General features: G+C 39.2%; 4 protein-coding genes across 9 annotated transcripts; all 4 read left to right on the top strand.

Moving 5' to 3' along the window:
* Positions 1-12,441: 12,441 nt before the first annotated feature.
* On the top strand, positions 12,442-12,714 carry LOC104653461 (large ribosomal subunit protein eL39-like). Its single transcript, XM_039461707.2, has one exon. It carries the CDS (start codon positions 12,521-12,523, stop codon positions 12,674-12,676), a length of 156 nt encoding a protein of 51 aa, XP_039317641.1. The 5' UTR covers positions 12,442-12,520; the 3' UTR covers positions 12,677-12,714.
* A 53,656-nt stretch (positions 12,715-66,370) lies between these two features.
* Positions 66,371-80,062, top strand: SLC38A2 (solute carrier family 38 member 2). 2 transcript variants are annotated; one of them, XM_003941466.4, is made up of 16 exons: positions 66,371-66,644; positions 67,758-67,958; positions 68,288-68,369; positions 68,518-68,633; positions 71,782-71,855; positions 71,964-72,056; positions 72,187-72,268; positions 74,111-74,193; positions 74,589-74,647; positions 74,733-74,900; positions 75,312-75,391; positions 75,485-75,585; positions 76,155-76,279; positions 76,966-77,110; positions 77,223-77,320; positions 78,406-80,062. In XM_003941466.4, the coding sequence occupies exons 2-16, from the start codon at positions 67,843-67,845 to the stop codon at positions 78,502-78,504; spliced, it is 1,521 nt and encodes a 506-aa protein (XP_003941515.1). In that variant the 5' UTR covers positions 66,371-66,644; positions 67,758-67,842; the 3' UTR covers positions 78,505-80,062. The 2 variants fall into 2 exon arrangements, with proteins under 2 accessions (XP_003941515.1, XP_074259278.1); XM_074403177.1 differs by lacking the exons at positions 66,371-66,644; positions 68,518-68,633 and having other exon boundaries at positions 67,868-67,958.
* A 37,702-nt stretch (positions 80,063-117,764) lies between these two features.
* LOC101049977 (small ribosomal subunit protein uS17-like) lies at positions 117,765-118,233 on the top strand. Its single transcript, XM_039461662.2, has one exon. It carries the CDS (start codon positions 117,826-117,828, stop codon positions 118,231-118,233), a length of 408 nt encoding a protein of 135 aa, XP_039317596.1. The 5' UTR covers positions 117,765-117,825.
* A 29,985-nt stretch (positions 118,234-148,218) lies between these two features.
* On the top strand, positions 148,219-281,828 carry SLC38A1 (solute carrier family 38 member 1). Of its 5 annotated transcripts, none has more exons than XM_074403181.1 (18): positions 148,220-148,844; positions 166,973-167,087; positions 171,187-171,402; positions 181,091-181,166; positions 181,460-181,575; positions 207,117-207,190; positions 208,947-209,039; positions 209,332-209,413; positions 210,375-210,457; positions 211,909-211,967; positions 212,070-212,186; positions 213,410-213,489; positions 215,415-215,515; positions 217,807-217,925; positions 218,479-218,620; positions 218,723-218,820; positions 271,991-272,066; positions 275,500-281,828. In XM_074403181.1, exons 3-17 carry the CDS (start codon positions 171,281-171,283, stop codon positions 272,051-272,053), a joined length of 1,425 nt encoding a protein of 474 aa, XP_074259282.1. In that variant the 5' UTR covers positions 148,220-148,844; positions 166,973-167,087; positions 171,187-171,280; the 3' UTR covers positions 272,054-272,066; positions 275,500-281,828. The 5 variants fall into 5 exon arrangements, with proteins under 5 accessions (XP_039317593.1, XP_074259282.1, XP_074259281.1 ...); XM_074403180.1 differs by having other exon boundaries at positions 272,178-281,828; XM_039461659.2 differs by lacking the exons at positions 271,991-272,066; positions 275,500-281,828 and adding an exon at positions 233,182-233,388 and having other exon boundaries at positions 148,219-148,844.
* Positions 281,829-288,358: the final 6,530 nt, after the last annotated feature.

Genomic DNA, 288,358 nt, shown 5'->3' with positions numbered 1-288,358 from the left:
CAGCTTTGTGGGAGACTGTGATTCAAAATAATGCAGCTAAGCCACTCCTGGGATCTGTGACCCTCAGAAACTGTGAGATAAGGAATGTCTGCTGTTTTGTGATACTAATTTTGGGGATGGTTTGTTATACAGCAAGAGATAACTAATACAATTGGGGAAGTGTTTCCTCTTCATTGATTTGACTGTGTCTTATTTTAAAAAAAAAAGGGTACCTTTCCTATATACACATTTAAAAAAGATTAGAAACAGAATTGTCTAGTCTATGTTTAATTAATCCAGATGAAGACTATGAATTTGAACCAACTGTTAAAATTACTAAAATGCAACACCTCCAAAGAGTTTACAAGAATGACTGAATGATATAAGGAAAACCAGAAATTACATTTCAAGAAAAACCTAAGTATAGTGTTTAAGATTTTAAAAAAAAAAACAAATGCATCATGATTTAGTTAGTCCTGCCAAAAAACACTCCTTCAGTCAGAAATGTATTTCTTTGTGAAGTATCTTGATTTGATTAAAACTAGAAGTCAAAATAAACTGAACTCAGAACCAGTTCTTTAAATTACTCCATCACAAAGTGTTAAATCAAATTTTTCAAAAACATAGCTGCATTTTCAAACACATTAGTCATTCTAATGTTTAAGAAAATTTTATAGGAGCAAAAACTAAGATGTATCTTTAAATATTTCCTATTTAATCACATCTGTGTATATTTCCAAAGGTATATAATAAACTAATCTGACAGTGAGTGTATATAAATAACCAAATAGCCACATAATAGGCAAATAACCACATATTTGAGGAGTATATGCTCAAGTTATTTTTACTGGTAGGTGTATGCAATTAAAAGAGGTTATATAGCCCTGACCTCAAAGACAAGTCCAAATGCTTTCCCTTGGTTTGCACAGCCTATCTTTTTAGACCTGCTCTTACAGCCACTTGCAGTTCTCAGGACTGAGCTTAGAAGCAGATCCTCCCAGCAGAAGCCCGTTTCTACACCCACTCCTACACCCACCCACAAACCCATGGAAGAACTCGTCCTCATATTTCAATGCCTAGCTTACTTGTCAAACAATTCATGACTTTACTCCCTCCTTCCCCTCCTTTCACCTCTTAATGCTCTCAAAGTTCCTTTTTAACCCTTTTATTACAGAACTTACCATGCTATGTTACATTTTAAGGATTTGTTTCTGTTCCATATACCCCTACCAAACCAAGGTTTTTCTACAAAATTGGCTCAGTAGCAGGAAGTATGCTGAAAATGCTGTTGAACAGATGAATTAATTAATTAATTAATTTTTTCAGAACATATTTTTCTGTGGCTCAAACTATAGCACATTGAAAAGGGAATCTCTTGTCATCTTATTCTGGTCAGATGTCTGTATACCTCACCACCAACATTTAACTTAATAAATATTTTCCCCAAAAAATTTTAAAAAATAATTTAAGTACCATATTCAGCATTTCTGAGCAGATTTCTTACAACTGTGTAAGCAGCATTATCCTATGGTAAGGAGAAGGACTGTGTCAGGTTAAATCCACCTTTGCCACCTATTAACTCTGTAATCTTGGACACATTAAATATCCTCATTGCTCTGCCATTTCCTCATCTGGTAAAATGGAGAAAATAAGATATGGCACAGATCTTGTCTTATTAAAGGTCAATAAACATTGCTTGTTATTCTATTGACCTTGTATAGCGGTATTAAGCAAATATTAAGTGCTAAATATATTCCCAGACTAAGCCTCCCTGGACCTCCAGTGAATGTACACAAGCACCCACAGAGATAGGTGTGTTAAGGACAGGGGTTCTGTCTACTTTTATTTTCATTGTAGCCCCATTACCTGGCCACAGTAGGTGCTCAATTACTGTTTGCTGATTGATTTCAGAATTCCCCATACATTCCTGCCTTGTACAGATTTGAATCCACATTGTGGTTTCAGACCATCCTTTCCAAAAGCATTCTCAGTATGGCTATTGTCAGAAGCAGGATGTGGAAAAACAGCTAATGTGGCTATGTTGCAGGAAAAGCTGAGAAGAAGACATGAGAGGAAATAGTTCAATGGAGACCAACATTCTATCTGTAAAATAATGGGAAATGATTCACAAATGCAGTATTTACGCGTAAGTACAAAATGTTCTAGTACTTCAGAAAGTAAAGAAGGTTCATTTAAAAACAAACAACAACCTTGGCAGATTCTAACTCAGAATAAAAACTTTTAAAAATTAAACCAGTTCTATTGTCAGAATTCTTTTGATTGTCAGCAGACTAGAACAAGATTAACTAGTATAAGAAAGAAATTGTATGGGGTTACATAAGTGACAAATTTAGAAGACTGTCTCGCCAACTTAAAGGTCTCTTCAGGTGGGCCTGTCCATCTCCCTACCCCTTTCTCCATATGTCTGTTAATCCCTCTGACTCCAGTCTCTCTCTAGTTTTTTATCTCTTACTACAGGCAAGTTTCCTCCATTTGGCAGAGGGGGAAAAAAGCAGGGGCAAGACTGCCAACAACTGTCGGCAAATAGCATCCCAGCTCATCAGCCAGAGGTGAAAGGTTTCCTTTCCTCTTAGCTGCAATACAGGGTGGGAAGGGATGCTGGGGAGACCGGACAATGTCCATCCACCACATCCGAAAAGGAAAACACACTCAGAATCCTACAACCACACACAAACTACATTCCATCTTCACACTTCCTTTCAACATGAATGACTAACTTTTATTTAGTATCCTGGTACATATTTTTTCTTTTGGCTTTTTGTCTTAAGCATTTTACCTGTTTCTTCAAAGGCTTTATAATAATCAGTTTTAAGTGTCTAAAAGTCATTATGCAAAAATTCACCTACCATTTCCTTAATGATTAAAATTTATGTAATTTCCAGATATAGCTACATTTAAAATATAAGTATTCTCCTCTTACCTATAACATGTTACTTTTAAAATGTATCTCCTTAAGATAATTCTCAGAAATTGAAATAATGAGTGCAATGTTAAGAACATATATACAGATCTGGTTCTTAGGATGCATTATCAAATTTTTCTTCAAAAAGTTGTATTAAATTTCAGTGTCTCCACAATACAAACCATATCTTCATGAGTGTTGGGAGTCATACAGATAATCATTTGTTAAGTCATGGTTCCTAAACATTCTCACTAGCTCATAATGCCATCATTAATCCCACTACACTTACGGTCTGACTTCCTCACCTGGGAAGACACAGGAACCTGCCAAGCATAGTTCTTTCTAGCACACAGTAGGCACTCACTAAAAGTTAGGTAAAACTGCAATTGAATGTATTATGTTCCTATTCATCTTTCCAGGGAAGACTGGGTTTCGAAATGTTAGCTTTGATCATACTAACAGAACAAAAATAAGCAAAAATATATATATCTTCTGGTTATTTATTTGAAACCCTAAGACAAAAGATGCAAGACTTACCTTTTCATCTGTCTACTCCCTTGATCTTCTCTTATCTCTGTTTTGGCAGGAAGGACAAATAAATCTGAGGGAGTTTTTTTTTTGTTTGTTTTTTGTTTTTTGACACAGAAGCGTAATGCAATTAGCACTGGTCCTTTTCGAAAACTATTATATTTTTAAAGATTAACCAAGCCTATTGTTGCTTAATTAATGTTGTGAGTCAAAACCCTGGATGCCCATCAGAATGAACTGCAGTGGGATTTTAAAACATAGGTATCTGAACCTGTCCCGTCCCAAAGCCTCTGATTTAGAATCCCCAACAGGTAGAGCCAGGTATTTGTAACGTTTTAAATCTCCACAAGTGATTCTGACACAGAGCCATGGTTTGAAAACCAAATAAATCAACCAGTAATGAGGCATGAGTATTAATGTCAGTTATTCTTAGCCCTTGGATTTAAATTTCAAGCTACATTTATTAGGGGTTTTTCCTTCTCCCTTTCTGCTGTTTCATGCTTCCATGTGGAGAAGGCTCCACAACAGTTAATACTCCCCTTTCTCTCTCAGCGCAATTGCTCAGTCCCTCTGCCTGACCTCTTCAGACCAGCCTGCAGCACCAATTCTGTTCCCCCACCCCAGGAAGCCTGTAGTTCATGTTGCCAATGGCTGGCAACTGGGGATGTCCTCTTACTGCCTGACTGAAAGACGGGCAAGTCCCCTGAGCTAACACATCCATGCCACATTCTCCAGAATCTGCCAACCTCTGGGACCCTCTGTCAATCTCCTTGTCACCAACTGGGCCAGGAAAGGTGTTCTTATTTCTTGGGCTCCCTTAAATACTACCACTAGTTGTCTATCTATGCATTTCATCTTCCTTGCTAGACAACATGTTCATTGAGGGCAAGTTTGCACATCTCTCCCACTGTGCCTGGCCTGGCAAATTTTTTCAATTGTCACTATTGGTCAAGCCCTGTTCTATGAACTGAGAAGAAAGAGTGGAACTGGATAGAAATGGCCTGTTATCTTTTAGCTTACCTTCTAGTAGGAAGAAGCAGACAATAAACAAGCAAATAAGTAGACCCAGGTTTGTAAGGTTCAGAGCTTAACACAAAGAGATACCAGATAGGTATGTGATGAGCAAATCATGAGCAGAAAACTGACGTCCACTCCACACCTATGCCATGCCAAACAGCACATAAAGTCTCTATCTACCTTAGTTCATACCTGTACACACTCCTGTGACGTAGGATTTAACATTCCCAATTTGCAGGCAAGAGTAGAAATGGTCATCAAATGGAGTTCATTCATCAAAGACTGTAGGCAGGAGCATAAAAGAAGTGAGATTGCATTGCTCTTTTTCAACCTGCTGCCTAGTTTACTTAAGATAGTTTACTGTAAGCACACAACCAGAGTCCATATATCCCTTACATGACAGACATGTAGTTAACTAGAGATGTGTTTGCTGTTGAAAATTGTCTAATTGATGACATCTGACCCAGACAAGTGTTGCCTTTCAACGTTGTTCATTATCATGAGATCTTGTTATTTTAAGTAGGATTATGCCGTTTGGGCTGGGCACTTAAAATTTCCCTAGGGGCCAAGGCTGAGTAATTTTCAGGTAATGAGCTTTAATGTCCAAGGAAAGAGACATCCTGAATCGCCTTCTGAACCTGTGCCATGGATCTGCCGTAATACTCAGTATCAGTAGTTCTAGAACCTCACATAATTGATCTTGTGACTTGAAATTGAAGCCCTTTCAAGGTTTCTTCCAAAGTGGTTTTACTCTCCTGAATCATCCTCTATTACAGCTACACTAACCCAGTCAGATGACGAAAAGGAAAATGTCAATTCTCTGGCGTTCCTGTCTTTGTTGAACAGGCTTTAAAGCCACTCTGAGCCCATTTTACCCTCAGAAGCAGAGGTACATCAGAGGCAAACTCTTTCCCAGCCTATTAAAAAACAAACAAACAAACAAAAAAACACTGAGGTGAAATGCAGAGAAAAGGGAGAAGAGCCAGGTATGGTGGCTCACGCCTATAATCCCAGCACTTTGGGAGGCCAAGGTGGGCGGATCACAAGGTCAAAAGATCAAGACCATCCTGGCCAACATGGTGAAACCCCGTCTCTACTAAATATACAAAAATTAGCTGGGCATAGTGGAGCACACCTCTAGTCCCAACTACTCAGGAGGCTGGGGCAGGATAATAGCTTGAATCCAGATGGCAGAGATTGCAGTGAGTCGAAATCGTGCCACTGCACTCCGGCTTAGTGACAGAGTGAGGCTGTCTCGAAAAAAAGAAGAAGAAGAAGAAAGGGAGACCTTACTGTTCATGAGCCACAACTTGGGGATTCAGTCTTTCATTCTCCAGGGGCTCTGAGCCACTGTGCTGAGGAAGTGAGCTGAGTTATAGAAATCCTTGTGCACATCACAAGAGAGAAACTCTATGTCAGTGTGCAACATTAGTGTGCAAAGTGTAGTAAAATTTGTGAAGCCAGACCCCACTAGTTCGAAACTGGGCATCATAAAACCTTATATCTGGCAGTCTCTTCCTGTTACAGCAAAGAGATGAGGAAATAGGCTCATAGAAGTTGAGTGACTTACCAGAAACCACATGGGTATCGAGTAGCAGAACAGCAGTTTGAAGGTAGTTCTCCAGGATTTAAGTCCAGTGCTTGTTTATTAAGAATATTTTCTTCAATAGGGATAGCAAAGATTTAATAAATATTTTTTTAAAAGATTATTTCCTGTAAAGGTAAGGGAAAGCTGAAATTTAATTTTATTCTAAGAAAATATCATTTATAATCTAAAATAGCATAATTGAGGATAAACAGAGGTGAGGGTAAACAGAAAGAGACATGTTTTTCCTACTTAAAAGAGATAGGGCCGGGCACGGTGGCTCAAGCCTGTAATCCCAGCACTTTGGGAGGCCGAGGCGGGTGGATCACGAGGTCAAGAGATCGAGACCATCCTGGTTAACATGGTGAAACTCCGTCTCTACTAAAAATACAAAAAAATTGCTGGGCACGGTGACACATGCCTGTAGTCCCAGCTACTCAGGAGGCTGAGGCAGGAGAATTGCCTGAACCCAGGAGGCGGAGGTTGCGGTGAGCCGAGATCGCGCCATTGCACTCCAGCCTGGGTAACAAGAGCGAAACTCCGTCTCAAAAAAAAAAAAAAAAAGAGATTACTGGGCTTGAGGAAAAAGTAGGAGGTAAGAATTAGAAGTCCACTCTTGAATTTAGCAGCTGGGTAATTGTGGGAAAGTTAGTTGACTTTCTAGTTGTGAATGTCCAGTTTTTGACCTATAAAATAGACCTACTCACAGAGTTATTGTGATAATTAAATGAAACAGCACAGATAAACCAGCTGAAGCTTAGCAGGTATGCAATAAATGTTATTTCCCTTTCTTGAAACAGCTATAAATTAATACATCATTCTTTTTTTTTTTTTTTTTTTTTTTGAGACAGAGTTTCACTCTTGTTACCCAGGCTGGAGTGCAATGGTGCGATCTCGGCTCACTGCAACCTCCGCCTCCTGGGTTCAGGCAATTCTCCTGCCTCAGCCTCCTGAGTAGCTGGGATTACAGGCACGTGCCACCATGCCCAGCTAATTTTTTGCACTTTTAGTAGAGACGGGGTTTCACCATGTTGACCAGGATGGTCTCGATCTCTCGACCTCGTGATCCACCCGCCTCGGCCTCCCAAAGTGCTGGGATTACAGGCTTGAGCCACCGCGCCCAGCGCTAACACATCATTCTTACCCATTCAGTAAAGAGGTCTCCCAAGGACTTCTCCCAAAAAAACTTCATGGTTTTTTTGGCCTTTTATTGGGTCTACTTATTTGCTTGTTTATTGTCTGCTTCTTCCTACTAGAAGGTAAGCTAAAAGATAACAGGCCATTTCTATTCAGTTCCACTTTTTCTTCTCAGTTCATAGAACAGGGCTTGACCAATAGTGACAATTGAAAAAATTTGCCAGGCCAGGCACAGTGGCTCATGCCTATAATCCCAGCACTTTGAGAGGATGAGACAGGTGGATGCTTAAGCTCAGGAGTTCAAGACCAGCCTGGGCAATATGATGAAACCCTATCTCTACAAAAAATACAAAAATTAGCTAGGCCTGATGGCACCTTCCTGTAGTTCCAGCTACTTGGAAGGTTGAGGCAGGAGGATGACTTGAGCCCAGGAGGCGGAAGTTGCAGTGAGCCAAGATCACGCGCCACAGTACCCCAGCCTGGATGACAGAGCCAGACCCTGCTTCAAAGAAAAGAAAAGAAGAGAAAGGAAAAGAAAAAAAAAGAAAAGAAAAGAAAAGAAAGGCAGGCAGGCAGGCAAGAGAAAGAAAGGAGGAAGGGAGGGAGGGAGGGGGGAAGGAAGGAAAAAAGGAAGGAAGGAAGGGAGGGAGGAAAAAAGGGAGAAAGGGAGGGAGGAAGAAAGAGGGTGAAAGAAGGAAGAAAGGAAGAAAGTAAGGTTGGTTTGCCAAGTGACATAAAAGAATTAATAGCTTTGTAGGGAGAAGTGAACCTGCTTCCCCTACCATAATCCTTTTAAGAAAAGAAAATGTTTCACTAATTCTTTTATCCTAAATTTTCCCTATGTAGAGGACATGGTTTTATGCATATTTTATATTTATTTATATACAAATATAGTAACTTACATGTTTAATAATATATACGTAGATATCAAAATAAAGGATACACTGTTGATGAGGTAGTTGTTGTTACCGAAGAAAAAATATATACCTGGGGAGAAACAAAGAGAAGCATAACATGAATCTACAAATATCTTACTTCTTTTATATTAAAAATGATGGACAAAGTCAAACAAGAGCTAATTTAATCAGCGGGGAAGAAACTGAATGGAAGACAGGCATTGATATAGAAGAAATAGAAACTGACCCTGTCCTAACAAATTTATGAAGTAAATAGTCCTATTCCAAGTTTACAAATTGGAAAATTGAGGCTTAGCAAATTGTCCAAGATCAAGTAGGCAGCAGGCAGCTGGACCAGGTGGAGAAATAAGGGCAGGAGTTTAGCCATTCTAGCCATTAGACCCAACTCTTGCCGGGAGGACTCAGCTTCGTTTCCCCAAAGCTCAGATTACCATTAGCAGAATTTCCAGTGTATCTGCCTCTGGAAATACCTATATAATCACCATTATTAGAGCAGTGTCATTACCCAGAGGAGTGGAATCACTGAATGCCCTTTAGGCAAATCTGTATTTGTGAATCATTGCCCTATTCTAAATAAAAACACTGTGTTAGGCAGCTTTCACCCAGCTATGGTCATTAATAACCACAAAAAATCTCAGTGGCTTTTTAACAATCAAGGTTTACTTCTCATTCACATTTCGTGTGTTGGCCATGACTGTGATTCACATGGCTATTTCATTCAGGATCCCGACTTGAAGAAGCAACTCCTCCTGGAAACGTGCTGGACTTGTGGCAGGAGAAAAAGGAAGTGCCAAACTATCAAGGCCCTCAAAGTATTTACCCTGAACTGCTCAGACACGGCTTACATCACATCCTTTCATTCCATTGGCCAAAGCAACTCACATGGCCACCTGGGAAGGAGAGACAGCGTCCTTTCTCAGGGAATTACTATAAATTGTATGGCTACCTTCCTACCAGCAGGCATTATAAAATTTATTTATTTATTTATTTATTTATTTATTTATTTATTTATTTGAGATGGAGTCTTCCTGTGTCACCCAGGCCAGAGTGCAATGGTGCTTTCTTGGCTCACTGCAACCTCTCCCTCCCGGTTCAAGCGATTCTCCTGCCTCAGCCCACAAGTAGTAATTACAGGCCCATGCCACCACACTGGGCTAATTTTTGTATTTTCAGTAGAGACGGAGTTTCACCATGTTGGTTAGGCTGGTCTGGAACTCCTGATCTTGTGATCTGCCTGCCTCGGCCTCCCAAAGTGCTGAGGTTGCAGGCGTGAGCCACCACGCCTGGCTGTACAATTCTTAAAAGGGTACAGTGAGTAGTTGTGAACAATACTATAATACAATATTCCATGGATATCATGTTCTCCGCTTTTGTAATCAACAGGTAGGGTTTCTGTTTTCATTTCCAAAAAACATACTAACATTTGCTTTTTATCATTCCCAGCAATTATTTCTTTCAGAGGCAACAGGCTGCTCGAGAAAGTATTTAAAAATTCCCTGAAGTTCCCAGAAACTGTCCTTTTCTGGGGGAAATGCAACAAATACTAAACATTCATGACCCATTCTAATATAGTTCTTCCAAAATTGTCATGGCCACACAAGACTGATTTAAATATATTATCGTAGACCCTTAGATTTTTGCTACATAGTAATAAGACTTCAAAGGAAACAAATGGCATAAATACCCAGAGTGGGTTCGTTTTGTTAAACAATGGTTTGGAATTATCCCATTGTGGGTATTACAGTCTAAGTAGAAGAAAATTCAATTAGAAGTTTCTGTGCTTTATCTAATGCTCAGCTGTCACCATTTTGAAATTCTTCATAGTTTTTGAACAAATGGTCCACATTTTCGTTTTGCACTGGACTCCGCAAATTATACAGCCAGTCTGGCTTAGAATAGATATTCCCTCTTCTGGAACATTTCCCAACACTTCCAGTGAAACCAGGCACCTCTCCTAGATGCTCACATAAATCCCTGTGACTATGGCCCTTGACATCCTGTACTGGAATTTGTGTGTTGTCTTCCCATCTGGCCCGTGTGCTCCTTGAAAGCAGGGACAATAACTAATTCAGCATTGTATTTTCAGCATCTACTATGCAACAAAACTTGATGAATAAATTACTATCAGATATTAGTGTACCTTTGTAATATTTCCAATTTGTGAAACTTTTTCTCTGGCAGCTGAAAAACTGCTCATTGCTGCTCTACTGTTCTTCCTGTGCTCTTTGGCAGACACTACCAAGTAAACTGAGAGCAGCAGAGTGCCATTTTCCTACATGGTCAGGCTGCTGTGACTTTCCCCAGAGGGACCTGAGCCTTCAGCTGGAGTCTCACATAACTTGGATCTGTCCCCCAGATTCACTTTTTTCCTCCCATACCATATAGAAAATCACATACAGTATTTCACTGATGTTTAATACTTGAAGTATGCAGCTACTGTCAAGAGCATAGGACTATAGGGACAAATGCAAATTACCATAGTCCAAAGGAAAAACTAGAAATTTACAAAGAAAGCATTTTGGACATCCCACACAAGAATTAATGAGTCTCTTTTCAACTAATAAGGTAGTTCTGATGCACAAGAACTAAATACAAAATAAACTTCAGCAAACCATAGAAGGATCTACATCTCTTTATGTACACTTACCTTTTGAAAAACAAACTGGACCGTGTGTTACTTATGTTAAAACAAATCTGGGCAGTTAACCAATAGCCACGTTGGGGGAAATACCTATAAAATCAGCATTCTGTAGATAGAAGTATGCAGTACATAAAGCACACAGACCTGAGGTCCAAACATCTGTGAGTTCAAATTCTGACTGCTATTTACTGGCTGTGTGATCTTTGGTAATTTACTGAAACCTCTCTGAGCCAGTTTCCTCATCTGAAAACTGTGGATAATAATGTCTGTCACCTCATAGGTCTGTTACGGAGATTAAGAAGATATATATGCAGAGCACTCAGCACAGAGCCTGGCAAACTCAGAAAGCCTCAGGGAGTCATATTCACACCCTTTCATCAGCACTAATGCCCTAATTCCCACAAATTCCCTCCTCTGTCTCTGTCCCATCCACGTTCAATTCCTCTCTCCCACTTCTCCAGATTAATCTCTAGTTATAGATTTGGTTAATCCACAATCCACAATAGTCAATAAAATACCTTTTTAAAGGGACATTGTCAAGCCTTTTATTTTTGTGGAGTTATTTCTTCAGTAATAAAAACATATGAATAAACATACATAAAGGATCCCCTCTCTGACATCAGTAAGTAACTCAAAGATATCAAACATGTAAAAATGAAGACTTGCTTTGCTTTACCAGAAAAGAAATAGCGTCATTGGTAACTATCTGATAAGAGGTGTATTATATACAACATAAATGAACCTCTTATATCATCCAAAGGGAACTGTTTCCTATGACATCTTTTCTCTCCAGTTACCCCAATATTCCTAGATTTCTCATAGGTAATATTTGACAAGAAAACAATAAACTCACAGTAAAACTATAAAAAATCTGTCTTTAGGCTGGGCGCGGGGGTTAACGCCTGTAATCCCAGCACTTTGGGAGTCCGAAGCAGGCAGATGGCCTGAGGTCGGGAGTTCGAGACCAGCCTGACCAATATGGAGAAACCCTGTCTCTACTAAAAATACAAAATTTGCCAGGTATGGTGGTGTATGCCTGTAATCCCAGCTACTGGGGAGGCTGAGGCAGGAGAATCACTTGAAACCCAAGAGGCAAAGGTTGTGGTGAGTCAAGATCGCGCCATTGCACTCTAGCTTGGACAACAAGAGCGAAACTCTGTCTCAAAAAACAAATAAAATTAAAAATCTGTCTTCAAGTATGCACATCTAATGTTTCCTAATAAGTTTAATTTTCTATGATTTCATCATCTAATAACTCAGGGGAAAAAAATGCCTTAACACATCAATTACCGGATATCTGCCTTGATCGAAATAACCAGATAGTTTCCAAAATCTTAACCTCACAAAGAGTTATATGGATAAGAAATGATAGTATTTAACAACACCACAATTTTCTATGAATGAAATTTGCATATTATCAACAAACATCAATTAAAAAGTGAAAATCACTCAAAATCTCACCACTCAAAGTGACCACTCTTAATATTTCAATGCAATCCTTCGAAACTTATGTCTACAGAACCTCCTACACACACACACACACACGAGCGCGCACGCACACACACCCACTACAAAAAGGATCATTCATGCATTTTTTTAAACTAATAGACTTTATTTCTTAGGTCAGTTTTAGGATTACAGAAACATTAACCAGAAGGTGTGGAGAGTTCCCATATATTCCCATTTTGTTCACCACCAATTTCCCCTGTTATTAACAACTTGCTTTGGTGTGGTACATTTGTTATAATGGATCAACTAATATTGAAACTTTATTATTGACTCCGTTCCTCGCCATGTCTTCTCACAAGACTTACAGGATTAAGCGATTCCTGGCCAAGAAACAAAAGCAAAATCGTCCCATTCCCCAGTGGATTTGGATGAAAACTGGTAATAAAATCAGGTACAACTCCAAAAGGAGACATTGGAGAAGAACCAAGCTGGGTCTGTAAGAAATTACACATGCGATGGCACACACATTTATGCTGCCTGAAGGTCACGATCGTGTTACCAAATTAAGCTGAAAAATGTCACCGCTATCTGGAGAAGTTTGAACAGTTTCCTTTCTGTATCTGTTATGAAGGCATTAGTTAGCACAACCCACAGTGCTTCCATTATTTATGTTTAAAAAAAAAAGGTTTTGGTTGCCTGGGTTCAGTAACAAATATGTGAGACCTTTCACTTCTTAAAAAAAAAAAAAAAAGAAACTTTATTATTAACTAAATTTTACATTAAGATTAATTCTTCTATGGGTTTTGCCAAATATATGATGTCAGGTATCTACCATTACAGCATCATGCAGAAGTTTCACTGCCCTAAAAATTCTCTGCATTCCACTTATCTATCCCTCCCTGACTTCCCCCAACCCCTGGCAACCACAGATGGTTTTACTGTCTCCATGGTTTTGCCCTTCCCAGAATGTCATATACTTGGAGTAATAGAGTATGTAGCATTTTAGACTACCAAATGCCATTTTTTCACCTGGCAATATGCATTCTTTCTTCATTGTTTTTTTCATAGCTTAATAGCTCATTTATTTTCATAAGTGAGTAACATTTGATTGTCTGGATATACCACAGTTTGTTTTATCCACAGTTTGTTTTATTATTTACTTGAGGACATCTTGGTTGCTTCCAATTTTTGGCAATTATGAATAAAGCTACTGAAAACATTTATGTGCAGGTTTTTGTGTGGACTTAAGTTGGAGTGCATACCCAGGAGTACAATTGCTGGATCATATGATAAGAGGATGCTTAGTTTTGTAAGACAGCATCAAACTGTCTTCCAAAATGGCTGTAGTGGTCTGCCTTTTAATAAACAATTTATTGTGGGCATCTTCTCATATAAACAAATAATAATTGCATAGCATTCCACAGGATTTCACATTGCACAGCATTCCACTGTAGTTTAACCATTTATCTATTAATGGACATCAAGATCATTTCCAGTTATTTACTATTGCAAACAATGCGGAGATAAACATTTTTGTACATATATTCTTGTCTTTGAACACTTACTCAATTATATCCTTTTAGGGAAAAAAAATCCAAAGGAATTTTAAAGGCATGAACATATTTAGTTTTAATGAAAGGTTGTACAAAAAAAAAAGAATGAGAGGATGCCATACCTTCACATGAATTCTTGTTGCTCACGCACCAGGAGATTCCCAGCGGAGGAGCCCCACGGGTCGCCAGCTCGACTCTTGTGACCGGCAAGGCGGTTTTGCCAGCGTCTCGGAGCGTCGGTTCTTGGTGCAGAGTCAGAGAAGCACCATCAATCTTAACGCCGCTGATTTAGTCAGCGCAGTGGGTTGCTCAGATTTAGGCGCTGAGAATCACTAAGTCAGACGTCCACTCAGAAAACCAATTACAAAGACGGTAAATACAAAGACCACAGATGGATAAATTTATAACGAAGGGAAGAAAACAGCCAAAAAAGGCTGAGAATACCCAAGATCAGAACGCCTCTCCCTCAGCGGGGGATCACAATTCCTCATCAGCAACGGAACAAGGCTTGATGGAGAACGAGTGTGTTCCAATTACAGAAGCAGGCTTCAAAATGTGGATAATGAGAAACTTCTGTGAATTAAAAGAACTTGTTTTAAAACAATCCAAAGAAACTAAGAACTTTGAAAAAAGATTTGATGAAATGTTAACAAGAATACACAATTTAGAGATGAATATAAGTGAATTGATGGAGCTGAAAAACACAATATGAGAACTACGTGAAGTATGCACAAGTTTTAACAGCCGAATTGATCAAGCAGAAGAAAGGATATCAGAGGTCGAAGACCAACTCAATGAAATAAAACAAGAAGACAAGATTAGAGAAAAAAGGATAAAAAGGAACGAGCAAAGTCTCCAAGAAATATGGGACTATGTGAAAAGACCTAATCTACGCTTGATAGGTGTACCTGAAAGTGAGGAAGAGAATGAATCCAAGCTGGAAAATACGCTTCAGGACATTATTCAGGAAAATTTTCCCAACCTAGTAAGGCAGGATAATATTCAACTCCAGGTAATACAGAGAACACCACAGAGATATTCCTCAAGAAGAGCAACTCCAAGGCACATAATCGTCAGATTCACCAGGGTTGAAATGAAGGAGAAAATACTAAGGGCAGCCAGAGAGAAAGGTCAGGTTACCCACAAAGGGAAGCCTATCAGACTTACGGCAGATCTCTCAGCAGAAACCCTACAAGCCAGAAGAGAGTGGGGACCAATATTCAACATCCTTAAAGAAAAGAACTTTCAACCCAGAATTTCACATCCAGCCAAACTAAGCTTCACAAGTGAAGGAAAAATAAAGTTTTTTTGTGAATAAGCAAGCACTCAGAGATTTCCTCACCACCAGGCCTGCTTTACAAGAGCTTCTGAAAGAACCACTACACATAGAAAGGAACAAACAGTATCAGCCTTTATTAAAAAATACCAAAAAGAGCATCAATATAATGAAGAATTTACATCAACTAATGGGCAAAATAGCCAGCTAATATTAAATGGCAGTATTAAACTCACATATATTATTATTGATTCTAAATTTAAATTGACTAAATCCCCCAATCCAAAGACAGACAGGCAATTTGAATAAAAAACTAAAACCCATCAGTAGACATACCCATATTTAGATCGCATTCTAGCCCGGGCAATAAAGCAATACCCCCATTCTCTCTCCCTCTTCCTCTTTCTCTTTCTTCCTCTTCTTTATTCTTTTTCTTATAAAAAAATTAAAAATAATAAAAGAAAAAACGACACAGTGAACTCCTGACCTCAAATGACCCACCTCACCCTCTCAAAGTGCTGAGATTACTGGCATGAGCCACTGCACCTGGACCTAGTTTTTATTTTTTTATCATAATTATGCAAATATAGTCAAGTTGGTTAAAAAGTCAAATTAAAGAGATAGACATTGGACAAAGGCTTCTTATTAAGACAAATAAACAGAAAACGGTTTGCTCTTAACTCCCTGTAAGAGGAACTACTTTAAAAACATTTTTCAAATGGGCTCCTTAGATATGTACCTCCATATCACACAGCTCTATGGGCTTTTCAAGGTTAAGAGGCTCTACATTTTAGAACTGATCCAAATTCCAAAAAAAAAAACAGAAAGGTTGTACAAATTCACACTCCCATTAGCAGTAAATGAAAATGCAGTATATTCCCTTTGCCTCTCATGACAATCCTCTTCAGGCCTACTAACCCAATGGGTAAAAGGCTGCACCTCAATGCAATTTCAGCTTACCTTGCCTTGTTACTCAAAAGGCTTAACATCTTTTCACTTTTGTTGGTTATATTTGCATTTCTTTCCCCGTGAACTGTGTTCATACTTTTTACTTTCACTATTGAGTATGCAAAAAAAAAAGTTGCTCTTTGAAGTTCTCTATATACCTTAGTTCTGCTTTCTAACAGGGAGTTTATTAGAATAAGTACTCTCAATTTAATAGTTCCTAAGAGCAAGGAGAAAGAGACATTACCACATTAAATGTATACATTAACTTCAGAAGGAGGGTGGGGACTAAAGAAATACAGTATTTCTGTAATATGTATTTTTTTATTTAACTTTTATGGGTGGTGATTTTAATTTATTTATTTTGTTTTATTTTTGCCACCTCAAACTTTTATACGGTCAAATCTGTGGACCATTCTGCTCATTTTCTGGATTTATTGTCATGCTTTAAGAGACCTTCTCTAGTCAAAGACTGTAAATATAAAAATACATACTTAAATATTCTTTAGCTGTTTAATGTGGGTGCTTTAACATGAAAACTCTTTATCCATTTGTAATTTTTGTCTGGATAAGGTGATATCCCAAATTACCGTTTTTCCCCAAAATGGCTAGCAAGTTGTTCCAGCACTCTTTATAAACAGTCCATTTTCTTGACCACTTTACCATGTTAAATCTTCACATATATTTGAGCCAGTTTCTGAACTCAATATTTCATTCCATCTTTCTGTGTCTCTTTGAAGCTAAGACCACATTGTTTTAATTACTGTAGCTTTTAATACCGATAGCCACATGAATCACCTTCCCCAAGCCTTTACTCAAATACCACCTTGTCTGTGAGATCTTGCCTGAGCACCCTACTCACAGTTGCTACCTGTGATAGGCGGCAGATCCACTCCCACTGGCTGCCTGAACCCTGGAACTGTATAGCCCCTTCTTTGTTTTATTCTTCTCCTTAACACTTTGCAGCATCTGACATGCTATCTACTTCACTTATTTATTTGCATACTCTTTATATCTCCAAATGAGATAAGAAGTTCCATGAAACCAGAGATTTTTGTCTATTTTTATCTATCTGGTGCCTAGAACAGTGCTTAGAACACTGCCAAACGCAGAGTAGATCCCCAAACACATTTGTTGAAAATGAATGTTTGATAGAGAAAAACATTCTACATATAATCACTATGCTTCTTTCCTTTTTTTTTTTTTTTTTTTTTTTTTTTTTGAGATGAAGTCTTGCTCTTGTCCCCCAGGCTGGAGTGCAATGGCACAATCTCAGCTCACCACAACCTCTGCCTCTTGGGTTTAAGTGATTCTCCTGCCTCAGCCTCCTGAGTAGCTGGGATTACAGGCGTGTGCCACCACACCCAGTTAAGTTTTGTATTTTTAGTAGAGACAGGTTTTCACCATGTTGGCCAGGCTGGTCTCGAACGCCTGACCTCAGGTGATCTGCCCATCCTGGCTTCCCAAACTGCTGGGATTACAGGCGTGAGCCATCGTGCCCAGCCCCACTACCCTCCTTTCAGAAAATTCACCAACCCAATTCACACACCAGTTTTCCATGAAATATAGGATTAAAGGTCCTATGAATTTCATATTCAGAATACTCTTAATAATTATATGATATTTTATCATTAATTCATTTATACAACAAATGTTTATGATGTCTACTATGTGTCAGACACTGTTCCAGGAGCTGGGGATGCAGCTGTGAACAAAAATGCTGTCTGTCCTCATGCAGTGATGTTCTAGTGAGAATAAAATTCTTTTCCCTTATATTTTATTAATGGTAATGGTTGGTATAAAAGAAAGCTATTCAGTTTCATATATTTTAACTTTTTTTTTTTTTTTTTTTTTTTTTTTGAGACAGAGTTTCGCTCTTGTTACCCAGGCTGGAGTGCAATGGCGCGATCTCGGCTCACCGCAACCTCCGCCTCCCGGGTTCAGGCAATTCTCCTGCCTCAGCCTCCTGAGTAGCTGGGATTACAGGTACGCGCCACCATGCCCAGCTAATTTTTTGTATTTTTGGTAGAGACGGGGTTTCACCATGTTGACCAGGATGGTCTCGATCTCTTGACCTCGTGATCCACCCGCCTCGGCCTCCCAAAGTGCTGGGATTACAGGCGTGAGCCACCGCGCCCGGCCCTATTTTAACTTTTAACTTGTCTTTTTACTAAATTTTTTATTGTTTCCAGGAGTATTATAATTGACTTTCTAGTTTTACTAAATAGACAATTGTATCATCTACTGATAGTGACAATTTTGTCCTTTCCTTTCCCAAGGTATAAATCTCTAGTTGATTTTCTCCTTTTATCCATTAGCACAATAAAATATTTCAATATAGTCTCTGCATTTACCCACACTTGCATTTCTGGAAATTAAATCCATTTTTATAGTCAGAAAGAAAGTCATAAAAAATTTTTTAATCTTTAGACCTGTATAATATATCAGAAGCTTTAAGTGAATCAAAATATCTGATAGGATACAATTTACATCAGTGATATGCAACTGATGCAAAAGTCATTCTGAAGAAATACCAATTTTGTTCTCATTCCTGGCAGTTTGTTGATATAAAATTGAAAAAAAAAAAAAACACAAAAAAACAGAAGGATGAAGTTGATTTATGTTTAGGAGGCTATGTAATTCATTGAAACTGCTACTGCTGAATCTAATTTAAAAATATATATAATCATATTTCACCATTAAAACTCAGAAAACATTAAATCTACTTATTTATTTTATATTACTTTCTATTTGCCAATTATCTGTACAAACATTGAAATGCTAAATACTTAACTTGCATACATAAGTATACTGAAATAAGGCTGCATAAGTAAAGTTTTACACCACCTCTGCAAACTAAAATTTACTGGGGTGTTACAGAGGTTAAGAAATATGATTCAGTGCCCATTTCCACAGCTGAAGCCCTAGGTATGTCTTGCTCCTGCTCACCTAGCAGATGGTGGAGCCTAGACTTACGCTCTGGTTTTCTGCTACACATCAAGTATTCCTTCTGCAGTGCTCTTCCTTTCACTCAGCATTATCTACATAATCAGAAACACTCAAATCTCTTTACCCGTCTGCCTGAAAAATTTCCCCAGTTGTTACCTTTGCATATTATTTTGGTAGAAAATTATCTCCTATAATACTCACATGTAGCTTTCAATTTTACGGCATCCTTTTCCTACAAGTTCAAATAACTAATACATGTTTGAAACCAGTAAATTCTTACAACAGACCTATGTGTGGAGAAGCAGAAATGATGAGTCTTCTATGATATAAATCAACATTTTAATAGTTACAAAATAGGTGCACCCATTCGTAAGTGTCAGAAAGCACTCCAGACTGAATAGGAAGGGATATCTGAGTGGCACTGATAACAGCCAAGCCTGAAGAGGAGGCACAACAGCCTATTACAAGCTATTGAAAAGTTCCATAGGAAAAAAAATATGGCATATAGCAGGAAATTCCTAATCAGTAGTATAATTTCTTACATAAATGTGTTGGCAGATAAATGGATTTCTGTGACTTTGCTTATGGCTACTGCCTACTGCCCCTTTAGATATGCCACCTTGCAAATGTGTTATAACTTCACTCTAACTCTATTTAATGGTATGACTCAATAAATTATAAGTGCATCTTAATATCCTCAAAATACTCTTGGCATTTTGCCCAAAAGTTGGGGGAAGGAATAAGTAACTAAAAAAGCAAAAGAAGCTTGCAGTCAGCCTCCTGGAAAAGTACTATATTGAAGATTCAATATAGCAATACCATAGCTTACTAATATGGTATATAAGGTATTCGACAGTGGAAATTTTAAGGTACAGATTAACATTACAGCTACAGGACTATAAACTTGGCACTAAAAAGTAAATGAGGCCATGCAGAGTGGCTCACACCTGTAATCCCAGCACCTTGGGAGGCCGAGGGGGGAGGATTGCTTGAGCTCAGGAATTGAAGACCCACGTGGGCAACATGGCAAAACCCATCTCTACCAAAAAAAAAAAAAATTGCTGGATGTGGTGGTGTGTGCCTGTAGTCCCAGCTACTTGGAAAGCTGAGGTGGGAGCATCAAGGCTGCTGTAAGCCAAGATCGCGCAACTGCACTCCAGCCTGAGCAACAGAGACCCTGTCTCAAAAAAAAAAAAAAAAAGGTCAACGGACTAAATTTGTATTGAACTCCATGTTTATGAAAGTACTAACCTAGATGTCTTCTTTACGTAATTTCAGGGTTTTTTTTTTAATAACAATACCGTAAAATGAGCATTATGCCCACCTTACAGCTCAGAAAACTGAGTTTCTATGAGATTAAATTACACAATCGATGCCTTCCCATTTCCTAGATGTACCCAGAAGTAGTAATACACGGCTCTTCCACTTTCAAACTGTGTAAACCTGAGCAAGTCACTGAAAATTCTGTGAGCCTCATTTTCCTCACCTGAAAAAAATGAGTAATAAGATCTACCTTACCACTTCCAAAAGTCATCAGGAATATACTTAGTAAACTACCAAACCAAACACAAGTGATGGTTACTCTTATTAATACAAACAACTAGTTAATAAGAGATAGTGATAGAGACTGATTTCTAAACCATTTCCTGACACTTTGTTTTAAAATGCTTGATGATGCAATACTGAGCTGTGTTTTCCCAGCAAGATCTTTGGGGTTGTCAATGAATCATTTCCTTCACATTCACATGAAAGATATGCCTGGGTAGATCAGGTTCCCACCCTGTTTTATCTCAACAAGCCATACATTGCAGGTAAGCAAACAATTAGCACTGTTTAGATTTTCACTTACAGAAATCTAAAGTTCCCTCTCTGCGGATATTTTCCAGCACAAAGGACAGGGACTTTTGGGTCACTGACCTACTGACACTGGGTTTACAATGACAAGTTGTATACCTGTAACATAAGAGGCAAGAGGACTAAATCTGTTTTCCATTCTTCTTGTTAACTAAACTGGGTTTTCAAAGAATATCTAATGTGGATTTACATCATAAAAAAACAGATAACAAAATAAATATTTTATTTGAATATTTTATCAGTTCAACTTTGTAACATATTTATTATAAGATTAATCAATAGTAACAATGAGTTTTGAAGAACATAAATTCGAAATTGAAGATTATTGATGACAGTAATAAGAAATTTAAAAATAACATCAGTACCCAATTTATTGTATCTTACTTGGTTTTTACTAAGTCTGATTCATAAACAATTGCATATGAGTACAGTTTTTTAATATTTTGCCATATTTACTTTATTCATCAATCCACCCATTCGTCCTTCTATTTTTTGTTTGTTTACTGAATCATTTCAAAGTAAATTATAGATAACAGCATACCTCCCTCCTAAACCTCTTGGCATGCATCTTGTAAAAATCAGGGAGTTTTCTTACATAGCCACAATACCATTATCACTCCTAAAAATTTAGGAACTCCTATAATATAATAATAATTATAATTATGTCCAGTCCTTATTCAGAATCCCAATTGTCCCGCAAATTTGTTCTCCCAACAGGATCCAATAAGGAATGACACATTGTTTTCAGGTTTACATCTCTCAAGTTTTGTTTATCTTAATATAGCTCACTGTGTGGCTCATGACCTACTTTTTTTTTTTTTTTTTTAACCCTGCTCTTTTTCCCATCCCACTGACCCTAAGAGACCAGAGTAGTGACACATATTCTTGATTTTTTTTTTTTTTTAGGATTATGCCCAATTCTTTCACTTATTTATTTATTTACTTTTAATTTTAAATTCAGGAGGTATATGTGCAGGTTTGTTAGATGATCATAATACCTAATGCTAAGGTCTGAGCTTGTAACGACCCCATAAACCAAGCAGTGAATAGCACTCGGTAAGTAGTTTTTAGCCCCTGCCACCTCCCTACTTTTGGAATCCCCAGTGTCTGTTTTTCCCATCTTTGTGTCCATGTGTACCTAGTGTTTAATTCCCACTTATAAGAAAGAACATGCAGTATCGAGTTTTCTGTTTTTGCATTAATTTGCTTAGGATAATGGCCTCCAGCTGCATCCAGGTTACTGCAAAGGGCATGAATTCATTCTTCTCTGTGACTGCATGGTATATACCTGGTGTATATTTACCACACTTTTTCAGTCCAGTCCACCGCTGATGGGCACCTAGGTTGATTCCATGTCTTTGCTATTGTGAATAGTGCAGCAATAAGCATAGGAGTGCAGGTGTCTTTTTGGTAGAACGATTTATTTTCCTTTGGGCATATACTCAGCAACGGGATTGCTGAGTTGAATAGTAGTTCTATTATTAGTTCTTTGAGATATCTTCAAACTGCTTTTCCACAGGGGGTGAATTCATTTGCATTCTGACCAACAGTGTATAAGCATTCTCTTCAGTCTTGCCAGTATCTGCTGTTTTCTGAATTTTTGATAATAGCCATTCTGATTGGTGTGGGATAGTATCTCATTGTGGTTTACATGTCTGTTTCTTTCTTTTCTTATTATTTTTTTTTTTTTGAGACAGAGTTTTTGCTCTGTCTGTAACCCAGGCTGGAGTACAAGGGCATGATCTTGGCTCACTGCAACCTCCACCCCATCCCCTGGGTTCAAGTGATTCTCCTGCCTCAGCCTCCTGAGGAGCTTGGACTACAAGTTTGCCCAACCACACTCAGCTCATCTTTGTACTTTTCGTAGAGACAGGGTTTTGCCATGTTGGCCAGGCTGGTCTCAAACTCCTGACCTCAGGTGATCTGCCTCAGCCTTCCAAAGTGCTGGGATTACAGGCATGGACCACCACACCCAACTTGTGTCTCTCTTATGATTAGTGGTGCTCTACATTTTTTTATTTCTTGGCCACTTATATATTTTGTGAGGACTGTCAGTTCAAGTCCTTTGCCTACTTTTTAATGGGGTTATTTGTTTTTTCTTGTTGATTTGTTTAAATTACTTACATATTCTAGATATTAGTCCTTTGTCAGATGCATAGTTTGCAAACATTTACTTCCATTCTGTGGGTTGTCTGTTTATTCTGTTGATAGTTTTTGTTTGTTTGTTTGTTTTTTTGAGACGGAGGTTCACTCTTGTTACCCAGGCTGGGGTGCAATGGCATGATCTTGGCTCACGGCAACCTCTGCCTCCTGCGTTCAAGTAATTCTCCTGCCTCAGCTTCCTAAGTGGCTGGGATTACAGGCACGTGCCACCATGCCCAGCTAATTTTTTATATTTTTAGTAGAGACGGGGTTTCAACATGTTGACCAGGATGGTCTCAATCTCTTGACCTCGTGATTCACCCATCTTGGCCTCCCAAAGTGCTGGGACTACAGGCGTGAGCCACCGCACCCGGCCCAGACAGTTTCTTTTGCTGTGCAAAAGCTCTTTAGTTTAATTAGGACCTAACTGTCCATTTTTGTTTTTGTCACATTGGCCTTCAAGGACTTCATCATAAATTCTTTACCTTGATAAATGTCTAGAAAAGTATTTTCTAGATTTTCTTCTAGGATTTTTCTAATTTGAGATCTTACATTTAAGACTTCAATTCATCTTAAGTTAATTTTTGTATATGGTGAGAGGTAGGAGTCCAGTTTCATTCTTCTGCATATAGCTAGCCATTTATTGAATAAAGTGTCCTTTCCACATTGTTTGGTTTTGTTGACTTTGTCAAATATTAGTTAGTTGTAGGTATGCAGCTTTATTTCTGGATTCTCTATTCTATTCATTGGTCTATGTGTCTGTTTTTGTACCAGCATCATGATGTTTTGCTTACAGCCTTGCAGTATAGTTTGAAGTGAGGTAATGTGATGCCTGCAGCTTTATTCTTTTTGCTTAGGATTGTCTCTTTTTTGGTTCCATGTGAATTTTAGGATAGTTATTTCCAATTCTGTGAACACTGACTCATAACTTGATAGGAACAGCACTGAATCTGTAGATTGCTTTCAACGATACTGATTCTTCCAATCTATAAGTATACAATGTTTTCCATTTGTTTGTGTCATCTATGATTTCTTTCAGTAGTGTTTTGAGGTTCTCATTGTAAAGATTTTTAACATTCTTGGTTGGATATATCCCTGGGTACTTTATTTTTGTGTGTGTGGCTACTGTAAATTGTATTGTATGTTTAATTTGGTTTTGAGCCTGAATGTAACTGGGTATGGAAATGCTACTGATATTTGTACATTGATTTTGTATCCTGAGACTTTGCTGAGGTTATTACGTCTAGGAGTTTTTTGGGAGAATCTTTAGGGTTTTCTAGGCATAGAATCTTATTGTCAGCAAAGAAAGATAATTTGACTTCCTTTTTTCCTATTTGGCTATCTTTTATTTCTTTGTCTTGTCTGATTGCTCTGGCTAGTGCTTCCAGTACTATGTTGAGTAGGAGTGGCGAGAGTGGACATCCTTGTCTTATTTCAGTTCTTAAGGGGGAATTATTCCATCTGTCCATTGAATTTGATGTTGGCTCTGAGTTTGTCATAGATGACTCACTATTTTGAGGTATGTTCCTTCAATGCCTAGATTGTTGAGGGCTTTTATCATAAAGAGATGTTGTATTTTATCAAATGCTTTTTCTGCATCTATTGAGATAATCCTATGGTTTTGATTTTTAATTCTGTTTATGTGGTGAATCCTACTTATTGATTTGCATATGTTGGACCATCCTTACATCCCAGGAATAAAGCCCATGTGATTACAGGGAATTCACTTTTTGAGATGTTGCTGGATTTGGTTTGCTAGCATTTTATTGAGGATTTTGCATCTATGTTCACCAAGGATATTGGCTTGTAGTTTTCTTTGTTGTTATGTCTTTGCCAGATTTTGGTATCAGGATGATAATGGGTTTATTGAATGAGTTAGAAAGAAGTATTTACCCTTGATTTTTTTTTAACAGTTTCAGGAAAATTGGAACCAGCTCTTCTTTGTACTTCTGGTATAATTCAGCTATGAATCCATCTGGTCCAAGGCTTTTTTTGTACAGTAGGTTTATTATTTATTCAATTTCATTCCTCATTATTGGTCTGTTCAGGATTTCTATTTCTTCTTGTTTCAATATTGGAAAGTTATGTATTTCCAGAAAATTATCCATTTCCTCTAGATTTTCCAGTTTATGTGCATAGAAATGTTCATAGTAGTCTCTGAGGATCTTTTGTATTTCTCTGGCATCAGTGGTAATGCCATCTTTCTCATTTCTAATTGCACTTATTTGGATCTTCTCTCTTTTTTTGATGCTAGTTAGCAGTGTGTCGATCTTGTTTATCCTTTCAAAAAACCAATTTTTCATTTCATTGATCCTTTGCATTTTTTCATAGGTTTCAATTTTGTTTAGTTCTGCTAAGTTTTGGGATTAGTTTGTTCTTGTTTTTCTAGTTTCTTTAGGTGCAAGTTTAGGTTGTTCATTTGAGATATTTCTACCTTCTTGATGTAGCCATTTTGCATGCCAGAGGTTTTGGTAGGTTGTGTCTCTATTTTCATTGTTTCAAATAATTTTTTTATTTCTGCTTTAACTTCATTGCTTACCCAAAAGTCATTCAGGAGAAAGTTATTTAATTTCCATGTATTTGTGTAGTTTTGAGTGTTCCTCTTGGTATTGATTTCTGTTTTTATTTCACTGTGGTCTAAGAAGATACTTGTTTTGATTTTCAGATTTTGTTTTTTGTTTTTGTTTTTTTAATGTATTGAGACTTGCTTTATGATTGAGCATGTGGTCAGTCTTAGAAGAATGCACAGATTAGAAGAATGCATTCTGTGGTTATTGGGTAGAGTGTTCTGTAGAAGTATATCTGGTCCAATTGGTAAGTGTTGAATTTAAGTCCAGAATTTGTTAGTTTTCTACCCCAATGATCTGTCTAATGCTGTCAGTGGGGTGTTGAAGTTCACCACTACTACTGTGTGGCTGTCAAAGTCTTTTCTTAGGTCTAGAAGTAATTGTTTTGTAAATCTGGGTGCTCCAATGTTGGGTGACTATTTATTTAGATTAAAGTCTTCTTGTTGAATTCAAGCCTTGAATTCAAGCTGTTGAATTCAACTTGGGCTGTCTCTTCTTTTGTCTGTCTCTCTTGGCTAAACTATAAACTTGGTGAGGGAGGTCAGGAACCACACTTTTGTCATCTTTATAATCCCAGTGTTGGTACACAATAAGAAGAAGCAATAAACATGAGGTGAACTGAAACTTTGGACTAGTTCACTAAACTTCAATACCGATTGTGCTACTCTTTAGCGAACTGGGTAACAGAAAATATGAAAGGATTTTTTTAAATGCTGAAATTAAACTGCTAAAATAAAATACTAGAGTTGCCTCTTCCTTAAGTATACAGAAAATGAGCCTTGCTTATAAGTAGCTTTGTACCACATTAACAGAAGTCTGGAAATACAAGGCACACTCAAAGTTAATAAAGTTAAAATTTTTGCACTGCCATCTGTGCAGGCCACTGGCTTGGACTTCTACCTGTTGGTTTTTAATTCTCTAATTCTACACTGACAACATTTTCTGTGATGATGGAGGTAAAGAGCCTGTCACTGGCAACACAGCACCATCCTCATTTAGAGTAAATAAAACTATTTCAAGCAAATTGGAAACTGAATGACAGAAAGTGCCCACATATGGACCACACTGGGAACAGGAATGGAATGCCCCACCATCCAGGAATGAAGTTGGCACCAAAATGTTTGCAGAAGACCAGAGTGGAACATCATTGTGTATGCAAGACAATCCAAATGAATTGTACTATCCTTTGAAATTAAGAAGCAGTTCATGAACTTTTCACTAAAATAAAAATCAAATATATCAGTTACCATTAGTGTTTCACTTTTTAAAAAAAATGTTTCCTCTTAACTTCAGTCATTATTGCTCATTATTTTTTCCTCTTTCTATTCATGTACCTTCTTTTCTCTTTGGAGATGTCTCTAGAATGGAAACACATGGACCTCATCCAATAGACACTTAAATTCTGTAAACTCTATGACATAAAGTTACTCCATTTACCATAAACCTTAGGAGCCCCAATGCAGACTCTTTATTAAAGTCATGATAATTTAGAAACTGAATTGAATTTAAATAAAGGTATTGCTAACAGCATCATGAGTGGCAGAAATCTGAGAACTTCTTTCTTTCTAGGGTGAAAAAACCACTGGCTAACAGTTTGTTGCCTGCCTATAGGAAATTGCTTATTCTTTTAAAGACCAAGTATTCCCTTTGTCCTGTTCTCCTTCTTGCTTTCTGTTAATCTAGGAAGACATCAGAGGAGAATGAAAGAAGTAAGAAAAGTTTATGAGAACAGAAGATGTAAAATCATTTCTTTCACAGCAGTGTTCAGGCAAGAACTCTACTTGTTGAAGTAAACTGGGTAATTTACATATACCTATGCAGTGCTAGGTCTAACCCAGCCTTGCTCTAGATAAAATGTGTACAGCTCTCCCAAACTGATATATGACCTGTTGCATAATTACCCCTCACTACATAATTGATCCTGCCTTCTGCTATTCCTTTCCCAATAACCACTACATTGTTCTGAGCCTGAAAGTTCAAATATTCAAATTTACCCACTCAGGTTCCATGTTCCTACTGGAACTCTTTTTTTTTTTTTTTTTTGAGGTGGAGTTTCGCTCATTACCCAGGCTGGAGTGCAATGGCGCGATCTCGGCTCACCACAACCTCCGCCTCCTGGGTTCAGGCAATTCTCCTGCCTCAGCCTCCCGAGTAGCTGGGATTACAGGCATGCGCCTCCATGCCCAGCTAATTTTTTGTATTTTTAGTAGAGACGGGGTTTCACCATGTTGACCAGGTTGGTCTCGATCTCTCGACCTTGTGATCCACCCGCCTCGGCCTCCCAAAGTGCTGGGATTACAGGCTTGAGCCACAGCACCTGGCCCCTACTGGAACTCTTGACTTGGCTATAGGAAGAAAAAATAGTGACGCACTTTTCACTGCCTAAATATTTTCAGCCTCATTGCTTTCTGATTTGAAAGCCCACTGAAATTCATTATCTTGGTTAAGCTAAAAAAAAAAAAAAAAAAAAAAATGAAGATACCTGTGGCTAGGGTAATAGCGGCTCAAGATGGTTGTACTAGAAATAATTGGTGATGTAAAATATATTCCCTATCCTAGCCCACTCTTTATCTTCAGTTTCTTTCTGTATTTTTCTGCTCTTTAACCCTTTTTTCTCCCTTTCCACCCCTTTCACACCCTATGGTTATGTCAGTGACTGCAAAAGATGCCAGAATTGGTAGTTATTTCTGCTCCCTTCTCAGTTTCATTCATTTGTCAGGTAGTGGTAGCAAAAAGGTTTAATTCAAATTAGTATAGAGTAATCAACTTGTCTAAGTGCTCTGCTATTTATTGAGTAGTGCTCTGTACAAGGAGTGCAAGAGATAGAGACACAGAGGGAAAAGCAACTAAATGCCAATAAGGAGATCGTTTCACTAATCCCCACCAGGAAATTATACTACAGAGAAATTTTTTTCTAAGAACACTTAGACAAGAGAGCAAATTAAGTTTTACTGGACGTCATGTAAAGGAATCATCAAGCCCAAAGAGTATCATTCCTCTCAAGCTTTTGCAAGCAGTGGGGAGTTGCACAGTACAAATATTTTTTCTATTTTTTGGCTCAGTATATATGTTTTTAATTTTTATATATACATAATAGTTGTACATATTTATAGGGTACCTGTAAAGTTTTGATAACTTAACAGTGCATAATGATCATATCCGGGTAATTGGTATATTCATCACCTCAAGCATTTATCATTACTTTGTATTTGGAACATTTCAATTCCAATCTTTATTTAGAAATATGCAATAAGTTATAGTTAACTGAAATGCCTACTCTTTAGCACAAAAGTAACTGAATAGATACAAAACCAGAGGAACTACTTATCAATGTTGTTTCCACCTATAGTGACTCTGATTTGAGAACAGAACTTATTTTGCCTCTTCCAAAAAATGGTACAAATAAAGCTGTGCAGATTGGCTAGCATTGTACAGACAAGCTAAGCATCCAGGTCTACATAACAGTTTTTTAAAAGGAGGGTAGATATCTGACTAGTAAGTTACCCCTCTTTCCTTCTTTTTGTTACCCAGGGAATTAAGCAAGCTCAGAGAACAGAGCCTGGGTAATTACCCAATTAAACATTTTCCTAGCATTGGGAAATCATGACGCACGCAAAGGACACCACCAGTGGGAGAAGGCAGGAATGCAGAAAGAGACAAGTGCCAATCAGAGGCAAAATCCAAGGCCCTTATGGCCTGACTATAAATAATTGCTTTTCCTCACGTCCTTGTCCCCTCTTCCTAAAATTACAATTAGCTTCCTGGCCTGAAGACTAAACCTCACTCTAACACCCGCCTTTCTCATAAAGCAATATTCCCTAATGCAATAAGATGATGGAATGTCAACAGCAGCAAGAGTTTAGGAATCAGATAACTCCTTGCTCAACTTCCACTTTTTTTTTTTTTTTGAGACAGACTCCCACTCTGTCGCCTCAGCTGGAGTGCAGTGGCGCAATCTCGACTCACTGCAACCTCCGCCTCCTGGCTTCAAGCAATTCTCCTGCCTCAGCCTCCTGGAGTACCTGGGATTACAGGTGCATAGCACCACACACAGATAATTTTCTGTATTTTAGTAGAGATGGAGTTTCACCATGTTGCCCAGGCTGGTCTCAAACTCCTGACCTCCAGCAATCCTCCTACCTCAGCCTCCCAAAGTGCTAGGATTACAGGCGTGAGCCATCGCGCCCGGCCAACTCCTGCTTTTCATTTCAGAGCTTTATTAACCTCTGAGCCAGGCTTCTTCATCTAATAAATGGGGGTGAGGATGATGATGATGGTAACAGCTAGTAATTGTAAAAGAGGCACTGTGCAAAGTGCTTTACATGCATTATTTATATAATAAGCAGTATTCATGATTATTACTATTTCAAGTGTAGTCCTCCTTTACAGATGAAGGTATTGCAATTCTGAGGAGTTAACTTTCCCAAGGTTTAATCTCAATTCCTTAACTCTTGACCCTTTCTACTGCTATAATAATACCTGCCTAAACAAGGTATAACATTAACATATATGGACACACCAATTAATGTTATTGTCATTGCTTTTGATGTTGCTGTTGAGCATGATACTGTTTTCAATGCTTTTCTCTCTCCCCAGATACTAGGAGTTCTAAGATCTAATAAACACAAACCATCCACTCATATACTGGTGGATCTAAACCAATGTCATGGGGACATTTGTGAGCACCAAATATCAAAGCTGATATACCTTTTAGATGTTTCATTATTAAAATATATCTGTTGAGCATGAATGAGAGAACAAGACAAAAAGAAATGGGATTCAGTACTACCTAAAATGATCCCCCATGCTTACATTTTTAAAAATGACAAATGGAAGGTACAGTGCTCTTACATATGTCACTTAGATTTCTTAAAATTATGTATAATATGCTAATTATTGACTATTCAAACTGCATTTTTGCTTCATTCATATCTTCTAATTCACTTTCCATTGTAATGAAATAACTATAATACATGTTTAAACCTCTGACACGCTAAAATGCCAATCAGATTAAGCACAATAGCAAGCATTTGGCATACACCTGGAAACTTTCCTAAATAAAATTATTATTACATTTCATCACTTCCTTTCTTATTGCCAACTAATGTCCCCATGTCTGAAAGGGTCATTTTCAAGCTACGCATCTATTTATAATAGTGTGTTCACTGTCTTCCTTCCTCTGGCACATTATCTATGACCTTGACCATTTCAGGATGGATAAAAGAGTGCCATAAACATATGTTTATGAAGCTCAGACATCTTGTAAGAGATTTTGTGGTTATTAAAGGCAGTAAAGAGTGACAAGGACAGTTCTATACTATAACACTGCCTGTCAAGAGAAAAATGTCACCCTTACCATAAAGTACCCAGGGGCATAATTAGGAGGTGGCAAAGGGAGTGATTTCCTGGGCACAGTAATGACAGGGCTGCGATGAAATCCAGCAGCAACGGAAGCTGCCTTCTGTCCTACATGGAGCCCCAGTTCACACCAAGGATCCAGGGCATAGTCATGCTCCCATATCCAAAACGTGGAACATCAAGGAATGCCCAGGACAGCCACACTCATAAAGAGGTGGGCACAAGAATTTCTGGGAGCAAATGAGATATTCTGATGTTTCTGACTTTTCCTAATGGCATCATTACGAAAATTAAAATAATAAATCCTCCTGGGCATCAACTACGAACATTAAAGAAATTGAAACTACACAGTTCCTGATGTTCCCTACCCATAAACACAGATCCATAGAGTCCCTACAGAACTATAAATAAATCCTGCCTGAAGGTCTCCTTCCTGTTCTGTTTCTCCATAAAACTTAGTAGTATCTCTTTCCTTTTATGTTAAGTCTTAACATTGTGATTCCTGTCCATCAAGGACAGGAGGTACAAGTAAACTAGGCTCCAGAGGCTTGCTCAGTTTATCACAATTCCCCCTGATCTCCTTTCCCAGGACCAAATGAATTTTTTAAAATCCCTGAAAAGTTATGCGCTGCTTTGGAGCCCTTTCTGTAAAACAGGGAGTTCAGTGTATCTCTAGACATCCTTCCAACTCAAACATTTTCTAATTCTGGGATGTGTGAGGCTGGAGATGAGAGGAGTCTCAGGAGCAGCCCCGTAAGACTTTATCCTAGTTAGGAGCCCCTTCTCAGAGTTGGGGGCCCAGCTCCGGCAGCTGCAAGGCCTGGGGCTGGGAGGTTGGCATCTGTTCTTCTCAGGGTTAACATTGGCTTCAGACGGGGAGTAGCTTTCTCTCAAGTGATTTTTCTCACTTACAGAAAAATCTTATCTTTCTCACTTTTACAATCAGTATCATTCACCTGTCAGCACCCACTCCTATCCCCGCTTCTCCACTTAGTAGATGTGTGACCTCTCTGGGCCTCGGTTTCCTCACCTGTAAAAACCAGCACAGTAATGACATTGATTGCTGATGCAACAATTGAATTAGTTAAAGCATGGAAAGTGTTAGAACAGTCTTGGAGTACAAGGAACACCAGGCAATTGCTAACCACCGTGTGTATTATTATTACTGCTGGTAGTAGTAGTGTTCTCTCTCACCAACACGAGACATCCCAGTATTACTGTCTTTCCCCTATCTTTTCAGTCTACTAAGTTTGGAGTGGATGGTTCAGATCCCCATTTTAAGAGCCCCACTGGACTTCACAAGGCCTCCTGCCAGTGCTCTGGGACTCTACTGGAAGGTTTTCATTTTCTCTTGACAGGAGGCCCTGTATATGGAAAGTGTCCTTGCCACCTCTATAGTATAAATAACTACCAAATGTGACTAAGGATCATAAACATGTCAGTTATTTGATTTGATGGATCTACATCATAACTGAAATAGTCAAGGTTACAAACAATGGGCTAAAGCACCGTACTACCAACCCTGAATTTTCTCCAACTTTTCTTTAATATGTACTTTTTAGCATTTTAGAGTCCTTTTGAGTGCCTGTGTAGGAGGAATTAATTCCTCTCTAATAACATATGTATTTTGAATAACACCCCAGTTATAGATTGAATCAGGGTGACAACAGGAAATGGCAGAAAAATAATGGTCTAAAATATTCCCAAACCCAAACATCTTCTGAAACAGGTATAGAACTATGCAAAGTAAGCTACACGTCGTTCCCTTCTGCCCACAGCATTCAGTAATATTCAAAGGCTGTACTGTTGAACTAATATTTTACCTAAAGCTAAGAAAAAGATAACAGATCCAATCATTTAAATTATTTTTTTGCCCAATACTTGGCACATTTACAAACTTTACCTAAAATGATAATATGTTCCAATCACTGAAGGTTTTATTTTATGAGATTGTATAATGTCAACATATATCATGAACTAATTTATCCATGTTCAATTTAAATCTAAACAGATATCGTGGTAAATCCAGACAGATCACATTACCAGTCAAGGTAAATGTGGTCAGAATCACTGAAATAGAATGATTTACTTAACACTGTGCACATTCTTCATGGGGTGGGGGCATATATGTTCCTAAGAAACTGGAAAATCAGAATAATATTATAATAAATAATGTATTTAAAAACTGAATACCTTTACCTTAGTATGGGTGAAGTGGAAATGTGAGGGAAGTCTTCCTGGTGGTATATTGGTCAAGAGACAACTCTGTTCTCCACTATCTTCCCTGCTGGAGGGGTCCAGACATGTGTAAGTGGGTGGGGAGGGAAGACGGTGTCCTATCACAACCTCAAATGGGTATACCTAAAACCCAGGATATTGTACAGTTTCAAGTTGACTCAAGCCTCCTCACTCAAGTTTAAGTGAGATAACCCATCTAGACAGTGATGTAATCCATCGCGTACATCCAAAGTGTGGTGAGGAATTGAGAGTGTCATCTCTAATTAGCCATTCCTCGGTACTAACCATGGGAGTGGGGCTCAACCCCAGACTTTTGGGGACCCCATATGTCCATCCCATCAGTGGTCAGTGAGTGACTTCCCCTTGCCATTTTCTTCCTTACATTCTGTCCCTAGCTCTCATAGTTCCTGTCTCCCTAAAGTTTCCACTCCTCTGGTATCCTGGTCACATGAATGGATTTTTATTTATAGTCATTATCTGCCCCACATGGTTCTGCTGCTAGATGGGGAAGATTAAAATGTCTGTGGATGGAGGTGTTGGGGGAAGAGTTCCTCACAATGATGTGGTCTCTCAGGAACACCAGCTTAAATCACAAAGGTTAATCTCTTGCTGGTACAATTGTCCTACCTTTTCAAGCTAAAGAGGCTCAGCCTCCTTCCCAGCTTTAAGTTGTATTTCAAAAAGCTGTCTTCAATTTCCATACTACTCTAGATAAAGTAGCTTCCCCAACCCTCTCTATCCCATTAATTAGATTAACTTTATTCTTAGCATTTAACATTGAACAAAATGTATAATTAACTTTCTTACACATTAATTGTCCCTGTCCCTCACTCCCTGCCAACCACATCGAAATATAAGGATTCTGATAACATTTGTATTTTGTATTCACATTCACTAGAATGTGAATATATTAGAATATTCACAGCTTTTTACGCAATTCCTATAAAGGTGCCTGGCACAAAGTAGGCAGGTTCCAGACCTGCATGTCCAATTGCCTGTTGGTTTATCACATGGGCATCTCAATCACTTGGACACTTGGACAAATCACTCAATCACTTGGACAAACCTGAATTCTGGAAAGCTGTTCTTAGAAACCCCATCTTCCTCCTATATTTTCTACCATCTACCATTTTCCCCAGCTAGAAAATTATCATCCTTTAATTAACTGCTCCCCTTTTCCTTTCTTCAATTCCCCAACATTCCTTATTCTTCATCTCCTTCCTCTACACATATCTCACCTCCCCACATCTAATTGGCTTCCAACTCATGCCAATTCTTCCTCCTCAATCCTCCCTCTTTCCTACCTTTAAATGTTACCACTTCTGTGAAAACTCTTCTTTCCCACTATGGTTAGTAGCTCTGATCTCTGTGCTTCATGCCATTGTGTCTCTTCAGTTTTTTTTAGGTCATTTTAGGATTTCACACTTTTTTGAAATCTGCTACAAATCATGTGTCCAAGAAAGTCCATTTACACTCAGAGCTTTACATAAAATGACAGTACCCTATATTTCAAACCCATTACTGTAACATGCATCATGGCTATTGTGTTATATTTATTTATATCCTGTCTTCCTCACTAGAATGTAAGAAGTTCTAGGACCAGTTTATATCATGTTATCTTTTTCATAAAACCCCTTTGCGTATAGTGCTGTGCTTAGTATGTACAAGGTACTAAAAATCATCAACTGACTGTCTACTGCAATATTTAGACGTTAGGTTAAGAGAGCATCTCCCAAACAGTCATTTGAATATGACTCTCACAATTTTTGTCATATCTGCTACAACCTGTTCTATTATTGACTTAACCATTTGTGTTGTTTGTAAAACCTTTACCAAAGATTCTTCCCATTTCCAAACATACGTGGCAATAACCCCCCAAAAGGTGTGGAGTCTTTTTCTCCTCCCCTTGAATCTGGACTTGTTTTGTCACTTGATTTGACCAACAAAATGTAGTAGTAGTGATGCATTGCGACTTTTAGGTCTGGGCCTTAAAAGACTTTGTAGTTTTCTTTCTTACTGTCTTTGTATCCAGCCATCATGTTAAAAAGCTCCATGTGATCTCTCATCACTAGGAAGTGATGAGATACCACTAAACATGGAGAGGCTTGACCAGCTGCAGCCATTCTGGCCACCCCAGCTAGGCTGCCAGATGTATGAATGTCTTAGTCCATTCAGGCTGCTGGAACAAAATACTTTAGAAAGTAATTTATAAACAACAGAAATCTATTGGTCCTAGTTCTAAAGGCAGGGAAGGGGCCGAGTGCAGTAGCTCAAGCCTGTAATCCCAGCACTTTGGGAGGCTGAGGCGGGTGGATCACGAGGTTGAGAGATCAAGACCATCCTGGTCAACATGGTGAAACCCCGTGTCTACTAAAAATACAAAAAATTAGCTGGGCATGGTGGCGTGTGCCTGTAACCCCAGCTACTCGGGAGGCTGAGGCAGGAGAATTGCCTGAACCTAGGAGGCAGAGGTTGCGGTGAGCCGAGATCACGCCATTGCACTCTAGCCTGGGTAGCAAGAGTAAAACTCCGTCTCAAAAAAAAAAAAAGAATATAAAAAATAAATAAGGCCGGGCGCAGTGGCTCAAGCCTGTAATCCCAGCACTTTGGGAGGCCGAGGCGGGTGGATCACGAGGTTGAGAGATCGAGACCAACCTGGTCAACATGGTGAAACCCCGTCTCTACTAAAAATATAAAAAATTAGCTGGGCATGGTGGCGTGTGCCTATAATCCCAGCTACTCAGGAGGCTGAGGCAGGAGAATTGCCTGAACCCAGGAGGCGGAGGTTGCGGTGAGCCGAGATCGCGCCATTGCACTCCAGCCTAGGTAACAAGAGCGAAACTCCATCTCAAAAAAAAAATAAAAATAAAAATAAATAAATAAATAAAATAATAAAGGCAGGGAAGTCCAAGATCAAGGTACCAGAAGATTTAGTGTCTGGTGAGGACTTGCTCTGCTTCATAAATAGAGCCTTCCTGCTGCATCTTCACCTGGCAGAAGGGGCAAACAGCCTCCCTCAAACCTCTTTTAGAAGGGCACTAATTCCATTCATGAGTGCTCTGCCCTCATGACCTAATCACCTCCTAAAAGTCTCACCTCTTAATCTTACACTGAGTATTCAGTTCCAACATTTGAATTTTGAGAGGATACGAACATTCAGACCACAGCAATGAATAAAGCTATCTTGGTCCTCCCAGCTTCAACCAAACTCTCAAGCCACAGGAATGCCCCCAGCAGACCTCATGGAGAGAAGAATTGCCTAGCAGAGTCCAGCCAACCCACAGAATCCAAATAAGTCATTGTTTTTTAAACCAGTATGTTTTGGAAGTAGTCCATACAGCAATAGATCGCTGATGGATGCTTTTCTTTAAAACTCTTTAGTCTGTGTTTAAAAAAATTTTGTCACTTCTATAGATAGAAAATTACTATCACTTTGCATAAAACTAACCACAATGAAAGAAGAAACAAAGCAATGTTATTCACTTCTAGCCAGATACTGCTGCCTACAATAGCCTCTCTGTTTGTTCCAAAGGAAGATCCCTAAATATCAGAGAGATATTAAAGATACACCAGAACTAAATTAGGACTGCCTCCTTGGTGTGAGTTAAGCTAAAATGAAATGGAAGGGAAATAGCATGCTCAACTCTGAAATTTTACAGTATTTAATGCTGTCTATCACCAAAAACCATTATCTTGGGAAGTAATACAGGTGGTAAACAGCTACCACAAAAATTGTGAGGGTGTTACTCAAATGACTGATATTTGCAAGATGCTGCATTAACCTAACACCTGAACACTGGAGTAGGTAGGCAAATGGGTGATCAGTATTTTTACTACCTTCTATGCATCAGGCACAATGCAAAACAGAAAGGGGTGTAGATAAAATATAGAACATAATGTACCCCTGTGCTAGAAGTGCTTTTGCTGTAGTGGAGATGAGGGGAATATAAATAGTTATAACACATTAACTATGGTAAATGTTACTATACAAGATTTAAAATACAAAGCCCATGGACTCAGACATTGTCCAGAACATGAAATCCTTGACATTTTGTGCAAACGTATGAGGATATATGGATATACCAGGCCCATAACTTTCATTAGATTATCAGAGAAGTGCATTGAAACACATTCCGTAACATAGGAGACACTGGAATAATTAATACATGGCATTGTTGGTTCTTGCTTCTTGCCTGGATGTTCTTTTTTAGTTTGTCATTTTGGAATCATAACTGTTGCCTCCTCCTTGTTCTTTATGATTTTATACTTTTCTCACATAGCTGTATGAAAGTTATCTTTAATTCCCTGATGACCAAACTCCCCTAAAGGTCTCTACCCACATTTTAAGCTCTTTGAAGCTAGAGACATACCATATAGCTTCCTGCCTTCTATTATCAACAAACATCTGTTAAATGAAGAACAAACCTTGTAGAACTCCTGCAGGAATTTTTCCTGCTGTCTAGGACTGATTAAAAATGTTTTCCATTGCTCAGACTATGAAAACTGAGTGTGTTTCTAATCTGAAATGTATGCATAATAATATTTGGAAAAAGGCACCAAGTTCTTCCTGCAATGTGTTCTGTGTGTATATTCACAAACATCTGTCTGGAATGGCATTTTATGTCTATGCCTGTTTAGGTCAATGTCGAATATTTTAAACGGTGTGGGGACTGTGTTTATTTACATACCGCATAAAGCAGCCATTGCAATGTTATTCACACATGGGGCCTCTGGGCTTCTCCTGAGCATGAAAGTGCTGCTGCTGACATTTATGCTTTTCTCACTGTTTCTTCTTGTATCCTATCCTTCCAACTTAGCAATTTTGTCTTCCTCTGGAGCTGAAATTCAGTAAAAAATACAGGCCTCTAAAATGTTAGTACTTTCATCCTAATTTTTAAAAAAATTTTTAGCTATCCTGTGAACTAAATGAGCTGAAGCCTCCTCTGTTAAAAGTTCTTCAAGGTTTGACATTTAAATTTATTCTAAAATAGTTTTTGCATGAAAAACCAAGAGAGGGAGGATTGTGGTTTGTATCTTGGCATGGAATTTTATATGAGTGGGACAGAAACAGAGTAGTGGTGTTGAAGCTGTCTGCAGGATTTACAGGCACTGATTGGGAGCAGGAGCGGCCCAGTCACCAAACAAGCCCGTAATTCATGTGTCTAATTCTAGCTTTTGCCTTAAGCCTCCACCCGAGCCCCCACCTTGCCACACACACAATCAACATATATGGAAATGTTAACAAAGTCATCATCTTGTTCTCTTCAAAACGATTGATTCTCATAACACCCATGCTTCAGCATTTCCAGGTAGGAAGGGGGCCTTCAGAACAAGAGGTTGCAAAGGGAAGCAAATTCAAGCGAAAAACCCTGCAAAACTTTCCGGGAGGCGACAGAATTCAACATCTCATTCCAAGATGTGTTCTAGTAGGAGTGCTTCTGAGCTATAAGAGCATCCATGTTACAGCTTTGAAAATATTTTATATATACATTCTCAAACACCCTAAAACTTTATTTTTTCTAAATTCTTTTTAACCTCAACTTCTGCTTCTAAGGCAAGTTTAAGATTCATCTAGCTGGGCACGATGGCTCACGCCTGTAATCCCAGCACTTTGGGAGGCCGAGGCGGGTGGATCATGAGGTCAAGAGATTGAGACCATCCTGGTCAACATGGTGAAACCCCGTCTCTACTAGATATACAAAAAATTAGCTGGGCATGGTGGCGTGTGCCTGTAATTCCAGCTACTCAGGAGGCTGAGGCAGGAGAATTGCCTGAACCCAGGAGGCGGAGGTTGCAGTGAGCTGAGATCGTGCCATTGCACTCCAGCCTGGGTAACAGGAGCGAAACTCCGTCTCAAAAAAAAAAAAAAGATTCATCTAAATATATTCTTTGGTTAAGTGAGTCTTATTTCAATATGTGAAACACCATTTTCATCCATCTATACCTCTGAAACTTTTTAATAATTCCTCATTATAATTAGGAGTTCAGACTGGTTAGCCATGACATGACAGTCATCTACAGAGACTTAACACACTATGTATGTGTAATAGAAAACACCTAACACTTGGAGTGTACAGCTCACTTAATATAAAGTAGCAGATTTTATGGGAAATGCATCATAGAGTGACTGCGAGATGCACGCCAAAGCCCTGCCTCCAGTGGCCCAAATAATGATTGCAATGACAGCCCTTGGAACAGCAGGGAGAGTTGTTTACAGGCTAAACCCTCACAATTTTTCTCTTAAAACTCCTCCCAAAAGAGAACAAAGCAGGTCTGCGTGTGTGTGTGTGTGTGTGTGTGTGTGTGTGTGTGTGTGCGCGCGCGCGCGCTCCCACACGTGCGTGTGTATGTTTTCCTGTTTTAAGGGTAGAAAATACTAGAAGTACATAGTAGATAGTGCCTAAGATGCCAACATAGGCAACTGAAGAAGGTGGAGTAGATATGGAGAGGATTAGATCAGAAGTCCTACAATAGATTTTTCCAAGTACAAAAGTCTCTGATTAGGGGTAACTGAATGTACACATAAACCCTGCTTCTCCTCAATATAATAAACAAAGGGAAAAAAGCTGACTTAAAGATGAAGGAGGATGAGCAGGCAGGAAAATGTGGTCAGAGTGCAGCCTCTCAAAGGCTGTGATGAGGGGTGGATGCTCCCTAATGCTCCAAGCCCCTTCTCAGCAAATAGGGCAAAGGCCATTTGTACACTGTACACACCTGGAACTCCCCTCCATCTGGTAAAGACGCCCCTATGCACCTGAATAGATTGTGTATTCACACAATCATTTTCAAGGTGACAACAAATCTCAGATTCTTCAGAAGAAAAACTTCCCTGTTTCCTAGGTCTAACCTGATAATGATATGAAAGAACCCAGAAACAATCAAAATGTCTATTCATTTCTCTGACCTAACATTTATCAGTATGTGACCTTATGTTAATGGCTAAGCCAGTTTCAGCTCCAGATTTTTTCAACTGCAGAATGGACATAAATGCAATGCTATGTTACCAAAAGAAAGTGGTGAGGACAAGAAGAGAGGCCTGGGAAGAGCCCATGTCTGTTTGTGCCCATGAGGAGAGAGTGAGAGGTATGGCCTTTCATGCAGCACCCTGGTATACATGGCACGAGAACCACAGACCACACTTTCATCTGTCAAATATACTAACTGCGGCAAGAGGCCCGATGAGCCACCCGAGTGGGCACCTATGCGCCCACTCATGTATATGTCTCTATGTCCAAACACCCAGCCTGTCTCCTGTAGCCAGTACAGCTCAGGCTCCTAGCTAAGACCCATCCTGCCCCTTGTGCACTGGAGCCCATCCTTCTCATCTACTTAAAAACATTGTTCCAACAATTGTCCACTTGCTCTTGTACCATCAAGTTGTTATTCTCTACTGGATCATTCCCAGCATACAAATGTGCTGTCATAATTTCTTCCACTTAAAAGATTTTTTAAAACTCTCCTGGCTTCACATCCTCCTCTAGCTACCACCCTATATTTCTTCCTTTTTAGAGTAAAACTCCTCTAACATGTAGTCTCTACTCTGCCTCCAGTCCAACTACTCCCATTCCTTCTGGAATCCATTCCAAACAGCTTTCATCCTTATTACTTCATCAAAATAGTTCTTGTCAAAGTCACCAGTGACCTCCCCATTGCTACATACAATAGTGAGTTCTCAGCCCTCCTCTCCCTCACCCTGTCAACAGTATCTGGTGCACTTGATCACTCCCTCTTTCTTAAACCACTTGGCATCTGGGACATCACTCTGTTCAGAACCCTTAAAGGTTGTCTCATCTCACTCTGATTAAAAGCCAAAGCCCTAGAATGGCTTAAAAAGCTTTCTTTGATTTCTTTTCTAGAAATTCTCGTCCTCTAGATAACCACAGAACTCATTCCCTCAATTCTATCAGTTCAAATATTACATTTTGTTCTGTGAGTCTTGTCCTAACATCCTATGTATAATAACTGCCTCCCTAGCCTTCCTCCTATGTCCCTTACCAGAGCTTCATATTATAGTCTATGTTATATAATTACAGGTTTACTTATTTTACATAAGCTGGGTTTGTTCACTGCCATATTGCCAGCGCCTATAACAGTATCTGGCTCACAGTAGGAAGTCAGGTATTTATAGAGTGATCTAGGGAAGGAATGCTAAACCCTAGAAACTGAACGGAGGCTGGGCACATAACCAGTCTTCAATGTTTGCTTCAGAGAAGGAGAAGTTCTCAGAATACAAGTGGACAGTGCTAGGGACATTCTGTACACCCTATTTATATTAGGCTGGAAAGACCACTGCCTGTCCGAGGATAACGCAGGACAAAGCCAATACAGTATCTCTGAAGAGATTCTACAATACCATAGAAACTTTTCAGTAACATCTGTTTGGTGCCCTAAACAGAGGTGTATGAAAACACAATCTCTATAAAGTAAGATGAAAAAACTTCAAGAACTAATAGGCTAAAATGAAAACAGAAGGCCGGGTGCAGTGGCTCAAGCCTGTAATCCCAGCACTTTGGGAGGCCGAGGTGGGTGGATCACGAGGTAGAGAGATCGAGACCATCCTGGTCAACATGGTGAAATCCCGTCTCTACTAAAATACAAAAAAAATTAGCTGGGCATGGTGGCATGTGCCTGTAATCCCAGCTACTCAGGAGGCTGAGGCAGGAGGATTGCCTGAACCCAGGAGGCGGCAGAGGTTGCAGTGAGCCAAGATCGCGCCATTGCACTCCAGCCTGGGTAACAAGAGCAAAACTCCATCTCAAAAAAAAAAAAAAATGAAAACAGAAAAGAACATGAAGCCACTGGAATAAGAAAAAAATACAAGGAAACACAAAATGCCATACCAGAATTAAGGTACTCCTTTGAAGCAGTAAAGACCATAATTAGTACTGCAGAAAATCAACTGTGATGTGGATAGATGAGTAACTCTTTTAAAATCCATAAAGCTTAAAAAAAATACATAAACAAGATTAAAAGAAATTTCCCAATATATTAATAATATCAGCATCTTCACTGATTTTTCTGTTGCTATATGCTTCTTCTATTCTAAACTTTTAATAATATATATATAAATCACAATAATAAAAGAGAAAAATGGAAAGTAAAAACTTTAGATATATACCTTAAACTGTTTATTCATAGTCTCTATCTTTTTTTTTTTTTTTTTTTGAGATGGAGTTTCGCTCTTGTTACCCAGGCTGGAGTGCAATGGCACAATCTCGGCTCACCGCAACCTCCGCCTCCTGGGTTCAGGCAATTCCATAGTCTCTATCTTATGAGAGGAAAATTATTCCCTAGTCCATTATCCTTCTTACAGCCCAGCAACGTTATTCCTCCCCACAGCACTCAACTAACTAAAAAATCATTCTACTGGAAATAATCAAAGGATCTGGCTTTTTAAAAATGACTAGATCTAAGGAAGGTTCCAAAACTTTGGGTAAAACTAGGAGCACTGAGAAACAAGCATGAAACTGAGGACACTATTTTCTTCGTGTTTCTCTACCTCTCACAGTGATGCGGGCACAACCATTTTGTTAAAATGCCTGTTAGGATGAAGAGTGCCAATTTTCACTTACAAATACATATTCTGAGTATAGGATAACAAAATGTTCTTAGGCTACTGAGCCGATGTGTATGTTAGAGTTCTGATGGGAAATCGGCCTATGATCCCATATCTCTAATGCAGTGGACTTAGCTGTTTCAGAACACTTCCAAAATTGCAGTTAGGGCTTTTAAACCTCAGTTGGCTTTGCTGGCATGTAGCACTATTTCTTTCCCTCCTTCCCCAAATTTGCAAGCTTGTTTCTTCTTAAATTCTCCATGAGATGATACATGAATGCATTTTATTTCCTCAATGGAAATGTAGATGCTGCACAGATGTTAGACTTGAAATCACCAGGTGGTACTTGGAAGCAGGAACTAAATTGCTGTTGCCAGGGTAACCACACATTCTTCCAACTATGGGAAGAGCTGCCATGTTTTCTATGCTCTAGGGAATATGTGTTATTTTAAAAATTGGCTTAGTGCATATGAATATTTACTATTTAAAAATAATACCCATTTCTTCACAAACCAGTGAAATACTTTCTGATTACTCACATGCCTGAAAAAAAAAAAAAATTTATCTTTTCAGGGCATCAGGCCTCACCTTTCTTAGCCAATAGAATTGTAAAGGTCCAGTAATAACTAATATTTTATGCTACTCATAATATACTGGTACATCTCATTTTATACATTACACAGATTCACTACAAATATGCAATCAGAGCTTACTATTTAAAGAAGTACCACTGTGAATTCTGTAAGGAAATGCATTTACAGAATGTATTCATCAGTTATTAAAATCCTTACTGCCATTCACAGTAAAATCTGAGAGGCAGAGGTGAATCTTCTGAGATTCCCAAAGTTCCACTGGAGTCAACAAACCTTTGGTGTGGTTTGAGATCATACAGACAAGAAGGTAGCAGTCCCACAACACAACACCCAAAACCAAGCAAAAAGAAGAAAATGACACAAATATTCTTATATCTAGCCTTTCTATCTTCCATCCTTCCCTCCCTCCTTCCTTCTCTCCTTCCTTCTTTCCTTACTTCCATCCTTTCTCCATTCCTTTCATCCTTTTCTTTTTGTAACATCTATTTACTGAGCTCTTACTTGGCACAAGGAACTGTGGCAGGTACTGGGAGACTTTCTGTAGGGATTAGACCCAACAGTGGAGGTGCAAGTGATGTTACAGGCTCATCTTCAACTGTACTAGATTTTGTTGTTTTCCAAAGTGGTGATGCCAGTGAAATTCTCCCACGAGCAGTGCATAAAATGTCTTTGCTATACATCCTCACCAATACTTGATCTCTGGTGAATGTAAAATCCTACTTTCTGGTGGTTTTAATTTTGTGTTTCCCTGATCACTATTTTCATATGGTTATTGGTCATTCAGGTTTTCTTTTCTGTCCACTGCCTGGTCATATCCTTTACGTATGTTTCTATTGGGTTGTCTTTTTATTGATTTATGGGGGTTCTTTATATACACTGTGTATAAAATTTTTTATATATTTAAATCTCTCTCTTACTCTCTTTTCACTTGTTCAGGTAGTGTTTAATTTCAGAAATTTCTGATTTTAACATAGTCAAGTTTATCCACCTTTTTCTTTAATGTTTATGTTTTTGTACATTGCTTCAGAAATTCTTAGTTATCCCAAGGTGATAAAATATTTCCTTTTAGATGTTTAAAAATTGTACTTTTCACATTTAGGTCTTCAGCCTACCTGTGATTGATTTTTGCACATGGCATGATATAGGGATGTAATTTTACTTTTTCGCATGTGAATAACTAGTTGTACCAGAATCCATTACTGAATCATCAAACTCTTCCCCTATATTACCTACTACATATAACAAGATTCCCCTTGTGTGTGGGTCTGTTTCCTAACTGTTCCTTCTGTCCCATCAGCATATATGTCTATGCCTTTGCCATCTTTGCCCTTCCTTGATTACGACGGCTTCATAATAAGTCTTGAGATCTATTAATGTATATATGTGCACCTTGGTCATCTTCAAAATTATCTTAACTATTTTTGGCCTTTTACTCTTTGTGACAAGTTCAGAATAGGCATATTGAACTGCTACTGTCACCACGGGTCTTTTATACCATAGATTATGCAGGTGGATTTTTACACACAAAAGTTAATCAGAAAATATACAATCTGTTAATTGGGAGTTCTGTTAATTGGCTACAAAGTTGTATACACAAATAAATTCTAAAAATGCATGAACTTTGAGCACATTTCATGCATTAAGCACTGTGCATGGTACCTTGCATATATTAATTCAGATGGGCCTTCCAGTAATGTTGTAAGGTAGATAATATAATTTGCAGGTGAAGAGACTGACGATCAGAGAAGTTATGCGGAATGCATAAGAAAGGTGTAATAACCAGCAGTAAATGTTAAGGTGAAGATTCAATTCCAGATCTTTCAGATTTCAAAGTCCTTGTTTCTTCTATAATATCACTTCAGACTATGCCAAAACCTTCTAGTTTAAAACGATAAACATAATGTGACTTCTATTTGTATTGCATGTAAGTACCCTGCATTTAGAGATACCTATTTACAAATTGTCATTGCCCCTATGGTGAACAATTCAGTCATTTATTTGAAATGGAAATACCTATACTATACTAGACACTAGGTATTCTTAAAAGCAGCTCAAAATTGACCTGAATGTCAACACACTCTGAAGAAAAGTTAGAAAAGGTGAAAATGTCAAATTAGCTGGGGTTCAATGTTCTCTGATTACTTTGAAAGGCTGCAGATTCACTAGTGTGTGTGTGTGTGTGTGTGTGTGTGTGTGTGTGTGTAGTCTGAGCTGACAACCCAAAGAATTTTAAATCATTTCAAAAGATACTCTAAATAAGTTAGGAAAAATTCACAGGTAGCCACTAATTTAGATATTTTCCAATTCAGGCCATATCACGTGTACTACATAGAGACAGTCACATGGGAAGGGCTCCCCAGCAAAACTCCAACTGGCCTGGGCACTGGGGCAGAGCCACAGAAGTCTGCAGGGAGGAGCCCGGCCCCTCCTCTTCCTGGGTGAAACCTGGGATTCAATCTGCAAGGCAAGAACCCAGGGGCAAGAAGCACACTCTCTCACTTTGCTAAGAGTCTCCATTTCCCCTTGTTTTCCTTTTCACCTAATAAAACCCTGCCTTACTCACCCTTTAAATTGTCTGCAAGCCTAAATTTTCATGGCCCTATGACAAGAACCCCATCTTTAGCTGAACTAAGGAAAAGTCCAGCAACAACACTACATATAATTAAGTGAGCAAAGGATGTCTTATAATTTCAGGACAGGTTAATCGCATGGAAATTGTGATGACATGTCTCTTTTTTTGATCAATTAAAGGTAAAAAGTCTGGTTCTCTTCCTATATCCTTTGGGTAGCACAGTACGGGGATCTCTGAGCTTTAGTTTCCCAGTTTGCAAAAAAGGAGAAAATTGTAATATCCATCTCAAAAAGTCATGATATTAAATGTGTAATGCAGTTGGAAAAAAGTGCTTTATAAACTATAATGCATTAAGTGCATGTTACTTATTGTTAGATCAAAATTTAATAATCAGGGCCAGGCATGGTGGCTCACGCCTTTAATCCCAGCACTTTGGGAGGCTGAGGCGGGTGGATCACGAGGTCAAGAGATTGAGACCATCCTGGTCAACATGGTGAAACCCCGTTTCTACTAAAAATACAAAATATTAGCTGGGCGTGGTGGCGAGTGCCTGTAATCCCAGCTACTCAGGAGGCTGAGGCAGGAGAATTGCCTGAACCCAGGAGGCGGAGGTTGCGGTGAGCCGAGACCGCTCCATTGCACTCCAGCCTGGGTAACAAGAGCGAAACTCTGTCTCAAAAAAAAAAAAATTAATAATCAAAACAATTGTTTCTAGAGCACGTGAGTGAGCAAAAAAACAGTTTGTACTCATTTCAGAACGCAAAAGACAGGGCAGGGGAAATGAAAAAGATTTCTAAACAGAAATAAGAACAAAACAACACAAGTTATTTCAAGTTTTCTTAAGAATGAGAATAAAGATATTTGAGACAATAAAACTTCTCAGTGCCTTATTACAGGTGGCATCCTCCTTGTAGGAGACAGTGGAGTTATTACCTTATCTGCATCTTCCAAAGTCCAGGACCACTGAAACCATAACAGAAGAATCTTGGGAGGTAATGTCAGAGAATCAAGACTTTTTGCTATGCTTAAGTCCAAACTTCAATGTGAGTTTAATCTAGCGCATATACAATGAGGAATTTAACTGTGGTAATCCTGAAAAAAAAAAATAGATGAGAAGTAAGAGGTCAAAACCCACAAATCTCGCGGGGCCACTCCTGACATGATTCTATGTCAATAGACTAGTTTTTAGCCAGAGGCTTTTCTGAGTATTCTGTCTTTCAGTTACAGTTTGCAAACCACTGGAAGTAAAATGCATCATCTTAAATTGCAAGAGCATGTAGAAAAAAAGTAGCAACAGCATTACAGAAATATGATTTACAGCTAAAAAGGTGTGATATTCTGATGCCTTTCTCCTTGCTTTCAGATTCCTATAAGGTCCAGCAGGACCCTAACCCTAAATTAAGTGGCTTCATGAAACCTCTGATAGAAAACAACCTTGAATGTCAGCAGGATGTTTGTGGATTACCTTAACTAATAATTAGCAATCAACCATTGGATTCAATGACAAAAAGTACTGAACCATCTCTTTCCCAGATACAGCTATTGAAGTTGACTAAGACAGAACAATAGAATAAACAACATATCTCCTGAGCTGAAGCACAGAAAGTAAAATTCAAAAACCTGTCTTCACAGCTACCACATTCAATGTGCCATTTGTATACTGTACCATCTCCTGGTGGGAAGAGGTGGTAAGGGCTGAAATACAGCCTGTACTCCACTTGCCAAGCCCTGCACCCTGGGATTGGGCTGTGTCAGCCAGAAGGAAGACAGGTCTTCTAAGCAAAAGGCTCCATGAGTCTGAAATGCTGCAACAGCACAAGGCTAATGTCACAAAACTGTTGTAGAGACTAGTAAGCCCAACTTGGCTGGCTCAATACTGACTCTAAATGACTTAGAGAAAATCACAACTTTTTCATTTCCTGCAAAGAAAGCCCTTCACATTGTTAAACTACAGATGTTTGTCAATCCACACAAAGACTACAGTCCATCTCCTGCTGATGGGTAACACCAAGAGTCTTTCTCTCCAAATAGAAATAATAGAAACAATTGTCATAAAGCAAGGACCTGGCCTTTCTTTAATCAATGGCATTCACTCTGCTACACTTTACTTACCTTCTTGCCCTCCAGCTTTTGATTACAGCTGGATGGAAGCTCTGGTAAACTTTTCACAAGAGAGGATTAATCCCAAAGATCATTTTTCTTTTAAATCTAACTAGTTGTATGCTTCTTCAGCCATCACTTGATGTTAGCCTCTCTGACACGACAAAGACAAAATCTGAGATTCCTTTGTTTATTTAAGCTCACACTTGCATAGTACTTAACATATGCCAGGCATGGTTCTAAGCGCTACCTTTACAAGTTCAGACTTAACTAAATCCTCACGAGTTATTATTCACCTTTCACATTTGTGAAATTGAAACACACAGCTAGTAAAAAGCAGAAGCAGAAATGAAACCAAGCAGTCTGGATCCAGTCCATCATACCCAAACTGCTTTGCTGTAGGTACTGCCATAGTTGCAACAAAACAGGTACCTCTGAAGAAAATGTTTGCCTATATTCCCATTTAGTGTATAACGTCCTAGGTTACAGCCTTAAGCAAAAAATGGTTTTGTCTTTGATGCCAGACAGCATACCTAAATTTTTAAAAATTTACTTTAGAGCAAAACAAAATCAAAAGAGCACACTAGGATGCAATATTCTCAACTCAAGTAAGTAAGACCAGCTAAGAAGACTTCAGTTGTATTCAGCAGAAAACATAATTTCTGCAGACAAATTTAAAATATTTGAAACCAAAATGGAATGTTCACCTTCAACTCTCCACCTTCTAGGGCCAAGTGATCAAAAAATTCCATATTCCTAATAATAATCTGAATTATCAGGGAAAACATTCATTATCTTTTCTCTTTAACTCTTTATTGTAAATTTAGGTTACAAAGAAAAAAATTTCAAATCTTGCTTTTTAAAAAAAAGAGAGGGAACCCTTTAACCAGGACTTACTCTGAAGTTTATGCTTCAGAATCACAATGACTATAATTGCAGCTTCATCAATGAGAAGAAAGAAACTAGAATACTACTTCTTAGATATATATTTTCCTAATGTTTCTAAATGAAATTCCCAGGTCAAAGGAACCTAATGATCATTAAACCAGTACTCCAAATGAACTTCTAATCATTGTCAAAGATATGTCTGTGTGATTGTGTGTGTGTGTGTGTGTGTGTGTGTGTGTGTATAAATACGTATGTTTTATATGGTTATAATTGATATCCCCAACTTGAAACATACTGCAAATTATAATCAACTTAGAATCAACTTTATGAAATAACTAGGAATGACTAGTTAATTAACTAACTCTGGCTTTCCCAAAATTCTGAAAGTGGATTTTAGCCTAATGGGGTAAAAATATAAAAACTAGGTACTTGCTGGGAGCACATCTGGAATCACTTTATCCTGAAACTGTTGTATAATGAGGTGCTAACATAGCCAACTACGGCTTGCCTCCCCCTGAAATGTGTGTGTGTCCTGGACTTAACCCTCTTCCAGTAGCGAGTTCAAATTCCAGAACAGCTTGTCCAGGGATCATGTTGGCAGGAATGTGCTTGTCTTGGAAACCTGTGGACCAAAATATGGTCATCCTTAAGAAAAGCACATCCTGCAGATAATAGGGACTGGCCAGTTGGGTGTTCTCATGTCACAGAACTGTGGGTTTCATATTCTTACCCTCTTTCCAATATCAAGTCCATATTATCTTCAGCACTGCCTGTGAAACAAAAGGCAATAAGCAAGAAGTTTTAACAAATCCTAACAAAACAGCAAACAAACCAAGATTTGAGGAGTTGCAATCTGGGAAACAGAGGGTCAATTTTTCACAATGGCACTGATGAAGACTGTGAACTTACCACAGATTTTATGGTCTGTCAATTCACAAACTTTCTGGTGAAAACAGATTTCTATAACAATAATAATAATAATTACATTGACTAATTTCCGTGACAGGACATGAGTAGAATGAAAAGGGAGAAGATCTGGGTTCTATGTCCAATCTGGCCACTAACCAGTAATTCAACCAGTGATAAGTCATTTTCCTGTCTGGCCTCAGATGCATTCATCCATAAAATAAGAAGAATTGTCACATAATCTCTAAAATCCTTTCCAGTTTAAATATATTTTATGACAAAGTTTTTTACCTAACCTCAAATATGTGTGCGTATGCTCATATTACCTCAATGTGTGTGCATATGCTCATACATACACATACACACACACACACACACACACACACACACACACACACAGAAAGAGAAAGAGAGAGAGAGAGAGAGAGAGACAGAGAGAGAGACAGAGAGAGAGACAGAGAGAGACAGAGAGAGAGAGAGAATGAATCTAATCTATTGAAGATTAAACCAGGCATGAAAATCCAGATGCTGCTGTACACTTCAGAGACGATTCTTTAGTTATCATTTCTTCCTTGTATAAACAAGGGTGTGGGGGGCTCATTGAGACAGGCTTTGAGTTCCCATCACTTATACCTTTTAGTCTCTCTCATTTCCTCTCTTCTTAACCACTGTCATACCAAAAGAGGTACAGTGTAGTACTGAAGTTTGCAAAACTAAAAAATGATACCATTCTTTGATTCTTCATTCTTCGATGCCATTCTCAACCTTTTGTACTTGGAGAAACATAGCTATTTTCACATTTAAATGTTATTTATATTAGTATATTATGAGTCAATTATTACTTTTAAATATATTGACTATTTTTTTTAAGGTGGAGTTTCGCTCTTGTCACCCAGGCTGAAGTGCAATGGTATGATCTCAGCTCACTGCAACCTCCAACTCCCGGGTTCAAGCAATTCTCCTGCCTCAGCCTCCCCAGTGGCTGTGATTACAGGCGCATGCCACCACACCTGGCTACTTTTTCTATTTTTTAGTAGAGACGGGGTTTCACCATGTTGGTCAGGCTGGTCTTAAACTCCTGACCTTGTGATCCACCCACCTCGGCCTCCCAAAGTGCTGGGATTACAGGTGTGAGCCACCACACCTGACACATTGCCTAGTTTTTAACATTTCACTCTTAATTTCTACTATAAATATCAACAGATACAGTCCACATAAACAAAACTCTTTGTAGTCCTCAATACTTTTTAAGACTGCAAGGGGGTCCTGAGACCAGAAAGTCTGAGAATTGCTGATGTCGTTAAGATGACAAACTCCAGATCCAGCTGCCTGAGTTAAAATGTCACTTGTATCACTTAGGAGTGGTGTCGCACTGAGTATAGTTGCTTAGTCACAGTTGTTCTGTGCCTCAGTTGGGGATAACAATAATAGTACTGAACCTATAGGGTCATGATAAGGCTTAAATGAATTGATACATGTACCATGCTTAGAACTGTTGTTAGCCAACATTCTTTTTGGTGCTCTTCACCTACCTCCATTCCCCTGTGGTTTGCTCGGTTTGGTTTGATTTGGTCTGGTCTTAATACTGCTGCCTCTCCATTTGACTGGCAAGGTGTGACTGGCATTGCTTCACCAGGGGCTAACGACGTCACTGTCCAGGCTCCTTCATAACCACAGCCACACATTCCCACTCCTGTGCTGCAGCACCCAGTTGTACTTTGAATTTGCCCTTCACAGAGGTTCCATCAGCAAAAGACAACTAGAAAATCAAAGTAAGCAATGCTGTTTTTTAAAAACATGCTATGTCAGATGAATTAGAATGTAAAGTCGAAACTTTATAGCCTTCAGAAAAAATCAATGAAAGAGAGGAAGGAAGTAGAGAGAAAATGCAAACAATTACATTCATTCCTTAAAGGAAAAGGTGGTATTTACCCAAGCTCCCTGCAATTTGAACTATGGTTTCACAACTTTCCATCTCTTTTTTAAAATCTCTCTTCAATATCCCCAAGCAGCCTCCTCCCACCTGGCCAATAACCCTCAGGCCATTAACTTGCTTTAAAAAATATGGTGGACCAGATTCTGATCACGTGCACATGACTGATAGCCATTTGATCTTCCCAGGGAGTACTTAAGTTTTATGAGTATTTATGATCATAATCCCTTGCATTTATATTCACTTTCTAATTTATATTTTCACGTTTCTTTTTTTTTTTTTTTTTTTTTTTTTGAGACGGAGTTTCGCTCTTGTTACCCAGGCTGGAGTGCAACGGCGCGATCTCGGCTCACGGCAACCTCCGCCTCCTGGGTTCAGGCAATTCTCCTGCCTCAGCCTCCCGAGTAGCTGGGATTACAGGCACATGGCACCATGCCCAGCTAATTTTTTGTATTTTTAGTAGAGACGGGATTTCACCTTGTTGACCAGGATGGTCTCGATCTCTTGACCTTGTGATCCACCCGCCTCGGCCTCCCAAAGTACTGAGATTACAGGCTTGAGCCACCGCGCCCGGCATTTTCACGTTTCTTTAATTCTTGGCACTCAGCATGCTGTTATTCCATTTAACAGTTTGAAAAACTGAGGCTCAGAGAAGCTAGCAAACTTCCCCAAAGTCTCAAAACTTTGTATTGACAGAACTGAAACTGAAGCGTGAATGAAATGGGAAAATTTTCAAAGACTGAAGGACTTGAGGGAAATGCACACAGCAGGTTGGGGTGGGGCATGCTGGGGGGGAGGCGGAACTAAGCTATTTCTGTCAGGGGATTACATAAGCAAATCTGCTGGGGAAATAACCTCTACTAATTCCCCCAGAGTTTTACACAGCCTCTTTATTGCCTCCATAGCTCAAACTATACATTCTCTAATTCTAAGACTCATATTTATTTATTTTTTTATATACTAATTTGTTTATACAATGGATACCTTGGTGGTACTGTTCTAAGGAGGATTTTAAAGAAGGTACATATTTTATATTTAACCTACGGCTGCTTCTGAATAGACTGTTTGTAAATTGAGAACTGTCTGTATTGCATGTGTGATGTCATTAAATATATATTTGGTCTGTCCAAAACTATCTGGCATTTGTCCTTTACCAACATTACTGAGTATTTTAGTTTCTCAATCATGCGAGCTTAAAAAGCACAGCCAAATCTAATGAATGTCAAACTTGTGTAGTGACTCAAGTTGATTTCAGCATGTTTAAACAGAAAAAAAATAAGACTCACAAAGGATCAATTGGAATGAGCTTTCACCTTAAAGGAATGCAAAAAGGAATCCTTTTGAACCACTCGTTCTCCTGAATATGTTTAAATTTGCATTAATTTAAGCACAACTGCTAAGGAAAAAATGTTTATTACATATGAAATATTTTGTCGTTAAAAGTAATGGCAAAAACCACAATTGACTTTTGTATCAACCTAATAACAGACACCTGGAATATGAGTGTGATGTTCTTTTTATGTAAGGATGCTAAGGCTAAGCTAACTAAAATATCTTTTACCTGCTTTTTTCCCCTCTTTGGTAACTTAATCAGCCCTGTCCAATAATACTTTCTACAATAATGGAAATATCTATGTCAGTGCTATACATTTTTGAATAAATTAATAAAATTAATTTTAAGTAGTCACATGTGGCTACTGAGCAATTAAAATGTACTCCTGAAGAACTTTATGAATAATTCATTTGAACAGCCAAGTGGCTAGTGATTTCGTATTGAACAGAACAATTGTAAAGTCTCTTTCAGTCAAAAAAAAAAAAAAAAATCCTATGATTCTATCATTCTAAAGACACCAAATTGTGAGGCCAGAATTAAGGCTGGAGTTATTAAAACTCTGACCATTAATGGATGCTAAAATAAAGTTAGCTAACTGGACATACAATTTTACAAAGGATGTTTTTATTCTTAATAAACATCAACAAACTACTATGCGCAAAATAGCATGTGAGTCATTGGGATATATACAGACCAAGATTGAAACACGGTTCCTGATAAATCTCAATTCAGTACATGCTAACAAGACATGGCTGACCAACTGTGTAAGCTCATGCTTTTAGCAAATATTGCTTAGATCAATAACTCCCATAACTCTGGGACAAACAACTGTCCTGAGCCCCGGGGACACGCTGTTGCCTGACAAATGCCAGCTCTTCCGGGCACCTACCCTCCTGGGAAGCACAGCCAGGTGAACAACAGCCCACGAGAATACAGAGTGGTCAGTACAACCACAGGAGCAGACCTTGGGTGCCACATGAACAGACAAAAGCGGCTTCTAACTCAGTCTCGGCTAGATAAGGAAGGTTTCTAGTGCAGAAAAGAAGGTTCAAGAAGAAAAAAACAGTAGTATCTTGCTATCAAATATATCCATTATTTAGGTTTCTTTTGGAAATTTCCTTTTCGTTCGGCATTGTGTCATCGCCCTTTCAAGGGTATTCACTTCTTGAGTACATTTCAATCAATATATATTTATCGAACCCTGAAGACTGAAGAGCCTCACCGTCATTTTCCTGGAGGATTCACCATTTGCTCGGGGCTAAAGGTCGGTGAAGATAAACCTTTCTCCTGAGAAAAAAATAAGTTCTTAGGTCAAATATTTCAATAATCTACCATGTAAGAAAAATGTAACATAGCCTTGGATGCATGTGAGACTTCCCAGTCTGGGGTCAAATTCCAGTTCCTGCTCTTAAAGAACGAATAGCCTCCGGCAAGTTATCTAACTTCTCCAAAGACCAATTTCTCATGGGTAAAAGGTGAATAATGGGGTAAGAACAGCCCTTACCTCAGAGTTGATGAGAAAAACGAATACGCACATATTTATAAAGGCCTTAAAATAATGCGTCACCTAAGCTTTATAAGAGGATTACTACTCTTCTTAATTATAGTAATTCTAATTGCAGAAACCTCTAAGAAAACAATACACAGTTCTGGCAGGAAGAAGTTAAAACAAATAGGAAAGATAAGGGACATTCAGAAACTTCAGCAGCTCCCTTCTGTCCTACGCCTCAAGGTACCAGAGAGAGAAAAAGATCCCCAGGAGAAGCTGTGAGGAAACCTGAACTGCAAACCCACCACGCTGTCTTTCCGGGCAAGGCACTTGGTAAACAAAGATGTGAACTCTATTTCAGGCTACTATGTTTTTTTCATTTGCTTCCAAGACTTTGATGGAATGACTTGAGAGGAAAAGTTGACAATTACTAGAATGAACCTAAAAGGACACGAGAGATAAAACGGTTGTAGCATATTTGAAATAAATGTTTCCTTGCAAGAGCAGAGTCATAGGCGGGGTGTCTGTGTAATGTCTACTCAACACAGCGGAAGGGTGAAAGGAAATCTTGGTATGCCGATTTCTAAGTCTTAGTGGGGAACCATATGGAAGCAACTGCACGCCAAATCCCACGCTCGCCGAAGCTTCACGGACTTCCTCGTGGGTCTGGGGGTTTAATCTGACAACTCCTAGTGCCTTCGGGACTTCCCGGGCACAGAGAATGGGTCGCGACTGCACCCCCCGCGTCCCTCCTGGGTAGCAGGCTTTCCACAGCTACAGTGCTCCACGTCAGCAGCCACGTACCCAAGCGCGGGCAGCTGCCTACAGGGCGTGCCCGCTTCCCACCCTGCACTCTCCCAGGCAGGGCATCCCTGCACCGCCCGGCGCGTTCGCGAAAACTCCGCGTGGCCTCCAGGCGGCGGGTGATTCTCCCTGACGCTCGGGCCCTCTAGGTTTTCCACGACGCAGGCGAGCGTGGCTGGCGCGCACCCGGCAGCCTCCCAGCTTGCCAGCCTGGACTGGAGCGGGCGTTTCGGGGCCCCACACCCCAACACACCGGGGCGGCAGGGCCCAGGTACCTGCCGGCGCCTCCCCTCCTTCCTCTCCCCAAACCCTTCCTTCCTCATCCTACTCCTCCTCAACCTACTCCTTCTCCCCCTCCCAGCTCCCCTCGGCCTCGGAGTCCGCGCGCGGGACCGGGAAGCCGCGCGGGGTGAATCACCGTCACGTGGTCGCGGGCGCGCGAAGGCGGGCTGCGCCTGGGCTGCCCTGGCGCTCGGAGCTTGAGTGGAAAATTTCCGGAGACCTACTGCGGCTGCGCGCCGCAGGCCCCGCCTCCCCGCGCCTTCGCTTCCCCCTCCTTTTCCCCCTCCCTTCTCCTTCTCCTTCTTCTTGCCCTTCCCCAGCCGTTTTCCGGCCCCCACAGGGCCCCGGCATTGCGGAGGTTTCTTTCTCTCCCGGGAACAGCGCAGTGCACGCCCCGCCCGTTGCAGCCCCCCGGGCTGGCGCCGCGCGAGCCGTTTGCTCTGGGGCCGCCAACCCCCGCTTCCTTCGCGCCGCTCCAGGCCGCCACGCGGCCTTGCCCCCGACCTTGCGTGTAATCCGCTGGCACCCTGAGAGGCCAGGAGCGGCGTCCTGGCGCCTCAGCCTTAGTCTCTGGGGCGCCGCGCCCCCGCCCCCCAGCCCCGCCACCTCCGTTCCGCCTGGAGTGGGACCCCCCCACACCTCCGGGGCGGAATGTGAAACAAAGGGAGAAGACGGTGACGATGGGCGTCTCGTCTTCTCGTTTAGAATTGCTGCACCGCCTTCTAAACAAAGCACATGCACGGCCCACTTGGGTTTTACCCACTCCCGCTTAACCACTGAGAAAATAAACAAGCTACTTTCCCTGTCCCATAACATTCTCCACTTAGTTTTCCCAGCCACGAACAAAATTCATTCCTGAGACAGCAACTTTGAGGAGTTCGTTGACCTCATCCACGTAGAGGTGACAAACGGTCACACAACAAAATTGTTTCACCCAAAGGGGGTGTGTTGTGTGCGTGGTTCACCTCAAGAAAACACACATTTATCTCTTTCAGCAACTAGTTGGCCCTGGACTGTCAGCCAGGTTCCTGTAGTTGAATAGGGTGGAAGGTTGAAAAGTGGCATTAGCGCCACGTGTCCCAAGACGAAATGACTTGGAACCGGAAGCAGGTGATTTAATCAGTCACAGAGTGCCAAAGATGTCAGCTAAAACAGTGGGAATTTTACTTGAGTAAAGATCTCAGAACCAAGCCCATATATTAAATGCTTCCCATCTAAGAACCTGAATTGCAGGTATGTTAATTTTAATAAATCCTTATTTCAGTATCTTAGCCCTGGGCAAAGAAAGATCCGGAAACTGACTGAAAGCCAGGAATGTAGGTCCATCGTGGCCTATGAGTGCTTTGGGTAAATCACATTGATTCAGTCGCTGTCATTTCTCTTTAGACAAAAGACAACAAGTATACAAATAAAGGTATTTTTAAATTATCCTATTTTGGGAAATTGTAAGGATCTGAAATTTTTAATTTTTGAAGACAATGGAGCACTTCAATAAAACATATATTTTCTTTACTAAGAATATACATGGCTTGTTTTCTAGCTTAATTCTTGATTGTTGCTGTGACATTACCACGATCTGAATAACCTTAAGCATGTAGATGAGAACTCATATCTGTGATTTTGCTTTCACACTTCGCTTTCCAAGACACTTATGGGTAATTAACAGGTGTCAGTTTACCTGGCCAAAGAACCATTGTCAATAAATCCCTCATCTCTCCTCCATTGTTTTCTTTCACATTCATTAGCATATACTACACCTAGCAAGATGGACCATTCCGGGGTTAAACAGAAAGGACAACAGGTAAGTATCACAAGAAGGTCATTAGTCAAGCTATTCTTTCCCCTCTTGTATTTGGGGAGGAGGTGAGAGAAACAGAGTTCTGATACTAGATCCCTAGAAAGTTCTTCAGTTTTGACAGAATTGAGTATGTTTGTGCTAAAATATCTAAAACTATCTAAATATTTTTAAATTCTGTTGTTGTTGCTGTTTTGAGACGGAGTTTCGCTCTTGTCGCCCAGGCTGGGATGCAGTGATGCGACTCTCTCCACTCACTGCCACCTCCACCTCTTGAGTTCAAGCAATTCTCCTGCCTCCACCTCCCAAGTAGCTGGGATTACGAACACCTGCCACCACGCCCAGCTAATTTTTGTATTTTTAGTAAAGACGAGATCTCACCATCTTGGCCAGGCTGGTCTCAAACTCCTGACCTCAAGTGATTCACCCTCCTTGACCTCCCAAAGTGTTGGGATTACAGGCATGAACCAGCCCTCCCAGGCATATTGCTAAATTTTTTAAAGATTGAGTTTCTGCGGGTTCTTTCTTTTTCTTTTTCTGGCTGAAAAATGTGGTATGCATTTACAAAATACTGATGCTTGCAAATATACGAATTTACAATATAATGTATTTTTTAGGCATTACTGTGTTATCCAGTCCTGGCCAATGGGATCTGAGACAACAATAATAGCACTTTCAGGAAATGTTACCTCTCATAATAAAATTAACTTACAAAAACGACATTCCTTTCTTTTGCAATGGATGTGGTCCTGTCTGCCTATGACCCCTAAGAGCACTGCAGCCAACATGTGACCACGATGGGAGACATCCTCAGCATGTTGAAGGCGGCAAAGTGAAAAAATAATGAGCATTTTGTCTTGGAGGCAGTTATCAAGGCCAAGAATTAACCCTAGAACTGCACTCTCTCCAGACTTCTTCTTCTTTTTTTTTTTTTTAAAGGTAGGGTTTCACCATGAGGGCCAGGCTGGTCTTGAACTCCTGACCTCAGGTGATCCACCCACAGCCTCCCAAAGTGCTAGGATTACAGGCGTGAGCCACAGCACCCGGCCTACAGACTTCTTATTATGTGAGGTAGTGTCATTATTTAAGCCACTTTGGATTGCATATTGTGTTTATTGTCATAAAAAGTTTTCTGGCTGGGCACAGTGGCTCATGCCTATAATCCAGCACTTTGAGAAGCTGAGGTGGATGGATTGATTGCTTGAGCACAAGAGTTTGAGATCAGCCTGGGCAACCTGGCCGAAACTCTGTCTCTACAAAAAATTAGCCCAGCCAGGTGTGCCCTGTGCCTATAGTCCCAGCTCCACAGGAGACTGAGATGGGAGGATCACCTGAACCTGGGCTCTCTGATCACACAGCTGCATTCCAGCTTGGGTGACAGAGTGAGACCCTGTCTCAAAAAATAAAATAAAATTTTTCCTGCTGACAACCTCTCTGTGGTAGCCAGCCTCCAAGATGGCCCCCAGTGATGCTTACCTCCTGGTATTCAATCCCTTGTATAGTCCCCTTATATGTCGAATCAGAGCTTCCCTTTGTGACTGATAGAATATGGGAGAAATGATAAAGTATGACTTCCAAGGCTAGTTCATAAAGGCATTGCAGCTTCTGCCTTGATCTCTCTTGGCTAACTTGCTCTGGGATAAGCCAGCTGCCATTTCATGAAGACATTCAGTCAGGCTTGTGTAGACACCTTCTTGGAGAGGAACTAACTGGCTAGCACTGACTTGCCAACATGTGAGTGACCTTGGAAGATCCTGCAGTCCCAGTCATGCTATCAGATAACTAAAACCCTTTGACATCTGACTGCAACCTCATAAAAGACTTCAGCCAAAACACCCAACTGAGCTGCTTTTGAATTCCTGATTCAGAGACACTTTGAGAGATAATAAATTATTGTTGCTTTCAGACACTAAGTCTTGGAATAATTTGTTACATAGTAATTGATATCTAATAGAGTATCCATCAACACCAGAAAAACATGCCAAAGTCAGCAAAGTGCTCACAAAGTCCATACTATTGCTTTAGACTTGAGAGCTATCTCACAAAGATTAAATAAAACCGTTCATTTATCAGGCACTTTCTAAATGTGATCCCAAGAATAAAATATACAAATTGATAAGAAAAAGAAAAAAAGAGTTGAGACTAGAATTTGCTCAGACACTTGGAAAGATTAAAGTTAAAAGTATGGAAATGTAACCACGTGGATGATTCTCAAGGACATTATGTTAACTCGAAAAATGTCATGCACAGAAAGACAAATCACATGATCTTATTTGTATGTGGAGTCTAAAACACTCAAACTCATGGACGTAAAGAATAGAATGATGGTTACCAAAGGCTGAGGGAGTGGAGGGGAGGAGGTTTGGGGAAATGTTGGTCAAAAGATAACAAAATTTCAGTTAGGAGGAATAAGTTCAAGAGCTCTATTGTACAACATGGTGACTATAGTTAATAATAATATATTGTATTTTGAAAATTGCTAATAGGTTTTAACTGTTCTCACCACAAAAAATAAGTATGTGAAGTAATGCATATGTTAATTAGCTCGATTTAACCATTACACAGTGTATATATATTTCAAAACATCTTGTTGTACATGATAAATACAATTTTTATTAGTCAATTTTAAACATTCTATTATTCTCCAATCTTCACTATGTGACAGGGGAAAATTAAGTTAAATAAATAAGAAAATATGGAAGTCATTGGAATAAGGGGAAGGGTGTGGTTTGAAGGGAGACAGAGGAAATGAAAAGTAATTTCACTCTCTCTCCACAATACCAGAGATCACACTTGAATTTTGAATAACTCTGTCCTAGGACAAAGGAGTGAGGTTGAGGACATAACAAAGGGGCATTTAATTAGGTGAAACAAAGCCGTTAGAAAGCAAGCCTTGGAATTCATCCTTATGCTTGTGTCTTACAAAAGACTGGGTCTGAAATGCCAGGCATGGTGGCGGGCGCCTGTAATCCCAGCTACAGGGAGGCTGAGGCACAAGAATTGCTTGAACCAGAGAGAAGGAGGTTGCAGTGAGCCAAGATCGCACCACTGCACTCCAGCTTTGGCGACAGAGTGAGGATCTATCTCAAAAAGAAAAAGGAAAGGAAAGAGAAGGCTGGGTCTGAGGAAATCAAAGCTGTCTTTTCTACCATCACAGCATTGCAACAAATATGGACTCAGAGTTCATTTTGTGCTATACACTGAAGGAAAAAGTTGAAAGTACTAATTCAACAAGCACTTATTGAACACTTTCTTTCTTTCTTTCTTTCTTTTTTTTTTTTTTTGAGACAGAGTTTCGCTCTTGTTACCCAGGCTGGAGTGCAATGGCACGATCTCGGCTCACCGCCACCTCCGCCTCCTGGGTTCAGGCAATTCTCCTGCCTCAGCCTCCTGAGTAGCTGGGATTACAGGCACGCGCCACCATGCCCAGCTAATTTTTTGTATTTCTAGTAGAGACGGGGTTTCACCATGTTGACCAGGATGGTCTCGATCTCTTGACCTCGTGATCCACCCGCCTCTGCCTCCCAAAGTGCTGGGATTACAGGCGTGAGCCACCGCGCCTGGCCCTTATTGAACACTTTCTATGTATCAGGCACTGTTTCAGGCTCTGAAGATTCATTTGATAATGGGCCAAACCAGTTTTTATCTCATGGAGTTAATGTTGCAGATCATAAACAAACAATGTGTTTTCATACATTGCACTAAAAAATAAAATAGGACAGTGGGGAATGGAGCTTGAATGCAAGGAGCAACTTTTGCTGGAATGGCCAAAGAAGATTTTTTTTAGTCAGTGGTATTTAAGATAAGATCTAAATGATAAGAAGGGAGCTGCACAAAGATACAGTAGTTCTCCCTTATCTGTTTGAGATACATTTCAAGCCCCTCAGTGGACGCCTGAAACTGCGGAGGATAGTACCACACCTTTTACTGCTTTTCAATCTGATCGCCAAGATGGCTATTAAATGACTCACAAGTAGAGAATGAACTGTGAGCACCACGAATGGAAACCTACCCATGAGTTAGGCTATGATTCAGGAGAGAGATGACAGTCTCACTAGGGCCAGAGCAACGCAGATGGTGACAAGTAACAGAATTCTGAATATATGTGGAGGCAGAGCCCTCATGACTTGCTGATGGGTTGGTTATTTGAGGAAAAGAAGGACACAAGATGGTTCCTTGGTTTGGGTCCTGAGCTCCCTTATGAATCATGGTGTTATTCTAATTTGGAAAGGTTAAGAGGAAAGACAGTTTTGATAGAGAAATCAAGAGTTCTGCTTTAGGCAGTAAGGGATAGGATAGATGCCCTTTAGACATAATATATGATAGGTTTCTTCTGGTTCTTGAGAAACTCAAAACTATTTACCCTGCATTTATTCATTCAGCAAATGTATTATCAGGTACTATTTCAGGTGCTGGAGCAAGCAGTGATCAAAGCTGATTAAAAAGCTGCCTTTGTGCACTTACATTCTAGTGAGGGAGACAATAAAAAATTACATAAATAAACATATTTAACATGATTTCGGTGGTGATCAGTACTATAAAGAAAAAATATTCATATATTCAAAAAATATCTTCTTTTACAAGTAACTAGACTGGGTGTGATTAGCAAGAGTCTGCCCCAAAAAGACAGTAACAAATCTACTATGTAGACAACAGAAAAAGAAGTGTCACAAAAAAAAAAAGAAAGAAATTTATAAAGCATTAAGTTGAAAGTAAAGTGAGATTCGTTTCAAATGGGATCACCAAAGAGGAGTTGATGAAGGCTGTGATAGTTAAGCTGGGCTTCAAAGTAAAGATGTAATTTAAATATACAGTGGTAGGGAAGAGAGATATAAATAACATTCCAAGTGGTAGAAATAGTATAATGGAAAACAGTTTATATTGAGAACACTGAGCAACATATTTTGGCAAAAGCATAGGGTATATGAAGGGGAATATGTTGGTTATCTATTGATGAGTAATAAAATGTGCCAAAACTTAGTGACTTAAAACAATAAACATTTGTTAGCTCTTGCTTCTGTGGGTCAGAAATCTGGGCTGAGCTTATCTGTTCCTCTGGCTAAAGTATTAGCTGGGACTACAGTCATCTCAAAGTTCAAATGGGCAGAATCTGCTTCCAAACTTACTCATGTGACTGTTGGCAGGCCACAGGTTCTCCCTGGTAGTTCCCAGAAACATCAATTCCTTTGACGTGTGGGCCTCTCCATAGGACAGCTCACAAGATGGCAGCTTTTTTCTTTCAAAGCAAATGAAGGAAAGAGCCAGAATAAGTAAACAAGAGAGCACGTTGGAAGCCACAGTCTGTTTGTTTGTTTGTTTTGAGACAGAGTTTTGCTCTTGTTTCCCAGGCTGGAGTACAATGGCACGATCTCAGCTCAGCACAACCTCTGCCTCCCAGGGTCAAGCAATTCTCCTGCCTTAGCCTCCCAAGTAGCTGGGATTACAGGTGTGCAGCACCACGCCCGGCTAATTTTTGCATTTTTAGTAGAGACAGGGTTTCTCCATGTTGGTCAAGCTGGTCTCAAACTCCCAATTTCAGGTGATCCACCCACCTCAGCCTCCCAAAATGCTGGGATTAACAGGTATGAGCCACCATGCCTGCCTGTCTTTTTATAACCTAGCCTCAGAAGTGACACGCCATCACTTTTGCCAAATGGAAGTGCATCACCAGGTCCAGCCCATAGTCAAGGAGACAAGATTACAAATATGTATAAATAACACAGGTGGGGATTTATTGGGGCCTATCCAGGTGCTGCTTACCACAAGGAATAATGGGAAATAAGATTGAAAATATAGGCTGGGCCAGATCAAAGAAAGCCACAGACTCTAACCTAAGAATGAAACTATATAATTGGAAATGGAGGGTAGAGAGAAGCAAATTGTATGCATAAGCTCATTTTTGGCAAATTGAGTTGCTGGATAAACAGAATTTTGAGAGTCATCTTAAAATCCAGTTGTTTAACAAGAAGTAGAGAAGGTTAACCAATGATAGCCTCCAGGAAAGAGAACCACTCTATTTTATGAGGAAATAACGGTCAAAAAATTGTACAGAAGACAGCTATCTACCTTCAATAAATAGTTCTAACAATCTATCCTGACAATGCATTCCTGAAAATCCAGAATTGACAACTGATATTTATGACAATTTTTCTGTCTCAGGATAGGAAATAAGATTCACTTTCAGTAGCTTCCAAAATTCTTTGACCCTCCAACCCACAGCAAGAAATACATTTTATATCAGCAGTCTCCAACCTTTTCGGCACCAGGGACTGATCTTGTGGAAGACAATTTTTCCACCATTTTCCATATGGAAGACAATTTTTCCATGAAAAATTGAGGGAGATGGTTTTAGGATGAAACTGTCCCATCTCAGCTTATCAGGCATTAGTTAAATTCTTATAAGGGGTGTGCAACCTAAATCCCTCACATGCGCTGTTCACCATAGGGTTTATGCTCCTATGAAAATCTAATGCCATGGCTCATCTGACAGGAGGTAGGGCCGAGGCTGAATGCTGGCTCAACTGCCACTCACCTCCTGCTGTGCAGCCCAGTTCTTAACAGGCTCCACACTAGGACCAGTCCACTGCCCAGGGACTGGGGACCCCTGTTTTACATCACAACTTAGAATACAGACACATGCACATACCTATACATACATATAATCAAGGTAAAAGATTTACAGAATAATACTTAGTATTACTACATAGGGCATACTGATTTTTTAAAAAACATTTATTCTGTTCTGCATCGAAGAAAATAAAAAGCTAGCAGTAATCCACTCAATTCATCACTATCCACCACTTGGTCCCATTCTGAAAGTTTGAAAAATGCTGCTCTTCTAGAACATTAGCTTAGAAATCAAACAAAATTATGGCACACTGACCAATAGGTATATGGCAATATCATTTCCCAGAAATTGGGTGAGGGCACTGTGTTCAATGCATATTAAGCCCAAAGCAAAACAGTCATTGCTCAGAGCACAGCAGGCCTCAGTTGGAAGCCTGATGGAGTTAGCAGATGTGCTTCAGTTTGGCCTGGAAAATGCAAATCAAACTGGTAATAAAAACATGGAAGTTTCACCCACCCCTTCTTTTTTTATCATTTACTGTTCAAGTTCTGATCATACAGAGACCAGATGAAAATTGCAGCCCCCCCTCCACCCCGCCCCTCTCCACACACATTTTGCCCTCAGCTGTACAGGTATTGCGCTTCTCCTAAATTTGTGTTGCAATATAAACCTCCAAAAAGTCCAAAGGACATGAGATTTTCTTGTAGTGCCACTTGCCAGCCATAACTACCAACCCTGAGGGCCTCCTTAGCGCCTCTAACTGGATAGAGGAAATGACCGGAAATTCATCTGGAATGAAAAAGTTGTTTAAGAGGTTTTGATTGTTATCAGTTGACACCTGATATAAAGAAACTTCCTGGGACTCCTCACTAACCTACCACTACCAAGATTGTTGTGACAAGAAGAGTGGATTGATTTTACTGGGGAATGTATATGGAAGAAGATAGTTTTTCAGCCCTAATTGTGTGTCAAATTCCAAACCTGCCCTTGAGGAAGTTCACAATCTCTTTGGGCAGATGATACTACAAACAGTCTTGAACGATTTTGAGTGCACGACAGCACGGGTTGTTAAAAGTCCGTCACCATATTGTCTTAGTAAACTGGTACCTGCGAAAAGAGGGCTGAGCAGGGAGGGATTAAGGCACGTGGAGCGCTTTCCTGAGGCTCAAAGACTAAGCCTTGAGTGATAGCGGCATTTGACAGGGTGAGAGGAGGGTGGACACTAAAGCAAGAAAGGCTATTATTTAAGACTGGCCTGACCAGAGTGGAAGGTTTGGGGTAGGGAACGCAAGAGTGTGATGGGGGAAATCGGGATCTCGCTTCTCAATCATGAACACCGGTGCGGGCGAGGCCACCCAAAGCCTCCCGTGCGGAGGAAATAGGCAGTTGTACAGATTTCCTCGGTAAAACATTGAAAGCAAAAATTGTGATCACACCCAGCCCTTTCCTTTATGCCCTGCCCAATTTCTCCCACATCTCCAAAAGGAAGAGAGCAGTAGGTTAAACTTGTTTATTCATTCATTCCACGAACGTTTCTCTCTCCTAAGGGGTCTTTGTTTCCAGCAAGGGAGTGAGTCTTGCCCTTCCCGCAGCACCAATTATTCCACAGCGAAGAGGCCCCCTAGTTGCCTGGCTCAGCAAGACCACATCGCCACTGAAGGGAAAGGACCAGGCTCCGCAGAAAGCGCCTCAGACCCGCATTCAGAAGAAGGCAGTGCCTTTGCCGGGGGCGGCAGTGGTGGGAGAAGAGAAGGAATGTCAGCGAAGGGAAAGCTGGGAACTCCCAAACGGCCTTAGGAGCTCCGCGCTCCACACTGGGGCCTCTTTCTAAGGGGTATGGCTTGCTGGCCAAAAGGTAGCCTTTCCCCGAGTCCGGTTTTCCATGGCCGTACAAAAAGGACATCCCGAAACGGAGCTGCCCGCCGACCTCCCAGCTAGTTTTGAAGAGTGAAAGCAGGTCTAGGTGGAGAAGAAAGAACAACAAACCATCAGGACAACGTTGCTGCCTTGGCCCAAGTTTGTGAGACAAAATCCCACTGTAAATCACAAAGATGACAATCAGGAAAGGGTTTGGTGGGCAGAATGTGTCCCCCAAAAGCAAGGACTGTTGGTGACTCGGACAGGAGACTATTTTAAGGAGATGGCTCCTCTAAGACAACCGGATGTGTTGAGCACCAACCCAGGCTGAACGGGATAGGCAGGGGAAGCATCTGGGGTCTTTGCAGACTATCTAGGAGGCTGGAGACAGTGGGCTTAGGCTTCGCGGTAGAGCCTTGGGGGCGCCCACAGGCGGGGCTGGGCCGCCTGCGCGGGCCGCAGAGGGAGGGGCAGGGAGGCGGGGCCTCGGGCGGGGCGGGGCCTCGGGCGGGGCGGGCCGGGGGCGGGACCCAGGTGGTGTTGATACACAAAGAGAAGGCGCCCGGGCGGCCGCGGCCCCGCCCACTGACGCGTCCCGCGGGTGCCGCTATAATCCGCCGTTCGCAGGGCTGCTCCAGAGCCGCGCGTCGCCGACGCCCCGGAGCGCCTTTCCCATACTGCCAGCAGCAGCCCGACCACGCGTTCCCCTACGCTAGCGCCTTTCCTTTGACACGGCGGACGCCGGAGGATTGGGGCGGCAATTTGCCACTTCCTTTTTTATTAAAATTATTTTTCCTGCCTGTTGTTGGATTTGGGGAAATTTTTCGTTTTTTTATGATTTGTATTTGAGAAAAACTCACTGAAGACGTTTGCGTGAGGTTTCCGGGGTTCGAGAGCAGAGACCACCGAGGTAACGCGTGCGGGCGAGTAGTCTGGGTAGGGCGCCGGGCCCGGGCGGCAGTGGGGGAGGGGATCCCGGGAGGGGCCGCGCGGGAAGGCGGCCGCGGGGGCCGTTTCCTTTCGAGGCGGGCGTTTTCGGTTGGCCTGGCCAGCCTTCCATCCTGGCCCGCCACGCGGGGGTCGCGCCGGCGACGTGGGCAGGAGAGAGGGCGCTGGGCGGGGTCCGCGTGCCTGCCCGGTGCGTAGCCGCATCTTCCCGTTAGGGGGAGGGGAGCCAGCCCGGCCCGCGCGGCTCTGCTGCGGCAAGTCTTGTGACTGATTTGCATTCAATAAAAAAATTAAGTCCGGGGAACTGGGAATCTGGGGGCGGCGCTGGTGGGCTTGGGCTTTTATTATAGGAGAGGCCAAGATGAGGGAAGACGAGTTGGCAACATTTGACAATCGACGATCGATATTGCATCAGTTTCCTTTCCTGACATAGGAGGGGCCGGGCGAAGCACTCGCGGGCCAGCTGCCTGTAGACGGGTGTGCTTGAGGGCACTGGCGCGCGTGTGTAAACAAACCCTCCGCTCCCGGGGCCCGGGCGTTCGCCCCCCTCGAGAGAGGAGGAGTAGTGTCGGTCCTCTCCGCCTCTTTGGGGGAAGGCTGTCTGCCGCAGAGGCAGTCCCTGTGTGGGGGCTCCGGGCAGTAAAGAATAGATTAAGCAGCACTGCTGTTCCAAATGCTAGAAACGGGAAGCCTAGGTTACTTGCACAAGAGCCCGGGTCGGGGCCGGATGTGTACCCTGCGTGCCTGTGCACTTCTGGTGCGGCTGGGAAAAAGCAAAACAGCCCCCCTCGCCCCCTCCACTCCGACTCGGGACAATAGACAGGGTGAAATTCTGAAATCCGCCGGAGTAGGGGGCCTCGGCGGGCGCGGCGCGGCGGTGGGATCATCTTTGTTCTTCGCGACTCAGCCGTCTGTACTTTTCCGCCCGTCGGCGCGCCCCCGCCCCTCGCGCGCGGCTGGTACTTTTCCACTCGCCTGGCCGGGGATGAATCAGCCGAGCTGCGCCGCCCGGCGGCGTCACGTGACCACGGCGGGCGGGCGCTGCGGTCCTGACGCGCCGCCTCTACCTTCGCAGGCCGACTCGCGGGCCGGTGCACCCACCGCCAAGGACAAAAGGAGCCCCGCGCCGTCGCTGCACCCGATTCCTGCCAGTGCTCGGCATGAAGAAGGCCGAAATGGGAAGGTTCAATATTTCCCCGGATGAAGACAGCAGCAGCTACAGTTCCAACAGCGACTTCAATTACTCCTACCCCGCTAAGCAAGCTGCTCTGAAAAGGTGGGAGAAGTTGTAGCACTTTTGAAAAAACGGCTAGCATGGGTTGGGTTCGGGGAGTTAACCCAGGGCTCTGCTTCCATTGCTTTAATTTGCTATATAGCATTTAGAGGAGATGCCTAATCACTGAAAGAGTAACCGATTATCTTGTTGAAATGACAAGATAGCTCTTGGAAAGTCAACTCTTGGTTAATATTTATACGTTTAAGTAAAGGTGTTGTAACGACTATGCTGGTGGTGGAGGGTATTTTATATTAACACAATCTTGTGTGTAATGGTAGATATTTCAATCCAGTTTACAATTATATGTTTTTTGTTTGTTTATTTTGCAGCCATTATGCAGATGTAGATCCTGAAAACCAGAACTTTTTACTTGAATCGAATTTGGGGAAGAAGAAGTATGAAACAGACTTTGTAAGTTAAAAGTAATAGTTTGTCTGTCAGTGGCTTTGTGGAGTAAAAGAATAGTTTTACTTTTAGAATTCAAATCTAACTTGCCCAAAGCTGGTTTTCTCCATTTAATTATTGTTATATGTTTGGTTATCGTTTTCCCTCTATGTAGCATCCAGGTACTACTTCCTTTGGAATGTCAGTATTTAATCTGAGCAATGCGATTGTGGGCAGTGGAATCCTTGGGCTTTCTTATGCCATGGCTAATACTGGAATTGCTCTTTTTATGTAAGTATGTGTAAGTAGTGAGTCTGCCATGCAGGGCAGTTACTATGATAAAACATATTTTGGCTCCAGAAACTGAATTTACAGTTGCGGTAGCTGATCGAAAGTTACTTGCTTAAAGTTAAAAGTATGACAAACTCCCAAAATCTCTTTATTCTGCTACTACATACTGCACAATATCAAGAAAGCCAACTAGAAAAAAATAGGGCAGTCCTTAAAACTGACAAATTAAGCCAGAAGTCTTCTAAGTCAGTGGGAATAGTTAAAACTGTAACAGATGGTATATACTGAAAAAGAACTATGGTTAAATCCAGGGTATCAGGGTAGCTATAAATTTTGTTCTGGCAAATCAGAAGCTGAAAATCCTAATAAGCTCCAAATCAATTTGGTAAATCGACACAGTTCTTAAGGATCTGTTGCTCCTTACAAGAATAAGGAAAAGAAAGTTCTTCTAAACATAAAAGGTGTGGTGGTATTTACCCAGCCTGGAATGTGTTTGTTTTAAGACGAGTGAGTCATGATTTTCTGAACCCTGGAAAGCAATTCATACATGTTTTTTTAATGTTTGCTTTTTTCAGAGCTGTTCGATTGCCACATGCTGTGGCAAAAAATGAATATTTTAATAAATACTTGTTTTTAAATGTTTTCCCACAATTGCCCAGTTAGACTTAATTACTCCTGTGCTTTCCAACATAAATACCTGGATAGACTCTTGGAGGTACAGAAGACTTCAGAGCAGTGGTTCTTAACTATTTTTGGGTCACCGACTCTGGGAGAATATGATGGAAAAATGTGGATATTTCCAGGGAAAAAGCACAAAGCAAAAATACATACAATCTTGAGTGTGTATTTTTCAGTGATGGTTGTGTCATAGCCCTTAAGTTTACCTGTGGACCCCTGGCTAAGGCAATTTCTGTAGAGGGTTGTGTAACTTAATACCTTCATTGTACAGATAAGGAAAGCATATGTATGTAGCATGGAATTGTCCCTTTGTGACAGATGTGTTTTACTTAGCTGACTGGTGCCTTCTACTCAAGTTATTTTCTCCAGCCCGATAGAATGTTCATGAAAAGAAAAGCAGACCTTTGCAAAGCTCTGCTTTGTGAAATTCCACACGGAGGTTAAGCCTGGCTTTTTGAGTACTAGGCGCTAGGATTCACTGCGGCTTGCTTCATTAGGATGAGGCTTTTTGAGAACTCTTACTAAGGTGAAGGACCAGCGATTTACGTAGAAACCTACAATCTCAAAGAGTTTTTAGTGGAGAACCTGAATAGCATCACTGTTGAATATTTGAAATCCTTGTTAGCACTTGGTATAAAAACTGGAGGCAGTTTTAGAATGCAGCCAGTGTAGTTATAGTAAGAATTTAAATGAGATTAAATGACACCTCTGTTTCATAAGTGAAGGTCAAATTCTGATATATTACCCTTGAACTCTTGGAATTATACTTTAGTAGGTACTTATGTAATTGATTTACCATTTTACTAAATGGCTAATATCAAGATTGCTGAAGTACGTTTTTATTCATCAGTATTTACTTTACATTTAGAGGTATAGAGGTAAATGGGCCAAAAACCACATGGCTGCCATGGTCCACTTCCACAGCTAGCTAACCTTTTCAAGGAGAAACAAGCTTGAGGTTGAAAGTGATCTCAAAGGTTATAAAGTCTATCCCTTGTCATTTGAATTTGGTTTGTTTTTAATTAAACCAACTTTTTTTCTCCAGTTAGAATTGAGGCTGATAGTGTCACCTCAGACTGACTAGGCCTTGTAAGACTTCTGGCATTTAAAATGGTAGTATAAAACCGCTTCCTCTGTTTAACTAATAGACATCAGTTTCTTTGTCAGCACCTGAAATGGTACTGCACGCAAATTGTTCATACAGAATAAAAAAACATGCAGCTCTTCTCCTTTGCAGGGTTTTCCGTGAGTTTCCCTGTTCTGTTTTGGTTTTTTAATTTCTTTAAAAAATTGGTCTCCATCTCTTGGCTTTCCTAGGTGGAAGGAAAGTAAGCTGGAATGAGAGAGAACCCCAGATCTAAAGGAAAAATAGGTGACATTAGGGTCCCTTTGGTCACTCTGTGTTACCATATTTTTTTTTTCTCTTGCTCAATCCAAGTGAAAGGGTCAAGGGAGGAAAGGCTTAGACAGTCAGGCTAATGGCCTTCTTGTTCCAGCATAGACACTGTTTTTAACTGTGACAATACTGCGCCTGTATTCCTCTCCATGGGGTATAGTGTAGTATATCATCACAATGGTTAGTTCTCTGATTTGTGCCCAGTTGTTAGTAAAGCTTGTAGTGCTTTACTCTTAAAATGTTAGTATCGTGATAGTATCATTTCCCCCTTACCATTCTTTCCCTTTTTTAAGAAAAAAAGACAGTATTTCATGTTGTCCTCCAGGCTGAGTGCAGTGGCAAACTCCTGGGCTCAAGTGATCCCCCTACCTCAGCCTGAGTTGCTGGGACTATAGGTACACACCACCAGAGCTGGCTTTTTTTTTTTTTTTTTCCTTTGGTAGAGATGGGATTTCCCTATTATGTTATCCAGGCTGGTCTTGAACTCCTGACCTCAAGCACTCATCCTGCCCCAGCCTCCCAGAGTGCTGGGATTACAGCCATGAGCCACTGCACCTGGCCTCTCATTGCTGTTTTTATCTATACGATCCATGTGGTCTTAAAACCTTTCCTGAACCTGTCTCAGTTGAATTTCAGAAGAACCTGTGGGCTGGGTTTGGTGGCGGATATTACTAATATTTTACAGATAAAGGGAACTTGAAATGCAGAAAGGTGGCAAGCATACAGCTCATAACTGTGGTGCCAGAATCAAAATACAAGTTTTAAAACTCCACCACTTGGAAGTTGAGTTTTCCAGTGTCTCATGCTATGTTTGGCTCTGTAGATAGATAGACATCCTTGTTCCTAACTTACAGTGTAGAACTATCACCTGAGATATGATGCAAGTTTTTACTGCTAGGCGAGAGCCAATGTTGACTATTCCAGTTAGCAGGAGAGGAAATGCCAGTTCTTTGAGGCATTTTGACACAAATAGGATGAGTTTCACACATAATATTATTTAAACAACCAGAAAGAGTTGTCTTTAAATATAGCTGTGCTTGCTTATAACCCTGTGCCTTTTCTTTCTCTCATCAGAATTCTCTTGACAGTTGTGTCAATATTTTCCCTGTATTCTGTTCATCTCCTTTTGAAGACTGCCAATGAAGGAGGTATAATAATAGCATTCTTGATTGTTCTAAAACAATGTATATCTATCATGATTTTCTTTTCTCTTTTAAAATCCTTGGCTTCATGCTTATGTGTTCTTCAAATTGTAGGATCTTTATTATATGAACAATTGGGATATAAGGCATTTGGATTAGTTGGAAAGCTTGCAGCATCTGGATCAATTACAATACAGAACATTGGAGGTAAGAATTTTTCAAAAAATGATTTGGGTAGACTTTATGCTCATTGTGTAGCACAGAGTGGTGACACATGCGTTTTAGTATCACGTGCCACATTTTGCACTTGTAATAGTATAATTTTGTTTTCCTCCAGCTATGTCAAGCTACCTCTTCATAGTGAAATATGAGTTACCTTTGGTGATCAAGGCATTAATGAACATTGAAGATACAACTGGGTAGGTGCTAAGTAAGGTTACTCATAAAAAAACACTTATAGTCAAAAGTGGTTAGATACATTTTTATCAAAGTTGGATACAAAATGATTATTAATTATCCATAATCTTTCTGTTGAAACTGACCAAGAAGGCCCCCCATCCCTGTAGGATGATTTGAACTTTGGAGAATTAAAGGCCAAAAGATAGTAGCTAGCCCTACAGTTTTGAGTATCTTAATTTCTATTTTTTTTTTTTTTTTTTTTTTTTTTTTGAGACGGAGTTTCGCTCGTTACCCAGGCTGGAGTGCAATGGCGCGATCTCGGCTCACCGCAACCTCCGCCTCCTGGGTTCAGGCAATTCTCCTACCTCAGCCTCCTGAGTAGCTGGGATTACAGGCACGTGCCACCATGCCCAGCTAATGTTTTGTATTTTTAGTAGAGACGGGGTTTCACCATGTTGACCAGGATGGTCTTGATCTCTTGACCTCGTGATCCACCCGCCTCAGCCTCCCAAAGTGCTGGGATTACAGGCTTGAGCCACCGCGCCCGGCTGAGTATCTTAATTTCTAAAATAGGCTTTTATAAGTTTGAAATTCTTAAGACTTAATCTGTTCAGTGCAGTGCTATATAGGTTGGACATCCGTAATCTGAAATCCAAAACTTTTTGAGTGCCAACATGATGCTACAAGTGGAAAATCACACCTGATTTTGTGATAGATGTGCAAAATTATTTAAAATAGTGTATAAAATCACCTTTAGGCCATGGGTTTAAGAAGGCGTATAGAAAACATAAGTTTGTGTTTGGACTTAAGTCCCATCTCCCAAGCTATCTCAAATACGTATATGCAGATACTCCAAAGTCCAAAACACTTCTGGTTCCAAGCGTTTTAGATAAGGGATACTCAACGTGTGCTAGAAAATGTGTGGCCATGCTATGGAAACCATTTTCTTTTACCACAGGTATTCATCCCAGTTAACTCATGGGTTTTCATGTAAAGTAAACATGGGAAGGAATAATTTACTTCCTACCCTATGTGCAGCTCATTACATCAAAATAGAGAAGTGCTGTTATCTCTGATAAAACTTTAGAAATTTAAGTTGATCTTTATTAGTTTTTTGCAGAGTACGTACTGCTGAAGTGAATGGAATAGAATTCATGAGGCAATTGGGATTTGAAAATAGTGATTTAAAAGAGAGTGCAATTCATGATTTACCTACAAAGGAAAAAAAAAAGGCTTAGGGGATATACATAATGTTTCCTATAAGTTTAAAAAGGACATTTTTTTGGCTATCTTTGGAGTTAAAGGTGGGTCAGGATGTCACACCATACTCTGATAACCTGGAATAAGTCCCAGTTCGTGGGATTGAGTTTTATAATTTTTGGTGCGGGAGCACAGTTTGCCTATGCATTTTATGAGAATACTTTCTTTGGAAAAAAACTTGTTAATTTTTTTTGTTTCTAGCATTAGAAATTACATGCTAAAGCTGTACCAAAGTTGGTGTACAATTTTTCTTAAAGTGCTTAAAGATAAGATTACTGGCTTAACAAAGCAGCTTTGTTCCCTGCATTAGTATCAAGTCTTTAATAAGCATTTTGTGTTATGAATCAGCTGGCAGCCTTCCCAGAGCAAGTAGTGGGACAAAAGTTACACTGTTTTATACCCCACTTCTAACCTGACTGAATATTCATCTAGCACACAAAGCTAAAAAGTTATTCCTATCTTGAACAAGGGAAACTTTCTAAACATGTCTTTTTTTGTGTTTGTTTTCATGGTATTTCTATAAAATGGGCCCTGTTAGAAGATGTGTATATTATTCTGAGTACATTTGTGACTGGTTTTGACCTTGTTTCTGTTTTCTTTAGATTGTGGTATCTGAACGGTGACTATTTGGTTCTGTTGGTGTCATTGGTGCTCATTCTTCCTTTGTCGCTGCTTAGAAATTTAGGTGAGCAAACTCATCTCTAAAGAAAATTTAAATGAGCCTCTCACCAGTAGTTGGGCTTTCTGTTAATAGAAATTAATCAGAATGAAAAAGCCCTAAAAGGATATATTTGGGAGTTATAGCATGCAAGATTGAGGAGCCAAAATATTTCATTGACAACATATGTTGTGCTTTGTAAGAAATAATGCAAATACTAGATTTTATTAGCTTGGGCCATGACAAACATATTTAAGTAATTCTATATTTTAGTATCATAAGAATTAAAAATTTAGTACTGTCTCTATGTTTTAGTGCCTAAAGTCTTTGCAGCAGAATTGAGTCATTCAGTGGAAAAAGTACTTTTGATCTAAATCAGCTTCATTAAACTAATACTGATTCCTGCCAACCCTCCCTTACAGGATATTTGGGATATACCAGTGGCCTTTCCTTGTTGTGTATGGTGTTCTTTCTAATTGTGGTGAGTATGATTTGTCTTTAGAAAATATTTTTTATAAGCCTTGTCATGTCACTTGTTTAACAAATGCAAAATAATATATTTTCAGGTCATTTGCAAGAAATTTCAGATTCCGTGTCCTGTGGAAGCTGCCTTGATAATTAATGAAACAATAAACACCTCCTTAACACAGCCAACAGCTCTTGTACCTGATTTGTTACATAACGTGACTGAAAATGACTCTTGCAGACCTCACTATTTTATTTTTAACTCACAGGTAACTAACTAAATATGCTTATTTCCTCAAATGAAGAGTTTAGGGAAGAAAAGAGGCAAGCTATTCAGTGGAAATTTAAAAAATAACTCCCAGGGTAAAGGGAGGAGGATAGTAGGTACTTTTTAGAAAACATGTGATTAGCTAATTATTGAGGACTGCGAAGTAAGTTTAGGTTCACATCTTAAAATAGACTGCGAAATGAGATAATCATATGGTGCTAATAATTGACACATTAAGAAGTGAGAATATTGATCATACTTCATGATCAATATTAGAAGAACGGAAGCTAATTATGCAAAGGAAACTTTTAGGCTTTGATTCTAAGACTGTTTACATAAAACATATGCTGCAGAAATGTGACAGCATGAGTTTGTTACATCAGATTAAGTAGATGTTTATGTTTTGTTTCAGACTGTCTATGCTGTGCCAATTCTGACCTTTTCATTTGTCTGTCATCCTGCTGTTCTTCCCATCTATGAAGAACTGAAAGAGTGAGTACTTACATAAATTTGTTGAGAGGTATTAAACAACTGCTGTTAACTGCTGCTGAAATACATATTTGAATTTTCTTTTGAATTATATAGCCGCAGCCGTAGAAGAATGATGAATGTGTCCAAGATTTCATTTTTTGCTATGTTTCTCATGTATCTGCTTGCTGCCCTCTTTGGATACCTGACATTTTACGGTAAATAGTGCCTCCTTTACCAAAAAATAAAATAAAATCCACTAACTGAAATGAAACTGCTAGTTTTCTATGTATACTTCCATCACTTTAAAAATAGTCTGTTTTTATGTATTTCATATTTGATGAGAAATGAAATTTAGAGCTTAGAATTATCTGTAGTGTATTTAATCAGTAATTTCTAGAATCCAGGTTTGAAAACATCGTTAATCATTTGATGGCATGTTTGTATGATATGCCAGCCTCTGAGTTCATCTTGCCTGTCTCTTTTCCCCTCACCTTCAGACTGTATAACACACACACAAATTATAAGCCAAGCCAAGAGATTTAGCAGTTTAATAACTCCTGTTGTTTGTAATGGGAATCATGTGGCTAAATCTCTTTGTAGTATATTTAGAAAAATTTTCCTTCAATGTTATTTAATTGCATTAACCATAATTCAAAACTAATCTTATTAGCCTCTTAGTTCATAGTCGTTTTTTGAGTAGCTAAATAACTGATGCTGTTAAATTTTCTACTTATTTGCCAATGAAAACAGCCACTCAAAAGTTTTTTTTGGTGTTTCCCTGTAGAACATGTTGAGTCGGAATTGCTTCATACCTACTCTACTATCGTGGGAACTGATATTCTTCTTCTCATTGTTCGTCTGGCTGTGCTAATGGCTGTGACCCTGACAGTACCAGTAGTTATTTTCCCGGTAAGTAATTACTTGCTCTGCTTTCAGTAGGAATGAGTTTTGAGGTTTTTTTTTTTTTTGAGACGGAGTTTCGCTCTTGTTACCCCAGGCTGGAGTGCAATGGCGTGATCTCGGCTCACCGCAACCTCTGCCTCCTGGGTTCAGGCAATTCTCCTGCCTCAGCCTCCTGAGTAGCTGGGATTACAGGCACGAGCCACCATGCCCAGCTAATTTTTTGTATTTCTAGTAGAGACGGGGTTTCACCATGTTGACCAGGATGGTCTCAATCTCTTCACCTTGTGAGCCACCCGCCTCTGCCTCCCAAAGTGCTGGGATTATAGGCTTGAGCCACCGCACCCGGCCTGGAATGAGTTTTTAAACATACGGATATTTGTGGGATTTTTATCTTCTGGGAGAAGGGAAACACCAGTAGAACAATACTAAGTTGGTGGTGGTTTTGAAGGGGCTTTATGAAAATACAGTGTATATTTTTAGAATATCCTGGGGACATTTTTTTCAGCATAAGATATAAAATAATCTTCTAAGTGTTCAGAAAACAGCAGAGAAAGGCACAGTTTTATTTGGAAATAGTTACTGTTTTAGGTAGATTCCTTGTTACTTGGGCATTCTTTTCATTCACTGAAGCTGGATTTTTAAATTTTATATTGCTGTTATTTTAAAAATATGTTTTACTTATTTTTTTGCAGATCCGGACTTCTGTAACTCACTTGTTGTGTGCATCAAAAGAGTTCAGTTGGTGGCGTCATAGTCTCATTACAGTGTCTATCTTGGCATTTACCAATTTACTTGTCATCTTTGTCCCGACTATTAGGGATATCTTTGGTTTTATTGGTAAGTTTTAGAAAGTATCAAAGTTGATTCAAACATCAGAGATTTTAAGATTTAAAGAATGAATGATGGGTGATTCTTTGAATCCTCAAGAAACATAAATGTTCTTTCACAGGTGCATCTGCTGCTGCTATGTTGGTTTTTATTCTTCCTTCTGCCTTCTATATCAAGTTGGTGAAGAAAGAATCTATGAAATCTGTACAAAAGATGGGGGTGAGTGAAAGATTATGACCATAAAAACTAATAACTTTTAATATCATAAATTTGCCAAACTGATAATTAATTTTATTCTCTAAGCTGTCATTTGTTGTGGTTTCACTTATAAGTTGCTAGTAAACATTTCTGTAACAGTATACTTCACAGATGGAAGATTGTGGAGGGAAAGGGAAAGATAGTTTGCCATCCAATAAATACTTAATTGCAATACAGTTACTAGATACTTTAGAGATAGGAATAGGGGTGGAAGACCAGTGTGATACTTAGCTTGCAACATTTGTTCAACTAGTTTTCACTGGACTGTCTACTGTGTGACAGGCACTTAAGTGGTCCTTGAGTATATAAAAGAAGGAAGGACTTCAGTTGAGACTGACCATCTTCAGAGCAAAGCTCTCCAGGAGACCATCTCTCCATAGTGTTTACTATTATGTACCTACTTTACAATTATGTACCTACTCTGTAATAACAGCTGGTGACAGAGTTTGATGTGCTAACCACAAATGATATGGTTCCTAGTACCAGAATCCTGGTGGTGGTATTTAGGAAAAAGACTGCTCTTTAGTCATTATTTTCCACTTTCATTCTGCTCTGATTAAAGTACTGGAATTGATTATAAACCAACAACTATCATCTTGTTTTACTCTAAATTACATAGTGGCAGTATTGAAGGGTTGGACTTAGGAATTAATCTACTCAGTTATCTCCTAGAAAGACCTCTGGCTTTGACTTTCGCTGCATTTTAGGATGATTTGGGTTTGATTTTTGTGGCTTTATTTTTGCTCTTAAAAAAATTGCAAAAAATCCAGTTCAGCTCTTTATGAAGTAGGTTTTTTAGCAAGAAAATTCCCTTTTCACTTGAGACAAAGGAATGAAAACTTAAAGTTCAGAGGCTTCAAAAGTACAGTAATTTTGTAGTGTAGATGACTTACTGATCAGTTACGAGTTTATATTTCGCAAGGTTAAATTTTTGTTCTATAAACATGACAGAGTAGATAAAGTTTAGTAATTAAAGCACATTTTAAAAAGTAGAAAAAAGTGTTTGGCATATATACTTGCTGATCAATTTTCTCTATTCATTGCAGGCTTTGTTCTTCCTGTTAAGTGGCGTACTGGTGATGACCGGAAGCATGTCCTTGATTATTTTGGATTGGGTACATAATGCACCTGGAGGTGGCCATTAACTGGCACCACTTAAACTCAAAACTCAGTCCATCTGATGCCAGTGTTGAGTAAACTCAACGACTATGAAATTTCACCTAATGTTTTCAGTTTCACTTCCTTTTGAAGTGCAGATTCCTCGCTGGTTCTTCTGAGTGCAGAATAAGTGAACTTTTTTGTTTTGTTTTGTTTTGTTTTAAGAAACTTATCTGTATGTTAGAAATGGATCTGGACAACAAAACCACGAGTCTCGGGTTAAGGGAAGTGACAATTTTATTCCATTCCAGAGAATGGACGAACTCTTAACTTTTATCAAGCCACATGCTTGGCTGTGTCATTGTTTAACTTGGATATTTTATGATTTTACTTGAATGTGCCTAATGGAACCATTAGATGTGAGAAACAATTATTCTTAATTTACAGCAAAGTATTGAATAACCATTGAGAAAAACACTATTATTTTTTGTACCAAAAATACTTAAAGACCTCAGAAGCACTCTTACTTTTAAGAAATCGCTTTTTTTGAATTTTATTCAGAAGCAGTTGTCAATAAATTCCGTAAAATAATTTCATTGTTATTTAAAAGTGAATATTAGTATAACGAAATGATTGGCCTTTTTGTAGGCATAATAAGCCAAATACTTTTTTACCCAAAATAATTTTTAGAGAAAATAATGTAATGAAAAATTGTACCATGAACTAGGAGCATAGTTTTTTCCATTTAAATGTCACCGTTAACTTAAAAGATAATTGATTGATTATCTTTATACCAAATCAGATGAACTCTGTTCATCACTTTTCTTCTCTGTCCCTGAACAATTTGGTTCATTCAGACTGAAATGTTTATGTCTTCAACTTATTAGAATGGAAGATAATGCAGATATTTCTGTGGGAAATAAAATAACTAATTTTGAGGTACCAAATAGTGCAATTGGGTAAAACAGGGTTTATTCAGTTGCATCTGTCTCCAGTGTTGTATTGACAGCTCTGGGTCTTTTTGGGCCAGCCCTTTTTTGACATTGCTTCCAGCAGTGGAAAATGGGCATTTGATGGCAATAGGCCAAAATTATTATGTCCAGAGAGTACACTTTTTCAAAATGCTCACCTACTGGAAGTGTGAATTACTTGACAATGTGTGGCTTAGTTGTGTTCATGTTTTGTCTACATTAGAGGTCTAATCCACAGGTTATACCTGTGGTATGATATAAGTTCTCTTTGTGTAGGCCACTGGGTTTCTCATGCAGTAAGCTTTATAAAAACTCATTTGCACTGGACTGTCATCTCATTCTTGTACAACGTAGAATTATTTGTTTACATCTAACAAATGGTTAGCTAGGGAAAACAGTGCAAACTGAGTGTTAGTAGTTGTTTTGCTCTAACTGCATGTCAACCTTTCCATTTCAATCCTGGTTAGAAGTGAAAATATTACTTTAAAACTTGGCTTTAAGAGCACATTTATCATACATCACAGTGTATGGTGAATATATTATTAAATAACGTGGTACTTTGCTCATCAGCCATAATTTCTAAAATCTGATATACATAATTCCATGAAGTGGTTGAGGGAAGCAAATAATGGAATCGTCGATTGGTTATCTGGCTCTAAGGTTTTCCCTTGAAATAAAAATGTTGAGTTTGGGGCAAGGGCCAGAAATGTGGCAGACATGGTTTTTGTTACGCATTCTTGTATTACATGTGACTAAATTTACAAACAAGATACATGTGTAATTAAAACCCTTATGGATCTGGAAGACGTCTTGTAGTGCTACATTGGGTGAAACCATTGGTCATTTTTTTGTCTGTTTCTATGAAGAAATAATTGGGGACCATCTAGAAGTACAAAGGCAGTGGAAAGACAGATTCTGTAGCACTGCTTATATTTAATTGGGGTTTAGGCACTCCATTCAAATGCAGAACCTCGTCTGTAGTTCATACCAAGAATTAGAACATTTGCATGAGCTCTTGGAAGGAGTTGCTGACTTTGTATAACACCTGCCCAGGGAATACCAAGTAAAGAGTTGTTTCTACAGACTTTTTTTTTTGTTTGTTTTTGTTTTTGTTTTTTTTTTTTTTTTGGTATGGGAGAAGATACTGTCAACCAGGAAGAAGTGGAAAACAAAATTCTCAATAGCAAATTAATAAGGGGAAGCTCCTCCAATTCCCTGGCTATTTGAGGTTCAAAATCAACTGCCTAGGGAAAATTCCAATGCATGGTTCTCTTGGAGCTATCATGTCTGCCTTGAGGTTCCTAAACGGTGAATTCCCATTAATGAGCAGTCTTCAGTATTAAAACCACTGTCTTGTCACCTCATTTTGCATTACTGTCTTCCGTGGCTGTTTCAGTTATGACTAATGTTATTTATAGAACAACATTAATCCATTAAAGCTAACCTATTTTTCCAATATTTATGATAATCTATGTACATATATTCTCTGTCCATATGTATTTGTAAATAGGTTGTATATAATGTCAGGTTTGGGTCTTGGGTTCAAGTATATATATTCCTGTAAGTTCCTTAACTGCATTTTGATGAATTCACATTATGTAACTATAAAAATTGTCCCTAAAGTACCTGTGCAGAAAATTGGATATTGAAAAATGGACAAAATTGTATACAAACACTAAAAACTTGAAATACTTGTTTAAATTGTATTTGCAATAAACTCGGTATCAATTTTTTTTAATGAAATCTTGGTGCAAATTCAGATGGCTTTAAAATTTAAGGTATAAATTTTCAAAGTGCAGTACTGATCAAAATGTGATCTAGTGTAATGAAATAAAATGTGATCTAGTGTAATGGAAGACCTTTGAGAACCTGGGTGTAATAACTTTGTGTATATAGTGTAAATAATCCCCACTGTACTGTTAGAGGCCAACAATTCTAGTATGGCTTGTTGACAAAGAGTGCTACACCGTTTCAATGAAACAATGTATGTTTGTTTTAACTGAACTAAAATAAATACATGCTTAATCCTGAGTAGCAGAGTTTTTTCTTTTTGTTTTTTTGTTTGTTTTTGAGTAATGGGATAGGCAGTGTCAAATGCAGTTTGCGTTGTCAGTGCAGTACCTAGCACTTAGTAGGTGTTCATATGATCATGACAAAAAGAATGGGCAGGAAAGTTTATTTTACTTTGAGACAAGAGTTTCACTTTTGTTGCCCAGGCTGGAGTGCAGTGCCACAATCTCAGCTCACCGCAACCTCTACCTGCTGGGTAAGCGATTTTCCTGCCTCAGCCTCCTAATTGGCTGGGATTACAGGTGCCTGCTAAGGATGGGGCATGTTGTTGGGCTGGTGTCGAACTCCCAACCTCAGGTGATCTGTCCACCTTGGCCTCCCAAAGTGCTGGGATTATAGTCATGAGCCACTGTGCCCGGTCCCTATTTTAGTTTAGATTCCCAGAGATTCTAAGTTTCCAAAGTGAGAAGGAATGGAAAGTTGAGTTGGGGGAAGATGTTGAAATGCATCTTAAGGGCCCAGGCACAGCCCTGCTGATGGAAAAAAATAGGCCAATAATGTATCATAATCAACTGGAGAGCTTTTTAAAACCACAGCTTTCTGATAAATGGGCCTAGTTTGACTGCAGTGGTCCAGCTGGAGGGTAGCCTAGGATCTGGTTTTTGTTTTGTTTTAGAAGGTCACTCAGGTGATTCTGCTGCACAAACTCCAGGAGCAATGAGGTCGCCGGGAAAGAAGCTGGGATATGTTCAGCTTTGGTGAAAAAGTCACAGGAAAAATGAGAACTTACGCATGTAACAGCATAGTTTCACTTGAGCGACAGTGGAAGTGGGAAGGTTACTGAGATACACAGGCTAGTTTAGGTATGACCTATTGATAAGTCTGAAAAGCTCGAGGCTTGTGAAATAACCAGAGCTGAAACACAAGGAGAGGAATACACCTTGGGATAGCCAAGTATGCTCGAGGGTGGTTCCAAAGTCAGGAAATGTCTCCAAGAAACAATATGCAATTACTAATGATGGTCAAATGAGAAGGATTAGGAAGGGTGATTGGGAAGAGCAGCAGAATTTGCAACAAAGCAATTGAAGAATGACTTGTGGAATTTTCATAGGCAAACTTTAACTGAATACCCACAATATGCAACTAACACGCTCATTGGAAAGAGGGTAGGGTTATGTGTCAGACGGGTTCCAACAAAATCCATACACTTTCAAATGTGCTATTTTTTAGAAGAAAAAAAAAATGAAACCTGCTGGTTGTGGTGACTGACATACATGTAGTCCTAGCTACTCCAGAGCCTGAGGCAAGTGGATTACTTGAGCCCAGAAGCTTGAGACTAATCCAGACAGCATGGTGAAACCCTTTGTCTCAAATAAAATTTAAAAATTACCAATGTGAACTACAATGCAAATTTATTAATCTACAATTAGAAATAGACTGGGTGAAGCCATGTGCGGTGGCTCATGTCTCTAATCCCAGGACATTGGGAGGCCAAGAAGGGTGGATTGCTGAAGCCCAGGACTTTGAGACCAGCCTGGGCAACATGGTGAAACCCCATCTTTACCAAAAAATACAAAAATTAGCCAGGTGGCATGTATCTGTAGTCCCTGCTACTTGGAAACCCAGGGAGGTCAAGGCTGCAGTGAGCGGTAATCATGCTGCTGCACTCCAGCCTGGTCAGTGACAGAGTGACACCATGTTAAAAAAAAAAAAAGGAGAGAGAAGAAGAAGGAAGAAGAGGAGGAGGAGAAGAAAGAGAAGAGAGAAAGGGGGAAAAGAAGGAAGGAAAAGAAAGAAGGGAAGGAGGGAAGGAAGGAAAATTGGGGGGACAGGTCCACTGAATATAAAAATATAGTACTCTAACCAGAGAGCCAGCTATTCCGAAGAGATTTCCATTAAGCTTAAGAAATATTCTAGGAACATTTCTAAATAAAGAAACAGAGCTGTTTGTCATGACTTAGAAATATACCTAGACAGTTGGCTTAGTTAAGTTTCTGATAACAAAATCTGTTTAAATTAGTTTAATCAAGAATGTCAGACGGAGAGAACTTCTTAAAAGATTGAGATGCTTCAGAGAATTAAAAGATAAATAGCTTCCAAAAATCAAAAATTGTCTTTGTTTTAGAGACCTCAATGACAGAGTGTGTGAAACTTCACTATGGAGCTATGCTACTAGATTCTGAGCTTCTTGTTTTCAGTTCAATTTCTCAGTATAAATAAATCGGCCAGTAATGGGTCAAGATTCCACCCTAATCTCAAATGTAGTTAGGTGAGCAGGGTAACACAGTACAAACACAGCTGCCAGGACCCACCAGTATGATGGACAGAATAGTTTTTAGAGAGGTACAATGGACATGCATTAGAAATAGGCTAGAAAATTGGGACCAACTATCCCAGTTTTAACACTGAAGGTCCTGCATCATGGAAACCCTATTAATCCCAGGCAAACTGGGATGGTTGGTAATCCTAGCTAAGAAGGTAAGCCCCAAAATGTCTAATGAAACAGCCCAGAGATATTGATAAATTTATTTTCTTTGTGTCTCTTTTTTCTGGGCTTCCATGCAGGATATCAGCCTTCTTTTATGACTTTTCCCGACTCAGTGGTCAACAGCTTCCTCAAATCACTTTTTTTCTGACTTCCCCACCTCAAGAGATATAAGCTTCATAAGAACAGACATCTGTCTATCTTTGTATTAATTTATCCCCAACACTCAGATCACTCATATTTAGCAAATGATACACAGGTACTCAATATAATTGTTGATTGAATAAATGTCCCCTTGATTTCTTGTAGTTTCTTATAGTATAGTGGAGTTGAGGCTCAAACTTTTAAGCAAGAATTCACTAAACACTTGCAAGATAAATACTGTGTGTGTCACGAAATTAGACACTTTGACTTAAAAGATATAATATAGCTCACTTACCTTCAACCAGAGGCCCACAACAGGAAGGCTTTCTTAGTTCACCTGTGATTGGCCTCCAGGTGGCAAAAACCATCTTTAACCTCTACCACATAAGTGATTTTGTGGCAGTGAAATCCTTTTTTTTTTTTTTACAAATTCTGGCCGGATTCTATTCTCCCTACATATTGTGAGGAAAGAGTTAACACAGCAAGTCTGGTTGCTCCCTCCTATGTCTTCAAGGGAACCAGGAGTGACCCTTGACTAACTCCTGGGAATGTAGCCCTCAGAAGGTTCTTCATGTTGGTTCTTTATGTCAGTGACTGATGAATTTGTTATATTCACCTGGAGCCATGCACCATGCTGAACTAGTTTGTCAGGTTGCTTTGCAAAAACACCAAGATTAATCATGTGCACCTGGTTTCATTGTTGGGGTCCTGATTTTGGGTGGCCAAGGATGGTTTCACAGCTGGATATGCCTATGTGAACTAGCACCCTACCCCTTAGCCCTTCCAAAAGCCATGGATCCCTGAGACTCATTTGGGCTTCCCTGAGCAGATACATTCCACTCATGTCCTCATAGTTCACTGCTAGAAAAAGAGCATTGCTTGTGTGATCTTGGACACGAAAGGTATTAGAGCCTGTGCTGGACCTCTCTAGATTCCACTGTTGCATATCTTTGTCCTGTTACTCTATCCTTTCCTGTAATAAATCTTAGCAGTGAGTATTACCTGCTATTGAGTCATGGGAGTCCTGGTGAATCAGCAAATGAAATGTGTGTAGTCTCTGTTTTTTCTCTACACCATCAGTCTACAAACCTCAGTGCCTTTTGGCTTCCCCAAAAAGAATCTATTCTCACTAAACACCCCAAGCATTATTGTGCAAGTTTTACTAAACAATCCTGGGGATCAGAAGAGTTAGATAGCAAAGGAGGGTTTTACATTGCACACCTTACCATCATGCAACTTTATAAAATCCCATTCGATATGTCTTCCAAGTCCCTCTGGCAGTGTTGGGGGTTAGAGATTGTCTCTGTCTGCCTTTCCTCCCATACCATCTGCAGCCTGTCCCCTCTTCTCCTGAGTAGTTCTACTCTGCCTTCAAATCTGCCTATTCTTCTCAGAAAAACAAAAGCTTCAAAGTTATCAGGAATTACTTTTCTGAGATGAGAGTTTTCTGGCCATACATTTTTTTTTTTTTTTTTTTTTTTTTGAGACGGAGTTTCACTCTTGTTACCCAGGCTGGAGTGCAATGGCGCGATCTCGGCTCACCGCAACCTCTGCCTCCTGGGTTCAGGCAATTCTCCTGTCTCAGCCTTCTGAGTAGCTGGGATTACAGGCACGTGCCACCATGCCCAGCTGATTTTTTGTATTTTTAGTAGAGACGGGGTTTCACCATGTTGACCGGGATGGTCTCGATCTCTCGACCTCGTGATCCACCCGCCTCGGCCTCCCAAAGTGCTGGGATTACAGGCCTGAGCCACCGCGCCCGGCCATGGCCATACATTTTTATGTCCATTCTGCTCTTGAAGATCTCACTTCTACTCCAACCCTTCCTAAATGACTTTTCTAAGTGTTCTTTCTAACAACTTACAGTACTTTTTCTAAAAGGAGTTCTGGTAAGTAAATTCAACTTTTTCATCAGATTACATTAAAAATACCTGCAGTAGAGCCTAATCTGCAAAGCAGATGAAGTGCTGGTTGAAAGAGGGTTGTGAATGAGATCCAAAGACTGAGAGTTCAGCCTCCTAACTGCCTTTCACTTGCTTCGTCCCTCCGTTGACCCATAATGGTCCGTGAAGTGCTGCCTTAACCTGGGCTTCTATGGGATGTGATTTGAAAAACATAGTTCTAAATTATTTTAAGAAAACAAGACCTCAAGATATCAAGATTCCTACCAGACTGAAGTTTAGCTTCTGAGTCCCCATTTTCTGAGAACAGTCTCTTTCTCTCTTTATTGACAGGATGATGGCCTTAGCCTCCCTATACAACCCGATTATCTTTAGCTCGGTATAACCCAATAACCTGAAGATCGACATAAGATTCACATAGAGGTCAGGTGACCTGGACTGCAAATGTGTTGCTGAGTAGATACTCAGGTTATTCTAGGTATCTCCAAGGCAGGGCAAGTGAAGAAGTCAAAGTGGAAAATAGACAAAGATGTCAGTTTGCTGAAAGAAATCATGATCTTTTTAAATTGAAAAGGGAAGACATCTTAAAGAAGAATGCGTTGACCTTCAGTTAGATTTAGTTCTGAAGGTCTTTAATGGTTTATGACAACTAATCATAAACCAACAATCTGAATCATTTGTTTCTCAGGGATGTGGGGAATTATTCCTGGGTCCTAAATGTGCAACTTCAACTTTTTTTTGTTTTGTTTTTTGAGATGAAGTTTTGCTCTTGTCGCCCAGGCTGGAGTGCAATGGTGTGATCTCAGCTCACTGCAATCTCTGCCTCCTTGATTCAAGCGATTCTCCTGCCTCAGCCTCCCAAGCAGCTAGGATTTAGGCACCCACCATGACTGGCTAATTTTTTGTAGTTTTAGTAGAGATGGGGTTTCACTGTGTTGGTCAGGCTGGTCTTGAACTCCTGACCTCAGGTGATCCACCCACCTTGGTCTCCCAAAGTGCTGGGATTACAGGTGTTAGCCACCACACCCAACCTTTCAAAGTTATCATATATTCTTCCTGAAAATGTAGCAAAATCTCACACCAATCATTTTTTAAAAGAGAGATATGTGGGTCAATCAGGCAATGAAAGAAGCCAAATAATATATCAAGGATGCCTACTTTAAGGACACAATTCCAACAAGCAACTATTTATTTTTATTTTCTTCTTTTTTAAAAAACAGAGTCTCACTCTGTCACCCAGGCTGGACTGTGGTGGCATAGTCACAACTCACTGCAGCCTACCACCCAGGCTCAAGCAATCCTCCCACCTCAGCCTCCCAGGTATCTGGAACCACAGGCCCATGCCACCACACCCAGCTAATTGTTGTATTTTTTGGTAGAGACGGGTTTTTGCCATGTTGTTGTGCTTCCCAGGCTGGTCTCAAAGTCCCGGGCTCAAGTGATCTTCCCTCCTTGGCCTCCCAAAGTGCTAGTATTGCAGGCATGAGCCACCATGCATGGCCTATTTAATTTTCTAAAAGGGAAATATGCTCCTTAAGTTTCGGTAAATGATAAATTTTTTTCCAGTGTCATCAGTGTGTATCTTATCATGGAATCATGGTATGTTCTAAACTAAAAATAAGCTGTATTTCTTTTTATTTCCTTTCATTTTCTCTGTATTTCCCTTTAAAGTGACTGAAAGTCTCAAGAGATGTGGAATTCATGGTTCACAACCCTTCTGTTTCAGATAGAGGAATTGTATTTTTAAACTGATCCCTAAATAGAAAGATCCAAAGAAGGAAATATGTGGAATATGAAAATCTCTTCTCAAAATGCATGAGAGCCTCATAAATTTGGAAACATTCTTCTCTCATAAACTGCTCCAAAAAGAAATGTTTAGTATTGACGGCCTATACTGAAGGCAATGAAGAAAGAGAACATTCCTTCTTTCTTGTGGGGGAGACAGTGAATTATATATTAAACGAGCATTCTTTCTTCTTTAAAAAAAAGCACACACGAGTAAACAATAACACACTTAAAAGGCTATAATTCCCAATAACTTATCACAGATTTTACTGTAATATTTACGGCAAAGGAGTTAATTACTCACAATGCCAGTAATTGCTCCATACTAGTTTTCACAATGCCACACTATTTCTGGAAAGCTGTCCCGGTTGTGGGGAAAGAGAATGACCTTGTAGTTGTGCAGAGATGAATTCAAGTTCTGGTTTGTTATTACCAGCTGTGTTATCTTCAGCAAGTTCCTTAAACTACCCATGCTTCAGTTGGTTCACTTTGTAAAAATATTTAACATAACTCACATGATTTAGTACTTCAAGTACTGCACAGAAGGCAATCACTATAATCCCTTAGGGCAAGTAGTTTTTAATCTGCATTTTACTCAAGAAGAAACTAAAGCTTTTAGGCTAAGCCTTAACCTTAAGAGATTAAGTAACTTGCCTAGAAAGTGGTACAGCTGAAACTCAAGCCCACCCCAGTCCTAACCCATGCTGTTAATCCACTCACTTTAAAATTTGCAATTGCAAAAATAATGGAATCAGCCCAAATGCCCATCAATCCATGAGTGGATAAAGAAATTGTGGTATATGGCCCAGCATGGTGGCTTATGCCTGTAATCCCAGCTCTTTGGGAGGACGAGGTGAGTGGGTCATGAGGTCAGGAGTTCAAAACCAGCCTAGCCAAGATGGTGAAACCTTGTCTCTACTAAAAATACAAAAATTAGCTGGGCATGGTGGCAGGCACCTGTAATTCCAGCTACTTGAGAAGCTGAGGCAGGAGAATCAATTGACCTGGGAGGTGGAGGTAACAGTGAGCTGAGATCGGACCACTGCACTTCAGCCTGGGAGACAGAGCAAGACTCCATCCCTAAGAAAGAAAAAAAAGCGTGACATATGTGTGTGCGTGTGTGTGTGTATATATATATATACACACACACACGCACACACACACCCTGGAATACTACTTAGTCATAAAAAGGAACAAAATAATGGCTTTAATAACAACCTGGATGGAATTGGAGCCTACTGTTTTAAGTGAAGTAACTCAGGAATGGAAAGCCAAACATGGTATGTTTTCACTTATAAGTGGGACCTAAGCTATGAGGATGCAAAGGTATAGGAATGATATAGTGGACTTTGGAGACTTGGGGGAAAGAGTGGAAGGGGAGTGAGGAATAAAAGACTACAAACTGAAAAAATAAAAATAAATTATCAAAAAATAAAAAATAAAAGTAAGTATGAATATTAAACAGCCATTTTCAGGATTATTTTGGATATTAAGTGAAATAAACCAGAAAGTGGCTTTCACTGTGTATACCTCATGATGGAATATTATACAGCACTGAAAACGAGTGAACTACAGTTTTTGTACTAAACAAAAAATTTTTAAAAATCAATTCCCACAACAACACAAATATCTAGTATTACATCCTTTTTGTAAAGTTCAAAACAACTAAAATGAAATGATATCTTTGTTAGCATACTTATATATTTGATACAACAATTAAAGAAAAAGGCAAGGGAATGATGTTTGGGGAGGGAGAGAAAGGGTATGGTGAGAGAACACATAGGCACATGCAAATTACTGTCAATGTAGTTTTCTGGTGTTCCTAGGGGAAAGATGGAAAAAAAACAGACAGACAAAAGAGGACCCACATGGACCACTCATGAGTGTGCTGTGAAGCAGATTGATTATTCCAATTATGTACTTTTGAAGTGCACAAAAAAGTGACTTCTATTCAGGCTAAATCATAAGAAATTGCCAATTTTCTACAAATTTTTGATCTATGAAACTGAAAATTTCATATGGTTTGACCTGATATGTATTAATAAATATTGGCTTCCTCTATTGATCCTTTCTCTAGCTTGCTTGATATAAATGAGGTGTCTACATAATTCCACAGTGCCCAGAACACATCAACTTCCCTAATGTGGGCTATGAGTCAGATAGGTGATTTCCAATCCCAATACCAATTACTGGCCTGAGTCCCAAGGGGTCTATCAAAGTGACAGGTTCATCTCGGATGCTGAATAATTATTGAATCAATGATCACAATATCTCAAAATAGTTCAATGAGAGTAGAAAAAGATTACATTGGATTTAGAGTAGGTACAGAAGTCTACGCACAGATAAATATATTAGAAAAGATCACAGGCACAAATAGTTGGCTCCTTCTAGTCCTGTCCTTTGTGATAAGGAGATATGCCTTGCTGCTTTGAGGTTTTCTCTAAGATGCTGAAGGCTCTGCAGGTTCTCCATGGACCAAATCTTGAAATCCATACCCCATGCTGGCATCCACTTCTCCCTTCCTAGTTAGCTTTGCTCCTAGACCTTGTCTTTGACCTCTGAAGCTTTCGGTCTCCATTTCTGGCATCTGTAAACAGGGCCCTTCCTGTAGACTTTGGCTTGCAACCCTGTTCAGTTAGTTTTAGGCCACTGGCATTTCTACAATCTACTCTTGACTTCCAGGCTTGCCCCCTTCCAATCCACTTCACTTAAGGCAGTCAGGCTGATTTTTCCCATGGAGCAAATGTGATCATGTCAGTTCCATTAAAATCTTTAAGTGGTTTCCTGTATCTCTCAGTATAAACTCTCAAATCTTCACAGTACTTCATGACCGGGACTCTTTCCACCTCCCCAGCTCTGTGTCATAGCACATTCTCACCTCTTACTTCATGTCCCAATCACCAAGAATTATTTGCAGATGTCAGGACCTACCCATCCTCTTACACCTCCATGCCTTTGTATATGTCTTTGTACGTGCTTTGTCTTCTGCCTGGAATGCTGTTTCCTGCTCTTCTGCTGGGTAATATCCAGTTTGCCAGGTTCAAGCAATTATCCTGCCTCAACCTCCCTAGTAGCTGGGACTACAGGTGCACGCCACTGCACCCAGTTAACTTTTTTGTATTTTTTAGTAGAGACGGGGTTTCACCATGTTGGCCAGGATGGTCTCGATCACGTGACCTCGTGATCTGCCCGCCTCAGCCTCCCAAAGTTCTGAGATTACAGGCGTAAACCACTGTCCCTGGCCTTGTTTTCTTGAGAAAAACAATATAAGCTCATGGTATAAATTAAAGTCCACCTTTTACTTGTAATACCCCAACCTCTCATTCCCTTCTCCAGAGGCAACTAGTATGAGCAGTTTTTTTTTTCCTTTCTTTCTTTTCTTTTTCTTTCTTTTTTATTTTTTGTGAAATAACCATGTAATTAACGTTAAGGTTCTTCTTCTTCTTCTTTTTTTTTTTTAAATTGTACTTTAGGTTCTGGGATACATGTGCAGGTCATGCAGGATTGTTGCATAGGTGCATACATGGCAAGGTGGTTTGCTGCCTCCATCCCCCCATCGCCTGTATCTGGCATTTCTCCCCACATTATGCTTCCTCATCCTCCCCACTCCCTGCAGTATGAGCAGTTTTTAATGTATTCTTTCAAAAAATATTCTGGTTAATGCTGAATTTTATGTTGTTTGTTGTTCTGCAATGCAACCTGCTGCTTGTTTCCCTTCAGATTTGTGTGGAAATTTGGTAATTTTAATTGCTTTATGCTGGTGGTGTTTGGTAAAGTTAAAGAAAAGACCTGTGTTCCATGATTGCAACTTGGATACCAACTCAGCCATAGTGGGATAGGGCACCAGGCAGAGTTGTGAGGCCCCATTACAGGCCCTAGCTCCTGGATGCCATTTCTAGACACGTACTGAGCCAGAAGAGAACTTGCTGCCTTGAAGGGAAAGACTGAGTCTTGGAAGAATTCATCACCTGTTGACTATGAGCCCTGGGACCCTGAATAATCAGCAGTGGTAATCAGGTAGTACTCACTGTGGGCCATGGGTGAGACTCTGAGATGTACTGGCTTCATGTGTGATGCAACACACTCAAAGCTGTGGTGGCTACAACAAGAGGCACTTTCTGCTTGAGAAAAGGAGAAAAAGATAAAGGGAACTTTGTCTTGCATTTTAGGTACCAGATAGGCCAGAGTGGAGAAGGGTACCAAGTGGGGTCTTGGGGTCCCCAATTTCAGGTGTTGGTCCTTAGATGGCATTTTTGGACCTACCTTGGGCCAGAGGGGAGTCTACTGCCCCGAAGAGTGAGTCACAGGCCTGGCAGCATTTATCACAAGAGCTGACTGAAGAGCCCACGGGCCTTAAGTAAACATTGGTGGCACCCTGGCAGTACTCCCTGGGACTGGTGTTGGTGTTGGTGGACACAGGGAGAGACTCCTCTGCCTGGGGAAAGGGGAGAAAAGAATGGAAAGGACTTTGTCTTGCAGTTTCAATGCCAGTTTAGCCACAGTAGAATACAGCACCAGGGAGATCTCTAAGGATTTTGACTGCAGGTTCTGTCTCCTGGACATCGTCTCTGGACCCACCCAAGGCTAAGGGGAACTTGCTGCACTGCAGAAAAGAGCACAAGACTTTCTGGCTTCACCATCTGCTGCTTGTAGAGCATTGGGACCTTGAGAAAATACAGGTGGTAGCCTGGTTGTGATTACAGTGGGCCTTGGGCAAGATCCATGCTGTGCTGGCTTCAGGTCTGACTCAGCACAGTCCTAGTGGTAGAGGGCACAGGGGTGGTTGTGTCACTATAACCACCCCCAGCTCCAGGCAGCTCAGCATAGACAGAGAGAGACTCTGTTTGGGAGAAAGCAAGGGAAGAGAAAAAGAGTCTCTGCCTGGTAATCCAGATAATTCTTGCCAATCTTATCCAAGACCACTAAGGCAGTACCTTTACTTGTCTATAAGAACTACAGCATTGCTGGGCTTGGAGTGCCTCCTAATGTAGATATGGCTGCAGTGACCAAAAGCTTAGATCACAATGCCCAGGTTTGTCTTCCCAAACCTAGTGAAAGACATCAATATCCAAATACAAGAAGGTTATAGTACATCAAGGAGATTTAACCTAAGGAAAACTACATCAAGGCATTTAATAACTCCCTTCAAATACCTGGAAAGCCTTCCCAAGAAGGACAGGTACAAACAAGTCCAGAATGAAAAGACTACAATAAATACCCAACTCTTCAATGCCCAGACACCGACAAACATCCACAAGCACCAAGACCATCCAGAAAAACATGACCTTACCAAACAAACTAAATAAGGCACCCAGGGCCAATACCAGAGACACAGAGATATATGACTTTTCAAACAAAGAATTCAACATATCTACTTTGAGGAAACTTAAAGAAATTCAGGATAGTGCAGAGAAGAAATTCATAATCCTATCAAATAAATTTAATAAAGAAATAGAATAAGTTTTAAAACTCAAGAAGAAATTCTGGAGTTGAAAAATGCAACTGACATACTCAAGAATACACCAGAGTCTCTTAATAGCAGAATTGATCAAGAAGAAGAAAGAATTAGTTAGTTTGAAGATGACCTATTTGAAAATACAAAGTCAGAAGAGGAAAAAGAATAAAGCACACTTACAAGATCTATAAACTAGCCTCAAAAGGGCAAATCTAAGAGTTATTGGCCTTAATGCGGAGGTTGATAGATAAAGGCAAAAAGTTTATTCAAAGAGGAAATAACAGAGGTCTTCCCAAACCTAGTGAAAGACATCAATATTCAAATACAAGAAGGTTGTAGAACACCAAGGAGATTTAACCCAAGGAAAACTACATCAAGGCATTTAATAATTCAATTCCCGAAAGTCAAGGACAAAGAAAGGATCCTAAAAGCATCAGGAGAAAGGAAATAAATAGCATACAATGAAGCTCCAATACATCTGGCAGCAGACCTTTCAGTAGAAAACTTACAGGACTGGAGAGAGTGGCAGAACAAATTGAAAGTACTGAAGGAGAAAAAAACTTTTATCCTACAAAAGTATATCCAGCAAAAATATCCTTCAAACAAGAAAGAGAAATAAAGCCTTTCCCAGACAAGCAAAAGCTGAGAGATTTTATAAACATCAGACCTGTCCTACAAGAAATGTTAAAGTGAGTTCTTTAATATTAAAGAAAAGAACATTAATACATTAATGACCAATTAGAAATCATTTGAAGGTACAAAACTCACTGGTAAGAGTAAGTAGGGAGAAAAACACAGACTACTGAAACACTGTAATTGTAGTGTATAAACTACTCATATCTTAAGTAGAAAGACAAAAATATATAAAAAAAACTATAACTTTCAAGACATAGTTTGGTAAGATACAAGTAGAAATGACAAAGAATTATAAAAGGTGGGGAGACAATGTTGAAGGAGAGAGTTTTTATTAGTTTTCCTTTTGCTTGCTTGTTTCTTTGTTTATGCAATCAATACAAAGTTTTCATCAGTTTAAAATAATGGGTTATAGATATTATTTGTAAGCCTCCTGGTAACTTCAAATATAAAAACATACAAGAAATGCACAAAAATAAAAAACAATCTACAAATTTAATGCAATTCTCATTAAAATGCAACCATCATGCTTCACAAAACTAGAAAAAACAATTCTAAAATCCACATGGAATCAAAAAAGAGCCCACAAAGCCAAAGCAATACTAAGCAAAAAGAAGAAATCTGGTGGCATCACATTACCAGATTTCAAACTATACTATAAGGCCATAGTCACCAAAACAGTATGGTATTGGTATAAAAATAGGCACATAGACCAATGGAACATAACAGAGGACCCAGAAATAAAGCCAAATACTTAAAGCCAACTGATCTTGAACAAAGTAAACAAAAACATAAAGTGGGGAAAGGACAGCTTATTCAACACACGGTGCCAGGAGAATTGGCAAGCCACATGTAAGAGGATAAAACTGGATCCTCATCTCTTACCTTAAACAAAAATCAACTCAAGATGGATCAAGAATTTAAATTTAGACCTGAGACTATAAAATTCTGAAGATAACATCGGAAAAACCCTTCTAGATATTGGCTTAGGCTAAGATTTCATGATTAAGAACCAAATGCAAAAATAAATAAATAAATAAATACATAAACAGGTGGGACTTAATTAAACTGAAGAGCTTTTGCATGGTAAAAGGAAGTCAACAGGGTAATCAGGCAACCCACAGAGTGGGAGGAAATCTTCACAATCTATACGTCCAACAAAAGACTAATATCCAGAGTCTACAAAAAATTCAAACAAATCAGCAAGAAAAAAAAACAAACAATCCCATCAAAAAGTGGGCTAAGGAAGATGGCCGCCTAAGAACAGCTCAGGACTTCAGCTCCCAGTGAAAGTGCATAGGGTGAGTGGACGCCGCATTTCTAGACGAACTCTTATTGCCCACAGACCAGGAGATACCCAGGCAGAGGGGTCGCCAGCGTCGCAGTCCCAGCCGGTGCGGCTGTTTTGGCCCCCGCGGGGCTGATTCCGCCCGCGCGGCTGCTGTGACCACTCCCTGTTGCTGCCGTTCTCCGTACAAAAGCCACTGGTCTGGGAGCCCTCTTAGCTGGCGAGCAGAGCCTTGAGACGGCAGAATAGCCCATTCATCTGAAATAGCGAGTCAGGCCAGGAGATTCCTAGGCAAAAAATCCGCCAGGAGCCGGCGCCGCGGTTCGAGCCGACTCCGTGAGTCGCAGCACGGGAGATCCCGGCGCCTTTTCAACAAGCGACCGGAACGCGGGGTCGTTCAACTTAAAAGAAAAGACTCTGAGTCAGGGAGCCAGGTGATCAGGCTCGGTTGGTCCCACCCCTCCACCCCCAACAACAACGAAAACAAACACAGTAATTGGAAACCCTCTGGGTTGAGCCCTTCAAACCAAGCACAGCTGAACCGGGACGGTCCGGCTCCGTGGGGGAGGGGCTTCCGCCATTACTGAGACTCTCCACCGCTACGGAGGCAGGCTGCCGTTGCCGAGGCAACCCGCCGTTGCCTAGGCAACCTGCCACAACACAGAGAGTCCGCCATAACAGAGGCGGGGCCACCATTGCCCAGACAGTTCTAACTACGCCCATATAAAAAGGACTACAGGGAAGAGCTCAGGGCAGCTGGGCGGAGCCCACAGCAGCTCAGCAAAGCCCCTGCGGGCAGGCAGAGGCTAGGCTTGCTGCTAGCTGGGCGGGTCCGACCTGAAAAAAAAAAAAATCAAAAAAGGCAGTAGTGCAACGGAAACTCATAAAGCTCCAACTCCCTGGGACAGAGACAGACAACAGGTGGATAAACCCACAAAAATGGGTAGAAACCAGCGTAAAAAGGATGAAAACTCCCGAAACCAGAACACCTCTCCTCCTAAAAGTGATCACAACTCCTCACCAGCAAGGGAACCAGACCGGATGGAGAAGGAGGGTGATGAAATGACAGAATCAGACTTCAGAAGATGGGTAGTAAGAAACTACAATGAGCTAAAAGAACATGTTCTAACCCATCGCAAAGAAAATAGGAACCTTGAAAAAAGATTGGACGAACTGCTGACGAGAATGGACAGCATAGAGAGGAGAATAAGTGAATTGATGGAGCTGAAAAACGCAACACGAGAACTTCGTGAAGCATGCACAAGCTTCAACAGCCGAATTGACCAAGCAGAAGAAAGGATATCAGAGGTCGAAGACCAACTCAATGAAATAAAAAGAGAAGGCAAGAACAGAGAAAAAAGCGCAAAAAGGAATGAACAAAATCTTCAAGAAATGTGGGACTATGTGAAAAGACCTAATCTACGTCTGATAGGTGTACCTGAATGTGATGAAGAGAATGAATCCAAGCTGGAAAATACTCTTCAGGATATTATCCAGGAAAACTTCCCCAACCTAGCAAGGCAGACCAATATTCAAATCCAGGAAATACAGAGAACACCACAGAGATATTCCTCAAGAAGAGCAACCCCAAGGCACATAATCGTCAGATTCACCAGGGTTGAAATGAAAGAGAAAATTCTAAGGGCAGCCAGAGAGAAAGGTCGGGTTACCCACAAAGGGAAGCCCATTAGACTCACAGCAGATCTCTCAGCAGAAACCCTACAAGCCAGAAGAGACTGGGGGCCAATATTCAACATCCTTAAAGAAAAGAACTTTCAACCCAGAATCTCCTATCCAGCCAAACTCAGCTTCATAAGTGAAGGAAAAATAAAATCCTTTGTGAACAAGCAAGCACTCAGAGATTTCATCACCACCAAACCTGCTCTACAAGAACTCCTGAAAGAGGCTCTACACATATAAAGGAACAACCAGTACCAGCCACTCCAAAAACACACCAAATGGTAAAAGAGCAGCAACACAATCAAGAATCTGCATCAATTAACCAACAAAACAGCCAGGTAGCATCAAAATGACAGCATCAAATTCACACATAACAATACTATCCCTAAATGTCAATGGACTAAATGCCCCAATCAAAAGACACAGACTGGCAAATTGGATAAAAAGCCAAAACCCATCAGTGTGCTGTATCCAGGAAACCCATCTTACATGCAAGGATACACAAAGGCTCAAAATAAAGGGATGGAGGAAGATCTACCAAGCAAATGGAGAGCAAAAAAAGGCAGGAGTTGCAATTCTCATCTCTGATAAAATAGACTTTAAAGCAACAAAGATCAAAAGAGACAAAGAAGGACATTACATAATGGTAAAAGGATCACTGCAACAAGAAGAGCTAACGATCCTAAATATATATGCACCCAATACAGGAGCACCCAGATACATAAGGCAAGTTCTTAATGACTTACAAAGAGACTTAGACTCCCACACAATAATAGTGGGAGACTTTAACACCCCATTGTCAATATTAGACAGATCAACCAGACAGAAAATCAACAAGGATATCCAGGACCTGAACACAGACCTGGAACGAGCAAACCTAATAGACATTTACAGAACTCTCCACCCCAAATCCACAGAATATACATTCTTCTCAGCACCACATCACACCTACTCTAAAATTGACCACATAATTGGCAATAAATCACTCCTCAGCGAATGCAAAAGAACAGAAATCATAACAAACAGTCTCTCAGACCACAGTGCAATCGAGTTAGAACTCAGAATGCAGAAACTAACTCAGAACCGCACAGCTTCATGGAAACTGAACAACTTGCTCTTGAATGTTGACTGGATAAACAATGAAATGAAGGCAGAAATAAAGATGTTCTTCGAAACCAATGAGAACGAAGACACAACATACCAGAATCTCTGGGACACATTTAAAGCAGTCTCTAGAGGAAAATATATAGCAATGAGTGCCCACATGAGAAGAAAGGAGAGATCTAAAATTGGCACCCTATCATCAAAATTGAAAGAGCTAGAGGAGCAAGATCAAAAAAACTCAAAACCTAGCAGAAGACAGGAAATAACTAAGATCAGAGCAGAACTGAAGGAAATAGAGACACAAAAAACTCTTCAAAAAATCAATAAATCCAGGAGCTGGTTTTTTGAAAAGATCAACAAAATAGACAGACCACTAGCCAGATTAATAAAAAAGAAAAGAGAGAATAACCAAATTGATGCAATAAAAAACGATAAAGGGGATATCACCACAGATTCCACAGAAATCCAAACCATCATCAGAGATTATTACAAACAACTCTATGCACATAAACTAGTAAACCTGGAAGAAATGGATAAATTCCTGGACACCTGCAACCTCCCAAGCCTAAACCTGGAAGAAGCCGAAACCCTGAATAGACCAATAACATGGTCTGAAGTCGAGGCAGCAATAAAGAGCCTACCACCCAAAAAAAGCCCAGGTCCAGATGGGTTCACAGCTGAATTCTACCAGACATACAAGGAGGAGCTGATACCATTCCTTCTGAAACTATTCCAGACAATCCAAAAAGAGGGAATCCTTCCCAAATCATTTTACGAGACAAACATCATCCTGATACCAAAACCCGGCAGAGACTCAACAAGAAAAGAAAATTTCAGGCCAATATCCATGATGAACATAGATGCAAAAATCTTCAATAAAATACTGGCAAACCGATTGCAACAGCATATCAAAAAGCTCATCCACCATGATCAAGTAGGATTCATCCCGGGGATGCAAGGCTGGTTCAACATACGCAAGTCCATAAACGTAATTCACCACATAAACAGAACCAAAGACAAAAACCACATGATTATCTCGATTGACGCAGAGAAGGCTTTTGACAAAATTCAACAACCCTTTATGCTAAAAACCCTCAATAAACTAGGTATTGACGGAACGTATCTCAAAACAATAAAAGCTATTTACGACAAACCAACAGCCAATATCATACTGAATGGGCAAAAACTGGAAGCATTCCCTTTGAAATCTGGCACTAGACAAGGATGCCCTCTCTCACCACTCCTATTCAATATAGTACTGGAAGTTCTAGCCAGAGCAATCAGGCAAGAAAAAGAAATAAAGGGTATCCAAATTGGAAAGGAGGAAATCAAATTGTCTCTATTTGCAGATGACATGATTGTATATCTGGAAGACCCCATCATCTCAGCCCAAAATCTCCTGAAACTGATAAACAACTTCAGCAAAGTCTCAGGATACAAAATCAACGTGCAAAAATCACAAGCATTCCTATACACCAGTAATAGACTTCAAGAGAGCCAAATCAAGAACGAACTGCCATTCACAATTGCTACAAAGAGAATAAAGTACCTAGGAATACAACTAACAAGGAACGTAAAGGACCTCTTCAAGGAGAACTACAAGCCATTGCTCACCGAAATAAGAGAGGATACAAACAGATGGAGAAACATTCCATGTTCATGGTTAGGAAGAATCAACATCGTGAAAATGGCCATACTGCCCAAAGTAATTTACAGATTCAACGCTATTCCCATCAAGCTACCAATGACCTTCTTCACAGAACTGGAAAAAAACACCTTAAACTTCATATGGAACCAAAAGAGAGCCCGCATAGCCAAGTCAATTCTAAGCAAAAAGAACAAAGCGGGAGGCATCACACTACCGGACTTCAAACTATACTACAAGGCTACAGTAATCAAAACAGCATGGTACTGGTACCAAAACAGAGATATAGACCAATGGAACAGAACAGAGGCCTCACAGGAAATACAACACACCCACAACCATCTGATCTTCGACAAACCTGACAAAAACAAGCAATGGGGAAAGGACTCCCTGTTTAATAAATGGTGTTGGGAAAACTGGCTAGCCATGTGCAGAAAGCAGAAACAGGACCCCTTCCTGACACCTTACACCAAAATTAACTCCAGATGGATTAAAGACTTAAACATCAGACCTAATACCATAAAAACCTTAGAAGAAAATCTAGGCAAAACCATTCAGGACATAGGTGTAGGCAAGGACTTCATGACCAAAACGCCAAAAGCAATGGCAACAAAAGCCAAAATAGACAAATGGGACCTAATCAAACTCCACAGCTTCTGCACGGCAAAAGAAACAGTCAGTAGAGTGAATCGGCAACCAACAGAATGGGAAAAAATTTTTGCAGTCTACCCATCTGACAAGGGGCTGATATCCAGAATTTACAAAGAACTAAAGCAGATCTACAAGAAAAAAACAAACAAGCCCATTCAAAAATGGGCAAAGGATATGAACAGATACTTTACAAAAGAAGACATACAGGAGGCCAACAAACATATGAAAAAATGCTCATCATCACTGGTCATCAGAGAAATGCAAATCAAAACCACATTGAGATACCATCTCACACCAGTTAGAATGGCGATCATTAAAAAATCGGGAAACAACAGATGCTGGAGAGGATGTGGAGAAATAGGAACACTTTTACACTGTTGGTGGGAATGTAAATTAATTCAACCATTGTGGAAGACAGTGTGGCGATTCCTCAAGGACCTAAAAATAGAAATCCCATTTGACCCAGCAATCCCATTACTGGGTATATATCCAAAGGATTATAAATCATTCTACTACAAGGACACGTGCACACGAATGTTCATTGCAGCACTGTTTACAATAGCAAAGACCTGGAACCAACCCAAATGCCCAACGATGATAGACTGGATAGGGAAAATGTGGTACATATACACCATGGAATATTATGCAGCCATCAAAAACGATGAGTTCACGTCCTTTATAGGGACATGGATGAACCTGGAAACCATCATTCTCAGCAAACTGACACAAGAGCAGAAAATCAAACACCGTATATTCTCGCTCATAGGCGGGTGTTGAACAATGAGAACACATGGACACAGGGAGGGGAGCACTACACACTGGGGTCTGTTGGGGGGAAATGGGGGAGGGGCGGGGGGTGGGGAGGTGGGAAGAGATAGCATGGGGAGAAATGACAGATACAGGTGAGGGGACGGAAGGCAGCAAAGCACACTGCCATGTGTGTACCTATGCAACAATCTTGCATGTTCATCACATGTACCCCAAAACCTAAAATGCAATAAAAAAAAAAAAAAAAAAAAAAAAAAGTGGGCTAAGGACATGAATAGACAATTCTCAAATGAAGATATGCAAATGGCCAACAAACATGTGAAAAAATGCTCAACATCACTAATGATGAAGGAAATGCAAATCAAAATCACAATGTGATACCACCTTACTCCCACAAGAATGGCAATCATCAAAAAAATCAAAAAATAATAGATGTTGGAATGGATGCAGTGAAAAGGGAACAGTTCTGCTCTGCTGGTGGGATTGTAAACTAGTATAACCACTATGGAAAAGAGTATGGAGATTCCTTAAAGAACTAAAAGTTGAACTATCATTTGATCCAGTAATCTCACTACTGGGTATTCTACTGAGGGGAAAAGAAGTCATTATAGAAAAAGACATTTGCACATACATGTTTAAAGCAGCACAATTCTCAACTGCAAAAATATGGAACCAGCACAAATGTCCATCAATCAATGAGTGAATAAATAAACTGTGGTATATATACACAATGGAATACTACTCAGCCAGAAAAAAATGAATCAATGGCATTAGCAGCAACTGAATGGGATTGGAGACTATTATTCTAAGTGAAGTAACTCAGGAATGGAAAAACGAACATCATATGTTCTCACTTCACATGTAAGAGCTAATCTATGAGGCCTGAGAATGATACAATAGGCTTTGGGGACTGCGGAGAGAGGTGGGAAGAGGGTGAGAGACAAAAGACTATAATTGGGTTCAGTGCATACTGCTTGAGTAATGGTGGGTCAAAATCTCACAAATCACCATTAAATAACTTACTCATGTAACCAAATACCCATTCCCCAAAAAACCTATGAATTTTTAAAAATACTAAAAAAGGACACACATAAAAATAAAGGGATGGAAAAAAAGATTCCATGCAAATGGAAACCAAAAAGAGCACAAGAGTAGCTATACTTATATGATACAAAATAGATTTTTAGACAAAAACTATAAAAACAGACAAAGATGGTCATTATACAATTCAGCAAGAGGATGTACAATTGTAAATACATATGGACCTAACACTGGAACACCCAGATATATTAAGCAAATATTATTAGAGAGAGATAGACCCCAATACAGAATAGCTGGAGACAACAGTGCTCCACTTTCAGCACTGGATAGATCTTACAGACAGAAAATCAACAAAGAAACATCAGACTTAATCTGAACTATAGACCAAATGGACTTAGTCTATATTCACAGACATTTCATCCAATAGCTTCAGAATACATATTCTTCTTCTTAGAACACAGATCATTCTCAAGGATATACCATATGTTAGGTCACAAAACGAGTCTTAAAATGTTCAAAAAATTGAAATAATATCAAGTATCTTCTCTGACCATAATAGAATAAAACTAAGAATCAATAAGAGGAATTTTGGAAACTATAAAAACACATGGAAATGAAACAATATGCTCCTGAATGAACGGTGGGTCAATGAACAAATTAATTAAAAAAATTTAAATTTCTTGAAACAAATGAAACTGGAAACACAATATACCAAAACCTGTGGAATACAGCAAAAGTAGCACAAGAGGAAAGTGTATAGTTATGAGTGCCTACATCAAAAATGAAGAAAAAAATGGAATTAAACTAATCATGCATCTCAAACAACTAGATGAGTGGGCCAGGTGTGGTGGCTCACACCTATAATCCCAGCACTTTGGGAGGCTGAAGTGGGTGGTTCACTTGAGGTCAGGAGTTTGAGACTAGCATGGCCAATATGGTAAAACCCAGCCTCTACTGAAAATACAAGAAAATTAGCTGGGTGAGGTGGTGCACAACTGTAATCCTAGCTATTCAGAAGGCTGAGAAATAAGAATCGCTTGAACCTGGGAGGCAGAGGTTGCAGTGAGCTGAAATTGCGCCACTGCATGTGAGACTTAGTCTCAAGAAAAAAAAAAATAACTAGAAGAGCAAGGGCAAATCAAATCCAATAAAAGCAAAAAATAATAAAAATCAGAGCAGAATTTGAAATAAAAATGATACAAAAGATCAGTGAAACAAAAAGTTGGTTTTTTTAAAAACATAAAGCTGACAAACTTTGGCTAGACTAAGAAAGAGAGAGAAGTCCCAAATAAATAAAATCAGAGATGGAAAAGGAAACATTACAACATATTACAGAAATTCAAAGGATCATTAGAGGCTACTATGAGCAATTACATGCCAATAAAATGGAAAATCTAGAAGAAATGATTTTTTTAATTTTTATTTTTTAATTTTCTGGTCTCTCAGTACCAGATTTTTTTTTATTTTTTTTATTTTTTTTTATTTTTATGGAGTCTCGCTCTTGTCAACCAGGCTGGAGTGTAGTGGCATGATCTCGGCTCACTGCAACCTCTACGTCCTAAGTTCAAGTGATTCTCCGACCTCAGCCTCCCAAGTAGTTACGATTACAGGCACTCGCCACCACACCCGACTAATTTTTTTGTAATTTTAGTAGAAAGAGGGTTTCACTATGTTGGATAGGCTGGTCTTGAACTCCTGACCTCAGGTGATCCACCTGCCCCGGCCTCCCAAAGTGCTGGGATTACAGACATAAGCCAACATGTCTGGCCAGAAATGGATAAATTTTAGACAAGACTGAAATACAAAGAAATCCAAAACCTGAATAGATTAATAACAAGTAACAAGATCAAAGTTATAGTAAAAAGTGTCCCAGCAAAGAAAAGCCTGGGACCCAATGGCTTTACTGCTAAATTTTATCAAATATTTAAAGAAAAGCTAGTACTAACCCTACTAAAACAATTCTTAAAAAATGGTGGTCAAGGGAATATATCCAAACTTACTCTATGAGGTCAGTGTTACCCTGATACAAAAACCAGACAAAGACATATCAAAAAAAGAAAACTACAAGTCAATATTTCTGGTGAATATTGATGCATAAATCCTCAACAAAATACTAGCAAACAGAATTCAAGAGTACATGAAAAAGATTATTCATCTTGACTAAGCGGGAATAATTCCATAGATATAAGAATGGTTCAACATATGCAAATCAATCAGTGTGATCCATCATATCAACAGAATGAATAACAAAAAACATATTATTTTAATTTATGCCAAAGAAGCATTTGACAAAATTGAACATCCCTTCATGCAAAAATCTTTTTAAAAAACTGGATATAGAAGGAACTTACTTCAGCATACTAAAAGCCGTATACGACACACACACACACAGGAAGTATCATACTGAATTGGGAAAAACTGAAAGACTTTCTTCTAGGATCTAAATCATAACAAGAATGTCCATTTTTAATATTGTTTTTCACATAGTACTGGAAGCTAATTGCTCCTAGCTAGAGCAATTGGACAAGAGAACGAAATAAAGGGCATCTAAATTGCAAAGGAAGAAATGAAATTATCCTCGTTTGCAGATATGATTTTATATTTGGAAAAACCTAAAAACTCCACCAAAAAACTATTAGAACTGACAAGGAAATCCATTAAAATTGCAGGGTACAGAATTAACATGAAAATCAGTAGCATTTCTATATGCCAACAGCGAGCAATCTGAAAAAGAAATCAAGAAGGTATTCCCATTTGTAATAGCTACAAATAAAATTAAATACCTAGGAATTAAAGAAAAAAGTGAAAGATCTTTACAAGGGAAACTATAAAACAATGATGAAAGACATTAAAGAGGATACAAAAAAATTTCAGAAATATTTCATGTTTATGGATTGGAAGAATCAATATTGCTAAAATGTCCATACTACGCAAAGCAATTTACAGATTCAGTGCAATCCCTGTCAAAATACCAATGATATTATTCACTGAAATAGAAAAAAAAAATCCTAGTATTTATATGGAATCACAAAAGACCAGAAAAGCCAAAGCTATTGTGAGCAAAAGGAACAAAACTGGAGGAATCACATTACTTGACTTCAAACTGTACTACAGAGCTATAGTTACCCAAACAGGATGTTACTGGCATAAAAACAGATACATAGACCAATGGAATAGAATAGAGAATCCAGAAATAAATCCATACATCTACAGTGAACTCATTTCAAGAAAGGTGCCAAGAACATACACTGGGGAAAAGATAGTCTTTCCAATAAATGATGTTAGGAAAACTGGATATCCATATGCAGAAGAATGAAATGACCCCTATCTCTTGCCATATACAAAAATCAAATCAAAATGGACTAAAGACTTAAATCCATGACCTCAAGCTATTAAACTACTAAAAGAAAATGTTGGAGAAACTCTCCAGGACATTACAGTGGTCAAAGATTTCTTGAGTGACAACCCACAGCAAAGCAAAAATGAACAAATGGGATTACACCAAGCTAAAACGCTTCTGCACAGCAAAGGAAGCAATCAACAAAGCAAACTATTCATCTGATAAGGGATTAACAACCAGAATATATAAGGAGTTCAAACAATTCTATAGGAAAATTTTTTATGATCTTATTTTAAAATGGGCAAAATACCTGAATAGATACATATTTTTTTGAGACAGAGTTTTGCTCTCATTGCCCAGGTTGGAGTGCAGTGGCACGATCTTGGCTCACTGCAACCTCTGCCTCCCAGGTTCAAGTGATTTTCCAGCCTCAGCCACCCAACTGGCTGGGATTATAGGCATGTGCCACCGCACTCGGCTAATTTTTTGTATCTTTAGTAGAGACTGGGTTCCACCATGTTAGCCAGACTGGTTTTGAACTCCTGAACTCAGAGGGTTATCCACTCACTTCAGCCTACCAAAGTGCTGGGATTACAGGCATGAGTTACCACACCCAGCTCTGAATAGACATTTTTCAAAAGAAGACACATAAATGGCAAACACATATGAAAGGCGCTCAACAGCACTGATTATCAAATAAAGACAAGTCAAAACTACAATGAGATAATATCTCACCCCAGCTAAAATTGCTTTTACCTAAAAGTCAAGAAACAATGAATGCTGCTGAGGATGTGGATAAAAGGGAACCCTTGTATGCTGTTGGTGGGAATGTAAATTAGTACAACCACTATAGAGAACAGTTTGGAGGTTCTTCAAAAACTGAAGCTAGAGCTATCATATAATCCAGGAATCCCACTGCTAGGTATATACCCAAAAGAAAGGAAATCAGTATATCAAAGAGTTAACTGCACCTCTAAGGTTATTGCAGCACTATTCACAATAGCCAAGATTTGGAAGCAACCTAAATGTCCATCAACAGATGAATGGATAAAGAAAACATGATGTATATACACAATGGAGTACTATTCAGCCATGAAGAAGGAGATCCTGTCATTTGCAACAGCAGGGATGGAACTGGAGATCATTACGTTAAGTGAAATAAGCAAGGCACAGAAAGACAAATAGCACATGTTTTCACTTATTTGTGGGAGCTAAAAAGTTCAAACAATATAATTCATGGAGATACAGAGTAGAATGATGATTACCAGAGGCTGAGAAGGGTAGTGGGTGTGGGGGGAATTGGGGACGGTTAATGGGTACAAAAATAGGAAGAATGAATAAGATCTAGTATTTGATAGCACAACAGGGTGACTGTAATCAATAATAATTTAATTGTACATTTTAAAGTAAGTAAAAGAATATAACTGGATTGTTTATAACACAAATGATAAATGTTTGAGGTAACAGATACCCTATTTACTCTGATGTGATTATTACACATTGTATATCTGTATCAAAATATCTGATACACCTCATGAATATATATACCTACTATCTACCCACAAAATTTTAAAATTAACTCACACTCTGGTGAGGCTAACAGATAAGTGGGCCATCGTTTACCATACAGTGTGATAGAAGCTAAAATAGAGGGAAGCACAGGGTTCGCAGGGGATGTGAAAGAAGGTTAGCTAACTCAGCAAGAGTGTCTGGAGAGGCAGCCCACAGAGTTGTCTGAGCTGACAATCTGATGTGCTATATATCTTCTTCCCAGAACAATCCAAATGCATGAAATTTTGCATATACTTTTATAATTGGATTCCAAGCTGCAGAATCCTGTGCTACTAATAAAATACATCTTGCTGTAGTACTTGGAAACTCATCAAAAGGGTTTTTTAAAGGAGGCTGACAATAAGAGATTCATATTTAGAAAGGTCTTTGGAGTAGCCCATATTATATGCTCAATAAATATTTATTGAATGAAAGAGTGAATTAATCTCTAGAACTAAATGATAGCTAAATTGATATTTCATGCCCTGTCTCCACTTTCAAAATTTTAATATTCAAATGAATTCTATAAGCACTGGTGCAAGTGGAGAAGAGCATTCCTGGACTACCTGAAATCGTAGTCACATGGCAGAACAATGTTATCAAAGATTAATGAATCAAAAGTGAATGAATCTTTTTTACCTATGTATGTGAGTAATTTTATGAGTATGGATACACTTCTTTCTACTGGTTCTGCTTAGATGAAAGCTTAGATGACTTTGTGGTGGAAAAAAAAAGAAAAGAAATAATTTCTCTTGGCGATAGTTTAATTATTGATATCTAGTTAATAATATAACGTACAACTGGCAACAAGTACTTTGCTTACCTGAGGCATTTGATCTTACTATGTATATCAGACAGAATAGGTTATGCTGTGTAACAAAGCACTCCAAATTTCAGTGGCTTAATACAATTAATATTTCTTTCCCCTTCATGTGATATATCCAATGTGTGCCAATAGGATGGACTCAGGCTTACTGAAGTTTCATCTCAGTTCATGCTTGGCACCTTAGAAAAAAGAAGAGAATGAGGTGAATTGTGCACTGGTTCTCAAAATTTCTCTTGGGAAACACATGCATCTCTTCTGCTTGCATTTCACTGGCAATGAGATAAGTCACATGGTCTTACATAATGTACCTGAGAACTGTGATCCTAACCTGTGGCTAGAAGCAGGGAGAACCAGACTATTTGTTGAAAATCACTGATGACATCACAGTCCACCTATTTAGTCACCAAATATTTGGTCCCCTCTCCCACCTGCACTTAAAATACACTCCTTCTGAGGAAGACAACCCAAATGTCTCCTCTTCAGTGTTAAACTTAAAGTCTGGCTCCCCTAGGAGATGTGTGGTAGTCTCTGCATCACGGGGTGACACCCCATTATGTCTACATAAAGTCTGGATGTGACATCTTTTGCTTCAAGTCCTACAAAATATAAAGACCAGTTATCAGCCCTCAATATACCATACAATGGTGGATCAGGGCAAGATATGTGCCCTAAATAACTGCCATTTGGAAGTCAGGGTGTGTAGCAATTCTAAAACCCTCTTGGGCCAACCTTAGAAGGGCTTCCTACACTGAAGAGGGTAAGTTCCTTAGCAGGCTCAATTTCTGCCCCCTCCAGCGGAAGGGATTCCTCAATCCACCTATCTCCCCAGCCCTTGCATGTACCTTTTGTAAGATTTGGCCTCATCAGAAGTAGGAATTACTAAATATGTCTTCTTTAGAGGTTACAAATTTATGAGGAACCTGATGTGTATTCCAAGTTTTACCAAATGTTTGGCCCCTGTCTAATGATGGATATACATCTTTTCATCCTCCAGTAATAGTTTTCTGCCACTTGCTGCCAGCCCCCAAGTCAGTATTTCATTTTATGGAAATTTAACTAAAACAGAAATCTCTGTGACATCCAGGATAGACTTGGTTATGTTTTGATAAAATAAAACAAGTTTAAAAAAAACCTCAGAAACTCAGCATCTTAATTTTACAAAAGCTTATTTCTTGCTTATGCTACATGTCTAGTGCAATTCATCAAGGTAATAAAGTAAAAATTAGCTCAGACTATAAAAATCTTCCCTAGTGTTCTTCAGATTGGAATAAAAACACAGATAAAACCAGCTACAAAGTTAACAGGAAACAATATTTTTATCCAAGGACACACTGAAGCTGTCATAACAACCCCTTCTTTAAGTGGCTACTGTTTTCTTAAGCACGGAGAAACTTTGTTCTTCAAAATCTGAGACTTTCAGAAATTTAAATGATTTGATTAAAATTGTTGCTTGAAAGTATATCAATAAAAATGAAACAACCCACACTGCCTTGGAGATCGAAGTTACTCTGATACAGGGAAATAGTCTCCATTTACAACCCAGGTGCAGAGCTTCACATAAAGCGTTTCGGCACACAAAATTCCACATCTATCTTAACTTTCTTTTCTTCCAAGGAAACAAAGCCCTGGGTCTAGTTTGCAGGTTGGATGTGATGTTGACCATTTTACACAGCCCTGCTTTGCTTTGAGCCTACAAAAACACTCCTGCATTGAAATTCGCCTAAATTCTACTCTGCTCTCCAATTCTGTCTATCCCTAACCCTCTTTCCCTTTGGTGAGATTCTTCGTGGTTCCTCTAGTATGTGTGTCTCCCTATTGCAATGGATCAAAATATCTGAGTTTGCCTGACAAAGAGTTTCTTTTTTTTTTTTTTTTGAGACAGAGTTTCGCTCTTGTTACCCAGGCTGGAGTGCAATGGCGCGATCTCGGCTCACCGCAACCTCAGCCTCCTGGGTTCAGGCAATTCTCCTGCCTCAGCCTCCTGAGTAGCTGGGATTACAGGCACGCGCCACCAAGCCGAGCTAATTTTTTGTATTTTTAGTAGAGACAGGGTTTCACCTTGTTGACCAGGAAGGTCTCGATCTCTTGACCTCGTGATCCACCCGCCTCGGCCTCCCAAAGTGCTGGGATTACAGGTTTGAGCCACCGCGCCCGGCCTAAGAGTTTCTTTTTAGTGGTTTTGGCCTGAGCAGACTCAGAAAGACTCAATTCATTGTAAGCTTTTGATGTCAGAAGTTCTTCTATAAAAGTTCATTTCAGGCCCTGCCTTGACCCTAAACTATTCTAGCTTGAAACAAGCTGGTCTATATTACACGAGTTCTCACTCACAAAAGCTATGGGGTTTAGAAATAACAATGGCTGAAAGATGAAGTCTTAAATGCTTCAGGGCAACTTGGGTACCCGGCCATCTCTAAAAATCCCATTGGTGGATGGCCAAGCCGCCCAGTGAGCCTTTTTCTGTCTCCATATCTTTAAGACACTAAAACCCTGGATAGAGCAAATCCTGCACTGTGCCCTAGGTAGCTGCCATCTCTCAATAATATTTGAAGAATAAAATAGAGGGAAAGGAATTATAAATATGCAATCTTTTCCCCACTCCCCCATCCATCAATGTAGTTATCCCTAAAGAAAAATCAAGGAGCTCAGAAGTGAGTATCAGCAATTTTCTCAAGAAGTCTTAGAATTAGAGTCATGGAGATACAAAGAGAAAGTGGTAGGATATCAGCCTTTGTTCCAACAAGAAACTGACGTGGGCAGGAAAGGAACTGACAACGAGGAAGCCTTATCACTCCTTGGTCTAAAAAGGCAAAGGGAGGGAAAAGTAGAGCCTGGGGAACATTGGAGATATGGAACAGGGATCGCCTGACAGGAGCCACAGCTGCAGAGGAATGAAGCTACTGCCAGGAGAGTAAGGAGGCAAGCATTGGGAGTAAGGAGCGGGGAGAAGACCAGAAGAATAAATATCTCAACCTCTTTGCTTTCACACTCCAGTAAAACCTTTGATGCTTTCCACTGGCCAAACCCAATTGGACTCCAAAAGGTAAGAGAGCCCAGGAGATACATTGCTGAAAGTTAATCTCTGGAATTATAGTTTAGGGTGGAAAAGAGAATGTAACGGACTAAGGTTGGATGTAGGACAAATGGAGACTAATCAGCACAGGTGGGATGACGAGAAAAAGAGGAAGGTAGATGAGCAAATACATGAGAGAGGAGCTGTTGCCAACAGCTAACTTTTACACGGATGCAACTTCCGACTGTTTAGGCTGGTACTTTGCTGGTTCATCAGATCATGGATGGACAGTCTTAATGTATTCTAAGACTAATGCATGCTAAAACTTTCCTGCAGTTGGAAGTGAGCCCCATTTCTTCTTCTGGCCCAAATTCTTCTAAGTGAATCAGGTGCTAGAGCTGAACATGTCACCAGGAATTTAATATCTTTTTTAAAAATTGATATGTAACTCACACCACATAGATTCTTTTAAATTATATAATTATGTTATACATAAAGGTTGTACAACCATTACCACTATCAAATTTTAGAGCATTTTTATCACCGTAAAAAGAAAACTCATACCGTTAGTAGTCACTTCCCATTCCTTTCTTTACCCAGCCCTAGGCAACAACTAATCTAGTTTCTGTCTCTATAAATTTGTCTATTCTGAACATTTTGTATCAGTGAAATTATACAATATGTGGTCCTTTATTACTGGCTTCTTCCACTTCGCATAACATTTTATGGTCCATCTATGTCATAGCATGTCTCAATACTTCACTCCTTTTTAAGGCTGAATAATATCCCTTGTATGGATATACTGTATTTTGTTCATCCATTCATCAGCTGGTAAATATTTGGATTGTTTCCATTTTTTGCTTATTATGAATAATGCTCTTGTGAATGTTCATATACAATTTTTCGTGTGTCATATGGAACATACACCTAAAAGTGAAATTGCTGGGTCATATGGCACTCTATTCTTGACTTTTTGAGGAATTGCCAAGTTGTTTTCTAAAGTAGCTATGCCATTTTATATTTCTACCAGCAATGTATGACAGTTCCAATTTCGCTATAACTTCACCAACGCTTTTTATTGTCTGTACTTTTTATTCCTAGTGAGAATGTACTTGGATTTATACTATCAGATTATTGAGGTCAGGCTCTGGTTTGTGATAGGAATAGAGGTCTTGTGGGGTAAATATATCAGACAGGGGTTAAAGTCAGAGTAGTTGTACATAAACTGTGCTAGTTGGCTTGGGAAGGTGAATAAGTTGGTGACTTCTATACTTCAGTCTTCTAGTTTGGGATATATGCAGGGCATATATGCCTTGGGAGGAGAGCCTAACAATCTCCCCCATTTCAATACTTTTGGCCATTTGTTTTATGCTTTGTGTTCTTTAGACAACTGGAGAGTCTTCGGGAAGTTTCCATGAGTTGCCCATGGTTCTTCCAGATATGGCTTAAGTACTGGAGAAATCATGGTACTGGGAAGTTCAGGGAAGTCATAGAGGAAGAAAAGATCATTGGTATAACAAATTGGGTACTGTGGGAGAAATGATATCTTGTTGGAAAATCCCACAGTGGCTCAGTATTCAGGCTAGCTTAGCTGACTGTGGAAAGTGTATCAACAAATAGATCTACCGTGCTAGGCCCATGTTAACATGTTCCATCAGTTTGAGAGTGGTGAGTGGATACTAGAGAGCTTTGACAATATTCTTCAAAACTGGCATGCAAAGGGGATAATGGAAAGATGAAGTCCATGAATGGAAAAAATATGCCTTGACAAGCAAAACAGAGGTAATGAGAATAGAAGCACATGCTGCGAAGAAGAATAGTAAAATTCCTATACACAAAAAAATACATAATGTGATCAGATTCAAAGCTTATTTGTAGTTCATCATTGCGAACTACAAATGTTAGAATGATATAGGAGCAGATGCAGCAAAAATGAAGTTTACTGGAGTGAGTCCCAGGGTACAGATATTCCTTAGTTACTGACAGATGTCATAGGTGCTTAGTCATTGGATGGGTTAGATCAAAAGTGGAGCCACCAGGAGTGACTTTAGACTGAGGCAAAAGTTTAAAAGTGTGTCATATGAAGACTTATTGTGGGCAACCCTGGGTTCAGATGTTTCTAGTTAGGAATGACATGCAGTTGTCCCTGGCAAGCAGGGCTTTTTTGCCCTTCTTTCCACTATAGTCCTCGGGCATTGCTATCCATGAAATTCTTGGGCGATATCAACAAAATAGAGAGCTGTTTGGATCCAGGAAGGAATCATCTCATTTGACTTTTAAAAAGTTGTCAAGGATTGACTCTGTCCCTATTCTCTCTTTTAATTAATTTTTGTTTTATGCTGGAAAATTTTTTTTTAGAGGAACTAGCAATGGATTAGCATATTGAGTATTAGAGATAATTTCTGATAATAATAATGATGGTTAGCAGGCTAAAGAGATTTGTGCTGTAATTGCTAATCTGTTTTATAGATTAATATTTGTTTTTTTCAATAAGCATACCTAAAAGTGTGATCCAAATTAGCTTTGAATCTGATCACATTATTTTTTTGTGCATAGGAATTTTACTATAGATGATTAAGAAATGATCCCTAGCCCCAAAATATCAGTTTCCATATCTGTGAGATTAGAACATTGCATAACTTGAAGCCTGTAATATTATTTCAGCCTGTTCCCTTATTTAAGCATATTAATGACATTGCTCATTTTAATTCTTAAAGAAGATCAAATGGAAAAACAATCAAAAACCCAAATTTATTTTTAGAGTAGACTTTTATCACTGCCTGCCAGTTTCTCAATTTCTGGAATAATGTGTTGCTTAAATAAATTGGGCATGAGAAAACAAAACGTATTCATCCTGGTAGAGAGCAGAGGTAGAATTTAGAAATAGCTTTGCTAGAACTTCATTAGTCATTCTCTTTAATTTTTCATGTCAATTGTGTAATGCTGTTTTGGCATCACTCTGAACAAGAACAAGAATTCTTAAACCTCTCTAGGAAACTTTAAATGTTCAGAAAACAAACACTACCTCAGAAGCTTCAACTGGTGAATGTGAATAGAGAGTGAAAACCATAATCCTCCAAGAAGGTTTAAGTGAATTTGTTGTTAATGTTCCTTGCTTTTCCTAGAAAACTCTGATTTCTAAGGTAAAGGTGTTTTCAGAAAAAAATTTGTTGGCTTTATGTAATTTTAATAAATAACCCCAGGGTTGTTTCAAGAAATAAATCTTAATAAATAACCTCAAGATCATTTATTAAAATGTTATAACTCTTCTATGGTGAAATTAAATATCTATATGATTTAAAATTTAGAATTGTTCTATCAGAACCCAGTTGTGTTTTTCTTTTTCTTTTTAACAGCTTCATTTAGATAGGATTCATATACCATAAAAATTCATATTTATAAAGTGTACAATTTGTGGGTTTTAGTATATTCACAGAGTTGAACATACTCAATATAAATATGCACATATTTATATATAAATATATGTATATATCACATTTTATTTATTTATAATGTACAACTGATAGACATTTGGGTTGTTTCCACTTTTTGTATTTATGAATAATGGTGCTGTAAAAATTCTTGTACAAGTCTTTGGACATATGCTTTCAATACCAGTCATGTTTTAAATGCACATGTGCATAGGTTGTTGATGTGCTTTTTTTCTTCTGTGTGCCTTCAGAAGTGGGAAGTATACTTTTATAATCATTTACACTCTCATATTCTGTCTTTGAGCCTGGATAAAAAAGAGAGAAGATACTTGGGTTGGGGGGGGGCGCGCAGGTGAAAGGAAGAGGGGTCGGAAACCCCAAACACACTTTTTCTTTCTTTTTTTTTAAATTGCATTTTAGGTTTTGGGGTACATGTGAAGAACATGCAAGATTGCTGCATAGGTACACACATGGCAATGTGGTTTGCTGCCTTCCTTCCCCTCACCTGTATCTGTCATTTCTCCCCATGCTATCTCTTCCCACCTCCCCACCCTCCCGCCCCTCCCCCATTTTCCCCCAACAGACCCCAGTGTGTAGTGCTCCCCCTCCCTGTGTCCATGCAAACACACTTTTTCTGATGCAGAATCAAGGGTGAGTTCACCACAATTGTCTTACAATGGCACATTTCTTCTTTTTTCTATAAAAAAATATAAATAAGCAAACTAAAAACACTCCTATGAATATATGTATTATACATAAGTGTGTATATGTATATGTATATGTGTATATATAGGCTTTATCCAAAAAGTAAATAAAAAGTAATTGGTAAAGAAGACTTTCGCCGGGCACGGTGGCTCAAGCCTGTAATCCCAGCACTTTGGGAGGCTGAGGCGGGTGGATCACGAGGTCGAGAGATCGAGACCATTCTGGTCAACAAGGTGAAACCCCGTCTCTACTAAAAATACAAAAAAATTAGCTGGGCATGGTGGCACGTGCCTGTAATCCCAGCTACTCAGGAGGCTGAGGCAGGAGAATTGCCTGAACCCAGGAGGCGGAGGTTGCGGTGAGCCGAGATCACGCCATTGCACTCCAGCCTGGGTGACAAGAGCGAAACTCTGTCTCAAAAAAAAAGAAGACTTTCAAATATATATGTTATGTTGTTTTTAAAGTATCTCTTTTGAATATCTAATTTCCAGGTCTTTTTGAGAAAACCAACTTTGTACAACTAGGTCTTGAAAGGTTTTATTTTACCCTTATTTTAAGAAATCATATGCCCACTCAGGCCCAGTTTTATAGCATAAACTCAAGTGAAATAAAAATACTTTCCACTTGACTATTTTCTAAATTTAGTTGCTAAATTGTTTTTGCCTTTTATCTTTTTTTTTTTTTTTGAGGTGGAGTCTCGTAATGTCCCTGGGCTGGAGTGCAATGGCCTAATGTTGGCTCACTGCAACCTCCACCTCCCGAGTTCAAGCAATTCTTCTGCCTCAGCATACTGAGTAGCTGAGACTACAAGCATATGCCACCACACCTGGCTAATTTTTGTATTTTTAGTAGAGGCGGAGTTTCACCATATCGGCCAGGATGGTCTCTCTCCTGACCTGATGATCCACCCACCTCAGCCTCCCAAAGTGCTGGGATTACAGGCATGAACCACCACACCTGGCCTGTCCTTGCTTTTATAAAGTCTATTACAAAATTCTTATTTGGTGGGGGCCAGGCACGGTGGCTCATGCCTGTAATCCCAGCACTTTGGGAGGCCCAGGCGGGTGGATCACGAGGTCAAGAGATCGAGACCATCCTGGTCAACATGGTGAAACCCCGTCTCTACTAAAAATACAGAAAATTAGTTGGGCCTGGTGGCGCGTGCCTGTAGTCCCAGCTACTCGGGAGTCTGAGGCAGGAGAATTGCCTGACCCCAGGAGGCGGAGGTTGCGGTGAGCCGAGATCGCGCCATTGCACTCCAGCCTGGGTACCAAGAGCAAAACTCCGTCTCAAAAAAAAAAAAAAAAAAAAAATTCTTATTCGGTTGCTTTTGTGTAATAATCAACAGAAAAATGCTCTGGGTATAATCTCCACTTCACATTGCAAAGTGAGCTGGCTATAATACACTGACAAAGTCAACTCATAAGCAGACAGAATGAGACAGTTAATCCTCTCACCTCCTGCTGGGGCTTCTCAGTTTAACAACATGCATTATCTCTTACTGGTGTCAGACACTGTACACTGTATCATTACATATGCATTTTGTCTTTAATCTCCACAAGAGACCTCCAAAGGAAACATTATCTTCATTTCAGAATGAACAAACTGAGGCGTAGAGAGGTTGCCTAACTTTCCAAAGTCACTTGTGGAGCTCAAATTCAAACCCAGGTCTTTCTGACTTTTTCAGGTCTAACCCCAGGGCTCAAGTTTTTACCCATTCCATAGTACCTTTCTATGTTATGAAACTAGATAAGGGCAAAGAAACCTGGAAAACAAATTTTCAGGGAATTTCATCTGTTTAGGACTATCTGGCAAGCTTCTTTGAATAAAATAGAGCTGGGAATCAGGAAAGAAACAAAAAGGATGTATAAGTAGTCAAAGTACATTTTAAAAACTTCATGCTCTAAAATTCACACACATTGCTTATAGGAACATTTCTCAGATTCCCTCTCAGATACTTTTTAAAAATTGCAGTAAAAGACACATGACATAAAATTTATCATTTTAACTATTTTAAGTGTACAGTTCAGTGGTATATTTATACTGTTGTGCAACCATCACTGCCATCCATCTTGGGAACTCTTTTCACCTTGCAAAACTGAAACTCTATACCAATAAACAATAACTCCCCAATATATTCTCCCTTAGCCTCTGGCAAATATCATTCTACTTTCTGTCTCTATGACTTTGACAACTCTAAGTACCTTATATAAGTGAAATTGTACCGTTTTGTCATTTTGTGATTCGTTTATTACACTTAGCATAATATCCTCAAGGTTCATACATGTTGCAGCATATGGCAATGTCCTATGTCAATGACCTCCTTTTTAAGGCTGAATACTATAACACTGTGTGTATAGAGCATATTTTGCTTATCCATTCATCCACCCTCAAACACGAGAGGCTGCATCCACATTTCAGCTATGGTGAATGATACTGCTATGAATATGTGTGTACAAATATCTCTTCAACACCCTTCTTGCAATTATTTTAGGTATATAACCAGAAGTGCAATTGTTGGTTTATGTGGTAATTCTATTCTTAATTTTTTGAAAAGCAGCCATACTGTTTTCCACAGTGGCTGCACAATTTTACATTACCACCAACAGTGCACGAGGGTTTCAATTTTCCCACATCCTCACCAAAATTTTATTTACTTATTTATTTTAATAGTAGCCATCTAATGGGTGTGAGGTGGTACCCATTTTAGCTTTGATTTACCTTTTTCTAGTGATTAATAATGTTGAGCATCTTTCTGTGTGGTTATTGGTCATTTGTAATATTATCTCTTGAGAAATGTCTATTTGAATTCTTTGCCCACATCTGAATCAAGTTGTTAGTTTTAGAAGTACTCTATGTCTTCTTTTTTCAGGTAGCAGGGAAGATGGCAGACATTCAGATCGAATGTGCCTAGCAAAAGCAGCTGACCATCTTTCAAAACAAGATGAGGGTCCTGCTGGGAGAAACTGGCAAGGAGAAGCTCCCACAGTACTACAAGAACATTGGTCTGGGTTTCAAGACAGCCAAAGAGGCTACTGAGGGCACCTACGTTGACAAGAAATGCCCCTTCACTGGTAATGTCTTTATTCGAGGGAGGATTCTTTCTGGTGTGGTGACCAAGATGAAAATGCAGAGGACCATTGTCATCCACAGAGACTACCTCCACTATATCCACAAGTACAACCGCTTCGAGATGTGCCACAAGAACATGTCCATACACCTGTCTCCCTGCTTCAGAGACGTCCAGATCAATGACATCATCACAGTGGGAGAGTGCTGGCCCCTGAGCAAGACTGTGTGTTTCAAACTGCTCATGGCCACCAAGGCCGCGGGCATCATGAAGCAGTTCTAGAAGTTCTGAGGCTGGATATTGGCCCACTCCCCAAAATGAAATAAAAGTTATTTTTTCATTTCCTCTGCCCGCCACCAAAAGTACTCTTTGTATTCTGGATATTAATACTTTATTAGATATGTGATTTATGAATATTTTCTCCTATTCTATGTGTTGCTTTGTTACTCTGATAATATCATTTTTTTCATTTTTATTGTAGTAAAATACACACAAGATTTACCATTTTAATCATTTTTAGGTATACAGTTTAATGACATTAAATGCATTTATAATGTTGTACATCACCACCCATAATGTCTTTTGATGCAGAAATTTTTTAATTTTCTCATGAAATCCAATTGTATAATTTTTATTTGTTGCCTATGTTCCAATGATTTTGGCAAAATCATTGTCAAATCCAATTCAGAAAGCTTTTGTCCTGTGTTTTCTAATTATAGCTTTAGGCATTACATTTACATCATGAGCCTATTTTGAGTTAATTTTTGCATATAGTGTTAAGTAAGGGTCTAACTTCATTATTTTTCATGTGGATATTAGTTTCCCAGTACCATTTGTTGAAAAGACTATCTTTTTCTCCATTGGATTATCTTGGCATTCCAGCTGTAAATCATTTGACCATATTTGTAACGGTTTGTTTCAGGGCTCTCTAGTCTATTCCACTGGTTTATATGTCTGCCTTTATTCTAATACCATAGTATTTTCATTACCGTAGCTGGGTAGCAAGTTTTTAAATCAGAAAGTATGAGTCTTCCAGCTTTGTTTTTTGTTCTTTGTTCTTTTTGCGTTGGCTATTGAAGATCTCTTGAGATTCCACATAAATTTTAGAATGGGTTTTTCCATTTCTTCAAATAATATTATTTGGATTTTGATAGAAATTACACTGACTCTATAGATCATTTTGGGTAGTATTGACATCCTAACAATAGTAAGTCTTCCAATCCCTGAACGTGGAATTATCTTTCCATTTATTTTGTCTTTAATTTCTTTCAGCAATGTTTTATAGTTTTCATTGTGCAAGTCTTTCACCCCCTTGGTTAAGTTAATCCCTAAGTATTTTATTCTTTTGATGCTATTATAAACAGAATTGCTTTTCTTTTTATTTTTATTTTTGGATTGTTTATTTTTAATGTCTTGAAATACAACTGATTTGTGTGTGTGTGTGTATGTTTTGATTTGATATCTTGCCAATTTGCTTAATTTATTTATTAGTTCTAACATTTTTTGGTAGTTTTTTTTTTAGTTTTCTACCTTTAAGATTATAATCTACAGACAATTTACTTCTTTCTTTCCAATTTGGAGGTCTTTTATTTCTTTTTCTTGCCTAATTACTCTAGCTAGAATTTCCAGTACTATGTTGAATAAAAGTGGCAAAAGCAAGCATCCTTGCCATGTTCCTGATTTTAGAGGAAAACTTCTAATCTTTCACCACTGAGTACAATGGTTGCTGTGGATTTTTTATACATCGATTTTATTATATTGAGGTAGTTTCCTTCTAGTGTTAGTTGCTTGAGGGTTTTTATCATGAAGAGATGTTGAATTTATTTTTATTGGATGATTTTTTTCTATATCAATTGAGATGATTATGTGGTTTCCTTTCTTCATTCTGTTGTTTATTACAACAAATCTGTATTATGTTGATTGATTTTTATACACTGAACCATCCCTGCATTCCAGGAATAAATCTCACCTGGTTATGGTGTATAGTCCTTTAAATATGCTACTGAATTCAATTTGGTGATAATTTGTTGAAAATGTTTGCATGTTCATAAGAAATACCAATCTGTAGTTTTCATTTCTTGTAATATCTTTGGTTTTAGCATCAGGGTAATGCTAGCCTCAATAAATGAGTTGGGGCTGGGCACAACAGCTCACACCTGTAATTTTCAGCACTTTGAGAGGCCAAAGCGGGAGGATCTCTTGAAACCAGGAATTTGAGATCAGCCTGGAAACAAAGTGAGAACCTGTCTCTACAAAAAACTTAAAAAGTAGCTGGGTGAGGGGGCATGTACCTGTAGTCCTAACTATTCATGAGGCTAAGGCAGGAGAACTGCTTGAGCTCAGGAGTTTGAGACTTCAGTGAGCTATGATCATACTACTGCATACCAGCCTGGGTGACAGAGTGAGGAATTGTCTTTAAAAAAAAAAAAAATGAATTAGGAGGTACTTCTTTCACTTCAAATTTTTGAAAAGTTTGGCAAGTATTGGTGTTTGTTCTTTTTTAAAGGCTCAGTAAAAGTCAACAGTAAAGCCATGAGGCCTGGGATTTTCTTTGGTGGAAAATTTTTTTATTAGTGATTCAATCTTCCTACTTTAGGTCAAACATCCCTAATCTAAAAATCCAAAATTCAGAATCTTCCAAAATCTCTTTTTTGATGCTCATATGACACCACAAGTAGAAAATTTCATACCTGACTGTCATATGAGGGTTGCAGTCAAAACTCAGTCAAAACTTCATTTTATGCACAAAATTATTTAAGAAATTGTATAAATTATCTTCAGTTTATGTGTATGATGTATATAAAACATAAATAAATGTCATGTTTAGACTTGAGTCCCATCCTTAAGATACCTCATTATATATATGCAAATATTCCAAAATGCAAAATCTGAAACATTTCCGGTCCCAAGCATTTCAGATAAATGATATTCAAGCTATAGTTATAGGTCTGTTCAAATTTTCTATTTTTTAGTGATTTAGTCTTAGAAGGTTTTGTATTTTTAGGAATTTGTCTATTTTATCCAGAGCAACCAGTTTGTTGCCATACAATAATTCATTTACTCTCTTATAATGCTTTATATTTATGTAGAACTGACAATGTCCTCACTTTCATTTCTGAGTCTAGTAATTTAAATCTTCTCTCTTTTTCTTAATTTACCTAGCTAAAGGTATGTTAATGTTATTGATCTTTTCAAAAAACTAACTTTGGTTTTGTTGATTATCTCATTTTTCTCCTTATTTTGTTTAACTCTGCTTTAATTTTTACTATTTCCTTTATTCTGTTAGCTTTGGGTTTAGTTTGTTCTTCTTTTTCTAGTTCTTTAAGTTGTAAAGTTAGGTGCTGACTTGAGGTCTTTCTTGTTTTTTAATGAAAAAAATTGATAGCTATAATTTCCCCCTTTAACACTGCTTTCACTGAATCTCATAAGTTTTGGCATGTTGTCCTTTTATTTTCATTCATCTCTAAGTTTCTTCTAATTTCCCTTGTCATTTCTTCTTTGATGCACTGGTTGTTAAAGGATGTATTGTTTAATTTCTACAAATTTGTGAATAGTTTTCCTTCTCTTATTGATTTCTAACTTCATTATGTTGTGTTTGTAGTATATACTTTGTATAATATTTAGCTCTTAAAATCTATTAAGACTTAATTTGTGGACTAACATATGGCCCATCCCAGAAAAGTCCCACCTCCACTTGAGGAGAATATTTTGTTGTTGGGTAGACTGCTTTATATTTATCTACTAGATACAGTTGGTTTATTGTGTGCTGTAAGTTTTCTATTTCCTTACTTATCTTTTGTCTAGTTGATTAGTTACTGAGAGTAGGATATTGAAATCTCAAACCATTTCTCTTTTCAATTCTGTACATTTTTGCTTCATAAATTTTGATAGTCTGTTATGTGCACAGACATTTATAATTATTATATCTTTATAATGATTATAAAGATTGTACTGGCTTTTTAGTGGATATATATAATCTCACTTTTGCTTTTGTCTCTTGAAACCTTTTTGATATACCTATTTTCTCCGATACTAGTTATAGTCATCCCAGCTCTCTTCTGATTACCATTGCATGAAAGAACTTTGTCAATCCTTTCACTTTCAATATGTTTGTCTGGATATAAAGTTAGTTTCTTTAGACAGCATATAGTTGGATCATGTTTCTTTTTTTAACCCATTTTGCCAATATCTGTCGTTTGATTGGAGAATTTCATCCATTTATATCTAAAGTAATTATTGGTAAAGAGGTACTTACTTCTGTAACTTTGCTGTTTGTTTCCTATATGCCTTACAGCTTTTTTGTCCCTCATTTTCTGCATTGCATGTTCTTTTGTGTTTAATCTATTTTTTTGTAGTAAAATATGTAAATTTCTTTTTCATTTCTTTTTGTGTATATTCTATAGCTATTTTCTATGAGGTTACTATGGGGATTGAATTTAACATTCTAAAGTTATAACACTCTAATTGGAATTTATAACTTCAATGACATATAAAATTCTCCTTCACATCTCCATCCATCCCCTTTGGGTTTTGATGTCACACCTATTTTATACATTGTGTGTCTGAAAACATAAACTAATATATATATATTTTTAATGCACTAGTCTTTTAAATTGTGTATCCTTTCATTTCAACCTACAAAATTTCCTTTAGTATTTCTTGTGGAGCAGGTCTACTGGGATCAAATCCCTCAGCTTTGTGTATCTCTGAATGTCTTAATTTCTCCCTCACTTCTGAAGGATAATTTTGACAAGTATAGAATTTTTCACTGACAGGTTTTTTTTCTGTTTAGCACTTTGGATTTATCAGCCACTGCTGGCTTCCAAAGTTTCTGATAAGAAATCTGTTGATCAATCTCTTTTATGTAATTAGTTGCCTCTCTCTTACTGCTTTCAAGGTTCTCTTTTTGTATTTGTATTTCAACTGTTTAATTATAGTATGTCTTGGTGTGGGTGTCTGTATCATTTTTGCATTGCTATAAAGAAATGTGAAGAGGAAGAAAGGGAAGGAAGGGTGTGTAAATATGAAGTGCATGTACACATGTGCATGCTATGCTTTTGTTAATCAGTCTCCTATCTTTGGGCATTTAAATAATTTTCCTAATATTTTACAATTATAAATAATTCTATAATAAAATTTGATTCATTTCAGAAATCATACATATGGATAAACTACAACTCATTGGATCAAAGACTTAATTCCAAAATATTAAACTATGCAGGTACTAGAAGAAAAAAAAAAGAAAGAAAGAAATGCCTGAGACTGAGTAATTTATAAAGAAAGGAAGTTGGTCGCGCGCGGTGGCTCAAGCCTGTAATCCCAGCACTTTGGGAGGCCGAGGCGGGTGGATCACGAGGTCAAGAAATCGAGACCATCCTGGTCAACATGGTGAAACCCGTCTCTACTAAAAATACTAAAAATTAGCTGGGCGTGGTGGCGCGTGCCTGTAATCCCAGCCACTCAGGAGGCTGAGGTAGGAGAATTGCCTGAACCCAGGAGGCGGAGGTTGCGGTGAGCCGAGATCGCGCCATTGCACTCCAGCCTGGGCAACAAGAGCGAAACTCCGTCTCAAAAAAAAAAAAAAAAAAAAAAAAAAGAAAGGAAGTTAAGACTACAGCGGGCTGTACAGGAATCATTATGCTGGCATCTGCTTGGCTTCTGGGGAGGCCTCAGAAAATTCGTAATCATGGTGGAAGGTGAAGGTGAAGCAGGCACGGAGCAGTAAGAAAGAGTGATGGGGGAGGTGTGACATGCTTTTAAACAACCAGTTCTCATGAGAAATCACTCATTATCAGGAGAACAGCACCAAGGGGGTGATGCTGAACAATTCATAAGAAATCTGATCCCATGATCCAATCACCTCCCACCAGGCCCCACCTCCAACATTGAGGATTACAATTGAACATGAGATGTGGGTGGGGACAGAGATCCAAACCATATCAGTGTCTTTGAGTTTACCTTATTCAAAGTTCGTTGAGTCTATTGGATGTTTATATTCATGTCTCTCATTAAATTTATGATGCTTTGGCCATTATTTCTTCAAATATTCTTTCTGTTTCTTACCTTTTTTTCTTCTTGGACTCCTGCAGTACATAGATCAGTCCATTAGATGGTGTTCCACAGGCCCCTTACATTCTGTTCACTTTTCTTCTATTTGCTTTCTTTCTGTTCCTCAGAGTAGATAATTTCTTTTGTCCTTTCTTCTGTCTGCTCAGATCTGCCTTTGAATCCCTCTAGTGTAATTTTATTGAAATTATTATACTTTTCAGCTCCAGAAATTTTTTGTGGTTTCTCTTTAGGTTTTCTATCTTTTTACTGATATTTCCATTTTTGCGTACATTGTTTTCTTAACTTTGCTCATGTCTTCCTTTAAATCTTTGAGTATCTTTAAGATAGTTGCTTAAAGTTTTTGGTCCATTCAGAATTAGGTGTTTTTCACGAACAGTTTCTCTTAGTTTATTATTTTTCTTTTGAATGAGTCTTTCTTTCTTGTTTCTTTGTATGCCTCATGATTTTTTGTTGAAAACTGGACATTTGAATCTAATAATGTGGTAACTCTGGAAATCAGATTATCTTCCTTCTCCAGGGTTTTTTGGTTTTTGTTTTTGTTTGTCTATTGATTGTTGTAGGCTATCTCTGTGCTGAAGGGCAGCCTGAGGTATAAACCTAAAGTCCTCTCAGGCCTTTTCTGAGCCTCTGTCTTTCCCTGGGCAGGCACTATAATTTTATAATTTCTCTGTATATGTAGTTGCTTTGAATGTTCTAGTCTTTAATGTATCATCCCAAAAAGGGAAAAAGACAAAATAAAGGGGAAAAAATGTAACAGCCATTTAAATGCTCTGGAAGTCACTTCAGCCAGAGAAAAAGGGACTTGCAATAATAGAGAGATGCAACAATAGTGGCTTCTTGCCTTTTTGTTTATACCTCTGTAATCAGAAGCAACAATCAGCAAACAGGTCCCAAACATTAGGAGGACAGGACCCTTTTTGCCCACCCTAGCTCCCTCAAGCTATGTGCAATCTGCTCCAGGAACATGGTACAGCTGCCTGCCAGAGTGTAGAGGTAGCTGTTATGGTGCCAAGAACTGAAATGGACCAAAAGTAACTTTAATTTACTTTCTGAGCCTTCCCCTGGAAGCTGCAAGCCTTCAATATACTCCAGAGTTCCAAAATAGTTACATCAGCCAGATTCTGCCATTGCAATTGTTGTGTAGGTGGGGAGACAGACTCCTGGTGCTTCCTATTCTGCCATTTTCCCAGAATCCTCCTTTCAGGGACTTTTTATTGTTATTTTACACACAATTCAGACAAGACTAAATATCTGGTAGCCAAGCCTATAGTAGATCAGAAGTGGCAATTCAGAAGGAGGAAAGCAAGCATCAGCAAGCAAGCCCACTGCCTCGCATATACTCAGTGGTGCCTAAAGCAATGCTGTCCCTGCCTCAGTGTCTGCTGTTCCAGCCATCCCTTCTCCACCGATGGCTACTGCTCTGCTACCCACAGACCCCTGCCTGTCCAATTCACTGCAGATCTTTTCTCACTTTCTAGCTTGTTAGAGATGTCTGCTTTTCCTAGTTAGAGACCAGCCGTTTCAGAGAAAAGTAGCCACAGCACAGATGTGCCGCACATAATACAGTTCTTCTCCTTCCTCTACTCCTTTATCACCATCTTCTCTTTCTAAACCTGCAGAGCAGAACACCAACTCTTTCCAACAGCCCCCTGCAGTTAAGCCTGAACCACTCTGTTCTCTCTCTCTCTCTATATATATATGTATATATATGTATTTTTTTTAGATGGGAGTTTTGCTCTTGTTGCCCAGGCTGAAGTGCAATGGCTCGATCTTGGCTTACCACAACCTCCCCTCCCGGGTGCAAGCGATTGTCCTGCCTCAGTCTCCCATATATATCTTTATTCTAAGAGAATAGTTCCTTAAAAGCTCAATTGCCCCTTCCTGAAGTTTAATGATTTTTGTTTTGGGGGGAGTTTCTCTCTTTTATCATTAAAACTTTCTACACATTGTAAGCCCTATTTGTGAGCTGAATTCTATTAGTTCATTTCCCCTGAGTTTCTGGATCACTGCAAATTGAGAGATAAAATTGAGTGTCCAGTGACAACATTCCAAGGGAGTTAAATTTCTGGAACTTTCTAACAGTTAGAAAGCCAGTCAGCCTACATCATGCAGATGACCTCTAGGGGGCAGTGCTTCCTAGTTTCACAGGCTAGCCTATCAGAGACTTTGTTCTGGCTTAGTAAAAAATATCCTTACATCATCATTAGCTTCCCACCAAATTAATGCGCATACACAAACACAGGCATGTGTGTACATGCACACATGCACACACACACACACATACACACACACACACACACAAATTAACTTTCATATTCAATCCTGGCAATGGTACAGTAAAACTATTGCTTTTAAATATTGATGATGACATTGTAAACTGGAACATGTTTGGAAAGTGATATAGTAAAAAGTATCAAAAATTCTAAAAATTATTTCCTGACATAATAATTCTGTTAACCTATATGTAGTCTCAAAAGATCATCTAAAATGTGGTGACAGCTATGTCCTACATTATTTGTAATGTTAAAATTTTTAAGAAAATTAAAAGCCAATAATAAATTAAAGATATTATGGTATCTTTATCCAATGGAATTCTATATTGATATTAAAATAATTAACATAAAGTCTATGTAACAATATACGCATGGTACACTAGCTACCATTTATTAAATGCTTACAATATCCCAAATCATATAGTAGATATGTATGGATATTACTTCCTTTCTGTCTCACAATAACCTATTATTTAAGGCTCTCTTAGATGTTCTTCCTTCATGCCCACTTCCTTCTTCCTATCTAGCTTGTCAGACTTACCTTTTCTGCTTAATAAAAAGAGAACTCCTTATAGAAGCTCATAGCTGACTCCAAAGCCTGGAAATTTAACCACTACCCTAAACCATCTCCTATTTAATATGATATGAAACAGAAAAGAAAAAAGGAAATATATTACAAAATTATTATATCCACTACAATTTAAACTTGACAGATGTTGCCTTTAGAAAAAACTTGGAAATGAATACACAGAATTGCTGACAGTTGTTTTGGATAATGGGATTTTAGGGGGATGTTAATTTTTCCCCAATTTTTAAATAATATAGTTTATTCTTATAAGCTTAAACATTTTAAGGCTCCCAAATGAAAATAATAGGATTCTAAAATAGTGGATCATTATTTCCTTGCTCTAAAACATTCATTATGGTCATTGTAATATTTTCACATTTTAAAAATATGCTAAGCAATTAAAAATGCTTTCCACAACATATGTGAAAGTAATGGAGATTAAGCATTGAAGCTTTAGAGCTTAAGGGGAGAAATATTGATAATCTCACAGAAACTCATCCATATAGTGCTGTGTAGGTTTTTATTTTATGTGCATTGGCTTACTTGATCTCTCCAATGCCTGAAAGGCATAACTTCAACTTTCTGAAAGTTCAGAAAGCGAATTCTCTAAAGGCTCAATGTAGTCCCAGCTCTACCATATTTACCATATTTACTGACTAGCCTACATGTCCCAGAAAAAAGCCGCTGAGGCACTTTGCCCAACCTTACTTACCACAGCTGGAAATACAGCTGCAGGATGCAGCTGGCTGAATCCCTCAAATAATCATCACTGAAAAATGCTAAAGAGGAAGGTTCTTTTGAAGATTTCTCCTTTATGACCACCCCCTCTCCCTGTCACTGTAGGCCAACTTCCCTTTTCCACTTAATAGGAAGAGCACTTCTACTTACTGTTGTTAAACAACTAACAGCTGGTGAAAGAGGAGGCACCTGACTTCTTCCTTGCACTTAAGGCTCTCCCAAACATAAATGCAACTGCAAAATTTGGGGGACTAACATTGCCCCCACTGTGCAAAATCTCGGCAGAAAATGCAGTTTTAATTCAGACTTAAAACACCTAACAGGAAAAACAGAAACTCTAAATGCTACTCTTCTTTTTTAAAAGTATGAATGTTTTCTGATTATAAAATTATTACCTCATGTAGAAAAATACAAAAATGAAATGAGTTTAAAGAGCATAAAATCACCCTAAGTGCTTTTACCCAGACATAGCTTCTAATAATACATATTTTTTAAAAATCTTGACCTTTAAAATATATGTGTTTATATATATTTTTTGAAAACATACATTTATATGCACTTTTAAATTCTGCCATTTGAGAATCATACTGCATATACCAATTTCCTAATTTATTTTCAGTTAACATTACTTAATCTTCCCATTTTATTAACCAAGTGCAAAATTACATTTTTAATGTTTTATGCATAATATCATAACTTTAGAAACCATTCCCCTACATTTTGTTTTAATATTAGCACCATCTGACTCCTCTTCCTGAATTTCTTAACTCCACTGTATCCTCATGGGCATTTAACACTCTCTGGCTTCAATGAGAATTAAGCACAGGAAAAGGAAAAGCAGGCCATCTGTGCAGGAAGGTAAAACCAGTGTAAATTAAATGGGGTGTGAAAAAATGGCACTTATGCTCTTTAAATATGTGCTACTTGAAAGAAATGCTTACCTATGTACAGAACTAATCACTGAACACACAGACTTCAGGTGAATGATGGGTTCTAAGTGTTCTTTGTTCACAAAGCAAAAGCAATCCTATTTTTCAAAATAAATTTTATAGCTCCAAAATCAACCCAAGAGATTTTGATCAAATCTTAAACATTTCAAGGACATTAAACCAAACACAAAACAAACCTCCATCTCTGGTGACGGTGCCACTCTCCTCCCAGATCTACTAAGCAGCTCAGTTATTTTTGATTCTTTCTATTCATTCAGAGCTGTTTGCTCATACATTACCATCTCCTTCTCACTGATCAGTTTTTGTTCCACCATGTTTTTTTCTACTTCTCCCACCACTCATCTCCTCCTTGTATTCATTGGAACACTTACAGTGAAATAGCATGGTGAGGAAGAATGACGGGTTCGAAGTCATGCTGAGCTTTTGAATTCTGTCTGTGGCAACTTATGTAAATAGCTTATCCTCTCTATCCCTCAGCCTCCAATCTGACAAATGGGGATGATAGCACCTACCTCAACAGGACTATTGTGAGGAGTACACATGTTACTTTCTGTAATACACTATTAAAATAGTGCCCAGCACACAGTGAGCACTTGACCAATATTGCTATTGTTCTTACTACTAGAGGAGCTCCCTCAATGTTTTCTCTGCTTTCAGGCTCTCAACTCATACACATGAATTACTATAGTGACCTCTGTTGCCAGCTAAGTGCTTCCCATAAGCCAACTTTGGTCTCAGCTCTATACATGTATTATTTTCATTCCTTACAACAATCTGCCCAGTAGATATTATGCTCCATTTTACAGATGGCAAAACTGAGACTTGAAAAGTTACAGTCCATCTTTTAAAATTTCTTTTCAAAAACTGCAACATCTATTTTAGTCACATGATTTCTTTGCTCAAATGTCCCTAAGATATTCTATTAACTGCACATGCCCCTCTCATCCACCTTACTTCAGCTTTCCAGGTACAGATACTGGGTTAGTGTCTGTTAACTCATTCTCACTGCAACACGACGTAACCATTCCAAGTCTGTCCCCTGCCTTCTCAGCTCCAGTTCTGATGTTTTTTTTTATTTTGCTCATGTTCCTTTCTTTCCTTATTACCATTTTTTATCACAAGAAGACATTTAAATCTTCACCTTCTTCTAGAAGTGCAGTGAAATACTCTATTCTTGTACTTCTTGGAGTACATCACTCATGTTGAAGGTCCTGAATTTATGCACACTTTTAAAAAAAAAATCAATGCATGCAGTCAATGATAAAATGATTGGTATATGTTGGTGTAATTTTGGGACAAAACATTGTGATTTTAAGATTTTTCCAGCCGCTGACAGGGATGCAGAGTTTAGATGGCTGAGGTGGTCAAGGTGGCGGTTACAGTTTAGAGCTTCTCAGGCTTCAGTGTGCATAGCAATCACTTAGGGAACTGGTTAAAATCACTTAGGGAACTGCTCAAAATGCAGGCCTAATACTGCAGGCCTAGAATGGAGCCTGATATTCTGCATATATGGTAAAGGCTCAGGTGATGCTGATGCTGTTGATTCTGCAGTAGCAAGGGTTGAGTAGACATTCTCAAGGAAGAAAATGGAAAAATGAATTGAGGACCATAGAAAAACACTAACTAATAAAGAGATTTTAAAAAAAAGCAAAAATAACCTACAAAAGACAAATATTTGTCAACGAACAGGAAGACCCAAAGTTTTAAGAGATTTCAGGAATAAATTTGACTGGATGCACTTTTCCTCCTTTATATTAACTGTAGACTCAAGCTCTGCATGTCTCTCTTGCACCTCTCCATCACATAGGATTTATTATCTGCACCCTCTCCTAGCACTTCCTGGTCACTCCTGCATTCCATGTCCACTAGCACTTTAGAATAATGTTTAAAGGCCTCTAGAAGTCAGCATCTTTTACAGGTAAATGTGCAAAGTATTTAGGAAGTTGTAATGGATTGAAGCCAGAGGAAGAGAACAAGATTAGGAGTTAGAATTAGAGATTCTGGGAAGTAGGGTAATGGCCCAGAGAAACATCTTCAAACAAAATCCGAGACCAATGGTCTGACAATAGAATAGACAAAGTGAGCACAGATTATATATTTGAAAATTTAAAGCATGGAACACATCATTAACACATATACAGAAAATAGTTGAGGACACTAGAAGTACTTATGCTGAGGAAGGAGGAAAAAAGACAGATTGGCAGGGAAGGAGAGGGGAAGGGCATTTGAGACAGAATACGTGAGAAGCTACTGCAAATATCTGGAGTATCTGTCATCTCATGAAATAAACAGCCCTAGTGGTCTAGAAAAACATTAATCAGGAAGTGATTATAGGAAATTATTATATGGATATGTTATGAAGAAAATTCTGCCATCCCAGCTTGGAATGTTGTCTTTCTATAATGGTTTCAAGATCTGGCCACTTGTTCAGCTGACACCTGCGTTGCCACTGGTAAGTTTAGTCTTTTCAGGGAATTACAAGCTTCCTGAGAGGTTCAACTCCACAAGTAAATTTCTTTCTCCTTTTTTTTTTTTGAGACAGAGTCTCACTCTGTTGCCCAGGTTGGAGTGCAGTGGTGTGATCTTGGCTCACTGCAACCTCCACCTGCCAGGTTCAAGTGATTCTCATGCCTCGGCCTCCCAAGTAGCTGGGATTACAGGCGCTTGCCATCACGCCTGGCTAACTTTTGTATTTTTCTTAGAGACAGTTTCACCATGTTGACTATGCTGGTCTGGAACTCCTGACCTCAAGTGATCCATCTGCCTCAGCCTCACAAAGTGCTGGGATTACAGGTGTGAGCCACCGTGCCCGGCCCTCCTTCCTCTTTTTAATCTGCTCTCTGGCCCACTTATCCTTTTTCCACCTAAAAGTGTGAAGGATTCTTGTAGAACAGAAGTTAAAGAGATTGACTAGATGTCTGGTGATAACATTTTCTACACCAAATAAGAAAAGCCCTGCTTTGACTCATAATTTGGTAAGAAAGCCCACAGCTGATGTTGGTTACATCTCCCAAACCCAGCATACATAACCCCAGCCCCTCCAGAGGAGTTGCAAGTGGAGTCAGAATGGCCCCCCTGCTCTACTTGCTGTGGGCTCTTACCACAATGGGGACCGGTATTGAGGAAAAGCAAGACTGGAGGTGGGGAAACCATGAAGCAAGCATTGCTCCTTCCTCCTCTAAAAAAAGAAAAGGTCAACTGTGAGGTTTCCTAGTTGAATTTATCAGCAAATACCTTTATCAAAGTTCATACTTTAGCAATACTCTTCTGAAATTTACTGAATCTAGGGACTGTACATGGCAGAGGCCCTGGGGTGGCAGTGAAGGGTGAGAGTGGCACAAGGAAGGAAAGAGACTGATAAAGGAGGTAAGGAGGGCACCGGGATACTCTGTCCAGAGTTGGCTGTGCCACAGGTTGCCCTTTCCTCTTGTGTTATCTCTTGCCCATAGATTCTATTACAGGAGTCATCTCCCTTTCCAGAGAAAGAGATGAGGTGGAAAGGATTTTAGCAGGAGAGTAGTGCATTAATGGTCTCCCCAGAGAGGAACTGCAGCAAATTGGACTATATGTAGCATGGGTGTGTGAATGTGTATGTATGTATACATACCAATATGTGCATGTATGCCTGAGAGCTTGTGTGTCTTGCAACTTCAACTGAACAGAGGAGCATATATCTCTAACAACCCAAGTGGTAGTGATAATGATGATGGCTAAGATTCACTTGGCTCTTTCTATATGGTACTGTTCTAGAGGCTTTAGATACATTAACTCACTTAATTTTCACAAGAACATTATGAGCAGGAGCTGTTATAATCCCCACTTTGCAGGCAAGAAAATCGGCAGATAACTTGATAAAGTAACTTGCCCAAGATCATGCAGCCAGCAAGGGGCAGACCCTGGGTCTGAATCCAGACTGCCAGGTTAAAGTCTATTTTATTAAAAAAAATTTTAATCGATACATAATAATTGTACAGATTAAGGGGTACATGTTATATTTAGATATATGAATACAATGTGTAGTGATCAAATCAGAGTATTCGGGATATTCATCATCTCCAACATTTATCATTGCTTTGTGTTGGGAACATACAAATCTCTTCGAGCTATTTTGAAATATATCATATATTGTTAATTATAGGCACTCCACTGTACTATTGAATACCAGAACTTACTCATTCTATCAAACTAACGTTTATTATCTATTAATCAACCTCTCTTCATCCCCCTATCCTGACCCTTCCCAACCAGTGGTAACTATCATTCTACTCTCTACCTCCATGAGATCAACTGTTTTAGCTTTCATATGTGAGTGAGAACATGCTATATTTGTCTTTCTGTGCCTGGCTTATTTCACTTAACATGATGACTTCCAGTTCCAATTATGTTGCTGCAAATGGCAGGAATTCTTTTTTTTTATGTCTGAAGAGTATTTCATTATGTTTATGGGCAGAAGTCTGCTGCAGAGGCAGGGCCCTCAGGGAGAACCTCTGCTAGAGCAGTGCAAAAGGGAAATGTTGAAGCCCCTACACAGAGTCCCTACTGGGGCACCGTCTAGTGGAGCTATGAGAAGAGGGCCACTGTTCATTAGAACCCAGAATGATAGATCTACTGACAGCTTGCACTGTTCATCTGGAAAAGCCTCAGACACTCAATGCCAGCCCATTAAAGCAGCCAGGAGGGACACTGTACCCTGCAAAGTCACAGGAGTGGAATTACCCAAGACCATGAGAGCCCACCTCTTGCATCAGCATGACCTGGATGTGAGACATGCAGTCAAAGGAGGTCATTTTGGAGCTTTAAGATTTGACTGTCTTGCTGGATTACAGACTTGCACGAGGCCTGTAGCTCCTTTGTTTTAGCCAATTTTTCCCCACACCCAATACTTTTACCTCATTGTATCTAGGAAATAACCACCTTGCTTTTGACTTTATAGGCTCATAGGCAGAAGCGACTTGCTTTGTCTCAGAGAGACTTTGGATTGTGGACTTTTGGGTTAAAGCTGAAATGAGTTAAGATTTGGGAGACTGTTGGGAAGGCATGATTGGTTTTGAAATGTGAGGACATGAGATTTGGGAGGGGCCTGGGGCAGAATCATACAGTTTGGATGTGTCTCTGCCCAACTCTCATCTTGAATTGTAGCTCCCACAGTTCCCTGTGTTGTGAGAGGAACCTGGTGGGAGGTAATAGAATCATGGAAGTGGGCCTTTCCTATGCTGTTCTTGTGATAGTGACTGTCTCACAATATCTGATGGTTTCATAAGGGGGAGTTTCCCTGCACAAGCTTTCTCTTTGCCTGCTGCCATCCATGATCTTCAATCTCTGATATCCTTTCTTCTGTTTGGTCGATTTGGCTATTGATACTTGTGTATGCTTCCCAAAGTTATTGTCCTGTGTTTTTCAGCTCCATCAAGTTGTTGATGTTCTTCCCTAACCTGTTAATTCTAGTTAGCATTTCATCTAGCCTTTCTTCAAAGTTCTTAGTTTGGGTTGAGTTCTTGCATTGGGTTAGAACATGTTTCTTTAGCTCAGAGAAGTTTGTTATTACCCACCTTCTGTGGTCTGCTTCTGTCAATTCATGAGGCTCATTCTCCATCCAGCTTTGTTCCCTTGCTGGTGAGGAGTTGTTATCTTGTGGAGGAGGATAGGCATTCTGGTTTTTGGTGTTTTCATCCTTTTTACACTGGGTTCTTCCCATGTTTGCGGATTTATCTACCTGTGACAGTCTTTGTAGTTGGTGACTTTTGGATGGGGTCTCTGAGTGGGTGTAGTTTTTTTTGTTGCTGTTGATGCTATTTCTTTCTGGTTTTTAGTTTTCCTTGTAACAGTCAGGCCCTTCTGCTGCAGGACTGCTGGAGGTCCACTCCAGACCCTGCTTTCCTGGGAATCACCTGCGAGGGCTGCAGAACAGCAAGGGTTGCTGCCAGTTTCTTCTTCTGTTATCTTTGTCTCAGAAGGGTACCTGCCAGATGTCAGCTAGAGCTCTCCTTTGTGAGGTGTCTCTTTGGATATACAGGGCACAGGGAGCAGCTTGAGGAGACAGTCTGTCCCTTATCCCAACTCAGGTGCTGTGCTAGGAAGCTCCATCGTTCTGTTCAGACCTGCTGGGCAGGTACATTTAAGTCTGCTGCAGAGGAACTCAAAGCCACCTTTTTTCCAGATACTCTTTCTTGGGAACATGGGGCTTTATTTGTAAGTTCCTGACATGCTGCTGCTTTTTTTTTTCAGAGATGCCCTGCCCAGTAAGGAGGTAGTCTAGTCACAGTCTGCCAGCAGAGGCATTGCTGAGCTGCTATGGGCTCTGCCCGCTGCTGTGTAAACTTCCTTGAGATTTTGTTTACAGTGATACAGTTAGAACTCCCTCAGTAATGGCGGTCTGCCTCAGTAATGGTGGACTGCCTCGGTAACAGCGGACTGCTTCAGTAGTGTTGGACATCCTCGGTAATCACAGATGCCCTTCCCCTCGCAGAGCTGGACTATCATGAGTTGAGCTGCACCTGATGTGAAACTCTCAATCCTGAGAGTTTGAGATTCCTGGTCTTTGAGTGGGTGGGACCTGCCAAGCCAGATCACTTGGCTCCCTGTTTTCAGCCCCCTCTTTTTCAGTTGAATGGGCCACTCCATCTCCAAGGTGTTCCAGGCACCAATTGAAACAGCTGTCCAGATTTGTGTGAGTTTTTGTGCAAAAACCCGGGGCACAGTGTAAACAAGTGTGCTGGAAACCTGTGGCACCTTTTGGCCTGGGAATCTCCTGGTCTGTGGGCAGTAAAAACTGCAGAAGAAGCACAGTTTCTGAACCAGAGTGCTGGGGTGGATGGAAAAGCCCCTGATGGCCTCTGCTGGGTAGGGAGGGTGGTCCTCTGGGGATTGCACTTCTGGAGTGAGGTAGTGCCCTACCCTGCCTTGGCTCACTCTTCTTGGGCTACACCCACTGTGCAAACGGTCCCATTGAGATGCACCTGGTACCTCATTTGGAAATGCGATGATCACTCTCCCTCTGTGCTGCTCTTGCTGGGAAATGCACTCCAGAGCTGTTCCTATTCAGCCATCCTCACTCCACTTTTTATTTATTATTAATATTTTTTACTTAAAATCTGTTTTATCTGATGTAAATATATCTAATGCTTGCTTTTGGTTTTTCTTTGTGTGAAATATTTCTATCCATTCCCTTTACCTTCAGTCTTGACCTGACTATATGCTGCTTAACAAAAAACTTACTTCATATGTTTCTTTACACATGAAGTAAGTTTTTTGTTAAGCAGCATATAGTCAGGTCAAGTTTGTTTTTTAAAATCCATTCAGCCAGTTTATCTCTTTTAATCAGGGAATTTAATTCATTTTCATTCAAGGTTACTATGTATAGGTGAGGACTTATTCCTGACATTAATTGTTTTCTGGTTATTTTGTGTATCATTTTTTCCTTTATTTCTCTTGTGTTGTTTATTATTGAAGTTTGGTGATTTTCTGTAGTAGTAACATTTGAAGTCTTTCTCTGTCTCATTTGTATCTCTGACTTTTACACTGCTAGTGAGTTTTATATTTTTGTGTGTTTACATGAATTTAGATATTGTCCTTTTGTTTCCATATGTAGGACTCCCTTAGCCATTTCTGTCGGACTGTTCTAGTGACGATAAATTCCCTCAGTTTTTGCTTATCTGGGAAAGACTATTTTTCCTTCATTTTTGAAGGATAGCTTTGTTGTTTTCACTGACTTTTTTTTTTTTTTAACTTTCAGCACTTTTAACACATCATTCCATTCTCTCCTGGACTGTAAAGTTTCTGCTAAGAATTTGCTGTTAGTCTGATGGGTATTCCCTTTTCTGTGATTTCACACTTTTCCCTTGCTGTTTTTAAGAGTTCTCTCTTTGTCTTTGACTTTCAACAGTTTGACTATAATGTGCATTTTTGAGTTCAGTCTGTCTGAGGTTCTTTGACTTTGTTGTGTCTAGATGCTTTTATCTCTGCAAGACTTGAGAATTTTTCACCTATGATTTTGTTAAATACATTTTCGGTACCTTTGTCCATCTCTTCTTATATAATTTTTTGGACTGGCTTTCACAGGTGAAAATTTTTTTCCTGCAGATGTATCTATAGTGTTGGTTTGGTAGGGCACTTTAGCTTTTATTCTGGGTAGATGCAGCAGTGTAATTGCTGTATGATTTGTGTGTGTGTGTGTGTGTGTGTGTGTGTGTGTGTGTGTAGACAGCATCATGTGATTTCCTCAGTGGCTTAGGCTACAATTGTTAGTGGAGTCTGTCATGAGGTTTTGCTGGGGATGGGGATACCAAATGGACCTGTCCTAAGGCCCTAGTAGTGGTGGAAGTAGGCCAACATGCCTTTCCTTGGGTTCCCAAGTGCAGTTTTAGCTGGTTCTGGGTGGACAATTATTGGACCTTGAGGTTGCTTTTTGTGTACCAGCAATGACAGGGGTGAGTTGGGTGGATGGGCAGGTTCTTGGGCCCCTGGACAGTATGCAACAGAATCAGCAATTGCAGTAGTGGTTGCAGGTCAACCCTTAGGCTTCCAGTCAGCACACATTAGCTTCAATGGTGGTGGCCATGGGCTGAGTGGGCCAGTCCTCCGGCCATTGTGGGATAGTGCAGGTGGATGCTGGTGGTGGTGGTGACAACATGCTGGTCAGGCCCATCCTCAGGCCCATGGAAGGTGTGTGTGTATGTAGTCGTGGTAGGCAGGATATGACAATCCCCATCTGTCTGGACAACATGCTTGGGGATGTGGGGGTTTGAGTAGTACATGTGTGGTGGTCTTGTCCTCCGGCCTCTGATGATGTGCTCAGGCACAGGCTGTGGTGGGCAGGGTGGAGTGATTTCTAGGCCCCTCAGATAGATGCTTGGGTGCTGGAAGCAGGCAGTCTGGGCCTGTTATGAGGCCCCTTGATGGTGAAGGCACATATTGGAAGTGGCAGGCAGGGCTGGTTGATCCCCAGATCCCCCAGATGGCATATTCAGGGAGTGGAGGGAGCTGTGCCAGGTAGAACCAGCCTGTCTTCAGGTCACTCAATGGTGCACACAGGAGCAACCTGTGGTGGCTGTGTTTGGGCATTCTTCAGGCTTCTATATGACTTTGCATGGTTGGATGCTGGCAGCAGGCAGACTGGGCCTGTGTTAGGCCCCCAGATGGTGCATGCATGTGTCAGATATGACAGGTAAGGCAGGTTGATCCCCAGGGCCCTGAACACTCAGGCATTGTAGTGGGTAGCACAGGGCAGGCTAAGCCTGTTGTCAGGTACCCTGATGGTGCACATGGGCCAGGCTGTGGTGGGCAGAGCAAGGCAATCTCTAAGCACCTAGTGGTGGTGGCAGTGAGGGGAGTAAGCCTGTCCTCAGACCCCAGGATAGCATTTGGACACGTCAATCCCCAGGCTCACTGCAGGCATGTGCAGGTGCATGGCAGCCCCACTACTGGGGGTAAGGGAGAGCAGAGACGCTGTCAGTGGCCATGGCCTCAGGTTCTGGGAGTGCCCAGTTCAGCTCGTTCTGTCCTGGAGGTAGCTTCTCTAGTGCGTTATGCTGCTCATTTTCTTGGGTGTATGACACTGTGGTCTAGAGTGCTAGGAAGCTGACCACACTGCTGGGTCTATCCAGCATTGTGCCATTGTAGTTCTCCAGGCAGTCTTGGGAGAGTGTCAGTGGGGCTCCATGAATGTGGAGACGCAAGGATTGTTGGGTCCCAGGGCAGGATGCAGTCTGGTGGGGGCTGGGCTCTCAAAATGACATGGTGCTGCAGCCGCTTGGGGTTTTTGTTTTTGAGACAAAGTCTCATTCTGTTGTTAAGTCTGAAGTGTAGTGGTGCAATTATGGCTCCCTGCAGCCTCGACCTCCCAGACTCAAGCAATCCTCCCACCTCAGCTTTCCAAATAGCTGGGATTACAGGTGCAGACCACATCTTATTAATTTTTGTATTTTTTGTAGAGATGGGGTTTCACCATTTGCCCACACTACTCTCAAACTCCTGGGCTCAAGCAATCTGCCCACCTCAGCCTCTAAAAGTGCTGGAATTACAGGGATGAGCCACTGTGCCTGGCTGGCTGCTTGGGTTTTGAGGGATATCTGGGACCCAGCACAAACTATCTGTCTTGAACAATGCTGTGAGATGGACCTTAGGAAGTTCCCTACTCTAGTCTCAGGGCCTGTGAGGGCTGAGGGGCTTTCCTGTGGCTAGCACTGTAGGAGTCCATGGTGAGAATGTGGACCACTGGGAGTCTCTCACTTACCCTTTTGCTGCATTTCCTGGCTCCCAGCTGATGCCAGCTGGACCAGCTGCCTTACTTCTATTTCCTTCCATGCCTCAGATGTTCCCTGTCATTTTCCTAATGAATTCCAATGTTCTCTCATAGACACGCTATTTGATGTGTGATTATCTACTTGCTGTTTAGGTCCTTCCTTTAGGAAGAGGTGAGTGCCTGGTACTTCTACCAGCCATCTTGAAGCCACTCCTGTATCAGGTATTTTTATTTTTATTTATTTTTATTTTTATTTTTTTTTTTTTGAGACAGAGTTTCGCTCTTGTTACCTAGGCTGGAGTGCAATGGCGCGATCTCGGCTCACTGCAACCTCCGCCTCCTGCCTCAGCCTCCCGAGTAGCTGGAATTACAGGCACGTGCCACCATGCCCAGCTAATTTTTTGTATTTTCAGTAGAGACGGGGTTTCACTATGTTGACCAGGATGGTCTCGATCTCTTGACCTCGTGATCCACCCGCCTCGGCCTCCCAAAGTGCTGGGATTACAGGCTTGAGCCACCGTGCCCGGCAATCAGGTATTTTTAAATGTTGCTGTTTTAACCCTATAATTCTACCTCCAGAAATTTATCTTATGGAAATAATCAGAGACAGGACGAAGTATTATAAATGTTTACAAAAAATGAAAATCTGAAATTAAGAATCACTGTAAAACTATATGGTAGAATATTTTATAGTTATTAAAATTTGTTTTTGAAAAATATTAATGATATGAAATGATTATAATTTAATGTCATATACAAATACAAAATTAGACATGATTCTGAATGTAAAAAAGACATGCAAGTAAAATGAACTAAAAGTCAACAATGGTAACTGGTATATAAATTTATAGATGGTTTTGGTTTTCTTCTTTAAATTTTGCTGCATTTTCCAAGTTTTCTACAGTGTAAATAAATTAATTTTCCGAGTGTGTGTGTGTGTGTGTGTGTGTGTGTGTGTGTGTGCGTATGTCTGTGTCTGTGTCTGTGTATTTAAAGAGTGAATGGAAAATAAAGATTTAGAGACATATATTATTAATTATTCTTCGGAATATCTTGGCTCTTAAACAGAAGAAAGATGAGAGTTATAGTTAGCGAAAAATTTAAAATAAAAGGAAATTTCCTCTCTTTTCCTGTCTCCTCTTTCCTCTCTTCTCCCCATCTCTTTCTTTTTTAATGGTAGGAGAGGTTTCTCTACTTTACAGTAAATAGAAAAGAGGATGAAAATACAGAACAAAAAATAAATTAAGGAGGAAGTTCTCAGAGGAGACAAGAATCAGATAAAGAATGCTGCAAAAAGAATTAGCTTGGAATACATTCATTGAATAAATGAATAAATAAATAAACAGATGAAAAATGCCAAGCTGTAAGATAGTTATCTAGCCATCACTGAAAAGGAAAAAGAGAGACGAGTACATTTCTTTTTCTGATCAGAGTAACAACATTGGATATAGAGAAATAATGTTTGACTTCATTATTAAATTGATATTGCAAAAATGGTTAATATCTGAACCACAATACTAATTGTTATAAAAATAGCAAGGAGACACAACAGAATAAATTAATTTGTATCTCTTCTTTTTAGCACAAAATTTAATTAGACTCCATTTACAAGTGTTCATTTCATATCAAGAATGTGACTTGGAAAATGCTGGCACTTATCCAGATGATTCTGGAAGCCAAAACCACACTTACTCTTATGGAAGGTAAACTCTTGGTGGTTGGGGTTCTGAATTTTCCAGATAATTTGCATAAACTAGAAAACTGTTAAACATGTTACTTTTTAAACAGAGACTGAGGTTTCTTTTTTCCTTTTAAAAAATGGCATTCAATGGGCACTTATTCTTGATGTTTTAAAATTGTAATTTATTCACACAAGATTCCAAAAATAGTTACAGTTCCAAAAATTGCTACTCATTTGATTTATGCATATAGGCTACTAACCTTTAAAAACGTAGCTAAACGTATATTTGATATGTCATATTTTTTCAATTCCTTCTCCTCTAAAGACTTGAAATTTAAATATAAAATAAAGCTACTTAACTGTAAAAATATTCTATTTACTCACTTATTCATTCAACAAATATTTATTGAGCTTCTGCAATGTGCACGTTTCACAAAGGTAAATGTTATGTTCTTATTCACAAACTAATTATTAAGGATAACCCTCATTTAAGTGTACATTTGCAGACTAACAATGAAAAATAAGTAAATCTTTGTAAATTAGTGAATGAGATTGAGAAATAAACGGCTTCATTTGGGAGGTGTAGTCAATAGGGCACTGCCTCTGTTGGGTTTCTATGGGGTCCTTTTTCAGCTATGACAGCCATTAAATGAAAGAACCAAAATAAGCCACATTTGGAAGTAGATTTGTCAATTGCTGTGTCACAGAGTATTAAACTAAGATTTTTAAAAATGATATGGAATAGTAAAGCAAATTTTTCTAACATGATAATATCTTAATGACAATTAGGAATATATGTTTAGTAATAGAATATTGTTATAAAATAAATCTAAAATGTAAAATCTTACCATTTGGATTTTTAATTTTTTGTGAATGCTCTTAATATATGTAGTAAATAGGACAGTAATCCATATATAGTCAAATATATACATGTACATATTATGTTGGGGAGGTATAATGATGTGGTATAGTTTTAATGAGATGTGTTATCAGTGCCCTTTGAGGGAAACTTCCCCCACAGTGAGCTGATGGAGGCCCATGCCATCGAAGGTCATGAGGATGGAGGAGAAGGAACAGATACCAGAAATATTTAGGAGGTGAAGGGATAGGACTCGTGATATTCCTCTAAAAATGTGCACCGGATCATGTCTATTACCTGCTCCTTATTAAAATTCTTAGCATAAAGAGAATAGAGTCCAAACAAGGATTATGTCCTCAGGGAAGTCTTCCTTGATTCCTAGGTAAGCCTGTAGTCCTCTGTTCCTCTCACAGACGCATGCTACTTTCTGCAGAGCACTTATCTCCACCTGTAACTTGTACATTCACTGGCAAGATCATTTGAGTAGTATCGGTCTCTCACTCTAACTCCAAGCTTCAGGAAAGACTGGCAGAAGGCCTGGCACTTAGTAAATGTTACTCGAAAGAGTGAATTAATTAGATGTGAAGAGTGAAGGGGATGAGTCAATATACCCCCATCCTTTTAGCTTGAGCAACTGTACCCATGATGGTGGCATTTCCCAAAATGGGGTTTATGGAAAGAGAAGAGGGCTTGATTTTGGAAAAAGATGCAATGAGTTCAATTTTGGAAATGTTACATTTAAATAAAGAATTTTGAACATTTTATTTTAGGAACACATAAATATATAAATAACTATAAATATATATCAACAGAAGACAATCAATTCTAAATCTTGTTAATTACCTTTGTAATTATCAAATAGTTTCATATGCCTAAAATATAGCCTTTCAAAATCAAGCATACTGAATATTATGTGGTATTTCTTATTTTAAGAACAATCATGTAGAATGAAAGTTTATTTTAGTAAAGCACCTTACTTCACCCAAGTAATGAATAGAATTCTTCCTCCTAAATACTGCCAGCAGAAAAAGAAATTTTTTTGAATGCTTCTTCCCAAAAGGTACCTTTTTAGAAGAAAAGATAAAATCCATGTTTCTGCCAAGCAAGATCTTAACATGACACAGCACCCCAAGAGTATGCCTTGAAAAATTGTAGGACGATTATGCTCTGGTCCTTACCTGAGAGCTCATATTATGCATTTGTGACTTGTTTCAGATATTTCTGTCTTCTGATCTTGTTTTCTCATCTGCATCCTCACTTTGCTTGATGCCTTTCATCACTCCTGCTATCGACTGTGTTTCTCTTGGTCTTGGATGAAGATACTTTATCCAGCTATATTGCCTTTGGATGTCCACTTATAAATGAGAAAGTAAGGATTATCACACAGGATCAGAACTAAGGAACAGTCAGCCCTGTCTCCTGTTTCTCAAAGTATCTCTAAGGGCTTATGGAAGTGTTAACAGCTCTCCTCAAGCCTAGTCATCTGCATATTTAATTTGGACTGCCATTTAAGAATTTATGTTATACTTGCTTTGGAGAAACATTTTAAACATGCTTTTTACCTTTACTTGACTTATTCCAAAGCCTGTGCTTGTAGATCCTGTGTTACTAGGAAATGTCTTTGTGCATTATTTTTAGGGTGTAGAGTCCCAGAAGTGACACCAATAGCATCTAAGTTATTTCTACTTATTACCAAACTGATTTCCAGTAATAATAATTATTAGTGACTGAATACTTAAGATATGTTAATTATTTTTAATGCTTTACATGTATTAATGTATATATTTCACAAAGCCTTATGAGGTAGGTATTATTGTTTATTTCCATTTTAAATATGAAGAAACTGAGGCATAGAGAAGCCCCTTGCCCAGGGTAACAAAGCTAATAGGCTGTAGAGCCAAGATTAGAACTCAGCAAATCTGGCACTGGAGCCCACATTCTTAACCCCTAAATTGGCTACCTCACAAAAAGTCATACCAATTTATATTGCCACCATTAGTAAATACAAATGCCATATTCCATTTTGGAACACTTCTACTTCTTAATGAACACATCCTTATAGATTTAAAACTTATCTTTCTCACCTTAAAGTTAAGATTGAGAGTTGAAGTGGAGGCCTAACTATTCTTTAATACCTTCTTCTCATTTTCACAGTAGGAGAAATGGGAGTAGAGATGTGGGCTTAATAGCTGTTTCAGCACGAAGTGAACATAATAGAATACTTCGTGCCTATAAACTTGGACTTTGAAACCTCATTGCCCATTTTTATTCCTAGAAAGTGTGCAAAAGAATAAGAGATACCATTTATTGTGTACTTATTATACACCAACCATTGTGCTTAGGTACTCTGTAGGCACTGAGTCATTTGATCACCAGATGGGTATCTGTATTAGTCCATTCTTGCATTGCTATTAAAAAAAGCCTGAGACTGGGTAATTTATAAAGAAAAGAAGTGTAACTGGCTCACAGGTCTGCAGGCTGTACAGGAAATATGGCAGCATCTGCTTCTGGAAAAGCCTCAGGAAGCTTTAACTCATAGCAGAAGGCAAAGCAGGCTCAGGCACTTCACATGGTGAAAGCAGAAGCCAGAGAGTGAGAACAACCAGATTGCTGGAGAACTCACTATCATGAGGAAAGCACACAGGGGGATGGTGCTACACCATGAATCAGAAAGCCGCCCCCATGATCCAATTACCTCCCAGCAGGCCCTACCTCCAGCATTAGGAATTACATTTCAATATGAGATTTGGGTGGGAATACACATAAACTCCACTCCCAGCTTGCCTAACGGATAAAAAAATAAATAAGTGACCTTACAAATATGACTCAGGCCAAAATCAGAGACAGCAGACATTTTTAAAGATACTCAGGCTGGGCATGGTGGTTCAGGCCTATAACCCTAGCATTTTGGGAGGCCAAGGCAGGAGGATGGCTTGAGGCCAGGAGGTTGAGAACAGTCTAGGAAACAAAGTGATAATCTGTTACTAAAATAATAGAATAAAAAATAGTCAGTCATAGTGACACATACCTGTAGTCCCAGCTACTCAGGAAGCTGAAGTGGGAGGATCTTCCGATTCCAGAAATTTGAGGCTGCAGTGAGCTATTATGATTGGACCACTTCACTCCAACCTGGAGAACAGAATGAAATACTGTCTCTAAAAGTAATTAACTAATAAAATAAAAAAATTAATTTTGTTCTGGGATTTTATTTTAACTTCAGTTTAGAATCAGTGGGTGTATTTGACCTCTTGCCAGAACCAATTATCAATCTGGTGAGGCAGAATGTTCATTTCAATGATGGAAGAGGTGACAGTAGCCCCCGACACAGTGCTACCTACCAAGGAGCATTAGGGTGCACAGCGCCATGTATCTGCATAAGGCTGGCCAAGACAATTTGGGAGCTCTTTTCATTGTAATTTGGGAGCTACTTTTTGCTCTGGTTGCTTTGCTAACTTGTAGTGTCAAAATATTGTCATCTATGGATGAGATTCAGAGAACATTAAGGATGATAAAAAGAGTTAATCAGGCAAAGAAACCTGAAAGTCAAGGAAAACCAATAATCTTAAAGACCATTTGTTAATTAGAGTAGACTCTATAAACAGGAATAAAAGACTGCAGAATAAACAATTTATTTTCTAGTGAGACTGGATTTGTTCACCTAATGGCTGCACTGTTTCTGTTACAAGTAGGAGATATGTAGGACACTTGTTCTGAGATAACCTCACCAGCTGACTTTCTTACTTTTTCATCATTGTTAAAAATCAGATTTTCCAATGACAGTCCTTTACAGATTTTTTAAAAACACTATATTCAGAAAATAGTTTTGATCTTATTACCCAAAAATTCTTGTACAAGAATACTGCTGGTATCAAGCCAGACGTATTTGGAAAGCTTTGAAAACCCATGCAGGAAAGTACATAGTTTCTGTAACCACACAGCTGGTGGTGGCCCCTTCTTCAGCTGTCCTACTGGGAAATCCAGGTGGAGCGCAAGTGCAACCCAGGTGAGTACAGGGTGAAGCTGGGATGAGAGCAGATGTGGCTTTAAGTTCAGGCTGAATCCTCTTTGGGGTATCATTGATCTTTCTTCACAAAGCTGCCCCACGTTCTTGGAACCAAAGAAAAAAGAGCTACAGGGTTACCAGAAAACACTCAGGTGACCTAAAGTTACCCAATTCTCCTTTCATAGTACAAATTCTTTCCCTAGCCCCATTTTCAGAGCATATACAGAATTTTCTCAGTTCCATACGGCAGCCTGCAATCAAACCTGGTAATGTATCCTAAATACCTTAAAAACATATTGAGAAATCTTTTCAAATGGGAAAGGTCCACAAACAACATTAGATACCATCAACAAGGCCCTTGGACCTCACAAGGCTATTATTGAGAAAACAAACTCCCTGGACTCTACTGAAACAGGACAGTGGTTCCTATCCAGAGGCAGGGTGGCCCGAGACGCTTTCCACCTGCTAGCCCTCCAAAGATGGTTATTCCAGAATCAGGGAACATTTTAGATCCAGCCACAGAAAACTAGCTTAGCAGTCAGCTCTGGATGCAATATTTGGATGTGCCAGTTAGAGCTGTGTGGACTTAGGATAAATTCTCTAACCTTTGAGTCAGGGATTAGGATAGTCTGCACAGTTAGGAATGTCATGAGAATTAAACGAGAGACCATCTGTGAGGTGCTTAACCTGCTGCTTGTCTCTCAGTAAGCACAAGGTGAATAGAGGAATCATCCAGATATCCCTGGCCTCAATTTAAGACCACAGTAGCCTCCATGTTGATGTTTACTCTGGTTCTAGGTTGTCAGCTAAAATCTGGGGGAGGGGGAAGATCCTTCAAACTCTAGGCCCAAGAATATCTGATTGCAAATGGTTGTAGCACCACTGTAAAAACTGAGAGGGGATTTTGAATTCAGACCTGAATGGAAATCACTTCTCCTTCACTAATTGCTGTCTTAGGTGAACATGGCCAGTTCAACCTTTTAACTTGTTTGCTTGTTTACACAAAGAGAATATTACCTAATTAAGGGGTTCAAAGATTTACCATGTAAAGTCCTTAGCACAATAGCTACCATATCATAGGTGCTCACTTCATAACTACTGAATCCAATTGAAAAAGTGCTAAATAACTGCAGTCATTTTTGTATATAGAAAGAAGCAAGTAAGTTAAAACTGGGACCAAAAGATAAACTTGGATCAGATAATTTTCAGACACCGATGAATATACACATTCTGCCTTTAATAAGGTAAATGTTCCAACAAGCCTATTAAGCTATGGCTCACAGTTCATCTACTTCACCTGTTCAGATTTCTTACCCTATTCATAAGAATTGTGCCAGGTAAGGTGCACACTACTTAAAATTATTAATTTTACACTAAATTAACTTCCTCCAATAAGGTAGAAAAAAACAACTTTTTGATAACCTATAGAATACTGCTATGTTGTGTGTACTTTCTCCCCCCACTTTTTTTTTCTCCAAATTTAGAAAACAAGGACAAAAGCTAAGCAGGTGAGGGAAGCAGTAAGTGTCAGAGGAAGAAACTGAATGCAGGTGTGTCTGAGCTAGGCTACCTGTGTTTTTGCCCTTTCTGTCTGCTGTGAACTTTCAGTTTCTCAGGATTACTCAAGAGCATGCCTTTTAAAGAGGATTCTCAGGAAGCCACTGTTGAACTGACAAAGGCCATTTACTGCCATTCGAAGGGAATAACAGGTTTAGTCCGTGATGAGTTTCAAATTAGGTATCACTTTGCTTTTCCAGTGGTGATGAAAAAGCAAAATTCACTCCAATACAGTGACTACTCTCTGCTTGAAACACTCCAGGTAGTTACTTTTTAAATTATGATTCACCTTCCTTTTCCTGTTTTGATGAACCATGAAAATGAGACTGAACCATCCCGTTCAGTAAAAAGCTCGCGTTTCCACCCCGCAAATTCGCTCTATAATGACAGTCTAATTGGCTGAAGCGCAGGTGGGATTACCTGTCGCCATTTTAAGAAGACACAACTCCTATAAAAGGAAATGCCCAGCCAGTGAAAGGGGGCTGTGTCTGACACAAAGAGTAAGCGGGGAAAAAAAGGGAACCAGGCCCAGTTGCCTCCGCTCCCCTCCATCCCGCTCCCTCGTCCCCCAGACTTGAAGTGCCCCAGCTCCGTTAACCTGGACGCGCCAGGTGCGTCTGGCGGAACCAAGTGGGGTCACCAGGCCCTCCAAGACCTAGCCCCCTCCTCTTCGCGCCTAGACAGGTGCTCTCTCGGCGCTCAACAAATCCTCCTGGTCGCTTCACACTCAGTCCCCAAAGCAGAGCTCCACGGGGCAGAGCTCAGGGAGGGTTCGCCAGGTCTGCGGGTGCTGGATCCGGAAGAGGGGAAGTGCCTCCTGTTCAGGTGAGGGACAAAGGGTTTCCAAAGGTGCCCGAGCTCCGGGCTCACCCTGCCACTTCGGTCCCCTTCCTGCCAACCCGGCCATCTGCGGGCCGTCCCCAGCGCCAACCCTCCGCTCCAACGCTACGGGTAGTCCCGGGCGCTGTCCGCGGCTCTCCAGGCTGCGCTCGGACCCGCCACTCCGGCGGCCATCCTCAGGCAGCTCCCCTTCCCACAATGCAACTCCCTCGCTCCTTCGGCCCCGGCGGGGCTCTGGAGTACGCAAAACGCAGGCCCCAGCCGAACGCACAGCCCTCCTGTCCCCCGCCAGGGTCCCTTTAGCAGCCGTACCCCCATCCCTAAGGGCTCGAATTTTCCAGCTGCCGCCGCAGCTGGATTCCGAACACGCCGCCGGGCTCTAGGAGGGCGAGGGCAGGTGCCAGGCGGCGCGCAGCCTCCTCTCCCAGTGCCACCTTCCGTGCGCCGGGCACACGCGCGCCCCGCAACCCCTCCCTCACCCTTTCCCCGATGCTCAGTCTCCGCCAGTCGCGGTCGCTGCATCGTCAGGGAGCGGCGAGAGGGAGGCAGCAAGGCGCGGCCGCCAGCAGTGACACCATGTGACGGGCACGGCTCAGTGACACGAAGCTTTGGTTAAAGAGCGGGCGCACAGGAGGGGAGGAGACGGCGCGCGGGACGGGGAGGAATGGCCTGACTGTCCCTGTTCAACCATCACAAGCCATGGTTGCGGAAGGGCGACGTGCCCCCCAGTAGAATGACTCCGATTCCTGACCCTCAGTGCCCGTGCTTGTCGCTGTAAGTGCGGGGCCGGAGAGTAGAGTGTGAGTGGGGGTTGCTGGTGAGGGGAGATTCTGATGCAATCCGCCCCGAAAGGAGGAGGAGAGCCGGGCAAGCGCGGACTGGAGCAGCCACGCCACTCCGCCTGAAGGTCGCCAGGAGCCTCCGCCCTTCACCTTCCTCGGAAATCCGCCAGGCCATGCCAAGCTCCCTGCCCAGGCTTCACTGACAGGGGCCACCTTTTCCCGGCCGCCCGCCGCAGCCAGACCTTGACACAAAGGACATCAAACTGCTGAGGGTGAAAATCCCGAAAGGGATTTTCACAACGACTTTCGCCACCTTTCCCCTTATTTCCGGAGGTAAGGTGGTTTTCAGTTCCTGGGGAGGGCTGGGCGAGCGGCAGGGGGATGTTTAGATGTGGGAGAAAGCGGTAACGTAGAAACCATCCCTGCGGGCGTGAAAGCAGAGAAAGCACGGCTGTGCCCGAAGCGTTTAGATGTTGCTTTTAGGAGAAGAAAAGTCCAGGTCCCCTGTGTTTCCCGAACGCACGCGGTAGCGCGAGGAAGCGCCAGAGCCAGCGAGTTCACCTTTGCGTGGGCTGTGGCTTACTTTTTGGTTTGTTTTCCTGTGGCTTTGGTCTGTTTCCCCGTGGTTGTGGCAGCGTGTGGGACTAAATCTGGTTCAATTTTTACAAGGGCCAGGAACGACGCAGGTCTGTAGCGAGAGCGCAGCTTACTCGAGGACGCGACCGTGTTCTAGGAGTATTTGAATCCCTAACCTTCGGGGGAAATTTCCTGTGTCCGCAAGGCCCAGAGGAGAGTGTGTGATGTCCCAGGGGTGCTGCGAGCACGTTTGCCATCCCTCCTGGTGCCCTTCCCCTCTGTAACGCGGGGAAATAGGAGGGCGCGGGGAGAAATTACTAAGGGATGCTTGCAGTGACTCACCGTCCTTTCCTGCCCTGAAGAGGTTTTTTTCTAAAATGCAGAGCGTGGCAGGGGATAGTGGTAGTGTTGTTTTTTTTTTTTTTCCACCCCCCCCCCCCCAGAGCCGGAGTCTGCTGGAGCCAGCGAACAAAAGGCCACCTCTTGCGCGGGCTTGGTCTCAGACTGTGCTCGCTTCTAGTCCCACCTCCCCCCAACCCCCGGCACCTAGCTAGCGTTCCTAAACATTGCCACAGAGGCCTTTAAACGCGTGGGTAGGTGTTGGGAGGAGAGCGCACCTTCGCCCTTGTTCGAGCTCCTCGCTCCCTAAATTATCTACCGCCCGGCGCAAGGGGCTCCTCAGCACCCACTGGGACCCTGCAGGTTACCGGGCTGCCTGGGCACGGATTCCCTGCCAAATCGCTCGCCGGTGGTTTGTGCTGAACTGTAGTCAGAAAAGGCACAAGTGCATATGGCAGCAAAAGGAATTTCGCGGTATCCGCGTCACGCCGTTCCCAGTGCCTTTCACAGGCTGCTTTGGTCTGGGGAAGGTGGTGCTACAATTGAGAGTCCTTTGTCTTGCTCTGCGGCGCGGACCCGGGTTTTAACAACCCTCTTTCTCCGTTAGAAACCTAACTGCCGCCAGGATCACGTACTTTCTCAGAGGAATCCACGGTAATGTGTGTAGTAAAAGTGAAAAAAGATGCCTCTGCTAGAAAACGGTATTCATTTGCGTTTGGCAGGGGTTTTGACATCTCTGCAGTGGGTTTTTACATTTTTTAATATAAAGGGGAGAAGGAAAATAAATTTATGGTTTGCAGAATGCACGGCCCAGCGAGGGTGTAATTTGTCACCTTGATAAAAGAAACTGTGCAGCAACTCGTGCTTTTTCTGACGTCAGAAGGACAACGGAAATAAAACCTGAGCTCGGTGCATGGCTGGCCTCGTTGTCAAACATCTCATGCCCGTTTGGTACTCCCGAAATCTTGCAAAACAGTCAATTCCGGGGTACTGATCTGGCATAGACCCCGTGGATTTTGGTTCGACCCCAGCCTCAAAATAGCCTTCTCCTTAGAGTCACTTGAGTTCTCAGTATGTCGTAAGCAATTGGAGACCAGCCTAGTTTGGTTTGAGGTCTTAATCTTGGGGTTTATTTGCTTTTTAAAAAAATGTAGCCAATAAACATTTTCTACAGAGGGTTTACCGTATAACTGGCAGCAACTAACAAGATTTGTTTCGCCTTCTGTGAAGCTTCCGTTCTCGGGAAGAAACAGACTATATAAATGTAGGCATATAAATTTCAGGTATTCTTAGTGCAATGAAGAAATAAAACCGGATCATGTGATGGGGTAGGATGCCTGAAATAGAGTGACTCACCAGGAGGGCCAGTGTGAGGGGATAACATTTGTCCTGAGACCCGAATGGTGAAAAGGGATCAAGTATTTCCATAACTGAGGGAAGAAGCCCAGCAGAAGGAACAGGAAGAAGGAAAAACAAGTACTTACTGCACTCTTTGACTCTAATATAATTGAGCTGATGCGATGAATAGATTTTAAAGATGTTTTGGATTCTTTAAAACTATATATATGTTGTTTACATTTTTTTTTTTTTTTTTTTTTTACGATGCTCCATGAATTAAGGCCATTTAATGAAAGGAGCACCATGCTTAGGAGGTCTGAAATCTGGCCGTTGCTACTATTTTCTTTACTCTGGGTGATGCCTGAGGACAAAAACCGACTTTACTCATTGTTCCCCTAATCCAGCCCATAGTAGCTGCTTAATAAATACTTGTTGGATTGAGAACTTGGTCAAGCCATCTTGTTTATCTCTTTGTGCTATTATTGACCATCCCTTCCTTTCTATATCTCATCTGTTCCCTTCTCCTAAGTTTGAAATACTAGTCTTTTTCTTCTCTGCTTCTCCTTTTCTTACTACCTTCCCCACTTTGAGCAGTGACCAGGCCCTTGCAAATACCCCTCACACTTGTCCTCTTGTCTTCATTTCTGCTGCCCAAGTTCAAGTCCCTGTCACCTGACCTAGATTTGCAGACATAGGAAACAGATATAGAGGTGCCTTGAACAATCTAGGGGCAGTGGGGGTGGACAATGGAGAAAGATACAAGCACAACACATGGTTAACAGTGAAACAGCCAGTTACTGAGGTGGACCTACATCCCTGTTGGTCTCCTTCACACCAAGTTGTGCTCCCCTAATTCAATCTCCATTCTTTCATGAGATTTATATTTCTAAAATTCAGTCACATTTTGTTAAAGGATCTTGCTTCTAAAAACCTCTGTGGGTTTCCATTGCATACAAGGTCTAAATTCCTTGGCCATACACTTGGGAACCTTCGCAATCTGCCTCTTCACCTCTTTCCAACTTTTTCTCTTGACATGTTCTTTCTCACAGTTCACCCTATTTCCTCCTTATCACTTTTTTGCTTCAACATCTGTATGGATTGGATTCCAGTTGAGAATGCCTACTGGAATCCTGTATACTTGTGATGGCCTATACCTGATGCCACTTTGCCACCTCTTTGGAGAAGTGTTCACTTATCACCTCATTGGCATTTTCATAAGGATTTGTTTATCCTTCACATCTTGCATTGTTGTTACTCCAGATGATGGAAGGTGGTGAATAAGGACTTAGGCTCTGAGTCAAATGTAAGTATCAGGCCTCAACTTACTCACCCAGAAACCTTGGGTAAGGTGTTTGGCATCTCTAAGCCTCAGTTTTTTTCATTTGTTAAATGAGACCGATGATGGTGGTGGTAGTGTTGGTGGTACCCATTTTATTGAGTTATGGTAAGGATTTAGTTAAGATAATGGATGTGAAGTATTTGGTACAGTGTTAGCATTCCGTATATATTAAGACTCATCTATCAGAGGAGGGAGAGAAAGTTGATCAGTAAAATTCCCTTTACCTCTGAAATTCTATGACTATGTAATCTTTTAAAAATACTTTTCTGAAAATAATGTCTTAATGGAAACTACCTGAATCCTTTTAGTCTCTGGGAAAATATACATCTATGAAAGGTGGTGAGGAGGTGGGGGAAGTATGTATGCAGAAGTACTTTGAAAAATCTGTGACAGACTTCAGAAAAAGACATCTTGTATGCAGAGGCTGAGTAATATAATGCATTGTGGAGACTCAGAAAGGGGAAGTTGGAGGGAGGATGCAAGATAAAAAGCTGCATATTGGGTACAATGTTTACTACTCGGGTGAGAAGTGCACTAAAATCTCAGATTTCATCACTTTCAATTCATCCATATAACCCCAAATCACTGACACCCCAAAAGCTATTGAAATAAAAAAAAATTTAAGTAAAATTAAAAGATTAGCTTCAATAACCTGAAAAAAGACACTGACCCTAAATTTAAAATAAAATTGTAAATTTAAAAATATTGTACTTATTTCTGAAAATTGATCCCATTTGTTTTCTAGTGAAAACCTGTGTGTTAGGGTTACTTACTAATAGTAGAAGAGTTCCCCTGACCATGTTACCTTCCCAATCACTGAATACACTACTATTAGTAAGTAACTGTTTCAAGTGAGGTTACAATGTGCCTTTGCCAATAACTTGCTGGGTACCCTTGAACAACTCATTTTACATTTTTATGCCTCATTTTGTCATCTGTCCAATGCTAATAATAGCATCAGAGCTGCCTACCTCTCTGAGTTGTGAAGATACAATGAGAGCAAAGTTGAGAAAGTCCTTGAACGAGTTTAAAAAAACTATTCAAGCTGATAGTCATCTGGTGTTAAGCTCACCGCTAGTCTGCAGAGTCAGGTGATGGTTTCAGATTATAAGTGAGTCTCAGACAAGAGTTCACATTAGACTCATCTAGGGTCTTTTAAATGCTATCAATGCCAAGACGTCATCTCCTGAAATTCAAATTTAGTTGGCCTGGGAGGGAGCCCAGATATGGGAGCTTGAAAAAAATCAGGGGTGATTTTGGTATGTAGTGGTTTAGATTTAAAGCAAGGAAAACAAAACTAAATCGGAAATTAAATGAGGACTTCCATATGTTGCTTGACAAAGTCTTAGTATTGTGAAATTATGAGGCTGACTGACATTTCCCCTGATTTTACTAAACTAACCATTTGTTGACATCATGGAACCACAGCCTCAGGTTACAGTTTATAACCTGGATTTTCCCAGGCATAGAAAGAAGCCTGTTCAGTGATACAGCTAGAGCCACATGAAGATTTAATGTGTGGATCTCAGTTTCCATCTCTTAGGAGTGACAAAGGTTGGAAAAGAAAGAGACAATGGAAAGGAAAAAGAAAGGGATAGGCTGTGGACAAAGGTATAGAAGAAAGAAGCTCTGAGCAGGAGACAGGCAAGACAGAGCACAGAGAAAATGTTGTTTGATTTATTAAACTGGTTTTCTTTAGGTTGCAAAATGGTGGCTGGAGGGCCAAATTAAGCCTGTGGGCATATTTTATATGACTTACACTTTCTTTTAATATTATTTGAAATTAGCTGCCAACTCTTAAATATCAGAACTTCACCTGAAATTTTAATTTCTGGCATTTATTGGGAAAAAAAAATCAAAAGACCTGGCTCATTCCTCACACTACATGGAGGGAAATAGATGGGACTTGAGTTCTCTAGTTCCTTATGCCCAGTCTGCTTTGTCCATTTATCTTGCCTACCTGAGCACTGGCTGCTTTTGTTTTAACTTTTATTCTAAATCTGGGGATCTTAACACTGGCTGCACGTAAGAATGTTCTCCTCTGGAGAGCATTTAAAATACCGATGCTTGGATCCTGTCCTATACGAATTAAGTTAGAGACTGTTGTGTGTTTAGTGTCCCCTTATCGGTTTTGTTTTTTTTTTAAAGCTCCCCAGTTGGTTCCAATGTCCTGTCAGAACTGAGGACTATTGGCCTACTAAGCAACTATTCCAGAGATTTGTCTACAAGTCTGCCTTCTTATCTTTGGAAGTGATACATTAAGAAATAGTGTATAGTATCATAATTCAGAGGACGTTAGAATTGGGAGAGATCTTTGAGGGAGCAGCCATTAATCCAATCTTATTTTAAGGAGAAGAGACAGAGAGGAGAAAGGAAAGAAGAAAAAAATTGTTCTGGGACTATAATCATCATCTAGTATTGAATTATATAGTGTCTTTTATTACATTTTCTCTATTCCAATAAAAGTCTATTTTTAAGGTTTCTTTTGATAAATGATCCTCTTTACATGCACCACTTCGTCATGCTTTAAAGTTCTCATTATTCCTGTTTTTCCTTGAGTATTTTGTTAGGAGTCACATTTAGCTAGGGCTTAAAAACAAATACACAAAACTGTATCCATTGCTTTTTAGTATAATAGCAATCCTTGATCAGAAATATCCTTAGTACAGAAAACATGTATATGCAAAGAAAGGAATTTTTCTCAAGGGCTGAAATATTCCAGGCTGTTTCCAACTACATGAATTTTTAGTAATTATTTAAATCCATTAATTTTCAATTGAAAAATATTTTTAATTTTGTTCATATTCACACTACTCACATCCTCTCATTTTTGTAATTAATTAAAATTCAATTCTTTTGGTGTCTTTTTAAAAAATGTAATATACAGTCTGTCCTCCTATATCCAGTTACAGGTTGACTTCATTAACATTAGAGTTTATTGCTTTTTTTATCTTAAATAAATTGGAGTAGTTTCAAAATTTCTGAAATATAGATCAGTTAGTGACCAACAGCATAACTGGTCATGTTGGTTACAGACGTTTTAAAGATCATATGGGAACCTGAAGACAAGAGGAATTATGGAGCTCTTGTAAGAGCAGGTGTTGGGATCCTGTTAAGATAGGATGCAGTGGGCAATTTGTCCAAGGAAGTTGGTGGCTCATCTCCATGCCCCATGAAGAGAGGGTTCATACACATCCCCTGTGAGCTTCCTATAACACAGGGCTTCTTGCGTTTCACACTATTGACATTTGGGGCCAGATAACTTTTAGTTGTAGATGGCTGTCCTGTGCCCTGTATGATGTTCAGCAGCCTTTCTCTGGCCTTTCCCTTCTAGATGTCTGCAGCAACCCCTCACTTATTGTAACCAAAATGTCTCCAGGCATTGCTAAGTACCACCTGGGGGCAGGAGGAGGGACATAATTGTCTCCAGTTGAGAGCTACTTCTTTAATACAACTCTTTCTCTGGGCTTTTAGAAATCATACCAAGAATTCTTAAACATTCAAGGCATGGTGGCTGGGACAGTAATGATAAATAGCTTCCATTTACATAGTACTTTACAATATTAAATGTATTTTTACATAAATCCGACATGCCCAGATCAAATGTAAAGGAAATTAGGTGGTAAACTTAATGAAAACAATGAGGTAGGTCTATCCACATTGCTTCATGTTCCCATTTTTGTTTTGTTTTCCATGGGAAGATGGTGTTTGTGATGCTCATAGAATATATTGTCTGCAGCAGGTGATCATAGCTTTCTTTTTAAATTTAGTCCTCATTTTCATTGTCAACACATGTTTACTGTCACCATGTACTAGACCTTCGAGGTGTATGGTCCTTGTCCCAAGGAACTGAAATTGTAAATAAAAAGATTACTAAAATATTGGAGCCTTTGCTATAAGCCAGTGAGTAATCTACACAAAACTGCTGAAAGAATTCATCACAGGTAAACAGTCAAGCATGAGTTGCTCATTGGAAAAGGGCATCACAGAAGAGTTGGCTTGAATTTTTTTAAAAAGCAAGCAATCTGGGCTTTGAAAGAAAGGTCATACTTCAGTTAGCATAGGCTTCATAGGAAGGTGGAGAGAGTGTGTCCAGGACCAGGGAAATGGCGTAAACAAAGCAGAAAACTGCGTAGGAGTAGACCCATGGCAGGAATGGAACGTTCAGAAGGAATGCAGTGGGAGCATAAATTAAAGAGAAAGCTATCTGAGGTCCTAGTGATTAGACCTCATCCTGCAGACATTAAGAACAGTTATAATTGGCAAGGCAGAAAGAGAAATGTCCAAGACTCATATTTTCAGGAAGAATCTGCTCCTATAGGTGGGAGAGGGCAAGAGGCAGGAGGTGGCATGGAGGAGAGTGACTGTGGCAAAGTTCAGGCTGTGAAACTAAGGAACAAGGGGAACGGAAGGGACTTTGTGAAGGAATGTTGGCAGGACTTGGCAACTGATTAGATATGAGGTTGTATGAAAGTGATACCCAAGTTTCAAGTCTGAGTGACAAGGAGAATGTACCTTATCTTTAACAGAAATAGAATGCTGGCATGTGAGGTCAGGTGATGTGTTCTGCTTTAGGCATGTGAAGTTTAAGGTAATGACAACCATCCTCATGGAGCAGTCCAGAAGGCAGTGGGAGTCTGAAACGAATTTATGGAAATGTTTCTGAGAAGAAAAGAACCTGAGAGATCACCTCTCCCTCACGACCTCTCATTTTACAGATGAAGAGACATGTGACATGTTAAGTGGCATGAAGTTGTATTTATGAGGGAGATCCTATTTCGTAATGCAAAGGAATTCTAGTTTTATAAAATGAAAAAGACTGAGAAGAAAGATCTGAAAGATACCTTTGTGTAATGAAACTTGACACTACAGGCTTGAAGCTCTAAAAAGGAAAGAATTTGACATGTGTGGAGGAGGAATAGTGGAGGCCCAAAGAGCTACTTCTAAACAGAAAGTTGGGAGGAGGGATCTGGAAGAGGAGACCAAGAAGCAGCTCTTGGGATGATGCAGTGTGGAGTTTTTTGGGAGAGGTCAGAAAACAGGAACAATGGTCATAGTAACTTATAAGACACAGACACTGTTCTAAGTTCTGCACATAGACCAAGTCATGGAATATTTATGATGATATCAGATGGGTATTGCTTTAAATCCATTTTACAGGAGAGCAAACTGAGGCAAAGAGTGGTTAATTTTTTCGCCTGGGGCTACACAGCTCCTAAGTGGTGGAGCCAGAATTTACTAATCAGGCAGGAGTAAGTAGCTTTGAGACTGCTGGCAGTAAAGAGAGCGGTGTGGTGATAGTTCAAGTTTCTATACAGAGTTATGTTTCAGATAAAGAGCTCTGAGAATGAGCTGACGTCAAGAAGTTAGGGAAGGTAGAGAGAGAAAGTAGAGATACAAGGTCCTAGCAGAGGAGCCGGGACATTAAGCACAGGTTAAATCATTAACCTTGGGCAAGAAAACAGAAAAAATCACTTATTTGTCTGAGACTGCTTACTAGCTTCCCAGGTTTTTCACTACCAAAGGCCATTTTTATTATTCCCCACCTTCCAAGAGCCACAGATTTTCAAAGATTTTGATGATCAGTTTTAAGCTTTTATTTTAATTACAGTATAATTTATATCCAATGCAATGTCCAGATATTAAGTATACTGCTTAATGAGTTTTGAGTATTGACTTTAATATATTAATTCATTTCCTATTATTATTACTCAAAGGTATAGAAAATTGCCAATCAAAATTCAGGATTATCATCAAGTTAATACAGTCTCGCTTAAAGTATGGATACTTGACCTTTTAGTTAACCTGTTTAGCCTGTTTGAGGCCTTTTGAAATACAGAACCATATTAGTTCATAGATCCATATCACTATCCCCTATGAACCCTAAGAATCCAAGAACCCCAAGTGGGTAAACAGACACAATCAGTTATAGGACTAGCTGGTCTGGAATTACAGGACCATTGTTGACCTTAGGCCAAACACTTTCTTTCTCTGCTTTAAAAATTGTTTTTAAGGTGTGCAACATGATGTTCTGGTATTCATATGCATGATAACATGGTTAGTAGAGTCAAGAAAATTAATATATCCATCATCTCACATGGTTGCTTCTTTTTTTGTGGCAAGAGCATCTAAAATCCACTCTTTTAGCAAAAATCCCAAATATACAACACAATATTACAGGTTGAGCATCACTAATCCAAAAATTCAAGACCCTGGCTGGGCACGGTGGCTCATGCCTGTAATCCCAGCACTTTGGGAGTCTGAGGCAGGTGGATCATCTGAGGTTAGGAGCTCAAGACCAGCCTGGCCAACATGGTGAAACCTGTCTCTACTAAAAATACAAAAATTAGCTGGGCATGGTGGTGTGTGCCTGTAATTCCAGCTACTCAGGAGGTCAAAGCAGGAGAATCTCTTGAACCTGGGAGGCAGAAGTTGCAGTGAGTGGAGATCTCATCACTGCACTCCAGTCTGGGTGACAGAGCGAGACTCCATCTCAATAAATAAATAAATAAATACATTTTTTTAAAGTCTAAAACCCACAATGCTCCAAAACTTAAAACTTTTTGAGCACTGACATGATGCCACAAGTAGAACATTTTACACCTAACGTCCTGTGATAGGTCACAGTCAAACTGCAGTGAAAACTTTGTCTTATGGACAAAATTATGAAAAATATTATGTAAAATTACCTTAAGGGTATATTTGTAAGGTGTATATAAAACAAATGATTTTCAAGTTTGGACTTGGGTCTCATACCCAAGATATAATATGTATGCAAATATTCCAAAATCCAAAATATCCAAAATCTGAACTACTTCTGTCAGAGGCAAGTGAACCAGAGCAACTCCATCTTAAATAGGAGCTGGGTAAAATGAGGCTGAGATGTACTGGGCTGGATTCCCAGACGGTTAAGGAATTCTAAATCACAGAATGAGATAGGAGGTCAGTACAAAATACAGGTCATAAAGACCTTGCTGATAAAACAGGTTGCAGTAAAGAAGCTGGCTAAAACCCACCAAAACCAAGATGGTGATGAGAATGACCTCTGGTCGTCCTCACTGCTACACTCCCACCAGCTCCATGACAGCTTACAAATGCCCTGGCAACATTAGGAAGTTACCCTATATGGTCTAGAAATGAGACACATGAATAACACACTCCTTGTTTAGCATATCATAGGAAAATAGCCATTATGAGCAACCAGCAGCTCTAAGGCTGCTCTGACTATGAAGTAGCCATTCTTTTATTTTTTTACTTTCTTAATAAACTTGCTTTCACTTTATGGGCTCACCCTGAATTCTTTCTTGTGCAAGATCTAAGAACCCTCTTCGGGGTCTGGATCGGGACCCTTTTCCTGTAACATCTTTTTGGCAGCCACAAAGGGGCTATAGTGCAGAAACCCCCAGTAAGTTTTGGGGTCCTGTAACATCTTTCTGGCGAACATGGAAGGGACCATAGTGGGGAAGCCCCGCACCCAAAAGTTAACTTTGGGCAAGTGGGTCCTTTAACAACACCTTTCTGGCAACCACTGAAGCAACTATAGTGAGGAAACCCCCAACCCAAAAGCTAACTTTGGGTAAGTGGTAGGGGCTGGTAACATTTTTCTGGCAAATCCCGGAGGTACAATACTGAAGAAGCCCTACAACCCAAAGGTAATAGAGTGTAGTACTGATCAGCTGACTTTGGGTAAGTGGGAGCGGCAGGGGGTACCTGGGTAATGAATGGGATTGGGTTAGAGGCCCAATTTAAGAGAATTAGAATCTCTCCTAAAAGAGAGAAGGGTTAAAGCCTCCTCTCAGTAAAAGACAAGGACACTTGACCAATTTTGGTTTAGATGCCCAACTTAGGAGGCTTAGAAATCCTGCTAAGATTTAGGGGGTTAGAAGTCCCTCTCAGTAGAGTCCTTCTTGGCTAAGAATGGGCTTGGTATTACAGCATGATAACTGCTATTCTCTTTGGAGTAATCTGCCTTCCAGTCCCTGCTGATGGCTATGGGTGACAGGATTAGGCATGTTCAAAATCGTGGGACATGGAGAGCTTTTTCTTAACTGAAAGGGGAAACTTGAGAGCTGATGGGACTGCTGCAAAAATCTCTTCTCGACTGACAAGCAGCTACCTGAACTTTTCAGTGGCTGCATGGGTGGGTCTTTTTCTGGCCTCCCTGAGCATTTCACCTTCTCCACCCTGCCACAAGCAACATTTTTCTCTCTCTCCTTTCCATTTCTTATCTTTTCTATTACTCAGGGTGACCATCTTACCCAGAGACCACATGTTGAAACTCTTGGTTAGAGGTTGGGTTAACAATGATGGGGGCAAGTTTGAGCCTTGCCAGTTTGATACTGGGTGTTAAGCAGAGTGGCTAATATCTATGTTTTGTCACACATATTTTGCTCTGGCCAGAATGGAAAAAGATAAATTTCCTTTGTGTTGCGGCTTGGCCCTCAGGGATGTGATGCAGCCAGCCAGGTCTCAGGGAGGGGGAACCCAGAAGCCTGGCAAGCTGGCAATAGGATGAGAATTTCTTACCAGTCAGACTTCTGGTCTCTCTCTCTCTCTCTCTCTCTGTGGGTGTGGGTGTGGGTGCATGCAAACTTGATGAGGTTTCCTTCTGGTCAGTCACCTTGGGAGCTTGACCTTGTAACCATGTGGCAGTACTTTCCCTTGGTCTCTGCCATCACAATTGATGCCCAGGTTCAAGGTTCAATTCCTGGTTTAGAGGGATGATTCTTTATCTTCTGTCTGTCTATGTATTTATATGTATTATGTGTGTGTAAAATAAAAGAACTGACAAAACAGTTCTACATGCAAAGTGTGTAAGAAAAGTGAAATGTGTTTTTGGTGAAAGATTATAAGAAGGTATGGGAATATGGATTTTTCTTGCCCAAATTAAAGGGTTAAATGATTGTTTTAAGTAAGATAGACTAATGCTGAAGGTTAAGAAGGTTATGGAAAGTTTGTAAAAAATTAATCTTGTAAAAAAAGATTGTATATGTGGACATGGGTGAAAATTAAAGGGGTATTATTCAGTTTTTCCATAAGTTAAATATTGGAATAAAAGCACAACTGTTTTTCTTAGAGCAAAAACCTGCTTATGATCTGCTTTTTAACAAAAATTTGTAAAGGGTTATAAAAGGTTTATGAAAATCTTACCTTATGATCAAACTGATTAAGATTAAATGCATTTATCTAGAAGGTTTCATTAAGAATTGGGTTTGACTGGCCAGTCATGATGGCTTATGCCTGTAATTCCAGAATTTTGGGAGGCCGAGGCAGGCAGATCATGAGGTCAAGAGATTGAGACTATCCTGGCCAACGTGGTTGAAACCCTGTCTCTACTGAAAATACAGGAATTAGCTGGGTGTGGTAGTATATACCTGTAGTCCTAGCTACTAGGGAGGCTGAGGCAGGAAAATCATTTGAACCCCAGAGGTGGAGGTTGCAGTGAGCTGAGATCACACCACTGCACTCCAGCCTGGTGATAGAGGGAGACTCTGGGGAGGGATAACATTAGGAGAAATACCTAATGTAGATGACGAGGGGATGGATGCAGCAAACTACCATGGCATGTGTATACCTATGTAACAAACCTGCATGATCTGCACATGTACCCCAGAACTTAAAGTATAATTAAAGAAAAAGAAATTATTTCAGCATTGAAAAAAACAGAATTGGGTTTGACATCAATAATGCACTAATGCAACAGTGACATTTGGTTTATTTGCTATAAAAGTTATACAGGAAGCATTATCAAATATAAAATGGTGTTTGGTTTTCTTTGGGCTATATTTGTATAAATATTTTATTGGTATGTGTTCCAAAATATGGGAAACTTCTGTAATTCTGATATGACTTAGTGTATATTATTAATAATTATAATTGTTAAATAAAATCATTGTGTGCCACAGAGGTAACCCAAATTTTCTTGTCAATTGTGGCTTTAATAGTGGCTGTTTTAAAAGATTTTGCTATCCACAGACAATTATTGTCTTGTTTTAATACTCTTTAAAAGGTGGTTTTATAATCAGTCATAGGACTTTGACAGAGGTTCTTAAATGCAAGTTTCTGATACCTTTGGAAATTGTGATATTAGAATAGAAGAAAATACTTTCAGAACTCTCATAGAGGGCTGAAATGTTCATGAATATCAAGTAGAACAGGAGTTAACTAAATTAACTGAAACAATAGAATACTAAAGTAATATTTTGACTTTGCTTAAAATGTTGCTGACCCTTTGTTTTGTTTTTCAGAGTCAAGGAAACTTTTCTTTTGAGCTATTTACAGCTATTTTTGAGCTATTTGTATTTATATGCAAAAGTATACTCCTGAACAAAATTTGGAGCATGTTTGTTTCTCTCTACCTGATTTTTCCAGAATCTGGAAACTATCTGTGAGTATTCTTAATTTATAGCAATATAGTTATTTGCATAAGTGCAATAAGAATCTGTTTTCTTTTGCAACAGGACACACCTGGAGATACTGGTTATTTTACCAAGCTTTGACTGGAATGACATGCTTTCCTTTAAGGAATCAAACTTGACTTATAAAGCCAATAAAAGCCCTTTGGGGAATTGGCCTCATACTTGCCTACAGAGTACCTATATGGGGTTTCTAACCTGTGGTAACAATGTTACTTTCTAACAAGTCCAGGAGTCCCAAGTTATCTTGGGACCTCAAAAGGAGAGAAATTTACCCAATTCACAGGTATTTGAGGGTTCAAACCCATTGCAAGGCTTGGCTCTAAAAAAGTCTTATCTGAGATTCCTTCTATGGAGCAGAGTTCCATCAAAGCCCAATTACAAAAGGCTTATGTGAAAAATAATTATTCTTGCTGCACTTTATACAAAAAATCAGGCCAAGTATAATAAAGCAAATCAGTGTTACTATGATTTGTCTTTAGTTAAAAATGGGAAACTGGAGAGAGAAACTATGTTTCAAGAACTATGGTACACTTGTTATTAAATTCTAGTCTCATCAGTTGTTTTTAAGTTTGTTTTTGCAATTTAGGCTAATCTTGCTTATTCCTGTGAACCAACCAGTGATCTCTAGCTGCTGCTCAGAAGGAACAAGAGGGATGGATAATGTAAAAATCTAGATCAATATTCTAATTCTGGACATACTGGAATCATCTAGCAACCCCATATCGCTTGGTTCCAACAGTTGCTGAGTTCAGGGAAAGGCTTATAATTTAGTTTACTTGATAATTTTACTTATTTTGCTTTACACTCGTGGAATATATTACTATTGTACTCTGTATAGGAATAAGGATAAGCTTACTCAATGTTTTCTTGAATTGAACACTTATTAATCTTCCAAACATCACTTTTTGTCAGAACTTATCATGAATGTCCTTCTCCATACTGATGCTTTCTGAATGAGCTCTTCTCTACCCTGAATACAAGAGATCTCATAATTAGGTAGGAATATCATTGCCCCTATTAAGTCTGAGGAAGTTACAGAAGATAGATCTTTGTCCCTCTGCAACCCTTAGGATTAAGGGTTCTCTTATAGAAGGGAGTGGGGTATGTCAGAGCCATGTGAATGAGAGCAACTCCATCTTAAATAGGAGCTGGGTAAAATGAGGCTGAGGCCCACTGAGCTGCATTTCCAGACGGTTAAAGCATTCGAAGTCATAGAATGAATTAGGAGGTTAGCACAAAGTGCAGGTCATCATGAAGACCTTACTGAAAACAGGTTGCAGTAAAGAAGCTGGCTATAACCCACCAAAACCAAGATGGTAATGAGAGTGACCTCTAGTCATCCTCACTGCTACACTCCCACAAGTGCCATGACAGTTTACAAATGCCATGGCAATGTTAGGAAGTTATCCTATATGGTCTAAAAAGGGTAGGCATGAATAATCCACTCTTTATTTGGCATGTCATCAAGAAATAACCATAAAAATGGTCAACCAGCAGCCCTCAGGGCTGCTCTGTTTATGGAGTAGCCATTCTTTTATTCTTTTACTGTCTTAATAAACTTGCTTTTGCTTTGCACTGTGGGCTTGCCCTGACTTCTTTTTTGAATGAGATCCAAGAGCCTTCTTTTGGGATCTGGATCATACCCCTTTCTTATAACACTTTTGGTCCCAAGCATTTTTGATAAGGAACACTCAAACTGTATTAACTACAATCCTCATGTTGTACCCCTAGACTTGTTCATCCCACATACCTGTAACTTTATATCCCTTCACTTACATCTCCACATTTCCTCCCCAAACTCTTTGTAAAACTGTTTTATCTATGTCTGGGTATTAGACTTCTTTTTTAAAAAGATACCATGTATACATGAGATCATGCAGTATTTTTCTTTCTATCTCTGGCTTATTTTACTTACCACAATGTCCTCTGGATTCATCCATGTTGTAGCAAATGAGAGGATCCCTTTCTTTTTTAAGGTTGAATAATACTCTATTTTATATGTGCCTGTGTTTCTTTATCCATTCACATCAATGGGCACATAGGTTGTTTTCATATCTTGGCTATTGTGAATAATGCTGCAATGAACATGGAAGTATACATGTCTTTATGAGATGCTGATTTCATTTTCTTTGGGTGTATATCCAGAAGTGGGATTACTGGGTCATATGAACAAGTAAAGTTCTACTTTTAATTCTGTTAGGAACCTTCATACTGTTTTCTACAATGGCTGCACCAATCTACCTTCTCTCCAACAGTGTACAAAGATTCCCTTTTCTCCATACCCTTGCCAACACTTGATATCTCTTTTGATAATTGCTGTCCTAAGAGCTGTGAGGTGATAGCTCATTGTGGTATTGATTTGCATTTCCCTGATGGTTAATAATGTTGAGCACCTCTTTCACATACTTCTTGACCATTTTTATGTCTTCTTTGGAGAAATGTCTATTAATACTTTCTCAAAATCACTAACCTAGCTTTCATAATTGATTCTCAGCAGTTGAGCTATGAGAGGTCAGATTATATTAGTTATTCATAATAAGAAACCAATGATGATTCATGACAAGTTTTAAAATTAAGTGTGTGGCAGGATACATATTATTATTTTAAAATTTTTGTTATTTTTTTAGGTTTGCTAGTGATAGCGTGGTATTGTTTAAGAAGGAGGTTCTTGCCTTTCAGAGATTCATGCTGAAATATTTACAGATGATATGATATCAGGGACCTGCTGCAAAATAATTCTAGGTGATGGTGGGCATAAAAAATCCAACCAGAGAGGCCTGAATTGATCATTGAAGTTGGTATATGGGAATTCATTATCCCATTGTCCACCCTTACATATGTTTAAAATTTCCAGTAATAGAAAAAATTTAACGGAGAAATAAACAAAATTAAGGCTATCAGCCAGGATTTAGTTTCATTTAACAGAAATCTGTTTATGCTAAGGAAAACAGATTTAACACAGGGAATTCCATGCCTACAAATTTGTTAAAATTATTGGCAGTGCAGGCTCTAGGCCTCTAGAAATAATTAGCCTAACAACATATTCAACTTACTAGCTAAGTTTAAATGCTATCTGTGCCTCCTTCCAGAAGTCAGGAAATCAGGAAGCCATTAGCTCAAGGCATGCTCCAGAAACACATCACTTGAGCCAAATCTGATGATCAAGAATCACAGCCACAACTGTTGACTACAGGGCCACCTGCTGCTGCAGCACCTGCTAGAATGGTACCAGCAAAATGGATGCCTTGCTCTGGCCACCAGCACTCTTCCACTGGTGGAATCTAAATTATATCTAGAACCCTAGCTGCAAGGGAGTGTGGGAAATATAGTTTTCAACTTTCTCTCCTTTGTAGAACTGGACTAAAAGGCGGTGGGAACAAATATTGAGTGCATGAGTCCACCACAAAGTGTTAGCAATTAGGCTGTCAGTACCGTCCCTAGTATAAGGAAAGCCTTCCCTCTCCCCCAGTCTAATATTACCTGTTTTTAGACACAGTTCAGATCCTATCTCTTTCTTAAATTAAACCTTACTGATCTCATTGGTCTCATTGATTTCTCCACCTTTCTACTTTCTTTTCCTCTTTCCTTCCTTGCTTCCTTCTCTCCTTCATGCATGTATGCACTATGTAGATATGTTTATCTCTGAAATCCTTCTGGACTTATTATTCATTCTGCCATGTAGTTCGGTCTATATCATGCAAATATTTTGAGGTACAGTGTCATTTTAGATGGGTTGGTCTTGCTTGCTTAAATAGGCTCTAAGTGACTTAAGGCCCGATAAGTTTCTTTGTGTATCCTCTCCTCTGATATATAACACCATGCAGTATAAATAGCAAGATTATGTATTTTACATTGGTTCTTTTAATAAAATGTACCAATAAGCATAACAAGAAATTGATGCCTTCCTTAAGTATCTCACAAGATTGTGGTAAGAATCAGAAATATTCTGTGCTAAATTGTCATTTGTAACCTATTATAAATGTTGACAGATAGTAATTATGGTTGTGTTAACACCAAGACCTTCATATGATGACCCTAGTCATCCTTTTAATTAATCATATAGGCTGATGATTATTTCTCTCTTTCAGTGAAACTATAGATCTTTGTTTCTTGAACTCAATCTGCACTTCCCACCTCTGTTCCATTGACCATGTTTTCCCTCCGCTGAAAAGTCTCATCTCAGGCCCCATTTCCATCTGTCAGTCTCTCCACTAAGCAGTCTGAATGTACAGCAATAACTGGTTAGATGTCAATTTCTGGCAGAGTTAACCAAGCATCAACAGTAATGGTGTAGACCTGTGCTTACTGACATAACTCAAGATAGGAAATAATATCTTGTTAAGTGAAAAAAATATTTTAAAAACTCAATGTTAGGTATAATTTCCATTTTTTGTAAATATGTATCTATATATATATATATATTTATTTGTGCTCATTCTTTCATTTAACAGATATTTATTGAGTGTCTACTGTGTGCCAGGCACTATATCTATGTGCACAGAAAAACCGTGGAAGGCCATACAGCGATACATATACAGTGATCCTCTCTGCTTGCTGAGATAACAGGTGAACTTTTCCTTGTTGCTCGTTTTATTCCATTTGAAAAATTGTATTTTCTAGCTTTTCAAGCAAACTATATTAGTTAATTAATTCGTTCATTTATTCATTTTTTAAATAAGTAAATTAGCATTTATTAATAAAGAACAAATCTTTTTAAAAAGAACCACTTCTGTTCTTCAAAATGCTTACAATATAATATTCAATGAAAAAAAGCAGGTTAAAAACAATCTAAAATCACCAATGCTAAATTTAAAAAAGAGAAGGAAGAGGAGCTAGAGAAAAGAAGAGAGAAGGGAAATGGAAGAAAAAAGGAAGGAAAAGCTTAACAGGAGCCCATTTGCGAGTGGCAGAATTTCTTTTACAATATCTGTTCTAAAGATTCTACAGTGAGTATGTGTTAGTTTTACTTATTTTTTGAGACAGTGTCTCACTCTGTTGCCCAGGCTGGAGCACAGTGGCATGATCACACCTCAGTGGAGCCTTGACTTCCCCAGGCTTAGGTGATTCTTCTACCACAGCCTCCCAAGTAGCTGGGACCACAGGCACACACTACACACCCAGCTAATTTTTTTTCTTTTTTTCTTTTTTATAGAGATGAGATTTGCCATGTTGTGTCATATTCTTGGGCTTAAGTGATCCGCCTGGATGTCCCAAAGCGTTGGGATTACAAATGTGGGCCACCATGCCCAGCCATTGTATTACTTTTAGTATTAGGAAAAAAAATTTTTCAAGGTCCAATCCAAATGTGACTTTTCTCTGAAGCTGCTGGAGATCCCTGCATTTAACATTTTTCAACCCTTTTCTTTTTTTTGTTTTTTTTTTTAAATTGCATTTTAGGTTTTGGGGTACATGTGAAGAACATGCAAGATTGTTGCATAGGTACACACATGGCAGTGTGATTTGCTGCCTTCCTCCCCATTACCTATATCGGGCATTTCTCCCCATGCTATCTCTCCCCACCTCCCCACCCCTCGCTGTCCCTCCCCTATTTCCTCCCAACAGACCCCAGTGTGTGATGCTCCCCTCCCTGTGTCCATGTGTTCTCATTGTTCAACACCCACCTATGAGTGAGAACATGCGGTGTTTGATTTTCTGTTCTTGTCAGTTTGCTGAGAATGATGGTTTCCAGGTTCTTCCATGTCCCTACAAAGGACACAAACTCATCGTTTTTTATGACTGCATAGTATTCCATGGTGCATAAGTGCCACATTTTCCCTGTCTGGTCTATCATCGATGGGCATTTGGGTTGGTTCCAGGTCTTTGCTATTGCAAACTGTGCTGCAATGAACATTCATGTGCATGTATCTTTATAGTAGAATGATTTATAATCCTTTGGATATATACCCAATAATGGGATTGCTGGGTCAAATGGAATTTCTATTTCTAGACACTTGAGGAATCGCCACACTGTCTTCCACAATGGTTGAACTAATTTACACTCCCACCAACAGTGTAAAAGTGTTCCTATTTCTCCACATCCTCTCTAGCATCTGTTGTCTCCAGATTTTTTAATGATTGCCATTCTAACTGGTGTGAGATGGTATCTCAATGTAGTTTTGATTTGCATTTTTCTAATGACCAGTGATGATGAGCATTTTTTCATGTGTTTGTTGGCCTCATATATGTCTTCTTTTGTAAATTCAAACTTTTTCAATCCCTTCATCACTTAGTACTCAATAAATATATGATAAATTGAATTGATACTATTTTTTCAAGTGTAGCCTTGGCGATAGGTGCCATTAATTTTGTTAATTTTTCCTTTCAATTTCCATTTTGATTTTCAAGAACAAGTTGGGTTTCAGAGACATTGTTTAATAATAATAAAAATGTATTCTTTGTGATTAATTTGTAATGATATTTGCATAATAGTGACCTAATTTTAGTGGCCAAGATTTCATCTACTGTTTTTATTCTTCTGACTTTTCTATTTTTTACTAGTTTTACATGTGTGTGTGTGATATGCATACACACACTCACACATATATACAGACATATGTATTTTTAATATGAAAATTTAAACAGTAGACTTGAGTTCTATTATTAGTCAATCCTTTCTCACCACAGAAAATTTTTGTCTGCTGCCCTATTTCCTTCCATTTTACAGAGAAAAGTCATCTTAACCCAGATTGGAAATGCCATTCACTGAATTAACTTTCTATCAGCCCTGTAATATCACTTTAGTAGCCTGTGATGTAGTCACACAAGAGGGAGTCAGTGTGGCAAGACTTTTAGAAATTACCCAGTCTAGCCCATTTGGACAGCTTTCATCAAAGAGGGCCAAGGGATAAGAGTGGGGCTTAAACATTTTAATTCATTTCAGCTTTTGCAAAATAAAGCAGATGGTAAAACATCACCACTGCATGAAGGTACTAAAAACAATCAGAGATGAGCCAGTCTCTAGCACCACTACTGTGGTTAGAGGAATCAGCCTCAGACCAGGAGTCATAGGGCTCAAATCTCCCTGCCTGGCTCTCCTCCTTCTTGAGGAGGTGCCCTACCCTGAAGAAAAGACGAGGTTCCTAGAACCTGAAATGTTAGAAACATGTGTATGTTGCGGCACATTAGAGGATCCTGAAACCAGGGCAGTTTTATTCTAGATAGGAGACTGTGTGAATGAAAAGAATAATGTGTGGCCTGGCTATGGAAAGAGGAAAAAAGAAGGATCCCTGGAAAAGTTATTATTCTAGGGTACTTTCTGTAGGTCTTCAAAATAATAGAAATTAGTAAGATGCTTCTTGAGATACTACTTAGTTGGGCACATTGGGGTTTGACCCTTAACTAGGCTACAGCCTTCTTATGGAATTTAGGATCAGACAAAACACAAAACATTGTCCAAGGGGATTGGCTGATGACATTAAAAAAACAAACAAACAAAAAAACCCAGCTCATTGACATTCTACTTCATGCCATGGTCCCCATCACTTTGCTGAGAGTATCACAGTGAGGATCCCCATGCACTATAGGCCTTGCTTTTGAAGTTGCATTTGCCTCTATGGCCATTGCTTTTTAGATGAGACTGGGCACGTTCAGGGTGATATGGCTGTAGACAAACAATCTGCCTTTTAATTTGTGAGGCTGCTGTGCTCCCAAAACTTTTTTCCTCCCTGCTTACTATGTGTGATCCCTCAGAAATTTAAACCACAGTCATCCATATGGGAGAAAATGTGAACTCTGGAAGTTTTTCATTTCTGATGAGTTATAGTAGCAGTTGGATTAAACCAAATCCTTTGAGTATGAGTTTTTAATTCCCTAATTCCCTGACATAAAGTGATTTCATTGAAGAGATTGGTTTAATCTCTTGCAGTTGATGGATAAACTACGTGCAAAATTTCAAAACACAAATTTGTTGTTTGCTGGTTGACTACCAGGTTGGGTACTTGATCCCTGGTGATGCCATTTATTGAGGATTTGCATTTTTTTTTAAGCTGGGATTGCTAAACTGAAGGTGCTTTTGTGTCTGTGCAGTCTGTACTCAGCTATATGTGTGCTCTGTGATCTGACATATTAAAATAACTGAATTGTTTTTATTTTAAAAACACTGCTTCAGGCCAGGCTCAGTGGCTCATGCCTGTAATCCCAACACTTTGGGAGGCTGACCGAGGTGGGAGGATCACCTGAGATCGGGAGTTTGAGACCAGCCTGCCCATGCAGAAACCCGAGTGTGGTGGAGCATGCCTGTAATCCCAGCTACTTGGGAGGTTGAGGCAGGAGAATCGCTTGAACCTGGGAGGTGGAGGTTGCAGTGAGCTGAGATCGCGCCACTGCACTCCAGCCTGGGCAACAAGAGAAAAACGACGTCTTAAAAAAAATCACTGCTTCATAAAAGGGAATCTGTTACCTACAGCTAACATGATATTCCTATAAATATGATCACTAAGATTATGAGACATGGTTCACTGTATAGTTAAAAATAGAGGGAAATTTATAAAAGGCATAAAATTTAGATACACCTACATAACTTGGTAGACAAAGATTGCTTTAATGCCTCTAGTAGCAACATGTAAAAGTTGTATAGTTAGTATATTAACTACTTATTTACTGTGGTAATTTATTTTTAATCAGTAGCATTTTCATATGTTTATTTTTTTATTTTGCTATATTTTAGGGGTGTCAAGCTTCCATTTTTGCTATCTACTTCTAAATACACTCAGAAAAGGAGAAATTTGGACTAATTTTCGAACTACAGATACTTTCTAATCATGATGCATTTCAAAAGTGGACTCGAATTAACTGAGTTGCAAAACATGACAGTGCCTGAGGATGATAACATTAGCAATGATTCTAATGATTTCACCGAAGTAGAAAATGGTCAAATAAACAGGTGAGTACTTTTCCACTAACAGTTCCTGTCCAGTGACAGAATTGGTTTGTGGCTCACTCCTCTAATCCCAGCACTTTGGGAGGCCAAGGCAGGCAGATCACTCAACATCAGGAGTTCAAGACCAGCTTGGCCAACATGTTGAAACCCCCTCTCTACTAAAAATACAAAAAAAAAAAAAAAAAAAAAAAATTAGCCAGTGGTGGCTCATGCCTGTAGTCTCAGCTACTCAGGAGGCTGAGGCAGGAGAATGCTTGAACCCAGGAGGCAGAGGTTGCAGTGAGCCAAGATTGTGCCATTGCACTCCAGCCTGGGCAACAGAGCAAAACTCTGTCTAAAAAAAAAAAAAAAAAAAAAGAAAGAAAGAAAGAAAAAGAAATGGCTCTAAAAATTATTCTGGTTTTTAGTTATTCTGTTGAATTATTCATTACTAAAGTTATGTTCCATTTGAAGATACAATTTGAATTTCTTATGTGTCATCTGTTGGGTATAGTCTGCAATAGCAGATTAAGCAAATAGGAAAGTAATTTATTCATCTTTTAAAATCTTTCAATTGAGACTAATAAAAATGTATGAATACATTTAACCCCAACCAAGCTCTGTGTTATGAATTAAACAGAGTATTGGATTTTCACTGCATGCCATATCCAAATGTGTACTATAGTCATCTGTTCATATTTTAATCAAGAAATGGTCAACGTTGCATTTTACAATGAGTCTGTGTTAAAATTACAGGTGTGTCATCCTTATAAGCATCATTTGTAGTATGGATTGTAAATAATAATAATGGTTGAGCCCAAATGACTCTATGAGGAACTATAATAGAGACAGTACATAAAAGAAAAAGAGAAGGAGAAAGAGAACACTACTAAGGGGAGAAGCAATGGGGAAGAAGTAGAGGGTCAGGGTAGGAAGAGTTCTGGTCCAAAAGCTCTGGCCACTAGCTGTGACCTCAGGCAAGTCCTTCCAACCCTTAGGTCTTTCTTGCTTATGTTGCAAGAATAGAACCAAATGTCTTTTTACAAAATTGATTTAGGACATTCTTAGACTCACTGATTGTCTAGCTGGCTTGGCAGGAAACCCTCCAGCTTGGGAGTTAGTGGCACAGCCTCCTAAAAGATTAGGAGAAGAGAGTGGTATGCAGGACTATTAGAACACCTACAATGTTACACTTTGGGAGAGTCAAAGGAAATTGCAATGGGGAAGGATAAGAACATTATGCCAACTAACCAGGCATCTTGGTAGAAATCATTTCTGATGGTCTACATTCTGATAATGTGTGTGATTAAAAGCCCAGCATAGCATTTAGCGGCCATCATTTATTAATACATATGTTCAGAAGTTCCAGTCCTGTCTTTCCTTTCTTCCTCCTTTAAATGTTCTTAGAGGTTAAGTCCCCAACTCAGACACTTTTCCTCATTATTATCCAACTATGGTCAACTGTGATGTGTCTTACTATGGGACTCAAGGGTACTTACTTCTTTCACAATTTTTTGAGTAATTATGAATAATAATTACCATTTGTTGAGTGCCAGGTATTTTACATATGTTACCACATATCCTTATAACCAGCATGCAAAGCAGATATTTTGCAAATGAGAAAAATGTAAAATTTCTGTTTACAAATAAGGAAACTAAGGTTCAGAGAAAGAAAATAACTTACCCAAGGGTACACACAGGTCTGTCTAAAATTTATGTATATCTACTTTACCCTCCTCCATCTGATTATAATGCTTGTGCATTGGTAAAAAATTAGTCTTTAATAGTTCTATTAAATGCTACCAGGGCCATTTTATGTGCTGTACTCCTAGAAGGTTCAGTAGTCCCTGCTGACCTCCACTGAACAGTGTAAGAAATTCTCACCATTTCACAAGTAGGACATTGTGGTTTTATAAAATTATCAAAGCAATCCATTATCAAAGCATTCCAAACTTCAAGGGCCTTAAAGGTAGGAATCATTTATAATAGTCAGTTTAGAATCTGAACTTGATTTTTAAAAGTGTTACTTACTAAAAATGTCTAGTTTTTAAGATGATTACCACTTGTAGTGGATGGAGAGAGATCCATTCTCACCCATGACTTAGGCACTTGCCTGGATGAGCTCATTTCCCTGTAGGCTCTGACCAGGGCAAGCGTTGGTACAGACAGAGGTCTGTTGGGTTTTGGTTCCTCTATTGCAAATGTAGTATGATGAGTTTATTTTTTTCTTTATTTCCCCTCTTTCTCTGACTGAGTTCATGACTGTTGTTTCATTTCTGGCTCTAAGACAATTAAAAATAAATGTTGCAGCATGAAGCTAATAAAGAAAAAGACCCTTGCCAATTTTACTGAAGGTCCCTATTGGGTGGTCTGGCTTACTGTATTGGCATATTTTAGTAGTCCATGATTCCTGTAAAAACTACACCTAAATACCCCTTATTCTCCCTGCAACTTTCTCAAACTTGTGAGAGGTCCAATTATATGAATCTAAGAAAATCACTTCTCCCCAAACAGTGAATTTTTAGGCAACAGTGCTTCTTTTTAGGAAGCTAGAGAAAATGTTGAAAACAAACATCGATGTTGTGTTACCTGGCATCTAGCTGATAGCTCTGCCTGGAAACTCCACAATTGGATACAATAAAAATTATTTTAAAATGTCCATTAGACCAGTGCTGCCGACGTTTTAATGTGTGTATGAAACACTTGGAAACCTTGTTAAAATGCAGATTCTGATTCAGTTAGTATGGGGTCGAGCCTGTGATTCTGATTTCTAGCAAATTCCCAGGTGACGCCGATAACTGCTGGTCCATGGACCAAACTTTGAATAGAAAGCTCTAGACTTTTCCTATAAATGTGAACTTCTTGAGAGAAAGGACTGTCTGAATCATCTTTATATTCCTTCTGCCTATGCTAGTGTCTAGGCAGGGTGAACTGCCTATCCTAGGGTCTAGGTAATCTCTACAGAGTGGACATTACAAATTATATGTTGACTCAGAGAGAGAGAGAGAAAGAGAGAGAGAGAGAGAGTAGTTAAGTACATGGCTTCGGATTTAGACTTGTATTGAATCCTGGCTCTATCAGAGATCTTATGTGATCTTGTTTTCTGAGCCTCAATCTCATCCCTTTAAGATAGGGATAACAATAATAATAATAATAATAATAATAATAATAATAATAATAATAATACCTTATCTCATGGGATTGTTGGGGAATATTTAATACAATATTATCCGTAGGTTAAGAACGCAGGCTCTGCACTTAGCCTGCTTATGTTCAAACCCTGCCACAACAGTTAGTCCATTTATGCCTAGTGTTCCATTATTAGAACAGTAAGCTTGTGGGAGTTATTTATATCCTATTGCTCAAGGCCATCGCCAAAGTCTGATACTTCACACCAAAAAATTTGCAACCTCTGGCATAAATGGCATAATAGTAATGAAACTTTGGACAAGTTACTTAAGTTCCCCAAACTGGGCTAAAAATAATACCAACCACATGTAATTATTTGTGAATATAAATGAGAAAACCCATGTAAAGTACTTGGCACAGTGTCTGGCAATAGTAAGCCTCTTAGTATGAGAAAGGTCTATCAGTAAAAATGCAGTCCTCTTTCTTTGGCAAGCACTTCTTTCTTCTCCACCTCAAGAAGCAGTAATATTGCTCTAAGTTTTGGATGATTGCTGATTATTGTCACCTTAAATTTGCTGAAACATTAGTAGATTATGCTAGGTGTACCCAGACAAATATGCATATATTTTAATATTTATCTGTTATTGTTATTTTTGTATGGTTATTGCTATTATGACCTAGGAACTATTTAACAAAATTTGAGATTATTTTATTAAGATTTGTTTTTAAAAGAATTTGAGGCAACTATTGTCACTACACCCTGAATCCACTTGTCTTTCTATATCTTTTGGAGTTTGTGGGCTAAATTTTTATCACTTGAGAGGACCCTTGAGAACTTATCCCTCTTCTTCTTCTATGTTTTCTATACCTTAGGGAAGAAGGTTTCATAACTTCTTCCTATATTCAATTTTCATGTCAGAAAATTCTTCTCTCGCTTTCATTTCTCCTGTTACAATTAAAGTCTTTTTTTTCCCCATATTTTCAGTGGAATTTGTCCACCAGTAAGGCTTTGCTTACCTCTCAGTCTTCTCTTTAGATTCCTGTTTCTTCAATTTTCCCTTTTCATCTTCTCCAATCTCTTTGTTCTCTTTCTTTCTTTCTTTTTTTTTTCTCCTATCTAATAGAATGTTAGCGTTTCAGGGAAAGGAATAGGAAAGGTCATTTAGGTTCAACCACTCATCTCTTTTATGTTATGAATCCTCAGATGAAACAGTATAATCTAGTAAGAACTGATTGATAGAGATTAAAACAGGAAGATTATCTTTCTGTTGTACAACTTATCCTTAATTAGATTGTTGCTGTTGATTTGTTTCTGGTTTTAAATAACAGCTTTCTGTTGCTTTCCTTTCTTCACCTCAGTATAACAGCTTACATCATTTTTTAAGGCTTTGTTCAGGGTCACTCAATCACTCATTGTAGGGTTTGTTTGTTTTGTTTTGTTCACAGAGCAATTGGCTATCTAACGGTTAATAAAATTCTGTTTTATGGGTACAGACTCACTCAGTGAGAACTCTTTTTTAATAATACCTTTATCATTCTGAGACCACATGTCAAAGGCACCTTCTTCCATAGCATATTTTAAGTCAATAAAGAGAAATACTACATCAATTTTATTGCCAGACATCATGCTTTTTAACAAGCAAGTGCATCTTTTAAATGGTGAGATAACAGAAACTTGTGATAAGCTCCTTAACCTAGTTATTTTGAATGGAATTTTCTATTACAAAAGGTTGGTTTTATATATTTTTAAATGTATAGAAATGCAAAGCAAAGATTTAAAGACTTAAAGAGAAGAAAAAGGTGAAACACCATAAAGAGATTAGGGAGGCTTTAAGTACTTCATTCTTATTGAGCTAAATTTCCCTGCAGCTTAAGCGACTCCCTAATTTCTAAATTTCCCTGCAGCTTAAGCGACTCCCTAATTTCTAAACAGAAGATGTATATTCAGTTGGTGGAGAGCTCCTCTGAGTTGCTAATATGTGGGTAGGTACACATTAGAAGGAGCTGAGAGGCAGCACTGGACAACCACAATGCAAGATGAGTTCAGTGTTGATAGCGTACAGTACAGATAAAGAAATAAGTAGGTCAGAGTCTAAAAACTCCAAACCAGAGTGTGGAAGACTTGTGGATGATGAGGGTTTTGAACTGATAGGAAAAGATTGGCTGAGAGAAAGAAAGAGGACCTCCTCAAGGGAAAGTGAATTCCTATTGCCATCTTGCTTTTTATTCTCTGCTCTCAGAATGCACTGGTCTTATCTCAGCCCTCAACTCCTCTCAGGAGGAGCAGGGGAGCTAAGATTGGAACACTGAGGCAAAATAAAATTAAGCAGTACTTGGAATTGCAGGGTGAGGAATTTGTGCTTGAAGTTTATTCAGTGGGGGAGCCAGTGGAGATTTTTGGGAAAAACCTATTAAGTCTTGTTGCAGAAAATGGACTGAAAGAGAGAATCAAGGAGGCACTCTACAAATAATGTGTTTTAATGTGCTCTTTAATGGTTATTCATTGAAATAGCTCTGTCAGTTAATATCATTATTCTCATTCTGCAGAAGTTCTGCAGGAAACAGCTGGCAGTCATACAGGGACTTTATCTGCTTCAACCACACAATGTTTGACCTGACTGAATGTACCCTCATGTCACAGTGCCTGTATCTCTTTCTTCTCTGCTTACCTATACTTTGCCACCAACCCCGGGGAGTATTACCAGGCCTGGAATTTAGATCTGCCATAACAGGCAGTTTATTGGTGGCTTGTTTGGTTTGTTTGAAAATGTTCACACTTTTCTATTAATTTAAATATAATAGAAATTCTCTCTGTAAAACAAGTCTTTCCACCAGAAAGGCAAAGGGAGACTGCTGGATAGACTTGGTAAAATTGAGTTGGTTATTAAAATTAGCCAGATTAGGTCAAGCACAGTGACTCATACCTGTAATCCCAGTACTTTGGGAGGTGAGGTCAAAAGAATCACTTGAGCCCAGGAGTTCGAGACCAGCCTGGGCAACACAGCAAGACTCCATCCCTACACAATAAAAAAAAAAAAAAAAAAATTAGCTAGGTGTGGTGATGTGTGCCTGTTGTCCCAGCTACTTGGGAGGCTGAGGCAGGAAGACTGCTTGAGTCTAGAAGCTCCAGGTTACAGTGAGCTATGATTGTGTCGCTGCACTCCAGCTTGGGCAACAAAGCAAGAATTTGTCTCTAAAATAATAATAATAATAAAAATAAAATTAGCCTGATTAAATACAATTGGCTGTCCATATCCTTGGGTTCTGCATCTGCAGATTCAACTGAGGATTAAAAATATTTGGAAAAACAAACACAAATTGACAATACAACATTTAAAAAATGCAAATTTAAAAACATGGTATAACAACTATTTACATAGCACTTGTATTCGGTATTATAAGTAGTCTAGAGAGGACTTAAAGTATACAGGATGATATGCATAGATTATATGCAAATTCTATAGCTATCTTATGTTAGAGAATGAGCATCCTTGGATTTTAGTATCTGCAGAAGAGTGAGGGGTAGCCTAGAACCAATCCCCTACAAATACCAAGGACACCGTACAGTCTTTTGACAACAACGCTTAAATATTTTCAGTCAATTTCATTTTGGAAAGTCCAGTGCCCACTTTTCTTAGGGCTGTCTGTATGAAAGGGAAGGCTGCTTTCCCCTGCCATTCTGCAGCCAGGTCTGTAAACCTTAATTCTGTGGAGAGATTCTAAACATTAAAGACAGAAGAAAAGCCAAACTAGTTGTTAGCAGCAATGCTATATACAACCACCAGAGTTTGCCTGCAAAGATACTGCTTTTATTATGTCAGTCTCTTGCTAAGAACATTCTATACTATTTCTCAGGCTTCTGTCTTTTAGTGTTCTCTGGCTAATCCCAGTTAATGCTGGTTTTTTCCTTCTCTGGACTCTTCACCTCATCTTAATCTGCACATCCCGATGTTCCTATACTGGTGTTAGCTGGTATGGTCTCTCCTTAGCCACAATGTCCGCTCCTATGTTTCAGGAGACCAACATTTTTCTTCCACATCCTTTTGATCCCTAGTAGGTCCTAACCAAAAGCAGCGTCCACAGATTGTAAAGCTTATACCAAGTGATACTCCCAGAGTAAGTCTGTAGTAAGTATATTGCATAACTTTAGTATATGCCAATGAAATAATACAAATTTGGAGAAATAATGCCTAAAAGAACCAGATCCCTTGGATTAAAGTTGAAAAACATAGATGAATTAAAATGAACATCAATGATACATGTTTCATTTAAAAGTATTTTCCTATGAAATATAGCATCATTGAAAAAAGTGTTTGAGGCCGGGCACAGTGGCTCATGCCTGTAATCCCAACAGTTTAGGAGGCCAGGAGTTCAAGACCAGCCTGGCTGACATAGCAAAACAACATCTCTAATAAAAATATAAAAATTAGCTGGGCATGTTGGTGCATAGCTGTAATCTCAGCTACTTGGGAGGCTGAGGCACTAGAATCACTGAGCCAGGGAAGTGGAGATTGTACTACTGCACTCCCACCTGGGTGACTAAGACTTTGTCTCAAAAAGAAAAAAAAAAAGTATACGAAAATGTAATATACAGCTTAAATAGGCATGCTTCATTAAACTAGTCCAGTTCAAGTGGTTTTACATTTATTAATGAAAAATTCACTGTCATTAGTTGTAACCATGATCAGGTAATTGAATTTCCAGACCTAGAAGAGTCACAAAGCATCCCTAACATATCTTACTAATGCATGCAGCAGTTTGCCTATGCATGGACTTTTAATTTAATTTTATATTTTTATAGATTTAGTAGGTACAGGTGCAGTTGTGTTACACAAATATATTATGTAGTGGTAAAGTTTGGGCTTTTAAAATAGTAAACATTGTACCTAGTGGGTAGTATTTCATCCCCTGCTCCCTCCCACCTTCTCACCTTTTGTAGTCTCCAGTGTCTACTTTTCACTCTCTGCATCCAAATGGACCCATTGTTTAGCTCCCACTTATAATTAAGAAGATTCAGGTTTTGACTTTCTGTTTCTGAATCATTTCATATAAGCCATCAGCTCTATCTGTGTTGCTCCAAAAGACATGATTTTATTGTTTTTTATGGTGAAATAGTATTCTGTGGTATCTATCTACACTATATTTTCTTTAGCCAGTCATCTGTTGATGGACACTTAGGTTGATTCCATGACTTTGCTAAAGTGAATAGTACTGCGATAAATATATGAATGCAGGTATCTTTTTGATATAATAGTTTCCTTTCCTTTGGGTAGATACCCAGTAGTAGGATTGCTATATGGAATGGTAGATCTATTTTTAGTTCTTTGAGTAATCTCCATGCTGTTTTCCATAGAGATTGTATTTATTTAAGTCCCTACTAATGGTGAGTAAGCATTCCTTTTTTTCCACATCCTTGCCAACATCTGTTGTTGGATTTCCTTTGACAAAATCATTTGTTTTCTAATCACAAATTTTTAAAATTAAATATTTAGGCTATAAAGTTTTGATATTGACCCTGAATGTATGTGGTGGTTCTTAAAGCATTTTAAATTCTTACTTCTATATGTTTGTACATCATTGACTCCATGTAGCCTGTGTCAGTTGCTCCCATCTCAAGTCCCATTTCCCTGATGGAGAGGAATATCTAACATCTATTGCTGTTACTCTGTGCCAGGTGCTGATGTTTAACATGTGCTCTCTCATTTAATTCTCCCAGTAACTTGGTAAGATAATTTAATAGTGTTAACTTCTGTTTCCCAGATGAGGAAACTAAGTTGGCACACTAAGGCCCTCCAAGATAGTTAGGGTTTGAACTCAAGTTCTAAGCCCCTTGCTTTCCTAAAGTCCTGGCTCTGACCCTAACCATGGACCATATTCCCCTCTCCCCACCATAATTTCCTAGTCGGAACTCCCATAACCTCCTACTTGCATCATTTATTACATACCCCTAGATTTCCCCAGTGCCTGTTCCAGTGACTTGAATATAGCAGATGCTGAAGGAATATTTGATGGTAAAACAGTTGTTTTCTTTTCTGCAAGGGAGAGGGAATTACTGTTTAATAATTTTGTAGTCCAAGAACCTGAGCTCAAAAGAAAACCTGCCTCTAGTATCCTTTTAAATACCAGGTTTATAGTAGTCTTGATATTATCTAATTTTCTACTTAGAGGAAAAACTATACAAAAATTAATTTCTGTTATATATAGTATTTAAATTTATTATAAAATGATTCAAAATGCATAGCCATTTTTGGCTTATGGTTGTTTTTTGTTTCATCTCAAGATGAACACAGATTATTGGCATTGTTTTGTACTAGGTAGAATGAAGGATATAAAAATGAATGAGGCAAGGTGCCTGCCCTTGGGGCACTTAAAGTTTATTTGGTAAAACGAGAATGTGGACATCTCATACTGGCAAAAAAAAAAAAAAAGAGGCTGGGGCAGTTGGTTGAATAGGGCTGTAAACTCTTAGAGAGCTGACTGGTAACTGTTTGTGTATGTTTTGGTGAGTAATAAATCATTTAGTCAAGATGTCAAGCTTCAAATTGTTATCATAAGGTTAAACATGTTATGCATATCTTTACAGCAAGTTTATTTCTGATCGTGAAAGTAGAAGAAGTCTCACAAACAGCCATTTGGAAAAAAAGAAATGTGATGAATATGTAAGTATCATTATAATGAAGTGTTTTTTTAAATCATATAAATTGGGACGGATCTTTTTAATTCAAGTAGCATAATAACAAAAGAAGCATAATTACCTGTATTCACCAAGATATTCCTCATACCTAATGTATTTTCTCTTGAAACCCATTAAAGGAAATAACTAGATTACTAAGAAAGGATTTTCTTGAATTTTATTTCCATATTGATTCCTGAGAGTGCATTAAAGGCTTTGGCTTGATGAACTTTCTTGGGGATTATTTTCCTTAGTGTCAATGTTTGTTTCTTTATTCAGATTCCAGGTACAACCTCCTTAGGCATGTCTGTTTTTAACCTAAGCAACGCCATTATGGGCAGTGGGATTTTGGGACTTGCCTTTGCCCTGGCAAACACTGGAATCCTACTTTTTCTGTGAGTATTAATGTGCCAGTACTTTCCATTTTAAAACTAAACTTTTTGTATGTTTCTGTTATTACATAGAAGAAATGTGAAATATTTATAAATAGTTTTATTTCTTTTTTTTATTAACTTGGCTAAGTTACCAGTACATACTTTGATATTTATTGCTTGAGTGATTTTCCAAAATGTACCTAATGCTTACAACAAAGAAGAAGGAGAAAATCTTTTTATTAATCAAAAATACTGGAATAAGCATTTGTATAAAAGATTAAAACATTTGAAAATAACTTTTAAAAATATTTTTGGAGTCTACCTGTTACTTTATCTCAAACTGTTGAGATAAAGTTATTTAAAAAGAAATTTACATGGGACTTTCTGAAATGTATAGAGAGCTTATTTTTAGTTGGAACAAGATTAAGACAGATGATAGAATTCGTGCTAAGAAAATTCTCACCCAGCCTGATTCCCTCTCAAGCGTCACATGAGTGTCAGTGGTGAGGTGAGGGAGAAAGTACTTCTCCCAGGATCTTGCCTTTTCTTCTGACTCGAAACTCATGCTCTTCAATGGCCAGGCTAGATAGTCCTTGTTACCATGTCCTTTTGACAGGAGCATCATTTTCTTAGAAGCAGTGACCAAAATGGTTACTAATCCTACAAACTGTGGATATGCTTTCAAAAACGCAGAAGAATATTACTTCCCATCCCATTATTCCAGGAACAGAAATGCCCATCCATGCTGCCCTGCGTTAGGCATGAATATTCTTTCGTGTGTAAACTAATATGTCCTTTCCAAAATTAAAAGACTGTGTAAGATGGTGAATTTGATACATTGTCTTCCATATTGTCAGTCTAATTCAGAGAACCTAACTCTAGCCTCCTCTGTCATCCTGAATGCATCTTTCTAAGTTGCCTTTGCTGCTTGAGCTGAGTGCCAGGTTTTAGGATAATACGGCAGAATTGCATAATATATTTCTATGGTGATTTTTTTTTTTTTTTTGTATATGTGAAATTCTGACTCTCTGAGGACAGTAGATAGCTTGAAGAGCTATGCTTCTGGTTTTCAGTGTATTTACATAACACACCTGAGTGCTAGTCCCAACTCCTAAATGGCTATGTAGTTTTTTATTTAAATTGCATTTTAGGTTTTGGGGTATGTGTGAAGAACATGCAATATTGTTGCATAGATACACACATGGCAGTCTGATTTGCTGCCTTCCTCCCCATCACCTATATCTGGCATTTCTCCCCATGCGAGTAGTTTTAAGCAAGTTTCTTAGCCACTCCGAGCTTCAGTTTCTTCCTCTTCAAAACAAGGAAATTGTGCAAGAAAAATTTTAGAATCAGGCCAACCTCCAAAACACTATGATTCTGTGACTATTTTCTATCATTCCAAAGCTGGGAATATGTTCAATTCAGAATGTGTATTACATTGATTTTTTTAGTTATTATAATATATCAACTTAAAAGTTAACCTAGAGTAAGAAGTCACTTCTTTGATGATTGTAACAACAGTAACAATCATCAGTAACTCTCATAGCTCTCACTTTGTGCTAAGCACTACTTCAAGTGTTTTATGCAGAATACTTAACAATAATTCTATGAAGTAGCTGCTATTATTAATTTCCTGTTTCACAGAAGGAAACTGAGGCATAGAGGGTAACTTTAATTTGGTAATCTCTCTTGATCATCCTTCTGGGGATTTCCTTTACCTCTCTTTTTTTGCTAGATCCATTGTTTCCTATATTCCATTTATTCCTTTCTGAATTTACTTATTGCTGTTATTGCTTAGAAAAGGTGACTGAAAATAAAACTTTTGAGACCTTTATGTCAGAAAAATATTTTTATTCTACTTCTACCTTTGATTTATAGTTTAGCTGGATATAGAACTTTATACTAGAAATAATTTTCCTTCAGAATTTTGAAGGTATTGCTCTATTTCCTTCTAGCTTTTTTCTATTGTGAAGTCCTATATGCTTCTGATTCCTATCTTTTATGTATAGCCAGGTTTTGTTAGTTTTTTTTTTTTTTCCCTGGGAACTTGTCAATTCTCTTAGTTTCCAATATCCTGCAGTTTCACAATAATGTGCCTTGATGTGGGCCTGTTTTCATCACTTGTGTCAGGCACTGGCTGCATTCTTTTCTTTTAGAAATCCATGGCCTTGGCCAGGTATGGTGACTCACAACTGTAATCCCAACACTTTGAGGGGCAGGTGGATCACCTGAGTTCAGGAGTTTAAGACCAGCCTGGCAAGCCTGGCTAATGTGGTGAAACGCTGTCTCCACTAAAAATACAAAAAATTAGCCAGGCATGGTGGCATGTGCCTGTAATCCCAGATACTCTGGAGGCTGAGGCAGGAGAATCACTTGAACCTGGGAGGTGGAGGTTGCAGAGAGCTGAGATTGCGCCCCTGCACTTCAGCCTAAGCAACAAGAGGGAAACCAAAAGAAAAAAAAGAGAAAGAAATCCGGGGCCTTCAGTTTGGGGAATTCTTTTGATATTATTGCGTTGATGGATTCCTCCCTACTGTTGTTCTTTGCTGTCTCTGGAACTACTACCCCAGATTTTGGACCTTCTGTACTGGTCCTCTAGTTTTTTAATCTTTCCTTTATTTTCATTTCTATAATGTTTCACTGTAATTGTTGGGATATGTCCTCAATTTTCCCCCTCTTTATTGAATGTTTTTTATCAGTTACTATTTTTTATTTATAGGAGCCTGAAAACTCTAAGAATGTTCCTTTTTAATATTATTTTGGTTCTGTTTTATAGTTTCATTGTCTTCTCTGAGGATTCTAATGATAGTTTTTTCTCTGTTATGAAAAATTTCAACATAAAGTAGAGAGAATAGTAGAAAAAGATTTCTATGTTTCCTTCCTTTATGGATGGTTGCTTTAGTCAGTTCCCACCAAAGTTGTCTTGAAGCAAATCTCAACTGTTTTATTATTTCAGCCCTAAATATTTTAGTATATACCTATAAAATATAAGGGCTCTTTTAACTCAGTATGTCATACCTAGAAACAAGTCAACAACAGTTCCCTAATATCACAAAATATATAATCAGTATTTAAATTGCTCTGATCATGTTATGTTTTTAAACAGTTGAGTTGTTCAAATCAGTATTCAAATAAGGTTCATACAATGCCATTGGTTGATAGGTGTTTTAAGTCTTTTTAAATTTATATTTTTCTATTTCTCTCCTTTTATTTGGTGCCATTTAGTCAAGAAACTGCCATTTGTGTAAAGTTTTCCACAATCTGGATTTTGCTGTTTGTATCCCTGAGATACAAGCTGATTTTTGTTTGTTTTGGGCTCTTTCACTTTAGACTCTTTTCTCAGATGTCAGATGGGTCTTTTTTGTCTGCTACCTTCAAGAATGGGGAAAAACAAGGCTGATTTGAGCCTGGCATACATGAATGGGGCTCATTCACAATAGCTTCACTTAGGATGCTCTCGAGCCCTTTACTTGGGAACCACCAGGGTCAGTTTGTCTAGGATCCTCCTCTTTGGCTGTTCAGATCACCGAGAAAAGAGTTTCCAATCCCCTGTTCTGGGGGGCTGGACTTCACTGTCATCTTTCTGGGAACCAACTGGGGGAAAGGGCTGGAATGATTATTCCAACTGACATGTGTTCACCCAGTTCCCAGTTTTCATTAGAGTATGAAAACTTCCTCACAAATTGTGCGTAATCTCTCACCTAGAAACATATATTTTATACTTTCCAGAGAACATATCCTCAGATTGTTGCCAGGATGGGAGCGGACCAACCACTCAGCTTCATAGAGTAGAACCTGGTCTAGGGAATAGCTATTTCTTGAAAGAAGTTCAACAGAGCTTCACTATTTTAGCTCATCCCTTTCATTGTCCCCTACTTTCAGTCATGCCAGCAGTGCCTTTTAGAGATTCTGTGAGGTAAACTGAGTTGGTCTTGGCTTTTTCCACTGTCAATTTATGGTTCAGTTCTGTCTGCTTTCCAGCTTTCAAAATTTCATTATTTTCTACTCTTATGTTCTATCCTAGAAGCTTTATGGTTTAAAGAAGAATTAAATCTTTTTATTGGGAGATCAAGGGAGCAGGAGTAAGTTCTTGTATTCAATTTGCTACTCCTGGAATTCAATTGATTTTTAAGTATACTGGCTGAGGAATAATTGATCTCCTATCTCATGATACTTTAGTGTCTAATTAGAGTGGAGAATTGGAAAAATTTGATTTTATAGTTGAAGGAAGATTTCTCCTGGATGAAACTATTATAGATCATTTAGTTATTTGCAAGATGCATGGATAACAAGTGCAACACACCAAGACTTCAGGCTGAAGTTCATGAAGTTCATTGTACAAAGACTCAAATTTTAAGTTTCTTACTAAACTTAGGACTCTACTACCTCAGGACAAAAACTCACTCTGTGACTGTTGCAAAACCAGCTGTTCCTACAGCTGCTCAAAGCCAAGAAGCAGTTGGCAGGATTAAGATATTTTATCTGGTACAGGGCTTCATTCCAAACTCACATTGGCCAACACAGGAAAGGAGTCCAAGGCTGTCCAGGCTTCTTTGGACCAGCAGCTGGGAAGGCTCCTCGGTGTCTCCCTGAGGCTGGGTGTGGAACCTTCTCTGGGGTCCTCTGGAAACTTGTTGGTGTGATTTCTTTTTCTTGGATGAGGTTGCGGCTCATTTTTTTGACCTACTTATAATGGCTGTCCTCCCTGTTTAACACACTCTAATTCAGTTAGATTTAGTGAGTCCTGCCCTTTTTTAAGAATGATGCTGGACTTTGCATTTTCCCGAATTTTGAGGATGCTGGTGGGACTCTCGATTTATCATTGTCCTGCAGGTATATATGCTCTATAGGGAAAAAAGTGGGGCTGTACCCTGACGCTACAAGTCAGGGATGTACTGAGGCACAAGTATCTCAGGGTAAAGAATTCTTGTTGAGCTGTTTTCCTAGGAGTGAGGACCCTAATAAAAGGCAACAGATGCTGAAGAAATTTCCTGCCACCATAACCCTCTTTATTTGAGTTTTCCCCATAGCTCCTTCATAGCAGAAGTAGGGATTAAAAATCAATATTGACAGAATAGTGGATTTTGTTTTATTATATTTTCTAAAGATTTCTAGTAAAGGCAGGCATTTTATAGGAAATTAATGTCTAGAACACATCTCTTCACATTACTAGGTCAGTGTGATTTTTATTACACTACACAGAAACTGATAAAACAATGAATGCTTTTTATTTTTCCATAACTTCTTAACATGTATTGTTATTTTAATAATGTAGTCATCAAGTTGAAAACCATGAAAAGTAAAGGTAGAATTCATGCCAATTTTGAGATATCAGCTTATTATTAACACCGAGTTTGTGAACAATCTCTTTGAAATGTTAATTGTGAAACAACAGTACAATGTGTGTACAACAACAGTTTAAATTTTATTTGGTTGACTATAATTTCAGACCTTTTGGATTCTTGTTTTCCATTTTCTATCTGATTTGTGTTGTGGTTGTGAGAATGAAAAAGATAATTTATCTAAAAACAGACTTTGAAAAGTGGCATGCAAGAAGACTTTTATTAGTATTAATGCATAGAGCTGCTATGAGGAATAAATGAGTGGGGTGTGTGTGTGTGTGTGTGTGTGTGTGTGTGAATATGAGAGAGAAAGAGAGATGGAGAGAGTAATAGTAGTGTGTGGTAGGTAGTACATACTGTATAGTAGGTATTTGTTAAAATACTACAGTTAGTATTAGGTAGTCACTAAATAATGCTTAACATTTATTGTATAATATCTGTATATGCTACACTATCTTAATCCCCACCAACAACATTATGAGGTAGGTATTAGCCCCATTTTACTGATAAAGTAACTGTAAAATAAGGCTTAATAACTTACCTGTGATCACACATTAGAAGGTAGGGGAGCCAGGGTCCCATCCAGGCTTGCTTGATTCTAGAGCCATGTGATCTAAAACACTATACTGCCTTTGGTGATGCCTTCTTCAGACACCAAACTTGCATTATTAGTATGCAACTTGAGAAAAACTTTATTCTTATCAATGGATGCTTGCAAGTTGGTACTTATCTTTTACTTTCCAAAATAATGGAGCTTTAAAATCACCTTATAAAATCAGTGTTCCCAAATTATCTTCCTAGTGTTCCACCGATAACCATTCTCTCTATTGTCATGAAAACAGGTTGGCAATATCAAGTGTACCAGACTGTAGACCAGGGATGTCAGGTTCCTGTTCACAACAAGTAAAATGTATGCCTAAAGTATATTGCAAAACAATAAACCTCTCAGCTGCTTCATATTTGTTGTGTGGGTTCCTGCATGTGCAATTTAAGATTTCCCACTGCTTTCAGGAGCTCTTGAACTCAATTCCTTTCAAAGAAGCAACTAAACATTTTGTTATTAAGAATTAAACATGAAGTAATAGCAAAAAACATAGTATTATTAATACTGTGTAGCACGGTACTATTACATGAACACAAACTGAATATAGGGTGGAAGGGAGCATGGAAGGAGGGTGTATCTATATGTATACATTATATAGCCCAGAATATTTGGGGAGGGCACATAAGAAAACTGTTGACATTGGTTACTTCCAGAGAGTGAGAAAGGGTATAGAGGTGGAGTAGAGATGGAAAGCTTAGACTCTTTAAATTTATTTTTATCATGTGCATTTAGAGGAAAAAAAGCTATTTAGAAAAAAATTGGTTTTTGAAGAACTTAACACCAGTGCAATAAGACTTTTTCCTTTTCCTTTTACCTACTAAAAACTTGAGAAAGAAAATATATTTTTGGTGTAGATAGTTAGACCATGAGAGCTAGAATGAAGACTCTGTCAAAGCTGTGCCACTTGTTCCAGACTGTGTTTTCAACCTCTTCTCCCTTCAGATGACCTCAGCTTCTGCCATACTAATCTTCCCTTTTCTGTAGGGGCTGCCTGCCTTAAAACCATTATCTCAGTCTTTCCACTAGCCCACCCCTACCCAGTCTTATCTCTGTCTTCTGAATCTTCATGGTCCTGGAAGGTCTAGATCAGATGTTATCTCCTCCAAAACTGCTTATCTAATCCTCCCAGGTAGAAGGGAGATCTCTCTTCTTTTCCTTTCAGTGTAATTTTTATCTTTTTAACAGTAAGTATCACTTCCATTATTTAGGCATACATTTTACCTTCCCAATTGAACACTGAGCCCTACAAGGGCAGGATAAATGCCAAATTCTTTCTTGTTAAAATCCTCCTCCTCCCCATAACAAGATCTAGAACAGTATTTGCACTGCTTCTTAGTAAACTCTTACTGAAATGAGTGAATGGATATGTAAGAATTAGATTTTGCAAAATCAGAAACAAGGCTTTAGGGCAAAACAGTGGATCTCATGATTGTTGCAAATTTATCAGGGAGGAAAAAGATCAACTGAAAGGTTTAGTTCACCCTCAAACTTTTAGTAGGCTGTGGAGATGTGGTGATAACAATCACAAAGTCAGGATGGGACTGGCTGCTCATTATTTACTTTCCTAGGAATGCCTCCTTCATTTGAAAATTTAAAATAGTTCTGAGACTGTTAAGAAATACTTGATGAGGTTGGTGTTGCAAAACAGCATTTGTTGTTGAATTGCTTGAAAGGTCTTTTAGGTTGACTGACTGCACCATAGACTATGCCATGGTAACCTCTGTGACCTGCACATATACTCCAGGTGAGTTCCTGAACTAGAAAGTCTGAAGTAACTGGAAAAACACAAAAAGGAGAATGATCAACCCCTGAAGCATCTAATTAACTTTGAGATATTCTTCTATTTTTCATTTTTCCTGCCTCAACTGATAAGGCAACTAGACTTTGTAACTGACCTTCCTTACCTGACAGGTCAACCTTGTGACTCCAGACCCTATGACCCCCTCCCAGCTTGCAAAAACTGCCCTGAACTGTAACATCTCCACTGCCTACCCTAAACCTATAAAACCAACTCCTATCCCACCACCCTCCACTGACTCTGTTTTTGGACTCAGCCCACCCACACCTGGGTGAATAAACAGCTATGTTGCTCACACAAAGCCTGTTTGGGGGGACTCTTCATTCAAAGTGTGTGTTTAACATTTGGTGCCGAAACCTGGGACAAGGGTACTCCTTTGGGAGACCCATCCCCTGTCCCCGTTCCCACTCTGGGAAGAGATCCACCTGAGACCTCAACACATGAGACCAGACTAGTTGCTCACACTTAGCATGTCGAACAGCTCTCTCACCATCTTCAGATTGGGTAAGCAGTCTCTTTCTCTCCCTCTTTCCTTCTCTTTTCCGTTAGAGAAAGGAGACAAGTCTCTCCCTGTTTCTCTCTCTTTTCCTTTAAATCCTTCTCCTTCTAAGTAGAGAAAAGGAGACAAGTCTCCCTCTCTTAGTAGAGGCAAAGGAGACACTCTTTATCTGTGCCCTCAAAAACTCCAACGTCAGTCATGGACTTGAGAAGTCAGTCTTCCCTTGGTGTCTGGTCAATCGTGGGGACATCTGCCTTGATCACTCACCCACGTTACAGCTGAGGAATCAAGTCAGGGATGCCTATTGAAAACCCTGGTAGCTGCTTGTTCTGTCTTCTCATCTCTACTCATTTCCTTGAAACTTGTCTCCTTCGCTGTGGGCAATATTCTGCCCTCTATTCCTCTGTCTTCGCCTCTAGGCTATGTCCTAAAAAACCTAAAACCTCTTCAACTGTCATCCAATCCGAAACCTAAACTTCTCATTTTTTTCTTTTAAATGTAACATGGCCTGGCCTCAATACAAATTAGACAGTGGTTCCAAATGGCCAGAAAATGAGACTTTCAATTCTTCTATTCTGCGAGACCTAAATAATTTTTGTCAACAAATGGGTAAATGGTCTAAGGTACCCAACATCCAGGCAGTTTTTTACACTCCAATCCCTCCCTAATCTCATGTCGAACAGCTCTCTCGCCATCTTCAGATTGGGTAAGCAGTCTCTTTCTCTCCCTCTGCCTGCCCTTCCTGCCTCTGCTGGTGACCCAGAACCTGTCCCAAATTTTCCTTGTCTCCCTTCTGCCTGCCCTTCCTGCCTCTGCTGGTGACCCAGAATCCTCCTTGTCCATTGACCCTTCTGACCTTTCTCCTCCCTGCCTGTCTGAACCAGACCCCAATCCAGGCCCTAAGTCCCTGGAGCCACCCTCCTCTTCCTCTGCCCACAACCCACCTCCTTATGCCCCTACTGCCACCTCCCCACCTCATACCTGGTCCAGCTTACAGTTTAGTCCCACCACTAACTCCTCTGCCCCTGCCCAACAATTCTCCTTTCAAGAGGTGACTGGTGCCGAAGGCATACTTAGGATGTACATTCTTTCTCTTTATCCAAGCTTTCCCAAGTTGGCTCCTTTTCATCAGATCCTCTGATACTTAATCCAGTCCTATAATCTCACCTGGAGTGACTTAAATGTCATCCTTACTTCTACTCTCACCCCTGAAGCCCTGACATTAAAAAGTTACAGAAATTAGAATCTGGTCCTCAAACCCCACAACAGGAATTAATCAACCTCGCCTTCATGGTGTTCAATAATAGCAAAGGGGCTGCCCGGCAGCAGTGCATCTCAGAACTACAGATGCTTGCCTCTGCTGTAAGACAAACCCCAGCCACACCACCGGCTCATAAAGACTTCAAAGCACCCAGGCTGCAGCACCCAGAGCCCCTCCTGGACCTTGCTTCAAGTGTTGGAAACCTGGCCACTGGGCCAAGAAATGCTCGCGGCCCAGGATTCCTCCTAAGCTGTGTCCCATCTGTGCAGGGCCCCACGGAAAGTTGGACTGCCCAACTCAAACCACTGTCACTAAGGCTCCAGGAGCCCAACCCCAAGGCCCTCAGGCTGACTCTTTTCCTGATACTGGCTTAGTGGCTGAAGTTCTTATACCATGCCTGAACACCTTGGAGGCCCCCTGGACCATCACGGACATCAAGCTTCGGGTAACTCTTATGGCGGAGGGTAAGTCCATCCCCTTCTTAATACAGGGACCACCAATTCCATGCTGCCTTCTTTTCAAAGACCTGTCTCCTTGGCCTCCATAACTGTTGTGGGAATTGACGGCAAGGCTTCCAGGCCTTTCAAAACTCCTAAGTCTGGTGTCAGTAAGGCCAGTACTCCTTTCCACATTCTTTCCTAATCATCCCCAATTGTACAGTTCCCCTGTTAGACATCCTAACAAAATTGTCTGCCTTCTTAACTGTTCCTGGGCTACAGTCGCATGTCATTGCCACCCTCTTCCCCGAACCTATACCTCCCTCAGTAGCTCCCCTTATGTCCCCCTGCCTTAACCCTAGGGTGCAGGATACCACCTCCCCATCTCTTGGTATAAGGCACTCAAAAAACCTAACCAACCTCATCCTGCCCAGTGCCAGTACCCTATCTCAACACATCTTAAAAGGCCCGAAGCCTGTTATTACTCATTTACTACAACATGGTCTTTTAGTTCCCACTAACACTCCTTACAATTCCTATAATCTACCTGTCCAAAAACCAGACAAATCCAACAGACTAGTCCAAGACCTCTGCCTCATTAATCAGATTGTATTTCCCATCCATCCTGTTGTACCAAACCCTTATACCCTCCTGTCTTCCATATCCCCTTCCACTATTCCACTGACCTGAAAGACTCCTCTTTCACCATCCCGTTATACCCCTCTTCTCACCCTCTTTTTACCTTTACTTGGACTGACCCTGACGCCCACCAGTCCCAGCAGTTAACCTGTACCATTCTTCCCCAAGGTTTCCAAGGTAGCCCTCATTACTTTTGTCAAGACCTTTCCCAGGATACTTTCACCCTCCTAACCATACCACTTTATAAACTTACAAAAGGAAACTTAGCTGACCCCATAGACCCCAAATCCTTCCCCCATTCTACCTTTTGTTCTCTAAAGAAAGCCTTAGAAATAGCCCCTACACTAGCATTTTCCAACTCCTCCCAACCTTTCTACCTTAGCAGAGTAGAAATAAAAGCCTGTGCAATCGGGGTTCTTACACACGAGCCAGGCCTACAACCAGTTACCTTCTTGTCTACACGGCTTGACCTCACAGTCCTAGGCTGGCCATCATGTTTACATGCCACAGCTGTAATACTCCCAGAATCCCTTTAAAGTATAGGCCACACCCCACTTAACCCTCTACAGCTCTCACAACTTCAAAAGTTTAATTTCCTCTTCACACCTTACACTTTTCTCCCCTTGCCTCCTCCAACTCTATTCACTATTCATTCAAACACCCACAGTAACCATTGCTCTTGGTCCTGACTTTAACCCAGACTCTCACTTAATACCGAGAACAAACCCTGAACCCCATGACTGTATCTCCCTAATCCATATAGCATCCTTCCCATTTCCCCATATTTGTCTTTCCTATTCCAGACCCAGACCACACATGGTTTGTTGGTGGCAGTTCTTCAAAGCCCAGTCGATTGACACTGGCCAAAGCTCGTTATGCTGTTGTATCCCACTCATCTATTATCGAGGCTGCCATACTCCCCACTCCACCACTTCTCAGCAAGCTGAGCTAACTGCCTTAACCCATGCTCTAACTCTTGCCAAAGGACTACATTTCAATATCTATACTAACTCTAAATACGCCTTCCACATCCTACACCACTATGCTGCCATATGGGCAGAAAAAGGTTTTCTCACTGCACAGGGATCCTCTATTATCTATGCCCACTTAATAAAGGCCCTTCTTAAGGCCGCTCTCCTCCTAGCCAAGGCTGGAGTTATCCACTGCAGAGAACTCCAAAAACCATCAGATCCCACTGCCCCAGGAAATGCCTTAGGCAACAAAACAGCCAAAGAAGCAGTGAACACCCCAGTATCTCCTCTACAAGGCCAGTATTTTTCCTTCTCATCTATCTCCCTTACCTATTCTTCCTCCAAAATCTCACTTTACCAGTTGCTTCCTACACAAGGCAAATGGTTCTTACACCATGGGAAGTTCCTCCTCCCTGCCTCACAAGCTCACTCTATTTTCTCATCCTTTCATAACCATTTCCACATAAAGTACAAGCCTCTGACTTGTTTTTAAAATCTCATTTCTTTTCCATCATGGAAGTCCATTCTCAAAACAATCACATCTCAATGTTCTATCTGTCACTCTACTGCTCTTCAGGTCTTTCTCAGACCCCCTCCTTTTTCTACACATCAGGCCCATGGATATTTCCCTCCACAAGACTAGCAAATATCCTTCAAGTTTTGCCTAGGTAGGCATTTACCCTGTCTCTCACTCCATCCTTGGCTGCCCTCCTTTTGTTCATCACACTCTCCTCCAGACCCCTCTTCCTGCCTGCTTATACCTAGCCTTGTTAATAAAGATGAATGACTGCCTCTCCTATCAAACCCCACTACAACCTTTAACAGCTGCAGCCCTTGCTGGTTCCCTTGGCATTTGGATCCAAGGCCCCAGCCCCCTCAGAACACTTTCTCTTTTCAGTTTACACTTTCAGTTCTGTCTAAGCCAAGGACTTTTTTTTCTCTGTGGTTCTTCTTACATCTGCCTTCCTACCAACTGGATAGGCACTTGTATCCTAGCTTTCTTTACTCCCAAAATTCAGTTTGCCAACAGAGATGAAAGCCTCCCTGACCCCTTGTGGTCCCGACATGACACAAGCAGATTATTCCATTGATCCCCTTACTTGTAGGGTTACTTGGTACAGGCATAGCAGGCCTTATGACTTTAATTGTCACCTTCCATAGCCTCTCTAATGATTTCTCTGCTAGCATTGTAGAATTGACTCAATCACTATCCCTTCTTCAAGCTCAACTAAATTCCCTAGCTGCAGTTTTTCTCCAAAACCACAGAGGTCTTGATTTACTGACTGCTGAAAAAGGAAATCTTTGCCTATTCCTAAATGAAGAATATTGTTTTTATGTAGATCTGTCCAGCCTCGTATATGATGCCATCAATGGATTAAAAGACAGAGCCCAAAATCTCGCTAATCAGGCAGATGGTTATTCTGGACCTGGCTGGACTCACTGGACATCTCTAACTGGGTGTCATGGCTTCTTCCCGTCCTTAGTCCTCTGATATCTAACTTTCTCCTTCTCTTATTTAGACCCTGTGTTTTCAGATTAATCTCTCAATTCCTACAAAATCATATACAAGCGATAACCATCAGTCAATATGACAAATGCTCCTTCTAACAACCCCACATTATCACTCCTTGCCCTGAGATCTCCTAGCAGTCTAAATTCTTTCCTATTTTTAGGTTTCTGTGCCGCCCCCAATGCTGCTCAGAGAAGCCCTGAGAAACATTGCCTTATCATCCTTCTGTGCCGGCCTTCCTAATATTCCACTGCCCTCCACTTTTCATTTCCTTTATATTACTAATATAAATAAAAAAAAAACAAAACAGGAAAAACATGGACTATGCCATGGTAACCTCTGTGACCTGCATGTACACTCCAGATGAGTTCCTGGAACTAGAAAGTCTGAAGTAACTGCAAAACCACAAAAAGAAGAATAATCAACTCCAGTGGCGCCTAATTAACTTTGAAACATTCTTCCATTGTTCCTTATTCCCATCTCAACTGATAAGGCAACTGGACTCTGTAACTGACCTTCCTCAACTGATAGGTCAACCTCATGACTGCAGACCCTATGATGCCCTCCCAGATTGCAAAAACTGCCCTGAACTGTAACTTCTGTAACTTTCCACTGCCTACCCCAAACCTACAAAACCAACTCCTATCCTACCTGCACCCTGGTGAATAAACGACCATGTTGCTCACACAAAGCCTGTTTGGCGGGGGTGAGGTGGGGGGGTGGGAGGGTGGGTAATCTCTTCATTCAAAGCACATGTTTAACATTGCTATTTGGGAAAAGGACAGTGGTGATTGTCATTGACAGTTATAGCAATTACCTTCTCTTTGGTGGATTATTTGCATAATTATAGCTGAATCCTCTGGCTTTCTCTCCCTCCCTGTCTCTCTGCCTGTCTCTCAGTATTTGCCTTTGTGGACCATTTGTAATTATTCTACCATCAAAACAATGCACCATTGTATTGGCTATGATCCATTTTTACAAACCAGCAAATACCCCTTCCAGTAAGGATAAGTCTAAAAATGTGAGTGTCTCTGCAAACTGAGATTAGACTACCAGGTCCTTTGTCTATTTAAATTTCATGTTTTACCACTGAGCCTACATAGAGGTAAAGAGAAATAGAACTATAGACCCATCAACATATTGTCCTAATTCCTTGTTCACACATTATAGGAATTTGATCATTATTATCCCATCACAAAAATAGTCTTCTCATTCTATCAGGAGAATTACATTCTTAACCAACTGCACCAGCATCACTTTCTGATTCTCTAAATATTTTTCAGCAAATTCCACTAACTAACAGTGAGATTGCAGTGTACCTTTATAATACTCTGCCTGTTCTTGAACTGTCATTGCTTTACTACTTTATATATATTCCAAAAAGTTTGAATGACACCTACCAAGATAACAATTTTGCTCTCAGTAGCAATGAAGATGGTCTGTGTGCTATTTATCAAGTTATTGCTTATAAATGGTAAGTCATCTCCTCTGTGCATTCCTAAGTGAGCAGTTCTTTGCCTCCTTAGGAAACACCAAACTGGACCTTGTGACCTAGAGACAGAGCAGTTAAGAGGAAGTCAGTAAGGAAACTCTGCTTTTCTGGATGATCCTAGGAGGTCCATGGGGCTAGTCACATTCATCCTTCCTCTTGCCAATCAGTTTCTTGTTTTTAAAATTCTTTGAGTTATAGTTACAGTTCCTTAGAAATGATTTGAAGAGAAAATTGTCCTTTGGCTGGGAGCAAAAATCATTGGCATCAGAGTCTCTTGTTTGGGAGTAATAACCCGGGAGAGGGAGAAATGGAACATTCAGGCTTGCCAACATTTGAAATACATGGAAAAAGAACAGTGGCAGTGCCATTGCACTCTATTGAAATCCACTGGGTTAAGAAGCTTTTCAGAAATAGGGAAATGGGAAAGTGGTTAGTGTTGTGCTAACAATGAGTGCCTATTTTGTAAACAGAAAGAGCTGGCATGCATAGGAGATGCGTCCCACCCATTGTTTTTAAAAGCTGAGCAGCTGTTGCTAGTTTATGAGTCACCTGTGATGCATCTGATAAGGGGGTTCCAAGAATTCTATTCTCTTGGCCCCAGAGAGGTAGGAGTGTGTGTGTGTGTGCATGCATGTGAGCATGCATGGCCAGTGCACAAGAGTATATACACTTAATTCACTCAGTCCTATTTATGCTGAGTTGCATCAGCTGCCTTGGTGCTATCCAAGGACAACAGTGTGACCTGTATTTTGGTACAGTGTATTTTTCTTAGCCTGCAACAGACAACTATACTGGCTATGGTTTTAACAGCATTATTCACTTCCATGATTCGTATAATGCCTTCTCTGTTCACTAATCTGGTTTATAGTAGGCCAGGTACATGTTAGCACAGTAGAGCAGGTTAAGTATGGTGCAGGGAGTTGGATTTTCAAGGTTAGCTTGACAATTATTACTCACATAGTGGTAGTTGGTTTAATTGGAATACTGCTCCTTTGTGGGTCAGTTAGTTTTGCTTTGTTCTCTGGCCACAGACTCCACATTACGTCAGGCACATGATATCAAAGATGTGCATCTATATCAGGGGTCAGCAAGGGACAGCCTACAGACCAAAGCCACCCGCAGCCTCCTTTTGTGTGGCTGGCTAGGTAAGAGTGACTTTTAATTTTATAAAGGATTTTAAAAAAGAAAAGATACTTATAAAGTATACATTGTTCCACGGGATCTTTATAACAACCCTGTTTATCACCCCCATTTTATAGATAAAGAAACTAAAACTATCTTTGCAAAATTATGACCGAGGAAATTATGACAGTGAAGAAGTAAGACCTAACGAACTCCATCTTGCTTCTAACCCTTAAGCTGTCCTTGTTGATTCCTGGGCATAGGCTGAACTAACTTTGGGAAGGAATTCAGTTCATGGTTTGACTCTGAAACAAAATTGGTAACAGCCCTTTCCCAAAAAGACCCACTTCTTGCCTGAGGTCCAGTCTGCCTTTGCAGGACTAACACATTCGCTGCAAGATTAGAAATTACAGTTTAGGGGTCATGCAGCCTCTGGCTCCAAGAGTCTGAACCTTCCCAAATTTCTCCTGGGGATAACATCATTATTTAAAACCTAAGATCAGTGCTTGAAATATTTTGGAGAGCTGTACTTAATGGATCAGCTGACACCACCCAGACTGGTAATCTGGCCCAACCAGTTCTACCATCACACCCAGAAACAGAAGACAGCAGAAAAGTCTCACTTCGACCCCCTATGATTTCATATCCAGCCTAACCAATCATCACTCCCCGCTTCCCAAGACTCTACCTGCCAAATTATCTTTAAAGAACTCTGATCCCCGAATGCTCTGTGAGACTGATTTGAGTAATAATAAAACTCTGGTCTACTGCACAGCCGGCTCTGTGTGAATTACTGTTTCTCCATTGCAATTCTGCTGTCTTGATAAATTGGTTCTGTCAAGGCAGCGGGCAAGGTGAACCCACTGGGTGATTACAAAACTAAAATTAACAGAGGCTATGTAACTTGTCCGAGATGACTGACGTCTGTGGGGAGGAGAGCAACAAGCCCATTGGCTGCTCCTCTTAAACCTCCTATTTCTCCTTAAATGTGCTTTGTTACCACAAAAACAGAACGGAAAAATATGAATGAAGCTCTCAATCCACCTTTCTACTGGAATAAAAGTCCCAAATACCCACCGAGAACAGCATATTTTTTAATTTCAACAGTCATACGGGATTTTTCTGTCACTCAAGAGTTAACATCTTTTGAGTATGATAAAGAGTAAGGATCTAGGTTTAAGGAGAAGAGAAATGAGTTGTCTTTGTGGAATGGGAGAAGAGGAACGAGGACACATCAAGAGTGTCAAGAGTTATAAGTGGAGTGCCCACAAAAGCCACAGCCCTCTACCCACTATAGGGTAAAAACAGGAAGTGGTAGTGGAACATAGCTCTCTTTCTTACTGGTACAACTTCCTCATTTAAGCTCAGACCTCTTTAACTTTTTTACGAAGAACCAACTAAACTAAAATTTTATTTTTACCAGCATACTTCTTTTAAATTCCTCTTTCTTTTTAGGATTATATTAGATACTATTTGAATTGGCCATCAGCAATGCATATTTCTTTTTCTAGACAAAACAAAATACCTAACTGACAGTGAGACTAATTTAAGAGAAGGTTTGCACCAAAGAACTTAGATTTATCTACAAGGAAAGAAATGGAAGGAACTGTACAAATAATTGCTCTCCACCTGTTTTCTGCATGGCCTTTTAAGACCACCTGTTTAATTCCCTAATCTAATTTGTAAGCATTATACACAATCACATGCTACAAGGTTACTGTGTGCTGGTTTTCTGACCTTCAGAATTTTGAAATTTGGTCAGAATTTAGTCACTAAGAAGTCCACTTTGGGACTGAATAATTATATGTTTCTACTCCTTTCTGTAAGTATTTTGTGAGTTTCTTAATGAAACAAAGACTCTATTAATGAGCTTGGGAGTTAAACAAATGCAACTCTCCCCTAAAAATGGGTTAAAATAATAATTCTGTCACTTGAAAAGTTCTTTATATTTTTATTATAAAACTAAGATAATCATTAAACCATTTTGAAAATGCATAAAATAAATAAAATAAAGTATAAAGAAATCACTCAAAGTCTCTCTATTAAGTGTTCAGGCTCACCTTGGATAAACTCTGATTTTTAAAATCTTAGAATGAAGTACATTGAAATGTTAGGTCTCATTTTTTACAGTGTTATTCCTCTCTGGATGTTTGACTTTGACAAAAGTCCCTACTCATCATGCAGCATGATGAGTAGGGACTCTGGAGTCATAGTACCAGGATTTGAGAGCTCTGACAATAGCTGTGTGACCTCAGGCAAAATACTTAACCTTCCCAGGCTTCCATTACTTTATTTGTAAAATAAGGATAGTAATAGTACTACTCATAGTGAAGTATTTTTAAAAGTTCTTAGCATGGGCCTGACATATAGTGAATACCCCAACATTTGATATGATTAATTATCAATAAAGTGTTTTGTTAATTATATTGAATCCCCTTAAGTTAAAAAGCTATAAAACTCATTTTCATATAAAAGATTATTTTTAATTTTTCAAAATATTTAACATTTTCATATGAATTTAGGGACTCAGAACACCTTGTCCCTCTCTCTGCACTTTTGGGCCTGCCTCTTTCCATTTGAGTTCTCCTTAAATAAAGGAGTCTTCTGTGTCTCTTTCCTCATCACTTTAGTCTCCACTGGCATGGCTTCCCCAGGCCAGAAACCACTATTCCTGTCCTCAAGGCAGGACTGAGAGTCTCTAGTTCTTCACTTAAATGCTCTATTTATGCCCTACTTCCTGTTTCTACTGGCTGGTGGTCACACTGGCCTGGAAAACCCCTGAAGCTGAGCTTTCCAACCACATAAACAAGGTGACACTAAATTCTTGGTCTGCATTCTCAGTAGGGTCTTCCCCACCACCCAGCTCTTCCATCATTTTCAGCTAGTGTTCTAGTCTCTTCAACAGTGTTTTCAAATCTTTACACAGGTATTTCTCTTAGAATAATTGGGGGTAGGATGGAGAAGCAGGGAGAGTTGGCAGAGGTGAAAAATGAACAGGAAAGTTCAGGGTGAAGATGAAGGAGGGTTGAGACCTTTCAGAAAGGTTGACAGGAAGTTAAAGGTAGAAAAGGGTGAGGGAGAGGCCAGCAACAGCAGAAAAGAGTGGACAAAGATGGTTAGGCTAGCCCAAAACCGATGCATTTCCTATGATTTCTCTAAGTCCCTTGTCCTGGATTTAAAAACTTTTTTGTAAATACTCTACCTCAACCAGCAGTATGTCTGTTAGTTTTGGAGTGTGGGCTGTGGGTTAGTAGGAGACAGTGATAGATCAAAGGAGGACTAGTAATAAAGACCACTTTTACCTCAGCTTAAGGAGTTTTTATATGTACTATCCTGCTTGTTTAATTGAGGATGGTAAAAGTTTTATACTTCTAACTGGATTTAGAAGAGGAAAAATTAGAGGTTTAGTAAGCATCAGATCCCTTCTGGGAGGAGTGAAACATTGGGGAGGGGAGGCTGAAACTAACGTTTAAATATATATCTTGATAAGCAAATAATGCTTGAGGTGGGCAGACCACTTGAGGTCAGTTTGAGATCAGCTTGGCCAATATGGTGAAACCTATCTCTACTAAAAAATATAAAAATTAGCCTGGTGTGGTGGCACGCACCTGTAATCCCAGCTATTTGGAAGGCTAAGGCAGGAGGATCTCTTGAACCTGGGAGGTGGAGGTTACAATGAGCCAAGATCATGACACTGCCCTCCAACTTGGGTGACAGAGTGAGACTTTGTCGAAAGAAAAAACAAAAGAAGTAATGCTTGAAAAAGTCAACTGAAAGAAGTAGACGAGACCTCACTTTTCACACTGGAAGCTAGTCAGCATACCACAGCAATGAGAATGATTCAGCTGTAAGCACTTTTCTTCACTGCCACCTTACCTGGGTAGCCATGTGGTCTGTGTTTACAGGTAACTGAGCTGCAGTGTTGGCACAGCACCTCAAGGTAGACAATGTGGCGGGTGAAGCAACAGCACAGTGCAGTGAGAAACAGAAAGAACTGGGATGTATATGCCACAGGGCCAGAGCTCAGGGCTTTCAGTCTTGCTGCTCTAAGCAAAGTCAGTGGACCAATACCAGCAGCAGCATCTGGCAGCTTGTTAGAAATGTTGAATCTCAACCCCATGACCTGATCCATTTTAACAAGATCCTTATTTGCACACACATTAAAGTTTGAGAATAGCTGCTTTCAAGTTTGCAAGGGAGAATCATGCTAGGGAGGGCTGGTAATGATTCTTTCTTCTTTTGGGAGGAATGGGTCCTGGAGGAGTTGAAAGCAGTCAGCTGCATGGCAGCCCCAAACACCCCCATCTGAGCTATTTCTGGATCCGAAGCAGTGACGGCTGCTTTACCTCCACCACTACCAAAGGCTCTGATGCTGTGTTGGAAGGATGTCCTATGATTTGTTGCTGTGTAGCTAGGCTTTTAAAATATAACCTTATCTCCCTTAAAGTGTCCTGAGGTTGGTTTTTGTTTGTTGGTTGGGTTCTCTTTTGGGGGGGCGGTTGGGTTTTGGGTTTTGGGGTATGCTTTACAAACAATAAAATTCTCCAATTTAAAGGGTGAGATTTGTTAAGTTTACCCAAATACAGCTGTGAAATCACCATCACAACCACAGTATAGAATATTTCAATCACATTAAATGTTTTGGTTTTATTTGTTGTTGTAGCTTTCCACTTTATTAGCATATAGTAATTTTAAATGTGAAATTAATAACATTATTCATATAATCTTTGGATAAATTTTGGAAGACCAAATAATTACAATCCTGTTAATATGATTCAAAACAATGACAAATAACGTTTTTTAAATAGATGTTTAGATGTTCATTATTTAAAAGATGGGCCAAAATTTTCTTGCCGCAAAAAGGATAAACATATCTAGGACCACTGTCAGAAATCTTTTCCTTTCTTTTTTTCTTCATGTCACTTTGTCTAAGATACTATCAGAAATCTTTTTAAAAATCATGGAAATCACAAATCTCCTCGGAAAATTAGAAATAGGCTAATTTAATTCCAACTTTCACAAATAGCAAAAAGTAGATGCCAGGCAATAGTGTAAAGAAAATTAATAATCAACTTGTGAATGTGCAATGACTGCAGAAAAGACTGCTCTGTAGAGGCCAACAGAGTTTTTCTAGATAGTCAATAAACTAATATCATCTTTTGAGTTAAGAGTGAGTTAAGTAGATCATGGGACTATCTTAATAGAGAGAATCTTGATTTTAGTTAAGATATTTGGCATAGTTTCACATCACTTGCCAATGAGGTTCTAATGTTTGTAAATTCACTTATTCTCAGCAAAGATTGTTATGTGTGTGTTTGATGCTGACTGTAAATAGGTGAATAGGTCATGAATTAAACTGTCATGGCCTGTCTTACAGTCTAGTGATGGAGACACATAATAAAGCATTAAAATAAAAAGATTACTTTGGCTGCTGGGTGGAAGATATGTGAGGAGGCAAGACAAGGGAGATAAGTAAAGATGATCACAGTTATTCAGAAATTAGACAATGGCTCACACTAGAGTGAGGTCAGTGGAGATGGGGAAAAATGACTATGGATTTGGGATAAATTTTGGGGGTAGAAGTGATAGGGCACTTGCCAATGAACTAGATACAAAGGGTGAAGGAATAGGTGAGAGATAAGGATGACTTCCAGGCTTCAAGCAGTTGGCTGAACAATGGGCCATTTCCAGATGGTCTTATTCTAATCAAAGTTGATGCCAGTGACTTGGATGAAGGTACACTCAAGATATGAAGTTGGATACAGAGGTTGAAATATAAGTAAAAAGGATCAACAATTTAAGAAGAGATCACGATACTTGAAAGATAAAATGTAATGAAAATAAATATAGGTCTTGCACTTAGCTTAACAAAAAAAAAACAGAAAAAGTACACAAGATAGAATCATGAAGACAGCCTAGTAGCACTCATACCAGAAGCTCAAAAAATGAAAAGTGTGAGGGGGTTGCTGTAAAAATGAATTCCAAAATAGATTTCCTTGAAAGAAGAACGATGTCCGACTCAGAGAAATTAAAAATCCTGCCATGCTTTGCGCTATTTGGATCAAATCTGATGTTATAGCATTGGGCTCATCTCAGTACACAGCCTTTAAAAAGGATGGTTGAGGAACTGGACCGTGACTGAGATGTGAACAGCCCAAACACTTCATCACAAGATGAACAGTTCAAAGAACTAAAGGTGTTTGAGTTAAAAAGCACAATCTTAAAATGAGCACCCTCAGGACTGTTAGGTAGGAGAGGTGTTAGATTTCAAGTAGATTCTAATAGGTCCAGAAGGTAAAATGAGTACCCAAGGATAGAAGTAGCAATAGTGATTTCAGCTCAGCCACAGTTACAAAGCATAGAACTTTACAGAAATGAATGGGTTGCATAATGTGTCCCATTTTAAAAGACACTTTGCAGACCTTGATGCCAGTGTGTCGGCATGGAGCATAGAGGTTTCCTGTCCTGGGTGAAAACTCTGTGCTGAACTAGATCCTCTCTGAAAGTCTCTCCCTGCTTCAGGAGTCTAGAATTCTAAGTTTCTTCTCAGGACACTCAAAAATCTACAGGATGTCCTGCACCACATCTTTCAAAATGTTGCTGATACAAAGACTCTTGAAGGTTCCTGACCACATTCTTCACCATTCTAACTCTCCTGCTACACCTTCCCCATGACCCATGTACAGTTACATGCTCTAGATCTTCTCCTCAAAGTTGAACATAAGTCTGAACTATCAGCATCTCAACAGCCCTGTTACCAATTGCTGAGCTGTAGTCCACTTGCCTTTTTCAGCAACCAGTTTTTGCCCCACCCTTATTAATACTTGTGGTTGATGGTTAACAACGTTGAAGCTTCAATTATATCCAGATGAAATTTTAAAAAGGAATCACTTGTGTTCCTCGGTGTTAGTACAGGAATCCCAGCATGTGTTTTTCTTCCAGGAAACCATAATTATATGTACAAATACTACCTGGACTTTAAGGGGCATAATCATGCTCTAAACAGAAGTGTCCAATGCATTCTCTCCAGTTATTCCTCTTTCCTCTTTCTCTTAGATGTCATGGTCTCCATGTTTCAAGACATCTATGATTTGATTTTTCTAACCCATTAGAGTCATTTAGACAACATATTGCTTCTTTGTAAGAATCTGAACAAAGAGGTGTACTTTTCTAAATTTTAATCCTATTAATGCCAGATTCTGGTATAGCCTAAAGTATTCTTAGAATTTTACTTTTACAGTTTGCCTCTTAGTGATCTGATAGAAAAGGAGGTTTTACTTTATATTAGTTTTTAATCTTGGAAGAGAAGGTCTACATTTCAGAAGGGACTAAGAAGAGAGTCTTTGCCAATCATACAGTTAAAGACAAAAGCCATCAGACTCTTAGTACTTTTAGTACTTGGGGGTGCAATGTTATGTCTCTTAAACATGGGAGAAGAGATTGTTTTCATCATTCTGTTGTGTTAAGACACAACCATTTGCAAAAACCACATGGTTCAAGGGGCTACTGACTGAAGGAACACAGCAAATGTTTCCTTAGAATGTTTCTTTTGCTAATAAATACCGAGTTCTCCAGGGTTAAGGCTTATTTAAATCATTATGTAGATATTCATAATTATGCCCTCCTCCCCTCCTCCTAGGCACATAGTTTGTACAAGTTCATACTCTTTATACACTAGCCTTGGGACCATATGAAAATCCTTTTGGTCACTTTTGGTCCCAGCAGAGTAGACCCAACAGGGCACATGGTCACTCCAGATTAGCACCTGACTCATCCTAAGATGCCACCCATTTTATCCCCACTAGGAAGCCTGTGCTCTTCTGTGCCACGTGGAAATCCTCTAGGACCTGTCACATGAACGTGTAGAAATTGCTACTTAGTGTGTGTCCCTCAGAACATGAGTGAACTCTGCAAGACACTCAAAGCTTGCTTCTTCTATGTAAAATAATGCTTATCTTATCTGATGGAAACAAAATCATGCCACGATTAGGTTCTGTATTTCATTCTGTGGCAGAGCATATCAAATCATGTTCCATTACATATCTCAGAACTACTGGGTTGGTTAATAAATTCTTGCTCTTCATTTCTCACATCCTTCAACCTGAAGAGATAATAATTAGTCCATTTTCACACTGATGATAAAGTCATACCTGGGACTGGGTAATTTATAAAGAAAAAGAGGCTTAAAGAACTCACAGTTCCATGTGGCTGCGGAGGCCTCACAATCATGGCAGAAGGTAAAAGGCACGTCTTACTTGCCTGCGGACAAGAGAGAATTGAGAGATAAGCGAAAGGGGTTTCCCCTTATTTAAAAAAAACATCAGATCTTGTTAGACTTATTTACTACCACAGGAACAGTATGGGGGAAACCACACCCATGATTCAATTATCTCCGACTGGATCCCTCTCATAACACATGGGAATTATGGGAGCTACAATTCAAGATGAGATTTGAGTGGGTACACAGCCAAACAGCCTCCTCACTCAAGGATTTTGGAGCAATAAGTATAGATCTGAATGCACTTCCTTACCAATCATATCTTAACCTAAATTCCCCTTTATTGGCAGATCAGTTGGGCCTTTAACCAAAGTGTTAGGTCTTCTGTTCTTTCTCCTAGTGTTTGTTTTGCCTTTGATGAGCTCTGCCCCTATTTTGTTTGCTGGCCGGTTTCTGGCAGTCCATCTGTTCTGCTGTTGACCGTTCTGTATTCCTGGTTTATCGCCTCATGGCTGCCCCATATGTGGGAGAAGCAAAATGCTGTAGGATCAGAGACAGCTGAGAAGCAGTTATTCTGCCTGGAGCCAGGGAAGGCAAGTGAGGAGGTGGCATCTGAGCTGGGACCTTGAGCAGCCTTCAACAGGTGTGCTGGGAGCGGGAAGGGCCAGGAGGAGGCAGCCCACGCAGAGCGAACTGCCTGATGTGCCAAGTGCCTCTCAACAGCACTTGGTGGGAAAATAATTGCCTTTAATGACTCAAGCATAGAGTCAATTGCAGTAATGTATTGTTCTGGGGATATATTTTCCCACATCAGGAAGTGAACGGTTTCAATTGGGGACTGGATTTTTTTTTTTCCTTCTTTTTAATAAATAGGCTTTATTTTCAGTTATCATGTCTGTTTTAACCAAATGTTTCAGAAATCATCTATATAATCTCCCACATTATTTTAACTGCACTTTTCCCTGACAAGGGTTTGATAATGAGCCAGATGTACTATAACAAAAACATGAATTCATCATTCAAAAAAGTCTTTTCATTATACTTGATTGTCAAATTTTCCCACTAGTTAGCAAAGGGTGCTTATTCATCTAAGAGGAACCAGGTGCAAAAAAAAAGTGAATTACATTAGTGGCCTAATATGTAGATTTTAAGATAGCCATGAAGTAACAGATGAAAAGAGCCCAGACATCATTTGGCTTATATCTTTATATTATGGGCAATGAATCCAGAGATGGGAAATGTTAAGCAAGTTGCCCAAAGGCAGGTGGTCATTCTCCTAAGGTCACTGCCAGCCTTCTCCTTTGCCCCTCCCATCCCATTCTCACATGATCTCATCCAGATGTAACAGAGATTACATCATTTACTACAAAAGCTTTCTTTCATAATGTTGTTTTAAAGTCATCTCAACGGAAATGTTCCCAGAGAGCTATTTGGGCTTTGAATTACGTAAAGGATTTGAACTGTTACTCAGATTCTAATGAGCCCTTCTTTATTTGGTAGGGCATTTTTATTGTGGATTTTAAAACAGGGATGATTAATAGGTTCCAAAAGTTGGATACTATTAACAAATAGTGTTAACTATATAAATAAACCTTTGTTCTTCTAAAATGTAAAGTCAGAATATATTCTTTTCTAGTTATTACAACAAGATTTATTTTCTTTGCTTTAGGGTACTTTTGATTTCAGTGACATTGCTGTCTATATATTCAATAAACCTCCTACTGATCTGTTCAAAAGAAACAGGTAAGCTGAGAATAAGTTTGATTTTGTTAAAACCAGGGTGAATTATTTTTATGGTGACATTATGAACAAACGATGATCTCTCTGTACAACAATTTGACTATTAAAAAGAAAGACAGGGGCTGGGTGCAGTGGCTCTCTCCTGTAATCCCAGAACTTTGGGAGGCTGAGGCAGGTGGATCATGAGGTTGGGAGATCAAGACCATCCTGGTCAACATGGTGAAACCCTTCTCTACTAAAAGTACAAAAAATTAGCTGGGCATTGTGGTGCCTGCCTGTAGTCCTAGGTACTCAAGAGGCTGAGGCAGGAGAATCACTTGAACATGGGAGGTAGAGCCTGCAGTGAACTGAGATCATGCCACTGCACTCGAGCCTGGGCAACAGAGCAACGCTCTGTCTCAAAAAAAAAAAAAAAAAAAAAAGAAAGAAAGAAAGACTACTTTGACCTAGAGTAATTGGAAGACCTTTGGAAATATTTCTCTAGAGAAACAGTTGCAGCAATATATAAATTAAATTGGCATGGACAATGAGCAAATAATGTTGTCACTTAAAGCGAACCCTCCATTATACCTTTTTTTCTAGTGTAAAATGACTTCATTTTAAAAGCTTCAGTTTTTGCTTAGGTCTTTATATATCCAAAGCAAAGATCCCATGTTTTTATATTATAGCTTCCAAGGTTTTGAAAGTAAACAGACCTTTCATTCTCTTGTGCCTATTCCAAGGAGAAACTGTTACTACTGAGGCACTGTGGGAGTGAGCAAGCTATGAAGAGCCTTCAAGTACTCTGGGCAGTGTAATACCTGAAGTGTTTATTTTCTATTTCTGGGACACTGGATTATGTTTGTAATTCTTTGACTTTTACATTAGCTAAAACCACATTGGCCAACTATTATTGTATATACATGACTCAATTTAACTGGAACATTTTGTAATAAATTGAGGAGCTGACCATTGTCTAGTTTAAACACCAGTCTTTTGAGAGAGTAAACAAAGGTTTAATTATAGCCTGTCACATATTGCTTTCTGTGAACCTTTTGAAAACATGGACTGAACAGTTATAAAGAAATATAAACACTTTTTAAAAAATGAATGGCTTAGAATTTTAGTATTTATTGAGATAAGCTAGTTGAACACTTTCAAATTTTGCTACAGATGAAATATGCTTTCGACAAATTAGTTTTCTGCTCTCTTTTGGGTGTTGCGTGTATTTGGACTACATTTTATGAATGATTACATTTCATATGTCATGGCTATTAAAATGTTTCCAAGCTTATTATTACATTTAGAACATGGAGGCATTGATGGGATGTTATTAAGATAATTCCTTGTTAGCCTAATCAGTTAAGGTAGTTAATTCAAAAGTTATCTTTTTGCCTCAACTTTTAGGATCTTTTTAAATCAAATATATATATTAATGGTATCTACGAGATCTGAGAAAAAGATCACAGAGGGAATTTCCCCTTTGTGAGATAGAGGTAGTTAAAAATAAGCCTTATGACCTAATAGGTTAATTGTAACGCTTTGTTAGCCAACTTGAAAAAGGAGAAATAATGGTTGCGTCTGACATTTTAAAATATCAAGAGTTCGTTTTATAATGAGGATACCTTAACCCCTGCAAAGCCAATAAGACTATTTGTGTGAGTTTGAGAAAGGCACACAATAACTTGAGGAAACAGTCAATAGAATGACAAAATCTTGACTATTTTTTACTTTCTGAACCCTGTCATTTTTTGTGTTCTCAAATTTGATTTTTAAATAGGCTGCATGGTATATGAAAAGCTGGGGGAACAAGTTTTTGGCACCACAGGGAAGTTCATAATCTTTGGAGCCACCTCTCTTCAGAACACTGGAGGTAAAAAGAACATGCTTTTCTATACATAACTTGAAACTAATTCTGGTGGTTGGGTGGCCACATGAATTTTAACATAATTCAAACAGTTATCATCCTCATTGCTAAAATGGCACAGGGAAAGTAAAGCAGAGACAGCAGTCACTTATTTAAAGCCACAAATACTGCTGGAGTAGCTAAAGTTCCCTTTGTGTCTTATTGACGGTTGGTGTAAGAACAGGCTGATAACTTTTAATATAGCTTGTAACATAAGTCTTCATATCTTCTTTCTAAAAATGTTCTTATTTTCTTCCAGCAATGCTGAGCTACCTCTTCATAGTAAAAAATGAACTACCCTCTGCCATAAAGTTTCTAATGGGAAAGGAAGAGGCATTTTCGTAAGTTATAGACCATTTTTTAATGGTATAACTAAAATGTTTTTAATTTAAATATGGGCTAACCAAAATTCTTGCTTTATGAATATTGCAGAAAGTTTTTCCTACGATGCTTTTTGTTTGTTGTTTCAACAGTAAATTTCTTTGTGGCTATATAAATGAAAGAAGCAGGGAGAGCCATTTGAATATGAACATTTGAAAAGTAGATTTATCTGTTATGCTGTGAGCGGTTGACACTGCATTTTCCCAAGAGCCTGAAATCTATATCTAGTTTCTGTGAAATAGAACAGATATGGAGTATTTTTAACACAAAAGTGGAACATGCAAAAAAAATTAAGACCCTAGCCTCTTGCTTAAAGAAGGGACATAGCATTTTGGGAGCAAAATTTGCATGAGCCAACCTCATTAAAGATGTAGCTAACCCTGGAAAATGTTGCAGCTACATTTGGCACAATTGTGTTTTGACTCTGTCTTGTTTAACCGTTCTTGTCTGTTTTAGTTTCTCTGTTTTCTTTCAAGGGAGAAACATAGAATCCAGAGTTTCTAGTGTTCTCAGGATTCAAGGTCAAATCCAAGGGATCAGGGAGAGAGAAATGCCTACCTGTGGTGCACTGATACTAGCCCAGCAAAACAAAAAGGAGCTTTCTCTTTAAATAATTGATAAGACGAGTTGTAATCTGACAGAATGCAATGTATGCATTCAGCTTTGAAACCATGTAAATAATTCAAAGGAATGCCACATTTAGCCAATGGGAAAGGAAAAAAAAACCAATATTCCTTCTTCCATTACGTGGGAGTGAAGCTGTAGTAAATAAGTAGTGGTTGGGTTGAAGTGTTTGGATAAGACCTGAATAATGATTTTAAAAATTAATGGATATAGTAAAAATTAATAAAAATTTTACATTGGAGGGAACAAAAGTCACTTTCTAAAAAAATATAACCTAACTACTTAAATGCCTTTCAGAGCCTGGTACGTGGATGGCCGAGTTCTGGTGGTAATAGTTACCTTTGGCATAATTCTCCCTCTGTGTCTCTTGAAGAACTTAGGTAAGGACAGACTTTGTTTTTATAGTATTCTGCAGTGCTCAAGTGAATCAGAAACTGAATAAAAATGGACAGTGTTTCTCTCTGCTTCTCCTCTGCATGCACTTAGAGATTAGTCATGCACTTAATGATAAATTGTAAGTATTAATCAGGCCTAACTTTAATATGGGTTAAAAACAATAGTCAGTATGTGACCTTCTAAACAATCCCTCTACTGAGCTGTGGAGGAGAAAAGGAAGATTCTGGGACCAGGACAAACAGGGCTATTTTCAATAGTACAACTTATATGCTACTCTAAGAAAGGTCCAGAAAATGGAATTCTCCTTGTATGAATTCTTAAATACTCTCATTATTTAGGTAAATACATTTTCAAATGTAATATGGAGACAGCTGCCTAGATTTAAAGCTCTAAGTATTATGAATCATGCATAAATTTAGTCTAACCAGTCTCAGTTATTTCTCTCTGAAGCAGGAGAGAGAAATCAAAAGTCAGAAGTGGTGGATAATCTCCAAGTCATATCCATTTGGCTTTGATCTACTACTTGTTTTTATGCTTGTATTTGGAAACAAGAATGCCTGATGTTAGGGGAATTTTATACATTGAATAATGTGGCCAGACTGCCATCCAGTCAAAAACCTGTAAAATGTATTTACTTAATTAAATGGGCTAATTCAAACAGAAGTTTGGATAAAAGCTCTTCAAACAATAGTTATGAGCCACAGTTTTTTGTTTTGTTTTGGATATAATGTATCAGACCTCTGTATAAACCTCACAGAACAGCTCCAGAGGTCTGATACATTATATCCAAACTTATTTTCTGGTTTCTGTTTCTGTGTTTTCTGTACCTATAGAGGTAGCTCTTTTCAGTTAAGTAGAGAAAGGCTCTTCCCCAGGGATGAGAATAATGCAGTCCCAAAAGGCTACTTAACTCCACCTTTTTGGAGGTCACAGTGGCAGTTGGAGATCTCCCAGGCGTTCTAGAAATTCACTTCATCTACTCTGTCATCTGGGGAGAAAAGTATTATAATTGACATTCAGTATGCACACAATAAGTGCATAACTGAGGGGATCAAGGAGTAAATGGGTTTGCCCATAGGACTCCATCAGAGTCCACCAGCACAGACTTATAGCAAAAATTGGAAGGCTCTTTTCCGCTGGATTCTGGGAATCTGTGTTCTCTAGTGTGCCAGGGAGAGTTGGAATCAAAGCACATAATGTAATTTTTTATTCAGAGCCCCATTTTTTGCCAAATAAAGTAGCACTGTCAAATAATAAATCTTGTATTCACTTGGGCATGTGTGTTTATTGTTGGAGCTCTAAAATATGCTTGAAATAACACATTGAAATAAATGAGGTGATGAATTTTGAAGTAATAACAGTTTATGATGGGTAGCTCCAAATTTTTAAAAAACAGAAAAAAAGAAATAATTTATTTTTTACTATTTTTTTAAAGGGTATCTTGGCTATACTAGTGGATTTTCCTTGAGCTGCATGGTTTTTTTTCTAATAGTGGTAAGTGCTGATTGAAATGGCTGCTTTGGTTTTGTGATAGTACTATTCATTATTCGGCTTTACTAAAGTCTATATTGTTTCTACTATACTTCTTAATACCAGGTTATTTACAAGAAATTTCAAATTCCCTGCATTGTTCCAGAGCTAAACTCAACAATAAGCGCTAATTCAACAAATGCTGACATGTGTACGCCAAAATATGTTACCTTCAATTCAAAGGTTAGTTTCCCGATCCTTTGCAGATAAGAAGATTGGGATTTTTAAAGGAGCACTTTTATTAAGCGCATTCTATTTCTTATACTTGTAATTGCACTACGTGGTATCATTGCTTCCAGATTACACAATCTATGTAGAGATCCTTGAGAAATATACAAATACTATATTTTACACTCTCTCTTACCCTTAAGCATTCTCTGTCAAAATCCCATTTTGGATAATGGTCTCAGCTCTTCCTGTGTAGAGGACTGGTTGATGCTTTAAAAACAGATTAATGACATCCTTAGCCCCCTGTTTCTTATATGATGATGACAGAAGGGAATAATGCAGACTTCCTCAGCTTGCACAGCTGAAATATAGATGCCACCATAAACTGGGACTTAGAAAACCCTCATACTATTAAAATATTGTTGATGCTATGGGAAACACAGGATTATGGAGTCAGTCAGGGTTGGATTTGAATCCTCAGGCAAGTCACCCAACCCCTTGAATAATAATAAGGGTTCTGTTCTGTATCTTACAAAGTTTTGTTAGAATGTGCCTGGCATAGTGCATCAGCAGAGTTAGGGCATAAGATAGGTTAGTTTTCCTTCCTTCCCCCCACCTCTTTTTGCATAGGAAATTAGATTGAGTTTGAGAGTTTCAAACAGCCTTATCTAAGAAAACTAAATAGATGGCAATCTCTCTCTTTCTCTCGGATTGTAAGAATACAGCCAAGGTAGTGCAATGTGAAGCAGATTTTCTTTTCAGAGGGTATCTTTTAAGTCTGATTCAATGCACCTGACACAGAGCAAAGAGCAGTTAACTAGAGGTGGGAGTGCTGGGCCAGTCGCCTGACCTGTTGGAGAGAGCCAGGAGAACAGCCACAGTCTGCCTACTGCTCGGGATTGCCGTGGAGATCCAATGAGCTATCCTAGGAAGAGTGCCATGTAACTGGCTCATGCTGTATAAACAGGGGATGTTGTATACCTGGGGTACATAAAATACGCCGTAGGTGAGCCAAATCCAAAATCCTTCTGTGACGAGTGGCTAATGGCTCGAGCTAGATAAGCTCTCTTAGAAAAGCTGCTTCTATTTTAGAGATCAAAACCCTCCTAATAACTGAATAATCCAGGGATTCTCAAGAGCTGTCAGATAAAAAGACAGCTTAGAAATACTGGAGCTGTGTCATTTTTATAGTAAAAGTGTTTTTTTTTTCCTAATGTCTGTTCTTTTCTCTCAAATAGACTGTGTATGCTTTACCAACCATTGCATTTGCATTTGTCTGCCACCCATCAGTCCTGCCAATTTACAGTGAGCTTAAAGAGTAAGAAATTTGTTTAATTTATCTTAAATCGTTTTACATCCCCTCATTAATAGGCAAATATAGAATTAAAATAAACAGACTTGTCTAATGAACCTCTGCGTATTCATCACCCAGCTTCAACATTTACTCACATTCTGCCATTCTTGAACAAGTATTGTATTTTAAGAAACAAGAAAGCATGAAAAATCAGAAACTACAATATTTTGTGGGGTCATAAATACAGAAAGGAGTCAACCATGTGGGCTTTTTCATTAATTTGGTTTTTCAAATACTGTATCACCGAGGAGAGTTTAAGTATTTGTGTTGCTTTCCATTACGTATGCGTATTTTGCAAGTGAGTGATAATCTTCAGATTTATCTATAAACTGCTAATTACATTGTCTCTGATTTGCCTGTTGGTTTGGGTGAAAAGGCTAGTAAATCAGACAATAAGAAATCAATGTTAAGACCACAAACTAGGAAAAAAGAATACTGCTGTTCAATTTTAACTATTAAGAAAATTCTATGGATTTATTGATTTATTTTTGATTGCTTGTTTTGAGAAAATTAAGCCCTCCTTACAAACTTCATGTGTTCTCTTTTTAGCCTACAGTTGTCAAACATATACAAAAATAGTCACCATGGTATAATCTTAAAAACTTAAAACAGACAATATTGGTATTTATTTCCATTTTGTAACAAAGCAGATGTCATTTAGCATTGAATTCACTCATTTTTTTCATATTTAATTGCTACATGGCTAAATTTTAACCATCTACCTTTATGTATATATACATCACTCCTAGTTTGTGATCCTCTAAAATTTAAATATATCTTTGACATCTTTTAATAGTTCAGCTTTTAGTTTTAGTTTTTAATTTTCTCAAGTATATACTTCTCAATTTTTCTTTACTTTTTTTTTTTGTGCTTCTTGTTGTTGTTGTTGTTGTTGTTGTTTTTTGAGACAGAGTTGTCACCCAGGCTGGTGTGCAATAGGGTGATTTCAGCTCACTTCAGTCTCAACTTCAAGGTCAAGCAATCCTCCCACCTCAGCCTCCAACGTAGCTGGAATTATAGGCACATACCTCCAAGCCCAGCTAGTTTTTGTATTTTCTGTAGACATAGAGTTTCACTATGTCGCCCAGGCTGGTCTCAAACTCCTGAGTTTAGGTGATCGGCCTGCCTCAGCCTCCCAAAGTGCTGGGATTACAGGCATGAGCTGCCATGCCTAGCCTACATCTCAATTTTTCTTGTTTTCCGTACTCTCATGGCAACCCAGATTCCTTGCTATGACACAGTCAAATGTTATGACTATCTGTGGTCTGTTATTGAATACAAGTCTTGCAGATTAATTATTTGGGCGGTTAAAGAAACTTAGAGGGTCATCCCAACCCCAGAGTGAACTTGACCGAAGAGATAGAGCCCTTTATCATCCCAGCTGTGATCTCTTGGATACTTGGTGCTCTGGAGACTTACAGACTTCCAGGTGTATCCCTGAGGCCACCCAACAGGAAAATCAGAACCTAAAACAGCAGCTTTAGAGACAGAACACCTGAGGTCACATTCCAGCTCTGCCACTAATCTCTGGAGCTAGAACAGCATTGATTTTTTTTTTTCTGCCTTTTTGCCTTTGCCCAGCTAATGTGGAGATAATGTCAAGCACAAATATTTTAAAAAATGCTGTCTGATTTTCAGATGAGAACTTGATATTCTTTTAAAAGAATGGGGAAGAACACTTAAGGGAGTGTAGTTCCATGGATCTCACTCTCCATATAAATTCAGTATAAGAGAGTTTACTTTAAACTGGCATAACTGCCAGGGGTAACCACCTGTTCAGATCTGCCCTAATCTGATAGCAGCAAAGTTAAATTAGTATTCTTCAGCATTAACACTGCCACTTAAATTCAGTAATATGATTTTTAATTGTTAAAATTTCTTTTTTTTAGCCGATCACAGAAAAAAATGCAGATGGTTTCAAACATCTCCTTTTTTGCCATGTTTGTTATGTACTTCTTGACTGCCATTTTTGGCTACTTGACATTCTATGGTAAGTAATTTCTGCTGGTACATAAATATAAATATTTGTAAACAAATTAGTAAAAATAAGTATTGAAATAACTTTTAACATGAAAGGTAAAGAAAGCAACAAAGCTACTCATTGGTTTCTCTAGGTTTTTCTTCTGCTTAAAGCAATTATGATCTTTCCTTTATTATTCATGCAGACTGCAGAATAAAATAATTACTAAAACGATATAATTTTTTTATCCTAACAGTGTCCTTAAAGGAAATTGCATTTTAGAAGCATGCTACCTTTACTGAGGAAAGTTTAAAACTACATCAGAGAAGGCTTTCCTAATTGACACTGCAAATTAGGTCAGATTCCATTAATAGAATAGAGAGACAGAGACAGATGCTAAAAGTGAGAAAGAGCAGAGTGCTACACTCATGACACTCTGAGTTAATTAAAAATGAAACTCCTAATTGTTCACTGGAAGTCGGAGCTGAGACTTGCAAAGATCCAAAGGAATGACATAGAAATTTTTAAAAATGAAATCTGAAAAAGCGATCAAGATTTCATATGTAAATTTTACTGACCCTGAATGAACACTTCACTGGCTTTTACTGCTTCTTCATCCTCTCCTCTTCAAATTATCCTGAAGCTTTATTTAATATCTTTCATTATCTTTATAATTGTGTACCTTATTTAAATATATATGCATGTATTTCACCATCTTTTCTACTAAATAATAATTCTTTGGGACTTTTTTCCATAAACACAAATGTCTCAAAATTAAACACATTTAAAATTTATTACTTCAGCCTGGAGAAAAAGGCTACTCTGATTATACAGATGTTATTATTGTTTTCACAAGCAATAGAGAATACCATTGTCTAATGAATTCATAAATACCTTATTTAAGTTTTGCATAAAATTGGTGTTGCTAAGGTGGATGCAGAGTTGCAGGGCTGGGGTGGATACAGGGAGAGAGAGGGGGAGAGCTTCATGTTAGTTAAAGTCTCACTGTTTTCTTGTTCAAGCTATGATTTTTCTTTGTAAATGAATTATTTTTCACATAGAATAGAATACCAAACACTTTTGTTACTCTTGAGTTAAAGAAAAAGGCTCAGCTATTTTTAAGTGGTTGGTTAGTTTGATTAAGGAAATTAGAACTAGTGAGATTTGTATTATAACTTATGATTCTTTTTTGGAAACTGAGACCAAGTTCTACGGTACAGATTAGCACTTGAATTCCATGCCAAGAACCTTGAGATTGGTGCAGTGAGAAGCCCTTGCAGGAGACAGGAGGGGAAATTATCTCTTGTCGAAAGAGTGAGCAGTTTCATACTCTATGTGACTGCCATTCTAGCTTTGTTAGTCTTTGAAATAACACTTTCTGAAGTTCTGAGTTGAGAAAAAGTTCAAAGCAGTACATAAGGCCAGGTGTGGTGGCTTGCACCTATAATCCCAACACTTTGGGAGGCTAAGGTAGGTGGATAGCTTGAGCCCAGAAGTTCGAGACTAGCTTGGGCAACATAATGAAACCCCTGTCTCTACAAAAACAAAATACAAAAATTAGCTGGGCACAGTGACACACACCTATAGTCCTACCTATTTGCGGGGCTGAGGCAGGAGGAACACTTGAACACTCCGTGAAGCAGAGGTTGCAATGAGCCAAGATGGTACTACTGAAATCACACTCCAGCCTGGGTGATAGAGCAAGACCCTGTCTCAAACACACACACACACACACACACACAGACACACACACACAGTAGTATGTAAACACTTTTTTTTTTCTTTTTTTTACAAGAACAACATGCATGGAAAAGAGGAATTATCTCCTGGTGGTGAAATTTCAGCTAATACCTCTGCTGCTTGGCCACTTGAAGTTGACTTAACAAGAGGAGAGTTTAAAACAAGCTCCAATGTGGCTTGCAGGCTCCTCCCACCCCCTGTCCCCCAGCAAGTCTGTGGCAGTTTGGTGTGGTTTGAAGAACAGAGGGAAAGTCTAGATTAAGAGCAGCTTTGCACTTCAACTGTATGTTTCATTTTCAAGGCCAATGTGCCCCTAGGTTTAATTTAGTCTAAATTAAGCATTCCCACTCCATATAGCTTCTTCTAGAGATTACTTTAAATTCCTTTGCTAAGCCGCATATGCACAGTAGAGCATGTCTCACGTACAGATTTTTCTTTCCAACTTAATTGTTTTAATAGACATTTCAAAGCATTGCTTTTCTTTCCCTGTAGTTTATAAATTCTTTGTTGTTCAGAAAAACTGTCATTTAGCTATGTATTCTGTATCCTTTTAAAACCCTCTTACTTTTCCATCATTTCAGACAATGTTCAGTCAGACCTCCTTCACAAGTACCAGAGTAAAGATGACATTCTCATCCTGACAGTGCGGCTGGCTGTCATTGTCGCTGTGATCCTCACAGTGCCGGTGTTATTTTTCACAGTGAGTAAGGGCCTTGGTGCAATATGAGAAAAGCTGAGGTCTCAGCTTTCCAGGAGCCTGTTCCAGAGAAAGCCTGCCCCAGGTAACTTTCCTGGGTTATTGAAACTGCATCTGGAAATGATCCCAAGACTCTGTTCAGGCTCTTTGAAAAGCAGGTGGCATTCAGTGCATCAGGGAGCCTCTGATGCAATGAATCTTCATTCTAATTAATCTGTCCCTGTTCTTTACAAAGAAATGACAATAGAATGTTTAAATCTCAGTCAGACATGACGAGAGAATATAAAAAGAAGGGAAATGAACACTCAAGTCTTAGATAAACCAAAGACAGAAATTCTACCTCCCACAAGAAAACTCTACTATTCTAAAATAAAAATATTTTCCCTTTTCAGTTAAGACCTTGTAATTCCAAAACTGTTAAGCTATCTATAAATTCACTAGGCATCACAAAACATTTCACAAATTTGTGTACACCAATAAATCAGTTACTTTACTGAGAAATGTCAGTGTTGCATGCTGTAGGCACTTACAGAATCTTTGTTTTCTTTTCTGGCAGGTTCGTTCATCTTTATTTGAACTGGCTAAGAAAACAAAGTTTAATTTATGTCGTCATATCGTGGTTACCTGCATACTCTTGGTTATTATCAACTTGTTGGTGATCTTCATACCCTCCATGAAAGATATTTTTGGAGTCGTAGGTATGGCTTCATGACTTTGTGCTTATCATTCTACAATAGCTGTTTGGAGGGAAAATTTCACAAGAGCAATGCTAAACTTTCTCTTTTTTTCTTGTTTTACAGGAGTTACATCTGCTAATATGCTTATTTTTATTCTTCCTTCATCTCTTTATTTAAAAATCACAGACCAGGATGGAGATAAAGGAACTCAAAGAATTTGGGTATGTCTCTTGCTGGCCACTCTAACTTTTCTGATTAGTTTTCCATTTAATTTACCAAATAAATAGTTCACCTCTCTATCAAGACTACTTTCAGTTGCCCTGAAGGGAGGCAGAAGCCCTGTAGCTTTCCTACTTAGGAGAGATTTAAAATATATCAGAATCTTCTCCTGTCCATGCAAATATCTTTTCTGGTTTTACTCTCATTGTGCCTCAGCTTTTGTTCTGATCTAGCACGTGGCCAGTCAGAAGAATGGACATTCATCCTCCTGTGTCTCTATAGGATAGCGTCTAGTCTTTAGCAAGGGTGGAATTTACAAAGGACTTGCAGATATTATGCAGTATACTGTTTCCATGTGATTTCTAGTCAAGTAACCCCTCCCTACAGCCCAAGGAACATGCAATGCCTTAATTAAAATGTCTGAGTTAAAGAGTCTTTTTATTATTTGACAGATATGCTTTGGAACAACAGACCTGGATTCAAAACCTGCCTTTCTATATTAGGATTCTTGTTTCCAGGTCTGGTGAAATTCAAGGGCATCTTGAAGGTGGTGTACTTGGAAACAGTGAGGGAAGCAGGGGTGAAGTGGCTGCTATCTGAGTCCCTTTTGGAGTTCCATTTTGCTTGGCCTCTTAGAAAGCTTCTCAGCTGCCCCCTCAGGTAGTGTAAGCACTGAAATTGCACCTATTACCTCCTGAGTCAAAAGATCCAGATGAGAGGTGTAGGCATGAGGGTCATCCCTGTGCATTTAGGAGAAGCAGCACTGATATTCACAGAGCATCCAGTTCCCCAACATGATCACCTCTGTAACCTTAATTCCCAAATCCTTCCATCCTTGCCTGTAGGGGCTTCATGAGGACAGAGAGAAAGGAGCAGTCACTCTGGCACAACAGGACAATATATTCAGTTTAAATCTGAAAATGGTGGAGGCCTGCTGCATGTGAATTCTGAGCCTCTCTAAACCTGGTCCCATAATGAAACTAGTAGCAGAGTCTGCCAAATGGAATTAGACAAGGGCTCCATCTGTGTAGGAACCACTGGGAGTTAGACTGGACCCAGGATGGCATGCCACATGCAGCCATCTTTTTCTTTTTTCTTTTTCTTTTTTTTTTTTATTGCATTTTAGGTTTGGGGGTACATGTGATGAACATGCAAGATTGTTGCATAGGTACACACATGGCAGTGTGCTTTGCTTCCTTCCGTCCCCTCACCTGTATCTGTCATTTCTCCCCATGCTATCTCTTCCCACCTCCCCACCCCCGCCCCTCCCCCATTTCCCCCCAACGGACCGCAGTGTGTAGTGCTCCCCTCCCTGTGTCCATGTGTTCTCATTGTTCAACACCCGCCTATGAGCGAGAATATACGGTGTTTGATTTTCTGCTCTTGTGTCAGTTTGCTGAGAATAATGGTTTCCAGGTTCATCCATGTCCCTACAAAGGACGTGAACTCCTCGTTTTTGATGGCTGCATAATATTCCATGGTGTATATGTACCACATTTTCCCTATCCAGTCTATCATCGTTGGGCATTTGGGTTGGTTCCAGGTCTTTGCTTTTGTAAACAGTGCTGCAATGAACATTCGTGTGCATGTGTCCTTGTAGTAGAATGATTTATAATCCTTTGGATATATACCCAGTAATGGGATTGCTGGGTCAAATGGGATTTCTATTTTTAGGTCCTTGAGGAATCGCCACACTCTCTTCCACAATGGTTGAATTAATTTACATTCCCACCAACAGTGTAAAAGTGTTCCTATTTCTCCACATCCTCTCCAGCATCTGTTGTTTCCCGATTTTTTAATGATCGCCATTCTAACTGGTGTGAGATGGTATCTCAATGTGGTTTTGATTTGCATTTCTCTGATGACCAGTGATGATGAGCATTTTTTCATATGTTTGTTGGCCTCCCGTATGTCTTCTTTTGTAAAGTATCTGTTCATATCCTTTGCCCATTTTTGAATGGGCTTGTTTGTTTTTTTCTTGTAGATCTGCTTTAGTTCTTTGTAAATTCTGGATATCAGCCCCTTGTCAGATGGGTAGGCTGCAAAAATTTTTTCCCATTCTGTTGGTTGCCGATTCACTCTACTGACTGTTTCTTTTGCCGTGCAGAAGCTGTGGAGTTTGATTAGGTCTCATTTGTCTATTTTGGCTTTTGTTGCCATTGCTTTTGGCATTTTGGTCATGAAGTCCTTGCCTACACCTATGTCCTGAATGGTTTTGCCTAGATTTTCTTCTAAGGTTTTTATGGTATTAGGTCTGATGTTTAAGTCTTTAATCCATCTGGAGTTAATTTTGGTGTAAGGTGTCAGGAAGGGGTCCTGTTTCTGCTTTCTGCACATGGCTAGCCAGTTTTCCCAACACCATTTATTAAACAGGGAATCCTTTCCCCATTGCTTGTTTTTGTCAGGTTTGTCGAAGATCAGATGGTTGTGGGTATGTTGTATTTCCTCTGAGGCCTCTGTTCTGTTCCATTGGTCTATATCTCTGTTTTGGTACCAGTACCATGCTGTTTTGATTACTGTAGCCTTGTAGTATAGTTTGAAGTCCGGTAGTGTGATGCCTCCTGCTTTGTTCTTTTTGCTTAGAATTGACTTGGCTATGCGGGCTCTCTTTTGGTTCCATATGAAGTTTAAGGTGTTTTTTTCCAGTTCTGTGAAGAAGGTCATTGGTAGCTTGATGGGAATAGCGTTGAATCTGTAAATTACTTTGGGCAGTATGGCCATTTTCACGATGTTGATTCTTCCTAACCATGAACATGGAATGTTTCCCCATCTGTTTGTATCCTCTCTTATTTCGTTGAGCAATGGCTTGTAGTTCTCCTTGAAGAGGTCCTTTACGTTCCTTGTTAGTTGTATTCCTAGGTACTTTATTCTCTTTGTAGCAATTGTGAATGGCAGTTCGTTCTTGATTTGGCTCTCTTGAAGTCTATTACTGGTGTAAAGGAATGCTTGTGATTTTTGCACGTTGATTTTGTATCCTGAGACTTTGCTGAAGTTGTTTATCAGTTTCAGGAGATTTTGGGCTGAGATGATGGGGTCTTCCAGATATACAATCATGTCATCTGCAAATAGAGACAATTTGATTTCCTCCTTTCCAATTTGGATACCCTTTATTTCTTTTTCTTGCCTGATTGCTCTGGCTAGAACTTCCAGTACTATATTGAATAGGAGTGGTGAGAGAGGGCATCCTTGTCTAGTGCCAGATTTCAAAGGGAATGCTTCCAGTTTTTGCCCATTCAGTATGATATTGGCTGTTGGTTTGTCGTAAATAGCTTTTATTGTTTTGAGATACGTTCCGTCAATACCTAGTTTATTGAGGGTTTTTAGCATAAAGGGTTGTTGAATTTTGTCAAAAGCCTTCTCTGCATCAATCGAGATAATCATGTGGTTTTTGTCTTTGGTTCTGTTTATGTGGTGGATTACGTTTATGGACTTGCGTATGTTGAACCAGCCTTGCATCCCCGGGATGAATCCTACTTGATCATGGTGGATGAGCTTTTTGATATGCTGTTGCAATCGGTTTGCCAGTATTTTATTTTATTTTATTTTTTATTTATTTTTTTTTTTTGAGACGGAGTTTCGCTCTTGTTGCCCAGGCTGGAGTGCAATGGCGCGATCTCGGCTCACCGCAACCTCCGCCTCCTGGGTTCAGGCAATTCTCCTGCCTCAGCCTCCTGAGTAGCTGGGATTACAGGCACACGCCACCATGCCCAGCTAATTTTTTTTAGTATTTTTAGTAGAGACGGGGTTTCACCATGTTGACCAGGATGGTCTCGATCTCTTGACCTCGTGATCCACCCGCCTCGGCCTCCCAAAGTGCTGGGATTACAGGCTTGAGCCACCTCGCCTGGCTGGTTTGCCAGTATTTTATTGAAGATTTTTGCATCTATGTTCATCATGGATATTGGCCTGAAATTTTCTTTTCTTGTTGAGTCTCTGCCGGGTTTTGGTATCAGGATGATGTTTGTCTCGTAAAATGATTTGGGAAGGATTCCCTCTTTTTGGATTGTCTGGAATAGTTTCAGAAGGAATGGTATCAGCTCCTCCTTGTATGTCTGGTAGAATTCAGCTGTGAACCCATCTGGACCTGGGCTTTTTTTGGGTGGTAGGCTCTTTATTGCTGCCTCGACTGCAGACCATGTTATTGGTCTATTCAGGGTTTCGGCTTCTTCCAGGTTTAGGCTTGGGAGGTTGCAGGTGTCCAGGAATTTATCCATTTCTTCCAGGTTTACTAGTTTATGTGCATAGAGTTGTTTGTAATAATCTCTGATGATGGTTTGGATTTCTGTGGAATCTGTGGTGATATCCCCTTTATCGTTTTTTATTGCATCAATTTGGTTATTCTCTCTTTTCTTTTTTATTAATCTGGCTAGTGGTCTGTCTATTTTGTTGATCTTTTCAAAAAACCAGCTCCTGGATTTATTGATTTTTTTGAAGAGTTTTTTGTGTCTCTATTTCCTTCAGTTCTGCTCTGATCTTAGTTATTTCCTGTCTTCTGCTAGGTTTTGAGTTTTTTTGATCTTGCTCCTCTAGCTCTTTCAATTTTGATGATAGGGTGTCAATTTTAGATCTCTCCTTTCTTCTCATGTGGGCACTCATTGCTATATATTTTCCTCTGGAGACTGCTTTAAATGTGTCCCAGAGATTCTGGTATGTTGTGTCTTCATTCTCATTGGTTTCGAAGAACATCTTTATTTCTGCCTTCATTTCATTGTTTATCCAGTCAACATTCAAGAGCAAGTTGTTCAGTTTCCATGAAGCTGTGCGGTTCTGAGTTAGTTTCTGCATTCTGAGTTCTAACTCGATTGCACTGTGGTCTGAGAGACTGTTTGTTATGATTTCTGTTCTTTTGCATTTGCTGAGGAGTGATTTATTGCCAATTATGTGGTCAATTTTAGAGTAGGTGTGATGTGGTGCTGAGAAGAATGTATATTCGTGGATTTGGGGTGGAGAGTTCTGTAAATGTCTATTAGGTTTGCTTGTTCCAGGTCTGTATTCAGGTCCTGGATATCCTTGCTGATTTTCTGTCTGGTTGATCTGTCTAATATTGACAATGGGGTGTTAAAGTCTCCCACTATTATTGTGTGGGAGTCTAAGTCTCTTTGTAAGTCATTAAGAACTTGCCTTATGTATCTGGGTGCTCCTGTATTGGGTGCGTATATATTTAGGATCGTTAGCTCTTCTTGTTGCAGTGATCCTTTTACCATTATGTAATGTCCTTCTTTGTCTCTTTTGATCTTTGTTGCTTTAAAGTCTATTTTATCAGAGATGAGAATTGCTACTCCTGCCTTTTTTTGCTCTCCATTTGCTTGGTAGATCTTCCTCCATCCCTTTATTTTGAGCCTTTGTGTATCCTTGCATGTAAGATGGGTTTCCTGGATACAGCACACTGATGGGTTTTGGCTTTTTATCCAATTTGCCAGTCTGTGTCTTTTGATTGGGGCATTTAGTCCATTGACATTTAGGGATAGTATTGTTATGTGTGAATTTGATGCTGTCATTTTGATGCTACCTGGCTGTTTTGTTGGTTAGTTGATGCAGATCCTTGATTGTGTTGATGCTTTTTTACCATTTGGTGTGTTTTTGGAGTGGCTGGTACTGGTTGTTCCTTTACATGTGTAGAGCCTCTTTCAGGAGTTCTTGTAGAGCAGGTTTGGTGGTGATGAAATCTCTGAGTGCTTGCTTGTTCACCAAGGATTTTATTTTTCCTTCACTTATGAAGCTTAGTTTGGCTGGATAGGAGATTCTGGGTTGAAAGTTCTTTTCTTTAAGGATGTTGAATATTGGCCCCCAATCTCTTCTGGCTTGTAGGGTTTCTGCTGAGAGATCTGCTGCGAGTCTAATGGGCTTCCCTTTGTGGGTAACCCGACCTTTCTCTCTGGCTGCCCTTAGCATTTTCTCTTTCATTTCAACCCTGGTGAATCTGACGATTATGTGCCTTGGGGTTGCTCTTCTTGAGGAATATCTTTGTGGTGTTCTCTGTATTTCCTGGATTTGAATATTGGTCTGCCTTGCTAGGTTAGGGAAGTTTTCCTGGATAATATCCTGAAGAGTATTTTCCAGCTTGGATTCATTCTCTTCATCACATTCAGGTACACCTATCAGACGTAGATTAGGTCTTTTCACATAGTCCCACATTTCTTGGAGATTTTGTTCATTCCTTTTTGCACTTTTTTCTCTGTTCTTGCCTTCTCTTTTTACTTCATTGAGTTGATCTTCGACCTCTGATATCCTTTCTTCTGCTTGGTCAATTCGAACATGCAGCCATCTTAATCCCCAATTCGCTCCTCTCCTTCTCTAGCTCTTTCTCCTCCTCCAGCTTTCAGTCTAGGCCCATTGGCTCTCAGAATGCATCATCCTTCTCCCTGCAGAGCTCTCACTGAACATGCTCCAGCCCAAGGAACATGTTCCAGCCCAAGGAATCTTGTGTTCTTTGGATTTTGAATTTAATAATCTGTATTAGTCTGTTCTCACACTGCTAATAAGGAAATACCCCAGACTGGGTAATTTATAAAGGAAGGAGGTTTAATTGACTCACAGTTCCACATGGCTGAGGAGGCCTCACAATCATAGCAGAGGGTGAAGGAGGAACAAAGTCACATCTTACATGGCAGCAGGCAGAGAGCCTGTACAGGGGAATTCCCCTTTATCAAACCATCAAATCTCATGAGATTTATTCACTATCACTAGCACAGCATGGGAAAGACGCACCCCCAGGGTTCAATTACCTCCCACCAGGTCCCTCCCATGACACATGGGAATTATAGGAGCTATAATTCAAGATGGATTTGGTTAGGGACACAGCCAAACCATATAATCATCTGTTTACCTATGGCCTTCATCAGCCTTTCAGGTAACTTAGTTTTTGATACCTGTTTCCTATTTCACTTGATCAAATCTATTTTATTTTTGTATGTTTTTTCCCACTTTTTCAAACAGAAATGTTTGCTTGCCAGTGATAAGCTAGGTTGGTAGATAATGAATAACAAAATGACCTGGATATTTTCTAAAGCCTTTTCCTGCCTTTGGTTGTAATCTTAATTTGAGAGAAGCCATAAGGATACCCAGTCATTTGTAGAATGGATACATACAATTGAGGTGAATATGGAGTCAAAGAACAGGGCATAGAAGACTACTCTGCTTAGCTTGTTTTTCTATGTTCCCATCCTTGTAGAATCAGATTGATACAATTTTTAGAAAGAGTCTCACAGTTACAGCCATGGTTGTAACAAACTCCAAATACCAGAGGACCCAAAGGGAGAGGGAAACAGTTCTATTTTTATCCCCCAGGTACATGTGGAAAATTTTTGCTGTACTGAAAATAACCCTTGCCTTTCTGTTGCTACAGGCTGCTCTTTTCTTGGGCCTGGGGGTGTTGTTCTCCTTGGTCAGCATTCCTTTGGTCATCTATGACTGGGCCTGCTCATCGAGTAGTGATGAAGGCCACTGAGACCAGCCGAGAAAAAGAAATATTCCTGTTGTCTGCTCAGTCAAGTCCCCACACATCAGCAATCACTCATCACTTCTTTTGCAAGTTTACAGAAGCAAACAGAAATGTACAGGATACCTAAAATGGAATAACACTTTGGTTCCAAAACAGAGACATGTTTCTATAATGCTTCATGTCCCTCCAAGATCTGGGATCAATTTAGGGATTGTGAATTTTTTTTTTCAAATTTCATACAATCATATTTCCCAGTACTTTTCACAATCAGTTTTTACCCATCTAATTCTATGTTTTGTGGCTTCGTGGTCTCTTAGAACTTTGAAAACATGATAAGCAATCATGTTTATTTATTATACATCCAGATTCTGAAATAATTTTCCTACTGATGTTCAGCTCAAACTATCTGTACCTTTTTAGAAGAGAAAAGAATCTTGAATTGTATATATTTATTTTGCTTTACAGAAAAAAATGGTTTCGTAAATAATTTGCCTATTTTGGTTAACATAGCACACAGAGATAATCATCTGAAAGTTATAGGGCACTGCCACTGCTGAATCAGAGCATGCCCAATATTTGAGGTGGCTCTGATTGCCTGGCAGCTGAGCTCAGGCAGTCCAGTGGCCTAGCTGGTACCACATCCCATTCACATCCAGAGACATTCTCTGGCAAGTGTTCTCAGCTGAAAAGTGGTTGGGGATGATTCTTAGCTTGGTAATTAAATGAAGCTACACATCTCGGTAATCTAGCAAATGAAGTATTGTTTCCCTCTTGGCAACTTGTGTCAGAGTTACTCCGGTCTGAGTCAACTTTCGATGGGGAAGACCAATGGAACCTACTGCAAAAAGATTGTCCAAAATGCCTAAGAAAATACTGCTCTGATGCATTTAGCCTTCATTCCTATACCTGTCTTGTTGAAGGGAAAAAAATGTTTTAGTACATTGTAGGCCAGTCAGCTTTTATTCATGTCCACCAGCTAGTTGCACAGAGAATCATGTGTACCTAACTAAGGATGATCTAGGATAAGTAACTCCTGTTTTATATTGAGTACTTTAGGGAAGTCTTTAAAAGACTTGTTTTATATCTATATAAATCTAGGTTATTACAAATACAAAATTTTTGTACCTTAAATAAGCCTCATTTCTATTTCTTCTTTGTTAATTCTCCATCTAGAGTCTTGCGGGGAAAAAAAAAATCCTCAGAGATAGTCTTTGAGAAGAGTTTCTGACAGAATCACTGGGTACTTGAAAACATGATAAGCAATCATGTTTGTTTATTTATTAAACATTCAGATTCCGAAATAATTTTCCTTCCCCCAGATGAGGAAGACAAGGGGGTCTCAGTGTCTGTGCTGTTTCCTCTTCTCTTCCCCAACCAAGGAGTGTGCCATTACTGCCCATCCCAACTGATCGATGCAGGACAGAGGTGCCTAGTACTCTTACCCTAGTCCTTCTCCTAAAGGGAGCACAATGAAACTGTGAAGAGACTGAAAAAGAAGAGAGTTTGTAGCTGAAAAAGGAAAGGAGACAGCAAGGAAACCCAGAACTGCATTCCCCTAAGTGGGAGCATCCCCTGTGATTGGATTGTTCATAGTTAACATATGGTGAGAAATATGCATGCCCTGTGATCTGGTCTCTTGAAACAGGACTTATATTTCCTCTATATTCTGGTTGAATTTTCCAAACACGTAAGTTCACTGAGCACAGATTTCTTATCCAGAGATAAGTAGAATCTAACTGCAGACTGTTGGCAGAGTTTCCAGGCACTTAGCCGTGTTCCCTTCCTGACTCAAATCCCCAAAGGCCTTCACTCTCACTGAGAATCACATGGAACTGTCTCTGCCCTTTACAGACTAATGTCCCATAGATAAGGCAGGCATTGAAGCACGTGTCATGATCCTCTTGCAGGGAAAATGAAAGGTTATTTCGTGCATTGCATCATCATAGCTTTTAATATAATGCTACAGAATTATATCCACATTAGGTCAGAGTTCAGATATTTAGATATGAATAACTAACCTAGCCATATCCACAGCCATCTCTGTCCTTTTCAGCAATGTTTTCCATATCATATTAGCAATGACAGAAACAGAACAAACCAAGATTCAGTTGGTTCTTAGGAGCTTGTCTAGAGCACCAAGTAATGAAATAGCCAGGTAGTGGGATGACCTTACCTTTGAAAGTACGTTAATTTAGTTTGCAAGCTATATTATGCTACTTTCTATTTTCCTCATTACTTTATAGCAATTCATTTTACACTCACAAAGTCAATTTAGAACATTATTAACTGGGATGTGCAGTCATATTTTTGGGCTTCTGGACTTCATGTGTCAGTATAAGGAATATTTACTTAAAATACATTTATTTAGAGGCACACTGTTGTTGATGTGTGTGATAAACACACATATTTTTAAAAACCTTTGTATGTTTATCTAAATTTGTTGTTGACTGAATATAATAGACTCTACCGTAATTTGTCAAATATCAATGATTAGTTACGTCCTTTGTGTGGGATTAGCTATAAAGTGTACTGCTCTTATTCTTGTTCAGAATAGTGAACTGGTAGCCAAAAATACATGTATCACAGATGTTAGGTTGAATTTAAAGAGCACAGTAAAGTGCTATGGAAGATTTTCTGCTAAATTAGTAGATTAAAGAATACTATACCTTAGCCATGGGGAGCAGCACGTTTTCCCCTGGTAGGTAGGATCTCTATACTAGTGAACAGTGCCAGTTTCACACTTTGGATTTAGAACTGTTCTCTAGTTATTTTAACACAGAATACTGTCAATCCCTAATTTACTTATTGTTACTTATTGGAAGTGGGACTGGTGAAACACACACAGGATGGAAATCTACTCTGTTTAGGCACAGGCAGTCCCAGTGTATAAAGAGATCATATTCCAAAAAGTTGTCAGTTGGTTGTTTGCAACCTGGAATGTATTTTCCTTTACAAGATCAGGTTATCTATGGTGGTTAATCCCCTAGACCAGCTGAAAAAGATGATCAAACCCATAGTTTAGCTGAAAGTGAATAATGTAATAGGTTTGCCAAAGAATCTAACCATCAAATATAACATTGTTTCCAGGAGGGTTTTTGTTCAGAGTTGTCTGTTAGTAGAATCTGGACTGTCCATCCCAGCCACATACCACCTACCGGACAGTGGGGGTAGAGATGCCACTGGACTACAGGTGACTACAGTGGCCTGAAACAGGGTGTCCAGCAAAAATTAGGAGGAATGATTCCATGACTGCCAGAGAGCCTGGTGATAAGAGGAGGGTGAAGGAGGGTGATGGGCCCTCTTGTGGGTCAGAAACCTCCAAGGACATCGCTCACTTGGTACTTCTGCTGTTGTCCAGAGGGTTCAGGTTTGTTCTGCCTGTTTCTGTTTGTCTGACTTCTGGCTCCTATGATTCATATCCTGCCCTGCCTACCAGAGAAAAGGATGGTGCACAGCTTCTCTCATGTACTAGTCGTTGAGGTCAGTGCACAGCACTTTAAATGTTTTTAGTGCTAGTAACTATGTTTTAACTTTCGAGGAGTAAGCTGGGAGGTTAGGAAAAAAGAAAAAAGAGAAACAAAAGCTCTCCACCATTTCCTTTTCTACATTTACAGACCCTGTTGAGAAAAAGGTCCAGAAGGGTGATGGGAATAGGGCTTGTGGCAGACACAGTGTTGTGGTAAGTTTCCTCAGTGTTTCGGAGAGCACCTAAGACTGTCATCCTGGAACTGACTGCTTTCTGGAGATTGATTCATGCCTCTAAGCCAGTGGTTCTCAAAATGTGGATCCCAGACCAATAGCATCAGCATCATTGGGGACCTTGTTAGAATGCAGATTCTCAGCCCCGCACCCCCAATCCAGACACGGTCAAGTCAGAAGCTCTCAGGGTGGGGCTCAGCAGGTGATTCTGTAGTGCCTCAAGTTTGAGAACCACACTAAGCCAATGAGTCTCCCTTGTTCTTCCCATTAGTCTTACCTCACAAGATGATTCCTAGGACTCATGGGGCAAGACACAGGAGCCAGGATTATAGGGAGGGGAGGAAAGGACCCTGGTTGCAGGGATCTCTGCAATGGCAAGAAAGCAAGTGAATCCAGCGCTGCCACCTGGTCATCCCCCTCTGGTTGAAAATACCAGTGCAGGTGCACATTCCTAAACACAGGCTGCCTGCACTCAGTATTACCTCGGGCTGAGGCATGATAATATTTTATTTTTTTAAAGCTGTGAGGAAATGAAAGTGAGGCTTTGGTGGGGGGCGGGGTGGTGGTGAGAGAAATTAAAAGAAAAGACCCTTTGTAAATGCAGACTTAGAAGAAATACTGAATTTGTCTAAGTAAGTTCTCCAGTGTTTGTGTTGATTGTGTGATGATACTCCTGTCCTCCTTTTAAAGCAAATTCTCTACTGAAAGGTCTGCTCTGTTTAAGGATCTACAAACTACTCTCAAAAGAACGAAATGCTGAGTTCCAATTCAGTGGGGCACAGTGTTGGACTATGGCACATTTAGTTGGAGTAGGGAGGAGGTCAGAAATATTGGATTTTATGCCTTAGAGCAAAACCTATTAGTATCTCACAGTTTATCAATTTAAATGGCTTTAGGCTTAGAGGGGATGTAAACTTTGAGATTATAATTCTCCCATTCAAGTTCACAGCAAACACCTAACCACTTTCAAAACAAAGAAGACACAGGCCATCATTAAGCAATACTAATACATGATTTTCCTTCGGGATGGCAGGTCTGAGAATCCTTTAGCAACAGGACATACTTCCCCTAAATTACAGTGAATTATTTATAATGATACAAGGCTTTCAGATACAAACTGAAGATGGGGTGGCTAACAACTAAAAACTATCACTAAATCTAAAAGAGAAAGTTCTTGCAAAATACGTAAGGTTCACAAGGTGCAGACATCTCCTTCTTTAGGCTTTTCTCTAAGGAAGGGCTATGAAATTCGGCCCATCTGTATACAGGCTCGAATTTACGTTTTAAAGGAAGAATCTATGCAGCTGAGGCTTACTGCAGGAAAATACTTCATTTGTATGTAAATATATTGTAAATAAATAGGAGGCTGTATATTTTTGCAGTTGTTGATCCATACTGAAATAGAAGTCTCTAGGATCTGCATATAAACAATAAATGTTTCCTAGATATTAGTGGTTTTGTTTGGGAATTAGAAAAATTTACATTCCCTCCCAGGTAACATAGTTCTCTCAATGTAAAGTTGGAACCTAAAACCCTGCTTAACTATTTAGAAAAAGGAATGTCTGAGAAATAGTTCCATTGATTTCTTATGCTGGCATTAAAATCAAATAAGGAATATTTAGACACAAATCCTTGTCATATTGAAACAGATATATCCAAAATGATAAATTGTTTCTTCATAATGATCTTCCATTGTTGACATTGGTACCACTATATAGTATTTATGAAAACAAGTTGGGGAGAAGAATGTTTTTTTTCACAATTGAATTGCTGTATTTTTCAAACTTTGAGATTCTATGAAAGGGGGGAGGGAGAACCTGAATATTAATTATGAGCACTAATTTGAAGGAAAGGAAACAAAGAACCATTATTTTATCACACTTTGAAAGTCTTGCATGTTTGCCTTTTATTTTAGTGTTGACGCCAACATAGACTGTCTTAGGTAATTTTTTCCCCAAACACTTGAATCTTGATCATTGATATGTAATCCACTCTCTAGAGTCCAGTGTACTTTAGACTTCATCTGAGTCCAGTATATGTAGCACACCACTGTTTTATTAATGTAAAAACCTTGTAAATGAATTTCAGATAGGTGATTTAAGTGAGTCACAAGTCACAAAAGTTTGCTATTCATAGTTAATCAAATAGAACTGGGTTTTTTTTTTTTCAGGGTGTGGTGTAAATAAAGAAATGTAAGAAGTTCTGTTCTATAACTGCTCTGTTAACATAGTTTTTAAACATTAAAAAATGTGAACTAAAAGTATTTACAAATTTTGTGTTGTGCTTTTGCGATGCGATACTAAAATGGGCAGTGGAGTACTATATACGCTATTCAGGATTGCTGGAGAGGGTTTGTACACATTTGTCAGTGTTCTAGTGATAGAAGTTTATATATTTAAGCACCCTAACATAAATATTTTAAAAATACTTCTTATAGAAATCTATCTGGTCTGAAACATATACCACATTTCTCCATTCTTCATAATCAGAGTAGATTGGCCATAATATTTTCTTTTTTAAGTCAAGTTTACCTTTATAAGTATTAATTTCTGTCCTATGTTGTAGGAAGGAGTTGAGTCTTCCTCTACCCACACTATTGCCACCTATAAAATAGGACATTCTATCAACACTTTCATTTCTCAGGAACTATTGAGGCAAAGCTAGTGCAGCCTTGTCTTTTCTTTATCCATCACCAGCATCTTAGAGACGCTTTACCAGACCAGCAGGATGGCCAGAGTCTGACATGCGATTTCTTCTTGTGAACAGGGCTAGCATAGGAATAGCCTGGGTCTTTTACAGTGTGGCTTCGAATGAAGACCCCCTTGATGAACTCCTCTGGCCTGACCAGGTGACAGCAGCCCATTGTACGGGACCTCAGTGGCACACATGTAAAACTCAAAGTAGAAACCTAGGGCACGGGAGTCCAAGTCATGTTCTCCAATCTAACTTCATTAGGAATAAAGCTAATATTTTTATTCTTACGTGCCTCCTATGCCTACTTCTTAATTGATCAAAACCCCAGGGCAAAAGGTGTGAGTGAGTAAATTATCACTTTTAAACTCAAGCAGTGGTAAAAGTTAAAGACTATTGAGAATATGAGCAAATTGTGTTCCAAATCAAAAGGACCAGTCCTGCAGCACCTTTGATAGTTCTGACTTCTTCCTTCTACTCTCCCTCCATGAGTGTTTGCTAACACTATTCTGTTCTATCCTTTTTGACACAGAATTATCAGCGAAGAGTTATTCTCCCCCTTTCCCATGGAATAAACTATGGGCTTGTAATAGTCAAGGCTTTCCAGAGGGACAGAACTAATAGGATATATGTATATCAGAAAGGAAGTTAATTATGGAGAGTTGGCTCACACAATCACAAGGTGAAGTCCCACAATAGGCCGTCTGCAAGCTGGGGAAGAAAGAAGCCAGTAGTTACTCAGTCCAAGTTCAAAACCCTCAAAAGCAGGTTAGCCAACAGTGCAGTCTTCAATCTGTGGCCAAAGGCCAGAGAAGCCCAGCAAACCAGTGGTCCCAGAGTCTAAAAGCCAAAGAACCTGGAGTCTGATGTCCAAGGCCAGGAGGAATGGAAGGAAGCATCCACCACGGGAGAAAGATGAAAGTCAGAAGACTCAGCAAGCCAGCTTAGGCCACCTTCTTCTGCCTGCTTTGTTCTAGCCATGCTGGCAGCTGATTGGATGGAGCCCACGCACATTGAGGACGGCTTTTCCTCTCCCAGTTCACTGACTCAAATGTTAATCTCTGACAACACTCTTGCAGACATGTCCAGAAACAACACTTTACCAGCTATCCAGGTGTCCTTCAGTCCAATCAAGTTGACACCTAATATTAACCATCATGGGGCTTAATGATAATTTTGCAACTGAGATGTCCTGTTTTCTTTCTAGATTTCTAATTGTGTTCTGCCTACTTTGGAAAGGTTGGATGAACCCAAATAACTAGGCCAATTTTTGAATATCAATTTTTATAAATCTTTTATTAGTTTACATTTTAGACTAATCTAAGTTGGTAGAATAATCTGCTCATTGGGAGAGTCAGTACAACATCGAAATAACCTGCCAAATTATCCAAATGTATTATAAAGCTATAGCACTAAAACAGATTTGAACTGGGCACAAATAAATAAAAAAATCATAGTAGTGAATGCATAAATGACCCAAATAATGCCAGAAAGGTGGGCTTTCAAATCAGTGGGGAAAATAAAGGTTACTTAATAAACGATGAGAAAAAATATCTAGTTTTTGAAGAAAATAAAACCAGCTCTCTATAGATCTATTAAAGACTTTAAATAACACATGGATAAATATATCTATTTTTATAAGCATGAAACCAGGACTCAAAGTATGCATCAAAAATTTATTTAGCTTATTAATTAAGGAACAAGTAATATTAAAAAAATTGGTCCAAAGGAGAATTCAAAGGACAGATACATATATCAACAATCAGAAATGTTAAGATGAATTTGCTAATAGATGCAAAACTGGCCTGTCCACAGGGGATAATTTATTGCATCTTAACTAGACAGAATTATTTTGTATCTCTGGACAATAATCATTTCCATCTCTGTCAGTTTTCTACAATTTATATGGTATAAAGTAGCTCAAAGACCAAAACCTGGGGGTGCGGGGCAAAATTCTTATAGAATCATATAACCCAGAAGCAGCATCTAATATTTCATTGAAAGTACACCTACCCAGTAATCTTTTTTAACTCTTTTAAAGTCTTTCCAATTTTCCTAACAACTTCCCTCTTTGTGACTATAAAAATCTCAAAGATTGTTCTTGGTCATAAAAAGAATGGTCTCATTAGGCTTGGCCTGATTATTTGCATGGGGTGTAGCAAGAGTGTTAACCAACCACATAGGCTTCCTTGAGTTTGCTTTGCAAATTTAGAGCTATGCAGTATTGAACAGCTACTGGAACCACAGAAGTGCACTTTTAAAAGTCTCTATGGGGTGAGAGGGCAGTGGGTTGAGGGGGAAAAAGTCTCCACCATTTGCTAGCTCAAGATTAGGAAAGCAAGACCAAGAGACTCCACCATATTCATCTATACTATCTATAGATTTGAATGAATTCATCTCTACTTGTGTACCCCCAAATTTACTAAGGCTCCTGGCCTGCCAGGAAGTGGCCTTTGTCACCGCCCATCATAATGGGATCCTGTAGACCAGTTTTAGTACTAGGCTATAGGTTACAACCCTAGAAGGTTGGTACTAAGCCAGGATTTTGTAAGCATTTACTACGGAAGTAAAATTAACCTTTGTTCCTTGGAGTTGTTTGACATATCTGTTAAATGACCAACATCCTCACATATGATCTTCCAAGTAAGGCCACGGTGACACATTCAATTTTGTCCAGTTATGTACCGGGAAAGAAAAAGACTCTTGTTGAACCTATGCAAATAACTACTGTGAGAAAGGTAACTCAGTTGCAGTGTTTAAACTCCAGGTGGGGGAGAGTTCAGTGAGAAAGAGGAAAAAAATGTTTAGTTAACATTTGCCATGCACATTGCTGCAACAACAGCAGAGTATACTAAATTGTTGTAGACCGAAGATAGCTTAAAAAGAAAGAGAAATGGCTTCCTTATATATCCAGCAAATACAGGCTTAAAACAATATCAACACAACCACAGTAAAAATGTTTCTCATCTGCTCATTCTACCCTTTGTAATTTTATTTTGCTGAATTTTGGATTAGCATTTCTGTATTCAGAAAGCTATGTGCTTATGCCTTAGAAAGGCTCCGGTAAATTCACACTCATTACGCAGGTATAGACTGAAAGCTGTCTAAATACCATCAGCTCAGGGTTTGTACCTGAGTCTATTCTTTGAATAGACTTCGATAGGTTTAAAGTACTTGGAGCCGTCCTTTTCCATGAGACTCTGAGGCTGTCTTTCTTTGCTAAAGAACCAGATTTTGCCTTGTAGTTAATAGCAGAGGCTAAGGCAAGTTTCAGGAAACACAGACCTATTTGATAATAAGACCAGAAGGTTGTAGTTAATTTACCTCAGTAACTAACAGTTATCCATTATATCTTAGGTATCCTTCTTGATAACCTTGAAGTTATGTGGTATTCCACTGAAAGTTCACCTAATAATCTGTTTTGCCCATTTAAAAGTCCTTCACAATTTTTCTGTTGCAATATGTATATCTACATCTTATATAGATAATATCTTGGAGTGCAGAAGACCTTTCTTGTTACAAAACATAGGAGCCACAGAGGAAATAATTGATCAATAAATATTTCAAAACGCTATATGACATACAATAGTGCTAACATGCAAACAATCTGAAAATCCAAATGGGATACAAAACTAACATTTTGCCAGGCACATGTTGCAATTAATGGGACCTGCCTCTTTAGTTTGAGGTTCAAATTACTCAAAGTATTCCCCTGGTCAAATTTCCAGGATGCCTAACACGTTTTCTTTCCCATTTCCAAGTTGTGCAAGAACCCAGAGGTGTCTGCTTCCAAACTCGAGGCAAAGAGAGAACTGGTGAATGTAATCAGTTCACAGCAGGTTTCCATCCCACCTCAGTCACTTCCATCACTGCCACATGATGTCCCTGTCAAACACTGGCCCTGTGCAATCTGTTATACCTGTGGCTGCTGCGGCAATCATGTTCTCACAGGTCCACAACTTGAGGAGGGCTGAAGCAGTGGAGGAAGGTTGACCCCAATTCACACAGTGCTATGGTAGCTGTCACTTACAGAGCCCAAGCAAGGAATAGGTCCTCAGTCTGCCCGCAGCTGGCTCCCAATCCATGTCCTCCAGGCTGTCTGGCTCAGGAGAGACTGTTTACAGCTGCACACTGTGTTAAAACCAACCCTCTCCCTTTCTCCCAATCCATGGGAGTTGAAACTTCATACTGATTCCAGGTTCTATACCTGATATCCTCATGGTGAGTTCCACTGCAGAGCTCTTAGGACTGTTTCCTGCTCCGTCAAAAATCATCTTAATCCACAAGTGAAGTATGAAAAGTAGCAAAGCCCAAAAGGGAAAAAATTGAGTAGGAGAGAATATTATCTTCCCAGGAGCCGTCTTAGTGCCTCTGCAAATTTGCCTGACTCAATAATCTTTGGTGCAGAAACATCTGACTTGGGGCACTCATGTTAAATCACAGAAACACTGTCACATCCTTCCTTTGGAGTGATGGTTGCCTGATTGCCTCCTTCTTTAAAAATCCCCTTTTCAGATCACTACACACTGGGGTCTGTTGGGGGGACATAGGGGAGGGACAGTGGGGCGTGGGGAGTTGGAGAGAGATAGCATGGGGAGAAATGCCAGATATAGGTGAAGGGGAGGAAGGCAGCAAATCACACTGCCACATGTGTACCTATGCAACAATCTTGCATGTTCTTCACATGTACCCCAAAACCTAAAATGCAATAAAAAAATCCCCTTTTCAAGAAAAACTGGTTCCTATTCAGAATGCAAGGGCCATTAGACTTTTCTCTTGTTTAAAAGTGACTAATTGTCTTCACAAAGAAGCACTTAGAAGCTTCTTAAAGTTTCCCTGTTTGTTATGTTTTCCTTGGTTACATAACGTAAAGCTAATCTCCTTAATAAATGAAGAGCTTCTAAAAATCACTAAGAAGGAAAAAAAAGGCCAGGCGCGGTGGCTCAAGCCTGTAATCCCAGCACTTTGGGAGGCCGCGGTGGGTGGATCACGAGGTCAAGAGATCGAGACCATCCTGGTCAACATGGTGAAACCCCGTCTCTACTAAAAATGCAAAAAATTAGCTGGGCATGGTGGCGTGTGCCTGTAATCCCAGCTACTCAGGAGGCTGAGGCAGGAAAATTGCCTGAACCCAGGAGGCAGAGGTTGCGGTGAGCCAAGATCACGCCATTGCACTCCAGCCTGGGCAACAAGAGAGAAACTCTGTCTCAAAAAAAAAAAAGAAAAAAAAAAAAGAAGAAAAAAAAAAGCTGTAGAAATATAAAAAAGGGGCTACCAGTAAAAGAAATTAAAAAAAAAAAAACACTTGAGATGTGTTCAGTCTAATACTCTTAAATCAATACATGCAAATTAGAATATCTATATGATACCTTTTTATTTCTTTTTCATATTGACAAAGACTAAAATGGTTGCTTTCATAGTTCTGGTAAGGATGTAAGAAACAGGCATTTTTATATGCAGTTGGTGGGAATGTAAACTGCTGCAACCTTTTTGGGGAGAGCAATTTGGCAATATCTATAAATACTGTAAATGCTCTTTACTTTTGTCCCATCAATTCTGTGTCTGTGAATTTTTCTAACTCACAGGAAGGTATAAGAACATATGAACAATAGGCTGTCAGATTCTTGTCTTGTCTCTTTATCTCAATTCATATTCCAGCCTCTCTTCTTTTATGTTTCTGTAGTCTTCCTAGCTGTTTCTTCACCACTTCTCTTTTCTCAATAAGCTCTTCAACAGTCTTCTCCAGATAAACCCAGCCCCAACCCTGTTTTCCATATTCAAGCTCTTAGTTAGCCTGGCTCCCTACCACCGATAGAAACTAGAGATGATATTTGACCATATGCATCAGAACATAATAATTGGTAAATCCCTATTCAACCCCAGTTTGTTCCCTCGTAGCCAGTTTCAAAATGATAGTAGTAGTTTTTACAAATTTTATGAATTTAGAACAGCTTTAAAAAATAATTATGCTAGGGCCCTACCTCAGACCAATTAAATCATAATCTCTAGTGGTATAGTCAAAGGTATTTTCAAAACCTTCCAGGGTGGAAGCTGGGAGGACATAGAGGATCAGGAAAAACAACTAATGGCTTAATACGTGGGTGACAATGCAATTTGTACAACAAATCCACATGATACGTTTACCTGTAAAACAAACCTGCACATGTACCCCTGAATTAAAAAGTTAAATTAAAATATATATATATTTAAAAAATTATTCCAAACTTAAGATGAAGAGAGGATATAATAAACTGGGAAATTGTTTACCAATCCTAGCCAAGGATTATTTAATTATCTAGAGGAATGTACATTTGTTTTTTATCAGATTTTTTAAATCAGATTTTTATCTGATAGAGATGCAAATGATATTTGCTCAGTAGAAAAATAACTTCAAAGGTTTGTATCTAATTTAACAATCTTATTCTATTATTCTATTATTTCTGTATGCCTAAAAACATCCAGTTCTTCCAAATGCTCTTTTTTTTTTTTCCTTTGAGACAGGGTAAAACTCTTGTCACCAGGCTGGAGTGCAGTGGCTAGAACATGGCTAATTGCACTTCTGACTTTCTGGGCTCAAGTGATCCTTCCACCTCAGCCCCTTGAGTAGGTTGGACCACAGGCACACACCAGCACACCTGGCTAAATTTTTTGTGTAAGGATGGGGTATTACTATGTTGCCTAGGCTGGTCTTGAACCTTTGGCCTCAAGCAATCTTCCCGCCTCTGCCTCCCAAAGTGCTGGAATTATAGGTGCAAACCACTACACCTGACCTCAAAATGTTCTTTGAACCAGTTTTACCGTCTTACTTCAGATTGCCTGTATGTGGTCTTTGTCTTATTATTTTTATTAAGAATACAATCAGCCAGGTGGAGTGGCTCATGCTTGTAATCCCAACACTTTAGGAGGCTGAGGTGGGAGAATTACTTGAGTCCAGGAGTTTGAGACCAGCCTGGGCAACAAAGTGAGACCCTGTCCCTACAAAACTACATACTTTATAATTAGCCTGGCATGGTGGCATGCACCTGTAGTCCTAGCTACACAGGTGGCCAAGGCAGGAGGATGGCTTGAGCCTACAAAGTTGAAGTTGCAGTGAGTTGTGTTCACATTACTGCACTCCAGACTGGGCGACAGAGTGAGACTCTGTCTCAAAAAAAGGAAAAAATACTACTAATAGGATGTGAAATTCCTATCTCTGTTGTAATATTTTATGTTGTCATACTTGCTGTCCCCCTGGTATTATCTTGGATCATCAGCCTTTTGTTTTGTTCATGATATAGGTACCCTGGACATATATTCTTGATGGCAAATGGCAAAAAATGTCTTATATGAAGATAAACATTGCAATTCCAACTTTTGGAAACAGGAGGCAGGCTAAACAAAATGTTTCTGAGAGCAGGACAGGCCCCTGACCACCAGTTGGTGACTTTTTTTTCAGTCAGTCACATTGGAAGCAGACTAGATCTGTATGAACAGCTCAGCATTTGGAAATTGGGCATCAGAAAAAGTGTTATATATCATCCCTACCTTTTGAAAGGATAGCTCTTCTAAAGTTTAGAAGCAGCCCTTTCTGCCTGGGGAAGCTGCTTGCTTTAACCTTTCAAACATCAAAGTTTTTATTTGATGTAAAAGTTTATTTTCCTGTGGCATTCTGATGGTTTGGAACAGCATGAAGGAAAGAGTAAGATCTACTTTCCATTAATAGTTTTCAAAGACCCTTTTGACAGTCAAACGTCCTTATTTCTGTATCTGTTCCTTGAAGGATTTTCAGTCTAGCCCACTCTGTTGCGTATGTGCCAGGTATTTAGCATTTCCTCCCTTACTTAACCTGTGACTGGCAGGTGTAAATGGCACAGCAGCCCTGTCACTGATGGGGACAGTGTGGAGATGTGTTTGTGTGACTGCACCACTCCCCCATGGGATGGGCCAGTTTCCCTTTGGGTTTTGCTGGATACTGCATCCTTCCTTGCATGGCTCCCTCCTTTCCCAGCCTCACTACCTGACTCTCTGTGAATTCATACTGGGAACATTTTCTAATAATCACTTTCACATACATTCTGTCTTGAGATTTGCTTCTGGGAAACCCAACCTAATACGTTAAATGTGCCCACAGTACCTATAGGTTATATTTGAAATGATCATTTGCCCCCTTTGTTCTGAGCTTTTTTAAAAAAATAAAATAAAATCCTGGTTTATTTGTTTTTGTTTTTTGGGTTTTTTTTAGTGTGGGGTTGGGAAAGACCTTAGCTAAGTTCCATGGACCTTCTTCCCCTTGTTCACTATCAAACAAATAGATAATACCCCTTTTGGAATAAAATGGCCCTATCAATCTCCCAAGGTTATTTCTCTGAATGACATAACCACATAAACCATATAAACAGCATATTCTGTCTGCAGTGTCTATTCACCTGAGACCCAGCATAGGATTTCCAAACTGTTCTCAGTAACACCCCATAGTTCCCCTCTCAGACTTCTCTGAAAACTCTTGCAGACCACATCCTCTTTTCAAATAGTGCTCTCAGGGGACACTCACCGCATTGTTTGTGTGTGCTGTGTGGAGTGAATGGCAAATACTTTATTATCTTCACATTTGAAATGACCAACTAAATCACTGATTCTTCGAGTAGCAGGTCAGCAAGTCATATCGTGTGATTGCTCACAATTCTTCCAGGGCTCCATGACTTCCCATATCACTCAGAAAAAAAGCTGAAGTCCTTCCCCAGATGGTCTTCTCACGATCTCTTCCTCCCACATCCTGAATCCCCCTACCCCAGCCGCCACCACCGCCTCAAACTGGCCTTGTTCCTGCAACATACCAAACAGACTCTGACCTCAGGGCCTCTGTGCTTGCTGTTCCCTCTGCTGTCATCTTCTTCCCATGCTTATCCACACACAAATTATTCTCACTGCTCTCAGGTCTCTTCTCAGATGACACCTTCTCACTAACACCCTCTCAGAGCATTTCATAGAAAATAATAACTCACCTACCCATCCTGCTCATATTTCACTCCCTATATCCTTTCTCTTGCTTTACTATTACTATTTTTTTAGTTAACTCTTGTCTTCATCTGAAATGCTTCAGTTTGCTTAGTGATTTATTTATGGTCTATGCCTCCCTAGAAGTAAACTCTATGAGGGTAGGGTTTATTTTGTTCACTGCTGTCTCTCAACACCTGGAACAGGGTAAGTGTTCAAATGAATACTTGAATGAACAAATAAATGAAGGAGTTTACGCTAAGTCATACTTCATCTTTAAAGTGAAATAATTAGACACAGGTTTCAACATTATGTTTTCAGATTTTTCTTTCCCTTTAAAATAATTTAATTAAAAATATATTTCTTCATAGGGGTTTCAAAAAATTATACGCTCCTCCTTGCAACAAGTCAAACATTACAGAGATGCATTAAGAAATGACTCATAATCTTCTGTCTTATTATCCCACCCACTGAAATAATCCAAATTAATGCCCTTTTCCGTTCACATAGTAATGCATATCTACCTAGAGACACATAGATATAGGGTTGGCTTTCTTTGTCTTTAGAATATTAGACTGATACTAAATATCAGGAATATGGCTTTTAGCCTGGTGGTTACACAAATGGATTCTAAAGTCAGATTGGTTGGATTCAGATTTATTGGATCAGCAACCTCAGACATGTTATTTGATGCCTGGTTTTGCCTTTGTAATATGAAATTAATAACAGAAGCTTTCCACAAAGTTGCTATGAGAATTAAATGACATTAATTAAAACAACAGCAACAACTTAAAATAGTATACATCATGTTTAAGCATAAGTAAATTATGTTTAAGCATAAGTAAATTATCTGATTCTTTTCCCACTTAATAGATTTTGGATATGCCTCTGAAACAGTACCTACAGATTTAATTCATTCTAGGAATACTTGCATAGTATTCCCTGGTATGGATAATACAGATATATAATTTTTTTCAGTCTCTTCTCTATTGAGAGAATACAGATTTTTATAGTTTTAACAAGTACACACAGTGCTGCAACAAATGTCCTCACCATAGGTGTTTGTAAATTGCTTCATTGTTTCTCTAAACATCCCAAAAGATCTCATAAAATCCTAAAAGTGAGATTGCTTTTGGGATTCAAAAGGTCTATGCTTATTTAACTTAAATAGAAATTACTAAATCACTTTTAAAAACTATTAGTAATAATTTACAAAACCACAAGTAATAAATATTTGTCCCTTTTCTCGCACCCTCACCAATACTAAATGCTGAGACACTTCTAAAGTTTTGGTTAGTGATGACAAAAACATGGAATTTTGTTTTCATTTTATTTGAAAATTTTAAACCATGACTGATTGTTGCTTCATGTGTTTACTGGCAATTCTCATTTTTCATGTTCTTTATCTATGGTTCAGTAGGATTGTCTCTTTTTTTTTTTTTAAACTCAATTTGTATAAGTGGAACAAAGGAATACTTGCTTTTGTTTGTTAGTTCGAATTTTTGTTTTTTGAGGCAGGGTCTCACCCTGTCATCCAGGCTGAAGTGCATTGGAGCAATGATAACTCACTGCAACCTCAAGCTCCTGGGCTCAAGTGATTCTCTTGCCTCAGCCTCCCAAATAGCTGGGACCACAGGCACATACCAACATTCTCGACAAGAACGCTTGTTTATTATATGTGTTACAAAATATTTTTTCCCCAGTCTACTGTGCTTGGTTTTGGAATCTGCAACATCTCTTGCATTCTTTTATTTTATGTTTTCATGTAGTCAAATTGATCTATTCTTACTTTAAGATTTGGGGTTTTCTGTATTTCTTGTTTTTGTAAAGAAATTCTTAGTATTAAGTAATAAGAATATCTTCCTAAAATTTCATCTAATGAGTTTATTATCTTGTTTATAATACTGAAGATCTTCAATCCATCTGAAAAATATTTTTGCATGTAGATGAGGTGAGGGCGTAACTTTTCTTATAGATAGATGGATAATTTAGTCAGCACCATTTATTACATAAGCCATTCTTTGCCTGTTTATTGATCAAGTTCTCAAGTATATTTCAATCTGTTTTTTGGGTTCCTAGTCTAGCCTTCTTACTAATTTTTCTAGTCCTGTGCTAGCACTTTCTGGATTACAGTCACTTTACATTATGTTTCAATAATTGATACAGCAAGTATCTCTCAACCCTTCTTTTAAAAAATTTATTGGTCACTTTTAAATATATAATCTTTCTTGGTGCAAAAATAATTTTTTGCAAGTTTTTAAAGCTTACTGGGATGCAGGTAGACATGGAAATACATTAATCTTGTTTATCTGGGAAAAAGAGACATTTTTCTTATGTTGAGTCTTCACCCCACCTAAAACATGAACTGTCTCTCAGTGTATGTAGATGCTATTTTATATCTTTCAGAAAGATTTCAGTCTGTTTCATATAGTTTCTATACCTTTCTTTTAAGATTTATTCCTAAGAATTGTGTAGTTTTTGTCACAATTATAAACTGAATATTTTTCTCCTTCTCCATTTCTAACTGCTTATCAGTGGACTCTAGATTCTTTATGTTATTATGCCAGGAAGAAGAAGTATCTTACTTATTTACAGCCTTGTCAGCTTACCACCAGCATTCTTTTTTCCTTTAAAAGTTGCCATTATTCTAGCTCTAAACACTTACAGTAAGTTTGAAAAGCTATATCTGCTTTATATTTGTACTTTATATAAAACTCATATGATTTTCCCTCGTGGGTAAGTTTAACAGAGGGCAGGGAGCTGTGGCTCATGTTTGTAATCCCAACACTTTGGGAAACCAAGGCAAGAGTTTGAGACCAGTCTGGACAACATGACCTGTCTCTACTCAAAAATACAAAAATTAGCCAGGCATAGTGGCACGTGCCTACAATCCCAACTACTTGGGAGGCTGAGGCACAAGAATAGCTTGAACCCAGGAGGTGAAGGCCACAGTGAGCCAGTGAACCAAGATCACACCACTGCACTCCAGCCTGGGGGACAGAGCAAGACTTCGTCTCAAAAAAAAAAAAAAAAAAAAAAATAGAAAGAAAAATTTAACAGAGTACTTAGTTTTTACCTATGAACCAAAAAGGTATTTTACAAATATTTATGAGAAGAAACTCAAGGAATGCAGGATTTGGAGTTGGACATAGGATTACTTTATATCACACAACGTGGTTAAAAAGACTGTTGTGTGACTAGCACCTGTCACTTTGCTGTGTCCATTTATGGATTCCCCTGCAGTAGTATTTTTATAACTCAGCCCCCTAATTCAAGCCATAATGGCCTCAGCAGCAAAAGCAGATGGGAAGGTAAAGAGATTCAGAATGAGGACTGGCTCTTGGGGGAGGCCATCCAGTTGTCCAGTTGAGGGGAGATTCTGGAGGCCCAAAGGGACTGCCATTCTGGCTTCAGGGGCGATGGCCTTCTGTCAGAGCTACATATTCCAAAAGGAAAGTGGCTAGGTTCCTTGTAGTGATGAAACTGGAACAGAAAGTCAGTAGTAATTCCTAGGTCAGGATGACCATACACATTGGCCAGGAATCTTTTCCAAAGATAGTGGAGCCACAGTCAGCTACACTGGACCTCAAGGCAAGTCTCCAGTCCTAGAAGGGACAAGAGTACTCAAAAAATTACTGATTGTAACTTAGAAACCAAGGCTGAGGCCCGGGCATGGTGGCTCACGCCTGTAATCCCAGCACTTTGGGAGGCCAAGGTGGGTGGATCACAAGGTCAAGAGATTGAGACCATCCTGGTCAACATGGTGAAACACTGTCTCTACTGAAAATACAAAAAATTAGCTGGGCATGGTGGCGCGTGCCTGTAATCCCAGCAACTCAGGAGGCTGAGGCAAGAGAATTGCCTGAACCCAGGAGGTGGAGGTTGTGGTGAGCCGAGATCGCACCATTGCACTCCAGCCTGGGTAACAAGAGCAAAACTCCATCTCCAAAAAAAAAAAAAAAAAAAAAAGAAACCAAGGCTGAGGCAAAATCCAGTGCTACCAACTGAGGCAGCAAGCAGGTAGAGTAATACCAGGATTTGACAACAAATTTGACAACCTGGGAGTAATTCCAGGGCTCAAAGGCCTCCAGTATGCCATCAGATCCTGGGTCTGACCTCTTAGTTCCTTGACCTCATTTCCTTCAGTGACTTTGTCCTCCATGCTAGTCATTCACTTGCATCATAATATCTAGACCTTGTCATCACCAACAACTGCAACTCCTCCATAATCTCAGTTCCATATATCCTACTTTCTGATCACCACTTCCTGTCTATATAGCTTACTCCTCTGTTCCCTGAATGCCAGCTCTCTTTCATTTTCACCAGATGACAAGTTCTCTGCATTTTCACTGCCCCTTATGCCTTTCATGTCCTTTTTACTTCTTTATCCAGCTTAAATTCCACAGATAATTATTACACAGGAATACCTTGTTTTACAACACTTCCTTTTATTGCACTTAGCAGATAGTGCATTTTTTACATATTGAAGATTTGTGGCAATTCTGCCTTAAGCAAGGCTATCAGCACCATTTTTTCAACAGCATGTGTTCCCTTAGTGTCTCTGTGTCACATTTCGGTAATTCTTCTATTCTTTCATACTTTTTCAATATTATTACATATGTTACAGTGATGTCTGGTTACTGATCTTTACTGTTACAATTGTAATTGTTTTGGGACACCAAAACTACACCCATCTGAGACAGTGTACTTAATTGATTAATGTGTGTGTTTTGACTGTTCCCTCTTCCCTGAGACACAACAATATTGAATTTAGGCCAATTAATAAGCCAACCTGTAAGTGTTCAAGTGAAAGGAAGAGTTGTGTGTCTCTCCCTTCAACCCATAGTTAGAAATGATTAAGTTCGTTCAGGAAGGTATGTTGACAGCCAACATAGGATGAAAACTAGGCTTCTTGCACCAAATAGCCAAGCTGTGAATGCCAAGTTATAGTTCTTGAAGGAAATTTAAAGTGCTACTCCAGTGAACACACAAATGACAAGAAAGTGAAACACCTCATTGCTGACAGAAAGAAAATTTTAGTGGTCTGGATAGATCAAACCAGTCATCACATTCTCTTAAGCCAAAGCCTAATCCAGAGAAAGGCCCTGACTCTCTTCAATTCTATGAAGGCTGAGATAGGTAAGGAAGATGCAGAAGAAAAGTCTGAAGGTATCAGAGGTTGGTTCATGAGGTTTAAGGGAAAAGGCTATCTCCCTACAATAAAAGAGCAAGGTGAAACAGCAAGTGCTAATGGAGAAGCTGCAGCAAGTTATGAGAAGATCTAGTTAAGATCATTGATGAAAGTGGCTACACCGAACAACACATTTTCAGTGTTGACCAAATAGCCTTCTATTGGAAGAAGATGCCATCTGAGATTTTCATAGCTAGAGAGGATAAGTCAATGCCTGACTTCAAAACTTCAAAGGACAGGCCAATTCTCTTGTTAGAGGTTAATGCAGTTGGTGACTTTAAGTTGAAGCCAATGTTCATTGAACATTCTGAAAATCTGAGGGCCCTTAAGAATTATGCTAAATCTACTCTGCCTATGCTCTATAAATGGAACAACAAAGCTTGGATGACAGCACTTTTATTTATAGCTTGGTTTACTGAATATTTTAAGCGTACTTTTGAGACCTACCACTCAAATGAAGACTCCTTTCAAAACAGTACTGCTTATTGCCAGAGTACCTGGTCACCCATGAGCTCTGAGGGAGATTTACAAGAAGATCAATGTTGTTTTCATGCTGCTAACACACCATCTATTCTGCAACCCATGGATCAAGGAGTCATTTAGATTTTTAGGTCTTCTCATTTAAAAATATATTTCATAAGACTATAGCTTCCATAGATAGTGATTCCATGGATACATATGGGCAAAGTAAATGGAAAATTTTCTGGAAAGGATACACCATTCTAAATGTCATTTAGAACATTTGTGATTCATGGGAGGAAGTTAAAATAGTAACATTAACAGGAGTTTGGAAGAAGTTGATTACAACCTTCATGGATGGCTTTGGGGTGTTTAAGACTTCAGTGGAAGAGTAACTACAGATGTGATGGAAAAAGTAAGAGAAGTGGACCCTGAAGATGTGGCTGAATTGCTACAATCTCATGATAAAATTTGAACAGATAAGGAGGTACTTCACATGGATGTGCAAAGAAAGTGGTTTCTTGAAATAGAATCTATTCATGGTGAAGGTGCCATGAATATAGTTGAAATGATGACAAAGAATTTAGAGTAGAGTATTTTCACAAACTTAATTGATAAAGCAATTGCAGGGTTTGACAGTACTGACTCTAACTTTGAAAGTTCTACTGTGGGGAAAATGGTATCAAACACCATCGCTTGCTACAGAGAAATCTTTTCTGAAAGGAAGAGTCAATCAGTGAAGCAAACTTTATTTTTGTCTTATTTTAATAAATTGCCACAGCCACCCTGATCTTCCTCAACAACCATGCTAATCAGTCAGCAGCCATCAACACTGAAGCAAGATCTTCTACCAGGAAAAAGGTTATAACTAGCTCAGATGTTTGCTAGCATTTTTTAGCAGTATTTTTAATTAAAGTATGCACATTTTTTAAGACTTGATGATATCACATCTTCCTAGATTACAGTATAGTGTAAGCTTCCACATGCACTGAAAAACCAAAAAATTCATATGACTCACTTTATTGTGATATTTGCTTTATTGGGTGGTCTGGAACTGAACCCATGGTATCCCCGAGGTATGCCTCTAATCACCTCTTGCATACTTGCATATAGCTCCCTTTCCCCTATTTCACTTCATTGTACTCATTTGGCAAAAGCACAGCTCGTGTCAGACTGGATATTCTCTGCTTGCTCTTCTATATTCTCTCTCTACCCTTCTTTGCTCTGTGCCCTAGGAGGCTGCCTTTTATAGATGTCTTAACAAGATTCTCCCTCCTTTAGCAATTAGTTAGGTTCAGCCAATGAGAGGGACCGCTAGGAGCATGGGGGGCAGGAGAAAGAGAAGTAGGAGCATTGATCTTCTGATCTTCACAGTCAGGCTGAAGTTTGGCAACGGCTGAGTTTCTCTAAGACCACAGATCTGAATGAGGGACCTTTCTTCTACAGCTGCACTTGTCATAGGGTTCTGATAACTATTCATGCCCTTTTAGCCTTGAGGTGGTAATGTCTCCCATAACTCTGGGGTGCTTCACCATCCTTGTGGGCTCCCCCATCACAGCCCTTACCTTCAAGAATTGTCTCTTCATTAGATTCTCTTCAATTAACTAATCTTGAAAGTGTCTTTTCTTTCCTCCCTGGATTAAATCCAATTTTTAGCTACTCTGTGCCTGCTCCTGTGCTTGTAAATATGGCTGGAGAAAAACTATAACCTCCTAATGAGTTGTAGTTAAAATTTATGACAGGAAGAATCACTGGGCTCCTAATGCCTAAAAGTAATGACCCCACATATTTCAAGTGCATTCACTCTACTACTCTCTTAGAAAACTATTTCACACCTTCTTCTCTCTTCTTAAACCCCAACATTTCATCCCATCTTCACTCTCAACAGATGATTTTATTTCCTACTTTCCTAAGAAAATTGAAGCAATCAGAAGACAACCTCGCCCAACTCATACCATCTCATATACCTAACAAGCAGCCTTATCTCCCACATACTCAGGCTTTCTCTCTGGTACCACAGACGATCTATTCATATTCTATATAAAGTATTACAACACCTCCCTTATTCTCTACTGTTTCAGCTGTTTTCCTTGTATTTCATTTGAACCCATTACATGTTGTTAATTATAATGCTCAAATCTTGCGCCTTGACCTACTAGCAGCTTTTGATGCTCTCTTGCTTCCATAATACTCTCCAAACGTACCACATTTTTTTATTTCCTTCTACTTCAGCCTCACAAATATCTGGGACTACAGGCATGCACCACCATACCCAGCATGTTTTTAAAGTTTTTGTAGAGACAAGGTCTTGCTATATTGCCCAGGCTGCTCTCTGACTCCTGGGCTTAAGTGATCCCCCCACATCAACCTTCCAAAGTGCTGAGATTAAAGGTGTGAGTCACCATGCCCAGCCTAGAATGCTTTTTCCACAAATATTATCTGGCTACCTTCCTCTCATCCTTTTAATCCTTGCACAGTTCTCACTCTCTCAATAAGACTTACCCTGACCATTCTATGTAATAATGCAACTTATGCAGATGCAGACACAGACACACACACACACACACACACACACACACACACACACACCCTTATCTCTATTTTATCATATTCTCAAAGAGCTTACCACTTTAATTATAAATACCATTTGTTATCTATCTTGTTTTCTGAAATATAAGCTCCACAAGAAGAGGAGGGATCCTTCTGTTTTGTTCACTGATATATTTCAAGTGCCTGGCACAGTTCCTGGCACATAGTAGGCACTCAAATACTGAGTGACACTAAAATATTGAATAAATAGAAGGTAAATTAAATATTAAATCCTGCAGGTATGGAGGAGGAATCTACATCTGTTCATATCCTGCATATCTCAGACAAAATAGGATCAGGTCAGAATTTACAGAGAGAGTCTGCCTGGATAGGTTTGGATAGCAGAGTCTAGCCAAGGTGGAGGAAGGTTTACAGAAAGGGAAAAAAGGCCAGTAGATCCTTCCAGTCTTGGAGCAGTGTAAGGCTCAGCTGAGAAGACCCTTGTTCATGCTGGTTGGAATTTATACATATATATATTTGGGGTGCAGATGTCTATTAGGTTTGCTTGGTCTAGGTCTGAGTTCAAGTCCTGGATATCCTTGTTAATTTCCTGTCTCCTTGATCTGTCTAATATTGACAGTGAAGTGTTAAAGTCTCCCATTATTACTGTGTGGGAGTCTAAGTCACTTTGTAGATCATTAAGAACTTTCTTTATGTATCTGGGTGCTCCCGTATTGGGTGCATATATATTTAGGATTGTTAGCTCTTCTTGTTACATTGATCCTTTTACCATTACATAATGCCCTTCATTGTCTATTTTGATCTTTGTTGGTCTAAAGTCTACTTTATCAGAGACTAGGATTGCAACTCCTGCTTGTTTTTGCTCTCCCTTTTCTTGGTAGATCTTCCTTCATCCCTTTATTTTGAGCCTATGTGTATCCTTGCATGTGAGATGGGTTTCCTGGATACAGCACAACAATGGGTTTTGACTTTTTACCCAATTTGCCAGACTGTGTCTTTTGTGTGAGGCATTTATGCCATTACATTTAATGTTAATACTGTTATGTGTGAATTTGATCCTGCATTTTGTTTTACTGGCTGGTTGTTTTGTCTGCTACTTGATGCAGTTCCTTCATTGTGTCATTGGTCTTTACCGTTTCATACATTTTTGCAGTGGCTGGTACTGGTTGTTCCTTTCCATGTTTAGCGCTTCCTTCAGGAGCTCTTGTAAGGCAGGCCTGATGGTGATGAAATCTCTCAGCAATTGCTTGTCCGTAAAGGATTTTATTTCTCCTTCATTTATGAAGCTTAGTTTGGCTGTATATGAAATTCTGGGTTGAAAGTTCTTTTCTTTAAGGATATTGAATATTGGCCCCCACTCTCTTCTGGCTTGTAGGATTTCTCCCAAGAGATCTGCTGTGAGTCTGATGAGCTTCCCTTTCTGGGTGACCAAACCTTTCTCTCTGGCTGCCCGTAGCATTTTTTTCCTTCATTTCAGTGCTGGTAGATCTGATGATTATGTGCCTTGAGGTTGCTCTTCTTGAGGAATATCTTTGTGGTGTTCTCTGTATTTCCTGGACTTGAATGTTGGCCTGCCTTGCTAGGTTGGGGAGGTTCTCCTGGATAATATCCTGAAGAGTGTTTTCCAGCTTGGATTCATTCTCTTGGTCACATTCAGGTACACCTATCAAATGCAGATTAGGTCTTTTCACATAATCCCATATTTCTTGTAGGCTTTGTTCATTTCTTTTCACTCTTTTTCCTCTAATCTTGCCTTCTCATTTTATTTCATTGAGTTGATCTTCAATCTCTGATATCATTTTTTCTGCTTGGTCGATTTGGCTATTGAAACTTGTGTATGCTTCGTGCAGTTCTTGTGTTGTGTTTTTCAGCTCCATCAATTCATTTATATTCCTCTCTAAGCTGTTTATTCTTGTTAGCATTTCATCAAACCTTTTTTCAAGGTTCTTAGTTTCTTTTCATTGGGTTAGAACATGACATTTTAGCTCAAAGAAGTTTGTTATTACCCACCTTCTGAAGCTTGTTTCTGTCAATTCATCAGACTCATTCTCCATCCAGCCTTGTTCCCTCGCTGGTGAGGAGCTGTGATCCCTTGGAGGAGAGGCGTTCTGGTTTTGGGTCTTTTCATCTTTTTTGTGCAGGTTTCTTCCCATCTTTGTGGATTTATCTACTTGTGGTCTTTGTGGTTGGTGATTTTCAGATGGGGTCTCTGAGTGGATGTCCTTTTTGTTGCTGATGAAGTTATTTCTTTCTGTTTCTGAGTTTTTCTTCTAACAGTCAGGCCCCTCTGCTGTAGGACTGCTGGAGGTCCATTCCAGAACTTGCTTGCCTGGGGATCACCTGCAGTGGCTGCAGAACAGTAAGGTTTGCTGCCAGTTTCTTCTTCTGTTATCTTTGTCCCAGAAGGATAGCTGCCAGATGTCAGTCTGAGCTCTCCTTTATGAGGTGTCTCATTGATTATATGGGGGTTGGGGAGCTGCTTGAGGAGACAGTCTGTCCCTTATAGGAGCTCAAGTGCTGAGCTGTGAACTATGTTGTTCTGTTCAGAGCTGCTGTGCAGTTACGTTTAAGTCTGCTGCAGTGGAACTCATATCTGCCCTTTTTCCTTTTTTCCCAGGTGCTCTGTCCTGGGAAGGTGGGGCTTTATTTATAAGTTCCTGTCATTCTGCTGCCTTTTTTCAGAGATACCCTGCCCAGCGAGGAGGTAGCCTAGTCACAGTCTGCCAGCAGAGGCATTGCTGAGCTGCCATGGGCTCTGCCCAGCTGCTGTGTGAACTTCCTTGCAGTTTTGTTTATAGGGGTATAGTTAGAACTGCCTCAGTAATGGTGGACTGCCCGGTAATGGTGGACTGCCTCAGTAATGGTGGACTGTCTCAGTAAGGCAGATGCCCTTCCCCTCCACAGAGCTGGACCATCCTGGGTCCAGCTGTGCTTGCTGTGAAACTCTCAATCCAGAGTTTCAGATTGCTGGCCTTTGTGGGGGTGGGACCAGCTAAACCAGATCACCTGGCTCCCTGTTTCAGCCCCCTTTTTTTCAGTTGAATGGGCAACTCTGTCTCCCAGGTGTTCCAGTCACCAGTTGAAACGGCACCCAGATTTGTGTGAATTTTTGTGGTGAGACCTGCTGCACCAGCTGAAACAGCCATACTGGAGACTCGTGGCGCTTTTCCGCCTGGGAATCTTCTGGTCTGTGGGCAGTAAAAATTCATTTGGAAATGCGATGATCACTCACCCTCTGCATTTTTGCTGGGAACTGCAATCCAGAGCTGTTCTTGTTTGGCCATCTTGGATTCTCCCCATCACTGGTTGGAATTTTAACAAGATCCAAATGTGGAGAAAGTAATAGGTAATAAGGCACTAGGGTTTATTCACTGATGTGACTAGAGAAAGCCTTTGTTAATGGTAAGACAAATCTCAATATGTATTTGCATAAGATATTCAGGAATACAGAAATCATAGGGGTGTGTGTGTATGCACATGTGTGTGTATAGAGTAGTTTTGCTCCCATGTTTTCCTGAATGTAGCTTATATATCCCAGAAGGAATGAGACAATATGCAAGCCCCAGACCAAAGATGATTTCCAGAGAGTCTCTGTTCAGGCTTGTCTGCCCAACCCTTTATGAAGTTTCACTACTTGAGGAAATCCAGCCTGTTAACCAGCATCTACAGATATTAATCTGTACTAGTATAGCTCAATATCTTTTAAAATGTGGCCTGTGGCTCACCTGGATCAGAATAGTTGGGTGTCTCTGACAAAAATGTAAATTCCTGAATCCTCCTCAGACCTATTAAATCACAGGACAGGATCAGGAATCTGCATACTCAAGAAGCTCCCTAGATAACTCTGGCACATACAAAATTGAGAACCACTGCTAGAGATGGAGAGATATGCTTTGCCTTACTTTCATTGGTCTATACTATTTCATCTTTTATTCTATGTCTCATCCTTTTTTCATTTCACATTTTGAAAGCATAAAAGATGACTTTATTTACTCTAAAAATAATCTATCTTTGGGATTAATTGGGAAATTACAGATAAAGTTTACTTGATTCAGTGATTCCTGTGGCTCATTTCCTCTCCTTCATGTATTTTTAGGTGAATGATAAGAAGCACCAACCCATATCCAAACAAGGTACACAAATTCCCTTTTTCTCCCAGTGAGTCTTTTGTTGAACTTTTAAACTGCATTTTTAGGTGAATGATAAGAAGCACCAACCCATATCCAAACAAGGTACACAAATTCTCTTTTTCTCCCAGTGAGGCTTTTGTTGAACTTTTAAACTGCCTTGTCCTCAGCTCTAGACCAACGATTCCTTCTAAGTTAAGGACTGCTTTCCAGAGAAAGTGGAAAGTTTCACAACAAAGACAGGAACTGAGCAGAATTTGAGGCTAAAATATTCCCTCTGAATATCAGTTAACCCAAGACCAAATTGCAGTAGGCAGACTATCATCTGTAGCATCATTCACGATTTAGAACAATGCACTCATGAGCTGCAATCTGTGGCTGTGCTTTCCTTGCAGAACAACCCACTGTCTGGTACCAAATGGGTATAAAGTTATATCTAAGAGGTTCCCCAAACAGTTACCATAATTTGATTTTAGCAAATAATCAGATGACCTTAAGATCTTCTAGATTATTTATTTACTTATTCAGAGACAGAGTCTTGCTCTGCCACACAGGTTGGAGTGCAATGGCACCATCTCAGCTTACCACAACCTCCACGTCCTGGGTTCAAGTGATTCTCCTGCCTCGGCCTCCCAACTAGCTGGAATTACAGGCATGCATTACCACTACTGGCTAATTTTGTATTTTTAGTAGAGACGGGATTTCACTATGTTGGCCAGGCTAGTCTCGAACTCCTGACCTAATGATCTGCCCGCCCTGGTCTCCCAAAGTGCTGGGATTACAGGAGTGAGCCACCGCATATGGCCCTTCTAGATTATTTCTTTTTTTCTTTTCTTTTTTTTTTTTTGAGATGGAGTTTCGCTCTTGTTACCCAGGCTGGAGTGCAATGGCGCGATCTCGGCTCACCGCAACCTCCGCCTCCTGGGTTCAGGCAATTCTCCTGCCTCAGCTTCCTGAGTAGCTGGGATTACAGGCACGCGCCACCACGCCCAGCTAGTTTTTTGTATTTTTAGTAGAGACGGGGTTTCACCATGTTGACCAGGATGGTCTCGATCTCTCGACCTCATGATCCACCCGCCTCGGCCTCCCAAAGTGCTGGGATTACAGGCTTGAGCCACCGCGCCCGGCCATATTTAGGATCTTTAGCACTTCTTGTTGTTGCATTGATCCTTTTATCATTCTATAATGTCCTTCTTTGCTTCTTTTGATCTTTGTTGCTTAATTTTAACTTCTGCTTTTTATTTATTTATTTTAGCTCTCTGTTTGGTTGGTAAATCCTTCTCCATCTCTTGTTTTAAATCTTTGTGTATCCTTGAATGTGAGATGGGTCTGGATGCAGCATACTGATCGGTTTTAGTTTTTTATTCAAATTGCCTGTCTGTCTTTGGATGGGGGATTTAGTCAATTTAAATTTAGAATCAATAATAATATATGTGAGTTTAATACTGCCAGTTAATATTAGCTGGCTATTTTGCCCATTAGATCATGTAAATTCTTCATTATATTGATGCTCTTTTTGGTATTTTTTTTAGAAAGGCTGATACTGTTTGTTCCTTTCTATGTGTGGTGGTTCTTTCAGAAGCTCTTGTAAAGCAGGCCTGGTGGTGATGAATTCTCTGAGTGCTTGCTTATTCACAAAAAAACTTTATTTTTCCTTCACTTGTGAAGCTTAGTTTGGCTGGATGTGAAATTCTGGGTTGGAAGTTCTTTTCTTTAAGGATGTTGAATATTGGTCCCCACTCTCTTCTGGCTTGTAGGGTTTCTGTTGAGAGATCTGCTGTAAGTCTGATAGGCTTCCCTTTGTGGGTAACCTGACCTTTCTCTCTGGCTGCCCTTAGTATTTTCTCCTTCATTTCAACCCTGGTGAATCTGACGATTATGTGCCTTGGAGTTGCTCTTCTTGAGGAATATCTCTGTGGTGTTCTCTGTATTACCTGGAGTTGAATATTATCCTGCCTTACTAGGTTGGGAAAATTTTCCTGAATAATGTCCTGAAGCGTATTTTCCAGCTTGGATTCATTCTCTTCCTCACTTTCAGGTACACCTATCAAGCGTAGATTAGGTCTTTTCACATAGTCCCATATTTCTTGGAGACTTTGCTCGTTCCTTTTTATCCTTTTTTCTCTAATCTTGTCTTCTTGTTTTATTTCATTGAGTTGGTCTTTGACCTCTGATATCCTTTCTTCTGCTTGATCAATTCGGCTGTTAAAACTTGTGCATACTTCACGAAGTTCTCGTATTGTGTTTTTCAGCTCCATCAATTCACTTATATTCCTCTCTAAATTGTGTATTCTTGTTAACATTTCGTCAAATCTTTTTTCAAAGTTCTTAACAAGTTCTTTTAATTCACAGAAGTTTCTCATTATCCACATTTTGAAGGCTGCTTCTGTAATTGGAACACACTCGTTCTCCATCAAGCCTTGTTCCGTTGCTGATGAGGAACCGTGATCCCCCGTTGAGGGAGAGGCGTTCTGATCTTGGGTATTCTCAGCCTTTTTTGGCTGTTTTCTTCCCTTCGTTATAAATTTATCCATCTGTGGTCTTTGTATTTACCGTCTTTGTAATTGGTTTTCTGAGTGGACGTCCGACTTATTGATTCTCAGCGCTGAAATCTGAGCAACCCACTGTGCCGACTAAGTCAGCGGCGTTAAGATTGATGGTGCTTTTCTGACTCTGCACCAAGAACCGACGCTCCGAGCTGCCGGCAAAACCGCCTCGCCGGTCACAAGAGTCGCGCTGGCGACCCGTGGGGCTCCTCCGCTGGGAATCTCCTGGTGCGTGAGCAACAAGAATTCATGTGAAGGTATGGCGTCCTCTCGTTCTTTGCGCTTTCACTGGGAGCTACAATCCTGAGCTGCTAGTGATCAGCCATCTTGGATCTCTCTCCTAGATTATTTCTTTTTTTTTTTTTTTTTTCTTTTTTTTTTTATTGCATTTTAGGTTTTGGGGTACATGTGATGAACATGCAAGATTGTTGCATAGGTACACACATGGCAGTGTGCTTTGCTGCCTTCCGTCCCCTCACCTGTATCTGTCATTTCTCCCCATGCTATCTCTTCCCACCTCCCCACCCCCCGCCCCTCCCCCATTTCCCCCCAACAGACCCCAGTGTGTAGTGCTCCCCTCCCTGTGTCCATGTGTTCTCATTGTTCAACACCCGCCTATGAGCGAGAATATACGGTGTTTGATTTTCTGCTCTTGTGTCAGTTTGCTGAGAATGATGGTTTCCAGGTTCATCCATGTCCCTATAAAGGACGTGAACTCATCGTTTTTGATGGCTGCATAATATTCCATGGTGTATATGTACCACATTTTCCCTATCCAGTCTATCATCGTTGGGCATTTGGGTTGGTTCCAGGTCTTTGCTATTGTAAACAGTGCTGCAATGAACATTCGTGTGCACGTGTCCTTGTAGTAGAATGATTTATAATCCTTTGGATATATACCCAGTAATGGGATTGCTGGGTCAAATGGGATTTCTATTTTTAGGTCCTTGAGGAATCGCCACACTGTCTTCCACAATGGTTGAATTAATTTACATTCCCACCAACAGTGTAAAAGTGTTCCTATTTCTCCACATCCTCTCCAGCATCTGTTGTAGATTATTTCTTAAAGGGAAATTCAATGGAGGAAATTTAGCTAACAGAATACCTAAGCTTCCAAATTCTCTCTAAAACAAATGATTTGGCTTTTATCAAAGGAGACATCAAAGCACGCTCTTTTTGCCCAGTTCACTTCTGTTATCATGGAAGCCAAAGAGAATTCAGCAGACACTAGGATAATTTAAAAAGACTTTTTTTTTTGCTGTTGAGTTTCTTGCTTTTCAAATGATACCTCAAATCCCCAACAATCGAGTGGAATTCCAGAACCATTTAAAAGAACAGAAAACTTTCAACACACCCTGTCTCTTCAGAACCCAGTTGCTTTTAGAAAGAATAATTCTTTTTGTCAGTATTTTAGAAAGATATATCAAAATGTTTGTCATTTTGAAATTTCTATTAATTTTGTATTTCTTTTTACGTTTCAGTTCTCAAAATAATACTGTGAAAACAGCTATTTTTTTTTCAACTTTCCCATCTTTGTGGGGGAAAGGGAGGCATACTACTTAAATTCATTAAATCTAGGCTAGAACCTCATAACAGTATTTACTAGAAAGGAATTTGTTAAGGAGGGTCCAACTTACATGGCAAGTGGGTGAAAGGAAGCATTAATTGATGAAAGAGGCTGTCCTCAATGGGCATGTTCCCTTATAATCAGTGCTGCAACACTGCCTCCAAGCAAAGCCTTGTATCAGACCTCCACACAAAATGGAAATAAGATGGGAAACAGGTCTTACATCCTTTCCAAAGAGGCATCCAGTATGCCCTGCCTTGAACTGAACTGCCTTGGATTCTTGTACTCCTTTGGAGAGTAGTCCTTAGGTAGGTAGGACAGAGCTCCATTCTTGGGGTGGAGGACCAGCCTGAACACAGCAGTATGTCAGGACCTCACACCACTAGACAAGGCTTCAGGAAGTGGGCTGTCTTTTAGAGCAGTTTCGTGTCCTAGGCAGGTAGAGACTTCCCCAGTCATTTCTATGAGCACTAGTTCCATGTCTGATGGGAAGCAAAGCTAGACTCTGCAGTGTGTATGTGTGTGTGTGTATGTCTGTGTGTCTCTCTGTGTGTATATAATGTCGATTCTTGTTCCAGGATTCCCCACAAGGCCCAAGGCCAAATGTATTGTCTAGGAGAATTTGTAAGGAGGTAGAAACATGGCTCTGGACTCAGACTGACCTTAATTGGAATCCTACCTCTGTACTTAAAAGCTAAGTGACATTGGTCAGGTTTCCTTAATCTCTTTCAGTCTCAGTTTCTGCAAATCATAAAGTGGGAATAAGTCATCCCATAGAATGGTTGTAAGGAATAATTATACTGGATAGCATATTGTAGATTTTCTAGCATAGTATCTGTCACATAACTAAGCCTACAATAAGGTCCCCTATTAACATTAAGATTACCTTATCTGTGACATATTCCATGCTTCCTTTGAATTCATGGAAGAAAGTAGTGAGAAAACTCTGCTCAGCAAGTACAAAATCATTGTTCAGATCAGATCTGAGGCCAGCATAAAAGCTAAAAGAATGTTGTAGTTAGAGAGTCCAAATGTAACCCTAGCTCTTCTGAATTCCCTAAGGGGCTACTCAAGGTAAAGCAGTTACAGAGAGTTTGTGATTAAACCATTGGATAAAAGCCAGACATATTGTGTGCTTGAAAATGGAGTTATTTTCACAAGGGTAATTGCCAGAGACCAATGCAGTAAAGGGTCAAAGCAGGGTAGATTTTCATCAGAAATGTGTGCCCACAGCAAAGATTCTTGGCAGAGGACACAGAGCATTAGGCTGCGACATCAGACTTTTGGGTTGCTAAGCTACATAAGCAGTCCCAGCAGAGTGAAAATTTACCAGTAAGAATTCACACTAGTGGAAGTTTAAGAATGCCAGGACCCAAGAAGCATAAAAAATCACATTGCTATGGAACAGCTGGTTCCTTCAGTGCCTGAGATCATTGCCAGATTTCATCTTTTTCCATAATAATATATTACTGCTATTAATTTACAGATTCCAGGGCAAAGATCAGATGAAAAGTACTAGATGTTGTGCAAATGGCCCCTTATCCATAACTAGAAATTATGTATGTTGTAATTAATTTGCAATAACTAACACTGCGAGCCCCAAAATGAAGAATCTTGGTCTTCACGGCATAAGATACTTGAGCAGTTTTATGTTATTTTATTTTTTTTTTAACTGTATTTGGCAGCTATCCAATAACACTTGGAGAGAAGCAGTCCCTTGCCCCCCAGACACCCGCCTGCTGCTCCATTTAGCCTGTTAAAAAAGCTTGTTGAGCAATTAAGGCAGGAACATTGAAACCTTATTCACCTTCAGTCAACCTTTCCTTAATTGGGCAATTAATTTACATACTTCCAGTCCTGACAAAAGAGAAATGCAGTTTGGCTTTCCAGGAGTGAGATATTAAGATTGTAAGCCATTTATCTGGGTACTGGCTTCTTAGTTACACACATGTAACACAAAAGAAAGATCTATGTGCTTGTTTTCATACCTCAGCTTTCTTTTCTTTTCTTTTCTTTTTTTTTTAAGCAAGTGGAAGTTTAAAATAATTGTCTCATAACACAAAAACGCTCTTGATATTTCCATACTATCTTTTTACTATTTTCAGGGTCACTTAGATTTGTGATGCAACAAAAACATAGCCCTCAAAATGGCTATTTGAATGATTATAATTGCACAAATACATCTTTTATTTGAAAGAATGGTGAACTGAAGTAAGGCATCATTGGTGACTTGTCCAAACAATTCATTATACAAGTGTATTTAAAAAGGAAAGCTTTTGTTCACCTTCATATTTTCACATAAAAGGTACTTCTTAAATATCTAAAGTGAATTTGCGGATTGAAAAGTTAAGCCTACTTCATAGATTGGGAACAGTTGTTCTCAAACATCTGCGTGTGTCCAGTGCTGACCCAGGATCTAGTTTTCACTGGCCAGGAAAAAATGAGAAAATTTAGGACATTAAAGTGAGGTTTTTGTTTGTTTGTTTGTTTTCATCTATTTGAAGTATTCAATTCAAAGGGCTAACCTTTTCCTAAGATTTTCTGGTATCTCTCTATTTCCACTCTTCTTTTCATTTTAATTGTACTTGTCCATGAAATCTAAATGTTGGGAACCACTGCTGGTATATCTAGAAGTATGAGAGCCTGTCCTCTGAGAACTGGCTGAGCTCACTAAATTCATATTGTGCAGATAAAAGCTGTCAGATTTAGGTCAATAACAATTTGGCTCAACTAGGTGAAAACAGCGCCAAATAGTGTCCTGTCTTCTACGCTTTCCCTGGTCTAATTAAATCCACTCCCTCCCCAAATTCGGATCATCACAAACCGCTTCCATTTTAAAATATAGGAAATATTGGACTAATATCATTTATTTGAACTCAAGAAGAGTGAGTAGTAATTGCTGGGTAACCTATGCTGAATCCTATGTGATAGAACAATCTCTGAAGAATGAAAACGGAAGGAAATGAATATTGTCACCTCTCTACAAAACAACAATATTCACTCACATAGGAAATCTGTAGGCAGGCAGTAGCTCCATTTTGATTCAGCTAGATGGCTTCACACTAGTGAAGAAAACATTTTGGCAAAGAATTATTTTATCCAAAAGTAAAACACAGAATTCCAAGTAGCTGGTATAACCTAAGTGAAAGCTCATCTGAACGAAATCTCTCTATAGCCACTGCATTGTAGTATTACCACTCCTCATTTGACCTCTTAACATGAAGCCACAAAGTAAGTACATGTAACTACAACACTTCTTGGCCTGAGGTGGCTGGGAAATTTTATTCCCCAAAGAAAGGAAGAGCATGAAAATCCTCTGAGGAAAGGGATCTTGGCAAAGACTCTGGCTAGAACTCCAGCCCATGTGGATTTTGCATCCTTTGAAGTGTTTATGGTTCTATCCAGTTCTTCATCACTGAGAGGGAGAGAGAGAAAAAAAACTGCAAAGTCCTCTCTTTTATAGAAGATATTTTCAGATTCAGATTTTAGCTAGCTCCAAGTTCTTGTACACAGAGGGCAAGATACACATAAAACTGTCACTTTGATAAAGTTCTAGGAAAAGTTAATGTAATTTTAGAATCTTTTCTACTGAATATCAATAGCCATCCTTCATCTTCCATAACCAATTATCTACTCTGGTTTGATGGGAACCTTCACAGTGATTCTTTTGGCTAGCTTTTATGCCATAACAAAAGCAGAGTTCCTGGATCTGACATTCAGAAAATCATGGTTTTAGGAATTCTAAGGAATGGAGAGCAATGTTTATAAAACAAGAGTACAGGATAAGAGCCTGTGGCAATCTCCTCTTTCCTCATCTTGGGTACCTCAGTCTTTTCTTATATTTTCCTACTACTTACCTTATCCTCCACCAAAGGTCTGACTGAGGCATTATTTAGTGCCATGAATAATAAATTGTTAGTGGCTCTTTGATGCTGTCAAAGTACTTGAAGCTAATCATACAGATACACCAGACAAATTGAGAAATATTGAGAAATATTCTACAAAAATAAGTAGCTTGTCATATTCAAAAGTGTCAATGTCACAAAAGTTAAGAAAAGATTTAGAAATATGTTCCAGATTTCAGGAGACAACGAAATGCAACACACAATCTTAGACTGGATTCTAGATCTATAGAAGACTTTGTTGGAACAATAGGTAAACTTGAATAGATTCTAAGGATTAGGAAACAGTAACGTATCAGTGATAAGTTTCCTGATTTTGATGGTCATATTGTGGTCATGCAGGAAAAAATTCATGTTTGCAGGAGTTATACTCTAAAGTATTTGTGGATAATGAGGCATCACGTTGGCAATTTAAGCCCAAATGATTGGGAGTTTAGTGGTATTTTTATTTTCCTTGCCAAAAAAAAAAAAAAAAAAAAAAAAAAAAAATTAACATGTTGTCTTTTTATTTTGTGCTGCTGCAACAGAATACCTGAGCCAGAGTAATCTATTTTTTTTAAAAAGAATTTTATTGGCTCACATTTCCGGAGGCTGGGATGTCCAATGTCAAGGGGCTGGCATTTGGTGAGGGCCTTAATACTATATCATCTCATGATGGAAGGCAGAAAGGCAAGAGGGGGAGAGGGAGAGGAAAGGTGACTGAACCTACCCTTTATAACAAACCCACTCCAAGATAATGGCCTTAATCCACTCAAGAGGCAGAACCTTCATGGCCTAACATTGGTGCCTTGGGGATCAAGTCCCCAACATGTGCTTTTTAGGGAATACATTGAAACCACAGCATTCTGCCCCAGTCCTTAAAACCCACGTCCTTTTCACATACAAAATACATTCATTCCATCCCAATAGACCGCAATGTCTTAATTTGTTCCTCCATGAACTCAAAAACTCCAAAGCCTAAAGTTTTATCTTAATCAAATTTGGGTGAGACTTAAAGCAAAATTCATCCTGAGGCAAATCTCCCTTCACTTTTGAGCCATGAAATCAAGCAAGTTATTTACTTTCAAAACACAGTGGCATGGTACAGACAACCCTATTCCAAAAGAAATAAATGGGCAAGACAGAAAAAGTAGCTGGTCCCAGATAAGTCCAAAATCCAACAAGGTGAACAACATCACATCATAAGCTCCAGAATAATCTTCTTTGACTCCATGTCCTGCTTTCTGGGCACACTGGGGCAGGGGTTAGGCCCCCAAGGCCTTGGGCAGCCCCAAACCATGGCTCTGCTGGGCTCAGCCCACATAGCAGCTTTCACGGGTTGAAGTCTTCTTCCTGCAGTTTTTCCAGTCTAGCATTGCACACTTGTTGTCCTACAGTTCTGGGGTCTCTACAGCAGTGATGACACCACAGTTCTGCTGGGCATTGCCCTATTGGGAGCTCTCTGTGGTGGCTCTGCCTCTGTTATAAGACTCTGCCTGAGCCCCCAGGCTGGTCCATATATCCGCTGAAATCTAGGTGAAGGAAACCATGCCTCCATAGCTCTTGCATTCTGCGAGCTTACAGCAACAGCACCATATGGATGCCAGCAAGGTTTACCACTTAGGCCCTCTGGAGCAGTGGCCTAAGTAGCAAACCTTGGCGGCATCCATGTGGTTCTGGGGCCAACTGACCAATAACTGAGGTGACCAAGGAGAACTTCACCAAAATGCAGAGTTCAGAGTTCCCAGGTGACTCCAGGTAGTGAGACCTTGAAGGGAGCCCCAAGGCTCATCCTTTGGAACCATTTTGCCCTCCTAGAGCTTTGGATCTGTGCTGGGAGGGGCAGCTTCAAAGATCTCTGAAATGCCATCTGGGTCATTTTCCATTGTCTTGATAAACAGCACCTGGCATCCTTCTAGCCCTACTAATCTCTTTATCAAAGGGTCACTTGGTTGCATCCTTGCATGCTTTTTCATTTTTTACATGGCCAGACTGCAAATTTGTCAAATCTTTCTATTCTGTTGCCTTTCTTTATTATAAATTCTGTCTCTGAATTATTTCTCTCTTCTCTCATTTTACTGTATGTACTTAAAAGAAGCCACACAGACCTTGGGATATTTTGCTTAGAAATTTCTTCCATCACATACTCTAGTTCACATTCTTCAATTCTGCCTTCCCTAAAGCTCTAGACATGAACACAATTCAGCCAAGTTCTTTGTCACCACATAACAAGGATGGCCTTTACTCCACTTTCCAATAAGATATCATCATTTGCTGACTGGGACCTCATCAGAATATCAGAATGGCCGTTACCATTCATATTTCTACCAACATTCTGATCATGACCACATACATAATCTCTAAGAAGATTCAGACTTTCCCTATAGTTCTTTTCTTCTGAGCCATCACCAGAATTGCCCTTAATGCTCTCTGCTTACAGTAACACATCCTTTTTCTATCCTGGTCCTCCAATTTCTTCCAGCCTCTGCCAATTACCTAGTCCCAAAACCACTTTCATATTTTCAGATTATTTGCTATAACAATATTCCACTCCTCTGATACCAATTTTTTGTTTCAGTTCTTTTTGTGCTATGTTATAACAGAATACTGGGAATGGAAAATTTATTTTAAAAAAGAAATTTATTGACTCACATTTCTGGAGGCTGAGAAGTCCAATATCAAGGTGCCAGTGCTGGTAAGGTCTTTTGTGCTGTGTCATGCCACTGAGGAAGGTGAAAAACAAAGAGGGTAACTGGGAGAGGAATGGACTGAACATGTCCTTTTATAACAAAACAACTCCCAAGATAATTGTCTCGATCCATTCTTGGATTAGCCTTCATGGTCTAACTACCTCTTTAATGGCCTTACTTCCTAAAACTATTGCATTAAAGATTAAGTTTCCAATACATGCTTTTTGTGGGGACACATCCAAACCATAGCACATGTGATGTTGAGTTGGTGACTCGCTAAACAGTCTCACACTCATGGATGAATTAAATCAACTATGGGTGCAGGATTGTAGTGACTATGCAATTATGTATCGAATCCTAACCTGTGGGCATAGTGACATCAAATAGTCACTCTTAAGCCATGTGACAGCCTCTGTTGGTTGCCTACTCAACTGTCACTCATTCCCATTCTTTCTTTTTAATAGAACCCCGATTTTACTGAGATAAGAGTGTCTGCATCCTTCCTACCTTCAGAAGATAAATTTGTATTGACCTAAGCCAATCATGGTCTAGGCATGGGCATGTAATATGTAATTCTGGCTAATAATGCAAGGAGGCAGGTCTGCTGGGGTACAGGTAAGGATCCTTTAGAGAAAGGTTTTCATTGCTATTAATGGGAGACCCACAGAATGGAGTGACTCCTTTTGTTCTACTTGATGTGGTCACGCCTACATGTGACAACCTAGAATAGCAGCAGTCATTGTGCAACCAATGAGGAGACAAACCTAAGGACAAAATTCAAGACAATGAAGATGACAGGGCAGAAAGATAGAAAAAAAAAAAAAAAACTTCATTCTTGATAATGTGATTAGGCTGTTAAATTAACCAACCCTGTGACTTTGCTATTTTCTATCATGTGAGATAACACATTTTGCTTATATACATATATATTATTGTGTGTGAATATATATATTAAATCTCTATAAATTAACAATGATAGTTATCAATTTGGAAGCAGCCTGAGAGATTATCTGTATGCTAGTACAACCCTTTCATTTACATATAAGGAACAGCTTAGACAAGGGTGGCATCTTGCCTAAGGCCGAAAGTCAGTGGTTGATGGATTTTAGAATCCTAGTCTTTGGATTCCTTTCTGAGTCAACAGCACTGTTTATTCTTCTAAAGAAAGAAAATAATTCAAAAACTTTAAAGACATTTTGATGGAGGGAAGGGGACATGGGATATCCAGTTTCCTGATAGAAAGTGACTGATTTTTCTTAGAGTGAAAGATGTGTTTAATCATTTTAATGTGGGCGTCTGCCAGGGGAACAACTTCTACACTAGAGAAATCCCTCCCCAAATTCACAGAACTGCTGCAGTGCTCTCATAGGAAACATCTGGATTTCATCTAATTTAAATAAATATGTGGTGATATTTTTTTCTTTAAGCATCCACAGGCAATCAGAGACCTACATATGGATATTTGGGCATTATTTCATAAAGCAAATGTTATAGAAAGAAAGAAATTTTCATTTCTTAGAAAGTGACTGTTTGGAATAAAAACATAAAACAAAAAATGAAGCAACAACAAAATGTTATCTAAAATGAAAGCAAAGGTGTTGGCAGTTATATATTGTGTGGCTTTAATATCTGCTTCTTGTTTGAATCTGAAAAGCAATTCTATCTAAACCATCTGAGTAATGGTTTGCTTAAAATTTTGTACTTTTTCTACAGGTTTTTGTATCTTCATAAATGTAGCACTGTGTTTTACAAAGATAATGGCATTCTTTGGATATTTTGCTTTTCAAATGCAAAGAATGGTGTTGTATAATTTTATACCACTCCCCACCATAAATAAATATACCACACCACTATCTTTTTGCTAAGTACATGGCTGATTAATCACTACAGATGAAAGTAATCCCAAATTTAAAAACAACAGTTTTTAAAGGTTAGTAGAAAGTGTATCTATAATTTATTGTTGTCTTAACAGTTTAATTTGTAAATAAAAGAGTAATTGTAAAAATTTACCTCAAAAAAAAAATTTTTTTAAAGGATGTTTTCTTTCATGAGAACAGCACCACCATCTGGAACACAATAGTTTGTGCAATGAAAGAATTAATATGGTTTCCATTTTATTTTCTCCTAGGCAAAGGGGAAGTAATTTGTCTCTTCCTGAAAGGTTTTACAGGCAAAAATAATGCAAAATTAATATTTTGTTACCAAGTTAAAAACAACTATATTTCCTCTCTGACAAGGGATTCATGTAGTTTGTATCCTACAGAAATTAATTAGTTTTAACGGTATCAGCCACTCACATGATTTTTTATAGTTCATGTCATTATAAAATTTACATTTTAACAGGGATTAATTTTATATCCCCTTCCTGGCTATGGATTTTTTCTACAACTGAAAAACAACCACAGTTTCTTTTCTTTAACCTGATGTTAAATAATTTCAATCTAATTTCTTACTTTTTTTTTCAAAAGTAGTGATTACTCAGGGTATATGATTAAAAAAAGGAACCAATCCTCTAAAAATTGAAAAATTTATACAACAGTTTTAAGCACTATACAAGCATATAGAATTACTCTTATCATTATCATATAAAGTCAAGGGACTTCTAGTAGTGCAGCATATGTAGATACACATGTGAATGAAATATAGTTCTGTATAGAAGTTTTAATCAACAGTAAATAAAATTATGCAAGACTTAAGTTCTTCTAAAATTTAAAATACTACATAATGTTTGTTCAAATCCTGCTATTCTCATGAATGGAACAAAGCAATTTATTCAAGAGCCAAAAATCACATCCAACACTCTAAACAATCATTTTCTTGTATTAGCACATTTTAGTCAATTGCTTTATTGCTATTGTTTTTCATAAATGAGCCTTAAAACTGAACTCTCCAATGTTCCATTCAGTTGCCAAAATCAATCTCATCCTGCACTGAGCCATGTGCATCCTCTAAAGTGGAGCCAAGAACAATTGTGTTTCCTGAAAAACAAAGGCAAAGATTCTCCACTATGCCAAATGAACACCACAGACAAACATCCTTTCGGATCTATTCCTAATGCCACTTTTGTATTTCAGCTCTCTAGTCTGTGAATATGTTACCACTCACCTTATTTGATATATTTTCTCCTTTACCATTACCATTCTAAATATACCTAGTGACTAACACTAAGCATTTACAGTTTACCAGCACTGCTCTAGGTGGCTCAGACACATTCATTCATTCTCATGATAATCCTATGAAGTAGGCACTGTTACTTTCCCCATTTTACAGATGAGGAGGCTGAGGTCCAGAGAATTTAAATAAATTTGCCCAGAGTCACAAAGCTAATAAGATATACACCATGGGTTCCAACACAGATAGTCTGGTTCTCTTATCTTAATTTTAAACACCCATCATCAATAGGATATTAGTTTAATAACATATATATACACAGAGAAAAAATACCATTAAAAGTGCAGATGCAGGTCTATATGTATTAATATGGAAAATGACCAGATTTATTTTATTTTATTTTATTTTATTTATTTATTCATTTTTTTTGAGACGGAGTTTCGCTCTTGTTACCCAGGCTGGAGTGCAATGGCTCAATCTTGGCTCACCGCAACCTCTGCCTCCTGGGTTCAAGCAATTCTCCTGCCTCAGCCTCCTGAGTAGCTGGGATTACAGGCACGTGCCACCATGCCCAGCTAATTTTTTTGTATTTTTAGTAGAGACGGGGTTTCACCATGTTGACCAGGATGGTCTCGATCTCTTGACCTCGTGATCCACCCGCCTTGGCCTCCCAAAGTGCTGGGATTATAGGCTTGAGCCACCGCGCAGGGCCAACCAGATTTATTTTAAGTAAAAACTCAGGTTGCCAAATAGTATGATTAATAAGATCCTGTTTTATAAAAATATGTGTGAGTGGGTACAGAAAAAAGCCTGAAATTATATTTATTGTTAAATGCTAATTGTGTTAATCAACAAATAATAAGATTTCAAGTGAGTTTTGCTTTCTTTTTGTAAATTTCTGCATTTTATTATTTTAAAAATGATTAGGCATTACTTTTACAGAACTTTTAAAAATGCTACTTCCATTGGGAAAACCAGAAAAGAAATAGACCTTAAAAAATGAGTATGACAACATCCTCTTTTTTTCCCTGTCATTTAAGTCTGTCAGAAATGTTTGTATATATTTGGTGACATCTTTCTAAATATAAGAGAATGCAGAACTAGGAGGAAAATCTACTTTCATTACAAGTAAATATTTGATATGAGAAGTCAACCTCTCAAGTCTAATTTAAATATATTAATCCTAGGGATTTTTTCCCACTAAGATTCAGCAGAAAAGTGTTCATAATCTTCTTAATAATCAGTTTTTTTAAAGGTTGCTGATTGGAACAATGATATTTTTGAACAGTGCCATAAATAGGCTTATGAACTACAGGATACAAAGTAAGTCTCACCTTCAAAGACTTAGCATCTCCACTCAACAAACATCTATTATGCACTGACTCAGTGCCAGGCAGAGATTACTAAATACATGAAAAAGAGTCTCTACCCTTGACAGGTTTAAGTTCTAGCAAAAAGTAGACATCCAAGTAAACATACAGTGTAGTTAACTCTGATAAGTGCTTGTATTAGTTCGTTTTCACACTGCTATAAAGAAATACCTAAGACTAGGTAATTTTTAAAAGAGGGTTCATTAACTCACAGTTCTACCTGGCTGGGGAGACCTCAGGAAACATAATCATGGTGGAAGGTGAAGAAGAAGCAGGAACCTTCTTCACAGGGCAGTAGGAGAGAGAGCACGGAAACTGCCAAAGACTTTAAAACTATCAGATCTCCTGAAAAACCACTCACTGTCACAAGAACAGCATGGGAGAAACCACCCCCAAGATCCAATCACCTCCCAACAGACCCCTCCCTTGACATGTGAGGATTGCAATTCAAGATGAGATTTGGGTGGGGACAGAGCAAAACCATATCAGTGCTAAATTAATAGTAAAGAAAAATCATAGAGTACAAAGAAAGTCTACCTGGTAAGCAAGTCAAAAAAGGCTTTATAGTGGGGTGGCCCTTGAGCTGGGCCTGGAAAAACAAAAATATTTGTCTTTAGAAAGGAAGAGGGAATGACAAAATATAAGTAGCATTCCAAGGCATAATGAGAGTCAGATGAAAATAACAATGGTTGGAGTGCTCAAAGAGGCTTTTTTAATTTACAAAAGTAATATATCCTCATTGTAACAAATTAAACAATCCAAAGCATTCAATTAAACAATACAAGGCATTCATTACCTTCCCCCACCCCCATTCCTCCATGCCCACTTCCCTGAGGAGCAACAGCTGAACAGCCTGGTGTGTATCCTTCCACACTTTCTCCATCAAACACAGTACACCTACAAGGGTTTTATTTGTTTAGTTTTCATTTGCTTCACTTTGGCAAATATGGAATCTTTGTACTCTTTTTTTTTTAGAGACAGGATTTCACCATGTTGGTCAGGCTGGTCTTGAACTCCTGACTTCAGGTGATCCGCCTGCCTCGGCCTCCCAAAGTGCTGGGATTACAGGTGTGAGCCACTGTGCGCGGCTGGAAACATCCTACTCACATTATTCAGCAACTTTCTTTTTTTTTTTTTAATTTCGCCATCTACCGAAAGATATCTCTGTTGGTCAATGAATATAGATCTGATACATTTTTTAAATAACTGTATAATACTGCATACAGTGGAATTCATTCAATCATTTCCCTATTGTTAAACATTCAGTTTGTTTTTATTCCTTTTTTCCCTCTCAATACAAACAGTGCTTTAATGACTACTTTCTTGTGTGTATCCTAAATTTTGCGTGTGTTTATTTTTATGAGACAGACTTCTTAGTAAGTATTTGTTGAGTCAATTACTATGTGGACTTTAAATATTAATAGACAATGTTAATTTTCTTTCAAAAAGCTCCTAGTAATTCATACAGCAGAAATGCATGACAGGTTGTTATTTCAGTCAGATTTATTTGTTAAATATATCTGTCTCTCTCTTTAGACAGTGAATCCCTTGAAAGCTTCTCTGGCATTAAATGCCATCATTTTTTAAAGGTTTTGCTAATCTGATGGCTAAAAGATGATATTCAGGAAATTTAAATTTTCCTGGATATCTGGGAAATTAAATAACTTTTCTTATGTTTATTGGACTTTTTGAGTTCTTTCCTGTCAATTTTCTCTTCATTTACTTTGCTCATATTCCTATCAGATCTTTTATTTGCCTTAGTATTTTGTAGAAGCCCTTTATTTCTCAAATGTAACACAAATATTTTTCATGTCTATAACTTTTATTTTTATTTTGTTTCATTTTCATTTAGTCCAGTATACCTGTCTTTCTTTTTATGATCTTTGAGCTCCTCTTGAATTTTTTATTCTTAATTTTTCTTAAAGTTTACACTTTTTATCCATCTAGATTTTAAAATATTGTCTGAGGATAATATATAACCTTGATTTATTCTAAAGGCATATTCCATTATGCCAAAATCATGTATTAGATATCCCACCCTTTCACACTAAATTGGAATGTTACCTTTTCTACGAACCTATTTCTGAACTCATGTTCTATTCCTGTGTTCTATTTACATATTCTTGTGTCAATATCATATTTTTTATTGCTGTGGCTTTTATGGCTTAACAGGATGGCAGCAGAGTTAAGCATGTGGGCTCTCAAAAGTGAAAGTCTGGGTTTAGATCAGATGCCATCAACTTTGTAATCATCTTGGGCACATTACTTCAATGTCTTCATCTATAAAAAGGGGACAATAACAGTACCTAACCCACAGGGTTGTTATGAATATTAAATGACTAATTCTAATAAAGTGTTCAGAATAGTGCCTGGCTCCAAAGTAGTCTGACAATCAGTGTTAGTTGTAATTATTATATCTGGTAAGGCATGTCATCTTCCACTATTCTTCTTATGTATACTTTTCTTCTTTCTTCTCTGGTTTTGTTTTTTCTGTACAGTTTTCCCACAAAATTCTTGGGATTCCTATTCTTGTATGTATAGAGTATGTATCTGGAAGAGATTACAACAGACTTGTAACCATGGTTTCCTTAATGGAGGGGAATGGATTGGAACTTCACACAACTGAATTTTTTCACATGTGTATGCATAACTTTTAAAAAATCTCTTCTGAGTTTTCTTTTTTATAATACCTTAGTATTCTGATTTGAATTGCATTCATATATATTTGTATGTATTCTAAACTGGCTTTCTATCCTTAAGAATCTGAGTGCTATTGAGCACTTAAAGGTAGCTAGGATTCCTGAGGAATGAAAAACTGTATTAGAAAGGAACATCTGGGCTAGATCTTGAAGGATTAATGGATATTTTTCTGACAGGAGAGAGATGTGAGAGGATTCCAGAGTTTGAGAATGGCCTTGCATAAAGACACAGAGATATGAATAAGCACTGCCTGTGAGTATCAGAGCCCAGGGGCTGAGAATGTGGGGAGAAGGACTAAGTCCTGGGATGTAAGACAGAATGTGATGGGATGGGAAATGTGCTCGCTTCTTTTCTTCTCCCCAGGGAATTTCAGGTTTTGAAAAAGATAAGGCAGAAGGAAAGACAGAGCCAAGATAGCCAAAACAACACTAAACTGTGGTTTCTGTGAAGACAGGGACCAGGCCTGTTCTGCTCAGCACTCTATCCCCGGTTCCTAGAACAGGGCATGTAAGGGCCCCAACAAGTATTTGTGGAATGAATGCATGAAAAGGGCATCCAAAACAGCAGTGAATGTTTTGAGTAGGAAATGAAGGTAAATGATAATGTTGAATATGTTACCAAAACATTAACAGCACATTTAAATAAATAGTGAAACAGCACAGAGCAACCTCCTGCAATACTAATGATAAATATGTAATGAATGCTGACTGAATCAATGAATGCATATAAGATGGGCCTGAGAGCATTAGAAAAAGTACTTTTTTGAAGGAAACACTTACTCTCCCTTCCAAGTTCCTACTTCCTACTTGAAAACGAATATTTGAAAATGAGTTAAAACTATGTAACTACAATAATTGAAATGAGATGGAAAAGCAAAATTGAAGGACTTCGGACAGTGGCTAAAAATGCAGAACTACAGCCAGATGTGGTGGGCCATTTTTGTAATCCCAGCAACTTGAGAGGCTGAGGTTGGAGGATCATTTCAACCCGGGAGAGTTTGGGACAGGTCTGAGCAACAAAGCAAGATCTCATCTCTACAAAAATAAAAGAATTACCTGGGTATGGTGGTGCATGCCTCTAGTCCTAGCTACTCAGGAGGTTGAGGCAGGAGGATCACATGAGGCAAGGAGGTAGAGGTTGCAGTGAGCTGCATTCCAGCTTGGGCAACAGAAGAGAACTCTTCATCAAAAAAAGAAAAACAGAAAAACTAGCCAGAGCAAGATCTGTGGAGCAGCTACTTTTCTGGCATATTTTCACCAATACCAGAATGGAGATAACAGGTCAATGACATGAAGAGACTGCTTATTGTGGTAGAAACAACTTTGGCTTGGAGTCAGGACCTGGGCTCCAGCCCCAGCTTTCACACTCACTAGGCAGCTCTGTTCTCAGTTCCTCCATCTCTAAATGATATCTAAGTTCCCAGCTGGCTCGGATATTCTGCAGAATAAAGGCCAATGGAGGTCATCTTGCTTGCCATCCTTTCTGCAGCTATGGCCACTCGACTTGCAGGCAGTAGTGACCTTGGCTATATCTATTCAGGATTCTAGTTTGACTATATCCTATTTATCATCTATGGAGCTAAGTTTATTCCCAGAGCTGCAGTTGTTTTCAACATAGACAGTCCCCAGTCAAAAAACAAGTGAACTCCAGAAATGTATTCATTAGTTAGCTGCTAGATATGCAGACCCACACATGATTTCTTATTGATGATGAAGTCTCAAAACCAACCAATAAAAACCAATTTAACCTTAAAGTAACTGAGACATAATGTTAGCAAAATAATTTTTACATCATTTAACCTGATATGTTTAATATTGTACGAAATGCTATTATGATTTTCAGAAACAAGAACACATAATTTCAGAGCACAACAGGCTTCCCCAAAAATAGCTCCAAAGGAGACTGTTTTAGTTATCTATTCCTAGGTAACAAACTTCCCCAAAACATGGTGACCCAAAACAACCATGTTGTTGTTATCTCATGATATTGTGGGTGAGAGGTTTGGGCAGATTTGAAGTCTTTCCTCTTAAAAGTTCCTACTTGAAAACTTTTACTTGAAAACAAGTTTTTAAAATAATCTAGGCTATAATAATTGAGATAGGTTGGAAAAGGAACATTTTTTAGGAGTTTTGGGTGATTATTCTGTTCCTCATGGTATAAGCAGAGGTCATTCAAGTGAGCAGTGGGCAGAGGATGGGTTTGAAGGTTCCAAGGTGGCTCATTTGCATGTCTGGCACCTTGGTGAGGATGTCTGGAAAGCTGGGCTCAGCTGAGACTGTTACCAGAGCACCTACATGTGGTCTTTCCTGCACAGCAGTCACGGGGTGGTGGGACTTACCATATAACCACTGGAAGTAGGATTTTGTGGAGCCTCGGGCTTCCAAGAGACAAGGCAGAAGCTGCATGGCCTTCTGTGACTTAGCCTTGGAAGTCACACCACACCATTTACACAATACTCTGTTGGTGGAGAAGTCACAAATCTCCCCAGACTCAAGGGAGGGAACATAAAGCCTTATTTAAAACTACCAAAGGGATAGAATCCATTGAAGGATAGAGACACATATACCAGAGCACAAGAGCTTGCTCATTCTATGTATTTTAACTCCTAAGAAAAGGGTCTCTATAGACGTTTGATTGTAAGAGAATGACAGTAAGCCTGACAAGGCAATTTCTGAATTCTCCTACTACTTATTTACTTATATGTGCTGATTGTGAGTAAAATGAGTTAGGAGAAAGCTTGGCTTCAGATCTCCTTTTTATTTTAAACTCTATACCTACATTACCTACATCTAAATGTATAGTAGCAGATTCCTTTAAGCACTCCTGAAAATTTGAAAATAATACTACCTATTCAAATAAGGAGTAATTAGGTACTAACATGACTGAATTAATATTTCAGTTTATGTTTTCTTTGTATTTGGCAAAACAAAGCTTGTTTTTTCTGTGCATACAGATGTATGTTTCCTTTCCTTTGATATTACCTTGAAAAACAAGACTCATATTATGTATTTGTGAAAAAAAACATTTTTAAACTTGGAACCTTAGTCTTCTCCTCTTTTTATTTTGCTCCTATTGGTCTGTTAAGTGAGTTAATTCTTATACTTATCACTGGACTGAATCCAAAGCACTGAGCCTGGCCTGGGAAATTGCTTTCATGATTTAATATGTGTAAGTTATTGTATAAGTTAAGCAACCTACAAAAAGGAAGAAGTAATTTATTTTATACACCAAAGAAGAGTTCTGACTTCATATCAGAGGCGGGGCAGAGAATGGCCCCCTTTAAGAATGTCACTGTCATTATCCCCTGTTGCTTTCCACAGGCAATGATATGTGAGCATCAGGACAATGCATCCTTGGTGATATCCATTCAGGGTTCTAGTTTGAAAGAAAATTGAGACAACTAGCAACTAGCAGATCTGGTAGGAAAGACACCTAAGTAGATGTGAAATGGACTGAAGCAAGAAAGCTAACAAAATCAAGGATTTCATCAAGGCCTAAGAGTTCTTAAGAGTGTGAGAGTGGTGGTCACACTAATATTCATGCCCAATCTTGATTGTACTAAGCTCCCACCACTCATAAGGGCACTCAGAGTGCCACAGGAGTTTCCAGGGAGGGTCTTGCACACATTTAGGAATCAGTCTGAGCCACCGTTTACACTGGTGTCTATGACACCATTTGTTTCTAGGTTTTCAAGGGACTTCAGACAACATTCAAAGGTGCAAAACTAGATACAGCAATACTATGGAGAAGGTATGTCATGGTATAGTGCTGCCTCTTCTGGCTTCTGGTAACTCAAGCCATGCAGTACTGCTGGCCACTGTCCCTTCAAGCTCTGCATTGTCCCTATTGAGGCACAAATTGCTGCTCCTTGTCCTGGCTATTGAAACTAAACATGCTTAGTGTGCTCTGACACCACTGCCATTTATTGCAAAATGAAGAAAAGGCACTTAATTCTCTGTTACAGGTTGTTTAGAGGGTCCCACTTCAGCAGGTGGCTTAAACTTCAAAATTAGAGGAATTGTCATTAACACACAGAAATCTAGGAGTGCTGGAAAAGATCAAGTGAGTTTGGAACCTACTGCCACACTTTATTTGAAACAACTTCCCTCCATATCTCAGTTCTTTTACTGAATTTGGCTCATCATACCATACTTGCCTACTTGCAGCATGGCTTTTATCATGTCCCCTAACACACTCCAGATGTAGCACATGCACATCCCAAATATGTTTGAATATGTCCAATTTTTTTTTGAGAGAGTTTCACTCTTGTTGCCCAGGCTGGAGTGCAATGGTGCAATCTCAGCTCACTGCATCCGCCACCTCCTGGGTTGAAGCGATTCTCCTGTGTCAGTCTCCTGAGTAGCTGGGATTACAGGCACCCGCCACCACGCCCAGCTAATTTTTATATTTTTAGTCGAGACAAGGTTTCACCATGTTGGCCAGGTTGATCTTGAACTCCTGTTCAGTTGATCCACCCGCTTTGGCCTCCCAAAGTACTGGGATTACAGGCGTGAGCCACCACACCCAGCCACCTACAAATCAAATTTTGAGAACACTAAGAAGAACTAAGAAGTTCTTCTCCACTCTTTGTATGAATAGAGTAAATTCTTAAGAGAATTTTTTAAATACTTTAAATGTAACTAAGCCTCAGAGGTCATGGTGGCACACATCTATAGCTCCCACTACTCAGGAGGCTGAAGCAGGAGAAACACTGGAGCTCAGGAGTTTGAGTCCAACCTGGGCAATATAACAAGACCCTGTCTCTATTAGAGCCAAACCTCAATTTTAGTCATCCTAGGATGACTGCTCTGTCCCCATTTCTGCCCTTACTATTCAGCATTGTAACTCCTACTTCATTTGTCTATTTCTACCTCTGGACTGTGAGCTGCTCCAAGGGAGGGGACTTAGCCAGGTCTCTTTGTCTCCAGAACCATCTTATAGTCCTAGTACCCAGCATGGTCCCAGGCATATGGCAGGGGTCCATAAAATATTTGTTCAATAACTGGCAAAGAAGAATGCAGGTAGTACTTGGCATGAGCCCTGGGTGATACTCTGAGATGTGCTGGCTTCAGGTGTAATCCAGCAAATTCCCAGCTGTGGCTGGTATGGGGAGAAACTCCTTCTGCTTAGGAAAAGCAGCAGGAAAGGTAAAGGGGACTTTGTCATGCAGCTTAGATACTAGCTCAGCCACAGTGGCATAAAGTGCTAAGCAGGCTCTTGGCGCCCCTGATTCCCAGCCTTGGCGCTTGGATAGCATTTCTGGCTTTTCCTTGGACCAGAAGAGAGTCCATTGTGCTAAAGAAAGAGACACAGGCCTGGAAACATTCACCACAAACTGAAGAAATCTTGGACCTGGAGTGAGTGTTGGTGGTAGCCAGGTGGTACTTGCCATAGGGAGAGAGTCCCCTACTTCTAGACTGTGAGCTGCTCCAAGGGAGGGGACTTAGCCAAGGCCTCTTTGTCTCCAGAACCATCTTACATTCCTAGTACCCAGCATGGTCCCAGGCATATGGAAAGGGGAGGGAAGACTGGGAAGGACTTTGTCTTGTGGCTTGAGTACCAGCTCAGCAGCGGTGGAATACAACACCAGGCAGATTCCTAAAGAAATTCAAAATAACACAGAGAAGAAATTAAGAATTCTATCAGATAAACTCTTAAAAGAGATTGAAATAAGTTTAAAGAATTAAGTAGAAATTCTTGAGCTGAGAAAAATGCAATTGGCATACAGAAGAATGCATCAGACTTTATTAACAGTAGAATTAATCAAGCAGAGGAACAATTAGTGACCTTGAAGACAGGCTATTTGAAAAGACACAGCAGAATCAAAAGAAAAAAGAATAAAAAAGAATGAAGTATGTCCATAAGATTTGGAAAATAGCCTCAAAAGGGCAAACTGAAGAGACATTGGCCGTAAGGAGAAGGTAGAGAAAGAGATAGGAGTAGAAAGGTTATTCAAAGGGATAACCTTTGACAAGAGAACTTCCCAAATATAATTAATACCCCTGTACAAGAAGGTTATATGTTCTATATAAAAGCAGATTTAACCCAAGGAAGACCACCTCAAGACATTTAATAATCAAACTCCCAAAGGTTAAGAATAAAGAAAGGATCCTAAAAATGAGTGAGAGAAAAGAAACAAATAACATACAATAGACCTCCAAAACATCTGGCAGCAGACTTTTCAGTGGAAATATTATAGGCCAGGAGAAAGTGGCATGATATATTGAAAGTGCTGAAGGAAAAAATAAACTTCTACCCTAGAACAGCATATCTGGCAAAAATACCCTTCAAACATGAAGAATAAACAAAGATGTTCCCAGACAAACAAAAGTTGAAGTATTTAATCAACATCAGATCTCTCCAACAAGAAATGCTAAAGGGAGTTCCTCAATCTGAAAGAAAAGAACATTAACGAGCAATCTGAAATCATATGAAGGCACAAAACTCAGTGGTAATAGCGAGTACTCAGAAACACACAGAATATCATCACATTCTAATTGTGGTATGTAAACTATTCATATCTTGAGTAGAAAGAAAAAAAATGAACAAATCAAAAATAATAACAACATAACTTCAACACTTAACAGTACAATAAAATATAAATAGAAATAACAAGGTTAAAAAGCAGAGTAATAAAGTTGAAGTGTAGAAATTTTATTAGTTTTGTTTGTTTGTTTATGCAATCAGTGTTGTCATCAGTTTAAAATAATGAGTTATAAGATATTATTTCCAAACTCTCTGGTAACCTCAAATCAAAAAACATAAAACAGAAAAACACACAAAAAAGCAAGAAATTAAAACATACCACCAGAGAAAATCATCTTCACTAAAAGGAAGACAGGATGGAAGGAAAGAAGGAAGAGAAGGCCACAAATCAACCAGAAAATAAATAACAAAATGGCAGGAATAAATTCTTACTAATCTATAGTAACCTTTAATGTAAGTGGACTAAATCTCCAATCAAAAGTTATAGAGTGGCTGAATGGATTAAAAAAACACCAACTCTCAATGGTCTGTTGCATGAAAGAAACATATTTTATCTATATAAACTGAAAATATAGAGATGAAGAAAATATAGTCCATGAAAATGGAAACCAAAAAAGGAGCAGAAGTTGCTATGTTTATATCATACTTAAATAGATTTTGAGATAAAAACTGAAGAAAGAGACAAAGAAGGTTATTATATAATGATAAAGGTATCAATTTAACAAGACTATAGAATATTGTAAGTATATATACACTCAACATTGAAGCACCTAGATATAAAAAGCAAATATTATTGAGCTAAACAGAGAGATAATCTTCAATACAATACAATCTGGAGACTTTAACATCCCACTTTCAGCATTGGACAGATCATCCAGACAGAAAATCAACAAACGTTGGACTTTATGTGTGCTGTAGACCAAATGGAGCTAATAGATACTTACAGAATATTTTATCCGATGACTGCAGAATACACATTTTTCTCCTCAGCACCTGGATCATTCTCAAGGATAGACCATGTTGGGTGACAAAACAAGTCTTAAAACATTCAAAATAAAAACACCCTGAAATAATATCAAGCATCTTCTCTGATCACAATGGAATAAAACTAGAAATCTATAACAAGAGAAATTCTGGAAACTATACAAACACATGGAAATTAAACAATATGATCCTTATTACCACTGGGTCAATGAAGAAATTAAGAAAGAAATTGAAGGACAAAACTATACGATCATTTCAATTGATATTGAAAAATAATTTGATAAAATTCAACATCTCTTCCTATAAAAATCCTTTAGAAACTGAGTACAGAAGTAATATACCTCAATATAATAAAAGCCATATATTACAGACCCACAGGTAGTATCAGACTGCATGGGGAAAAGCTGAAAGCCCTTCCTCTAAGATCTGGAACAAGATAAAGACACTCACTCTCACCACTGTTATTCAGCATAGTACTGGAAGTCCTAGCTAGAGCAATTAGACAAGAGAAAGAAGTAAAGGGCATCAAAATTTGAAGGAAGAAGCTAAATTATCTTTGTTGGCAGAGGATTTGAAAAAAACCTAAATACCACCAAAAAGCTATTAGAACTCAATCAATAAAGTTGCAGGATACAAAGTCTACATACAAAAATCAGTAGCATTTCTATATGCCAATAATGAGCAATCTGAAAAAGAAAAAGAAAGTAATCCCATTTTCAATAGATAGAAATAAAATCAAATACCAGGAATTAACAAAGAAGTGAAATATCTCTGCAATTAAAACTATAAAACATAGATGACAGAAAATGAAGAGGACACCAAAAAATGGAAACATATTCCATGTTCATGAATTGGAAGAATCAATATCATTAAAATGTTCATATTATGCAAAGCAATCTACAGATTCAATGCAATCCCTATCAAAATGCCAATGACATTGTTCATGGAAATAGAAAATATAATCCTAAAATTTATATGAAATCACAAAAGACCCAGAATAGCCAAAGGTATCCTGAGCAAAAAGTACAAAACTGGAGGAATCTCATTACCTGACTTCAAATTATACTACAGAGGTACAGTAATCAAGACAGCATGGTACTGGCATAAAAACAGACATGGAACAGAATAGAGAAACAGTGAACTCATTTTTAACAGAGGTTACAAGAATATACACTGGAGAAAGGACAGTCTCTTTAATAAATGGTGCTGAGAAAACTGGATATCCATATGCAGAAAAATGAAACTAGAACCCATCTCTTACCATGTACAAAAATCAAATCCCAGTAAGTAGATTAAAAACTTATGTCTAAGACATCAAACTATAAATGACTAAAAAAAAAAAAAAAAGAAAGAAAAAAACATTGGGAAAACTCTCCAGGACATTGGTCTGGCAAAGATTTCTTTAGTAATACTCCACAAGCAGCACAGGCAACCAAAGCAAAAAGGGACAAATGGGATTGCATCAAGCTAAAAAGTTTCTGCATAGCAAAGAAGACAATCAACAAAGCAAAGAGATAGCTCACAGAATGGGAGAAAATATTTGCAAACTATCCATCTGACAAGGGATTAAGAACCAGAATCTATAAGGAGCTCAAACAACTCTAAAGGAACAAAATATAATAATCCAATTAGAAAATGGGCAAAAGATCTGAATAGACATTTCTTAAAAGAAGAACTTACAATGGAAAACAGGTATGTGAAAATGTGCTCAACGTCATTGATCATCAGAGAAATGCGAATCAAAACTGCAATGAGATATCCTCTGTGGGGAACGCTCCCGTGTGAGACCCCTAAAAGGCGTGAGTCTCACTATACGGTGAGTTTGATCCCAAACACAGTTTCCTACTGGAGGCAGTCGAGCTATCCGGAATATAGGAACTGAAAGATGATTGATCAGTTTCTAATATCAACCACAATATCGTTTGGGCCTAAAACTATGCGTTGCTGCTAGACCGAGTGACCCCCTACCAGCAACCAGTTCCTGCTTTTTAACCTTTTTTATGACTCTCTTTTAAGAATAAGTTTTAACCTTTTCTTTACTTACCTGACTGCCTAATGGTTTAACTGTCGATATTTGCAAAGCAAATGCTACCATAAGGGATGGCTTTGATTCCTGACTCAGAGATTCCTGAATGGGGAAATTGAATTGAGTTGAGTTAGGAGTAGACAAAGGAGAATCCGGTTAAGAGATATTCTGATGAGCAAAACCAGAAAACCTTTTCACATCTCAGTTCTAAAACAAGATCAAACCGGAGATACCTGCAGCCAGGAGGAATAATGTCTGGATGCAAACAAGCTTTGTGATCACAGGAAATTCTGTTACCTTTTACAACCACTGATTGTGTATCTGTAAGGCCATGTAAGGTATACATTTACATTTCGTCTTGCAACCATTGTGTATTTGACTTCTCTATTGTATAGGCCATGTGAGGCATACATTTACATTCCTCTTACTATGATGTAAACCAGAGCCAAGAAAGTGTATTTATTCCTGGCCTTTGAAAAATAAAATTTGCTGTTTAGGCACAGCCTATCAGCCCTCCAGACGCCTCGCTTTCTCTCTCTCTGTCTTTATTATTTTCTCAGGCGCACTCCCTCTTCCAGGTATTGGGACCCTCTTGCAGGTCGAGAGACCCCCGGGCAGACGTGCCTACCCGTCCGGACGGTCCACGACAATCCTCATTTCACCCCATTTAAAATGGCTTTTGTCAGGAAATAACAAATGCCAGCAAAGATGTGGAAAAAAGGAAACCCTTGTACATCATTGGTGGGAATGTAAAATAGTACAACCACTATGAAGAACAGTTTAGAGTGTCCTCAAAAAACTAAGAATAGAACTACCATATGATCCAGCAATTCTGCTGTTATATACTCAAAAGGAAGGAAATGGATACATCAGACAGATATCTGACTCTCATGTTTCTTGAAGCACTATTCACCATAGCCAAGATTTGGAAGCAACCTGTGTCCATCAACAGATGAATTGGTAAAGGAAATATGGTACATACACAATGGAATACCATTCAGCCATATAAAAACAATGAGATCCTGTTATTTGCAATAACACGAATGAAACTACAGATCATTATGTTAAGTGAAATAAGCCAAGCACAGAAAGACAAACTTTATATGTTTTCACTTATTTGTGGGAGCTAAAAACTAAAGCAATGGAATGCATAAATATAGAGAATAGAATGATGATACCAGAGGTGATAATGACAATGGGGGGATGGGAAGTTGGAATGGTTAATGTGTACAAAAAAATAGATAGAATGAATATGATGTATATTTGATAGCAGAACAGAGTAACTATAGTCAACAATAATTTATTATACATTTTACAATAACTAAAATGGTAGAATTGGATTATTTGTAACACAAGGAAAGGATAAATTCTTGAGGTGATGGATACCCCATATACCCTGATACGATTGTTTCACATTGTATGTCTATATCAAAAGATCTCATGTTCCCCATAAATACATATACCTACAATATATCCACAAAAATTAAAAATTAAAAACTTTATTTAATAAAACTGTGGGATTTCAATAGTCTGTTATCTTTGTATCATCTGTGAAATGTCAATGTTTTAATCAGAGCTCTTTCTACAAATAATTTTTTCAATAAAGAAGACAGAGTCAAAGGAAGGGTAAGTTTAAAAACAGATGTTCAAGGTATCTGGGGAAAAAAAGGCATTACAGTGTGAAGAGGCATCTGTGATTGTTGACTATAAGTGAACAACATGCAAATTTAATGCAAGTTACATGCAAACCAGAGTCTATCATTCTCAGTAGACAGCCCATTGAGGTGCTTTCTGTAACAGGACTGTTTTAGCATAATAGCTTCAGTAATCATAATCTTTGCAAAACTGTAGTCAATATAATACTTTTTCAATGGGATCTGGGGAATGATACCTAATTTAAAATGAAGTCCATCAAACAAACGAAAGACAAAATGCATTAATTTAATTGATGTGTGGGCTGGAGCCTGTGAATAGAGTAGGCAGTTCACACCAAAGCTGAGGTACCCTGGCACTGTTCATTTAGGGGCCACACGTGCAGGATAACAAGCCTCCTTACAATGGTGTGCCAGTGTTTCCTCACCCGGGCAAACACACAGATGGGAGCACAGCAATGACTATCCTGTCTCTGGCCTCCTGCTGGGTTTGCCAACAATGATGATGCTTGGTACCAGCTACAAGGCCCTGAGATGCTGAGAAGGGACCACCACATTTCCTGTGGATGCAAAAACAATCTGCAGATGTCAATGGCCAAGTCACCATCAACCTAGACTGGATTTCAACATAATCTACAAACCCTCTACATCAGCCTTTCAAAGAGTGACACTTCTTACATAACAGCCATTCTTTGAACAGCATGTTTATTTAGCAAATCTAATATAAAGATCTGTTTCTCATTTGGCCTGATTGGACCTTTAGGAAAAGCCAGGGGATACATTAAAGCCTGAAATTATCTTAGGGCCCCAAATAAAATACTCAATATGCTTAGTATAAGGAATAATGTACCATACTTACAATTAAAATTTTTTTTTGGATTATGCATTCTTTTAAATTATTTCCACATGAAACTGGAAAATGAGGACAAAATGTATTATGCAGTGGCTTGACAAAGAAAGAGTGGCTGTGTGTCTCTGCAGGGCTCTTGGATTAACAACCCCAACAGAACTGATGTCAATTCAGATAAACACAAAGTCATTTCAATCAAATGCTTTATCTGATTATCTCTTTTCAATGAATTAACTGGTTGCTTGATAAAAATGCTCAAAGGGATCTGATATTTTATTCTTGGGAGATATAAGAGTCTTCATTAATAATTTCTTTTAAACTGCTCAGTATATCTTTAAGGTAAGTCTTTAGGTAAAATATAGCACCATGACCACCACCACTTCCCTTAAAAAAATTCAGAAACTCTTCTACCATTTTACTTCAATTGTTCAATTCAACAGCATTATGAAGCTAAATGCCTGGCACTGTATGATCAACATCTGATTTAAGTAAGCAATAAGAAAGGGAATTAAAATAAAATATATTGCAGGACAAACCATTCCCTTCTACAACTCAAGCAAATTTTTTATGTTGACCTATAAAATAGAAGCTTTTGCCTTTTCTTGGTGTTGGGAAGAAGAGCTTCTTCCTTCTCTCTCATTCCTGTCATCATCTTTGCCCAAGAGAAATGAAGTGACCTAATCAGTTAGTGGACTGGGATTATGAAGCATGAACCGGGGGTACAGAGCACAGCCTCTGTCTCTCTGTATCTTTAAGTCCCTGTCATTCTGAATGGCCTGAACCAGGACAAACACATTCTCTGCTCCAACATGTAGGAAGTGGCCTGCCCCTTGGAGGGAGACTCTACCTGAGAAGGTCCAGCCCTGCCAGTAACCGCATGAGTGAACTCTGTTCGGGGACAAGAAATCAGGAAGCCTGTCTGGCCACAGATCGATGTTGTGATGTCTAATCAGGTTTCTTCTATCTTTCAGTTTATTCCAAACTCAGAAAAGGGCTTTATTTATGGCCCCTCACAGAAATCTAACACATTTATTCTCTTATGGTCTATTTGACCATTTTATATGTTGTTTCCTCATTTTACTTTCTAATTTTGGCACATTAATCCTAAATACAGGAATAGGAAAGCCTTGTATGTCTACAAATAGTGACATGTTGGTAAACATTCAGTAACCACCTTTCTAGAAAGAAAAGGCCATAGTCTATAGTACTTGATTACTTCTGTGGTATGAATACTTCTAATATGGTCAGTTACAAGCAGCCAGTTACAAGCAGCCAATGTGAAGTCATTGACTACAATGTGAGAAAGAGAGGCACACACACATTCCTCACAAGTGTGATAGTTGCCTGAATCAAAATGAAGTCACTTGTATCAAGCCCTGACAAATTGAGCTGGGGAGGTCCATGAAGGAGGGTTCTCTTGTGCATATGCTTGATAACAAGAACTATCACAAAAGACTGCAAAAACCACAACCTTGTACAAAAACCACTGCAACCTCACGCACACATGAAATACACATTTCTGTGAGTACATCTGTTCAGCAAATGCCTGTCCAACCTTGTAATGACACTACCCTTGTTATTGCTGATTCTTGTAGCCATGAACAATTGATTTAAAACAGTTTTATAGTCCTCCTCATTCTTCCTTTAAAAATCCTTGTCTTCCTTTCTCTCCCAGAATATGCACATAGTTTACTATGACATATGTATTTTCATTACAATGCCCATTCCCAAATAAATATCATTTTCTTTTAGAGAGACTCTATTTCTGTTTGGTAATAATTGTAACAAGGCTAATACTAACCAGCTATGGCACACCACTATCTATAAAGTATGCTGAATTTCTGTTATTTTTTGAAAATTAAATTTCAAAAATTATTGTGTGTCTTGGTCATTTTTGTGCTGCTATAAAACAATAACATAGACTGACTGGGTAATTTACAAAGACCAGAAACTTCTTTCCTAACATTTCTAGAGGCTGGGAAGGCCAAGAGCAAGGTGCCAGCACCTGGTGAGGACCTACTTGCTGCATTTTCACATGGCAGAAAACAGAAGAGCAGGAAAGGACAAATGTGTCCTCACATGGCAGAAAAGTAGAAGGGAGAGAACTCACTCCTGCAAGCCCATTTTATAATGATATTAATCCATTCATGAGGGTAGAGTCTTCATGATATAAACATCTCCCATTAGGCCCCACCTCCCAACACTGTTGCATTGGGGATTGAGTTTTCAACACATAAATTTAAGGGACACATTCACACCAAAGCACTGTGCCACTTTTATAAACAATCTACCATTTCATCATCTATTAAAACTAATAAGTGAATATCACACTTATTATCCAGCTATCTATTAAAGAAGAAGAATTGCTGACTTCCAGTTCGAATAACATCATTAGTTGAAAAATATGTCCCTTCTTCCCCACATTTTTTATTTCTGCTTTCTCTCTTTCTTCTATAAATCAGACCGTTAGCCTGTCAGTAGTAGCAGCAGAAACTATCTTGTGAAGGACTGTGCATTGCAGCTTCAGAGTTGTTGACAACAATGTTCAGTAAAAATAAAAGTTGAAATATATTGAGAGGCATTCATACTTGTGAAATCTCCTAGTTATGAACTCCTGAAGTTTAAAGAGAGTATGGTATATTGGAAAGAACGGACTTGCAAGTGAGACAGACCTGGATCTGAATCCTAGCCCTGATGTGTATTGGCTGTGCTGTCCTGGAAAGGAATGGTTAGCAGCAAATACAGTCTCTCTCTTCACTGAGAAAATGCCCCTGGGAAAGAAAGAAGGAAAGAAGAAGAAAAATAACCTTGTAAAATTTCCTTGTAAACATGTCATAGCAGACCTCCAGGCAAACATACTAATACTATTTGTAGTAGGAGAGTTCTTATGTATGAAATGCTTTCAGCAGAATGAACTTGTTTAAGACTGATTGCTAGGGTGATCAAATCTGGAATTTATGGATTTATAAAATGTGTATCCCTAAACAATTTCATTAAGCTATGTAAGAATTAGAGTATAAAATGGGGATATTTCATGAAAGAAACAGCTGTCTTCTGTGCAAGCAATAGGACTGCATACATCACTTAGAGACCTTATTTGTTAATCAGGGCCAGAAGTAGTTAGGAACACAGCAAGAAATGACCTGGGGAGCTTTGTTGGTGATCCTAGACTTCTACGGCTTTATCTGTGCCTTGAAGTTGTGTGTCCTTGAAACTATAGTCATGTATTACTTAACATTGGGAATACAGTCTAAGGAATGTGCCATTAGCAATTTCATTGTTGTGCAAACATCATAGAGTCCACTTCCACAAACCTAGCTGGTTTAGCTTACTTAGTACACATCGAGGCTACACAGTACAGCCTATTGCTTCTAGACTACAAACTGGTATAGTATGTAACTATAATGAATACTGTAGGTGATTGTAACACCACAATTAAGTATTTGTGTACCTAAACATATCTAAACAAAGAAAAGGTACTGTAAAAATACACTGTTCTAATCTTATGGGGCCACTATCATATATGTGGTTGGACATTGACTGAAGTGTCATTATGCAATGCATGGCTGTTTTAGTAAATCTTGCTACTATGTAAGATCTCTGATTCATGTGAGTCTGATTTGATCAACTGATCCTTTGTGTTATCCAATGCCCTTAGCAAATTAGTTAATACTTTGGCCATCAGTCCTTTCATCTGTAAAATGGGAAAAATTATGCTTATCTCTCATAATTGTTGAAAGAATAAACCAGATAAGATGCAGAAAGCACCTAAATCATAGCAAAGGACAGTAACTGTCACTTATATCCTCTACCTCTGAACTTCCACTAATGAAATGATGTTTTTTAACTTTATGTGCAGAGCCACCACTATTTATTTACTTTATTAAAAAGTATCTCCAGAGAGAGAGGGAAAGGTGTCAATTACACAACTGAGTGGAACATGTCAACTCTCTTTCACATACTTCCTACCTCCCAGATTATACAAAAACTCAATGGAGTGCCAATTATAAACATTCTTTTTCTTTCTCTAAAGAAAAAGCCCTAAAACATACCAACAAGTTTTAAAACTTTTTAAAATTATTAAAGTGGATTTCTGGATTAAAACTTTTTCTAGTGTAACTAAAATTTTCTAATGACAAAGATGGTTTGGTAATAGTCAAATAAACTTTTTTTCCCCTAAGCATTTATTCAAGTATTTATTAAGCACCTACTACATGGCAGGTATGTATAAGACCCTGAGAAAACAGAAGTAAACAGAACAACATGGTCCCTGTCCTTTTATGTAGCACATACAGCCCGGTAGAGAATCCATCTTTAAATAAGTATTACACAAATAGATGTATGACTACAAATCCTACTTATTCCTGAAACAAGAAAGTATAGACAGTACAAGAGAGAAAATAGGTAAACTGTTTTAGATTGGGGGCTCAAACAAAGTGGCCTTTAATTCAAGACGGTAGTATGACACAATGGGGAACTCCTGGATTGGTGTTCAGAAGCTCTCCAACCACATCCTGGCTCTGCCACCTGCAAACTATGCTCCTGG

Source organism: Saimiri boliviensis, chromosome 7, assembly GCF_048565385.1.
Source record: "Saimiri boliviensis isolate mSaiBol1 chromosome 7, mSaiBol1.pri, whole genome shotgun sequence".
Lineage (NCBI taxonomy): Eukaryota > Metazoa > Chordata > Mammalia > Primates > Cebidae > Saimiri > Saimiri boliviensis.
This window is presented reverse-complemented; position numbering and strand designations above follow the sequence as displayed.

Excerpts from the sequence above, each read along its gene's own strand:
- SLC38A2 (XM_003941466.4), top strand. The coding sequence starts at position 67,843 with ATGAAGAAGGCCGAAATGGGAAGGTTCAATATTTCCCCGGATGAAGAC. Across the intron at positions 67,959-68,287 it reads AAGCAAGCTGCTCTGAAAAG|CCATTATGCAGATGTAGATC; the intron begins GTGGGAGAAGTT and ends TTTATTTTGCAG. Across the intron at positions 74,194-74,588 it reads GTCGCTGCTTAGAAATTTAG|GATATTTGGGATATACCAGT; the intron begins GTGAGCAAACTC and ends CCTCCCTTACAG.
- LOC104653461 (XM_039461707.2), top strand. The coding sequence starts at position 12,521 with ATGTCTTCTCACAAGACTTACAGGATTAAGCGATTCCTGGCCAAGAAA.
- LOC101049977 (XM_039461662.2), top strand. The coding sequence starts at position 117,826 with ATGAGGGTCCTGCTGGGAGAAACTGGCAAGGAGAAGCTCCCACAGTAC.
- SLC38A1 (XM_039461659.2), top strand. The coding sequence starts at position 171,281 with ATGATGCATTTCAAAAGTGGACTCGAATTAACTGAGTTGCAAAACATG. Across the intron at positions 210,458-211,908 it reads GTGTCTCTTGAAGAACTTAG|GGTATCTTGGCTATACTAGT; the intron begins GTAAGGACAGAC and ends ATTTTTTTAAAG. Across the intron at positions 213,490-215,414 it reads ATTTACAGTGAGCTTAAAGA|CCGATCACAGAAAAAAATGC; the intron begins GTAAGAAATTTG and ends TCTTTTTTTTAG.